A 203605-nucleotide genomic window follows, 5' to 3' on the forward strand; every position below is an offset into this window, starting at 1 on the left:
CGTTATCGTGGCTGAGATTATGGATGATTGCATCTTGGGTTTGGATTTCATGAAGAAGCACAACTGCAGAATTAATGTCGCTGACGGAGTTTTCAAGTGTGGTGAAGAAGAAATTTTCATCCTTGGAGGCGCCTGCGGGAAAGTTGAATGTGTAAAGAAAGTCATAATACCTGGACGTGCGGAAGCTCGGGTGCTGGTGAAACTACCGCCAGCTGGAAAGAAGAAGTCAAACAGATGCGTGTTAATCGAAGACACACCTACCAAGACATCAGCGCAAAAATTGATGACGGCAAGAACCCTTGTTAGTGGAAGCAGTAACGCTGTGGTCAGAGTTTTGAATCTTGGTGATCGCGAGATCTGCTTGAACAAAGGTGACGTCATTGGAAAGTGCGAGGAAGTTGTCTGGATGAGAAAGTGTAATTCGATCACAGGCTCAGACTCAGCAAACACCAGCAACTATGGAATAGTGACTGAGCTACTCGATGACTGCAAGAGTAATCTGACTTATTCGCAGAGCATGAAAGCTAAGAAGTTTTTACAACGCCACGCGAATATCTTCTCCAGTCAGGAAGGCGACCTTGGAAGAACGTCGATGGTTCAGCACAGGATAGATACCGGAAGCGAGAACCCAATTCGTCAACGAGCAAGACGGATACCCATTGCAAAGGAAAAAGAAGTTGAAGGCCTTTTGGAGGAGATGAGAAGGCATAAGATTATTGAACCGTCTGCAAGTCCGTGGTGCTCACCAGTTGTATTAGTGAAGAAGAAAGATGGCAGCACAAGATTTTGTGTGGACTACAGACGTCTCAATGATGTCACTAAGAAGGACAGCTATCCATTACCTCGAATCGACGACACTCTGGATACCTTGAGTGGCATGAAATGGTTCTCGACCCTGGACCTGAAATCTGGATACTGGCAGGTGGAAATTCATCCAAAAGACAAGGAGAAGACAGCGTTCTCCACCGGTAAAGGTCTATGGCAGTTTAACGTCATGCCCTTTGGATTGTGCAACGCACCTGCCACATTTGAGCGACTCATGGAGTGTGTACTGGCAGGCCTAGTTGGAGAGGCTTGCTTAGTCTACTTAGATGACGTCATCATTGTTGGCCGTGACTTCGAGGACCATTTGCGAAACTTAGAACGAGTTTTCGCCAAAATAGAGGGGGCCAAGTTAAAGTTGAATCCGAAAAAGTGTCGTTTATTCAGGAGTAAGGTCAACTATCTCGGCCACGTTATCTCCAGTGATGGAATTCAGACGGACCCGGAGAAACTAGAAGCAGTCCAAAATTGGCCAACCCCTAAGAACAAAACCGAAGTGCGGGCATTTCTCGGCCTATGCTCCTACTACAGGCGTTTTGTTAAGGGATTCTCAGAGATAGCCAAGCCATTACATCGGCTGACAGAAGATAAACGACAGTTTATTTGGGACGAGACTTCCGAAGATTCTTTTCAGAAACTAAAGAAACATCTGTGTGAAACACCAATCCTGGGGTATCCACAACCTGAAGGTCAGTTTATAGTCGACACGGACGCAAGCAACACGGCCATTGGAGGGGTGTTATCTCAAAAACAGGGTGAAAGAGAAGTTGTAATTGCATATTTCAGCAAATCTTTATCTAAGCCAGAGAGAAACTACTGTGTGACAAGAAGAGAACTCTTGGCTGTCGTAAAGACGCTACAACATTTCAGCAAGTACCTCATCGGCAGACACTTTTTACTGCGAACTGATCACGCAGCCTTGAAGTGGCTACTACAATTCAAGAACCCAGAAGGCCAAGTAGCTCGATGGATTGAACAACTCCAGGAGTATGACTTCAAGACGGAACACCGCAGCGGAAAGGCACATGGAAATGCCGACGCACTTTCGCGAAGGCCGTGTTCGGAAGACTGCAAACATTGTGTTAAGCAGGAATCTAATGAAGTAACATTAAAGTTAACGAAAACAAGTCCTTTGGGCCCATGGGAGAATGATGCTATGAGGGAGGCTCAAGAAACAGATGACGACCTTCGGCACATCATCACATGGAAGAAACGGGGTGATAAAAAACCAATCTGGAGTGAGGTTGCACCCACTGGCGCTGTCACTAAGGCGTACTGGGCGCAATGGGACAGTCTGATTCTTCAAAACGGAATACTTTACCGGAAATGGGAGAAGACTAACGGTAGAGAGTTCCATCTTCAGATAGTGGTCCCAAGAACGAGAGTACCGGATGTTCTCCGTGAAATGCATGATGGCGTATCAGGAGGTCATCTAGGAGTAAAGAGGACGTTAACAAAAGTGCGAGAACGATTCTACTGGTTGCATTGTCGAGACGATGTACAGGATTGGTGCCGCAAATGCACTACTTGCGCTGCAGTGAAGGGACCACAGACAAGGAGCCGTGGGAGCCTGCGCTTGTATAATGTTGGCGCACCGTGGGAACGAATCGCAGTTGACGTAGCTGGGCCATTTCCTGTAACGGAATCAGGAAACAAGTATTTTATGGTTGTCATGGATTACTTCACCAAATGGCCCGAAGTGTTCGCCATACCAAACCAGGAAGCTACAACAGTTGCTTCTAAGCTAGTCGAAGAAGTAATATCTCGCTTTGGTGTGCCTCTAGAAATCCATTCCGATCAGGGCAGGAATTTCGAATCGCAGGTCTTCCAGGAAGTGTGCAGAATTTTGGGAATGCATAAAACGAGGACCACCGCGTACCATCCACAGTCTGATGGAATGGTTGAGAGATTTAACCAGACCCTTGAGAGGCATTTGGCGAAATTGGTAGATGACAAACAAAAGGACTGGGACAAGTATATACCACTCTTCCTTCTGTCGTACCGTACCGCCGAGCATGAGAGCATAAAAGCTACCCCGGCGTATGTCAATTACGGTAGAGAACTACGAGTACCAGTAGACCTTTTGACAGGAGGATCACCGGAAGAACCAAAGACCGTACCAGATTATGTTTGCGATTTAAGGGAAAAGATGCGCTATATACACGCCATGGTTCGGGAAAATGGGTTACAGTCAAGTGAGAACATGAAGACCAGATACGACCGGAAATCGAATACAAGCGGCTTCGAAGAAGGGTCACTGGTGTGGCTGCATAACCCAACTCGCCGAAAAGGCAAATCTCCAAAGTTGCAGACCAAGTGGGACGGCCCATACAAAGTGGTTACCCGATTGAATGATGTGACTTACAGGATTCAAAAGCAACCAAGAGGGACATTCAAAGTGGTACACATAGACCGTCTGGCGCGTTACCATGGCAGTAACAATGATGCTCGGGACGAGCATCTCTAAGAGGGGAGTAGTGTTACGGTACGGCATCAGGTGCGCAAGTACATACTCGAACCTTCTAGAAAGGTCCAATGTTTGTTTACGTGTTTACCGTTTATTTGTTAGGGTGTTTACGTGTTTTAATTTAGACCTTATGACTGAGTCCATAAGGTCTAAATTAAATTCAACTTACTGCACTTATCGCAAGGACGGCAGTTTTATTGTGGTACATGCCCGAGCCTCCTAGAAATTTCCCACGGTTGTTTACTTGTTTACGTGAATCGGGAAATTTCTGGAATTCGTCTCGCCATATAGAAAGAGCCGCAGGCAGGTCCGGCAAGTCAGTTCGGTTCGAGCGATCATCAAGGCGATTTCCGAGTGACAACAAGTGATCAATAGTAAGTGAACCAGTGAAACCTTCGACTTGGCTACGACCTAGGACAGTGATAGTGCTTAGTGATTGGACCTAGTGATTAGTGTTTGGACTTAGTGCTAAGTGTTGTGACCTAGTGTTTAGTGCAGTGTTAATAAAGTCTTCAAGAGAGTCACCAGGTCTTTCTCTCCAAATCCTCGAACCCTAGCACGTAACAATATAAATAAAATTGAAGTGTCTGTTTGTAATATTGAAAGAACCGTTTTTACTACATGCATACGAATGTATGTACGCTACATACAACAAAATAACATTTTTTTACAATTTTTGTCTGTATGTCTGTCTGTCTGTCCGTTTGTTCCGGCTAATCTCTGAAGTGGCTGCGGAGCGACGGGACTTTTTTTGGCAGATAGCTGATGTAGTAAGGAATAACTAAGGCTACTTTTTAACCGTCTTCCGAAAAGGAGCAGGGATATTAATTAAGTTTGTTTGAATTTTTTCTCGGAGAACTACGCCATTTGTGGACCAATTTTGTTGACGCGGACGAAGTCGCGGGCAACAGCTAGTTGATAATAAATATGATACAGTATTATATTATAGCGTTGTTCCTTAAAAGGATTTTTATGAAATAAGGGGTTGCCCCCTTATTTCATAAAAATCCTTTTACGAGCAGACGGGTCACCTGCAAAGCAAATTCCGTCGCCCATGGATACTCTCAGCATCAGAAGAGCTGCAGGTGCGTTGAAATCCTTTTAAGAGGGAATAGGGTAATAGGGGAGGGTAGGGAATTGAAGGGAAGAAAATAGGGGAGGGAAGGGAATAGGAGAGGGTAGAGAAGGGAATAGGGTAGGGGATTGGGCCTCCGGTAAACTCACTCGCTCGGCGAAACACAGCGCAAGCGCTGTTTCACGCTGGTTTTCTGTGAGCCCGTGGTATTTCTCCGGTCGAGCCAGCCCATTCGTGCTGAAGCATGGCTCTCCCACGTTAGACGTGAATGCTCGTCAGTCAGGGAGATAGCGGTAATGTAATGCCCAAAAACGAATCTATACCTATCTAATGTTACATTACAAGTGAATGCTCGCGGTGAGAGAGCACCTTTAGATGATATTAGTTATAAATAACGTGTTTATAATGAAGTCTGTGATGACTGCAGAGAGATGGTATGGTGTACTTCTCCAAAGATCTTTCAATTACGTGTCTTGCTATCAGGCCGAAGCCTACTGCAGTTGTCATTTTAGTTGTATAATGTCACGTGGATCTCAGAAACTGATATAGCGCCATACAGGCGTGTACGCTGTTTTGTCTTTTTTTTATTCGAATTTTCGTATAAATATTATTTTTGTGACAATAAGAGTATTAGCCGACTAATAGAACGGCATAATATGTTAAAGTATTTAATTATTCGATCAAAATAGTAGTATCTGGTAGTGCGATGTAAAAGACATCAACGCGTACGGTGTTACACTGATATTTTGTTTTTTCCGTTTTTTTTGGTGTGATTGATTTTGGCGACTGTTTTTGAAACTTGTTTCTGCTAAGTTATTAATTTTTAAGTTCGTGTATTGTACGTAATAAAAAATATTTAAATACCAAACTTAGAGTTTCCTGTACGTTCGAGAAAAACTTGCTCCTTCCGTGGCAAAAACAATCATATTGTTCTTCAAAGTTTGTTTCACCATAGCGTGAAGAGATTACAAACAAACAGACATACTTTCTCATTAGTACGTATCACAAATATATGCTAAAAATGTTAATTTGAATTTAAACTTTGTACATATCGTAGTTACAGTAAGTATTTAATTAAAACCAAACATTATTAAAATGTCTGTATTCTCGCGGGTGAAAGTATTACGTCCAGCTTACGCCGAGCCGCGGCGCAGTAGTCGGCGCAGGAGCAGGCGGCTCCGTGTATACTGGTCGTCACATGTCGTAAGTCGTGACATAATATTTTGTTGTGGTTATGTAATACACATCTGTGATAACGCATATTGTTATAGATAGGCTTATTTATAAGCAAAACCACGGGGTGCGCTCTGGGAGTGACGTTAGAAATGACAACGGAAAATTAGAAGGATCTTCGCCGTGCGGTAGAAATAGAGGGGGATATTATCAGTTATCACATCCTACTCTTCCTACGTCTTATGATCAGATTACATGTCCTGGGTCGAGTTTGAAATTTTTGATCATCCAATAAAAGAAAATATACCCTTATATTAATTATATATATATAATTTACTCTCTACTTCCTTAATCTCTTTTTTTTCCTATACTAAATTATTCATCTGTGGTCACTGCTGTTGGTTCTACATTTAGTAAATATTATAATTGCATACTTTACTAATATTCATGTAAGACTGTTTGGAGACCCCAATATACGAAAATAAAATAAAATAAAATAAAAATTGTATACATGGCTATAGAAGTTTTTACTTCAAGAAAATGGGCCTATCATGGTCCACGAGCATATGCACCAAAATTATCTCGAAAGTCTAAGGATTCCTTTAATACCGACTCTTCTCCACTTACAGTCCTCGCTTAGCGGAAATTTTTTGAAATGATTCCTCAGCTGTTTCATTGTAGTTTGTTTTTAAATAGTAACAACTAATAAAAATAAAAATAAATGAACGTCAAACTATTATATTAATTTGCGTTAGGCTATTAGTATAAGAATTATGGACAGCATTATGTAGAGTATAAAAACAGTTTCCGTGAGTTACATAAAACTAATGTTGGTTTAGAGAGCGCAGGGAGGGATTGCTTTGGCCGAAAACATATAAAATATTTTAACGTTATTGATGGTAGAGTCAAAGTTCAAGAATCATGTATTGTTGTCGCCGATTGGGTAACGTGACACATGAGAGAAAAAACCACTTTGTAGTCACTTGGCACGTTAAAATGTCTGTCTTTTGTCAATAACGTGTTTTGATTATCTTATATCTTGAAACGAGCAATTCTTGTATATATATATATATATATATATATATATATATATATATATATATATATATATATATATATATATATATATATATATATATATATATATATATATATATATATATATATATATATATATATATATATATATATATATATATATATAATCTCGGAATCGGCTCCAACGATTTTCATGAAATTTAGTATATAGGGGGTTTCGGGGGCGATAAATCGATCTAGCTACGAATCAGTTTTAGAAAATGTCATTTTATTCGTGTTTTATCGAATACCGAGCTAAGCTCGGTCAAATAGCTAGTATTATCCTTATTGTTACTGACTTGAGGAGTTAGAATATAAGTACTCAACTAACTTGTTTTAGCTGTGTCAATACACTAATTAGCATATTTGGTCATGTTAACAACGAATTATGCAATCGAAGGGACAAATGTATTTTATCATTAATATGATTTTATAAATTACACTATGGGCTTTGATTCTCGAGTGTGAGTAACCCGCAGTTTGCACTGAGCAGGCTCTGAAATTACTAGACTGATTTTACAAAAACATTGTAAGATATAGAGTAGACCATGGGAAAAGTCACGCCACTTTCTATCGGGAAAATTATGAGGCACCCGTAACATACTTTACTTATGCGGGTTGAGCCTAGCTAGGCTAGTTTGATTTTAAATTAAATTATTTATTCGTAATTGGTTAAAATACCGAAGTGACTTTAATTATTCATCGTGTTCCCCTCCCCCTTTCCAACATGGCGGACTATCAAAACAATGCAAACGTCAAAATGAACTTTTCAACGTACATTTATAATTTCAACAAACGTAAGTTGTTCTAGAAACTTATCTAAATTCTAAATTAACGATCGATGGTTGTCGCAGTTAGAATATTAAAAGTTTCTCAGTCCAGTCTACTACCATGTTATATACGGACTGGTTGCGAGTTTGCGCCGCCAGTGCATTGGAAACTGCGCCACGCTCCACAGAGTGTTCTCACTGCAAACATTCCTTTTCCAAATACTTACATTACGCCTCGCTAACAGTTTCGGTCCTACGATAGTATAAGGATGATATAATCGACCCGACGGAGAAAATTTCACTTCGATACCGCGGATTGAAGCCTTAGCTTAAATAAAACGAACAAATTATGGATAGTCGATGTGAACAAATGACCCGGTTGTCCCGGCAGGTTGTTACGCCAGCGGTTGCGCAAGCGGGCAGCAGTCTGTACGCGGTATAGCGGCACGGGCGGACGTTAGCGCGGTGTCGCCGGCGAGCGCGGACTGACGCCAGCGACCGACCGTAGGGCCTCGTCCATAACGCTCACAGCTGATATTCTAAATTAAGGTGACGCCGCGTTAAAGTAAAACCGTGTTGGATATGTTTTAGATTTATTGTTTTCTATGAGAGGCCGGCCCGGCCTCTCATAGAAAACAAGCAATGGAACAGCAAAAAAATGGAAAGGGCGTATAGCGTATCGACAAAATGTTTTTTGTCGCGTAATTTAAAAACCATAAATACATATCACATAAGCTATGGACAAATTAAAGTGTATGCTTGAACCAATTTAAATCACTCTCCTCTGTTGGCAAAATAGGAATCCCTTTTTTTACAGAGGTCTTTTTGATTGATTATTCTGTGTTATAAAAGTCGACCAATCGTGTTATGCTATGGGTAATTCAAACGCAAAGACATGATGAATACTGACAATGAACTTTAATTTCTTAGCTTTAGTCATTGCTGAAAAAAATCGACATCGCTACGGCCAAATTGTCAAGGCATCGCCTTAAATGTTAATTACGATGAGTTATTGTAAATGAGTTTCAGTCGCTCCTAAAATGTTAATGATGGGAATATCAATTTGAAATTAATCGATTCGTTGTTTCATCACCTTTGTTATAACTACGAATGTGACAAACTCAGTTGAATCCGGTAAAGACAGTGAGTGAAAACTGCCAAAATAACTGAGCGTAGCTGGAACGGATGTCGATCGGATGACAACAGTTGATGTTAGCTTGGAGTTGTTTCTTGCTACTGAGTTTCTAGTATTTCTGATGTAAAGGAGGTCTGATGATAAACGTATGCGGAGTACAGAGTGTAGAGTATGGACTAATGAGGTTCACTGTTCAACTGGCTTCAAATGACAACTCTTGTATCTTTTCCACCAACCGTTCTTTAAAGCTTAATTAAATAGAGATACACGGCGCTTACGGCATTTGCCTTTTTCACCAATGCCTATGGAGCAGCCAATATATACTAGCTGTTTGACCGAGCTTTGCCCGGTATTCGATAAAACACGAATAAAATGACATTTTCTAAAAATGATTCCTAGCTAGATCGATTTATCACCCCCGAAACCCCCTATATACTAAATTTCATGAAAATCGTTGGAGCGGATTCCGAAATTCCAATTATATATTATAAACAAGAATTGCTCGTTTAAAGATATAAGATATTAGTAAAAACTTAGAAAATAGGTAAATTCAGACATGGTTTGTGAAAACAGCCACTAGGGTTTACAAATGCGACTTAAAAACTTTTTATCAAAACAAAATAGCAGACAAAATAAAGCTTCTATTTGTAACTTTTTTTGCGCATGTTGTATTCTTTATTTTTCTCAAAAGGTCAGTACTATCGTTTCTCAGACTTGCCAGCTATACAAGATATATAAATCATATTAATATTCAGATTTCCCTGTATATGTTGTAACATTATATTATGTTGCCAAGGTCATCTGCTTAGTTTCCATATTCGGGTGGTTTACGATCGCAGGTGTAAAACATTGTATAATATACATAAAAAGTAGGCTTTTATTAATTTGTATTATAATTTTGAGCGTATTATATCACACCTCAGATTATTTACATCGGAGCGAGATATTTAATTACAAAATTGTATGGAATGGAATTTTTGTTTTTAAGATAAGATAAATATTATTTATTGTGCACACATATTAACAATTAAAAAATTAAAAACATTTATAAAACACAAGAATAACACAATGGTGGCCTTATCACTAATTAATAATTTCTTCCTTCACGGGTAGAGGAAACATATAAATTATAAGAAATCTGAAATAAGGTAAATGTGCCATAAACAGGGAAGCTTTTTAAACTGAGTTATCTATTTATCTACTCCTGATTAAGATATAAATCTTTAGTGCTGTTTTTTTTTTTATCTAGCCATGGTTGCATAAAATTTACAAGGGAAAATCGTAAACGTTTCGCTGTCTACAAACGTACCAACGTATTATTGACACAATTAATCCTAGATGATTCTAGAAAAGAAATCTGTTTTGGTCCAGATTTAGGTAAAATAATGCTTCTTCATTTATATTCAATGTCAGTAGGTGGAACTATGAATATCGGATACGATTCAAAACACTTTTCCTTATACAGATTGTATTTTTTGCCTTTTTTGGTATGTTTTTTACCAATTAATGATTTATATCTATTACCTTTAACCATATATGTGAAACTGAACATATAATAGTCAATATAAAGGCCTTGACATATATATCGATGTGTGATATTTGCTCTGAATTAACCGAATCGAATTATATTACGATAAATTAACATTCGGCGGCTCTTGGAAGTCCGTCGTAAATATCACTTGCATAATAATATTGGGTCTAGAATTTTGTGTTTATTGATATTTTCTCAAAAAGTTCAGATGACTAATATAGAGCGAGGATGAAACCTTATGCCTGATATTTGTCGATATATTTTGTCTATGACTCATTTTTTTAATGTTACATTTCAAAAGTAAACATAAATTTTAGTTAAGAGGGCGACTAACCCAAAAAATCAAATATCGTCCTTCTCTCTTCACACTCACGCCCGTCTTTCATATGCCAGGTGAAAAAGGACGACGCGCATTCATCGCCAAATTAGTTTTTTCTCAATAACTCGATAAATATACAACATTTTAAAAATCCGCTTGGTCGATCTCTATATGATAGAATTTTATACAATGTGTTAAAATATTATCTTAGTTCAATGCACGGTTATGGCAATAAATGAAAAATTCGTGAAAATTAGATGCATCTTTGTGATTTTTTTCTATCGAGAAAATTTTAAGATATCGTGTTTTTGCTCAGATCGAATTCTCGGAAATATAATGTAGTATCTAATTTTAGAAAATAAAACAATTCGGGGCTTATTTTCAAGTATAAAAATGAATTATAAAATCGACACTTTAGTGTTAGTCGCCCCCTTAAATAAATAATATTTGACATCATTGAGGTTTAATTTTTGTTAGGTTTTTACCATTCTCATTTTGGGGATGATATTTTATATTAGGTTATTAGTAAAATATAAAAATAGATTTTATTGTCTTTTCCTAATTCAATGAAATGTAGTAATTCATTGAATCAAAAAAGATTATCCTAACTGCAAACTAAAATGATGGTTATATTACCTATTTGAATATACAGAACCCTTTTCTTTCAAGTGCTCGACGCTCTTGTCATTTTACTATTAAAATGCAGTTAAAATTATTCGATATCGATCGAGTTATGAATTTATGATATTGGTCAAACTAACATCCTGGTTGATATCAGTCTAAAAGTAGACCAATACAGTGATACAATGTACAAGGTCGAGTAACTTCGGAAAACGTAAGACAATCTAGAAAATAATACTTTAATAATGTTAAGCTTCTACACCAATTAAAATGTTTTTAATTTTAAAGGTTGAAGCTATTAATATAAATCATAAATCCGCTTAATAGTGTAAAAGCTGATTTATTTGTTTAATATAACGATTTGTGTAAACAGAAAACAATTAAAATAATGTCACACAACGTTCCTCTCGTCCAGTAATTTCCAATTCTGCTGGTATTTTTCCAAACTGCTGAAGGAAAATTACTGGATAGCTATATTAATATGGCGCACTTGACGGGTAGGCGCACTTTGCCACACTCTTTTTGACGTGGGAGTGCCATGCTTCGGCACGAATGGGCCGTCTCGACCGGAGAAATACCACGGGCTCACATAAAACCGGCGTGAAACAGCGCTTGCGCTGTGTTTCGCCGCGTGAGTGAGTTTACCGGAGGCCCAATCCCCTAACCTTTTCCTTTCCCCACCCTCCGCTATTCCATTACCTACCCTCCCCTATTACCCTATTCCCTCTTAAAAGGCCGGCAACGCACCTGCAGCTCCTCTGATCCTGCGAGTGTCCGTGGGCGACAGAAGTTGCTTTCCATCAGGTGACCCGTTTGCTCATTTGCCCCCTTATTTCATAAAAAAAACACTCAGTGTATATGATTTCAGTTGAAAATGTGAGATTGGCTGTAAGGGTATTTCAAGGTATTTCAAGGTATAAGCTATTAAAGTCACAATAGATCCTCATGGGTCGCAGTGACGTCAGGGCGACAGCGACCTGCCTTCTTTAAAAAAAAAAGGGTATTTCAACTAATATATAACTCATATTTATGTAGTGGGTGTTTTAATTTATAATTTTTAGGGTTTCGTACCCAAAGGGCAAAAATGGGACCCTTTTACTAAGACTTCGTCCGTCTGTCCGTCTGTATCCAGGCCGTATCTCAAGAACCGCTATAGCTATACTTCTGAAATTTTCACAGATTATGTATATATTCTGTTGCCGCTATAACAACAAATACTAAAAACAAAATAAAATAAATATTTCAGGGGGCTCCCATAAAACAAACGTGATTTTTTTGGCCTTTTTTGCTCGTAATCAATAATGGTAGTAGGTAGGCACTTGAAATACTCACAATATTCTTAATTATGTTTGTATTTAAATAATTAATAACACATTTTAAATAAAATAAATAATTAAGGGGGTGCCCAAGCCCATACAAAAAAAAAACATTTTCACGTATTTTTGCTCTATAATGGTACGGAACCCTTCGTGCGCGAGTCCCACTCGCACTTGGCCGATTATTATTTTTATTCCGTAGCTCTGAGTGCACATTATAGATGCAGCTTTACCTCCAGTTGAGTACAGTGTGGTAACGCAATGCAATACGGCGCGGTCGCACGCGCAGAAAAATTTTGCGTATTTATTATCCTGTATAAATCACGAGACCGGTGTTGCCACATCGACATATTCTTTGCATCCAAAGTGTTGCCATGAGTAGGAGAATGTAAAATTGCAAACTATTAGGACATCATTAAAAATTACAACCTTCAGCGAATCATTGAAAGAGAGATACATAAGTAATCAATAAAACCTATTATGAAGGTTAATTGACTAAGTTTTGTCCATAAAATCGACACTTCGCTTGCCCAACCGCTGTTGTGGTTTTACTCTCAAAACGTCCTTAAATGATGTTATAAAACGGGCGTATTGAAACAAACATGTAGTATTCCCCTGTCATTGCGGTCCCGCGCTTTTTAACAAGGAATTAGGTGTTATCATAATACTCGTATGCATTTTTCTACGTTGTCAATGCAGTAACCCCTAAGTAACCTACAGAAATTCTTTTTTCTAAACAAATTGTAGTATTTTTTTAATAAGGTAATGAGGCAATAAGGCAATAATAGCCATCCGAATTAAAGGAAAAGGAAGCATTAATACTTTTGAGGATAAAGAAGTCTGAGTAGCGTGTAGGAATAACTGTGGATGTCATGTTGTTTTTTTTTAAACTAACGGTGTGGTTTACTTTCAGGTATTATGAGACCTTATGAGGTTGTAAATATTTTTTGAGACGTAGAGTGACAAAATATGAATTGCCCTTTTAAGTGGACCAAGAGAGAAGTTTATTTAATCCTCAGTCTTGAATTTGTCCACAATATTATCTACAACTAAACTTCATAAACCTTGTCAAAAACGAGTTGTCGCCAAACATAATTTTTAAATCACATAAAAAGTACAAAAACCTTATTAAGTATTGCAAATAAAAAATGTGTTAGAGCGTTAATATTTTAAGTGTACAAACGTTCTCAGTGGAAATAAAAAGTGCAAAAACTACCATTAATTGATAGTGATTATGTTTGGAAAATTTATTTCATATGTAGTTAGTTTGGAACATTCTCTTGAGAGACAAGGAGAAAAGACTTAGTATACATTTTTTTTAAACATATAAAGCCTTTTTTCTTGAACTACTAGATCGAGTTTAATAGATAAACTAGTTTTAGTTTCTAAATTTTGTAACAAGCAGCTAAAAAAGTTGTAGAAAATATAATATATTTAAAACTTTTGATTATGAGGCCACGTCGCGTGCAGAGCACCGTTGAAAAAAAAATACATATCACACTCATAGTTTTGTTTTATTTAATGTAAAAAATATAAAAATAAATTAGGAATAAAATATTTAGGTATATACAATGCGTAATCAGCGTAAATGACACGAAAATGTGGTTCTGACAAATTATTTACATCGTAGTAGCCAAGCACTTATTTTTTGTGTAGTGATAGAATTGAGTCAACATTTTTAACTTACTTTAAAAAGTATAAATGTGTATCAAAACAATGCGAAACTCATATACCTAATCGGCTCTAAAAATTTTTCGTAACACAAAACAAAATATAAGTAGGTACATACTTCAGTACTTATAAAGTACTCGTAGCACTCACTGTAGAAGTACACTAAACAAAAGATGAACACAAAATATATAGCCTCAGACTATCACAGAAGTTTGAACTCTTTGTTGAGTTCCATGGCATTATGTAACTTTTTAAGTTTTTGTAAAATTGTAAAAAGGTGGTGAAGGCTATGTTAAAAATATTAGTATAAGGCTCTCTTGCGCCAGTCCGGGTAGTTGCTATTTTATTTTTGAAATTGTATTATAAAACTTTATCTTTAATAAATAGTATGAAGAATAAAAGAAGTGTATCATCTATACTGGCGCAAGTAGGCCCTAATTTATGCATAGCCTCTAGTTTAGTCTACTCTGTCGACTATGTCTGATGTTGCCTCTGTTTTGTCTACTCTGTCTAGTCTGGTTAGGGATACTCTGTGTGTTGTTGTTGTGTCGCTTGCGTCTCGCCTCCTGTCTCCTTTCGTTAAACTTTGAGTTTGCAATTGTGTCATCCCTGAAATATATAAATATGACATGATTATGATACAAATACATACAATATAACGATAGAGAAAGATTGGTAGGTATAAGAAGATATAGAAATATGAATACGATAAAAAAGATATAATATTAACATGAAATATAGTGCTTTGAATATTTAAAATTTGATATGTAATATATGCACGATAAATGATTAATAATGACAGAAAATATTGATATAATTTTGCTAAAATATAACAACAAATAAAAACTAATTTTAGAATTACTTTTATTTATTTGTTACAAAGTAAAAAACTTATTGTAGGTGCGATATTTAATTGGTAACTTTATAAATCACAAGTATGGCTATTCCATAGACATAATTAGACTTACATCCATGGCGTAAAGTTACTTCTAAGTACTAATATTATCTTTATCTATATCTAAGCTATAATAAATTTCCAATTCAAATGTTTAGGCACAATTCATTTTATTTCGTAATCCTGGAAATTATCTTACAAATTTATTTTCGTTTAAAGGCTGTATGTATTTTATGTAAACTGAGTAAAAAGATATGTCATTGTGACAGATTTTTTAAGACTATAAAAGAAATATCGTAAGTCCAAATAACAATTAAACTAAATGCCTGTCTAAATATAATAAACTAATTGTGATCTTGCTTTTTATACAAAAACATATTAAATTAATTATAAACTTACATTTCAACCAAAAATTATTTTCATGCAAGTAATATTTATCACACATTTACTAATGGCAACCATACATCCTACCAGCTGCGTTATAAAGGTATGTATCAAGAAATGGCAATAATGATTAAGACGCCTGGATGATAAAAATATATGAAGCAATTGCAGAAAAACTTTGTTGCTATTCAATATCAACAGGCGATCAAATTTTTCAACTAAACTGCAGTGCTATTTTATTAAGCCAGGCACTAAGAATATTGCCATTTTCTGCATACTTTACTGGCGTTCTACGTTTTGCTGAACCAATATAGACAATAACTACTTCTTTTTCCCGGCGATGTAGTTGCCGGCCTCGTCCTTGTACAGGTCCTCGTTGATGCCGTAGAAAGCTTCCGAGCTGGGGCAGTCCACCTGCAAATATTAGTAGAACAATTAAATTACTATTATACCTAATTGACTGCAATATTTCTCGCCACTGCTGCCCGTCATGCTTTTCGGTGGGTTACAGGATAAAAAAATAGTGCTCCTGTAAAGAGCAAATACTGATTTATTTAGCCAACACTGCTCACTCTCACTGCTCGGAAAAAGGGCTCCCTAAAAGTCTTCTATCGTGCTTGCACCTGCACCACCGCTGGTCAGCTTGGCTGGTAAGCCTCCAGCTCGTCACGCCGTATTTTCCTAGGCCTTTGTAAGACTAACCGTAACGGAAACCAGTATGGGAAACATACCTTGTAGAAGTAGTCGCAGACTCTAGTCCGCTGGTCGAAGACGGTACCAGGCGCGCAGATGAAGGAGTAGATGGTGTTGCCACCGAGCGTGGGCACGCACCAGTGCCAGACCTGGCACCGCGTGCTGGGGTCCGCGTAGTAGCCCGGTATCTTGTCGTCGCAGGTGAAGCCCAGGCCTTGAGGCACTTCCTCGTACGCGGGGTAGTCCTGGCCCGGGATGTAGCCGTCTAGGGACTGGAATAGTACGTTTAATAAGACGTTAATTTTTGAAGTGAAAACTTATTTAGTGGCGTTGATCACTTTTGTGGGAAGGGTAAAAACTATGAAACTCGCGTCAGATTCTCGTGCTGATCGAAAAACCGTAAGACGGTTGGAGAGTAGTGTTGTAACATCGAAATTGATTAATCGAACAATCGATTGTTTTTTTTTTTATTGTCGATATTTTTTCATCGATTGTTTTCGATTAATTAAAAAAATCGATTTTTTTAAAAATCGATTTTCATAAAAAGATGGGTTAAAAAAACAATGCACAACGTTAATAAACAAGTTTTCACTTCTGCCGGCACTCCCGGAGTGCAACCCGTCTTTTTTCTTCTGAATGTGTAACTTAGATCAAGTATCAGGACTAAAGAAGGATGGATTAGAAGCATACAGAAAATATTAATTTCTCGTTTTTAAATCTCTTATAGTATGTTCATAATAAGTAGCTAATATTACATTTAGGTTGCTACTGTTTTAACTTTATACAACATAACTAGCTTTTGCCCGTGGCTTCACTCGCATTAAGAAGTATTGTTATATACTAACTTTCATCCCCTATTTTAACCCCTTGGGGGTTAAAATAGGGATTGATCAACATCCTTTCTTAGCCTAAGCCTTAACCTAAGCCTACTGCAACACACATTAAGAGCATGTCATAAACTACAACGAACAGTTGTTCTTAACACAATCATTTATTAATAGAATTTATTCACTATACATTAATTGGCTTATTGAGTCAAGATTAATGTAATAAAATGAATAAATAACCAATTATACAATCCTACCATTACACTTGTCAGCTAAGTATGCCAATAAAACAATAGGTGAAGTTTTTTACTCGCTATCAATCCAAGAAAGACATTTTCCTAAACAATTATTACAACATTACGAGTTATTATTATAATTAACGTCCAGTTAAATACATTTTAATGACTTGTTACTTACTACTGTATAATAAAAGTTATTTCTTTACGTCTTTTATTTTCCCCGATTTTTGAAGTCTTCAATATTATTATCATGTTATAAAAGATTGCTAAAAATTTTAGATCACAAAAAAACAATCATCAAAAAGAAGTAATGTAAATTGTGGCCAGTCGTTTAAGCTCTGGAGTCTAGACCTGTGGTCTAGACAGTAGACCCTTATAGCGGTCTTACTACAAAATATTTAAACACCCGTTGAACAGTTGATTAGAGAAAAAATCAGTACAAAATGGTCTCAAAACAACTGTTCAATAGATGTTTAATATTTTGTGGTAAGACCGATAAAGTCTAAAATCTAGAGATACCAAATTTTCTGGTACAACTGGGTAAAAAAGTTAGGCAACATGAGTAACAAAGAGCAAGTCTCAAAAGGAAGATTGTAAGTTAATTTATGTAAGTTTAATTGCAATGAAATTGTGCTGAAGTTGCTCCATTCTGTTCACTTACATTTAGATAATCTTTCAAATTACCACAGACAAAAGTGTCACGACTGACGAAAATTGAAACATTACATTATGTGTTTGCCCGCAGTAACAGTTCAGCTATTTGTAACTAAGCAATGTTTCATTTAAGATATAAAAAATAAATAAAAAATATTTTCTAAGAAAGTTAGAATAAGAATGAATATAAATTATTAACCTACATGAAAAAATAACAGTGAGATTTATCATGCTTAGGTACAATTTAATCCGAACATAAGCCAAGTTAGCTAAGTAGCTATATTTTTTACCAGCATATTAGGTACCATACTTAGTAGTATGGTACCTAATATGTAAATCAAACAAAGTCGCTTTTTTTCCCTCATGTCCCTTTGTTCCCTTTAATCAGGGCCTGATTAACAGGTTAATTAGGCTGCAGCCTAGGGCGCGAGGATCGGGGGGGGCGCTGAATGATGCTAGATAAGTGCATGCGAAGACACGATGTCTTCGCATGCACTTATCTAGCATCATTACATCTACCCTACATATTTCAATTAGACAGAGACAAAACATTAAAATTAAATGCGCTTGAGAGTCCCCGACTCTATCAATAAAATAGCCTATGTCCCTTTACGTGGTCTATTCTTCATGTTATAGCTAAGTATATATTCTTAGGAGAAAGAGAATAAGTAATTTCCCCCGTTTTTTCCACATTTTCCTCTATTTCTTCGCTCTTATTAGTCTTAGCCTGATAAAATGTAGCCTATAGGCTTTCTCGATAAATGGGCTATCTAACACTAAAATAATTTTTCAAATCGGAACAGTAGTTCCTGAGATTAGCCCGTTCAAAAAAACAAACTCTTCCGCTTTATAATATTATTAATATTATACCATGTCAAAATTTTCACACTACTACTTGACTCCGTTACTAGTTAGTACTACTTTTTAGGCCATCTGTATTACACCTAGCGGTGGCGCGTCGTCATGATTAGCCTAGGGCGGTCAGAACTCTTGATCAGTCGCTGCCTTTAATCTTTAAACTACGCAACGGATTTTGATGATTATTTCAGTGTTAGATAGCCCATTTATCGAGGAAAGCTATAGGCTATATTTTATCACGCTAAGACTATTAGGAACGAAAAAATAGAGGAAAATCTGAAAAAAAAAACCGGGAAAATTATTTGAAAGGGCTAACTTGAACGCGCTAATCTCAGGAACTACTGGTCCGATTTGAAAAATTCTTTCAGTGTTAGATAGCTCATTTATTGAGGAAGGCTATAGGCTATATTTTATCACGCTAAGACTAATAGAAGAATGTGAAGAAAAAAAAAACTGGGAAATTATTTTAAAGGGCATATCTCGCGAACTACTGGAGCAATTTTTATGTTATTTGGCACAAATTAGAAGTAGACCACGTGATCGTGAAGGATCATAGGCTATCGATTTTAATCATTTTTTCAGTGGCTATATAGGTATTTTATACCCGTGCGACGCCGGGGCGGGTCGCTAGTTATGTTATAAAAATCTAATCGTTTGGTCTTTTGTCAACCTGGTTAGAGTTTGTGGTTGCCTATGCCTTTATGGAAACTCTCGTTATAAAATATATTAAAATTGAAAAAAATCCCAAAATACAGCTTTATATAACGATAGTTTCTGAACTCACCGCCAGCGTCCGGTCTAGGAGCACCATCATAATCGCCACCACCCCCACCCCCACTCCCACTCCCACGTTCACACCACACAGCGTCGCCCTCGACATGCTATTGGAAACTGTTTATTCTGAAACAAAATAAGTTAAATAAGAAACTAACTATCCATATAAACAAAAATTTATTATTTATTTATTTAATAAACTATAGAGAAAATCTATATATATAAAAGAAAGTCGTGTTTGTTACAACACTTATAACTCGAGAACGGCTGGACCGATTGCCATGGTTTTTGATTTGTTGGATTTGTTTCCGTCCCGAATAGCAGAATACATCTTAAAAACAATGAAAACTCGATATGTGTAATGATTAATGAATACTTTATCATTTCAATAGATGCTGATTTGTTTATTACATGTCAAACATTTGTTGTCCAATCCTGTCAAATAGTGTAACAACTATTTTTTTTTTTGGAGCTTATGGCCTGGTTGCTGAGACCTTTAGCCCGGCCGCACATTGTCCGAAATTTCTGATACGAAACATTTGAACGTCGGCCGGACCGCCACACCGCACACTACGTCGGAAGCTGGCTGAACCGGCAAGACTAGACGATAAAGTACGAGACGTCATCTTGCAGGAGTCAAAGGGCGAAGAAGGTCATGACAAATTTACCGGCGAAAATTACCAGCAGAGTCACCGGGAATTTTCATAATTTTGTAATTTAGAAGACAAGACTTATTTTATTTCTTCTTGATTATGTTTATTTTTATGAAGCATTTTTAAAATAGGTTTTGATGATTATTGCGCACATGTTGCCTCCCCCGGGAGTGTATTTATTTTTTGTAAAATGTCTACAAAGTTCAGGTACTTATATTTGTTTGTTTTAGACATTAATTTTCGAAAAATTTTTATTAACCGAAAATAATACCTAAGATTGCCATTATTGGTTCCGCCACCAGAGCCATTGTGCTCCCTGCTTTATGGCGAAACACTAGAATCACGACATTTTCCTTCGGTTTTCCTTCCTGGCGCTATAACTCCAGAACGCACGAACCGATTTCCACGGTTTTGTATTCGTTGGAAAGGTCTCAGGCTCCGTGAGGTCTATAGAAAAAAAATCAGAAAACCCTTCAAGAGAAAAGCAGGAAAATAGGGAAAATAATTTTATGGCAAAACAACGTTTGCCGGGACAGCTAGTACAATCATAAACTGAACTGAATGAATCCATATTTCCCTTGGTTACGACATCACGCGTAAACGGATGGACCGATTTTGCTGAAATATAGTATGGAGATACTTTGAGTCCCGGGGAAGGACATAGGATATATTTGTCCCGGAAAATGTACGGTTACTGCATAATAGTTTTATGATTTGCGCGTAAACTATTTAATCGATTTTGATGAATTTTGGTATGGAGATACTTTGAGTCCCAGGAAAGAGCAAAAGATATATTTTGTCCCGGAAAAATGTACGGTTATAGAACAATATACTTTTATGATTTGCGCGTAAACTATTCAATCGATGTCAGGAACAACAGCTATAAACTAAAGTCCACGCGGACGAAGTCGCGTGCAACAGCTAGTATTACATAAAACATATCAATTAATATGCTGGCCCGTAGTAATTTGGCTTGGGGAAATGTAAATTAAAAGTCCCAAATCAAAGTTACGGCCGTCAGTGTAGTCTTGTGCAAAACGCCACCTTTTTCGAGATGCGTCTCCTACAAATGTTTTTAATAAAGATGATTTCATTTATTTTTCATGGGAAAAGTTTTTATTGACTTTTTGCAACTGTCTATAAAGACAGTCATCAAAAATTAATTTTATTAGTTTTCGACTCTATCAGCTAGCAATATCAAGATCAAAGGAAAATATCACATGTAATATCCTGGAACTATAAGAGAGGGAAATCAATACTACTTATTTTTTGTACTAATACAATTTGCATGTATAATGGCTAATTACAGTAGGCCCCACGCCCTTTAGCCGCACACGCTGTACACCACACAGTTGCGATATGGTACAGCAATTAGGCGGCTTTTGTTACAATCATAATTATTGTTTTTATCTCGACCTGTTCACATACACATATCGAAACTGTCCGGCGCGGGCGCAACACTCCACGTCAGATAAATTACGTTTGTACAGCTACAGAAAAATCGAATATTCAAGCATACATAACAAAAGGAGATTACAGGTTTACCCGTGTTTTAACAAAGGGAAAAGTTATTATTAGTACAATTAAACCCTAAGCAAACGACCTTGATCATACATTTGCCGCGTTGCCGAGATCGCACCAAAATCCTATTTTTTTTTTTTACTTATCGTAGTTCAAAATTGACCTAAAAAATTCAAACGGCGAATATGCACTATGTAGTTAATGAAATTGACGATATATTGGCGTGTGTTTCAAATAAACGTAATTTGTAAATACTAGGGAGATACTGAATGTATGCTTGAATTTAAATAAATTGGTATTATTTTGGAAGCTAATATCATGGGCATAATAAACAAAAATAAGAAATTAATAACGGAGAAAGGAATGTTCATATGCTGAAGATTATTGCTGTATTTTTATCATAATTTTGTAGCTTTCAAATGATGTGTTAATAAGACTCTAAAAACGGTAAATTATGGCATCTCCGTAGGGGGAGCGCCAAAAGCACTTAATATGTTATGGCTTCCTACTACGGAATGCGCTACGCGTTTTCGTAGCGCATCTACGAGATTTTGGGAGCTTTTTCCTATTGTCAGTTCAAGACTTTATTTTTATTATTAAAAAGTAACAATTTTATAAACCACTAGCTGTCCCAGTGAACTTCGTGTCACTTTAAAACCTTCTCTGGACTTCTACCAATATTTTAAGACTAAAATCAGCCCTAAGACTAGCTGTCCCGATGAACTTCGTGTCACTTTAACCTTCCCTGGACTTCTACAAATATTTTAAGACTAAAATCAGCCCAATCCGTTCAGCCGTTTTCGAGTTTTAGCGCGACTAACACATTTGAAAATCCATTTTTATATATAAGACTAGATGTCCCGATGAACTTCGTGTCACTTTAACCTTCCCTGGACTTCTACGAATATTTTAAGACTAAAGTCAGCCCAATCCGTTCAGCCGTTTTCGAGTTTTAGCGCGACTAACACATTTGAAAATCCATTTTTATATATAAGATTATACCTAAGTACAGATATAACATACATAGTGTAATTTATCGGCTATGGTTACTCAAAGTTTTTGAAGAAACGATCGTTACCACTCGCTTTTTTCACACCAGAAACGAAACCGATAAAATCTAAGCCCGAAAAATATTTCATCACCAAATTGGTGTTACAAACCATCGGTGTAACAAACCAATTTGCTGATTAACCGCCAAAATGTGGAGATGCGTATCACGCGATAGATCGAAACGATCCCAGCGGCAACAGTGTTCAACACCTTACAACACCCCGCGCGGCGCGGCGCATTGTGACGCGTTCCCACGCTTGCAACATAGCGGGCATCTCGCGTGCTCCGCTATGGCAATAAATCACGGTATAAGTGAGTGATAATGGCGGTGTGGAGACATATGATTTACCGTTAGTGCTTCTTCATAACTCCCACAATTATTATTAATAACTACTCGTATTTTGTTGAAAATATTTAATACAATATTTGAATTGCTTTATACTTGAATAAAGTAATTATCTATTGGATCCCATAACTTCTATCGTGTAGTTTTTAACAATGAAAGTTATTTTTCAATATATTATGTATGTATGTATGTATATTATAAATTATGAATACTATAGATAGTTTTTTTTACAATTTCCGATTTTATTGAACAAGGCGTGAAGTATCAAGTGCTCGTCACCCATGGAATTTTATTAAAAAAACTAGCTGTCCCGGTGAACTTCGTGTCACTTTAAAACCTTCCCTGGACTTCTACAAATATTTTAAGACTAAAATTAGCCCAATACCCAATTCAGTCGTTTTCGAGTTTTAGCGGCACTAACAAAATTGAAAATTCATTTATATATATATATACAGTGTGTAACAAAAATAAGTGATAATACTTTAGGGTGCGTACGTGTTCCTTGTAGAGAGTTCACTGTGAAAGTAGCAGCGCTAAAAGACGAATATTTTTTTTCACTTTTGTATGGGCAAGGGCCCGAGCGTCACGAGTTTCCCCATACAAAAGTGAAAAAAAATTTTGGTCTTTCAGCGCTGCTACTTTCACAGTGAACTCTCTACAAGGAACACGTACACACCCTAAAGTATTATCACTTATTTTTGTTACACCCTGTATATATATATATATATAGATTAATTCCGGGAGAAAACATAGGATTTTTATCCCGGTAAAATTTACGGATATCTTCTGATGAGCAAAATTCGTCACAACGAAGTGGCTGGCAACATTTACTGCCGAACTCAGAGTGGAACATTCATTACTATGTAATCTATATACTCGTATTAATACGTGAGCCAAAAACTTTGTATCCCTTTTGACGAAAAATGGGGAAACGTAGGTGAATGAAATTTTGCACAGTTATAGTTTATATGGTGAAGGAGTGCATCGACCTAATATTATTTTGAAATTATGATTTTATCACACATTTTTTTAACAAAATAAAACATTACACACACTACAGCACACACACTAGGAAAAATGACAGATTTTTGAGTGACACGCCTATACATACGAATTTTATTTATGGTTGAAGTCTGTTGACAACAAGGTGACAAATTGAAAATTGATTATAGTTTTTTTATTGACTCTTAGATACTATTAGACAATGCTTACACGGCCAGTCTGAGATCAGCTGAGTACCAGAGAAAATATGATAAAGTCAATATTTTTTTACAAAATATAGGTAGTAATGTCGTTTAAACTAAGGTCGAATTTCGACCATTGGGCGATCTCTAGTTAATTGAAATTTTTGACATAAGCCCCATACATTATCTGCCAAACTCTTCATTAAAAGGTTAATCATGTCTCTGAATACGGCGGTTAGTTGCCTAAGTGTGACTTTCCTGTCGAATCCGCGTTACGAGAACAGGGCTCAATTATCAATTATAGTTCTGTAACAATACGATAATTCCGTCGGTTTGTCCGCGTGTTTTTTGGCGCGAACAATCGATCAGCGATTGTGCGGCGCGGCGCGGGGTTCTCACGCGCGGAAACTGTACGTTTTTGTCGCACTTCCACCTCGCGATCTGTATCTACATAATCCAGTCTTGGCAATACATTGTAGGATTTTATTGAGCTTGTGTTATTAGTGAGATGTCATCAGTACTAGGTGATCCAGCTAACGTTGTTTTGTCATATTATATATGTTGTGGAAATATGCTCGAGATGATAGGATGATCTTCCGACCGAGCGAAGATGGGTTATATTTGACGCTTCGATTTGTTCGATTCAGGACTTGCTCCAGTACAACGTTATTTCGGTTATAGGTACATAACAGACGTTGGCCAAAGCTTAGACCTACAAGATGAAATATGTATACACTTTTTAACAAAATCGGTTTCTCTGCTTCGAAAGTTTTTTTTTTTAATGAAATAAGGGGGCAAACGAGCAAACGGGTCACCTGATGGAAAGCAACATCCGTCGCCCATGGACACTCGCAGCATCAGAAGAGCTGCATGTGCGTTGCCGGCCTTTTAAGAGGGAATAGGGTAATAGGGGAGGGCAGGGATTGGAAGGAAAGGGAATAGGGTAGGGGATTGGGCCTCCGGTAAACTCACTCACTCGGAGAAACACAGCGCAAGCGCTTTTTCACGCCGGTTTTCTGTGAGAACGTGGTATTTCTCCAGTCAAGCCGGCTCATTCGTGCCGAAAATGGCTCTCCCACGTATAAGCCCCACTTTCGCACTTTCGCATTTTCGCATTTATGAAATTAGAATGGATGTGTTTTTGGGTAAGCTGTTAAAATGGGAGCTAATAATCCTCATTGCACCATTCAAATGTGAAATTTAATATCAAAGTGGCCTATTGGCTATTGGTTAAGCTTTAATGTAATAAGCCGAGAACTCGGAAGCGATCCTCATCCTGTGACACTAATGACGAGTGTAGAGTGTTAGCGCAACTCTTGCCAACCTCCACCTGCGCCGTGTTATTAGATGTAGGTAACATTATGTGGGTTAACTGCCTTTTGTAATGTTATTGTTATTAATTTGAACAAACAATTATTATGTTAAGATGTAGCATCCCAAGGTTATGGGAACATCTCGTTGACCGCGGCGACCCTTCACCGAAACGGTCACGCAGATAAAGGTCAGAAAAATTAAAGTTTTTAGGAATTCGATTTCGCATAAGATCAAGTTGTTAATTAAATGTTAAAAAATCAGTTGTAGATAAAGAAAGAGAGGATACATCTTTATAGATTACCCTTTAGTAAGTAGCATTCCAAAAAACTTACGATAGACTGTTGTCTTTAAAACATGCTATAAAATTAAATTAAAAAAATTAAAAAAAAACCCTGCCAAAACAACTTTAAAAAGTAATGAAAAAATATTTACTGCCTCTAAGTTCAAATGATTCCTAACTTGTGTAAAGTAATAATTATTTTAGTCCATAATTGTTGTCACGGTGTGTCGGGGGACCGCCAAGTAAACTGCAACCTACAACCGCCAAGTCGCTGATTACCTATCTCGATTCAGATCGCTGTGAATAATTGATCCTTAAACTTGTTAAGTGAAATTAAACATCTACATTAGCGGTCCCCCGACACACCTTGACAACAATTATGGACTAAAATAATTATTACTTTACACAAGTTAGGAATTATTTGAACTTAAAGGCAGTAAATATTATTTCATTACTTTTTAAAGTTGTTTTGGCGGGGGTTTTTTTTAATTTCTTAATTTAATTTTATTTCATACTTTTTAAACTTGTGTTGGTTATAGTGCAGAATAATTCCTATCAACAGAATCATATTCTCATGATTACCATCTATCAATGTCCTTTTCCATGATGCCGTTAATATGAGCCCAAACATGAAACCTCCACTTTGGGTTCATACGAAGCTCGGTTCCTATAGAATCCAGGTGATGCTGCAGCAGCAGCATGTAAATATTTACTGTTTATACTTTATCTACATCTTACTGGTTGTCGAAATTAAAATGAGCCCAAACACGAAACCTCTGCTCTAAGTTGGCGAGGAATTGGATATCCTATTGATTACCAGGTGATGCTGCAGCACCAGGTCACCTTTCCAATATTATGTGTATACGTATATTGTATATTCACAAATATCACGAACTAGAAGGAAATATAAAACCTATCAAACGACTACAAGTTGCTAATGGCCTTTCATGAACCAGATAAACCCTGATTGTCCAGGACTGAGCAGGCTGATGATGATGAATTATAGCTATGAACACTCTCGATCATGTCAGCTTTCAAACAAAAAAAACTAGATCAAAATCGGTCCACCCGTTTGGATGCTACGATGCCACGGACAGATACACACACAGACAAACAGACAGACAGACAGACAGACAGACACGTCAAACTTATAACACCCCTCTTTTTTGTCGGGGGTTAAAAATAGCTTCAGTTGATAATAGTTCAAAACGACTGGCTTGTATAAAGTTTCGCTTAATTTCCAAGTATATATTTTTAAGTTATGTTGATTATAATTATTATAAAAATTGTAAAATGATACTTATGTAAATACTACTACTATTACTAGCCAATAGTCCAGCACGAGTCGGCGCATGAGTAACGGAAACTATTCCACCTCAATTTTTTTATACGATCCTCTTCAAATTGCCCTCCTGTAGCCTTAGCACGGCCACCAGTAGAAATGCGAAATAGACAAACTGTGGACATAAACTAAAGGTGCCGTTCCGATCTTTACCGCGGCCTATCGCGACCGACAAAAATTAAATCAAAATGCCACTTTATGAGAGACTATAGTATATGTTATAGAGTAGGATATTATTTAAATTTTTAGGACTATAGTCTGTCATAAAGTGGAATTTTAATTGCATTTTTGGGAACAAAAAAAGATCGGAACGCTACATTAGGTTTATCTCCACAGTTTGTCCATACTTTCGCATTTCTACTGGTGGCCGTGCTAAGGCTACTGATGATATAAATGCATGTTGCCATGGCGCAGCCCGGTGCCATATTGTTTAAACAAACCATAAAGTTAATATATCTAGCGGAATATAGAAACAAAGGCCTGAGCAAGAGAGATGTCACTATCAGTAACACTGCGTGGTAAAAAGAGACGTGTAATACATGACAGCAGCACTCTTTATTTTACGTCCAGTCGGCACGTGCCGCACGTTGACAATTTGATCTCATAGAAACCATGTTATACATACACATATTTTTCACACAGATGAAAACCAATTTCGGTTTCGTTTGACAGCTCGAGATTGTTGCTCTATTCCGCTAGGTATATTAACTTTATGAAACAAACATTGTTTTTTAGAGATAATTTTTTTTAGAGATATGAATTTTTAAAGGTTCGTTAATTCTCAAAGGGCAATTTGAAAAAGATCGTATAAAAAAATTGAGTTGGAATACTACGATACTCATGCGCCGATTCGTGCTGGACTACTAGTTTACAACTTATATCACAACAAATAAAATGTATGGTACGATCACACCCCTCTTTTTTGTCGGGGGTTAAAAGACTAAGGCTCGATCCACAATATAAGGACCATTATACTTAAGTATTAACTGTAACTTGTCAATTATTGACATCATTATGATATTGCTCAAATGTGTAACAGTACACTACACCTATGTGTATCAGCTGTAGAAATGCACCCGGAAGTCACCGCATCGACACATATGCGGTTTGCCGATCTTACCCCATACTCCTATATGTTGTTAATATTTCCTAATTATATTGGTATTATATTGGAACGAAGTTCCTTATCGCACGTTGCGTCTTGCGGGGGCCAGACGGAAAAAGTTGAAACGACACTTTTTTGCCTGCAGAGGGCGTTGATAGTTTAGTTTTTTTTAATATTGAATCTTAATTAATACTTAAACAAATAATACACGACCAGTCTGTCATCATTTGACGTTAATCTGAGACTGTCGCAGGAATTATGTCTAAAAAATAATGGAGTAAATATTTTGACAATAGAAAAGCGTTTAAATTTGAAACTTATAATATTTTTTTGAGGTCGAATTTTGACCATTTGGCGATCTCTAGTATTGAGAAATAGACTCCTATTTATAACTTCGTTCCATCCGGGTGTCCCTTTTCACCTCTCAAGTTTTTTTATTTTAATGTCTCGTATAAATGTCTAAGTTAATGTTTCTGGACTTTCTGTAAAGATCCAATTAGAACTTAAGATCTATACTTTTATGTTATAATGTTCATTAACGCTTTTTAAATACATTTTCTTAGATTTTTCGACAGAAGCTAAACTATTTAACAGCGTTGCTTAAAGGTGCTCCCTCACTGGGAGCATTCGCTTGTAATGTAACGTTACAGAGTCGAGCATTACATCAGCAAGCGAGCATTACAATGTGCACCTTGTAATGATACAATGTGTAATATCTTGATACAACTTGTAACATGAATGCTACGTGACAGTGAGTCAACTTGCTATGTAATACTCAATGTCGAATCTATAATGTTACATTACACGCGAATGCTCGTCAGTCAGGGAGGTAGTATTGTAATGTAATGCTCAATGTCGAATCTATAATGTTACATTACACGCGAATGCTCTCGGTGAGGGAGCACCTTTATGGATAATATTTTAACGTTGGCCAATCAGAAGTGCTATGATAATAGATAAATTTCTGTCAAAAATTCTCAGAAACCGGCCATAATGCAGCGTGCTCTAGATATTTGAAAAATGTATGGTTCCTACGCGCTAAGTTAAGCGATTTTGGGTGCAACGATGTTGCCGGGAATTAATTTTATCTATCCACCTGGTACACAAGATAAATAAGTATGCCCGCAATATACACCTCCCGATAACTTAAAACTTGCCATAAGTAAACGGGTTAAGAAATACTGAATATTTTGAGTAACAACCAAAAAAATCAACTTCGAACAATTATGATAGTATATAATAAATAATAATTATAATATAGCTGAGAATGGACAACCGTAATATATTTATTGTTAAATGTTTTTGTATAGCTTTATCCTTGTTCTTGGGAATCGATCTATATCTTAGTAATTAAGAAACAGGTGATGCCGCTAACCTGCACAAAATTATTAGAATTGAAACTAAGATAACATTATAATTGTTATTCTTAAGACATTCTCTTAGAATAATAAGTTGTATTTAATTAATAGCCAAGATTTCAAACAGTGATTTTACATTTAGAAAAGAGAAATAACTGAGCATACAATCTTATATTAATTGATTTACATTAATAGTCATAAATAAGATAATTAACGTGTCTGTAGTTAAGATATAATCGGAGCCATTATTATTATTATTATTAGATTACAGTGTCCCACTACTGGGCATAGGCCTCCCCTCTTTCTTTTAGGAATCGGAGCCTTTAATTAAGTTTAATTTGAGCGGAAACCAAAAATAAATAAGGATTTGCCACAACGATCAACGGTAAGAGACATAAAAATGCCATTATCTTGCCGAATACCCATTCAATTGTCATTTGTAAAACTTCGTTGTCAAATTGTAACTAAACGGAAGACCCTGGTAACTACAAAATTATGCTTCTCGTTAATTCATTACATTTTATTGATTTGAAGCAATAACTCATTGTATAATTTCATTGGTAAAAATTAATTGGCACTGTATTATGCACAGACCGCAATAAGGAAACCGGGAAGGAAGCGTAAGTACTACACGAACATAACATAACATGCCTGCAGTACATATTCACATGATGCCCCAAATCTACATCTCTAGTGAGGTCATATGCCCCAAAATAATACAATACTTATGGTGAATTAACAATTGTATAATTTTGCAATAAATTTTGTTTCCAATGACAAATGTCTAGACTAAATAGGGTTGGAGCTAGGGATGTCGCATGTGACCCTATTTTCATGCTACGATGGTTTGACTTTAAATATGAAACATTTGATTGTCAAGGTCCTTTGGGTTTCATTCTCAGAACAGTAGTTACTCAGAAAGTAATGACTTACACTCTTACACTCAGAAAGTCATTACTCAGAAAGTAATGACTTTCTGAGTGCTTCCATAAATGATAAAATAAGTTAAATATAACCTTAAAATGTATCTTAAGAACCTCTTAAGAAGTCTTCCTTTTCAAGTTAGAGATCTCGTAGATTGTTCTAAACCTTAAAAAGCTGAAAAAACGTAAGTCCTCTTCTGGAACAGTCAGGTAGAAGTAATGAGTATTTTCAAAATCAAAAATTTCGAAAAAAAATTTAGCGGTTTCAAAACAACTTGAATACCCTTTGCCAATAGTCACCGCTAAGCTCAAACTGAATCATATTATTGGTTTGTTAGTAATGACTAACGAGTAACAATAATTATTACTTCTTTTTTTTATGAAATAAGGGGGCAAACGAGCAAACGGGTCACCTGATGGAAAGCAACATCCGTCGTCCATGGACACTCGCAGCATCAGAAGAGCTGCAAGTGCGTTGCCGGCCTTTTAAGAGGGAAATGGGGTAATAGGGGAGGGAAGGGAATAGGTTAGGGGATTGGGCCTCCGGTAAACTCACTCACTCGGCGAAACACAGCGCAAGCGCTGTTTCACGCCGGTTTTCTGTGAGAACGTGGTATTTCTCCGGTCGAGCCGGCCCATTCGTGCCGTTCTTATATAAAAAGGCAAATTAGCAACTCGTGAAGCGTGAGTTTTTCAGATACATTTATTTGCATGTTACATGAAAGTAATTGCTAGGTCTCATGTGTGACTCAACAGACACTTGTAATTTTCAGTGATGCATGGTATTAAATATTTTCCATAACTGAGCAGAAACTATACATTTTCCGTGGTAAAACCCATCCTATTTTCCGGATTTAAAGGTTCCTCATACCAAATTCTATCTTCAGCAACTTCAGCGTGAATTAACAAACAGATTTACAGCAACACACGGAACATATAATTTAGCATATTATAAATAATACCTAGTACATAAAGTAATATAGTGCATTTCCGTTTGCCAAAATATAACGTATTTGTGTCTAGAACAAAGGCACAGGGCAGGCATCCGTTGCGCGTATACCAGTAGCACTGACACTGTACCTATACATTATAATTACCTACATATTGTCACAATACAATTAACCAATGACAAGTTTATTGTTTGAAAATAATCAAGTTTTAATACAGTTAAAAATTAGTAACATATGTTTTACATAAAGCTTTATTGAAGCTATTGATAACTTATGGAACTTAATAATTTTTGAATTTAATAACACTAAATAAAAAAATTTAAATATAAATTCCACATTTTTTACAATTTTTCACACAATTATAACAATTGCTTACTTCAATATTAATGAAATATAATGTAATCGATTAATTATTAAAATCAAATAAAATTAATTAAAACTTTCCAAAGTAAGTCACTGATCCTTGATTTTGAACTAGTTTTACTTAGTCTAATTTGCAAACTTAGGTAGTAAGTACATACCTGAACCACGCACTCACACGGCTCGCGAACGACGAACAGACTGAACCACACTCGCGTCACTCCCCCGTTTATATATACATCGCGATTTGTGTGGATACACCCCGAGCTTTACAAGGTAAATATTATACATTCATATTTTATTAGTACAAATATTCCACTGAACTTATTAATTGTAACATTTTGTACTTTGATGGCTTATTTCCCACGCTGCCGAGTTAGTGCGAAAACCTAAAAATTCTGCTCCTTTACTCCTTAATATCGTAATTTTCCTAATTCATCTGCAAATTTTTTCTGTACCTTATCTGTAATGTGGTAAGTGCGATTTATTTATAATATTATGATATTATTATTATTTAGAATTTCATTATATTATTATTGTGATTTATAAAGTTATAGTCATATAGAGGTACGTACTTCTTTCATCTTTTATTCCTAGCCTTTTTAATTCATATATTCTGAGATTCCTTATCTCGGAATACAAAAATCAAAACATAATGCATTTTGTATCTATCAAATTAGGGTATGTGTCCAAACGGTTTATTATCGGCTAGAATATAAGATATATTAGCTAGTGTTCCAATAATAATAACCAAAACATATCACACACAAAGTCAATGTCAAGTCATCGTGTGCAAAATCCAATGAGCGTATCCACATTATTCTCCGCAGGCTCTCAGTTCTCACGGCGGTGCGACACCGCCCTGCCGGCAGCACCGCCACCGCGTCAGTTAGCACATCATAACAACGTTTAATTACTAACAACATAATTAATAAGAACTCTACACAAATTGGGCGCTTACCGGAACAGCCGCTTGTGATAACTTGGACGTTTTCAAGCTCCAATAATTTTGGATGTTTTTGGCACGCGGGTTACTTCTTTGGAATTTATGTAACTTCGTTAGATCAGTGATATTGGACCTCTCCTCCCTTAGACCATTACAAACTCTCATTAAGACTATACACCCTTATTACTGACTTTAAAAAATTTGGGCCTTAGGACCCGTAGTAAATCAGAAGAAAATAGGAGGTGTATTCCAATTTCCTCCCCAAGGAAAGCCACAGATGAAGACACGTCCACAATGTTTTAATAAAAATATAAGGGTCTTACAAACAAAGATTTGTGATATAAAAAACTTTATTAAGTAAAGCTTCCCCAAAGTGAAATCCATTCAGTGAGGGTTGTTGAAATTCTATTTGTCACCAGTTACGTAGCCTTCGGGTCCATCGTGTGACGTGTCAAACTGCAGTCATATGTCACCAATCACGATATAGCTGTCATACGTGTCACGATATTATGTATATTTGATTGAGTAGCAATTTCTGTTCACATCTACAAAGATGTAAACAGAAATTGCTACTCTACCAAATTAATGTGCCATTCTTCAATGCGCGGCAAATAGGTGACATTTCAATTGGTCGCATTATAACCGCCCATATTGAGCTAGAGAGTATACGGAGTAAGTAAGGTACATGGGAGCTTGGCACTGCTTGGGCAAGAGCGGCGGAACGAATTCGCAGCAAATTAGGGTCGAGAAGAGTTCATAACTTCACAATAACATGTCATACTAAATTGTTTTAATCTAACCGACCACGTGACACAATAGTACGAACAAATTATAGAAAAATATTAGAGTGTCAAGAGTTGTAATACATACTTCCATACTGATATTACAAATGCGAAAGTCTATCTGTCTTTCTGTCTATCTGTTACCTCTTCATTCTTTCGTCCTTTGTGTTTTAATACCAACATAATACGACATTTTATTTAGTGCTAACCAAAAATCGGTGATATATGGGTCCCACGGCTAATATATTTAGCAATTTAACCTAATTAATTACGGGTATAGTTCAAGAGCGTCTTTGATACTTGTATTGTCTATGGCCAACGTTCGAACATTATTGATGACTGCGCGTCCACGACTACCCCGCGTCGCCGCCGCTCTCACGGCTGGACAAGGTCGACGCAGGCGCAACTTCTTCCCACAAACAATTTGTAATCGCCATTGTACAAGATCTTGATACACTTTTTACTCATAATATTTATATTAATATTGTTGAGTTCGAGGCCTGCCATTCATGTATTTTCTAAAAAACTTCAATGACTAGTCTAATTGTTAAATGTCAGATATTTAAACGTTAAATTATTTTATTTATCTCACAACAAACGGAAAATGTTTAAAAATATATTTCTGTTTTAATTTTCAACGACTTAAATTAATGAATTGAATCCCCCGTTTTTCGCTGTAATATGAAATTTGTTGTAAAATAATTAAAAAAGAAATTGAAAACATAGATAGTACAGTGAGTCTTCAGCCGCAAGTATCAAAACTATTATAGTTGCGCAGGCTCACCGGCAAGCATCAATATTACTGCATCGTGGTCATCTGCTTACGTCACTGCGCGGGCGCCGTCATTTGTTACTTTCCTCATAGCGCCGCTAACTGTGAGAAAATATTGTACCGCGATCAGCTGATGAGCTGCCACTAGTACCCAGATTCTATTTTCTTAACCCGACACCAATACGTCTTCGTTGCTTGGTCGATCTAGACCGTTTTACACAGCAAAATATAATAATGACCCGTGAACTTCGTATCACTTCCCTACTAATCTTATTATTAGGTGACGAAAATATTTTGTCACGATACAAACTTTCCCTGGACTTACGATACGACGACCACGTATATTTCAAGACTAAAATTGAAAGGTTGAGCCGTGGTTTGACATTTTATGAGAGTTTTTATTATGCTAAGTACTGACATACGGTTTTGCTCGATCGTTTCACTCCAAATCGAGCAATAACCACCGTGTGAACCGCCAAAACTGACGAAAGGCTCGCTTCGAGCCGGCTCGATGGAATTAAATGTGTCAAATAATATGTCATTTCTTTCGATTTGGAGTAAAACCGTATGTGAGTACTTAGCAATAGATTACATTTTGTGTCGATCGCAATACCAGAAAGGAAGCTACATAGATGTTGCATTGAAGAATCTGGGTAGTTGTTTAAGTAATTAATGAAGTTCAAACGATGATACTTTGTTGAACGATTATCTCGAAATGTGTAATATTAGGAGCGCAGTCACGAACAGTGTAGTAACATAGATTTCGTTCTACTGAAACATTAAGTCCCACTGCTGCCGCTGCTGGGCAAAGATAGTTTTAAATAGATTGTGAAAATTTACAGCATATACTTTTACTATTTTTTTACAACTGATGTTAGTTTTATTACCACATTGTTTTTATAATTAGTTATAACTTATAAGTAATTGGAAAACTCGGTGTGCCAAGTTAAAAGGACATTTTTTTATTTATTTAGGTAAAAAAATCTAAATTACAATATCAGCGTAAACCATAAAAATAGACCATAATATCGTATAAATGTTCATTACAACGTATAACATGAGTTCCTTACATTACTGCTGAGCCTGAGCAGGGCCCCCGTAAGGGCTACAGGCGCCTGTGTGCAAAAAAAGGATTTTAGCGCCCCTTTTTTGGGTCTTTGGTTTTGGCGCCCCTAAAAATGGCGATTTGGCGCCCCTACAGGATGGCGCCCGTGTGCACTGCACACATTGCACATATGGTAGCGGGGGCCCTGAGCCTGAGTGCTAAAGGCAACTAATATTATACTCTTAAGCTCCTCGTCAAACAAATGAGCGATTGCTATTCATCGTCCACAGGCGAAGGCTGCTAGTAGCACGTTTCACTTGCACGTAATGACGATTGCTATTCATATTTTGTTTATGTCCAGAGCTACAGTTTTCCAACATTTGTGAACGCCTTTGCCCGCATATTTAAATAACTGTTTTAATTTGAGCTTGTGTTTTGTGTAATTTTTTGTATTTGTGAGCAATAAAGTGTTTTATTATTATTATTATTATTTGTGAAAAATTTCTTACGGCCTAGCGTACATCCCTTTTAAGGCTGTATTTATATGCGTCCGCGCAAACGAGCGGACTGACCGCTACATGTCGATATCACAAGCATATTATTGTATATGTAACGATTAAATAATAAATATATTTGCTAAAAAACGGGCTTTGGCACACCACATTATCTCTTGTGCAGTGCCGTAAATAGGGCAGTGCCACCGGTGCCCAGGCCCAGGGCGTAGACTCTGGAGGGCGCTGCAAGAATGGCCAGACCAGACAGATCCTTATTTTTCGAATTGCTCCCGATAAGTTCCCGCTGCGCCCCAGAGATGTTTTCCAATGTAGTAAAAAATATCCACAGCCGAACATATAACCTCCTCCTTTTTGGAAGTCGGTTAAAAAAGAAAGGTGCAGTTATATAAAAGCTCGCACAGGGCGCAAAAAAGGCTATTTACGGCACTGCTCTTGTGTCGCCAGGATCGACAGCGGTATCCAACCACGAAAACCCTTTGATATGATCTCAGGGAGCCCGAGGGACATGCTAAAACTGTTTTGTGGGCCGCAAGGAAATCACTCAGAAGAAAATAGGAGGAGTAGGAAGAATTCCAATTTCCCTCCCCTTTACAAAGCGGAAGAAAGCACAAAATTGCAATGACTGAAAATCAGATAACTTAAGAGGGAGCACCACTGAAATAAGGTTAATAATTGTGACTCCTAAGCTGAAGCTAAGTTAATTCTTAATACCTCGCTAATAATAATTGTGACAAAAACGCTTGATGGTCAGGGAGCCCTAGAACATTTTTTTTTTAATAACAAGCTAATTTTTTGTGAGTAGCTTCATTTTGATAAGACAAACAACTTTTTATTTGCGAAAAATCTTGAAAGTGGTAGTTAACAGAGATAGAAAGGATTTCATATTTTGATTTCTCTTCCTTCTTCCTAGTCGTATCCTCATGGCTGAGGGACGTGACCACCAAAATTTGCTTTCTGGGATAGGGCTCTCCACTTGTCTCTATTTTTGGCCTGATGAAATGCCTCCTGGAACGTGCAGTCAGCAGCCTTGACAATCGCGTCTGTCCATCGTGTAGCCACTCTGCCTCTGCCTCTTTTCCCCTCTAATTGCCCAGCTAGTATGAGACTCGCAAGATTATTAGGCTCCCGGCGGGCTATCTGGCCAAAAAAGGCAAGTGATCGTTGTAGACAAAGCGTGGACAGGCGGGTGGTAATTTTGAGTTGCTGAAGTATAGACGTGTTGGTCCGGTGTGCTTATTAATATTTTGATTTGATGGTCCTAAAATATGGATTGTTCTATTTGTAGGACAATATTACTCTTAAATTAAATAACTATTAACCTGCAAATATACAAAAAATCAGGGTTCCGTTTTAGGGTTCTGTAATCAACAAAACTTGGTTGACTACTCACATAAAATTAGCTTGTTAATAATAAAATAAAATTGTTCTAGGGCTCCCTTACTATGAAGGCACGGAAGTTCTTAGCGCTGTCCGTAAAATATCTTTGATAATAACAATAATTGCTTGTAATCTCGCGGTGTAGCTGTCAAACTGCTCGTTCTCGCGGATCATAATATAAATCGAGCCTAAGGTTGGGTTGCACCAACTAACTTTAACTATAACTGTAACTTTAACTGCAATGCAAAATGTCAAATCTTTGGTTAAAGTGCAAAATGGACGCCTTCAAGACGCCATATTTAACCATAACCATAGAGCTCGACAAGGTTTTAAATGCACGTGGCGAAAAAAGAAACTAACGCTGTCATCATACAAAAACGCAATTTTGACAGTTCTCCTTTACCAGCAGCGCCCCCGCCCACGTTCATTTATAACCTTGTTGGACCAGCTATCATCTGTCAATTTCTCCGGTCAAAGTTTAGGTTAAAGTTAAAGTTACAGCTAAATTTAGCCTTAGCTATAACCATAACTTTAACCTTAACTTTAACTTTAACCACGCCTGTGGTGCAACCCAACCTTAGGGTCCCATACCCATAAGGTATTAATGAGACTGTATAGTAAAAACTGAGCTGACTACCACCTGTTTGTTTGTATGTCTGATGGTCACCAGATATCTAAATTCTAAAGAATCACAATAGCTGGACAGTAGGAAGTTTTGCTACGAAAGAGGTACTATAATGTCCTTCAGAATTTCGGGAGAAGTGTGATGACGTCATTTCTATAAATATATGTAACGGTCTTCCAAAACCGGTTATTTTTCCTTTTTGGCGACTACGGCGCAACCGAATTGAACACAATATAATATTTGGAGTATTGTACGTAATAAGTTTTTTCTTCGACACTAGCGCCTTAAGTACTAATGAAAGAGATGTGTATTTATCACTTTCAAATTATTGCCTTATTACACAATAATATAATAATATTTTAAGGCAAATTTTATTGAAGTGACTAAATAAGTATGTCACCATGGCAACGTCCATCGCTATCCCGTCGCACAAACAATGGTCGCCGTCAGTCTCGAGTTGTAATAATTTACTATTATTTATTCAACAAATGCACTTATCAATATAATAAGTACCTAGTAGCCGATTCTCAGACCCACTGAATATGAATATAAAATTTGGTTAAAATCAGTAAAGCCGTTTCGGAGGAGTACGCGGCCTAACATTGTGACACGAGAATCTTATATATTAGATTAGTACTTTGATATTATTCGTTTTCACGCTCTTGTTATATGATCATTGTTAATATACATATTATATTATGTAATACTAGCTGTTGCCCGCGACTTCATCCGCGTAGACTTTAGTTTATAGCGCGCGGTGTCAACAAAATTTGTGTCAAATTTAAAAACTTTTTAAAACCCTGGTAAGTGGTACCCCTCTTAGGGCCGCGCTACACCGGAATGGCAGCGCTGAAAGTGCTCGCCTCGCCGCTGCCATTCCGGTGTAGCGCGGCCCTTATTAATCAAAACAGCTGTGCAGTGTGCACATAATCTATACTAATATTATAAATGCGAAAGTATCTCTGTCTGTCAGTCTCGCTTTCACGCCAAACGCCAAAACTACCGAACCGATTGTAATGAAATTTTGTATACAGATAGTCTAAAGCCTGAGAAAGGACATAGGCTACTTTTTTACTGGAAAAAAGGGTTGTAAGGGGGTGAAAATGCGTAAATTTGTTCAAATTAAGTTAGTTCCAACAATTCATAATATATGGCGCCGTGCGTCTTCTACATCGCGCTGACGCTTGCTCAAAAGTCTTTCTATAAGACGTGGTATCATCTTACATTTAAGTTTCGATTTTTTTCGATTGTTATATTTATTCTACGGTATTAAATAACTCAGTACTTTATCTGTGCAGTGACGTAACCTTAAACCTATCAATGATAAATAGTTTATGGGTAAAGTTTTGTAATTGGGGGCTAAAAAAGCTTTAAAATTTGGCATAAAATATAAAGTTTAATATAAAAAATGAAATACTTATTGTGTGCACACTGGACAGCTGTATTGATTTAAGGGGTACCAGGGTTTTTTTATAAAAGCTTTTGACACCAATTTTGTTGACATCGCGCTTTATAAACTGAAGTCCACGCGGACGAAGTCGCGGGCAACAGCTAGTTAAACATAATATTCTAACATATTAAAAACTATAAACAAAAACATACTAACTAATAAGTATGATTAGTTCTATGTTACAATAAAGTAAAAAATAAAACGCCATCTGTTGAATCGTATTAGAACTAAAATGTTCATTCCATCGATATATTTCTAGATTTTTTATAAGTAATATTATACATAAAATATGTTTAAGATTTTTGAAATTTTATTTTAATACACATCCAAGACCCAGGAACATTGAAAACTTTTTGTTCCGCCTGCGGGACTCGAACCCAGGACCCCCGGGATGAGCGCTGGCCACGCGCAATGCGAATTCATTTTCATCGATATTTTCATGAAAATAAGATATTTTCCCACATCAAAATGTAGCCTATGTCCTTTCTCAGACTCTAGAATAACTGTATACAAAATTTCATTGCAATCGGTTCAGTAGTTTTGGCGTGAAAGCAAGACAGACAGACAGACAGACAGACAGACAGACAGAGATACTTTCGCATTTATAATATTAGTATGGATTGCTTACCTCTTGCTTTTTCTTTTTTATAGAAAAGAGGCATTTTGGTTTTTTTTTTGTCTTTTTAGATCGTAAATCGTCTAGTGAAATATGCAACCTTTATTTTTTTGCAGGTCAGTGATGCGCTGCAGGTCATGGGAACCCCACCAGCTGGTGTGTGGTGTGCGACCCGGGCGTCGAACCCGCACCGAACCGTGAACTACTAGCGCTGAGCAGCAGTGGTATATGAACCTAGGGAGACAAGTGCACGGTGAGGTAGATGCTCTACTTGAGTATTATGGCTTTTAGAAATTCCTGTTGTATAAAAGTTTAAAGAATTTTTATCCATACTTAATATTTATATTAAAAATCGAAAGTGTATGTCTGTCTGTTTGTCTATCAGATTAACTCTTTACGCCCAAACCGCAGGACCACATATTATGATGAATAAGGATATTTTGAGTCCCGGGAAAGGACTCAGAGAAACTCAATGAAGGTTACTTTTAATCCCGGAAAAGTAGTACATACATAAACTATTTTCTGGACCACTTATTATACTCCACCGTTGCGGGCGTTATCTAGCACTCTATAAACTTTAGGTTTCTGATTTCTAACAGTTTAAAAAATAAGCTCTTAATAGAGGTGCAAGACAGTATGAAGACTGTATCTACTCAGATGCGATTTAAACTAAATTCATATTTATCGGTTAAAATTTAAATTACAGTGTTACACTCGTTCAATGCGAAGCTGTTAAATTGTTAGCATTATTTTGTTACATTGTTCTTTATAAACGTTGTAATAAATTGGATCTAGCCAGATTATTATAGTAAGCTAGCTGACCCGGCAAATGTTGTTTTGCCATATAAAGTACATATTTCGCCCATATTATTTTAAAAAAATAACGGCACCATGGCAACGTCCATCGCTATCCTGTCGCACAAACAATGACCGCCGTCAGTCTAAAGCTGTAATGATTGACTACTTAGTACCTATGTATTCAAAAATGCACTTATCAATATAGAAAGTAACCAGTAGCCAATTCTCAGACCTACTGAATTGTAGAGAAGTACGGTAACTAACATTGTGACACAAGAATTTTATATATAAGATTAGTTTTACTTTTTGTTTTACTACTATATCTATAGTCATTATTATTAGTTATTTATGTAATATTTGTAATATTGATTGTATTGTTTGTGGCGCTAGGTAGAGCCACCTGCGGCGCGTGCGGCGGCGGTCGGACGCACACTTCAGCGGTTCCGACAGGTAGTTGACGTCCACACATACAAATTGTATACAGAGTGATCTTTATTCTAACTACTTTTTTCCTTACCTTGGAACTCAAAGTACGTGTAATTTTCTTCTTTTATTACGTAAAATTCGGAAATCCAAATAAATGTTGTTAAAGTTTTTGATCAACCGTCAATCTATACTTAATATTATAAAGCGGAAGAGTTTGTTTGTTTGTTTGAACGCGCTAATCTCAAGAACTACTAGTCCGATTTGAAAAATTCTTTCAGTGTTAGTAGTCCATTTATTGAAAAAGGCTATAGGCTATATATTTTTATCACGCTAAGTCTACTAGGAGCGATGAAATAGAGGAACATGTGGAAAAAAACGGGGAGAAATTATTTGAAATGGCTTATTTGAACGCGCTAATCTCAGGTAATACTGGTCCGATTTGAAAAATTATTCCAGTGTTAGATAGCACATTTATTGAGGAAGGCTATAAGCCATATTTTATTATGCTAAGACTAATAGCAGCGAATAAATAGAGGAAAATGTAGAAAAAATGGGGAAAATTATTTGAAAGGGCTTATCTCACGAACCACTGGAGCAATTTTTCTGTTATTTGGCACAGATAAGAAATAAACCACGTGAAGGATCATAGGCTATTTTTGTAGACTATTTTTTCTGTGAAATATAAAATTTACGCGGGCGAAGCCGCGCGGAACGTCTAGTTCTACATAGATTTGAAAAATCTTTTTTCCTATTTTCAACAATTCATACAAATATCTTAGTACTTATTTGAAACAATGAAGTAAATAATGTAGAGCACTTACATCATTATTTACACTAAGTATAATATTTCTATGTAGAACTCGTTCAGACGTTCCAGTCCTGTGTTTATAGGGCTAGAACGTCAGCAATGTAATAAAACATTCGTTTATAAATGTCGTAATAATTATTTTATTTTATTCATCTTAAAAAAGTATCATGCTGTATCTCTTATCATTTGGTAGCGTTTCGTGTAGTCGTGTATATGCAATCTGCAAACTCACCTGTGCGCTACTATACATAATCGCAGTCTTATCATCGAGACATAGAGTCTAATTTTGACTGTCGCACGTGTAAAGTTATCGTGGCACGTCACATGTAATAACCAGCCCGAGATGAGCCGCTCTCCCCCTCGTCACGGAAGACCTGCCGTCGCGGAGGGGGCTGCAGTATTCTGTTCCACGGTTCAGCGCAAACTGGCCACTAATACGTTCCGATTTTGAACAATGTTTTTCGTATTCCGAACGGCGAAGCGGCTGACGACGCACGTTCTGTTTTTGAATTTTTATTTTTTGTTCGTTCCGTTTCACATAAGTGCTGTGACTTAGTGAAGTGCATTCCTTGCGAGGATAGTTTACGTAAGTCGTTCATCGCTATCAAGTTGTGGGAAATCTAATTATTTCGAAAAAATTGCGCCCCGCGCGAACGATTTTATATAACTTTTATGAGCATGACGGTGGTAAATAAATATTTTAACGATGTATGTAGGTATGTACTTCACTATTATGTATCGGATATATTCTTTTAGCCGTGGACTTGTGTTTCGGTTACATGACGCTCAGATTTAATAAAAGAATAAAAGTAAAACTTTAGCGACTCTATTCTTTGCAATTTAAAAAGAATAAATATTATTTTACAAATACTAAGTTTAGTAACATTTTTATATAATTCAGAATTTGTTCATTTTAAGTGATGTTTTTGATAACGTAGTTACCGGTAGGCTTTACCAACCGCTCATGTAAGATTCGTCATCTACTGCATGGACTGTGGTATCACAATCAATCTTCCAAGTAGGTATAAAAAAATGGCATGCCGAGACAAAGACATGGTCCAATGATAATGGCCCCACTTCAGGTTTGATTGGGACCATTTTGACGTTTAAGATCATCTAGGTCTGTATTTAAACGACAACTTCTTTCAACAACGTCGAGCAATATTCTTTAGTAATCGTTAACACTTCACCACACAGTCGAATATAATAATAATATACAGTATCTAAGACTCCATAGTATATCCCTTGGCACAGGTCGTAAAGAAGGCATTATAGGGCTCGCTGGGGGGAGACAGCTAAGGGTGCGGCCTGGCGCATTACCCTTGACATACATTTTGACAGTGGATGTAGCATCTCTCATCAACATTTAGTGTAGACTAGCTGTTGCCCGTGACTTCGTCCGCGTCAACATAGTATAATAACAAAGATGAAAAAAGTAAAATATAACCTCCTCCTTTTTGGAAGTCGGTTAAAAAGTAGCCTAAGTTACACCTTACTACATCAACTATCTACCAAAAAAAGTCCCGGCAAAATAGCTCCAGCCGTTTCAGAGATTAGCCGGAACAAACAGACAGACAGACATACAAACAAAAATTGTAAAAAATGTTGTTTTGGTGTATGTATCGTATATAAATTCATATGCATGTAGTAAAATACGGTTCTTTCAATATTACAAACAGACACTCCAATTTTATTTATATGTATTAGACGTATAGATTTTAAATATCAGCATACTTATTAACATTCTACATCAAATATCGTAATTCGTAAATAAGAAAAGCCTCTCTCTCTCTCTCTCTCTCTTTATAGGCTTTTCACGCCTAAACCTATGAACTGATTTAAATTGTATTTGGTTTATAGATGCTTTGAGAACCGCGAAAGTACAAGTCTCGCGACATAAACGTTCTTTGGGCAACATTTACTTTGTAAATAATTGCAAGTAATTTAGATTATATATTACAATTTTCAAAAGCCAAGGTTTTTGATGTTAAATTCATTAAACATGTTTTTGTATCGTTTTTATATTTCTCTTAAAATCAATTAATTATATAAACCCAATATATTATAATTTATAAGCATAGCACAGTAAATAAAACCGTAGCGATGGTTTTGATAAGGTGTTGTGTGTTCACGTCGCGGTCGTGGTGTTGTCAGCTGATAACATTATCACTGATAACAGATATGCTATCTGTAATTAAACGTGCTAAACAATAGCGGATCGATTTTTCTTACTGTGTCTTTTGGGTTTATACTCGTAGTCTTAATAGTTTTTAGTGTTTTATCCAAAAGATTAAAACGGGATACTATACAATAGAATAAAAACATAATAATATGAGGAACCGTACACTTTTCCGGGTTATAAAGCCTGTCCTTTCCCGGGACTCAAAGTATCTATACCAATTTCAGCACAATAGGTTCAGCGGTTTGAGTGTGAAGAGGTTACGGACAAACAGAGATACTTTCGTGCTTATAATATTAGTATGGATAACGCCTCCGTGATCTAGTGGTTAAGAACGTGTCTCTGGACTCGGAGGTCGTAGGTTCGATTCCTGCGTTGGAAACATGTTATTTCCAAGTTTGGTTAGGACAATGCAGGCTGTTCACCTGATTGTCTGACAAGTAAGATGATTAATGCGTCGGATGGGCATGTAAAAAGTCGGTCCTGCGCCTGATCTCTCGCCAGTCGTGTCGGTCTTCCGTCCCACTGGGTTATGAGAGTAAAGTAATAGAGAGCGCTCTTGTGTACAGCGCACACACTTGAGCACTATAAAAATTACTCCTGCGTAACAGGCCTGGTTTCAATGAAACTGGCCACCGACACCGAAATCGGTGTGGGGAGTATTATTATTATTAGTATGAATGTGAATAATAATATTCTAGACTCTAGACAAAATGTGACCATAGTTATAACTTATAAGTCACATCAGTGAAAAAATGTAGACTTTGTATCTATTGTCTTGCGTCGTTTTCTTTCGTTTAAATGATCAGCAAAATGTATCTTGTTTACTTTGATGTAAGTATTTTAGAATTATAAATTTCACAAATGGTGTATTCTGTTACAACTAACCAAAAATACTAAAACTTAGAAAAAATAGGGGTCTGAATCTCATTCAAGTCGTGTTTCACTCGCTTTTACGGAACCCTGACTGTGCTAATCTGACTGGAACTTGGCCGATTTTATTTTTTCTATCGGCACGAATTATTTTGCAACTATTTATATGCAATGTTCTTATCTGTGTAACATTGACATAAAATTGTGATACCTATAACCAACCTATAACTATTAATAAGTGAGGTGAAATAGCCAACCTAACGAGCAATTACCTACTATATTTCTATTAGTCGCATTAACTTTTAACCTGTTTCTAACATATTTTTATGGATTCTCGTGTGACCCTCGTCCGTAATTTAGGTTCAATTACAAAAAAATATATGTTAGGTAAAACAATTTACCTGACAAATAAATTAATGTATTTACAAAAAATATCATATTCAAAACATTATATCCCACTTGGACTGACACCTTTTAGGGTTGATTCAGACCGCAACGCGACGCGTAGACACGATAGACATAACTACCAGTAGTTCGACTGCAAAGAAGCGGACAGGTTTCAATATTTGTCAAATTCGTCGGGTTTCACTAGGATTATGAACGGAATGTGCCTCGCGCTGGCTGATATAATTTATTTTTAAATATTGAAAATAAAGATTTCAAAATTGGATTCTGACAATTTTAATCGCATGTGCCAAAACACAAACAACAATACGACCAAAGAGGAACACGTCCATCGAATATGTCATATTTTTAAATTCGTAGGTAACAAGTTAACAACCCTAGCGACGATTTTCGTCATAATACGTCAAATTTAAAAATTTCAACATCAGTTCTAAGTCGGCATACTCTATCATTCTGTCTACTCTGGCGTAGAGATGCATTTCTAAATTAGTATGGATTTGACAGATTTCAATTGCGTCAGACGTCTTGCGAATCTGTCAAATCCATACTAATTTAGGGTTGATTCAGACCGCAACGCGACGCGTAGATGCATTTCTAAATTAGTATGGATTTGACAGATTCGCAAGACGTCTGACGCAATTGAAATCTGTCAAATCCATACTAATTTAGAAATGCATCTACGCGTCGCGTTGCGATCTGAATCAACTCTAAGGCTGTAGTGTGAAATAATACAAACAAAGACATTCAAGAAATTAATCACCGTATACCTTAAAACAATTCCATGAGTGTGACCGACAGCAAAAAATTTTTTTCCATCAAACGATTTACTTGTGACTTGTCCATTGTTTTTAAAATCTACCAGGGACTCAAAGTATCTCAATACCCAGCACAATCGGTTTAGCTGTTTGAGCTTAAAGAGGTAACTGGCAGACAGACACACTTTCGCATTTATAATATTGGTATGGATTTAGTAGAATAGTGAGCTATCCTCTTGGTATCATTTTTTTCCCACCCCAAAACACTCAGTCACCTGTCAGTATTTGGGCGCCACATGCCGCGGCGGTTGGCCCCCACTCCACCTGCTGCCCCCGATACGACAGGTTCCTGATTAATCAAGGGGTGAGGCCCCTGTAGGTGTTGTGCATATTCAAATCAGTAATTACTGTAAACTGGGTTCCTTTAGCAGTTTGAAGGACATGAAAGTAACGTTACTGTATAATTTAGATTTTAGAAGAAAGATGAGTTGAATATTCCATATACAATTATTATTTGTATTTTGTTTTTTAAATTAATATTAGCTGAAAGGCAAGTCACTAATATTAGCAAAATCGCAGTTGTGTGGGAGGCATTAATTCTAACACGGTTTTCTTGTATATTCCAGGTGTAACCCAGCCCCGGCATGCTGGTGAGCCATGGCGGACAGTCATGAGGGGCCCGTCACCGTCGACGACCTGCCGATCACGTTCCAGGTGAGTGGCGACAGACAAACATATATATTGTGAGTAGGATCGACCCAGGGTCAAACTATTCAAGTTACCGTGACAGACATAATATTATGGGTCATCCTAATATTACTTACTTTCATAACAAAAAAACTAAACCACTCACAATAAAGTGGAAGATTCTAAGTGTCTAAACACACTAGGCCGAAGTTACGCGGCGTAAATTCCGCATGATTACGTCCGCAATGTTAAACGCATACAAAATACGGACGGAACGCGACGGAATAGTGTGTCATACGTAATTTAAAATACATTGCAGGTGGAATCATGCAGAATTTACGCCGCGTAACTTCGGCCTAGTGAGTTAGGACACTAACACCCATATTATGCGTGTTGTGAGTCCGGGCTTAAGCTAATCCTTAGTTAACATTATGTTAACTCTATCGTTTTCTTAATACCCAGTTTAGTATTTTAACGTGTGACTAGCAATAGTACAGATTAGGACACGGTCCTAAGTTGATAAAACGAGAGCTTCAAATAAAGTTATTTCCAGATCTAATGATACATGTCAGCGCCTCTTCGCATAGTAACAGGTTAGGCCGTACATATTGATATGCAACCGAACGTGGTTACAAGCGAGACGTTCCGCTCTACATGACCATGGTCACCGCTGTGGGCCACTCAGTTCGGACACCACCTATTACCACCCATTACCAGCTTTCTCCCAAATGCCAGGATGAATTGGTCGGAAGCGATTAGTGACATTTGGATTCTAAATGCCGAATGTTTCATCACTTACACAATATTTTGTATCGTTGACTTTTTGACTAAACATAAAGTGTCTTCTCATCCAAATACAAACAAAGACAACATATTTATTTTAATAAAGAAATACATAGTATAATTATTATTATATACTTTTAACCCAGACGTGGACAAATCTTAAGATATCTAGAGCTGACAAATAAAATATTAATTCTCTTTCATTGAACCAAGACTTCTACCTCTCACTAGTGTAGGTGAACACGATGTAGTCGAATTTTATGATTTAGTTTTATTTTGAACAAAATACGTCCGAAACGTTCTTACGTTCCTACCAACTTCCGCCATTTCGTTAGCAAATCTCGGTTTTGAAAGAGCTAATTACAACATTTAGTTTGTTTACAGTATTAATAACAGATTAGAGATCGACAGCGAACGCAAGAGCTCACGCCTTCGCAGCTCTGTCGTGGGCGGCGACGTGGAAACCTGGAGTTTGCGTTATTAATGGTCTCTCAAACATTTGGACTAGCATTTACTTGAGTTCTGTTCACTTACTTATAAGGTTATGAAACTTCGTTTAACGGCGAGCCAGAGAGACACCTACACTCATAATATTACTAAGGAATTACGAATGTGTATACAAAATACATAAAGCTTAGGCCAAACCTACGCGACCAAGCGACTGCGAAGCGGGAGCGTCAAGTTGTCAAATGTGTGTTTTGTAACTAGACTTCTTTTTTTAAACCATTTGACAACTTGACGCTCCCGCTTCGCAGTCGCTTGTTCGCGTAGGCTTGAACAAAGCATTATATTATTATGTTACTTATGCAGCGAATTTCTGACGCCGACTAAATTATCGTTTGGGTCAAAACAATACCTAGTTCTTTATCCTCATGTTCTCAAAAACTAAAATCTAAAACGTATTTTACACATGTGGCATAAAATACACTTTGCATTCATACGTGGATGTTATCTCTAAGTATGTTAAATGACAATAAGTTGAGTGTGAGTCATGGTGCAGTTTTTGACCAATTAGTATCATGAGTGTTAAAAGATCTGACCTCATGCGGAAACAGGAGGACTGATCATTATCATCGCTACTAAAACATAATTAATAATTGTATTTTCGAAGACTTTTCTTCCAAATTATTATTATAGGCACCTATCGTTCGTGGAATTTTTAGCATCAAATTCAGAGCAAATCTGGGATTCTTTATAACACCCTAGGTGGCCTAAGTTCCATATGTGGGAGAGCCATGCTTCGGCACGAATGGGCCGGCTTGACCGGAGAAATACCACGTTCTCACAGAAAACCGGCGTGAAACAGCGCTTGCGCTGTGTTTCGCCGAGTGAGTGAGTTTACCGGAAGCCCAATCCCTCACCCTATTTCCTTCCCTACCCTCCCCTATTACCTTATTCCCTCCATTATATCCATGGGCGACGGAAATTTATTTTCATCAGGTGACCCGTTTGCTCGTTTGCCCCCTTATTTCATAAAAAAAACCGTTGGTACAAGGATTCGCCCGCACACATAAGCGTCCCTTTCGATAATTTTATATCTTTAAACGAGCAATTCTTGTTTATCTATATCTATACTTCTATACTAATATTATAAATGCGAAAGTATCTCTGTCTGTCTGTCTGTCTCGCTTTCACGCCAAAACTACTGAACCGATTGTAATGAAATTTTGTACACAGATAGTCTAAAGCCTGAGAAAGGACATAGGCTTTTTACTGATCAAAATCAAGTACGATTGCTTTCTTAAGTTAATCATATTTAAAAAAGTTCTTGAAACAAAACAAATTACAATCAAGTAGACTCAGAAATCTAACTAAAAAACAAAAAATAAATTATAAGCAAAAAACGTTTTGAAAAAAGCTTTTATTTTAAATATTTTGTTACATTTATATATATATATATATATATATATATATATATATATATATATATATATATATATATATAGCTAGGAATGATTTTTAGAAAATGTCATTTTAATCGTGTTTTATCGAATACCGAGCAAAGCTCGGTAGCTAGTATGATTTAAGAGAGCAGAACGTCGCGCGTAAATCTTGTCACAGTTTAGCGCGAATTTAATTTAAAATAAAGAACACGCCTGAGTTACGCTGCTGCATGCTATTAGTATTTGCGCGAAATTTATAACTATGTCATATATCACAGACAGTAACAGTAGCTGGACGGAATATAATTCATTATTGTAATGCTACTAACACGTACCAGTCATTAGTGCAGTATGTGATATACTGCACTAATCACTGGCGTTTGCGATTGAAAGTGATTGCGTAAAGATGAAAGTGACGCGTGCGCCGGTCATCTGCTGTGTAGAGCTAGCTGCTTCTTTGGGGGACTACTGTTACTTTCCACAGCAATTTGATGACCTTTACGATGTTTGAGGTTCACTTTTATGGTGTTTAATTAGATGTGGTTGCGGCTTTGTGTGTTATTCCCGTCTACTGTACATATAAGGGTTGATTCAGATTGCGACGCGTAAATGCATTTCTAAAATATGGATTTGACAGATTCGCAAGACGTCTCACGCATTTGAAATCTGTCAAATCCATACAAAATGCCGTGCCGCGCTACGCCTCGTCGCGTTGCGGTCTGAATTGACCCTTACACCAAATCCTATGTGCTATGGCTCTATCTGTGCTAGATTTTAGTTCGTTCTAGTGTTTTCGAAGACTGTTTAATGCCAAAAATATATTTCTGTTACGTGTTCAGTAAGCTACTCGACGAGTACTTAACTTTATACTTTTACATACTATTTATGTTTTGTGTTTTACATTCGCCATCCTTGTCAAAGATCTAAATTAGCTATCTTCGCAATGACCGAAAATTTTGTCAGTAGACAAGTGGGTGATGATCATTAATATACGCGAATATGTAATGATCGATGATCCATTACGGTGCATCTTCGTTAACTTTCGCAACTTAATGTAATACTCGGCAATGTAACCTGCACTCTGATGACAAATTGTCTTGTACTAGAAACACCAAAACTCGTAAAAATGTTTTGAATATAATATTTGATACACGTGTTTTCAGAATTATTGTCCTAGTTGTAACAGACTTACCACTTACCTTTTAAATAACTGAAAAAACATAAAACTATTTTTTTTTAGATTCCAATTAAAAAATTTCATTAAGCTAATAGCTTTATTTGAAGTTCTCTATACTTTCTGAAGCATTACTACAGTACAGTATTTGTCTTTCTGAAGCACACCTTAATTGAGTTACATTAACTCCACACAGAGGTTTTTCCACCATTTAATATTTCTTATACGATTATATGAAATGTCTCGTATTAACATTTAGTATGCATTTATGATTCATATTATGCTATGCGATGACGCAACGATATCGCATGTATAATATCCAGTCATTGACAGTTACTATTGATATTAACTACTTCCTTAATGACACGACAGAATCCTTCCGTTATGTAACACTTTCAATACTTCAATTTACTTTAGAGAAAGTCTTTTAATTTCAATAAACAAATTAGATTGATATGTTAATAACCGGATCTCTATACAACGTGATTTACGAAAAACGGTACTAGAAATTAATTACTAAGCTTAGCCTAAATAATAACTAGATGATTCCCGCAACTCCACTTGCGACAAAAACATAATTCTTTGGCACACAAGTAAGAATTCATTTTAAATATTTGAGTGAAGTACATAATATTATGCCCGAATAAAAGTCTAGAATTAAGACCTAACGATAAACATCTGTGTATCCAGGATAAGCATTTCCTGACATGGCTTCCTAATTTCCACCTTATGCCTCTGCATCCTGCGACAGCTTGTATGTCCTTGTTTAAATAAATGTCTTATAATATCAAATGTAATGACTCACTATCACATGATAGAGGTAACAAGATAAACTCCATAAAAATTTACAGATTACAAGCGTATCAAGTTTGTTTTAATTTTATATACAAATAAACTTCTTGAATATAGGTGAAGAGAGAAACTTAGCTCATCTTAAATATTATTAAAATAATGTATAGTACGGGAGCTCTTGAACAATTTTTTTTAATTACTAACAAGCAAATTTTTTGTAAGTAGCTTCATTTTGATAAGACGAACAACTTTTTTATTTTCGAAAAATCTCGAAAGTGGTAGCTAACAGAGATAGGAAGGATTTGATCCTTTGATTTGATGGTTCTAAAATATGGATTGTTCTATCTGTAGGACAATTTTACTCTTAAATTATATGACTATTAATTTATTAATGTACAAAAAAATCTGCTCAGTATGGTTCCGTTATAGGGTTCTGTAATCAACAAAACTTGGTTGACTACTGAACCCTAAAATGGAACCTTAACAAGCAGATTTTTTGTATATTGGTAGGTTAATAGTTATATAATTTAAGAGTGGCATTGTCCTACAAATACAACAATCCATATTTTAGGACCACCAAGTCAAAGCATGAAATCCTTTCTATCTCTGTTAGCTACCACTTTCGAGATTTTTCGAAAATAAAAAAGTTGTTCGTCTTATCAAAATGAAGCTACTCACAAAAAATTTGCTTGTTAGTAATAAAAAAAATTGTTCTAGGGCTCCCGTACCAGTAATATCACCATAGCCCAAGATTATGATAGGAAAAAGGTGGAACGTGTAATGGGACAAGAGTTTGTGGAAATTATTTCGAATATAATAACAGATTACACCAATATTAGAGAAATCCCTTATATTTATAGCCTGAAAACTCACATTTGACAAATTTTTCGAATCCATGATATTTTTTGCTTTAAAAATAACCTACTCGTAACAGACCTTGTACACCCGCATAATTTTTATCTTTTTAAGTGTCATCTCAAGTGCCTAGCCTTTACCATAATTCTTTATTCAAATGAATAGTATACGGCTAGGCAAGTTATAATCTTCCCAAATTCCAAACTAAAGTAGGCGTTACACACAATCATATGACGTCACATCCGGCCTGCATGGTCCAGCAGCGCCCAATGTATTGTTCCAGCACTATACACCATTCTAAATTATTTTACCTGGAAAATTACATGATAGTAATCCTAGTTTCGTTGGTATTAAGGTTCTATCAGAGGTAAAACAGTTGTGAACTGTACGGTGAGCTACGGACCACCGACCTATCTACATCTCGCTGATCTCACCAGTCTGACACATCTGAATATTCATACCGTACTTAACTGGAGTAACAAGCGAAAAAAAAACTTACAGAGAAACAGAGAATTAGTTCCACGAAAATAAGCAAAAGTAAATTGTTACCTTACAATAAGAGCATTTCATACGTGGGAGAGCCATGCTTCGGCACGAATGGGCCGGCTCGACCGGAGAAATACCACGTTCTCAGAGAAAACTGGTGTGAAACAGCGCTTGCACTGTGTTTCGCCGAGTGAGTGAGTTTACCGGAGGCCCAATCCCCTGACCCCTGCCCTATTCCCTTCCCTACCCTCCCCTATTCCCTTCCCTACCCTCCCCTATTACCCTATTCCCTCTTAAAAGGCCGGCAACGCACTTTCAGCTCTTCTGATGCTGCGAGTCCATGGGCAACGGAAGTTGCTTTCCATCAGGTGACCCGTTTGCTCGTTTGCCCCCTTATTTCATAAAAATAAAAAAAGAGCTACCACAGAATAGATTAAGTACAAGTAAGCTACGTGGATTTAATCATTATTTATCAAACAAAATCCCGACTGCTTGTATTCCTATTGACACTTAAGGTCAGGTCACATCTAAGGGTCAATTCAGACAGCAACGCGACGAGGCGAGCCGAGGCGCGGCGTGGCAGAAATTTGTATGGATTTGACAGATTTCAATTGCGTGATACGTCTTGCCAATCTGCAAGCCTCACCTCGTCGCGTTGCGGTCTGATTTGACCCTGCCCATACCCTGCCTCACGTAAAAATGCGCGACGTCTCGTTTCAGTGATACTACTAAACTGAGTTTGAAAAGCTTCATTAAACTTTTCAAACTTAACAGCGGCAAGCAGGCTCTACATAGCGCCAAAGGTTCATCAGAGAAGTTGATTCCTAGACCGATGGCGGACGTTTATTTTAAGTTATAATTTCAAGTTATTAATTGCATGTCAACACAAAATTTAATAGCAAGTAGCAAGTTCAAATTTTAATAATAAATATCTATGGACGCTTCACACCACGTCAGTCTGGCCCTGTGGTAAGTACCTGAAGGACTTGTGTTACAGGTACCAGACAACGGTAATATATTTAATATTTTTATACTATACATATATTTAAGATTTTTATTATATGATACACATATTTAATACACATCCATGACCCGGGAACTTAGAAAACTTTTTTGTTCCGTCGGCGGGACTCGAACCCGCGACCCCCGGCTTGAGCTACCAACGCGCTCATATTTATAAGTAAATATTGTCAATTTAATAAGTAAGTATATAGTTATAAGTTCAAATTTAGTTGACTACTTATCTACCTAATACGTGTAAACCAGCCATAAGTAATTTGGTCGCGTTAAATCAAATCCATTAGTCCGATCACATCTAACACTGAATTGACATAAGCCGATCAAATGACGTTGGTCCGTCAACTGCCCGGGAATCAATTTCCTCGATGGTACATACATAATTATGCTCAAACTGTTTATTTTAACTTCCTCCTGACTCAGTCGGATAAAATATAGATACCTAATCGTTTAGCATACGTTTAATTATAATTTAAAGATATACAACAGCTATCAACTTTAATAACCATACATAACAATTTTATGATGATTATCATATTTATTGATTTTTATTTAGATTTTGATAAGTTCTGGGTTTTTTATTCTACTTCTTGATAACTTAAATTAATCTTTAACACAAAGTACAATGAACCACTGTATGTTTCCAGGTAAAATACTTGGGCCAGAGCGACGCGCGCGGGCTGTGGGGCATCAAGCACACGCGGAAACCTGTGGACCTCATGGTCGCCGCCGCTAAGGCACTCCCACCAGGTATACTACAGGCAACGCCTATAGACAACAATTTGTACAGGGTGGTATAGTAAGCCGAAAGGGGCTCATTCTGAACAACATTTATTCTACGACTTTTGGAAATTCGCGAAAAAAAATAATTTTCCATAGTAAAAAACACGTGACCAACAAAGTATGGAGAACCAAATTTTTTTTTCGCGAATTTCCAAATATTGTAGAACAAAAGTTGTTCAAAAAGATCCTCCAAGTTACACCTTTCGGCTTACTAAACCTTATTTGAAAGATCCTGTCTATATACGAGTAGGTACACTATCAGCATAAATATGATATCTATATTTATAAAACTCGAGGGTGACTGACTGACTGATTGACATAGTGATCTATCAACGCACAGCCCAAACCACAGGACGGATTGGGCTGAAATTTGGCATGCAGGTAGATGTTATGACGTAGGCAATCGCTAAGAAAGGATTTTGATCAATTCCAACTCCAAGGGGTTAAAATAGGGGATGAAAGTTTGTATATAATAATCCTTCTTAACGCGAGCGTAGCCTAGGGCAAAAGCTCGTTATATAAATATAATAAAACTTTAAAACTACTTGCCTTCTAGTCTAGGAGATCTCAAAATTTGCATTAATATTCTTTGCACATATTATAGCAAACCAACAAAATATATTCGGTTATAACTTACTATAGTGTACATAATTTTGAAATTGGTCACCATATGAATTACACAACTTCTTAAATACATTCTCAAAAACTCTATTTTTTCCTGACTGTGCCCATATTATTCATGACTTATGAGTTATGACTTGTAGATAATAATTTAAGTAATTAACATCAGTACTGCTAGCACTCTACACTCACGTAATTCGCGTAACTAAATTTGATAAATTATGATGAACAGTACTTGTAAGTTGTAATGTTGTAAAACGGTATTTTGGCCGTAAATGTACATGTAAATACAAAAACAGTATAAATTACAATAAATTTGTTCATTTGTTAATCCAAGACATATATTTCTTTTTTGGACGTCTGTTAGACAAGCTTTTCAAAATTATTTTAAAATACTTACTAGTATGTATTGCCCGCAACTTGGTTGCACAGCAAAATTTTATTTTTCACGTCAAAATTTATCACTACAGAACCATACATTTTTTAAACAAAATCTAACTATGTATAGTGCATAAATTTAATAACCTAGCGGAATAGAGCAACAATCTCGAGCTGTCAAACGAATCCGAAATTGGTTTCATCTGTGTGTAAAAATATGTGGACGTATACACTTAGGTACACAAACATGATTGAACATGATTTCTATGAGATTAAATTGTCAACGTGCGGCACGTGCCAACTGGACGTCAAAAAAAGAGTGCTGCTGCCATGTATCACACGTCTCTTTTTACCACGCAGTGTTACTGATAGTGATATCTCTCTTGCTCAGGCCTTTGTTTCTCTATTCCGCTAGGTATATTAACTTTATGGTATAGTGTAAGGTAACATCTATTAAAACAACGTGCTATAGAGCTTTTGCCACCAAACAAACCATTTGTCGTTCCAGGTCAGATCCTCCCAATAGTGAAACTGACCATCACCGTGGATGGAGTCCACCTGGAGACGGTGCAGCAGGGTCCGAGGAGCGAGTTCGAGCAGATGGCCGTGTTCTTCAGCATCGAGTCCATCTCGTACGGCGTCCAGGACCTCGTCTACACCAGGGTCTTCTCCATGATCATAGTTAAGGACAACGCTGACGTCAAGGGACTGAACCCTTTTGAATGTCACGCGTTCGTTTGTGAATCCAGGTTAGTGTTGTCTGATATTAGACGATCACATGTTTATGATTTAAAAAAATATTATAAGCCTGCGATATCTATAAAATAGTCATATTAATTTTTGACGACCTCTGTGGCTCAGTGGTGAGCGCGTTGGTAGCTCAAGCGGGTTCGAATCCCGCCGACGGAACAAAAAGTTTTCAAAGTTCCTGGGTCACGGATGTGTATTAAATATGTGTATCATATAATAAAAATCTTAAATATATGTATAGTATAAAAGTATTAAATATATTACCGTTGTCTGGTACCTGCAACACAAGTCCTTCAGGTACTTACCACGGGGCCAGACTGACTTGGTGTGAAGCGTCCATAGATATTATTAATTTTATACTGTACTAGCAACCCGCCCTGGCGTCGCACGGGTATAAAATATATAGCCACTGAAAAAATGATTAAAATCGATAGCCTACGATCATTCTCGTGGGCTACTCCTTATCTGTGCCAAATAACATAAAAATTGCTCTAGTAGTTAGCGAATCGCGAGATAAGCCCTTTCAAATAATTTCCCCCGTTTTTTCCACATTCTCTTATTAGTCTTAGCATGATAAAATATAGCCTATAGCCTTCCTCGATAAATGGGCTATCTAACACTGAAAGAATCATCAAAATCCGTTGCGTAGTTTTAAAGATTAAAGGGAACAAAGGGACATGTCACATGAGGGATAAAAGCGACTTTGTTTTATAATATGAATAGAATATAGATACCTGAATTATTTACAGAAAGGCATCAGATATTGCCTGCGAAATAACCTTTTAGGCAAAATAGGAAATTTGTCGCGATATATGAAGCAGCCTGTGTCCGGCTCTGTACCACGGTTCAGTAGTTTTAGAGTTAATTCTTTAAATACATGATATACGTGGGAGAGCCATGCTTCGGCACGAATGGGCCGGCTCGACCGCAGAAATACCACGTCCTCACAGAAAACCAGCGTGAAACAGCGCTTCCGCTGTGTTTCGCCGAGTGAGTGAGTTTACCGGAGGCCCAATCCCCTACCCTTTTCCTTTCCCGACCCTCCCCTATTTCCTTCCGTACCCTACCCTATTCCATTCCGTACCCTCCCCTATTCCCTTCCCTACCCTCCCCTATTACCCCTTAAAAGGCCGGCAACGCACCTACAGCTCTTCTGATGCTGCGAGTGTCCATGGGCGACGGAAGTTGCTTTCCATCAGGTGACCCGTTTGCTCGTTTGCCCCCTTATTTCATAAAAAAAAAAAAAAACCACGTTCTCACAGAAAACCGGCGTAAAGCAGCGCTTGCGCTGTGTTTCGCCGAGTGAGTGAGTTTACCGGAGGCCCAATCCCCTACCCTATTCCCTTCCTTACCCTCCCCTATTCCCTTCCCTTCCCATCCCTACCCTCCCCTTACTTATTCAAATAGTAAATAATAAGTATTATGTTAATACTTAAAATCTTACAGTAAGTATTAATTATAGCGTAACGACGGAAGTCAAGTTGGTCAATAGATAAATAAATGATAAATTGTGTAACGTACACAAATTTATCGGAAACGAAATCTTAATTACTTTAAATTCGTTTTAAAATTGCACGCCTTTCACTGAGCGTCATAATGTTAGAATTGTAAAATCATTTTACTTTCTTCGACATGTATTTACCTCTACATCCGGGTCCCGGTTAATTGTCGTCTACCAAAATTTAAAACCTACTTTTATAAAATAAAAATTATGAATGAAAAATTTATTTACTGCCATATTATTATTCAAAACGGTGCTATAGTATGCGATCTGTAATTTTTTATGTACTTCGCTTTGAACATTTTGATCTAAACGTAAATAAAATATCGCTATAAAAGCAATTTTAAACATAAACCAACTCCCCGTACTGCCACCGTAATATTTAACCAACATTTAGGGGCTGGTTCACCACTTTCTGATATGTGCCTGATAGGCTACTCAAAACTTATCTGACAGATAGGGTATGAAATATCTGTCAGATAAGTTGTGGATAGCCTATCCGGCACTTATCAGGAAGTTGTGAAAAAGGCCGATAATTCAAAATCGTACTTATATTTCTGAGAAGATCCTTCCTTCTAAATCTATCGTACGCGTACCTAACTTGCGAAAAGTAGGAAGATAGTACTTACTGTCAATATAATTTTATCGATCTCCCGGAGATAAAGTTTGTCGCAATGTTGTCAGGTGTAACACCTCCGGCCTGTCAGCCGAGTGACACTATCATTGACCCCAATACGCCGTTCCCACGATACGTATCTCCAGATTACGATTGTGCAAGGGTTGATCAACTTCATGTTACCCATGTTTTTGGCAGTACGCTATAATTAAAGTATATTAACGGGCTCTACTAGATAATTTGTTGCTTAATTGCTTATGTTGATTCATAACTATGTTTTATTATTACTAGCTGTTTGACCGAGCTTCGCTCGGTATTCGATTAAACACGAATAAAATGACATTTTCTAAAAATGATTCCTAGCTAGATCGATTTATCGCCCCCGAAACCACCTACATACTAAATTTCATGAAAATCGTTGGAGACGATTCCGAGATTCCAGTTATATTTCTATACGTTGTTTAAATGGATTTGTATTTTGTATGCAACTATGAGCTGTAAAAATGTGTAAAGTATGAAAGTTTCAAATACTGGTATGTAGCCGTCAATAGTAAAAACTACTTTTTATTAAGCCCTGTCTTCAAAACCCTAACATTCTTGCCTCTTGTTGATTTCTTGTCCATAACCTTAGTCAAAAGCTACCATTAAACAGATTAATAACAGAAATAAAGCAATATGATGTACATTTCAGGAACTCAGCGAGACGGCTGACGTACTCGCTAGCGGCCGCCTTCCAGGACTACTCCAGGCGGGTCAAAGAGATGCAGGCAGCACCAGGTAAAATACAGAATTGGGAAAATCTGACATTAGGGCTCTCACACAAAACTGCGAATTCGCATCTTATCACACCGTAATGTATTTTTTATTATGAATTTTGTCGCAGATATTTGCGATGCGATGCGAATTCGCAGTTATGTGTATAAGCCCTATTTAAACACACTACAAATTATTATTAAAGCAGTAGTAATTATATTACCTATGTACCATCGAGGAAGTTGATTCCTATGCAATTGACAGATCAACGTTATTTGGTCGAATATGTCAATTCAATGTAAAGGTGGCTTTCGGATCTTTGCCGCAAGCGACCGCGACGGACGAACATTCAAACGAAATGCCACTTTATGACAAATGCTATAGGTTTCATTTTACTCTACCACTAGCTTTTACGCCGCCGCCGGCGGCAGCGTGGGTCGCCACACAAATGTCAGTAAAAATGATAACAATAGTGTATGGCATGGAGTAGCATATTATTTGAATTATTACCGGTCGCAGTCGCTCGCGGCAAAGACCCGAAAGCCACCTTTAATTGTGATCTATCAGCTGGGTTTGACGTAACGCGACCTAACTACTTAGGTTCCCGATTTGCACAGGAGTCAACTTCTCTGATAGTACCTACTAGATGACGCCCGCAACTCCGTTGCGCCAAAATTAGTTTATCGCGCGGGGACCGTACATTTTCCGGGATAAAAAGTATCCTATGTCCTTTCTCAGGACTCAAAGTATCTCCATGCCAAACAGCAAAATCGGTTCAGCGGTTTGGGCGTGAAGAGGTAACAGATAGACAGACAGACAAACAGACAGACGGACAGACAGACAGACAGACACACACACTATCGCATTTATAATATTAGTATAGAAGTATGGATTATGTTTCTCATACAAAAGAGCTCAACGCACGTTATTTTTTTTTTACTTCTTCTTCGTCTTATTTTCAGATTTCAAAAAGTAAAATAAATACTTTTAAATGTTATTTCAGCTGAAAAACTTTGTCTTTCGAATACTGCATGAATATACTTTGATACTAATACAAATTGCTATTGCGTTTACGCAGGAATAAATAATATTATGTCCTTTTCCGAGTCGAAAATTAAACACCCAATTTTATCTAAGTCGGTTCATCGTTTTGATCGTCAAGAGAAAAGAAACAAAGCATTTTTTAGTAAATTTTTGCATTTACTAAAATATTATCTTAACATCAAAGAAATTAATCCAGTCAATAAGAAGGCAGTTGGCGGACCTGCGTCATTTGATCAGGTTATGTAAAGTCATTGTTAGTCGTGATCTGTCTGCTATGCTTGACACAAATTGACCAAGAAACGTAGGTTTGTCATCTGATTATGAATCAATTACTCTGCTAGTCGCATATATATAAAATAAAAATCTTGAGAGGTGTACTAATAAAAAAGTGTCCGTCTAGCCTCCTTTTGCAACGCCGAACGCGCCTTAAGGAACTTCGTTCCAATATATTAAATTATCTGTTACAGAAATCGAGGAGAAACCCTCAGCGCTGAAGAAGCGGTTCGCCATCGACCTGCGCACCCCCGAGGAGATAGAGGCTGACCTCGAGACTGAGGCGTGACCCCCCGGCACCCCCACACATCCCCAGGGGGCGTTTGACCCCCCAGACCAATAACCAAAAACTTTACATTCCTATATTATAGGTATAATCAGAGTACCTAATGTAAAAACATAATAATTGAAACTAAGAATACGCCTGTAAGCTATGGAAATTAAAGCTACATATTTAAACATAAAACTAAGTGATTGGTTTCGTACAGTTGATATTAACCAAATTCAATTAGTTCTTTATAATTAAAAATTAAATTATGTTAAGTTTTAAGGCCAAGTACAATAGAAATACATTCCAACAATAATTATAATTAATTTGTATTTAAATCGTGCTCTTACTAGGCCCACACCAGAAGAAATGTTTTTAAGGTATTTTAAGGTTATAGTATCGTAAAGGTATACAAAAAAAACATAGGTCGAAAATGTCAAAATCATTAAATTGTGATCACTTTTCATAGTTAACAATGTACCTTTTTGTGGTGATGATACCAAAGTGGTGACTATACATTACGGTTATGTCTAGTGTGTAAGTGTAGATAGTGTATATAATTAATATATTTTTGTTTTCAATACTAGTTTTATTTCACCTCAACCAATTTAGCAAAAAGTATAACTCAACTGCACTATAATATATTATACTGATAGCTGAGCCATTATTTATCAAAATTAGATTTGGTATTTTATAACTCACATAACATCATAATATAAGCTACTAAAATCACTTTCCTTTTGGCTACGGGGAATACTGCAGGTGAAGAAAAGAGATGGCAAAGTAACTATGTTATAACAGGAAATCAAAACATTTTACTTCCAGTGCAACTCATCTAGAACATTCAATATGGTCATGGCTGTTTCTTGGTCCCTCTTCACTTTGTCTGGATGCTGCTGGACGTAGTTATAGAAACCCTCCCTGACTCTGTGGGCACTGCTGTCGATGTAGTCGAAGAGTTTCGCCAGGGAGATATGCAACAAAACCACCCTTAACTGTTGATCTTCGGCGTACTCTAGATCATCCTTCAACTTGTGATATAGTTGAGTCGGTTTTGAATCGTATTGCGCTAAATCCTGTATTTTTCTGTGAAACTAAAACAACAACGTCTTCTGTTAAAACTTTCTAATTCCATTAACTACTACAAGATTATCTGCGACTCGATAAGTTTTTCAAAATATATATTTAGTTTATAGATAGATAGATAGATAGATTCTTTATTGCTCACATTAACTATTTTATTTCAGATATAAAATAAAATATTACTTACACTTTCAAGTAACAGGAGCACTTCATTCATGAGGTCTTGTAGGTCGAACATTATAGTCAGTTGCTGATCTTCCTCATTTCCTGATCCACTCTTGCTTCCGTCTTTTTTTATATTTTTAAATAAGTTCTTCAGGATCGGCACTTGCCGATCGATCGGGTTCATACTCAGCTGTGGTCTGCTGTATGGGCTGCTCTCTGATATTTGCAGTTTCAAGCTTGACGATTTGTGGAGGTACAATAGGTATTTTAGTAACTCCAGATCCAAACGATGAATTTTGTGGTTATAAACATATGAATTGCTGTAAATTTGAAAAACATTTATTTTACTTACAAAAATATTGATGTTTTTAAACCCTTCTTACGTGAGACCGACTCACACTTAGCCGATTTTTTACAAATTTGTACTTACATAAGGTCGATAATTTTTAGAATGCCAGATCTCACTTCGAGCACAGATTTAAGCCACGGATATTCAACAAGAGCCTTGCTGTCCATCTTTATCATATCTCTAAGTACGCTCAGCATAACTTCGTTGCGGCTGCGACCAAAGGCATCAGCGTCCTTATCAAAGTTTACCGCAACGTAATCATTCTTAAGTATCGCCACTGATTCTTCTTCACCTGGATCTACTACTTCATCTGAATCGAACTCGTTTTCGTTTTCGTTTCTACCAAAGTAGTAATCAACTGAAATTGGCGTCACATCATCTTTCATCCTCTTAGATTTGTCTAATTGTCTATAATAATTATTTTTAGATTGCGAAACATAACCATCATAAATTGGATTTTCAGTTGCCACGTACGATCTTATATTATTTATTATGTTTTTACATTCTTGTGCATTAGTTGTTTCCTGCTTGGGTTTTTCGTTACCTGTTAAAATAATATTTACCTTTTTAATTAATATTTTGATAAAATAACTTCTGTTATATAGCTAGCCGATTATCTATAAGTATAACAGAAGTTAAAAGAAAAATCCATACTTATATAATATTTGGGTACATAAATAGATTTCTTTATTTTACGAAATTCTAATGCTACCTTACCTATATTATGAGCTCCAAGCTTTCCTAAGCCCTTGAAGCCATTTGTTTTGTCTAAACCAATATTTAAACTTTTTATAAATGTTAACATTATTGTATTGTTAGAAAAGTTCAGGATTATGGATTTCACACTTCGGTTTATTAACCCAGAAATTGTTCCATTATCACTTTCAAAGCTATAATCAGTTTTTTTCGAATTCAAATAAGAATGATTCCTGTTAGAAGCAAGAACTTTTGTAATATTCTTCTCCTCTATAATGTTAGATTCAGATTTAACTTTTTGTAAGTGGCTTAATTTAGCAATCAAGTAAGATAAGTTCTGTGTTTCCTTATTGTTTTTTGACCTTAATATTTGCTTTGTTATATTTTGTGTGTCCATGTTATTGACTTGCAAAGGAATCACGGTCACATTTACATCATTCTCCGTTATTGGTATACCTTCTCTGAGAGAATTTGTTGTTTGAATTTCATCAGACTCTATAAATTTATTTAGAATAGTTGCTACTTCTACAGGGTTTTTCTCTGTTCTCGTAATATCTTCGGTGTTATTAATATTATTCATACTATTTTCAGTTTTTGCTCTAATTGTGCTAGAAAAAACATTTTGATTAGCCATCAGACTTACTGGTATAACAGAAATAGCTGCTGGAATAATCGTAGTGGCTTGTTCTGTTGGTTTTTGGTCATTACGATTTCGGTTGACTCGTTCGGTTTCATATTTGTTTTCAAAAGTTTCTTTAACAGTTAGCGGATCATTCGTTGTAGATATATAGGAGAAAGTGTCACTTTCGTGTTTTTCTGTTGCACTAGTCACAAAATCTCGACTTTTACTTAAAATATCGGCTTTTTGTTTTGAAACGTTTCTGAATTTAATTTCTTCCAAAATTCTTCGAGCAATGCTGTTACCAGATTTGCTTTTATCTTTTGCAAGTACTGAACTTTTCTGGTCACCATATCCATTAGTTATGTTACAAAAGCAAATAAATAGGAGTATCCAAATCATTATGTATCCTTCCACTAAGCAAATTTATATCTGGACAATCGGCATTGAATAATTATATTTCTTTTTCAAGCGTGAAGTTAGCGTCAAATCGTCAGCGAACATGAAATTAAAATACAATTAAGATAAGACGTGATTGAATGTTATTGTATTTTCTTCATTCTTATAAGTACCTTATTATTTTACAGAACATTTTTTTACTCACAATTTCATATAAACCCGTCAAGTACCATGTTTCTGCTTTATTATAATATACAGTGTGTAACAAAAATAAGTGATAATACTTTAGGGTGTGTACGTGTTCCTTGTAGAGAGTTCACTGTGAAAGTAGCAGCGCTGAAAGACGAATTTTGTTTTCACTTTTCTATCGGGAAACTCGTGACGCTCGGGCCCTTGCCCATACAAAAGTGAAAAAAAAATTGGTCTTCCAGCGCTGCTACTTTCACAGTAAACTCTCTAAAGGAACACGTACACACCCTAAAGTATTATCACGTATTTTTGTTACACCCTGTATAGATTCTATTTGAAAATATTTTGAGTACTATATCAAACTACTACCCCTTATGAGTTTGATTATTGGTTGTTTCATTTCCCAATTATAATTATATTTCCCAAATATAATTAAAAATGAAATCAAAAAGTTAAACAATATAGAGGTTAGTATACTTTTTGTCATGAGGTTACAATAAAACTCAAATTTTCCATTTATTTTATTTTAGCTTTCTAAAATCACGACTATTTACAAATATTGCAGCATTAATTTTGTGTTTCCATTTATTCCTCCGGTCTATATCTCTTCGAACCTCGAAACAACGTTCTACCGGATCTCAAGTATCTCTCTGTTCCTAGTCTCGTGTTGCCGTCATCTACTTCTTTGAAACTTTCTGGTACTGGTACTGGTGGTGGCACCGCTATGGTTGCATATGGAATGTAAAAGTTGTTTGCTCCAACGATATTTTCCGAAGCGACAATATTTTCATTGTTCTCTTCCGGGATTTCTTCTATCTCCTCCATTTGCTCCAACGCATCCTTCATCAGCTCCTGAATAATGTTCTGCTTTCTTCTGATCGGTTGTCTCTTTTGATTTTTGACTGGTACGATTTCTGTGTCCTTTGGGACCTTCTGGTCCTCTTTGTTTACTTTTCCGATTTCCATGTTCAAGTCGTAGTAACTCGGTGATTCCTCACAGGGTATGGAGTCTCTGGTCCTGGTGCAGACTAGTACTTCCTGTGGAGACATGTTGTACGATTAGTAAATATTATTTCGAATACAACTACTTTTTTTTATTAAATAAGGGGGCAAACGAGCAAACGGGTCACCTGATGGAAAGCAAGTTCCGCCGCCCATGGACACTCGCAGCATCAGAAGAGCTGCAGGTGCGTTGCCGGCCTTTTAAGAGGGAGTAGGGTAACAGGGGAGGGTAGGGATGGGAAGGGAAGGGAATAGGGGAGGGTAAGGAAGGGAATATGGTAGGGGATTGGGCCTCCGGTAAACTCACTCACTCGGCAAAACACAGCGCAAGCGCTGTTTCACGCCGGTTTTTAGAACGTGGTATTTCTCCGGTCGAGCCGGCCCATTCGTGCCGAAGCATGGCTCTCCCATGTATAGTGGGAGTTTAAGTTAGTGTTTTAAACCGAGCAATCATCTAAAATACCCTCAATATAAATTCAAAGTTAAGTACTTCAATGCCCATTTACAAAATTACACCCCGTAGCTCAGATATTCAAAACTCTCGCTCGACTCAAATAAACAACTGTAGCCCCATAACTTTTCAAATTACAATGACAGGAGTAATACTGAAAGACCTGCGTAGTCCGTACCTGGTTGAAGACGGTCTCGGCGGGGCAGATGAAGCTGTAGCGGTAGGTGACGTTGCGGCCGGTGGGCGTCTGCGTGGGCAGGCACACGTGGAACACTTGACACTCGTTGTCCACGTCCGCGTAGTAGCCGTACGTGCGGTTCTCGCAGCTGGAACAAGGAGGGTTACAATAAACTGCCTATTTAATGAAGCAATCCACGTCAAAATAGTAGTTGTTTTTATAAAATCAGGAAGAAATATGAAACAATCCATACTAATATTATAAATGCTAAGGTGTAGACTGTCTGTATGTCCGTTTGTCTGTCTGTTACCTCTTCACGCCCAAACCGCTGAACCGATTTTGTTGAAATTTGGTATGAAGATACTTTGAGTCGCGGGAGAGGACATAGGATACTTTTTGTCCCGGAAAAATTTACGGTTCCAGCGCGGTATACTAAGATTGGCGCAGCGGAGTTAATATTATGTGTTATCGTCAGAATATACATACAAACATAAATAATAAATTAAGAAAGTATATTTAATCCCAACATCTAAGTATCCTCAGTCTCCTAAACATCATTGTCAAAAAATTTGCGCACCGCCCATATAATGTCCATGAGAACATTTTTTTTGTACATTTTTCAGCTATGTTAAATGAAAGTGAGGCCCAGTTTACTGGACGTTCGCCATCTTCCAATATGTGTCGTAGATCTTCTACAATCAAAAAACTCCTTGCAACTACTCACCTGAAGGTATCGGTGATGTTCTCTCGTATGGAGGTGGCGTTGGCGGGCAGGTTGAGCGAATCCGCCGCCGTCTGGTTCACCATCTCCTGAACACACAGAGAGGATATTTGATTACTTTTTACTCCACTGTAGGTGTTATACAAAGGGCAAATTACCTAATTTAGACTTGGTCTGGTCGAAAACAAAGATTCATGTCACCTATGTGGCTTAAAAACTTTCAGAATCTACTTTTTTAAATAGTGATTATCCCTCTTAAAGAGGAGAAACACTCCAAGAGCGTGAAATATATACTTAATAGGAAGTAAAATAAATCATATTCAAGAAACTTTTTGAAAAAAGCTTTTATTTTAAAAGCACTCTTAAAAGACGAAAATAAATTTCTCCTTGAAATGTATATTAAGGTATAACCTCAATATACTGTACAATTTGCATGATAAGAAAAGCTTGTCGCACGATTTGTAAATAAATTAGTAGGTACCAATTTAATTAGGATTAAATTGATATTATATTTTTTATTTCAATACATTTATTAAATACTGACAGATCTTATCATGCAAATTGTACAGTATATTGAGGTTATACCTTAATATACATTTCAAGGAGAATTTTTTTTTTCAAAATCAAAATCAAAATTGTTTTATTTCTGAATAAATTTAAAATATTTTTTTTCAGAATGTCCTACATGATGCCTACCACCGGTTCGGGAACTAACCCGGCGAGAAGAACCGGCGTAAGAAACTCGCACGGGGCCCACTTTTTTACCAAAAAAAGTGAGAAAATAATTAATCTTTTAAAATAAAGTTTACAATTTTGTAACTAAATATTATATACAATATCCACATACATAATTGTAAGTCCTATAATAATGAAGAAGTAGCCTTGCAAGAAGCCATCCTACTCCCAAGGTGTGCCATCGTTTATGAAATCATTGACCTTATAATAGGCTTTGGCACACAAACTACTTAAAAAAAGTAGTTAAACGTTCTTTAACTACTTTTTCAAATTTATTAATGGAAAGATTTTGAACGTTTTTGGGATTTTGTTGTAGGCGTATACATTGACCTTTAAAAGATTTACTGACTTTACTAAGTCTGATCACCGGCATATCTAGCTTGTGCTTATTTCTAGTATTCCTAGAGTGAATGTCACTTTTAACTTTAAATTTACTTATATTTTTTCTAACATATATTACATTATCCAAAATGTATTGAGAAGCAACAGTTAGAATACCAATTTCTTTAAATTTATCTCTCCGAGATTCTAAAGCAGACATTTTATAAATAGAACGTATGGCTCGCTTCTGCAGCACAAATATTGTATTAATGTCGGCAGCGTTTCCCCATAAAAGGATTCCATACGACATCCTACTATGAAAATAACTAAAATATATTAATTGTGCCGTGTCTTCGTCAGAAATTTCCCTAATTTTTCTGACTGCATATGCTGCAGAACTGAGCCTACCTGCAAGATTAACAATGTGAGGACCCCACTGTAATTTACTATCAAGTGTAATACCTAAGAATACAGTGTTTTCTACTAAATTCATCTTCTCATCATTTAATACTACATTGGTTTGGACTTGCCTAACATTGGGCAAAGTAAACTTTATTACTTTGCCCAATTAAACAATAAAACTAAATGTAACTTTATTACATTTAGTTTTACTAGAATTTAAAAGTACTCGTAAGTTATTAACATTAAACCAATGTACAATTTTTGAGAGAGCACTGTTTACCTCGTCGTAGTTCGACTGTTGTCGCTTCACTTTAAAAATAAGTGAAGTGTCATCAGCAAAAAGCACTATCTCATTATTATTACCCTTAACTAGATAAGGTAAGTCATTTATATAGATGAGAAAAATAAATGTGCCTAATATAGATCCCTGTGGGACATCTAATTCTATTTTGGTTCCTTTGGACCTTTTACTATTTACCTCAACCCTTTGAGTCCTATTTTTAAGGTAAGAAGTCAAAAGGCTGAGAGCAGAGTCTTTAATTCCGTAGTGGCGCAATTTCCTGATCAATGTAGCATGCTCAACACAATCGAAGGCTTTGGAGAGATCGCAAAACACACCTAAGGCATCCTGCGACTCCTACCATGCCTCAAAAATACTGCAAAGAAGTCCTATACCAGCATCCGTTGTGGATCGGCCCTTAGTAAATCCGTATTGATTATCATGTAGTAAATTATTTGAATTAAAATGTACTAGTAATTGTTTTAAGATATTTTTTTCAAATATTTTACTCAAGGTCGGTAGAATTGATATAGGCCTGAAATTCGTGGGATCCGATTTATCGGGCTTTGAATAAAGGAACAATCTTGCTATGCTTCATTAAGTCAGGAAAAACACCAATTTTTATACAGTCATTGAAAATCATTGCTAAATGAGGAGCTACGATGTCAATTATTGATCTAATAATTTTTGTGGACATGCCCCAGAGATCAGCAGTATTTTTAATACTCCACAATTTAAAGGTATCAATAATATCTCTGGAGTTAAGTTTTCGTCTTGTAAGAGTGTTTTTAAAATAAAAGCTTTTTTTCAAAAAGTGTTTTGAATATAATTTATTTTTTTGTTTTTTAGATATCTCTGGGTAGATTTCTTAGTCTGTTCTTAGTTTTGTTTTAAGAATTTGTTAAAATCTGATTAACTTAAGTCCTAAGGAAATCGTACTTGATTTTAATCAGTGAAAGAACCGTGTCTATATCTAGCGAGCTGTTTAAATATTCCGTTTATTTCTACATGACTAAAAATTTAAATTTCACTTAACAAAAATTGTCTAAAACCAGACTGGATTTGACTTGACATAACATGTCATGACACGATACGACATGACACGACACGACACGTCACGTCACATTACGACACGACACGTCACGTCACGTTACGTCACGATAAGTCACGTCACGTCACCCCACGTCAGGTCACGTCACGACACGTCATGACACGACACGACACGACACGTCACGTCACGACATGACATGACAAGACACAACGACGCTCAATGAGCCTTTTTATTTGATACCCATATTATTGCAGAAATGCTTTAAAAATAAGTATCGCCCTATCTTGGATGACATTACATTTGTTTCCGAGTTACTCTCAATGAGTCCTTTCATTTGATACTCATATTGCAGAGGTGCATTAAAAATAACTATGTATTCCCGTGTCTTGGATGAGCCGCCATAATCATTTAAAATCATTTAATATCCATATTGTAGGACTGCATAGAAAATAACTATTTCGCCATCATGGATGGTCGGCCATATTGGATTTAGAATGATGTCACATACCACATCGTGCATGGTCATCCAAACTTAAGGTGTTTGTGTCGTAGGTTTATTTGATAGATCGAATTTTCGCGAAAATTCTAGGGATTTTTCGAAAACACGGATAATTAGATAATGGTGATAACATTTTTCAATTATCCTAAAAAAATTAGGTTTTTTGGGAAAACGCGAGTTGCCTTAGTAACATTTCACATTCTTAACGCTGATTGGCTTGATTTTTGCTTACTGGCCAACTCTTATTTTGATTGGTCACTATCTTTTCCTATGTATCTTTGAGGTAATACACCATATAATTATAAAGGGCATAACCTCAGAATTCATTTCTGGTTCTGTTAAACTTTCAGCACTAATTTCACATGTCATTTTGTATTTACAGAAACACTTTTAGATAACTTTTCGCACTTTTTTTCAAGTCCAACTGCAATTTTAAACACATTAAATATTAAAAACTACTAGCTCGCTTACAAAAACATGAATTGACATTTAAAACGTCAAGTCTTCAACCAATCAGAGAAGATGTTGTTGTGAGGCGCTTAAACCGACCAATCAGTGATTTTTTTTCGATAATAACTAACGATTCGTTTCGCAATCGTAATAAGGCGACTCGCATTTTCGCGAAAACACTAACTTTTGTCAGTAAGATTAAAAATGTAATCATCATTATCTAATTATCCGTGTTTTCGCGAAAAGCCTAGAATTTTCGCGAAAATTCGATTTATCAAATCATCCTACGACATATGCAAAATTTCAGCTCAATCGGTTAAATATATCTACTTCAAAATTGAGTTCCAAAATTCCACCGTAACATACATACTTACATACATACAGAGCAAGTTAAATAAAAGCTTTTAAAAATGTTCCTTGATGAGACATGATCAGAAAGAATCTATAATATGTGTTGAAATTTGTATTTGGCGATAGCACGGGTTATTCCAAACTAACGTGAGGAATCACACGCGTACTCAAATATAAGTAATGAATTATTCAACCGGTATTGCATTATAGATATAAATATAAAAAATTGTACGGCGCTTGAATAATAGATAGCTTCGACTTAAACTGTAGCAAACCTCCTGCCAATACCTACTGCGACTTTGGAATCAGTTCAAAAAGCTATCAAACCTTATGTTAAGTAGATACAAATGTTACATAATGATACATATTTATTACATCACAAAACATTTACCAGGTGCATTTGTTTTAATGTGATGTGGCAATCTGTAAGTTAAAACAACATTGTATCGTACGCAGTTTACACGTATGTTGTGTTTTAAACTAGCTCAAAGCCGAGCTTTTTGAGGGCTCGCGTCGTCACACCTTGACTGACTGATGATAACACATCTATACAATGTGTAACAAAAATAAGTGATAATACTTTAGGGTGTGTACGTGTTCCTTGTACAGAGTTCACTGTGAAAGTAGCAGTGCTGAAAGACGAAATTTTTTTTTCACATTTGTATGGGCAAGGGCCTGAGCGTCACGAGTTTGCCCATACAAAAGTGAAAAAAAAATTTGGTATTTCAGCGCTGCTACTTTCACAGTGAACTCTCTACAAGGAACACGTACACACCCTAAAGTATTATCACTTATTTTTCTTACAACCTGTATAACATTATAAAAAACCTTGACTGACTAATGATGACATATCTACATATACATAAAATTACTGTGTTAAAACGCAAATCAATAGGCGTGATAGTTTTTCCGTAAAGTGTGCCACAAAATGTCCAGGTTGTGAGATATAGTAGGGCTCGCTTCAGTCGCCCTGATGATGAAAGATATATTTTCTAATATCTTTCATCACCTCAGTTTTTGTTTCTCAAATAATGTCCTTTCATTTTTAAGATCAAATAACAAAGACATTAAAGATTGATTATTTCTTATTAAGTAGTTAGTCGGGTTAAAAGAAAAAATCATATTTAAACTGATAACTATAAAAAAATATTACATAGAATAGAAAAATAATAGTGCGCAAATGTTGAAGAGGTTTACATACCCTGAGCATCTTCAGCACCCTGCCACTCCTCACCTCCATCTCGATCTCATCCCCCAGGGCGCCGCCCACCACCACCACCACCACCACTATACACAGAAGGAGTTCCCGAGCCATCGCCACTGTCTGCAACAATGTTATTTTCATGACAAAAAATATGTTTAGATTAATTACTTACATTTAGCATAATAATTTGGTCAACGCCTTTATTTAATATTAATATTTTTATTTTTTTATATTATAATGAAGGTCTTAAATGTCGGACTTACAAGTAAACTGTATCAATAAGGGAACAAGAAAGGAAACAAAGGGCGCGCGGCGTAGAGTGACGTAGCGGGTGCTACGCCGAATCGCTTGGCTCCTGAAACTTGTGCATTTCTCAAAAACTTTAATGTTTTTGACTCATTTTTTTAGTAATTTGTTTTATTTAATAATTTTTAATGGTAATTTGTAAACAAATGTTATGATATTGTGTTTAATTTTTGTACACGTCAAAAAAATTGTTTCTGAGTTTTGGTACAAAAGCTTCTTCCGTTAAACATTTTAATTAGGAGCAATTCTCATAGAAATAAAATGTTATGGCTACTTTTAATAGTAATAATAATAATTAACTGTAAAGTTAAAAGAAAATTATAAAAAATATTATAATTATAAAATATCTTACTTTATTAATATTTATATTTAATTTCTATTACTATTATCCCTTAATGCTTATATTAAAGTTAACACTATGACACTATCCACGGGCACTGTGCGGTGCGGCGAGATGAACGGGAATGCGAGCATTTTGTTTGAATTTAACTCTTTATAAACCTTAGACGGGTTCTAAAGCTCGATTCAAAGAAACAACACCGAGGATTCGGTACCGACAGCACACTAATATTATCCTGCAATCAATTTTGCTCAGTAGCGCAATTTTTAATCATGCACAAAATAAGATTATAAAACTCGTGGCAGATTCAATTTCCAACCTAGATTTGAGGTACAAAAATTATACCATGCAGTTTATAGTTACAGAAAATTTATTTGTTACAAGTATTACAGCCTAAACGCTTAGGCATCTATTGTAAATTAAATTAGACAAGATCTTCAGCATCATGGAAGAGCCAAAGTGTGGGTGTATATATTATCATCATGTAGACTTCATTCATTACATAATATTAATTCACCTTCTGAATAAAAAGAAAAAAAAAATTATTTTTACGTAATAAAGCTGTACTCTACGAGTGAAGTCAACGACGTTAAAATCGTAAATTTTATAATATCAATATTTTATAAAAATCTACATAAGTCTAGTCACCAAACAACCTGACAAATCTTGAAAAAACGTCGTGTCTAAACACACGGCATGATTCCGCCAGCTAAATGGTACGTTTAGACACTAGGGTCAATTCAGACCGCAACGGACGCCTAGATGCATTTCCAAATTTGTACTGAATTGACAGATTTGCAAGATGTCTAAAATCTGTATAATCCATACAAATTAAGAAATGCATCTACGCGTCGCGTTGCGGGCTGATTTAACCCTAAAGCTATTAATCTTATAGACTTCCCAATATTTAAAACATTAAAAATAAACCTGAAAAACTGAATCTGCTGTCGGTACCGTGCCAGGCGGGCGCGGGCTAGTATGTGAGCCGAAATCGTAATGTGATCAAATTCGCAACAACAACCTTGACTTACCGGCCCTGCGCGGTGCGGGCGGTGCGGGCGGCGCGAAGGCGGCGCAGGCGCAGCGGTAATCTGATCCCACAACCGCGGGACTGCTTCCAGGGAACCTGACTTGAGGGCTTTCAGAAGCTTTGACCTCCTTTTCACTGTCGGCAAGGAGTAAAGACGACGTGTAACATGACATTACCGTATGCTAAGTGTTGGTTTAATTGTATTGCCAGTTGTCCTAATATTGGTTAAGTTAATAATTTTAATTAATAGTTATTAATAATCTAGAACTGAGAACTTAACAGAGTTTTTTTTATCTTAGCAAATGTTTGAAACTTATAACGTTTTTATTAGATTACAAATTCACGTAGGTACTAGGTATTAAACTTAAAATTGTAATGAATATAGGGTGGTGATGATGATGGATTAATCCTCTCGATGAATCACTAACGAGTGTATCCGCTGTCGTGACAGAAGATGTAGAGTACACCCATTTTTGCTGTAAAAATAAACTGCACGTTATTTATTTATAGTTTATGTGGCGATTTTAATTTAGGGTTCTCTGAAACAGATTCTGCATAAAAAACGATATTAAAAAATCATTTACATTATAATGCTGTAACTTCTATATGTAAAGGAGGATTCCAATATTCCTCTTCTATCGGTTTTCCTCTTACGTTTTAAGAACATCATCCAAATTCCAACATGTCTAATACCAGACAAAAAGAACAACCAGCCTTGACCACTGAAATCTATGTTTCACATGGAGCCTAACATAATATGGAACCCTTTAACCATGCCACATCTCATCCTTGTCGTTGTGATCTATATTTGCCGCTCGCAGGGCATTGGGCTGGGGCAGCGCCCTGCGCCGGTAATTAAAACCTGAACTGAATCAATTGACTTTTTCCTGTGGCATTTTCAATACTAATGACGTGAAATATTTCTTACTTCGACACGGACTTATAAGGGCTTAGTCACCAACAACAAAAATAAAAATTGATCTTTTTATTAAGCTTTTTATCTCTTCTATCTATAGGTGATCTGTATCAAAAATTATATTAAAACCGACAAGGTAAAAACAAAAGTAACATTCTTAAACATAATCTAAAAAGAATCAAATAATTCTTATTCCTTATTATAGTGCCGTCTTCAGACTTCGCCTAAACTTCAACTATTTCTGTACTCAATCTTCGTACTTTTGAAGTCGCTACCAGCCCGGAAAAGTTCTGAGATCCTTGACATAGAACTTACGCTAAGGTAAGCTGGTACCGAGTAATTATTATAGTAGCTCGGCAATGAGCACAAGAAAAACAAATATAAAACTTCATATTTGGAGTAGTTCATACTCACACAAACGGCAAGCGTAAAGTGTTTTTAGTATGAAACGACGCATGTGGACGATGGTACCCAATAAATCCAATCAGTCGCTGATTATTTCTCTAGTGCTCATTGCCAAGCCACTATAATCTTATCTTATATCTTTAAACAAGCAATTCTTGTATATATATAAATATATAATTGGAATCTCGGAATCGGCTTTCATGAAATTTAGTATATAGGGGGTCTCGGGGCGATAAATCGATCTACCTAGGAATCATTTTCAGAAAATGTCTTTTTATTCGTGTTTTATCGATAATCGATAAACTGAAAAATATGACTCTTCCCGACATCTATTGGCGAATAATAATTATATTTTGTTAGCAACTAATTGTTTCAACGACCAGCAGAATAATATATAATTATAAAATGAAGAAAACTATTGATTAATTAACTGAATGTTGATTTAAATTACAAAATAAGTTGAAGGCTTGGCTTGAATGTGATCTGAAAACTTTTTACGATAGATATATTGCATGGCTTATTTTTACATTTAATGTTTTGGTGGGGATTTCATTTCTTTTTTTAAGGTTTCTTTTCTTTTCAGGTCACGTTAAAACTTTTCTGTACTTAGCTTAGTACCCATTCTCTATCTCTAGGTATATATTCTAGGTCGTAAAATTAATTGATAATAACAGGTAGGTACTTCTACAAAGTACAAATTCTATGACGATAGCCCAACAACTTTTGAACTTTCAGGAGGTGATTCGTGCACCGATGTTACTTTCGATTGAGTATTACGACCTATCCCGGATTTTTTTAAAGCATAATAATCATACTCCGCAAACAAGCGATACCGCGATATAAAGGGAGTGCTACACCATCTATTGAGCGAGTATGGAGTGTACATCGTAATTCGCAGTTCTGATTTCATTTATATTTTAATCGAATTTAATTATCATAGTTACATTGTTAGGCGTAGGCGTAGGGATGTGACGACCCCACCGCCCGCCTGATGGTAGTTCTGTCTCACAATTAGTGTGGGATAGATCTAACATCAAGCGCAGTTAGTCAACCGAAGGATGGCGGTAAAACCATCAACGATAGGGTCAGTGAAGAAATCCATGGTCATCAATGGGCTGCAGCATTGATGGTTTGATTTATTAGCCCCCTGTCAGATTGCCAATCCGCGTGCTCCGCGTGGCAATTATGAGCAATTGCCTCTTATGAAACGCACCAAAAAAAGATGGCCCCTAGTTCCCGGTAGCGGTACTATTCCTGGCCACGGTAGCGGCTATGGTAACGGCACTGCGAGGGGTGCTAAGAATCTCCGGGCTACGGATCGCTACCACCAACTGGACCTGGCGACGTACAACGGACGACGATCTCCGCTTAGTTGCAGGCCCATGTTGGATGCGAGTAGCAGGAGATCGGTCATCTTGGCGTTCATTGAGAGAGGCCTATGTCCAGCAGTGGACGACTATAGGCTGATATGATGATGATGAGTTACATTGTTAACTTTGTTAACATTATGTTTCCTTTTGTACGTAAAATAATTATTATGAAGTCGAAACTTGCTCCTAGTCACCGTAATTCTAAATCCCTAGCTTTGTTAACATCGAAGATAAAGGGGGTGTGAAAAAGCCGCGAACCGCTTCGAGAAAAGTATGGTACGGCCGTGCCTTTGCTTAAAAGCTTGGCTGGAGCACTGCCGTGCTCCCAGATGTAGAGGAATGGTTGAAGGACTTTTGATTTTTCTAGCACTGAATAGACCTGCTGAGTGCTGGTAAAAGGACAGAAACTCATTTTTATTTTATTTATTTTAGAAATGAAGTGTTCCCACGAAATTCTTATGCGCGTTTGAAATTACAGGCAAATATTAGCGTAGTAGTTAGTTACAACTTACGCTACTACTTACTAAAACGTTACACATACTACGACACTACTACTAGGAAAAATGACAGATTTTTGAGTGGCAAGCCTATACATACGAATTACTAGCCTATATATACAAAATACTCTTTTATTTATGGTTGTCTGCAGTTGACAACAAGTTGACAAATTGAAAATGGATTATTGTTTTTTTTTATTTAATTTTAGATACTAAGCTGAGTCCCAGAGACAAGAATTGAAAAAAACTATGATGATGTCAATATTTTTTACAAAATACAGGTAGTAGTCCTAATGTCGTTGCTATTAAGGTCCAATTTCGACCATTGGGCGATCTCTAGTATATATTATACTTAATGAAACTATCTCTATTCAGTCCTAAATTTCATTAAGTGGTTTTAGAAAGTAGAATTTGCTGGAGCAACAAAATATCCAACATGTTTTATTTCTATTTTTTTTTCAGGGTTCCGTACCCAAAGGGTAAAAACGGGACCCGATTACTGAGACTTCGATGTCTGTCTGTCTGTCTCCAGGCTGTATCACAAGAATCGCTATAGCTAGACTTCTGAAATTTTCACAGATTGTATTTCTTGTGCCGCTATAACAAGAAATACTAAAAACAAAATAAAGTTCATATTTAAGGGGGGCTCTCATACATTAAACGTGTTTTTTTGGCCTTTTTTGCTCTATATCAACAATGGCAACAGGTAGGCACTTGAATTTTTCACGTACTTTAGGCCTTTAAGTACTAAGTTGTAAGTACTTTTATATTTAATAATAATATTAAAACATAATAAAATTTAAGGGGGGCTCTCATACAAAAAATATAATTTTTGGCAATGATATTCTATGTTACTAACGTAACTAGATTGGAACTTTACGGTAGCAACGCGTTGCCACTTCGAAGATGCCTGCAGGCATATCTCACATACATAATGACATAACGAATATATGACTTGACATTGTCTTTTGAACAAAAAAGTGGTTACGCATTTCTGAGAATCTTTTGTAAGACATTGCTACTCTAGTATTTTAGAAACTCATTGATTTTTGGCCTATTTTTGCTCTATAACGGTACGAAATCATTCGTGCGCGAGTCCGACTCGCACTTGGCCGATTATATACAAAACTATTTGATAATACTTTAGGCTGTGTATGAATCCCCTGTATATAGTTCACTGTGAGAGTAGCAGCGCTGAAAGAGTACATTTTTTTAAACTTTTGTACGGGCAAACCAGCGTTGCCAGACGTCCCGATTTTGGCGGGACGTCCCGATTTTTTCATCAAAATTAAATGTCCCGCACGGGACAGGCTCAGTCCCGCTTTTCCGGGAAAGCCCAAACGTACGTGCTGCGTGCTGACTGCTGAGAAAGAATGGTGCGCAATCAATGAAGATAAGAGCGTGGGACGTAGAGGGGTGGATTTTCTTTGGCTACTTTAGCTATCTATTGTCACGTAAACGTTATTTTAACGCAAATAAAAAGATAATTATTCCAAAAACTTTTGATTTTATACCTTCTTTTACTTTGTCCCGCTTTTGACTGAAGAATCCCGCTTTTTCACTCAAAAAGTTCCAAAGTCCCGACTTGTCACAAAAAAAATCTGGCAACGCTGGGGCAAACTCATATTATGTTGTTAGGGCGCTTGCCCATACAAACCACCAAAAAAATGCTCTTTCAGATCCCCTACTTTCACAGGGAACTCTCTACGAGGAACACATACACACCCTCAAGTATTATCACTTAGTTTTGTTACATCCTGTATATAAAATTAGTATGGACTGGTGGATATCCATCAGTACAGATATTTGTGTATAATAAATCGGGTGGTGTCGTTATAGCGGTGTGTACCGGCATGGACGTGCCGGCTGCGGGCGAGGAATGCCAATAAAGTATTTTGGCAAGATGACCCATTGGCGAGGTGTGAGCTGCGTGCCGATCACCACATCATTCATACAACATCATTCACCAAAAAACGGCTCGTGGGAAAATCCAGGGACTGACAGTCTGGGCGTAGATCATAGCTGACCCAACAGTGAAGTCATTACCAAAAGTTCTACTAAAGAATTTAAAGTTCATTCTATTCTAGACAGACATACAAAATCACGTAGAGATTGTAAAGCAAAATTTTAAATAATATTACCTAATATTGTTTCTAAAGTGCCAAAACGTAAGATAAAACAGAATAGGTACAACTATGTAAAAATTAATAATACATTATGTCGTATGCAGCATGTCTGTTTACAAAGTGGATGATCTAAAACCACAAATTAGATAAGTAGGTATTCTAATTTCTAGCCCCCGCGAAAGCGATTGACTACAAACATAGCTAGGCGGGCGGCGCGGCGCAGCGCAGCGCGTAGGGCGGGCCAATACGTTAATTATTATATTATTACTAGCTGTCCCGGTGAACTTCGTGTCACTTTAAAACCTTCCCTGGACTTCTACGAATATTTTAAGACTAAAATCAGCCCAATCCGTCCAGGCGTTTTCGAGTTTTAGCGCGACTAACACATTTGAAAATCCATTTTTATATATATATATACTAGCTGTCCCAGTGAACTTCGTGTCACTTTAAAACCTTCCCTGGATTTCTACGAATATTTTAAGACTAAAATCAGTCCAATCCGTTCAGCCGTTTTCGAGTTTTAGCGCGACTAACACATTTGAAAATCCATTTTTATACATATATAAGAAGAAGACTAGCTGTCCCGGTGAACTTCGTGTCACTTTAAAACCTTCCCTGGACTTCTAAGAATATTTTAAGACTAAAATCAGTCCAATCCGTTCAGCCGTTTTCGAGGCTTAGCGCGACTAACACATTTGAAAATCCATTTTTATATATAAGATAAGATATATATATATAAATTTTTTAAAGTACTTACTTACGTCTTATATTGTAATTAATTGTTTACAATGTTATAAATAAAATTATTATGAATGTCTAAAAGTTTCATTTCGACAAAATTATGCCTTTGTTCATGTCTCATTTTGTGCGAAAATTCGTACGCTTCGCGACAATGAAGCTCTAGATCAGCTGATAACGCCGCGGATTATCTGCCGGTCAGCGGGCAGCAGGTAGCAGTACATCAGATTACAGCGGACAGTTAGTAACTGTACAGTGACCCACAATTCGGCAGCACGCGCGAAATGCTGACGTGATCTCGGATTTGGGAGTGCAGTCACATGATGATGCACAGTCGCGAGGGGCGGGGCTTACTCCCGTGATGCGCACGCGCCGCCCGCAATGATAAACATCATCATCATCGTCTGTCTTCATTGTATCTATGTGCGCAATATAAATATTGGTTTTTATGCTTTAACTAAATAAATTTTATAATTATTAGGTAGATACTGAATATGTGGAACAGTTTTAAACTTTAGTTTTTATAGATGGCTAGGCGGATGGACACCATATTATGGTAGCCACCAGACTAGCTACCCTAATAATATACTAATACTATCTTTAAGACTTCCTCGACGAGACGAAATCACAAAGATGAATGCGTGATATAATCCTACTAATATTATAAAGGCGAAAGTTTGTTTGGATGTATAGATGTATGGATGTGTGGATGTGTGGATGTGTGAATGTGTGGATGTGTGGATGTATGGATGTTTGTTTCTCTTTCACGCAAAAACTACTGAACGGATTTTAAACTTTACAATAATATAGCTTATACATCAGAATAACACATAGGCTACAATTTTAACCGACTTTCAAAATGGGGGAGGTTTTATGTTTGTTTTCTTATGTTCAACGATTACTCCGCCGTTTGTTAACCGATTTTCAAAATTTTTCTTTTTGTATATAGGGTATCATCCCAATTTGGTATTATATTTACAAAAGTGGTGATCTGATGAAGGATCCATAAGTAATCGAGGGAACTCCTCAAAATTTATAGGGAAACGTGAAAAGTATTCTAAGCATATGCTACCAACAAGTAAGATTTTGCACCGAGGTATACCTGGTATACCGTGGTTCAGAAGGTGCTGAGAGAACTCCTGATTCTTTATAGATACAAGTTTGGGAGTTTCGGCGTTGTTTTAAGAACGGAAAGCATATGCTACTATGCAAATTACATTCATCATCATCATCATCACTACCATATTATACCATGCATCGTCCCATGATTGTGAGCCTGTTATTGGTACTTTTCATAGTCTTTTAGATCGAGACTCGAGTTTGTCAAGCGATAATTTAAAAAAATATATACTTAAAAAGTTATAAACCTGAAGAGTATGTTTGCTTGAACGCGCTTATCTCAGGAACTACAGATCAAATTTAAAAACTTATTTCTAACTTCAGTGTTACATAGCTCATTTATCGAGTAAGGCTATAGGCTATATTATTATCACCCTACGACTAATACGACCGAAGAAACTCAGGAAAATGTGGGAAAAACGGGGGAAAAGGCCTATCACACGAACTACTGGAGCAATTTTTATGGCAATATTTGGCACATAATATTATGTGCATATATAGAGTAGACCACGTGAAGAAAGTATAGCTATTTTTCATGGGAAAATGTACGGTTTCTGTAAAATTCCTAATTTACGCGGGCGAAGCCGCGCGGGACATCTAGTTATGTAATATAAGTAACTTAAAATAGTCTATCGAAGCCGCTCTATAGATTTATTATTCTCATAGCAGGTGATCGACCCCGTGCGAAGTCGAAGATTGCAGTGACAGCACACGACCGCCGACCACGCGACACGACAGATCGCACAACATCGCCGACGACGTGCCTAGACTCCAGCACCATGTTGTGGGCTGTAAACACCACAAGCAATGCTTTCCAAACCTTTGAGTTTAATAGTTTTAGTAGGTAAACCTACTAATAATTATGTGTAGAATTTTTAGTAACTGCAGTCGAAGTGTAGAATAGATATTTTTTTCTTAAGGTAGTAAAACGACTTCTTAATTGATCGACATTTTTAGATCGATTTTAAATAAAAAAAGACACGAGGGAATCGAGAACCATACTAATTACTCTTTTTTACTTATTACTAGCTGTCCCGGCAAACGTTTCTTTGCCATATAAAATATTTCGCCCGTGTTGTTTTATTGAGGTGACTAAATAAGTATGTCATCATGGCAACGTCCATCGCTATCCCGTCGCACAAACAATGGTCGCCGTCAGTCTCGAGTTATAATAATTTACTATTATTTATTCAACAATTCCGAATCGAGACAATCATTGACATGGCGATACAAAATGCAAAAGACACTGTTGGCGGTCCCCCGACACACCTTGACAACAATTATGGACTAAAATATCACTTTACACTTAGAAATTATTTAAACTTAAAGTCAGTAAAATATAATATTATTTCATTACTTTTTAAAGTTGTTTGGCGGGTTTTTTTTTATTTCTTAATTTATTTCTCTAATATTTATTTGCAATATTCGAGCAAAGCTTAACTAACCGGTATTTAAGTTTTATACTAGCTATTTCACCGAGCTTTGCTCGGTATTCGATGAAAATTACATTTTCTAAAAATGATTCCTAGCTAGATCGATTTATCGCCCCGAGCAAACGAGCAATTCTTGTATATATTTATACAAGAATTGCTCGTTTAAAGATATAAGATAAAGTAATCGAATGACCGTGTGATAGAGTTTGAGAGTCGCTAGTCAAATACATTCCATAACTTTCAGCCGTAAATCACGCGGAGTCCGGCACTGCCCTTTCATATTTAGGACTAAAAGTAATGGAGTCGTTACATTTTTTTTATTTTGCTAGGATCAGAATATCTTTAGACCATAGATAAGTATCAGAAACATTTTAGACTAAAGAGCGTTAACATTTAACTGTCTCCCAATCAGATTGTAGAATCACAATAATAAGTTCAATGGTAGATTATATTTATATACAGTGTGTAACAAAAACTAGTGATAATACTTTAGGGTGTGTACGTGTTCCTTGTAGAGAGTTTACTGTGAAAGTAGCAGCTCTGAAAGACGAACATTTTTTTTATTTTTTGTATGGGCAAGGGCCTGAGCGTCACGAGTTTCCCCATACATCTTCAGCCACATCTTTAGTCACCCACCGGCAACTTTAGGTGAGTCAAGCGCGTTTCTTCCCCATCGCTTACCGCGACAATTCTCGGAAAGTGCAGCAATAAACAACATGCAAATGCATCTCGGTTTGTCTTCGCGATAAAAATGATATATCTCAGTATCTAACATCAGCGATAGCGTGCGCGTGCGCAGCATTAGAAGTGCGCTGTTAGCGGAGTCAACAACCGGCGCAGCCTTAAAGAAGGTCACACATCTTTTGGCTGCAGCTCAGGTCGATCAACTTTGGCATGGGCAATAGGCATCTAGCAGAAAATATATTGTCTAGTCCGTAAAAGTGGTAGCCGTTGGGCAGACCGCAGAACAGTAATTGTTATAGACGCACAGAATTTCTTTAATTGTGGTCGCAGAGGTTGAATCTGGTTGAAAGCACAAGACGGTATACATGATGGGATGGCAATTTACGAAATGTATGATTTTTTTATGAATTCAGTTGGATTTCAGTTTCAGAATTTAGTATTACAAAATTGTTTAGGTACCTACACTCGGTGCCTCTAGGAGTGGGACTGGCACTAGACATAGCGAATCGAAATAGATTCCAGGTGGATCTTCGACCTTTATATTAAGATGGATACTATAATTGGATTTCGGTACTATCTGGGTATCGATAAGGCAGTTTCGTCTATATGTACGTGTCTGCTACTACATAAATTGATGATCTTTACGAACAAGTAACCTCTGGGTGCCCCCGTATTACGCGGTCTGGGATCGGCATGCGGCTGTCAAATACCTACCAGCACTCGGCATTCATCCCACGTGCCCATTGCTTAGCTTAAATTATAATACGGAGTATACTTCACATAATCCTTACTGTATGTAAGTGTAGGTACTTTGTAGTAGATAGTAGAGATGTCGATAGTTCGTGGCAACTTTTGTTTTCTACAGAAATGAAAGACGTTGAGAATGGCGATACCAAGTCTAGACCAGCATATTCTACTGTTTTAAAAGTTTTTAATATTTCTTATTAATTACCTAGTTTAGTAGTTATGTCTATTTAATTGTGGTATATAGTTACGTCAGATGTTTTAGCGGTTGGCTAAAAATAGCCTGGGCGTCGAGTTGGCTAGCTACAAGGTGGGGCGAGGAGGGCATTTGGCCTGGCGAGCGGCAAAAATCAGGGGCGGCAAAATTTACTTATTCTTATCTTCCAACATAGCCATTTGCCATCCACTACCGAAGTTAATTAGCCTTCCAACATAGCCATTGACCCGAGTTACCTTCCACCCACTTCAGGTTGAATGGTGGAAATATTTATAACCTACGTATTTTCAAAAGTGGCCCATGACTTCTATTAAGTATGGTTTTCTGTATGTAAAGGGCGGCGAAAATGATCTTTGCCCAGAGTGGATAAATAGCTAGATCCATTGGAACATTAGGCACAGACACTATATTACCTTTGTCGTGTACGCACTGAAGCTAGAATTTTTTTTAGGGATTAGTCACAATGACATGCCAAAGCAGCTTTTTCTGTTAAAAAAATAAAATGTCAAATGTCAAATCGCGTCCTCTGCTCATTGATGTCATCAGTCATGTGTCAAATCTGAAATCTCAAACATTTTTATTTACTTGTGTAAAGTTGTATTTTCTTATTAAACTTATCAAAATAGTGCAATTAGGATAAATATCGTGTTATAAAGAATGGCAGAAGAAGAAACATATTGCCGTTTGTGCGCGGAACCAACTCCTATCAACCAACTTATAAGTCCTGACGAAGACGTCGCTATAAACTCTAAAATATCTACTAAATTGTCCTGGATAAACATCGATATATCCTCAAAAAACAGTCTCCCTAAAACTATATGCTTCTCATGCTTCGATTTATTAGAGAGAACGTGGTCCTTTCTACAAAACGCTCGAGATGCACAAGAAAAACTGTCGAGTATATTTATCAAAAAACCAAGCAAAGATAACTCAAATCGAACGAGAAGAAGTCACACGAGTAATTCCAACACGAACATTCCTGGCAAACCTGTCGACAGTGATTGGGAAGAGTTCCAAGAGCTAAAGGTTGAAGTTAAAGTGGAGAAAGTCGACACCGACGGTAACGCACCTGTTTGCTCACGGAAATTAAAAAAAAGTTCACCATTATCTGTTAAATCTGAGGACGACTCCGACGAGTTCAATCCCAACAACTTCGTCAGCGACTCCGATTCTCACGACTCCTCCGACAGCGATGTACCCCTAGAAGTAACCGCAAAGAAGAAGAAATCTCGTAAGAAAACTGTTAACGAAGAATTAGTAATGCTAGAAGATATAAAGTCTGAGATTCCATTAGAAATACTAGCATCAAATATCACATGGGAAAACCAACCATGCCAGTGTGCAAAGTGTGACGCCCAATGTGAGAACATCACAATTCTGCAGCTACACTCCCAGCAAATACATGACCAATGCTGCAGCTTCAAATGTTTGGAGTGCAGCTATGTAATAAAGACCTTCAAGGCCTTCATCCGTCACATGAGAACTCACAACAATGCCCTGAGACACTGCTGCGAATATTGCAACAAATTGTTCATACTGACATCAGAACTTCGACAGCATCGGAGCAAACTTCATTCTGGAGCATTAAAAATGAAATGTAAAAAGTGTGGATTGAAATTTGATAGCGTAGAGGATCTAAAGGCTCATAAGCTCATATACGGCAGCAGCGGGAGAAGAAATAATAAGGCCAAACCCCTGAGCGAATTGGATTTAAAGTGCCGGGACTGCGACAAGGTATTCAAGTCCAAGAGCAACCTCCAGCAGCACAAGCAGGTGCACACCGCACGCACCAGGAACTTCTCATGCCACGTCTGCGGGAAGATGTTCTTCACCAAGGGCACGCTGGGGAGCCACATACTGACCCACAATGATGCTAAGCCCTTCAAATGTGACTACTGTCCCCTGGCTTTCCGAGCCCGAGGTAATCTCATGTCCCACATCAGCTTACATTCAGGTACTAAACCATTTGTTTGCGAACAGTGCGGCAAGAGCTTCCGAGTTAAACGTCACCTGAAATCTCACTCCATAGTTCATACGGACCTGATGCCTTACACATGCGAGTATTGCAACAAGTCATTCCGCTTCAAAACTAGACTGAATCTCCATCTAAGACAGCACACAGGAGCCAAGCCCTACAAGTGTGTGTACTGCCATAGAGACTTTACAAATGGCTCCAACTACAAAAAGCATATGAAGAGAAGACACAACATTGACACCTCAAAACAAAAGTTTGATAATATTGTGCCAGATAAGGAGGAGCCCGACATCAAAGTCAGCATTCAGTCCACCTATCCAGAGTAGTATCTAACTTATATTTGTACTGTTTATTTTGGGAAATTAACCAATAAAACTATTAATGATTATTAAATTATGAGAGTATATCAGCCGCTGACTATCATGACTGCAATGAAAATTATATCATAAATATTTAAGATAATTTTAGCATTAAAAAATATTATGTGTTCTAAAATAATAAGTTACTGATTTTCCACATTCTTATGGAGTATTACGTAAGAGTTGTGAAATACTTTTAAGTTAAGACTGATTGCTATTAGATAAGTTTCACCTGGAATTCTATGTAATAGGTACATATATTTTATCAGTATCAACTTGAGATTATTATTTTATAAAATTATGAATGTGTGGATTTGTAAATAGATGTAAAAATGCTTAGGTCAAAGTCAAGTTTAAAAGTAAAATAAAATTTGTTCCAGGTAGAACTTTAACATTGTAAATATTGAATATTATTTTGTAACATGAAATGTTAATAAAAATGATATTGTGTAGTCCATGCCTGGCTAATTCATTTTGCTGCCCATCCATTAAGTATTATAAGAACTAAGAAGATCATGTGGCACGGCCGTAGCTAGAGTGGGGCAATGCCCTACCTTAAAAACACAATGCCATACCATAAAAATATCAAAACCCTAGAAAATCAATCAATTATGTCAATTTTTTAACTTCTGCCCTACCGGTAACCAATGCTACCCTACCTTAAATCTGACTCTAGCTACAGCCCTGTCATGTGGTCACATATAGTAACACATTGTAACACTAATTTCATAAAATATATCCTTTTCCGAGTACAACAAATTTCTTTTTACAATGAAATAGAAACTAAATAAGACTGGTAAAATGCAGAATACTTAGTGTGTGATTATTTTATTACTTAGTGACAATGGGCAATGGAATACAGCAGGAATAGATTAATTAAAATATTCTAAAGATGATTATCATTACCAACCAACTTCCAAAAAACGAGGAGGTTATATGTTCGGCTGTGGATATGTTTTTTTTTAACTTTAGAAACATCAGCAGGCTTAGCATAACAACAGTAAAGTAGAAATGGGAAAGAATCGACATACAGACAGATTGTGCTTGTGAGGTCACGGAATGGGTCAAGCGGAAGACCGGCGTTGGTTACCTGCTGGGTATGCCAACACTGCCGAGCTTGGTCCAATTTGCGGCTAATGTGATCATTTAATATTTATAAGTATTATGATAATTCAACAATTTTGTAATTTTTTATTTTTATTTGTTTCTTTTTTATTATGTATTTTATAGTTTTAGCTGCAAATAAACGTTTATTCTATTCTATTTTATTGACAAAATGGCGGATTCCATTGTCTAAATGACACTTTCAACTTTGTCTATTCTTCCGTAGAAAGAAACCGTTTCTATAGTGACTATGCTAAGCCTGCTGATATTATGGTAAGTATAAAATTGTTAATGAAAAGTTTATATAAATGTTATTCATGAAGCCTCAAGCGGCCACATCCGGCCGCAATAACAATAGATAATCTATTGTGTCTCGTTTTTCCACGATCGATGGGTTTGTCAGTTTAGAAATGATCCTAATTCCTACCAACTTGGTAGTACCAAGTACCAACCTCTATTTCCTAACCACTAATATTGCTGTGCCTTGTTAAAATAAATAGCAAATGTGTTGTAGAGTATTAAAATATTTGTTTTGATTAAAAAAACCGCTACAGAAATGCAGTCCGATAGAATAATCAAATGCTTCGGTAATAATAATTCCGCTTGACTGATCTCAGCGTGCGGGGAGTGGAAGTTAATAAAGTCTATTATAGTATAAGTACATAGTTGTTTAGTGGAATAAAAATAATTCTGGATTTTTGGGTACTTAATTGGATAATTAATTCAACTCTCAATTTGTTATGGACCCATAAGGTCCATTTCTTAATAGCCAGACAAATAAGCCATAGTTTCGTAAGTAAACAGTAAGTGTAGATACCATCGTTGAACATAATATCTGGGGGCACGGCCGTGCCCCCGCCAAGCTTTTTAGCAAAGGCACGGCCGTACCATACTTTTCTCGAAGCGATTCGCGGCCATTTCACATCCCCTTTATCTTCGATGTTAACAAAGCTAGGGATTTAGAATTTCGGTCCCTAGGAGCGATATTCTAAATCCCTCAAGTGCGAGTCGGACTGGCGTACATAGGGTTCTGTACCGTAAATTTGTATGGGAGCCCCCCTTAAATAATAAGTTTATTTAATTTTTATTACTTAATAATTATTAACGTTAAAATATAATTGATTATTTTTCCGACCCAAATATCGACCAATAGAATTGCACCATTCGACGTCACGTGGTACAACCTACATGGTATTATACTGATAATTTTTGAAAATTTTCTCTGGTAGTTGCTATACTTATATAAAAAACAAATTCTAATTCTATTGGCCGACATTTGGGACGGAAAAATAATCCCCCGAATACCACACGAGCTTCAAAATTATCTGGCATTTCCCGATAGGTTCGTTGCAAACAAATGAAGGAGTCAAGTTTTTCAGGTTAAAAAATCACGAGCGCGAAGCGCGAGTGATTTTTCCTGAAAAACTTGACGACTTGTATAATTAACAAAGCCTCAAATAAAAAATATTTAAAGGAGATAGAGAATGGGTGCTAAACTAAGTATTTAGCAGTTTTATATTTGTTTTTCTTGTGCTCATTGCCAAGCCACTATAATAATTATAAAATAAAGAAATATATTGATACATTTACGGAATGTTGATTTAAATTACAAAATAAGTTGAAGGCTTGGCTTGAATGTGATCTGAAAACTTTTGACGACAGAAGTATTGAATAGCTATGCAATATTTTGCTTGGCTTCTTTTACAGTTCATGTTTTTGGTGGGATTTCATTTCTTTTTTGAAAGTTTTTTTTTCTTTTCTTTTCAGGTCACGTTTAAATAACTTGCCTGTACTTAGCTTAGCACCCATTCTCTATCTCCTTTAAATATTTTTTATTTGAGGCTTTGTTAATTATACAGGTGGACAACGTAACGTAAATACTTCTGAGTTCTTAGTCGATTATTATAGGTATATTCATTATTCATATATAATTGACTCTTAAGTTTTAATACTTGAAGGTGGTTTTTAGCATTACCATTGAACTTAATATAGCAGCACTGATGTAAGTGTGGGGACACAATATATTGTATATCGATGTGATCATGTGTCGTTATATTATATCGATGTTCGATGCATGTGGTGAACTAACATGTAAAATATTAGTGTGTTCTTGGTGCAGCAACCCGAGTGGTCACTTGCGTAATAAACGTAATCCAGTTAGTAAAAGGATTTTATTTATAAACACTCATTCTAGTTACCCTAACGTAATAATTTAGGGTGTAACATAAGCATCTCGACGTTCCTCGCAGGAAAGGAGCACAAAGTCCTTATTTCATCATCGAGCGTATATCGCAGTACAGAGGGGTTAGTGCGAGTTTTATTCGATCATACGCATCGAGCGCGTAAACGCGAATTTATATGGGATCAAAGCAGTATCCACGTTAGCCAGTAGATGGTGCTGCTTTGATCCCATATAAATTTGCGTTTACGTGCTCGATGCGTATGATCGAATAAAACTCGCACTAACCCCTCTGATTACATTTACTTTTAAACGAAGTAAATTATTGTTTCATTGTTAATGTTGTTAATACTATTTTTTTTTATTAATACCATTTCATTACGTACATTACTAACTCAAAGCCTTTTGTACGTAAAACAAATAAGCAGTCGAAACTCATACGTCTTATAATGTTTTTGGAAAGTTACAAACATTAATTTTTTTTCTTTTGGTTTTTTAATTTAGTATTATATTAAATTATTTTCCAGTTTTTAGGTTTCACTACCCAAAGGATGAAAACAGGACGCTATTATTAATAAGTTTTCGCTATCTGTCCTTCGTCCATCCGTATGTTACCAGGCTGGATCTCGAGAACCGCAATAGCTAGATAGTTGCAATTTTCACAAATTATGTATTTCTGGTGTCGATATGAAAGCTAATAGTCTAATTAAAATTAAATAAATTATTAATGGGGGGGCTCATACAACAAACACGACTATTTTCCCTTTTTTGCTCTATATCCATAATGGTAACAGCAATGTTTATGAAAATTTCAGAAAATTCTCAATTATATTTTAACGTTAATAATTATTAATAAAAATTAAATAAACTTATTATTTAAGGGGGGCTCCCATACAAATTTACGGTACAGAACCCTATGTACGCCAGTCCGACTCGCACTTGGCTGGTTTCATAATTTTTCCTTTCATTGTGAATAAAGACCTATCCCGGTACCAAATTTCAAGGTTCTAATGTCTGCTAGAAGTACCTTAGAATTTTGATGATCTGTCAGTCAGTGAGTGACAAAATGTAGTAAGTAACTTTGACCATCCGTAACTATTAAACTATTTATCGAAATTGCATGTAATTTGGAGGTTAAGCTAGTTTTCATACTTGCTCCTAGGGACCGAAATTCTAAATCCCTAGCTTTGTTAACATCGAAGATAAAGGGGATGTGAAATGGCCGCGAATCGCTTCGAGAAAAGTATGGTACGGCCGTGCCTTTGCTAAAAAGCTTGGCGGGGGCACGGCCGTGCCCCCAGATATTATGTTCAACGATGGTATCTACACTTACTGTTTACTTACGAAACTATGGCTTATTTGTCTGGCTATTAAGACCTTATGGGTCCATAACAAATTGAGAGTTGAATTAATTATCCAATTAAGTACCCAAAAATCCAGAATTATTTTTATTCCACTAAACAACTATGTACTTATACTATAATAGACTTTATTAACTTCCACTCCCTGCACGCTGAGATTGCCAAGCCACTATAATAATTATAAAATAAAGAAATATATTGATACATTTACGGAATGTTGATTTAAACTACAAAATAAGTTGAAGGCTTGGCTTGAATGTGATCTGAAAACTTTTGACGACAGAAGTATTGAATAGCTATGCAATATTTTGCTTGGCTCCTTTTACAGTTCATGTTTTTGGTGGGATTAATATCTTTCTCTAATCACAATATCAAAGTAGACTGAATTGCATAAACGGTGTGAAAATGTTGCAAATATCTCGCTTTATAATTTGCGTCTTATGTCTCATCAATAGGTTTCAATTTTATTTGCACCTACCCACCTCTGGTGTCGTGCTGAAACAATGAACGTTATTCGGAGCAGAAACGACAGCGCGTATCACGTGTCCTATTATGTTCTTTATTCAAAAGTATTGTCATGGCTACCATGAAGGCGCGAAAACGTATAGCGATTATATTCGATTCGCGTGAAAGCCTGGCCTTAAATTGCTTAGTATGATAACATAGAGTCATAGAAGATATTATGGCGTATGCGGTATGCATCAATATAAGTAACTCTACTCATTTACGGCCGTTCCCAATATTTGATCTATCTCTGGTTTTGCCCTACTAGAGATAGAAATAGCTCACAATTGACATAAAATATATGTCTCTAATGTCTAATGTGAGCTATTCCTATCTCTAGTAGGGCAAAACCAGAGATAGATCAAATATTGGGAATGGCCGTAAGAGTTAAAAACACTCATTTCTGTTTTGATGAGAAATGCCCCTGTATCTGAGTTATCACGTACGAACATAGCCTATTTGTACAAAAGATCTATTAATGATCTCTTTCGTCTCCAGATCTTTTAATATTGTGAGTTGCATTACACATTATGTAATATTATATATGCAGTAAGTAAGACACACCGCACACCACCGTAGACTTTGCGAGTCTTTGGTGATGTGCCATGTTTGTGTTTCATATTTTGATCTTAAAGAACAGTTATATTAGGTAATGTCACTAACAAACTGGAATAATAAAGTGTTTATCGCGTCTTTACGGTGTAAAAATAAGATCAAAATATGAAACACAAACATGGCACATCACCAACGACTCAAAGTCTACGGCGCGGCGGCAGTGTCATACATAATGTGTAATGCAAGTTGCAACTCACAATAAGATGTAGGTAGATACCTCATCATTACGAGTTACCGAAAACGTAAGTGACTCTAAAAACGTGATTATTTTGCGGAGCAAATCTTAATTAACTCGTGCGCAAAAAATAGACTCAAGTCTTCACTTTTGTATAATGATTGCAATGACTCGTGTGTTTTTAACGATGACAGGTATTTAATTGTCACTTTCACTACACAGTAAGTAGAAATTCTGCTGATTTTACCTTATGAGATCTAAGGACTAAGGACTATAGGGGGATAGTGAGGAGTTCGTCTTAGTTCGTAGATATATACAGGCTCAGTAGCCTAAATCGCCATCATTTCAACTTGTATGCGGACAAAGTCGCGGGTATAAGCTGGTATAGGTCTCTAATATTTGTGTTCCACGATGTACGTCCATATGTCGCAGCGTGCGAGCGATGGTGCGGCAAAGAACGGCTACACATGAGGTAACTGGGCTGAGATAGATCCTCCTACACCCGAGAAGGATCGAAAATTAAATTTCAGTCGAAAATCAATCCCGCGTTTAAAATTGACAACTTCTACTGCCCAAATCAAGTATAAAACACCGGCCAACCGAACTCGCCCATGAAGGGATCCGCACCAGCAATAAGGTTTATTTGTATGAAATTAAAAGGTTTTTGATTTATTTAAATTATATTTCAGTTGATTTAATGAAAGTTAAATTGAGGTTTACCATTTATGACGTATAAAAAAAACTACTTGCTAGATTTCGTTCAAACCAATTTTCGTTGGTAGTTTTTATAGTAATGTACATCATAAATATTTTTTTGAATTTTCATGCCCCAACTTTAGAAGTTAGAGGGGGGGACACATTTTACCACTTTAGAAGAGTCTCTCTCGCAAACTATTCAGGTTAGAAAAAAATGATATTAGAAACCTCAATCACAGTATAGCAATATTAGTATGTCATATTGTTATACTGTGCCTCAATATGATTTTTTAAGACCTATCCATAGATACCCCACACGCATAGGTTAGACGATTTTTTTGTTTTAGTTGTACATACCTATGGGGACTATTGGGGAATGGGGCCCAAATATTTTTTCCATTTTTGTATCAAAATCTTAATGTGGTTCACAGACTACATCTTCTTACCAAGTTTCAATAGTATAGCTCTTATAGTTTCGGAAAAAGTGGCAGTGACATATGGCGAATAATACATAATATGGTAATACAGACATGACGAATCTATAAGGGCTCCGTTTTTTGTCATTTGGCTACGGAACCCTAAAAAGATCCTTATAAAGTTTATAATTAAAATTAAAAGAATATGTACATATTTCGGCCTCTCATATATTGGTAGTAAAATTCGATTCCTTAAAATTGCAAATACCACTGATTAGAAGGCGGATAAAGTAGAAGCGATAAGTCCGAAGACAACATTTTCTTGGCTCGTGCCGGGGCCATGTGTACCGGCGTGCTCACGGACCATGTACAAAACAAAAGCGGTGGAAACGTTGCTCAGTCGAAGACAAGAAACGGCGCGTAGCACTTTTCCGACGAAACAGTCGACTTATTTTCAAAATAAACCGTCAGCGGAAGTCGTTTACGTTCTCTACTTGTAATAATATCTGTGCACAAGATATAATTTTACTGTAAAAATGTTGTTAATAAATAAAATATATTTTAATTAATGTTATATTTTTAAATGTGATTTGGTTAGGTCGCAAAAATAATAAGCCAAATGAAAAAGTGTGATGTATGTGGCAGCCATGTTTTTTAAATTGAGCAGTTGGGGCGCGGCGCTGGTATTATTTGCTTTCTGCACACGGTATGCGCGAGGCGAAGATTATTTCAGGATGGTAAGTGAAAATGTATTACAGTCATTAGCATGGTAAATACAACACGCGCGCGTGGACCAAATGCGTTAGATACTATCAGTGGCGCTTTTACCAATGGGCTAAGAAGGCTGGAGCCTAGGGCGGCAGATTTAGCCCCTTTTTTATCTTACAGAAATAAAAAATCCCACCAAAAACATTTCATGTAAAATATTGCCGAGACGACCATATAAGGTTTACGGTTTAACCTGTAAAAAAGATATGAGATCTCATGTAGAGCCAAGCTTCTGAGTCAGACACGGCCTAACTCTACAGTCTACTGACCCTAACTTAAACAAATTCTACGTACCAGTAGATAATCCATACTAATATTATAAATGCGAAAGTATCTCTGTCTGTCTGTCTGTCTGTCTGTCTGTCTGTCTGTCTGTCTGTCTTGCTTTCACGCCAAAACTACTGAACCGATTGCAATGAAATTTTGTATACAGTTATTCTAGAGTCTGAGAAAGGACATAGGCTACATTTTGATGTGGGAAAATATCTTATTTCCATGAAAATATCGATGAAAACGAATTCGCATTGCGCGTGGCCAGCGCTCATGCCGGGGGTCCTGGGTTCGAGTCCCGCAGGCGGAACAAAAAGTTTTCAATGTTCCTGGGTCTTGGATGTGTATTAAAATAAAATTTCAAAAATCTTAAACATATTTTGACGACCTCTGTGGCTCAGTGGTGAGCGCGTTGGTAGCTCAAGCCGGGGGTCGCGGGTTCGAGTCCCGCCGACGGAACAAAAAGTTTTCAAAGTTCCTGGGTCATAGATGTGTATTAAATATGTGTATCATATAATAAAAATCTTAAATATATGTATAGTATAAAAGTATTAAATATATTTCCGTTGTCTGGTACCTGTAACACAAGTCCTTCAGGTACTTACCACAGGGCCAGACTGACGTGGTGTGAAGCGTCCATAGATATTATTATTATTATTATTATATTATTTTATGTACTAGCTGTTGCCCGCGACATCGTCTGCGTGGACTTTAGTTAATAGTTTATAGCGCGCGGTGTCAAAAAAATTTGTGTCAAATTTAAAAACTTTTTAAAACCCTGGTAAGTGGTACCCCTCTTAGGGCCGCGCTACACCGGAATGGCAGCGCTGAAAGTGCTCGCCTCGCATGGCAGCGCCATTCCGGTGTAGCGCGGTCCTTAATTAATCAAAATACCCAAAAACAGCTGTGCAGTGTGCACATAATCTATACTAATATTATAAATGCGAAAGTATCTCTGTCTGTCTGTCAATCTCGCTTTCACGCCAAACGCCAAAAGTATCTCTGTCTGTCTGTCTGTCTGTCAGTCTCGCTTTCACGCCAAACGCCAAAACTTCCGAACCGATTGTAATGAAATTTTGTATACAGATAGTCTAAAGCCTGAGAAAGGACATAGGCTACTTTTTTACTGGAAAAAAGGGTTTTAAGGGGGTGAAAATGTGTAAATTTGTTCAAATTAAGTTAGTTCCAACAATTCATAATAGATGGCGCCGTGCGTCTTCTACATCGCGCTGACGCTTGCTCAAAAGTCTTTCTATAAGACGTGGTATCATCTTTCATTTAAGTTTCGATTTTTTTCGATTGTTATATCTATTCTACGGTATTAAATAACTCAGTACTTTATCTGTGCAGTGACGTAACCTTAAATCTATCAATGATAAATAGTTTATGGGTAAAGTTGTGTAATTGGAGGGCTAAATAAGCTTTAAAATTTGGCATAAAATATAAAGTTTAATATAAAAAAATGAAATACTTATTGTGTGCACACTGCACAGCTGTATTGATTTAAGGGGTACCAGGGTTTGTTTATAAAAGCTTTTGACACCAATTTTGTTGACATCGCGCGCTATAAACTGAAGTCCACGCGGACGAAGTCGCGGGCAACAGCTAGTATGTTATATACGTTTCGCTACCGCCTTGTGTGGTCGTCTCATCAAAAATTTTCAAAAAATGTTTTTGTGGGATATTTTGATTGTGAACTAAACTAACGTTGAATTTCAAAGGTCAGTTTTAGGGGCGGCAAAAATTGAATAAGTAGCCTACAGGCGGCAAAAGTTCCAAAAGTTTCAAATATTCTGTCAGAGAACTGAAGATTCATCTATATCTGGTACCGACTTCAAAATGATGAAGATTGAGTACAGAAATAGTTGAGGTTTAGCCGATTTCGGAAAAAGGCACTATTAGATAGGAAAAATTATTTAATACTTTTTAGTTCATATTATAAGGATGTTATTATTGTTTTTACCTTGGAAGTCGGTTTTAATTTTTTGTTAAAAATAATTGATGTTGATGTTTTGTGTACAAGTAGTTCACGGTATGTGACATCAGTAGATGCTCGGACGAAGCGTGACGAGTGACAAAATTAAAGAAACTCCGATTGGATCCAGTTTTACTTTTTATTAATTTCTATTTCGTTACCTACTCTGTGCGATGATGCAAATGCTTCTTCGCCGAATAAGTCTTATAACCCAACGTCTTAAATATCCGGCTCGAAGGACCAACATTTTTTTAATATTTAAAAGATTATTAGGTAAATTTATTTCACGTGGACGGTATTTCACTTAAAAAAATATTAGATCAATACCTACTTAACATCAGAGATCGAAAGCTTTCGAAACAATTACAACCAACATAACTATTATTATGTGCAGAATATAATATAATAATTAATAATATACTTATAGCACAGTATACTATTCTAAAGGTATAGCTGTTGTCTTCTTTCTTTTACTAACATGTCCAGGATCCAGGTTCAGGTCCTAGAAGCCTGCCCGTTGTCTGGGCAACCCGACCGGCCCGCGGTCCACCAGGTATATAGGTCAGCACTCCGCACCACCCATTGTTGGCCAACGTCGCACCGCCGCCCGGATCACGTAACAATCATAATTTCCCGACATTTATAATGCCATTTACTAAATACTCGAAAGTTTGCTATTTTGAGCCTGTAACGGTCACGGTGGGCGGTTTCGGTGAAACAAGAGGCATTTTGTTCGTAAATTACTTCGTGAAGTGTGTCCTACTTCTATCTATACAAAGCGGAAGAGTTTGTTTGTTTGTTTGAACGCGCTAATCTCAGGAACTACTGGTCCGATTTAAAAAAAATATTTCAGTGTTAGATAGCCCAGCCCATATCGAGGAAGGTTATAGGTTATATTTTATCACGCTAAGATTAATAGGAGCGAAGAAATAGAATGTGGAAAAAAAAACGGGGTAAATTATTTGAAAGAGCTTATCTCACGAACTACTGGTGCATTTATTTTTATGTTATTTGGCACAGATAAGAAGTAGACCACGTGAAGGATCATAGACTATTTTGTGGAGTAATTTGTCTGTTAAATATCTAATTTACGCAGGCAAAGCCGCGCGGAACGTCTAGTACATTATAGATTCTCAAGATGTATTTTTCTGATATGCGACATGCGGCGCAAGCGTAGAAAGCATGAATTATTTTTACTGCAGGCGTTAAAAGTACTACTTGCCATCTAATAGATGTTGCTTAGGACCTAGAAAGCGCAAAAGATTTCGCGTTTTGAAGCAATAAAAAGAGGCATTTTAGTGGGCAGTTGTACAGAATCCTAAGGTTTTGTCGTAAAGAAAAGCCTTGTCAGTGATCTACCAATAACCATCCACATTGGTCCAGTAGTTTAGTAGCAAACAAACAAACCTTAGTAACCTCCTCTATAATGAAGTGTAGCCAAATTGAGTTAACAAGATTGGTCTACAAGTCTACATCTTCAGCGTGGCCCATTAAACTTAAGGACAAACTTAATGGACGGAAGCCATGAATCAGGTTGTGCTGCGCGGGCGCATCTCCGGAACGGAAGGTCGCCAAACAATACCATTATTAACTAAATTGTTGTTATTAACTTCGTGACAAACGTCTGATTGTTTTGAGGGTTTTTGCAAGTGTATACGGGTTACGTATCCGACTCGAATAATTGAAAGTATATTCGTAAACACAAAGAATCGATGCCAGACGATATGTATACCCAGTATACCTATCATCTGGCATTGCAGATTCTTTAGAACAACTTACCTACCTATCAGAAATTTCTTAAAACTCTTAAGATTTAAAAAGAATGGGATAGATTATGGTGGGATGAATATGAATAAATTATATAGAAGAATCTTCTTTCATTGCAGGGCATGAACACAAATGCGGCGGAGGCAGCTCAGTTTCTGAGAGAATACGATCGGGAGGCGTCTGGAATGTGCTATAGGTAAATGCAATTTTCCCTTGCTTGGTATCTCTGTTTAAAAAAAACTTGGTTGTTTATAATATTTATATAAAACTTTATACTTACCATATACACTACTACTGAAAAATATTATGTTTTTTGCCCTGATATAGTGGCAACCCTGATGGCGCGAGTCGCACAACAACCAAGCTCCATTTTTCAGAATTGGGCTCAGCATTTAGAGAAATTCTGGGACAAAATGTTATCCTCATTGAACAAAATACACAGTATCTCACCAAACAAAGAGCTTTTTAAACCGTATTTTCAGGGTAACAATGTCCCAGTGGAAGTTCGTGACCAACATAACGGAGTACAACCAGCGGCGGATGCTGGAGGAGCTGGGTCTGAGCGCCAAGTTCGAGCGGCTGTCGTGGCGGAAAGCGGCCGCGTACGACGTGTCCCGCCTGCCGGACCCGCAGGACCGACGCCAGCTCGCCAGGATCATACAATCCAGCCGCGCCGGGCTGCCTGATGACAAGTTCGCGGAGGTATGAAGACTAATGAAGACAAATTAATCAATTCCTTTTGACAACACAACACTTTTGAGGCCGTTACGCCTGCATATGTTATGCAGGTGCAACGTCTGTTTAAGCCTCAGAACAGGAAAATAAGGTTTAAGCTCTTACTAAAGATGTATAATGTTGCAATATAATTGCGTCACTAACTCACTCCGTTGTAGATTGACATTGAAGCTCATATATCTACAAATACAATACAAATAATTTATTTCCAGAAAAATACAATATTATACAACTTTAGATTGACAAATCCCCACACTAGGCATAGCCTGTCCTGTGGAGCCAGCTTATTAAAAATTGTTTTTCAGATCCAACAGTTGATAAATGAAATGAAAGAGTTGTACAACTCGGCGAAAATATGTCCGTTCGGCCAAAAGCCCTACGATCCACACGTACCGAAGCTGCCGCACCCCGACCTTTCCGAAGGGAATAGGACCTACCACCTCGCCAGCCAGCCCTACCAGCATTACCAGCCGGCACAAGATGACCAGGACTACCCCAACTACTGCGACATGCAGCTCGACCCGGAGATCACCAGAATTCTGGCACATTCTAGAATAGAGAATGAACTTCTGTACGTGTGGAAGAGCTTCAGGGAGAAGACGGGGCCGAAGCTGAGGAATCGGTTCATGCGATACGTACAGCTGGCTAATCAGGCAGCTATCACTACTGGTATGTTGACAAAAACTCTAACACTATTTTGCATGGATGAAAGCGGGTGCAATATTATCAGCCCTCTGATTGGCCATAATAGCATAGGCCAATCAAAAGACAGTTAGCACTTAGCGGTGCAGCATTTTCTTGGATTTTATTATTCACTACTGTTAAATGCTCGTTGTTTCCAGGCTACCGCGACGCGGGTGACCAGATGCGCGCGGCGTACGACGACCCGTCATTCCGCGCCAGCGTGGAGGAGGTGTACAACCAGGTCGCACCGCTCTACAAGCAACTGTTTACGTACGTGCGGACGCGCCTGCGCATGCGCTATCAGACCATACGACCAGATGGACCCATACCTGCTCATCTGTTAGGTGAGACAACCAGAGAATTGATGGGGAACAAAAATATAGATTTTTTACTGATTTACCAGTTTAGATCTCAAAATTAATGAAAGGAAAGGCTGGACAAATCCAAACTTGTTAGGTCCAGATTGGCATTTATTAAAATAGTAGATAATTACTCAACAACCTAACATGCTGAACTTCAAACTATTCTGTTAATAATTTACAGGCAACATGTGGGCGCAGAACTGGAAGTCCATCATGGATCTGGTGATGCCGTTCCCGCAGGCGCCCACCCTCGACGTCACTGCAGAGATGCTCAGGCAGGGATTCACACCGCTGAGGTTAGTACTTAGTTGCTACATCGCAACAGATAATATCTACTACTCTTCTACTGATAATATGAAATATCCCATCACGGTGGATCATTAACGCATGCTAGAGGCGTCCATATCAGGATGAGCTCCTGATATGGACGCCTCTAGCATGCGTTAATGATCTAAAAGCTATAACCAAATTTCGTCGTATGTCTATTCAGAGCCTTTTTGCACGTGCGATGCCCATGTGCGTTAAAAACGCACTCGCGTTAGCGTAGAATCAATTTGACATTTGAAATACCGTTATTTTTACCTCTTTGTCACTTCCATTAATTTCCAGAATGTTCCAAATGGCGGAGGAGTTCTACACGTCGATGGGTCTGAAGCCGGTGCCACCGGAGTTCTGGCGCGGCTCGCTGCTGGCGCGCCCGCCGCAGCGCAGCGTGCAGTGCACCGCCAGCGCCTGGGACTTCTGCAACAGGATCGACTACAGGTACAATGTGGCCTCTACACTCCACATCCGGGATATTCGCAATGCAATTGTTAAAAATCTTCTTTACTCACGCCCTCAAAGTATTACTTCTATCACGTACCTATCGAAACGCGCTATTAATAACTATTCATGGGCTAGTGAAGAAACAAGTAGTGATGGTAATAATAATATACTGAAGAAATACTCTGCTCTAGTGGGAGAGCTGCTAGTTTGGCTTAACTTTATTTACCATCTTAATTTAAAATACTTATGGGCTAGCATTAGGTTTTCTGGAATAAATCAAGAACATCAGCGCGAGCGTAACAAAATTGTATCGTTTTTCCTTTACCCCTTACTCAATCATCTAGACTTCGGTTTTTTTTAAATTAAATATAATTGATCAAGGTAAAATTTCCATTTATAACATTACCAGGATAAAGCAGTGCACGGAGGTGACGATGCAGGACCTGGTGTCGACGCACCACGAGATGGCGCACATCCAGTACTACCTGCAGTACGCTGACCAGCCCCAGCTCTTCCGCGACGGCGCCAACCCCGGTATACCCGCCTCTTTCCCTCACACTTTAGCACCCTTCAGCTATAACTATAGTAAAAACTCTAGTAAATAAAGCTTAGTAGAGCGAGATACATAGCTAGAAGTACGATCTAGTTACTGATGGATAATGGATCCTTGTATCCTACTAAGTTGATAAGCCTGTAGTAAAGACATTAATTCCTTATTGTTAAATAATTTATTATTTTAAGGCCTTTCCCTCTCTCTCTTACGTGTAGACGCTTCTTCTCTCTAATTATTATTGTGCTCTACAACTTACTTTATTTCTGTTTCAGCGTTCCACGAGGCGGTCGCGAATGCCGCGACGTTGTCCGTGTACAACCTCAACCATCTGCAACGAGTCGGACTTTATAACAATAAGTATGACGACTTACTTATTGCTTATTATCCAATTCGCGCCTTTTAATTTTTAACATTTACAAAAGTATTTAATCTGGCTTACTGGTTTTAATTTTAGATACTAAATAGTTATTCTACTAGATCCATTTCTGTGGTATTCTACAATGAAAACCCTGAGATGAGGGTTGAGACCCATCATATCGAATAACAAAGTAAAAGTAAAGTAACGCCCGGCTTATGTTCAGGACTCACGACCAGTACCAGGTGAGCATGAACTTCCTGATGTCGATGGCGCTGGAGAAGGTCGCCTACCTGCCCTTCGCATTCATGGTCGACCAGGTGAGCTCTTCTAGTGAATAAAAGAGCTTTCTTTTAAATCTAGGTTACTTCTTTTAAACCGCATCGCAAGATGCGGTCCGTCTATACCGCCGGTCTTAGGTGCACTTGAAGACACTTCTAGAGCAGTCGAGTAATATAAGTACACGAGTTTCATACCAAAACGTGGAGCGGAGAGAGTAGAGGGGTGAGAGGGGAAGCATTCAATCCCAGTTCGCTCGCTCATGTTTTGTTTTTAACTCACCTTCAATACTATTGTGTGGTACTCATGTTAAAAATGACGAATTCGAAGTCTAGGATTTTCTTAATCTGCCCCCCCCCCCTCCTCAAAGACCTATGCGCCCCCTCCCCCCCATGTAGAATCCTGGCTACGCCCATGAATTCAGCGCCACCCTGGATATTGTATTTACTAGCTGATGATCACACAATGTTGTATAATGTTATCCAGTGGCGATGGTCGGTGTTCGAGGACGGCGTGAAGAACATGAACGCCAAGTGGTGGCAGATGAAGCTACGGTATCAGGTTAGATTGTACTTTCTTTGATACCTTAAAAGCTACCAGATACTTATTAAAATATCTAATGCTTAATATTAAGCTATTCAATGTTTTGTCCTTGTCTCTTACATTTGAAAAGACCCTTAATAGACAAAGTACTAAAAGACAACTACTTAAAGACAAAACATTGTGTAGCGTGTTCAACGTGTTTATATTTGTATGGGGTTGAGACTTGAGTAGGTAATGAGTATAATATGTCGTCTCTCAATCGTCTACGTAGCTCCTTACTATATAGTTTTATGCCTATTTTCATTCAGGGAGTGACGCCGCCCGTCTCGCGCACTGAGGCCGACTTCGACCCCGGATCCAAGTACCACATCATTTCCGATCAAGTAAGTAATCATAATATTAATACGCGAACGAAAAACATTGTAACCCTTTTTACGAAAAATGGGGAAGCGTAGGTGCATGAAATTTTGCACAGTTATAGTTTATATGGTGAAGGAGTGCATCGAACTAATATTATTTTGAAATTATGCTTTTATCATACATTTTTTTAACAAATAAAACATTACACACACTACAACACACACACACATGAGAAATGACAGATTTTTGAGTGACAAGCCTATACATACGAATCATACTCTTTTATTTATGGTTGAAGTCTGTTGACAACAAGTTGACAAATTTAAAATGGATTATAGTTTTATTTATTGAATCTAAGATACTATTAGACAATGCTTACATGGCCAGTCTGAGTTCAGCTAAGTCCCAGAGGCAAGAGTTGAAAAAAAAGGATAAAGTCAATATTTTTTACAAAATATAGGTAGTACTCATAGACTTAATATATACTGGTAGTACTCCTAATGTCGCTGAAACTAAGGTCGAATTTCGACCATTGGGCGATCTCTAGTAGGGTAGACTGGGTACGAATGTGACAATTTTGGTTTGGAGGGCAATAATTTTGTTAATTATACACCTAGCAAAAAAATTTTTATCACTATAGTTTATTTATTTGTCTACATAAAAATACTAATATATCATGCTAAAATACGATGTATTAGTCATGGAATCAAATTTGAAAGAAGGAGGGAAATTGTCACAACCGACCACAACCCAAGGACGGTTGGGTCAGTAGTGACATCTACAAAAAAATGTTTATAATGATTTTTATTTCAATAAAAATGTACCATAAAACATCATAAACTTATTCTTAACAAATTCATCTAGCGTATCAAAACATAGTCTACTTCTAAACATATTTATCAACCAAAACAACGACATCCGATTCATTTGATGAATTTCTCCGTTCTCTGTATAAATAAGTCCTACGTTTGACTTCTTCGTAAGTATTGTCGTATTGACTGACAACTCGTTTGGTCTCCTGCAAGCGTTTTAAGACATCTAAGAAAAATTATAGGATAAAGGTATGTCACAACGGTACCCAACACAGAATTTTAATTATCAAACAAGCGCCACGAAACGGCTAAACGATTTATGTAAAAATAATCACTTGTAGTTAACTACTAATGATCAACTTATAACAAGAAAATAAACGACATAGGCTATTTGCATACAAAAAATAGTAAACATTGAAATAAATCAAGCAAGAAAACCTACTTTTGACCCTTAAAAAGCAATGAAGGCCCCTGATAACATTATTGTCAAGTGCTGGCGGACGCAATGCTGGGAGAAGCATTCAGACTTGCAAACGCGTCTTTCTCTCTTAGCGCCAATCCCCATATTCCGTATAGTTTCGCTGTTATGACGACTGTCACAACCGTCCCCTGGCACAACCGTACCCAGTCTACCCTAATAATAAATGAATTATATCATAAAGATATAGTAAAATAATGCTTTTTATTAGAATAGTAAAATAATGCTTTTTATTAGAATATAGATGACGCCCGCAACTCCGTTACGCCTAAAACTCGGTTATCGCGCGGGAACAGTACATTTTTCCGGCATAAAAAGTATCCTGTGTTCCTTCCCGGGACTCGAAAGTATCTCCATACACAAATATCAGCAAAATCGGTTCAGCGGTCGGACAGACAGACAGACACAGATCGTCTTTACAAGTTCAAGTTCCAGCAACGCACCTGCAGCTCTTCTAATGTGTCCATGGGCGGATGTAGTCGTTTTCCATCAGGTGAACCTTTGCTCGTTTGCCCCCTTGCTCAAAAAAAGTTACAATAAACGTGTGTCGCCAGGAGTACATAAAGTACTTTCTGGCGACGATCCTGGAGTTCCAGGTGTTCGAGCAGCTGTGCGCGGCAGCGGGGCACGCCGGACACCTGCACGAGTGCGACGTCTACCGCAGCCGCGATGCCGGCAGGCTTCTGAGGTAACACAAAAGCAGTAAAAGCTTGTAAATATTATACTTTCTCAGATACAGCATAGTAGCGCAGTGGAAGCGTGCTGGGCCCATAACCTTAAAAGAAGTTGGATATTCTTAACGGACTAACTTTATTTAAAAAATGTATACCAACGTCTGTTAGTGTTAACAGCTTGTTAAAATGTCATGTTTTCTCTTTCATTCATATGTAAATCGGCAGAGGTAATGTGATACTAATTCGAGCATTAAGGCCGTATACAACGAGGATTAGTGAAATTTCGTGTTTTTATTTTCACTAGAACTTTGACCAGAAGTAATTATAAGCATTTAAACATTTTTTTTAGGTTTGTTACGTTCCTTACCAAGGTCAGGGTCAGCTTAAAGTCAGCCTGTAAACAAGATATAAGTTTTTGGGATATCAATAAACGTATTAATAAATTACAGCACAGCGTAATATTATTATTATGATGTTTTATAGTGAGATAATGCAGCCCGGTGCTTCGAAGTCGGCGGCGGACATCATCCGCAGCATGACGCGCGGCAAGACCAACAGGATCTCGCCCGAGGCGCTCGTCAAGTGAGTTCCAACTTCCAAGGGTCACGTGGTCGAGCGTTCAAGCGGTCAGATTTGTGTTCTCTGTGTTGTATTACGTTACATAGATATACTCTCATAGGGGGCGTTCTGACTTCTGACCGCGTCAAAATTGCTCCTGTGTGACTGACCGCTCGAACGTAAAATGCGAGCGTAGAACGCTTGAACGCGTGACCGCTATCTGTTAGGTCCTTAACACATTTTTTTACTCCACCATGCAGGCTAATTGGTAGCATATTATACTAAACGATTGGCTGTGTCAACTGTCAACCTAAAACACTGCCGATCCTTATAATTTTACGACGTAAGCTTAATAGTGATGAGTCGGATTTTGATAGTTGCGATTTTCATACACACGAATGAAGATCGATAAAACGGCACAACAAAGTTCGGGCCAAAATCTAATCAGTAATACTCTGTGGTTTTTGTTTTTGCCCAGAAGTCAGGTCATTGTAGCCTTGACGTCACTGCGACCCTTGAGGGTCTATTATGACTCCTTCGCATTGTCTGTGGTACCTTCCAGATACTTCCGTCCTCTGGAGCTGTGGCTGCGCGTCCAGAACCGCGACGAGGCGGTGATCGGCTGGAGCTCCAGCCAGCTCGACGTGGCGCTGTTCGCCCCCCAGCGAGCCGCCGCCCCCGCACACGCGCTAGCTACGCCCCTATGTCTACTTGTTGTGTTTATTGTGTTTATTAAATGGTTTTAAGTGGAAATGTTTTGTTATTCACGCCCTTGCTGTTGCAAACAGCACTTGCGAGCAATGGTCTTAAACGTCTCGTACGAAATCAGTTGCCAGTTATATTTTACTATCCGTAAAAGCTATCTAGTCGCTGAGAGATAGTGTTACAAATTACAGTATATGCAGGAATTCTCAAGCAAAACACTTTCATATGCGGACGCTTCGCTGTAATAATATATAATAGCAATCAATGTTCATGTTCAATGTGTACCGAGGGGGGGGGAGGCAGCCCCCCCCCCCCTGTATAATACGTCCCTAAGTTAGTATCTTATCTAGTACTTTTATCGAAAATCTAGTACTTTCATAGAAAACTTAAAAAAATACGAGCAAACTGCCCCCCCCCCCCCCCCACCCCCCCTCTGGCCCAGAACTTGGGTACGCCCATAGCAATGTTGCTTTATGAGCGTTAATTTTGCTCCAAGTCATCGGTGTTGTTTGCATCGGTGCAAATATCAAAATGGCTGTCTTTAATTTGGTAAAGTGAACTTAACTCACTATGTTCAGTTTGAAAGGACTTTCCAGCGGCATTGTATTGACAGCAAAAGTACAAAGCAGCAGCTAATGAGCGGTTTGGCGCCATTGTCAGAAGCTATTCAAGCATTGAGTATTTAACTTGGTTCAAACAAAAATTAAAAGTGGAATTTATTTCCCAAATGACGCGTCGCTAATCGCTACCTCTACTACTCGCTTACTTTTAAAACATCTTTTTAACTTGAAAAGTAAAAGTTTTTATCTATACTAATATTATAAATGCGAAAGTATCTCTGTCTGTCTGTCTGTCTGTCTGTCTCGCTTTCACGCCAAAACTACTGAACCGATTGCAATGAAATTTTGTACACAGTTATTCTAGAGTCTGAGAAAGGACATAGGCTACATTTTGATGTGGGAAAATATCTTATTTCCATGAAAATATCGATGAAAATTAATTCGCATTGCGCGTGGGCAGCGCTCATCCCGGGGGTCCTGGGTTCGAGTCCCGCAGGCGGAACAAAAAGTTTTCAATGTTCCTGGGTCTTGAATGTGTATTAAAATAATATTTCAAAAATCTTAAATATATTTTATGTATAATATTATAAAAAATCCAGAAATTATCGATGCAATGAACATTTTAGTTCTAATACGATTCAACAGATGGCGTTTTATTTTTTACTTCATTGTAACATAGAACTAATCATACTTATTAGTTATGTTTTTGTTTATAGTTTTTAATACGTGAGAATATTATGTTTAATAATATTATCACTTTGTATAATAATAATCAATCTATCTTATCTTATAGAACTCCTACTGCATTTCTAAGGAGTTCGAGTGTACCGTGTTGGCCTATATTCCATCCAGAAAATATATCAATGCAATCAACATTTTAATTCTAATATATGAAAACAGATGGCGTTTTACAAGCTGTTAACACTAACAGACGTTGGTGAAATTGGGGCTAAACCTATCAATGATAAATAGTTTATGGGTAAAATTGTGTAATTGGGGGGCTAAATAAGCTTTAAAATTTGGCATAAAATATAAAGTTTAATATAAAAAAATGAAGTACTTATTGTGTGCACACTGCACAGCTGTATTGAGTTAAGGGGTACCAGGGTTTTTTTATAAAAGCTTTTGACACAAATTTTGTTGACATCGCGCGCTATAAACTGAAGTCCACGCGGACGAAGTCGCGGGCAACAGCTAGTAATATATATGTATGTGTCTCTTATATATTATAGAGTTCACAGTAGAAGTAGCAGCGCTGAAAGTTCTATTTTTTTATTTGTATGGGCAAGCGCACGAGAGTAATGAATTTTCCCACACAAAAGTAAAAAAGAAAGTTGCTCTTTCAGCGCTGCTACTTTCACAGTTAACTCTCTACAAGGAACATGTACACACCCCAAAGTATTATCACTTATTTTTGTTACATCCTGTATAGGGGACACAGGCAGAACCACTTAGTTTTGTTACACCCGTAGTTACGCCCTGTTTATTAAATCTATACTTAATATTATAATTCTGCAGAGTTTGTTTATTTGTTTGTTTGAACGCGCTAATCTCAGGAACTACTGGTCCGATTTGAAAAATTCTTTCAGTGTTAGATAGCCCATTGATTGAGGAAGGCTATAGGCTATATTTTATAACGCTAAGACTAATAGTAGCGAATATTTTGAGGAAAATGTGGAAAAAACGGGGGAAATTATATGAAAGGGCTTATTTGAACGCGCTAATCTCAAGAACTACTGGTCCGATTTGAAAAATTCTTTCAGTGTTAGATAGCCCATTGATTGAGGAAGGCTATAGGCTATACTCGTATTTTATAACGCTAAGACTAATAGTAGCGGATATTTTGAGGATAATGTGGAAAAAACGGGGGAAATTATATGAAAGGGCTTATTTGAACGCGCTAATCTCAGGAACTACTGGTCCGATTTGAAAAATTCTTTCAGTGTTAGATAGCCCATTGATCGAGGAAGGCTGTAGGCTAAATTTTATCACGCTAAGACTAATAAGAGCAAAGTAATAGAGGGAAAATGTGGAAAAAACGGAGTCAAATTATTTGAAATTGCTTATTATCTTAAGAACTATTGGAGCAATTTTTATGTTATTTGGCAAATATGAAGAATAGACCACGTGAAGGGACAAAGGCTATTTTTTGCGGAAAAATGTACGGTTGCGTGAAATTCCTAAACTACGCAAGCAAAGCCGCGCGGAACATCTACTTATATATAATAAAATCGTAGGAAAGTCAATTCTGTACATTGAATATTTTTGTACCATAAATAATAATACTTGGGATGTGACCTACTATGCTAACGCGGACGAAGTCGCGGGCAACAGCTAGTGAATTATAATATTACACTTACACATAAAACATTGTTAAACACATAATAATAATTAATTATTAAAAAACTACAAAATTTAATGCTTTGTCAGTATAATGTTATGTATAACTAGTAGTTCCTGAGATTAGCGCGTTCAAATAAGCCCTTTAAAATAATTTCCCCCCGTTTTTTCCACACTTTCCTCTATTTCTTCGCTTCTATTAGTAGTAGCGTGATAAAATATAGCCTATAGCCTTCCTCGATAAATGGGCTATCTAACACTGAAAGAATTTTTCAAATCGGACCAATAGTTCCTGAGATTAGCGCGTTCTAACAAACAGACAAACAAGCAAACAAACAAACTAACAAACTCTTCCGCTTTATAATATTAGTATAGATGTATAACCAAATGTTCAATACCCCTCACTGGTTCCAGTGTATAAATACGGAAAGCTCAAAGTCTTTTAGAATAACTTTGTGCTTTGACAAGAAACGCGCTCGTCAAAAAATCATTACTTAGACACCTTTTCACAAAATTGTAAAGCACTCATTTTTGCTCGAGTCTCGACCGCAGTTCGAATTTCGAATACATTATCGAGAAAAATGGCGGTATTTTTGCTTTTCCTTTTTATAATTTTTACTTGCGCTAACGGCACAAACAGTAATTCTTTAGCTGTGTTAATAGAACAAAACTTAGAACTTTTGTTTGCCGACTACGCGATGGACGTTACAAAGTGGTTAGAAAACTTCAACGATGTTAACTTTAAGGACAGTGAAATTGGACGCCTGCTGCGCTATGAACAAATTAAGCCACAATTTTCTAAGGAGATCGAAAACAGTAAGTAACTTTGAATTGTTTTGTTACAAGATGATGTCCAAACAAAAAGCAATTTTGTTGCGCTAAATTCAATACAAGAAAACCGTAGGTACCTAATTGCTTTTTTTATTACAGTCCTGAGTCCTTTCTCCGGGACTCATAATTGTCATATATCCCTTCAAAATTTTACCAAAATCGGTTTAGCGCAAAGAGATTACAGACGTTCAGACAAAAGTTTTTTTTTATTTATTTATATTTTTATATTTATTTACTTAATTCAGGCATCTTGGCCCATATTATAAATACCTTATAGACTAACATACATACGTATTGTCTGCGACGTGGGGCGTGGCGTGGGTTTTGCAATATCGCATAAATACTTAGTTCTACTTTAGTACTTTATGACTTACTTATCGTATAATCTATGTTCAGGTAAGGGTCGCGGCATGAAGAAGTTGGAGCTAATGATGATGCCGCTGATCTTCCACCTGGGGGTGACATCCACGTGGATCATGATCACAACCATCATGACCGCCAAATCTGTCGCTATCGGCATCATTTTGCTGATCTTCAAAATCGCCGGCAGCTCGGCTAAGGTAAGAAAACGTCTTAATTATTATTAATACAACAAACTACATTTCATACCTCCCAAACTCTTTTATCACACGAATTGAACCTCTTATTTTTCCTGGAAAAGACTATCTTTCTTCCTTTCCCGTGACGTAAAGTTCCTCCAGACCAAATTTCAACGGTCTAGCATTTTAAGCGTGAGGAGTTAGCTGACAGACGGTCAAACTTTCCCATTTATAATTTATTAGTATGGTTCAGTTATAATATTGTGTTGGAATTTTTGGCTTACCTAGTTAATATACTGTTCTGTTAACTCCACCGATGTATTGTTCTAGCTGGCGTCGTACTTCACCGCGTGGAAGGGTCACCACCACCACCAGTGGGGCTGGACCCCGCACCACGACCACCACGACCACCACGACCACCACGACAATCATGGTAACTTTACGTTTGACATTAGTTATTTTATATTTACTTATGGCCCATAATTTAATGGAAAAAATTATAGTTATTCCCTTCTCCCTCGCTTGTAATATTTAAAATTCCGAATTAAAGCATACAAAATACGTACAAAATACGTATTATTATAAAAAATGTTTTCAATGATCTGTTTTTGTTCGCAGGTCATTTCAGAAGCCTGTGAGAGGGGAATACGCTAAAGCATTAATAGGTAACACAAATAAGTATAATAGGTAACATAATAATAAATAATGTTGCAAGCGTTCAAAGGAAATATAATCTATCCAAATTTTACTAAACATAGTGCCAGTGCTGCAGTGTTACCAGCTCATTTTAAATTATATTTTTTGCAGAATCCAGCCCGGCCGTGGTCCACCCTCTCAGCGGTCCGTGGGTACCCTCCGACTACAAGAGTCCACGTGACGACAGCAAACTTATATCCATAGACGATTAAGCTGATCGCACGTTTGTTAGCGTCGAACGCACCACATAGCACGAAATGGGGCGCGTACGGACTACGGTGCGGACGAATGTGCGAGGTTTCACAACATTTCATACAACGAATTTTAAAATGCGACGCGTTCGGCGCGTGCGTGCTGATAAATGTGCGATCATCTGTACACTAAATTAACTTAGGACGCCTTCATATTAAGCGCGACTCGTTTTAGTATAGAAGTCGCGCTGCGGCTGCTGCCGCACTGCTCGCGATTTACCTAATGTGAAGGCGCTGTTAGGCTTAGCTTTAAAGAATGACATCGCATAATTATAACTTACAGCATAGTTACGTAACTTAAGGTGACGCCGCGTTAAAGTAAAAAACCGTGTTAGATATATTTTAGATTGCTTGTTTTCTATGAGAGGCCGGCCCGGTCTCTCATAGAAAACAAGCAATGGAACAGCAAAAAATGGAAAGGGCGTAGCGACAAAATGATTTTTGTCGCGTAATTTAAAAACCATAAATACATTTCATATAAGCTATGGGCAAATTAAAGTGTATGCTTGAACCAATTTATGTACAAATTTTGGAAGCTTAAATCACTCTCCTCTGTTGGCAATACATATAGGAATCCCTTTTTTTACAGAGGTATTTTTGATTGATTATTCTGTGTTATAAAAGCTGACCAATCGTGTTATGCTATGGGTAATTCAAAGACAAAGACATGATGAATACTAACAATGAACTTTAATTTCTTAGCTTTAGTCATTGCTGAGAAAAATCGATATCGCTACAGCCAAATTATCAAGGCGTCGCCTTAATGATATTGTAAAAGTGTTGGAGGTTGTAACTACTATTTGTTAAGCAACTCACCAGTGATGTCCCTGTATTTATATTATGTTGTTCGTATAACAATAAAACCAAATAATTTAACAAAATAAAAAGTTTATTCAATAAAAGTATGGACGGATCACGGAACATATTTTGTCATAATACATTGCAGTTTCCCAGTGCAAATAGTAGCATGGTAGGTGTGTAGGTTGCATGGTAACATTTCGTGTTTGTGTATTATTTTGCTCTAAACACTTTCAATTACAAATATTTTACAAAAACATAAAATATTCAGATATAAAAGATAATCAAACTAATCACAAAAAATTAAGTACTTACCTACATGAGAATTATTAATTAAAGCTTAATTTGTGATGATTCTATAAATTGAATCTTTTTTTAGTTACGAACGAACAATATTATCACAATGAAAAGTTTTTTTTATACTTGAATATGCATATGTTTTACATATTTTAACATAGTAAAAGAAAAAAACATCTTAGTATGTGTATGACGGTATGCGTTAGGTACGTTAAATGTGGAATGATAATGTTGGTCCTTCCAGCCGGATAAATTAATTATTTAATGAAAAAAATCTATATATACAAAGTATAACTAAACAGAACTATAATAATATAAAGAATTTTAACAAATAAATTTATCACAAAATGGCAGTTATTATAACTTATGAAATACTTCGTTTGGTCAACATTTTAAAAATCATTTTATTTATATAAATAAAATATTAATACATTAAATGTAAGATATAGTATCACAAATATTATTGTCATGTAAAAGTGTAAATATTATCAAAATAATGTATTGTAAGTTTATAAAAAAAATTGGACGGAATTCGTTTCAATTCTAAAGTAGTTTTAAACTACACTCTTTTAAGCATTTTCTGCGTTTTTCAACTTTTTATAGTATTCAAATACACCCATCATACGCCATTAACCCTTAAATATAAGGCAGTATCGAAAAGTATAAGCCTAACATTGTAGGACATAGTATCAAACGTCGATATCTGATAATCTCCTGAAGCATACCCCCAGGAATATACACAACGTGATCAAAATTGAGTCGCTAACAAGCGCTAGCGTATTACTCGAGAACCAGGTATATCTTACCTTCTTTTTCGACAATCGCTTGTCTACGTTCAGTTTTTTCGGCCACGATTCGAAATTGGACTCGACGTTTTGACACTGACTGTCGTACCATTTGCGCGCGAAACCGGCGGAGCTCTTGCCCTGGATACAAATTTGGAACGCGCCGCCATTTTTGAGCGCCATCTTGAAATTGTCGTCGAGGTCTATTGTCAGCGAGCGCAGGTGGTAGGACACGTCCTTGCTGTAGTATATCGTGTTGTTCTTGTCCCGCGCGTATATGAAGAAGTCGGCGAGGTCCTGCGTCGTAGAGACGTACCATAGAGTGTAGATAGCTTCTTGCGAACTGAAAAAACCATGTTAACTTTATTTTATGTTATGATGTTTTGCCACACCGATTTCGGTGACGGTAGCTGATTTTATTTAAACCAGGTTATGACTATACAGGAGTTATTTTATAGAGCTTTAATTTATAAAAGTTACGAATAATACAAACTTTAAAAGGTAGTAAAGAGTTGTCGTCAGTGGTCGAAACCGCAACGTGCGCTAACTCAGTGTCAAAATAGTGACAGAGATGGGTTTTTATTCTCTCATTAATTATGAATGCAGCTATTTTACAAAATGGGGTGAGTGTAATCTTTTTCGTGAAATATTACGGGCGCCCATAAACAAAAATAATCGTTCACGTACTGAGGCTATCCCTATAATTCCATAAAAATATACTCACTACTGTATATCCCTGAACAGCACATCTGGTAGCGCGGTGTAGTCCAGCGGGGACTCGGCCAGCCTGTCCTGCAGCTCGACGGAGCCGGCACAGCGCAGTCTGTCCTCATCCACCTCCACCAGCAACTCTCCATCCAGCTGCGGCGGCTCGGAACAAGCTAGAGTGTTGTACTTGGTGTCTGCTGCGAGAGCTGATGGTGGTAGGCGCGCGAGGTAGTGCTTGAGAGGTCGGGTAAGGCAGTCGCATTTGAGCTTGTTACCTAAAAACGTTAATACAAGTTGCGATGGGTTAGAGGACAATTTCTAAAATAGTATGTACTCTCAACTTTACTTGAGACGATATTGTCACAACGTAACTTTCTTTACGGCTATATAACAACAAAAAAATTGGTCGCGCTTAGTCTTTAATCTATATAGGGTAAAAAGAAACCAAAGAATTGAAGGAAATACTGACATACTCACTCAGCTCAATTAATTTACCAAACCAACTTCTGTCACTAATAATTCAAACACCACAAAACATACTTTAAAAACTAAACAGAAACACCTACCTTCAAAGTACACCTTCAACCCGGTCTTCTCTATCAGTCTAACCAGCTCTGGATAGTAGCTGGTGAGCACGTTATGCCGCACATCCAGCGTCTTGAGCGCAGCCGCCTTCTGTATGCTGCCGATGGGAAGGGTTTCTAGGGAGTTGTTGTGGAGGTATAGCTCGGTGATGTTCTCAGGGAAAATTATTTTGGAGTCCGCTGTAATGAATATAGTTTTATAAGAAATGGTACTCCAGCCCAGCTGTCCCCTACAGGTATAATTAAATAATAAAAATAACCGTGTAATAATTTACAATCAATGCATGCATATTGCATGAATGTCGAAACCTGTAACGTTATCAAAATAATCATTGATTATTTTGATAAAATTACAGGTTTCGATCTACCTGTTACGGTCTAGACTCTATACTCTAGTATAAGTGTTAAGTTTGACGGCAAATTTATGTTCCCTGTAAGTAATTAATTTCAAACTTACATGTCCTCGATTCTAGATCTTGAAGTTGATTGTTGGATAGATCTAGTAGTTCCAGTGACGTCAGGTTACCTATAACATCTAAAAAGAAAAAAAATGTGATTAAACACAGTAGTAGTAAAAATATATTTTTTGTAGAATAACAATAAAGTTTTTGCTTAGTTTTGTTATATCGCGGATTTACTTACGTAAAATTTCTTAAATAGACTTGAAGCAACTGGTCTCATTGACTCTTTCACACATACATATTTTAATACAACACAATCGTATATCTATAGATTAATACGTGAGAGAAAAACTTTGTAACCCTTTTTACGAAAAATGGGGAAACGTAGGTGCATGAAATTTCGCACAGTTATAGTTTACTAGAGATCGCCCAATGGTCGAAATTCGACCTTAGTTTCAACGACATTAGGACTCTACCTATATTTTGTAAAAAATATTGACTTTATCATTTTTTTTTCAACTATTGTCTCTGGGACTTAGCTGATCTCAGACTGGCCGTGTAAGCATTGTCTAATAGTATCTTAGATTCAATAAAAAAAAACTATAATCCATTTTCAATTTGTCAACTTGTTGTCAACAGACTTCAACCATAAATAAAAGAGTATAATTGGTATGTATAGGCTTGTCACTCAAAAATCGATCATTTCTCATGTGTGTGTTGTAGTGTGTGTAATGTTTTATTTGTTAAAAAAATGTATGATAAAAGCATAATTTCAAAATAATATTAGTTCGATGCACTCCTTCACCATATAAACTATAACTGTGTAAAATTTCATGCACGTACGTTTCCCCATTTTTCGTAAAAAGGGTTACAAAGTTTTTCGCTTGCGTATTAATATATAGACATGGTGAAGGAGTGCATCGAACTAATATAATTTTAAAATTATGCTTTTATCATATTATATATTTCTAACAAATAAAACGTAACACACACTACGACACTACTACTAGGAAAAAAGACAGATTTTTGAGTGACAAGCCTATACATACGAATTATACTCTTTTATTTATGGTTGAAGTCTGTTGACAACAAGTTGACAAATTGAAAATTGATTATTGTTTTTTTTCATTTAATTTTAGATACTAATAATTAGACAATGCTTAAAGAATTGAAAAAAACTATGGTGAAGTCAATATTTTTTACAAAATATAGGTAGTAGTCCTAATTTCGTCGCAAGTAAGGTCGAATTTCGACCATTGGGCGATCTCTAGTAAACTAAAATCTGTAAAAAAATTAACACCATATTTAAACGTTATAAGACAAAACAATGCAGAAATTGTCCTGTATTATGTATAGGGGAAACAAGAGGTCCCGTTTTAAAAAAAATCGTATTTATAGGAAATCCGCGACTTTAGAAAATTCCCTTGAAAATAGCCAACTTTTTTTACAATCACTTACTATTTCTAATATCGTTGATATAGTTCCCGCTGAGATTCAGTTTCTTGACCTTCTTGGTGCCGTGCGTGAGGTCGAAGGTCAGTACCGGCAGCTCGTTGTGGCTGAGGTCCACCTCCATCAGCCTGTACGGTATCCACGGGCTGGACGGGAACATCTTCTTCGTCAGAAAACCGAACCGGTTGTGACTTAAGTCCACCTGTGGATGAGCGAAAGTATTTTCCACTGTTCCTTTAATACCTCAATCGTGGGAATCGCAGACATAATAGATTTTCAATTGTCATGCGGCAGCCGGGTGCCGCTTGGGGATTGATGGGTTAAAATTTCTACCTTACCAAGTGGTTTAAATTATTAATTCGTTTATTTACCGATTCCAACGAAAGCAAGTCGTCCAGTAGGCCGTTGGTTTTGTTGTCGATTTTCTCGAGGCTGTTGTGAGATAAATCTAATTTCCTAAAACACAAGAAAAATATATAGTCATAAGAAAGCTTAAATAACTGAATATCGTTATTTATGTAACGAGTAGCAACACCAAGTTTAAACATATTTTTAGGGTTTCGTACCCAAAGGGTAAAAACGGGACCCTATTACTGAGACTTCGATGTCTGTCCGTCTGTCTCCAGGCTGTAACTCAAAAACTGCTATAGCTAGAATTCTGAAATTTTCACAGATTGTATATATCTAGTGACGCTATAACAACAAATACTAAAAACAAAATAAAATTAATATTTAAGCGGGGCTCTCATACAACAAACATGATTTTTTGGCCTTTTGTGCTCTATATTAATAATGGCAACAGGTTGATTTTTTCTCAAAGTCCTTAATTATATGCGTACTTTAATCATTAACAAGAATATTAATATAAAATAAAAAATTAAGGGGGGCTCCTATACAAAAAATACAAATTTTTGGCCTAATTTTGCTCTTAGATAATGGTACGAAACCCTACGTGCGCGAGTCCGACTCGCACTTGGCCGATTATTTATGACTCACGATAACTACAGAATACACAGAATAATGAATCCAATTGAGGAATATTCAACTTCTGTATGAACAGTACAGAAAAGAACGATAGTAAATATTTTAATTGTGCCACGTCCCAGAGAATACACTCTCAGAATACACCATGGATGTAAATTTCACGTCCCACTAAACTTAGCTGGTTGTCGAATAGAGCTGAAGTCACAGATAAGTTTCAATAGACTCACCTCAAAGCGACCAGTCCCTTGAAGGCCTCGTTGGGTATGCTCTGCAGCAGGTTGGCGCTCAGCGATAGATGCAGCAGCTGCGGCAGGCCGTCGAAGGCGCGTCTCTCCACGCTGGCCAGCTGGTTGTGCGACAGGTCCAGGTGGAAGGTCGTGGGCAGGCTGCCGAATGCCGCCCGGGAGAGGGTGGTCAGGTTGTTCTCCTGGAGAGAGTTAGTTTTATGTAACGTTTTGCCATCGAAGAAATTTATTCATAGAAGTCGAATCGTTTGTTGGCGGACCTACGTCATTTGGTCGGGTTGTGTCAATTTAATATTAGTCGTGGTCTTATGAATAAATTTCACGGATAGCATAACGTTTTTTTAGATTATTAGCACACCGACAATGCTACGATTCGCGATAATGTAATAGCTAACAAAATACAAAATATGGAATTATCGTTTAACGCAGTAGACAATAAATCTGCCATTTATCGAGATAGCGATGTCGATGTTGAAATATATTATGTAAAATTATTGTAAGCCTACATTCTATTGAGTAGATTTTAGACGAGACTACATTATTATAACTCATGTTATCATATCATACGCAAGAAAATAGCGAGCAGCTGCGCAATAAATATTTTTCTTCTCCAAATTGTCTGCACAATCATCTTACCTGCATGTAGAGATACTGCAAGCTAGTCAAGACGTTGAGCGCCTGCCAGGGCGGGCGGGTCAGGCCGTTGGCGGACAAGTCGAGCGACTGCAGCGTCAGCAGGCCGGAGAACGCGCCGCCGTCCAGCGCGTCGCCCAACGAGTTGTGCGACAAGTTGAGTCGCAGCAGCGCGTTCATAGTCGGCCACGTGTTCGCGCGGATCTCGGACACGTTGTTGTACGCGAAATTCAACTCACTGTGTAAGGTAATAAAAGTGTGTTATTAAATTTTGTACTATCTTATAGATTAATAGAGATTGCGGATCTAGTTTGACGTTATTTTGTTTGGTAATATCATGCCGATGTCCGTAATCTGCCGCGGCTAGGGACTGCAATTCGGAAAGCCGGATCCGGTAATCCGGCGGATTCCGCATCATTTTATGGTTACCGGATCCGGTCCCAATATCCGGAGACTGGATCATTGGGCAACCATAAGGACATTTAAAATCTTGTTCCAGGTTGTACAGTATTTGAAGAGTGGTTACTTCGCTATGAAAATCTACACTTATATTATAAATGCGAAAGTATCTCTGTCTGTCTGTCTCGCTTTCACGCCAAAACTACCGAACCGAGTGTAATGAAATTTTGTATACAGATAGTCTAAAGCCTGAGAAAGGACATAGGCTACTTTTTTACTGGAAAAAGGGGTTGTAAGGGGGTGAAAATACGAAAATTTGTTCAAATTAAGTTAGTTCCAAAAAATCATACTAGGTGGCGCCGTGCATCTCTTACGTCGCGCTAACGCTTGCCCAACATCTTTCTATAAGAGGTGGTATCATCCTACATTCGACTTTCGATTTTTTTCGATTGTTATTTCTATTTTACGTTATTTAATAAGTCAGTACTTTATATTAGTATATACAGTGACGTAACCTTAAACCTATCAATGATAAATATTTTATGGGTAAAGTTGTGTAATTGGGGGGCTAAATAAGCTTTAAAATTTGGCATAAAATATAAAGTTTAATTTAAAAAAAATAAAATATTATGTGCACACTGCACAGCTGTATTGATTTAAGGGGTTGGTACCCCTTAAATCAATAAAATAAAATAAACCCTGGTGGGTTTTTTTATAAAAGCTTATGACACCAATTTTGTTGACATCGCGCGCTATAAACTGAAGTCCACGCGGACGAAGTCGCGGGCAACAGCTAGTACTGTATAAATCATCAACAATGGATGCAAAGGCCTTGTTAGGGTTCCGTACCCAAAGGGTGAAAACGGTACCCTAATCATGAGACTTCGATGTCTGTCTATCCGTCTGTCTGTCCGTCTGTCTGTCCGTATGTCTGTCTCCAGGCTGTATCTCAAGAACCACTATAGCTAGAGTTCTGAAATTTTGACAGATTGTGTACCTATATCTGTTGCCGCTATAACAAGAAACACTAAAAACAAAATAAAATTAATATTTAAAGGGGGCAAACGTGATTTTTTTGACTTTTTTTGCTCGATATCAATAATGGCAACAGGTAGGCACTTGATATTTTCACAAAGGCCTTAATTATATGTCTACTTTAATATTTAAGAATAGTAAAATAAAATAAAAAAATTAAGGGGCGCTCCCATACAAAAACATAAATTTTCGCCTATTTTTCCTCTATAACGGTACGGAACCCTACGTGCGCAAGTCCGACTCGCACTTGGCCGATTATTTTTGAACTAATAAGCAAAAAATAGGATGATTTTTGCTTTTTGGTTCAGACCCGATCTGATCCGGCCAGATTTATGGGGAACCGGTTAAATCCGGTCCGGATTGAAAATGACGCCGAATTGCAATCCCTAGCCACGGCCAGATTTGACATAACCCGACCAGATATCAGAGTAGACAGAATGATAGAGTATGCCGACTTAGAACTGATGTTGAAAATTTTAAATTTGACGTATTATGACGAAAATCGTCGCTAGGGTTGTTAACTTGTCACCTACGAATTTAAAACTAAGACATATTCGCTCGACGTGTTCCTCTTTGGTTTGGTATTGTTGTTTGTGTTTTGGCACATGCGATTAAAATTGTCGGAATCCAATTTTGAAAACTTTATTTTTAATATTTAAAAATTTATTATATCAGCCAGCGCGAGGCACATTCCGTTCATAATCCTAGTGAAACCCGACGAATTTGACAGATATTGAAACCTGTCCGTCTCTTTGCAGTCGAACTACTGGTCGTTATGTCTATTGTGCAGATATCTAGGTCCGCCATCGGCCTATTTAAAATCATTTTTTTGACAGTACATAAGTAGTGGCAGCCTCATAATATAAGGGATATTTTAAACTCTTGATAATTTCTAATTTTAACTTGTTCCGCGACCACATATTAGACAGTACTTATATTTATTGTTATTATTTATTTATTACGACTAAACTTACCCTAAACTGATGGGTATCTGCGGTATCCGTTCAAGGAAGTTGTGGCTGAGATCGAGCGTGCGACAGCTGGCGAGCTTGGCGAGACTGCCGCGCGACAAATCGCTCAACTTGTTGTGCGACAGATCGAGCTCTAGTATCGTGTAGATCGTGCCGAACGTCGCCGGCTTGATGTGCTCCAGTGCGTTGTGGGAAAGGTTAAGATATCTGTGAAACAGGTTCATCATGTTAGAAAGAAGAAATTAACAAGATGATTACATACTAATACACTATGATACACTATGGGTACATGTACACTCGTAAGATAATACGCACGTAGCATTCGTGTACGCACGACGTAAAAACCGCTCCTAGCAAGCACGCATATATGCAAACAAGTACGCAAGCTTGCACGTATGTACGCACACACACATACCTCAGCGAGAACAGCGTCTGAAACACGGAATTGAAGATGTCAGTGAGCTCGTTGTGCGACACGTCCACCGTGTGCAGCTCGTACAGCTTGGGGAACGCGTTCTTGGGGATGGTGGTGATGCGGTTGTGCGACGCGTTCAGCACCTTCAGACCCGTCATGTTGTGGATCGGGATCTGTAATTAAAGTGCAAATGATTTTCTACTCACTGAAAAAATTTGTTGAGCACATGAGTTCAGTCTTAGAAGCTGAGCGGATTAAAAAAATACGTTCCTCAAAATAATTGGATTATAAGTGCCAAAGAATTTTACGACATTCACGAAGACTTTGCACTATTTTGCCGGTTAGCGCGGTTCAAAATGGTTTTACTTCACGCGGGCCACTGATAAAGTCTCGGCGGGCCGAGGGTTGAATATAGTGGTTTAGAGTCTAGACACTCACCTGGCCCAGGTCGGTGAACTCGTTGTAGCTGAGCCGGAACTCGGTGGCGTAGGTGTTCTCGTCGAAGGCGGCGCGCGGGATGGTGGCCAGGCGGTTGTGGCTGAGGTCGAGCAGGGACATGTTGTTGCAGTTCACAAAGGCCCCGCCCTCGATGGTGGTCAGCTGGTTGTGGGAGACGTTCACCACGGCCAGGTACAGGTCGGTGAACGCCTGCTTGTCGATCAGCGTAATGTTGTTCTCCGCTAGGTTTATTAGCTGGAAATGGTAAAAGCATATTTTTAAGCGATTGAACGTGAACGTTGATTGAGAGATATAATATACTATCTGTTGCCCGCGACTTCGTCCGCGTTAGTATAGTAGATCACGTCCCAAGTATTATTTATTGTACAAAAATATTCAATGTACAACATTGACTTTCCTACGATTTTATTATATATAGATGTTCCGCGCGGCTTCGCTTGCGTAATTTAGGAATTTCACGCGACCGTACATTTTTCCGCAAAAAAATAGCCTATGTCCCTTAACGTGGTCTATTCTTCATGATTGCCAAATAACATAAAATTACTCCAGTAATTCTTAAGAATCTTAAGATAATTATTTATTTATTTATAGCCATTCTTACAGAGCATTTACACTACTTAACTACTACATTACTATACTATTACATATATTTTATATATATCTAATCCTACTTCTAATATTGTTTATTTGGCATGCTGCTCCGTATGCCATTTGGCAAAGGCCTCCTCCAACCTCCTCCATTCAACTCTGTCCCTGGCTACTCTACTCCAGGTAACTCCCGCTATGAGTTTAAAGTCATCAGCCCATCTTTTGTTTTGTCTTCCTCTTTGTCTTTTGCCGTTTCTAGGGTACCATTCTGTGACATTTTTACTCCATTTGTCTTTGCCCCTTATCAAATGTCCTGACCATTTCCATTTCAGCCGTTTAATTTTCACCGTAATGTCTTGTATTTTAGTTATATTTCTGATTTCATCGTTTCTTACTCGATCCATTTTCTTTATGCCAAGCATGCTACGCTCCATTGCACGTTGACAGGAGATTAATTTGGCTAAGTTTTGGTTGGTAAGGGACCATGTTTGGCTTCCATACATTAAAACAGGGAGAACGCAAGTATCAAATAATTTACTTTTAAGTTTAATGTGTATATTTGGATTTTTCATCACCTCTTTTAAAGTCCAGTAACTCTTCCAAGCATTTCCGACTCTTCTTTCCATTTCCTTATTCATCGTGTTATGGGGTGATATTACTTGACCTAAATATATGTACTCTTCCACGTATTCAATCTGCTTATCCTCAATTGTAACATCGTGTTTAGGACCATTCGTCATTACTTTTGTTTTGTCTAAGTTTAATTCCAGACCGACCGCTTTGCTTTCAGTAGCTAATTGATTTATCATTATATTAATCTCTTCAGAAGTTGTAGCAAACAGAGCAATATCATCAGCGAATCTGAGATGTGTTAGTTTGGTGCCATTAATATTTAATCCGAAGCTATCCCATTTCATGCCCTAAATACCTTTTCCAATACAGCTGCAAAAAGCTTTGGTGATAGGGGGTCACCTTGACGTACTCCTTTCTGTATGTTAAAAGGTTCCCCTTTTCTTTCAAGCTGTATTCTAGTTGTACTGTTTTTATAGATAGTTTTTAAAACTGTAATGCATTTGTCATCTATTCCTTGTTCTTCAAGTGCCTCCCATATTTTTACATGCAGTAGGGTATCAAAGGCTTTGCTGTAGTCAATAAACGCTATATAGTAAGTTAAGCCGTATTCCGTATATTTCTCAATCACTTGTCTCAATGCATGTATATGGTCCAGTACCGAGTATCCGTAACGGAAACCAGCTTGTTCCTCCGGTTGATTTTCATCAAGCACTTTTTCTATCCTAGCTAATATGACTTTGGCAAAAACTTTATAGATGTTTGGTGATATTGGTCGATAGTTATTGATTTGGTCTTTATCTCTTTTCTTATGCAGTAGTTTAATTGTAGAAGAGGTCCATTGTGTAGGGATATATTCGTTTATAAGAATTTCATTAAATAGCCTTGTTAGTGGAGTTACGATATATTGTAATGTCCCTTTTAAAAGTTCATTGGATATCTTATCATCTCCGGATGCTTTTTTATTTTTCTGGCTTAGTATTGCCTTCTCTACTTCACAATTTAGGATTTAATTTTGGGAATCCATGATGTATGGTCTCTTAGATCTCTTAGAGCCCTTTTAATACCTCCTGACTTTTCTATGTAGTGCTTTATTTTACTTGTTCTTTCTTCGTTTCTATGTTTTTTAATATTTTTATTAATTTCTTTGCTAATTTTAGTTATTTCAGTTTTGTTTTCTGTCCTGTTTCTTAACAATTCTTTCCTCCTCACAAGTAATTCTCTGGCTCTTTGTCCTATTTTGTCTTTACATGTAGGTTGATTGATTATTTCGCTGTTAATATACCGAAGACCTTTTTCTATGTTGTTATATTCATCTTGTATATCATAAAGTTTGTTGTTTTTATTTAGACATGCCAAATGTTTAGATATGTTATCAGGTATAGATGGTGGTATTTCTTTTCTGTGCGATTTAAAATGTTTCCTCGGTAATTTAACGTTTAGAAGACTCAGTTTTGCTCGTACAAGGCGAAGATTTGTGTTAAAATTTAGATTATTGATTGTTTCACCATTCTTACATCTTTGTAACTTATTGATGAGGATAAAATCTATTTCATTTTTGTATTTTGTATCTGGCGAGATCCACGTCCACTTTTTGTTTTTCCTTTTTTTTGAAGTATGTATTTGCGATGTATGGGTTATTTTGAAGAGCAAAGTCTATAAGTCTTTGTCCATTATCGTTACGTTTTCCTGTGCCAAATTTCCTTTTTACCGGCAACTCCGTTGTATTCGCCAATTTGAGCATTAAAGTCACCCATAACTATGATGTTTTTGTGTGTATTTTCGAGAGCTTATTATATATGCCTAATTGGTTATAAAAAATCTCTTTTTGGTTATTATCGGAGGCCTCAGTTGGTGCATATATTTGTATTATTGACCATGGTTCATTCAACATTATGTTAGCAACAGCTATTCTTTCCGATATACCAGTAAACCCTTCTATTTTGTGCTGTAGATATTGTTTTACAAGAAATCCTACTCCATATTGACTTTGTGTTTCGCCTTTGTAGTACATAATATAATCATGGTAGGCAAGAATGTATTCCCCCAACCTTCGTACTTCCGAGAGTCCAATAATATCCCATTTGATAGTTGCAAGGGCATGTTCTAGTTCTTTGAGGTGTTCGTCCGTTCTTAATGTTCTGGTGTTTAAGGTTCCAATGAATATTTCCGGTTCTGCTGAGGCTGGAGGGATTTGGTCGTACTCCCCACGGTGACCAGCCGGATTGGGGAAAAGGGTATGTTTTTGTCATTATTTAGTTTTGTTTGAAGTGTGTTGAGAGGGGGCTCTGCCTTTTGCTATTCTGTTTTGTCCGTGATTGTTTTTTGGTTTAATATAGGAACCTATTGTATATGTTTTGTTTTTCTTCGGTACTTGACGTGCATTAGAATTAAGATTTCTATTGGGATTTTTATTTTCAGTTTCGGGAGATTCTGAATAAAATCTTTTATTTGATTGAGATGTTGTAGGGGCTGTAGGGGTATTATTTGTTGCCTTTTTTTGTTGATGTTTGTTTTCCAGGATGACTATTTTATCATACTTAATGATTGCACGTGCTCCTTCACTTCTGAGTTTTTTGAGTTCACTTTGCAACTCTTTCCTTTTCTCCAAAATAGCTGGTGGAAAATCTTCATTTATATACAATCCGTTATTTTGCAGCAGTTTTTTAGAACGAATTAATTGCATTTTCATATTTACAGATATCAGTGTGACCAACACAGGTCGTATGGTGTCATTCTTCTTTCCTAAACGTCTCACGTGATCAATGTCTCTCTGCTCGCAGGTTATTTTCATAGTATTATTTATAATTTGTAGGATGTCTTTCAGTAGATCATCATAATATTTTATTTCATCTTCTCTGATACCAAAAAATAGGATATTTTTTCTTCTTTGTTGTCGCTCCAAGTATTCAATTTTTGTACTCTGTTCTTTCACTTGCTGCTCTAATTCTTCATTTTTATATACACATACATTCAAGCATCTTAAGATAATAAGCTACTTCATATAATTTCCACATTCCACATTTTCCTCTATTTCTTAGCTCCTATTAGTCGTAGAATAATAAAATATAGCCTATGGCCTTCCTTGATAAATAGGCTATCTAACACTGAAATAATTTTTCAAATCAGACCAGTAGTTCCTGAGATTAGCGCGTTCAAATAAGCCCTTTCAAATAATTTCCCCCCGCTTTTTCCACACTTTCCTCTATTTCTTCGCTCTTATTAGTCTTAGCGTGATAAAATATAGCCTATAACTTTCCTCAACAAATGGGCTACCTAACACTGAAAGATTTTTTAAAATCAGACCAGTAGTTCCTGAGATTAGCGCGTTCAAACAAACAAACAAACTAACAAACTCTGCAGAATTATAATATTGTTATTGTACAGACATAAAGTGTTAGACACTATACCCTACTTTTCTGAATTGATCTATGCCAATTTAAGTCTAGCTAGTAATTTCGGAGCTTAACTTAGCACACCGATATATTTACATTGAAGCGCATCAGGCATCATATTATATCTAGCATTAAGATTACTAGTTACCACGTTTCTTATTCGCTTGTAGCGCAGTAATCGTTCTTTTTTTAACCCCCGACAAAAAAGAGGGGTGTTATAAGTTTGACGTGTCTGTCTGTCTGTCTGTCTGTCTGTCTGTTTGTCTGTGTGTGTATCTGTCCGTGGCATCGTAGCATCCACACAGGTGGACCGATTTTGATCTAGTTTTTTTTGTTTGAAAGCTGACATGATCGAGAGTGTTCTTAGCTATAATTCATCATCATCAGCCTGCTCAGTGCTGGACAATCAGGGTTTATCTGGTTCATGAAAGGCCGTTAGCAACTTGTAGTCGTTTGATGGGTTTTATATTTCATTCTAGTTCGTGACATTCGTGAATATACAATGTACGTATACACATAATAATGGAAAGGTGACCTGGTGCTGCAGCATCACCTGGTAATCAATAGGATATCCAATTCCTCGCCAACTTAGAGCAGAGGTTTCGTGTTTGGGCTCATTTTAATTTCGACAACCAGAAAGAAGTAGATAAAGTATAAACAGTAAATATTTACATGCTGCTGCTGCAGCGTCACCTGGATTCTATAGGAACCGAGCTTCGTATGAACCCAAAGTGGAGGTTTCATGTTTGGGCTCATATTAACGGCATCATGGAAAAGGACATTGATAGATGGTAATCATGAGAATATGATTCTGTTGATAGGAATTATTCTGCACTATAACCAACACAAGTTTAAAAAGTATGAAATAAAATTAAATTAAGAAATTAAAAAAAAAACCCCGCCAAAACAATTTTAAAAAGTAATGAAATAATATTTACTGCTTTTAAGTTCAAATAATTCCTAACTTGTGTAAAGTAATATTTTAGTCCATAATTGTTGTCAAGGTGTGTCGGGGGACCGTTAATTTAGATGTTTGATTTCACATAACAAGTTTAAGGATATTCACAGCGATCTGAATCGAGATAGGTAACCAGCGACTAGGCGGTTGTAGGTTGTAGTTTACTTGGCGGTCCACCGACACACCGTGACAACAATTATGGACTAAAATATTGCTTTACACAAGTTAGGAATTATTTGAACTTAAAGGCAGTAAATATTATTTCATTAATTTTTAAAGTTGTTTTGGCGGGGTTTTTTTTTTTAATTTCTTAATTTTTCGCATTAAAAACTATAAATCTATTGAAAGATAAACAAAGTGTCACACTCAGAGACTGTATTTTAATAAAGATTTTGACATGAGCCACATTATACATTATCTGTTAAACTGTTCATTAAATTGAAGTTTAAGTTTTTTTTTATTTAATTTTAATCATCATAGAATGTCTGAGTGCGGCCGTAAGTACTAGATGTCGCTGGTCAAAAAAAGAGTAGACGCCGAACACAAACTTTAAATTACATAAAATATTGGGAAACTTTATATTATACTAGCGACCCGCCCCGGCTTCGCACGGGTACAAAATATACTTAAATAGCCACTGAAAAAAATATGATTAAAACATAGAATTAGAACTTTAGAAAAGGCATTCCATACAATCGTCAGCGCTAAAATGTGTCACCCTCGAAATGAGTGAGCTCACTCATCTGTGACCAGTGCGCCTTAGGACGTGGTAACAGCCGGACGTGTTTATTTCATTAATTCGGCGTTGTTTTTCGCTACATTTTGCTCCAGAATGCCGTCATGTGCCTTTCGATAGTGCAGTAACAAAACGAGGAATACAAATAAAGCCAAAGGTGTAATATTTCACACGTAATTACTAAGATTTTATTAATATTTAAATTATTGTCTTCCATTTTAAGAGAAAAATCATAGCGAAGCGTAAAATGAGCGAAAGAGAAAGTAGTATATGATTTTACTGTAAGACAAAAAAAGACGACAATATTTTCTCGATTCGATTAAAGCGTAAAATGAGAGAAAGAGAAAGTAGTATATGCTATTACTGTAAGACAAAAAAGGACGAGAATATTTTCTCGATACACATTTTGCATGCAAAAACATTGCTACAGTTTTAACGGCATACGTCGTATCTAAGTATTTTGATATCGTTGGATTAAAATCGATTCAGCAGTTTTGATTTAAGTATATTCATTATAGCGGTCGTCCGCGGCTCCGCCCGCTGCAAAAAGCATACCCAGGAAAGACTCGGTCAGCAAAATGATTGCCAGGTCAATTCACAGACTCCGACCACTGCTCCGACACTAAAATCGACGACGCAGTCATTATACGCAGGCTGCACACTTGACACTGCACAGATTGTCGACCTCCCGCACGCGCACCCTGGCCTCGCCTTGGTGACACCCACTATCGTAATATTTTAATTTCGCCATAACTTGTAAACTAAACGTCCAATTTTAATCATTCAAAGACCAAATATTAACTACATAAAATGTACTTAGTGGTGAAATAATTTATTTTGTTAAGGATTATAAGCATGAGTAAAATAAATGCGCTTAAATATAGTCCAAAAAAAAATCAAGAGTTTTAAATAAAACAATGGTTGCTGTGCCTCACTTGACATAGATAGGTATAGTGTGTCGCGGACATTTTTATAGTTATTTATAAGATCTACATTTACTTAGAACATTGTATGGTTCTATATTTTATAGTTTAGGAAGCGTACGCAAAATAAGTGAATTTTCTGGTTGTTTCCGTAAAACTGAAATATCTTACGGAACCCTAAATTTTCCATAACAAAAAGTAGCCTATGTTACTCGTAAATAATGTAGCTTTCAAATGGTAAAAGAATTTTTAAAATCGGTCCAGTAGTTTTATATATATATATATATATATATATATATATATATATATATATATATATATATATATATATATATATATATATATATATATATATATATATACTACACTTACTGGATATATATATATATATATATATATATATATATATATATATATATATATATATATATATATAATTGGAATCTCGGAATCGGTTCCAACGATTTTCATGAAATTTAGTATATAGGAGGTTTCGGGGGCGATAAATCGATCTAGCTAGGAATCATTTTAAGAAAATGTCATTTTATTTGTGTTTTATCGAATACCGAGCAAAGCTCGGTCAACTAGCTAGTATATATTATATTATATAATATATATAATATAATAATATATAATATAATAATATATAATATAATAATATATAATATTAGTATAGATGGGCTCACAAAACACCTACTGTAATCGTACCTCAGCATATTTGACTGCCTGGAACATCTGGTAGTCGACCTTGGGTATGAAGTTGCGGGCGAGGTCGACGGTGCCGATGCGCGTCACCGCCGAGAAAGTGCCGCGACCCACCTCCGAGATCTGGTTGTCCTGGAGGTATAGACGCCTGGAGAGAAATAGTCAATGAGTGACACAATTTTATGACCCGTTATGAATCAACTGAAGTCTTCGTTGGTGAATAAATAACGCCTGGACTTAAACTTCTTTGTATAAAACCTTTATCTGATAAAGTCCTGTAGCATTATTTCATAACGTGTTATCGTTGCATAATAATTCTTTATTGTTTTTTCCGAGATAAAGGAAGAGATCCTGTGTGCTCCGCAACCAGGCTTTAATAAAAAAATGAGAGGTGTCAAGGGACACCCGGATGGAACGAAGTTTTAAATTTCCCGCCAGTCGACATCATCGCCACATTAACGCCCTCTGCCACTACTTCGCAGGTACTAAAATAAGTGTCGGTCAAAACGTGTCGCTCCGTCTAGCCTCCTTTCGCGACGAGCGATAAAGAACTTCGTTCCGAAACTTAACAAATTATGTACGCATTGTAGATATTATTAAATTATCTACTCTCGTAGCGTCCTACCGTCTACACTCTACCATATTAACAGATTTTACAAACAATAACATCATATCGCTTGACTTGGAAAAATTAAATACTCGATTGTATCTCACCTCAAAAACCTCATTCCCTTGAAGCTGTTGATGTCGAGTTTCTTGATCCTGTTGTTGTCCAGGTGCACCACCTTGATGAGAGTGTTGCGCGCGAACATACCCCTGTAAGCACACAAATTACGATGCAGACATCTGGTGCCTTACTCCCGAAACTGATATCGATTTCGATTTTCGATTTCAACGGTTTTTTGACACTTTAGACATCTAAAATATGTCAAAAAAATGTCAAAAAACCGTTGAAATCGAAAATCGAAATCGATATCAGTTTCGGGAGTAAGGCACCTGCTTATTGTCTTTCAATGATACTACTATGATTGATGAACATTTTGACATTATATTTTCATAATAATTATATTTTCCGAGTAGTTCTTCGTCTATTCAAAGTTATTTAATCGTTAAATGCAGCCGTTAGCCTTTTTGCGATACAAAGAATATCATCATAGGCTGTGTTCACATTGACCAATTGATGATTTTGGAGCTGGAGCCTGGAAGCGTGGAGTGTACCTGGGTATCTCCGGTATGAGGTTGTGGCTGGCGTTACACCAGCCCAGCTTGCTGAGGTCGCCCAGGTGGCTGCCGTCCAGCTATGTTGTTGCAGCTGGAAGCGTGCTGGAGTGTACCTGGGTATCTCCGGTATGAGGTTGTGGCTAGCGTTACACCAGCCCAGCTTGCTGAGGTCGCCCAGGTGGCTGCCGTCCAGCTATGTTGTTGCAGCTGGAAGCGTGCTGGAGTGTACCTGGGTATCTCCGGTATGAGGTTGTGGCTGGCGTTACCCCAGCCCAGCTTGCTGAGGTCGCCCAGGTGGCTGCCGTCCAGCTATGTTGTTGCAGCTGGAAGCGTGCTGGAGTGTACCTGGGTATCTCCGGTATGAGGTTGTGGCTGGCGTTACACCAGCCCAGCTTGCTGAGGTCGCCCAGGTGGCTGCCGTCCAGCTATGTTGTTGCAGCTGGAAGCGTGCTGGAGTGTACCTGGGTATCTCCGGTATGAGGTTGTGGCTGGCGTTACACCAGCCCAGCTTGCTGAGGTCGCCCAGGTGGCTGCCGTCCAGCTTCGTTATGTTGTTGTAGCTGGAAGCCATACTACAGTTAAGTATAGATAAATGGTTTTTGGTCGCGGCCTGCCCCGCACGTAATTGTAAGGTAAAGTTAAAGTGAATGTCCAAGGCACATATGTGAAATTTTATTTAGAACTAGCTATGCCCCGCGGTGTTACCCGCGGTTTAAGCGATATATCATAAAAAACTATGAAAAGTACTAATAATAGGGTCAAAACGGGACGACACATGGTTCTATAACGGTTTATGGTAGTGATGATGATTAAGATGAAGGTAACTTGCATAGTAGCATATGCTTTCCGCTCTTAAAACAACGTCGAAACTCCCAAACTTGTATCTCTAAAGAATCAGGAGTTCTCTCAGCACCTTCCGAACCATGGTATACCTTGGTGAAAAATCTTACTTGTTGGTAGCATATGCTTTGAATACGGTTTACGGTTTAAGACTTTATTTCTCACAAAATAATTTTACAAATTATTATACACGGCGAGAAACACGTGTTACAAAAATAAATTGAGTGATACATTTGGCAAACACTTCCTAAGTATAGACATTTACATTTTTTGTCTTTTACATGTTCTCACAAAACATTACATTTATCATCACTATTTCAAAATTATACATCATACATTCTCTGGAAAACAAACATTACATATTTTATCATTCATCACTATTTCAAAATTATTCATCATACATTTTCTGAAAAACAAACATTACATTTATCATTCATCACTATTTTAGAATTATACATCATACATTCTCTGGAAAAACATTTTATTATAATTATTATTTTTTTTATATAGGATCATAGAATACTGTAGTTTATTACTATTTTACATTCATTTAATTAATATCAGTTAGTACATAAAATTTAAGTTTCTTTTTGAATAATGGCAGTGATTTTATTTCTTTTATATCTTTAGGCAAGCTATTATACATTTTGGCACCTTCAAACACAATATTTTTAATCCCATAGTTGGAGCGTGGTGTATATAGATTTATATTATTTGCATTTCTCAAGTGTCGAGTGTGGATTTGCGACTTTTTAGTAAAGATGATTTGTGAGTGGATGTCTTTGGTTAATATTTTTCTTATTAGTAGGCAGGTGTGGAATTTATGTATTTGTTTTACAGTCATTAGTTTAAGTCTTTTGTAAATAGTTTTAGTAGGTGTCATGTAATCATAATTAAAAAGAGTTTTTATAATTTTATTTTGCTTTATTTGTAGTTTTTTAATATTTTCAAGTGTAGTGGATCCCCATACTTCAATCAAGTAGGTAAGGTATGATTTGATGAGTGAATTGTATATTAGATATTTTATGTTAATTGGGAAACAGTGTGTATTATTCTTAAGAACACCCATCAGCGACGACAGTTTGTTACATATTTTATTTATGTGCGGTTTCCAAGTGAGATGATTATCGAGAGTTAAGCCAAGATATTTCTCTGATTCTACTTTTGTTATCATTTCCTTGTCAATTGTTAACGGTGTAAAACTACCTAGTTTTTTATTTTTTGACGAAAAAATAATTTAATTAGTTTTTTTGACATTAATAGTTAGCAAATTATACTTGAACCATTCATTAAGCTTATTTAAATCTTTCTGGGCTTGTGAAACTAGAGAGTCCAGTTTTCGTCCAAAGTAAAAGAGACAGGTGTCATCTGCGTATAGAGTTGTATCAGCCATTAGCTTTAGGTCTTTTATGTTATTAATATATATTAAGAAAAGTAGGGGTCCGAGAATTGATCCTTGTGGGACTCCGCAAGATACTGGATTAGTACTACTCAATGTTTCGTCTATTTTGACTGCCTGCTTTCTATTTATTAAATATGATTCTATTATTTTGTAAGCCGTGCCTTTTATACCAATCTTTTTTAATTTATGTTGAAGAAGTTTATGGCTGATTGTGTCGAAGGCCTTTTGTAGATCTATGAATATTCCAAGAGCCAGTTGTTTTTTATCAATAGAACATTTAAGTTTTGTTATTAGGTCGATACAGGCTGACAAAGTATTAGATTTATTCCTGAAACCATACTGTTTTGAGTAAAGGATATTGTGAAAATTTAAGTATCTCATTAGCGTAACGTATATCACTTTCTCTAATACCTTTGATAATACTGGAAGGACTGAGATGGGGTGATAGTTTCCAGGTTCAGACTTTTCGCCTGCCTTGAAGATTGGGGATACTTTTGCCACCTTTAGTGAATCTGGAAATTGGCCCCTTTCGAGACAGTCATTTATGCAATTTGTAAGTTCAGTTATGATCACCTCTTTCACACACTTAAGAGCCTTACATGAGATCCCATCAAGTCCTGTAGCAGTATTTGTTTGTAAGCTGTCTATTATTTTACTAATTTCTTGAGTTGACGCAGCCTCGAAAATAGTCATACCCGTTTTCTTTAAGCATTGTCTTGTAATTTTTAGTGCGTTGGTCCCTTTTTAATAAATTATAATTAAGATCTCCAAATGTTATACATCGCTTTCTTTTTTGCAGCTGGGTGGAGTATGTTTCCAGAAAGTCATTATTGTTAGTCCTTTCAGGTTTATAGATTTATAGAATACTGCTCACGAAACCGAAGATACTACATATTTCCATATAAATTTTGAGGAGTTCCCTCGATTAATTATGGATCTCTTCATCAGGTCACCACTTTTATAAATATGGTACCAAATTGGGATAATAACCTATACACCAAAAGAAAAATTTTGAAAATTGGTTCAGAAATGGCGGAGTAATCGTTGAAGATAAAAAAACGAACATAACACCTCCTCCATTCGAAATGGAGGAGGTGTTATGTTCGTTTTGTTATTAAGTCGGTTAAAATTGTAGCCTTTGTGTTATTCTGATGTTTAAGCTATATTATTGTAAAGTTTCATTAAAATCCGTTCAGTAGTTTTTGCGTAACAGACATCCATACATCCAAACAAACTTTCGCCTTTATAATATGTATTAGTAGGATCTCGGGTTTAATAAGAATATTCTTTCTTAGGTATTACCTTATATCCAGCATCTCCACATCTCGCAGCCCTTTGAACTGGCTCCGTTTGAGCGTGGCCAGTCTGTTGCCGTGGAGGTCTAGCCCCTTTAGCTTCTTGAGATTCTAAGCCGAGATTTCAAGATTAGTAACATTGTAATTCTCTCTCGAAGGCGACATGGTCTCGAAATCAGCGGGCGGTGAGGCGGGAGCAGCGCGTTATGTATATTATGGATAAGCCGTCTAGTACGCCGCGCACCGTTCGCCGCTAGACGGCTTATCCATATAAATCTATGCATCGTCGCACGTCGCTATCGTCACGCGTCGCTGCTGCTTCCGCCCCGCTGCCCGCTGATTTCGAGACTGAAGCCTTAGATAATTAATTATAGCTCATGTCACCTTTAAAAAACGATTTTTGTTCAATCAACAAAACTTGGTTGACTACGGTACCCTAAAACGAAACCTTAACCAGCTGATTTTTTGTATATTTGTAGGTTAATAGTTATATAATTTAAAAGTAACATTGTCCTACAAATAGAACAATCCATATTTTAGGACCATCAAATCAAAGTATGAAATCCTTTCTATATCTGTTAGCTACCACTTTCAACTTTCAAGATTTTTCGCAGATAAAAAGTTGTTTGTCTTATGAAAATGAAGCTACTCACAAAAGAATTAGCTTGTTAGTAATAAAAAAAAATTGTTCTAGGGCTCCCTCACTATGTATTTTTCCCTATAAAGATTAGCCTAATAGTTACACCTGCATCTAAAGTCTAAACTATTACCGTGACTTACAGATAACAGGATCACAAACTTAGACCTTTATAATAAACTAGCTGTATGACCGAGCTTTGCTCGGTATTCAATAAAACACGAATAAAATGACATTTTATAAAAATGATTCCTAGCTAGATCGATTTATCGCCCCCGAAACCCCCTATATACTAAATTTCATGAAAATCCCCGAGATTCCAATTCGCACGGGTGGACATTAAGATATAAGATAAAAATAGTGTGAAGTGTGATAATGTATTATACAGTTATACCTGGAACGCCTCCACAGGTATGTCACTCAGCATGCCATTGACGAGATGCAGGCGCACTATGGTGCCGGCGGCCTGGCTGCCCGCGAATATGTCCTTGCTCAGCGACGTCATGCGGTGACCGTCTATTGACAGCACGCTCAGGTTGCCTAAGATCTAGACAAACAGGCAAGTTAAAAAATCAATACATGGCAAAGCTGCTTCTTTTTTAGGGTTCTGTACCCAAAGGGTAAAAAAGGTCCATATTACTAAGACTTCGTTGTCTGTCCGTCTGTCTGTCTGTCTGTGTGCCTCCAGGTTGTTAGTCAAGAACGGTAATAACTAGAGAGTTGAAATTTTCACAGATTATGTACACTAGCTGTTTGACCGAGCTTTACTCGGTATCCGATGAAAATGACATTTTCTAAAAATGATTCCTAGCTAGATCAATTTATCGCCCCCGAAACCCCCTATATACTAAATTTCATGAAAATCGTTGGAGCCGATTTCGAGATTCCAATTATATATATATATATATATATATATATATATATATATATATATATATATATATATATATATATATATATATATATATATATATATATATATATATATATATATATATATATATATATATATATATATATATATATATATATATATATATATATATATATATATACAAGAATTGCTCGTTTAAAGATATAAGATACTAGCGGCCCGCCCCGGCTTCGCACGGGTGGACATTGGTTTTTAAATATATTTTTTTCAATCTTTATTTTATAGTCAATCTTTATGTTAAGCAGAACATAAAAATGGTTTACACTATTTAGCCTGTAACTACTATATTATAATTGTTATACAAATTTTTATTGTATTTTTTTTATATTTTAAGTGTTATGTTTGATTATTTTATCCTTACCTACAGAAGATACTATTATTTATACTATTTTGCAATCTACACTACTATTATAAAGAGGAAAGATTTGATTGTTTGTTTATTTGTCATGAATAGGCTCCGAAACTACTGGACCGATTTGAAATCGCAGACACAATAGATCTTCAATAATTGTTATGCTGGCAGCCGGCTGCCGCTATTGGAGATTTATAGTTATAGAAATTAATTATAATAGCAATCAAAAATAATAGTCATTCAAAACGTAATGAATTAATAAAGCACTATAATATTATACCATCAATGAAGCGGCACCCGGCTGTCGCATAACTATTATATTATAAATCTATTGTGTCTGCGATTCCCATGATCGAGGTAATAATCTATACTAATATTATAAATGCGAAAGTATCTCTGTCTGTCTGTCTCGCTTTCACGCCAAAACTACCGAACCGATTGTAATGAAATTTTGTATACAGATAGTCTAAAGCCTGAGAAAGGACATAGGCTACTTTTTTACTGGAAAAAAGGGTTGTAAGGGGGTGAAAATACGAAAATTTGTTCAAATTAAGTTAGTTCCAAAAATTCATACTAGATGGCGCCGTGCGTCTCTTACATCGCGCTAACGCTTGACCAACATCTTTCTATAAGAGGTGGTATCATCTTTACATTCAAGTTTCAATTTTTTCGATTGTTATTTCTTTTTTACGTTATTTATTTCTTTTTTACGTTATTTAATAAGTCAGTACTTTATATTAAATACAGTGACGTAACCTTAAACCTATCAATGATAAATAGTTTATGGGTAAAGTTGTGTAATTGGGGGGCTAAATAAGCTTTAAAATTTGGCATAAAATATAAAGTTTAATTTTAAGAAATGAAATATTATGTGCACACTGCACAGCTGTTTTGATTTAAGGGGTACCAGGGTTTTTTTATAAAAGCTTTTGACACCAATTTTGTTGACATCGCGCGCTATAAACTGAAGTCCACGCGGACGAAGTCGCGGGCAACAGCTAGTAATTAATATTTACGTGGACTCTCCGGGCGAGCACACCCGCGCGGCGCGCCTTGACGACGCCCAATTCGCAACGTGCAGCAGAAATCGTAATATTTTAATTTCGCCATAACATTAAAACCAAACGTCCAATTTTAATCATTCATAGATCAAATATTATCTACATTAACTGTACTTAGTAATGAAATAATTTATTTTGATAAGAATTAATGCCATGAGTAAAATAAAGGCATTTAAATGTAGTCCAAAAACATTTCAAGATTTTTTATTTAAAAAATGGTTATTGTGCCTCACTCAACATAGATAGGTATAGTGTGTCGCGGACTTTTTTGTAGATATTTAAAAGATCTACAATTACTTAGAACATTTTATGGTTCTATCTTTTATAGTTTAGGCAGCGTACGCGAAAAAAGTAACATTTCTGGTTGATTTTTTACACCTTGCGTCCGAAAATCCCAAATATCTTACGGAACCCTATTTTTTTCCAAAATAAAATATGTTCAGCAGAATTAATGTAGGATTCCAATGGTAAAAGAATCTTTCAAATCGGTCCAGTAGTTTCGATGCCTATTCAAGACAAACAAACAAACAATCAAATCTTTCCTCTTAATAATAGTAGTGTAGATGTTGCTGCTATAACAACAAATACTAAAAACAAAATAAAATTAATATTTAAGGGGGGCTCCCTTACAACAAACGGTACTTGAATTTTTATATGTGTACTTTAATATTTAAAAATCATATTAAAATAAAATTAAAAATTCCCATTAAAAAAAAACACAATTTTTGGTCTAATTTTGCTCTATTATGGTACGAAACCCTACGTGCGCGAGTCCGACTCGCACTTGGCCGATTACTATTATTTAAGTTTATTTACCACACAAGATGACATGTTTCGTTGCAATAACGGCCATTGGTGGAAAGCCAGCTCTTTTTTTTAAAAGCTTCTTGTGTAGTGGATAAAGTTCAATTTTGAAACATTGTTTTTGTAAGTGCCTGCCTTTGAAAACTAAAACTAAGATGATAACTGCAGCACTTAAGAGATGGCTATTAATTACTTCAATGTAATTAAATGAAGATTTTTACATAAACACCATTTATTATCTGTGAAACTCTTCACTGAGTTTGGCAATAAGAGTTACATATTCTCTTAAACAAAATTCTATTTGACATTCTAAAGGTGGCCATACACGGGACAATTATCGTAACGATTTATCTCCTCGATGTTAAAATCGAATGACAAATTGTACGTGATTAGTCATTCGATTTTAACTAAAGACAGATAGTCTAAAGCCTGAGAAAGGACATAGGCTACTTTTTTACTGGAAAAAAGGGTTGTAAGGGGGTGAAAATACGAAAATTTGTTCAAATTAAGTTAGTTCCAAAAATTCATACTAGATGGCGCCGTGCGTCTCTTACATCGCGCTAACGCTTGACCAACATCTTTCTATAAGAGGTGGTATCATCTTTACATTCAAGTTTCAATTTTTTCGATTGTTATTTCTTTTTTACGTTATTTATTTCTTTTTTACGTTATTTAATAAGTCAGTACTTTATATTAAATACAGTGACGTAACCTTAAACCTATCAATGATAAATAGTTTATGGGTAAAGTTGTGTAATTGGGGGGCTAAATAAGCTTTAAAATTTGGCATAAAATATAAAGTTTAATTTTAAGAAATGAAATATTATGTGCACACTGCACAGCTGTTTTGATTTAAGGGGTACCAGGGTTTTTTTATAAAAGCTTTTGACACCAATTTTGTTGACATCGCGCGCTATAAACTGAAGTCCACGCGGACGAAGTCGCGGGCAACAGCTAGTAATTAATATTTACGTGGACTCTCCGGGCGAGCACACCCGCGCGGCGCGCCTTGACGACGCCCAATTCGCAACGTGCAGCAGAAATCGTAATATTTTAATTTCGCCATAACATTAAAACCAAACGTCCAATTTTAATCATTCATAGATCAAATATTATCTACATTAACTGTACTTAGTAATGAAATAATTTATTTTGATAAGAATTAATGCCATGAGTAAAATAAAGGCATTTAAATGTAGTCCAAAAACATTTCAAGATTTTTTATTTAAAAAATGGTTATTGTGCCTCACTCAACATAGATAGGTATAGTGTGTCGCGGACTTTTTTGTAGATATTTAAAAGATCTACAATTACTTAGAACATTTTATGGTTCTATCTTTTATAGTTTAGGCAGCGTACGCGAAAAAAGTAACATTTCTGGTTGATTTTTTACACCTTGCGTCCGAAAATCCCAAATATCTTACGGAACCCTATTTTTTTCCAAAATAAAATATGTTCAGCAGAATTAATGTAGGATTCCAATGGTAAAAGAATCTTTCAAATCGGTCCAGTAGTTTCGATGCCTATTCAAGACAAACAAACAAACAATCAAATCTTTCCTCTTAATAATAGTAGTGTAGATGTTGCTGCTATAACAACAAATACTAAAAACAAAATAAAATTAATATTTAAGGGGGGCTCCCTTACAACAAACGGTACTTGAATTTTTATATGTGTACTTTAATATTTAAAAATCATATTAAAATAAAATTAAAAATTCCCATTAAAAAAAAACACAATTTTTGGTCTAATTTTGCTCTATTATGGTACGAAACCCTACGTGCGCGAGTCCGACTCGCACTTGGCCGATTACTATTATTTAAGTTTATTTACCACACAAGATGACATGTTTCGTTGCAATAACGGCCATTGGTGGAAAGCCAGCTCTTTTTTTTAAAAGCTTCTTGTGTAGTGGATAAAGTTCAATTTTGAAACATTGTTTTTGTAAGTGCCTGCCTTTGAAAACTAAAACTAAGATGATAACTGCAGCACTTAAGAGATGGCTATTAATTACTTCAATGTAATTAAATGAAGATTTTTACATAAACACCATTTATTATCTGTGAAACTCTTCACTGAGTTTGGCAATAAGAGTTACATATTCTCTTAAACAAAATTCTATTTGACATTCTAAAGGTGGCCATACACGGGACAATTATCGTAACGATTTATCTCCTCGATGTTAAAATCGAATGACAAATTGTACGTGTGTAGCAATATCGCAAACGATTTTACGTTCAAAAGATCGATTGGACAATTTTCTTGGACGATCGAAACGACAAATTGTCCCATGCACCTTAAAAGAATGTTAGATTAAGGCGCAGCGCAGACGGCAGACTAACCGTGACGCAATTTTTAGTCCGTGAAAATAGAACCTATGCAATTATATGCAGTAACGTACACGACGTTTCATAGGTTCAATTTCCACGGACTAAAAAGTGTGTCACAGATAGTATATCGTCTGCGCTGCGCCTAAACTACCAGATTAAAATACCAGCCTTATTTTACTTCCATTTCTAACTTTAACCATTCAAATTTATTTATGAGAAATAGTCTATTGTTACCTTAAAAGCTTCACTGGGAAACTCTGTAATTCTTGTATCTGACAAATATAATTCCTGCAAGGTCCTGTTGACTCCTGCAAATGCATATGCATCTATAGACTTAATAGGAGTGTTGGTGATGTGCAGGACCCTCACACTTGATCTGTGCAGCAGCGGTCCAAAGAAATGAGCTGAAAGTTTAAAAATGTTTAATAATATTATGTATTATTGTTTTTTTGCCAAGTACTAACAATACAACTGTTTAGCAACAATGCAGTAATTTTTTTATTTTATTTTAATTAAACAAGCACCAAACAAAAGAACAAAATTCAAAATAAATCATAATTAATTAAATAACAATCATTACGACAAATTAAACCGACATTTACATGACAGTAATTTAAATTAAATTTTTTGTATGGTCACAGCATTTTGTCGGCATCATTAACATTCATGACAAATTACAACTTTGTAGGTCCTATAGTCTCTGAGCAAAACCGCGTACAGACAGAACGACAGACGGACAGACCAAAACTGTAAGGGTTCCCTGTTGACTATGGAACCTTAAAAACATAACAGTGAAAAGGTTCTACTTACAGATTTTACACTCATTCAACTCTAACCGTTCAATAGGGAGGCCCATTCCGGCTATATTCCCCAAGCCCACACTCAGCACTGCCAGCCCTGTGTTCTCACATCTTATGTACAACCCTGCATCTGTGCCTTTTACACATATGCACGGATATAATAGTTGGTTCTCTGTTTCTTTCGGGCACGGGTAGGCTGGACCGGGGGGAATATACTCCGAATTCAAAGTTGGTAGCAATGCAGCCGCTATTATTAATACAACTTCCATATTCTCTTCTGTGAAATAAAAGTTGATTAATGTACACAAGCAAGCTAAGGATATTAAATTTTTTGCACTACTTGACATCATAGAAATACAGCTTTTCAAATCTTATATTTTTAGGGGCTTAGACAAAGCATACTTTGATACAAACACATTTATTATCATAATGAAATACATAAAAATATCTTTGTCCCAATCCAACTACAAAATATATGTTTAGAAGTTTTTGTCATTTTTATAAGGAAAAGATATGTATGGAGCACATTTTAATATAATATTCATATCATTTAAAAACATTATAATTTTCAAACTTGTTGAGACACTATTGCGTTGGAAGCATTTTGTACTTGTAAACTTGTTTTGTAGTCCAGTGATTTTTTTGCAAATAAAAATAAAGTCACTGCAGGATATCGATGGCTAGGCTATGAGTAATGTTCGTAAAGTATATCGGCTAATAAAACTACTCGTTACAAGGACGGGGAAACCAGTTTTCCACTTCTTCAAACGTGGTGTAAAACTGCGTTCGGAAAAGAATGTTCTGAAAGTGATTTGGTAATTAAATTCATTACAAAAATACATATAGATACCTACTTAATTAAGCTCTGTGAGTAACAAAAAGTCACTAAAACCTTAAAAAGTTTACACTACTTAAACTTTCACTTTTAAATAAAAATAAAATAACCTCGTACCTGATAATCTATTGGCTGTAAACTGATTATATAAAGGTTAATTTATGATATATAAGAACTATTTATGGATATTGTACCATTTTTTGTGCTAAATTAATTTTTATTTACTAGAAAGTAAATACACCGACTCCATAAGTTGAGAACACAAAAGTCGAAACTGACGTATCATGACGTAAGGTCCACTGTCCAGTTATCTATGCTGTCTAGTGTCAATTCGACACTGTCAAACACGGAAAAGTCAAACTGACAAAGACAAATCATTTTTTTTTTGTCTGCTCCTGCCATAGATAAAGTATTATAGTATAATATACTATATAGATGTAATCTTAGCCCGTCATCGCGTGTTTGTGCTTATTTTCATAAAAGTAGTGTTCGTTTATTTTCTTGAATATTTCTATTTTTTGATCATTTCGAAGCACATTATAATCCAGAAAAGAAAGTCATTTAGTCCATGATATCGTTAAACTATAGTTCAAGTAATGAGAATCCGTAAACACGTAAAAAGCTATGCAATTTTTGTAGCCAAATTATTAATTGATGAGACATTTTTAGCACTAATCCTACTAATATTAGGAAGGCGAAAGTTTGTTTGGAATTTTGGATGTATGGATGTATGGATGTGTGGATGTATGGATGTTTGTTACTCTTTCACGCAAAAACTACTGAACGGATTTTAATGAAACTTTACAATAATATAGCTTATATATCAAAATAACACATAGGCTACAATTTTAACCGACTTTAGAAATGGGGGCGGTGTTATGTTCGTTTTCTTATGTTCAACGATTACTCTCCGTTTGTTAACCGATTTTCAAATTTTTTCTTTTGGTATATAGGATATCATCCCAATTTAGTATTATATGCACAAAAGTGGTGATCTGATGGAGGATGCATAAGTAATCGAGGGAACTCCTCAAAATTTATATGGAAATATGTGGTGACTTTGGTTTCGTGAGAAGTATTCTAAGCATATGCTACCAACAAGTAAGATTTTGCACCGAGGTATACCTGGTGTACCGTGGTTCGGAAGGTTCTGAGAGAACTCCTGATTCTTTATAGATACAAGTTTGGGAGTCTCGGCGTTGTTTTAAGAACGGAAAGCATATGCTACTATGAAAATTACATTCATCATCATCATCATCATCATCATCACTACCATATTATTATACCATACATCGTCCCATGGTTATGACTTATGAGCCTATAATGACCCTGTCACTGGTACTTTTCATAGTCTTTTAGATCGAGACTCGAGTTTAAAAATCTATATTTAATATTATAAACCTGAAGAGTATGTTTGCTTGAACGCACTTATCTCAGGAACTACTGGTCCGATTTAGAAACTTATTTCAGTGTTAGATAGCTATTTTATCAAGTAAGACTATAGGCTATATTATATTATCACGCTAAGACTAATGCGACCGAAGTAACTCAGGAAAATGTGGGAAAAACGTGGGAAATATTAGAAATTATCAACTACTGGAGCAATTTTTTTGGCAATATTTGGCACAGATATAGAGTAGACCAAGTGAAGGGAGTAGGGACATAAGAGCTATTTTTTATGGGAAAATGTACGGTTTCCGTAAAATTCCTAATTTACGCGGGCGAAACCGCGCGGGACATCTAGTGCCTTATATAGCACGAATAAGGGATTAATAAACTTATAAATTATCTTTTTAAATTACAAAAATACCGATTCAAAAGCCCAAAAAACGTTGTTCAAAACTTACGTATTTAATTTTAAATCCACGTGTTTGAGGCATTCTTTGGCCATTCTTATGGTTTATTATTTAGCGGAACCACAAAACTCAACAATACTAGCATTAAATGTTCACCAAAAACCTTTATTAACACTTTTATTACATGAAATATGCAGACCGACTTATGTTATGAGTTATGACTGACCTTTGTTATGTCCTAGTAGGTAGGACATAACATTACACGCTTTTGACGCTTAATACACCGATAGAAGACTCTCTCCTAGTAATAGTACTATCTCAATGGCTCCTGCCCTGCGGGCTGCGAATTGCGATACAGTCTACGCAAAATCACGCAAAATCAATGGTTTTTTTCTGTATTCTTGCTTTTGACATGTTTCCGATTGACGTGACATGTCACATGATGAAATTATAGCATTCAAAATAATATCTCAAAATTTTATTTTTCATCAATACATAGACGGAGTTTTAAAATCTTCGGTTCTATAGTTTTGTACCAATAAAATATTAAATTGTAAGTAAAAGATGCCACCAAAGAAAAAGAAACCTCCGCCAAAAGTACGGTGTGACGAAATACATACCGAAAGGTTTAGTGCCCCTACAGAAGATGTTACCTCTCACAACTGGTGGGAAGTGTTCTGCTTCCCGTACATATTATGTGGAAGAATATGGGACTGTCTTGTTACCATGTGTGCCGGAACGAACCAATGCTTAATTTACTGGATGGTAATACAGTGGATCGTGTGTAAAATTACAAGACTTACAACGCCTGGCCCTATTATTTTTCCTTATTACTTTTACGTGTTTTGCCAAGTTTTAATGGCCACTGTTTTCTTCGTAGTTCTTTGGATTTTCTTCGGCAAAAGCATTGTAATACCGTATTTTGAGGCATTTTATTACGCTTTGGCTGAATTAGACAAACCGAAACCTGTTAATTCTACAAGATTATCATTCAGAAGATATTGTTTTCGTAAAAGTGATTTGTTGGATATCCCTGTATCAAGCACAATGTCTATTATTTACAGTTCTAAGTATTATTATTTTTTGCCAGTAATTATTATTCACATATCAATAAATCTTTATTTTTGAATTATTTCTATTCATTAATGGTTATTAAATTGCATTTAAATCAAGGGCTCCCAAAATGTGTGCCGCGGCACCGTGAGCGTGTTTACACCATAAAGTTAATATACCTAGCGGAATAGAGCAACAATCTCGAGCTGTCAAATGAAACCGAAATTGGTTTCATCTGTGTCTACGAATCTTCTCTTCTCTATATATTAATACGAGTACGTGAGAGAAAAACTTTGTAACCCTTTTTACGAAAAATGGGGAAACGTAGGTGCATGAAATTTCGCACAGTTATAGTTTATATGATGAGGGAGTGCATCGAGCTAATATTATTTTTAAATTATGCTTTTATCATATATATTTTTAACAAATAAAACGTTATACACACTACGACACTACTACCAAGAAAAAAGACAGATTTTTGAGTGACAAGCCTATACATACGAATTATACTCTTTTATTTATGGTTGAAGTCTGTTGACAACAAGTTGACAAATTGAAATTAAAAAAAACTATATGATGAAGTCAATATTTTTTACAAAATATAGGTAGCAGTCCTAGGGCCCCATCCCCACTCACGCGCGAACCGCGGAATTTCCGCGAAACGTGAGTGGATCCGATTTGCATATTTTTCGCACTTCGCGGCTGGTTCCCCGACCGCATCCACACTCGCGCGCGAATCGTGCGCGACGCCGCGGCGCCGCCAAAACTACCGAACTGATTGTAATGAAATTTTGTATACAGATAGTCTAAAGCCTGAGAAAGGACATAGACTACTTTTTTACTGGAAAAAAGGGTTGTAAGGGGGTGAAAATACGAAAATTTGTTCAAATTAAGTTAGTTCCAAAAATTCATACTAGATGGCGCCGTGCGTCTCTTACATCGCGCTAACGCTTGCCCAACATCTTTCTATAAGAGGTGGTATCATTATACATACGAGTTTCGATTTTTTTCGATTGTTATTTCTTTTTTACGTTATTTAATAAGTCAGTACTTTATATTATATACAGTGACGTAACCTTAAACCTATCAATGATAAATAGTTTATGGGTAAAGTTGTGTAATTGGGGGGCTAAATAAGCTTTAAAATTTGGCATAATATATAAAGTTTAATTTTAAAAAATGAAATATTATGTGCACACTGCACAGCTGTTTTGATTTGAGGGGTACCAGGGTTTTTTTTATAAAAGCTTTTGACACTAATTTTGTTGACATCGAGCGCTATAAACTGAAGTCCACGCGGACGAAGTCGCGGGCAACAGCTAGTAATATTATAAAGGCGAAAGTTTGTTTGGATGTATGGATGTATGGATGTTTGTTACTCTTTCACGCAAAAACTACTGAATATATCTTAATGAAACTTTACAATAATATAGCTTATACATCAGAATAACACATAGGCTACAATTTTAACTGACTTTCAAAATGGGGGAGGTGTTATGTTCGTTTTTTTATATTCAACGATTACTCCGCCGTTTGTGAACCTATTTTCAAAATTTTTCTTTTGGCGTACAGAGTATCGTCCCAATTTGGTACTATACTCACAAAAGTGGTGATCTGATGCTGGGAGCCATGACTAATCGAGGGAACTCCTTAAAATTTATATGGAAACATGTGGTGACTTCAGTTTCGCGGCAAGTAGTCTAAGCATATGCAATCAACAAATAAGATTTTGCACCAAGGTATACCATGATTAGATTGGGAAGGTGCTGAGAGAACTCCTTTGCATTGCTTTAAGAACGGAAAGCATATGCTACTATGCAAATTTGAAATTACATTCATCATCAGTCATCACTACCTTATAAGTTACATGCATCCCATGATTATGAGCCTATTATGACCCATTGGTACTTTTCATAGTCATTTAGATCAAGATTCGATTTTGTCAAGCGATTTCAAAAATATTTGTTTGTTTGATTGATCACGCTAATCTCAGGAACTATTGGTCCGATTAAAAAAAATATTTTAGTGTTAGATAGCTCATTTATCAAAGAAGGCTATAGGCTATTTTATCACGCTAAAACTAATAGGACCAAAGAAACAGAGGAAATGTGGTTAAAACGGAAAATTATTAGGAAGGGTTTATCTCACGAACTACTAAAGCAATTTTGTATGTTTTTTGGCACAGATATAGAGTAGACTATGTGAAGAGAGATAAGCTATTTTGTTGCGAAAAAATGTACATTTTCCGTAAAATTCCTAATAATTTACGCGAGCGAAGCCGCGCGGGACATCTAGTTTATAATATAAAGTAAGATAAATACGGCTCAAAAGCGCAAACTATAGTGCGTCAAGAAAGTGAAGAAATTAAAAAGTGGCAACATTGCGGACATGTCGCGAACTTTGCGAGTGTGGATCAGTAAATTTGGCAGTATGCGCGATCCGCGGCGCGCTGTCGCGTGCGAGTGTGGATCGGCAGTAATGTCGTTGCAAGTAAGGTCGAATTTCGACCATTGGGCGAACTCTAGTTATATTTCATTAATAATTATTCGTAGATCTGTGTACAGTGTATAAAAATATGTGTACGTATACCTACACTTACACAAGCATGATTGAACATGATTTCTATGAGCTTAAATTGTCAACGTGCGGCACGCACGTGCCGACTAGACGTCAAAAAAAGAGTGCTGCTGTCATGTATTTACATCTCTTATAGTGACGTCTCTCTTGCTCAGGCCTTTATTTCTGTATTCCGCTAGTTATATTAACTTTATGCTTCAAATTAAGTTAAAATTTAGTTACTACAGTTTATTCTACTTAATTTAATACGTGTAAGCCAGCCATTAAAGTAAGTGCAATGCCTTAAAAACAAAAATTCTGCCAAATCTGTCAACAAAGAATTGACATTTGACATGTGATTTTGACAGTGACATTTTCCATGCGAGCGATTGCTGCAAACACAGATTTCACTTGTGAAATATTTTTTGATTTACCACAAGTCTTTACCAAACAGTGTTCATATGTCTATGGACGCTAGTACACCTTGGGAAATGTCGCTAAATGCGTGTCAAAGTAATTTAAATTACACAATTTAGGAATTCAGAGGTAGTATTTTGTTCGCGAACGCCTATCGGGCCAACATTTCGTCCAGGTGTATTTCGGTACGGAGACAGTCTGACAAAGGGAGGATCGTCTCTGCATTCCGGTAAGTGAAGATTTTCTTTTCGCACAAGTGAAATTATTATGGTGTAACGCGCTGCATCGTTTCCACTCGTTTTCTCGTGAATACGTAAACATTTCGGAAATGCCGAATTACATCTGGCAATTAGCGATTATCTCGACTCGCACGGAGGGTGTTTCACTGCAGCTTTTACAGAATTAATTTCAGGAAAACTGAACGAAAATATTGCATCAGCTTACAAACTTTGTCGATATAACCACCGCAGTAAAACTATTAGTTTTCGTGCGCGACAGTAAAAGTGAAATTTTATATAAAATCGTGTCGTTCAACTCTCTCTTTGATCGCGACCTTGATTTTTTTGACACACTAAGAAGCTTTGATAAGCTACGGATACTATAGATAACAGTAACATAGGGAATAGGTGCTATAGAAGGAAATCTAAAATATTTATAATTTTTTAATAACACGAAATTTATATAACACGAGCTTTTGCCCGAAGCTTCGCTCGCGTTAGCAAGTATTATTAAATACAAACATTCATCCCCTATTTTGACCCCTTGGGGGTAGAATTGATCAAAATCCTTTTTTAGCAGATGCCTTCGTCATAACATCTACCTACATGCCAAATTTCAGCCCGATCTGTCCAGTTGTTTTGGCTGTGCGTTGATAGATCACCATGTCAGTCAGTCACCTTTGAGTTTTATATATATAGATTTTGTAAGAGATACTGAGGCTGGTGGTTGTGAGAATAATAAATTGATTTATGTCAAGATAATGCTTTTTATATACTCTTTATAATTAACTTATGGCATGCAGATGTATAATGTAAATTAATAAATTGAATGTGGTTAATTGTTGTTATGGTTGTGTACAATTAACTTACAATATTCTAATTTATGCTCAGTGTGTTTTATTCTTAATGCTTCAATTCCCTAGAGGTAGAATTTGACCACGAAAACAATATATTTCTAGGAATCCATGATCGAGGAATTAATAATTTAATAATATATATTTTTAAGGTGGCATTCAGATTATCTATATATTAATACATGAGAGAAAAACTTTGTGACCCTTTTTACGAAAAATGGGGAAATGTAGGTGTATGAAATTTCGCACAGTTATAGTTTATATGGTGAAGGAGTGCATCGATCTAATATTATTTTAAAATTATGCTTTTATCATATATATTTTTAACAAATAAAACATTACACACACTACGACACTACTACTAGGAAAAATGACAGATTTTTGAGTGACAAGCCTATACATACGAATTATAATCTTTTATTTATGGTTGAAGTCTGTTGACAACAAGTTGACAAAATGAAAATGGATTATTGTTTTTTTTATTTAATTTTAGATACTATTAGACAATGCTTAAACGGCCAGTCTGAGATCAGCTGATTCCCAGAGACAAGAATTGAAAAAAACTATGATGAAGCCAATATTTTTTACAAAATATAGGTAGCAGTCCTAATGTCGTTGCAAGTAAGGTCGAATGGTCGAACCATTGGGCGATCTCTAGTTAATCTTAATATTACATCATATATAAATCTAAGTTTTGCTTTGGTATTTGTTAAGTAATTTAAGAAAACAATTATGTATTCATTGACATTTAAGAAAGTTTTAGATATACACAATAACTATGTGAACTTTTTTTAGTTTTAACTGATTATTATTTAATTAATTTGAAAACTATTTATATATTATACTGTCAAAATATTATTATTAAACACAAGTAACAAAATCATCCTTTATTAATTGAGAAGTGAGAACAAGCACCCAAATAATTGATTTTATAATAGAATTATGTCAGGCTTTTAATTATACTAGAGATCGCCCAATGGTCGAAATTCGACCTTAGTTTCAATGACATTAGGACTACTACGTTTAATTAATAAAAAAATATTGACTTAATCATATTTTTTTTCAACTCTCGTCTCTGCTCAGCTGATCTCAGACAGGCCGTGTAAAGCATTGTCTAATAGTATCTAAGATTCAATAAAAAAAACTAAGTATAATCCATTTTCAATTTGTCACCTTGTTGTCAACAGACTTCAACCATAAATAAAAGAGTATAATTCGTATGTATAGGTTTGTCACTCAAAAATCTGTCATCTTCTTGAGTGCGCGTATTGTAGTGTGTGTTATGTTTTATTTGTTAAAAAAATGTGTGATAAAAGCATAATTTCGAAATAATATTAGCTCGATGCTCTCCTTCACCATATAAACTATAACTGTGCAAAATTTCATTCACCTATGTTTCCGCATTTTTCGTCAAAAGGGATACAAAGTTTTTCGCTTGAGTATTAATATATAGATTATTAATCATTGTAAGTTATACAAGGATTTATTTTAATAATATATTTAAATTTAATTTTTTTAGTATTCTATGAATAGTTATTGCAATGGAGGATAACGGCTAGCTAACTAGCTAGTCATCTTAAAAATACAAAAATTCATTAGATTTATAGTTTAACTCACTTTAGGAAAGTTAAATCTGTCACGTTAATGACTCATTAAAATTTTTATTTTCTAAAATTATTGTAAGTAGAGATCGCCCAATGGTCGAAATTCGACAACTATTGTCTCTGGGACTCAGCTGATCTCAGACTGGCCGTGTAAGCATTGTCTAATAGTATCTCAGATTCAATAAAAAAAACTATAATACATTTTCAATTTGTCAACTTATTAACAACAGACATTTTTCGTCAAAAGGGATACAAAGTTTTTGGCTCGCGTATTAATTTAGAGATTATTATGTACTAAATACTAAATTTATATTTATTAACATTATTAGTGTCTGTCTCTTTGCTACCTCATCGCCTTTTTACTTATATTAGCTGAACCAATTCATAGATAACATGTTGTAGGTATGGAAATTCTGATGTCCGGGGAAATAAACGTTTTCCGCGCGATAATTTTTTGCGCTAACTACATTACACTAGCCAAAGTAATCCAATGTCGATGGCTTCGGGGTATCAATCCGATCAAAAGGTGTGTCGATAATTTAAATTTTAGGCCCACACAGGAATGCGGGCCCTGCTGCCGCCTTATACAGCAGCCACACCGACGCGATCGGCCATTGTCGGCTGTGTCCCCAGTATTATTATGTTAGCTGGTGTTGCCGAACGAACTCATCGTCTAAATAATATGTTCTGTTATTCGAGCTGGCCTCGCCGAGTGTTAGACGCCAGTTGCAAAAGAATCAAGATGAATATGGACGACGGCCTCGCCGCCCGCCGGCTCCGTTCACTGTTATTAACAGCTGTCCCCCAAACTCATTAACCTCCAAAACACTCAAATTTCAATGATACGCTAACGTCTTCGAAAACTTGGGATCTTTCGAAACGTATTTCCTAACGACGGCCGACGGCTAGAAACATGGATGGGAATTGAATTTGGGCATCATATCTACAGAACTGCTGGAAGATAATATAATTTCTTATTTCTCTTGGATACAAGTAGGGAGTTATTGGGCATTCTGTCCCACCTCCGTTCGCTCGCGCCCTCGCTCACTTAGGTGGAGGTGGGACAGAATGCCCAATAACTCCTTTTCGTTTATGCATCAACTGATGGTAAATGAAATGACATGCTCATGACATGCACCTCTGTCGTCAGAATGCGGCCCGCACGGCACTCATATTGTGCGGCACTTGTACTGCATACTTGCATAGCGTGCGTATTGCGTAAGTCAGCGAGCCTTGGCGTGCGAAATGAAAGATGCACTGTTCAAGTAAGCAGCGAAACTACTTAATTCCTACGATTTCGCGACGAGCAGAATTTTGAGAAGTACTTAATTAAGTATACCAAAACGTTCGCGATTTTTCAAGAGCTCCCTTATCTTGGCAGATTTATGACTGCAAAAGCTAACATTTTCCTTGGCAGATTTATGACTGTAACAGCTAACATTTTAAATCGTCAATTCAGTAGGATACATTGAATCGGCAATCACTCATCAGCGAAAGCCAACCAGAGACCACGGCATTTCAAGCACAGCCGTCAGCTCCTCCGAGCAGGAACCCTCGTTTTGCCTCCATCCGGTCTTCGTTAACAGTGCTAAGGTCGCATTGAGCAATCGAAATGCTTCGAATTATGAAATTAATGACAATTATTTTTATGGCGTCGCGTCGCGTGACGAGTCGGTAAACCAGCTTTATTGTAAAAACGTAAATCCATAATGTTCATTCTATAACTTAATCCCACCAAAAATATTTTCATGTAAAAATGTTGCCAAGATGAGAACATAATATTATAGTTCGTCGTGTCAAAAAGTAGTGAGATCTCATGTAGAGCCAAGTTTCTAACCTTACATACTCAACCCTAAATCTAAAAACCTTAATTTTACCCTAAAGCACGGCAAAATATTTGATAATAATATTATAATGTGTCAGCCGCACAAGGAGAATCTATAAACTCTACACATTAGTCAAAATCGGTGGCCTGGCCATTTATCATTACTGTGTATTTTAGTTTAGTTTAGTATTAAGTTCAAAGCCCTGGCGAATAACAAAATAGCCAAGCCACCGATTTTGACTAATGTGTAGAGTTTTTAGATTCTTCTCGTGCGGCTGACACATTATAATATTATTATCAAATATTTTGCCGTGCTTTAGGGTAAAATTAAGGTTTTTAGATTTAGGGTTGAGTATGTAAGGTTAGAAACTTGGCTCTACATGAGATCTCACTACTTTTTGACACGACAAACTATATATTATGTTCTCATCTTGGCAACATTTTTACATGAAAATGTTTTTGGTGGGATTTCATTTCTTTTTGTAAGCTGGTTTACGTTGTTTTTTCTTTTGGTTAATTTTTTAGGGTTCCGTACCCATAGGGTAGAAACGGGACCCTATTACTGAGACTTCGATGTCTGTCCGTCTGTCTGTCTCCAGGCTGTAACTTAAGAACGGTAATAGCTAGAGAGTTGAAATTTTCACAGATTATGTATATCTGTTGCCGCTGTAACAACAAATACTAAAAACAAAATGAAATTTATATTTAAGGGGGGCTCCCATACAACAAACGTGATTTTTTTGGCCTTTTTTGCTCTATATAAATAATGGCAACAGGTAGGTACTTGTTTTTTTCTCAAAGTCCTTAGTTATATGTCTACTTTAATATTTAATAATAATATTAAAATACAATAAAAAATTAAGGGTGGCTCCCATACAAAAAACACAAATTTTTGCCTAATTTTGCTCTATAATGGTACGGATATAGGTTAAGTTGGGTTTGATAATTTTTATGTTGTTTCAGTAATAATATTACATACCAAATTTCAGCTTTCTAAGACTTCAGCAAGTACCCTAACAGTTTTGATGATCGGTGAGTCAGTGACCAAATTGTGGATTTTTGGACACCTATAAAATCTAAAGTATAATAGCTACGATATTCAAAATTTGCGCATTTAATAACTATACCCATGTCATTATATCTTAAAAATTTCAACTATCTGGCATTATTCAAACCAAAGTTACGAGGGTTCAAAAATACGACGAAACGTTTCGAGAAAAGGTAGGTAGTGCCCTTGCGCGCTTCGCTTGGCTCATCTTGGCGGGGGCACTCCCGTGCCCCCAGATATGCAAATAGACTAGCGTGCTGCGTGACCCACTTCTTTAGGCTTAAGAGTTATTTTCTTCGTAAAAAAGATTAGACTGTAGTCAAGTGTCCATTTTATGTATTGGCCTTTATCTAGGACACACTATGCGCGTCTGGAGGAAAGAACTCCGCTGCTGCCGCACTAAAGTCTACACCTAGACAAACGTGATCTAAATTATGATTGATGAAGTCCAAATGTTGCTTAGTAGCCGTTCATTTAAACGCAATTGATTTAAATTTAGTTTGTTATTATTTTTAGCAATATTCCGCGAAAACAACTTCCACCTTTAAGTAAATGAGTGAGTGTACGCATAGGCATGCGTACAGCACCTCCCTCCTCCCACACTGCCTATGCGTACACTCGCATGCAAGAACTTGCAAACACCACCACCACACAAGCAATAATGTTGGCAAATCCGTGCAAGGCCCCTCACCACCATGCAGGTTGAAAACCTCGACGCGCGTTTCGCCCCAACACCGGAGCATCCTCAGGATGTGGACTCTACGAACAACGTCCGTTAAGTGCCGCCACCGGCCAAAACACCGCATTTTATACACTATCGAGCCCCGCTACTATCCCCACTACCCCCACTACTCTCACTAGTATCCCCGAACATATTAATAAGCGGTGACGTAGTCAAGCAAGTTTGGTCATTCAACAATGCAAATCTGTTATTTTTCTTTTCTTTTACAATTAGAGATCCTAATTGTTCCAACACGCTCAGCCGAAAGCCTTTATCGCATTTATGTAAAACTTTATAGGAATGGCCATCGGGCACAGTATGATTACTATCTAAAAGATGTTTAGCAAAATGTGACTTATCAGGATGACCATTTCTATAAGCCGCGATATGTTCTTTATACCGAGTCTCGAAGCTGCGTCCAGTTTGACCCACGTATACACTATCGCATTCAGGACAATCGATGTTATAGACACCGGATTGCTATTTTTTATCAATCCGGTCTTTATTATGACACAAATGATGTTTTAAAGTATTATTTGTCCTGAATGCGACATGCATATCGTTGCTTTTCATTATTTTGGATAAGCGTGCAGATACCTCTCCCATGATTTGAGGCAATTGATGTGAATTGTATTCTAACACTAATTCTTACGTATATATTTCGGAATTTGTAGTATAAAGAAGCCCTGTAAGGCGTATGCTTTGGCTAAAACTTAATATTACAATAAGTCCTGAGTCCTGACTCCTGGGCAACAAATAACAATACCCCGCATGGGAATGTTTTCCACCGAACGAGCAGCAAGTCTATAATCGGCTCCAGATTCTCTTTTGCGTCGATTTCTTAAAATGATAACGCATTCGATACAATAATCTGGGGGCACGGCAGTGCCCCCTCCAAGTCGAGCAAAAAAGCGGCACGGCCGTACTATCCTTTTTAGAACCAATTCAGGCTCTTTTTGACCCCCTATAACTTCATTGTGGATAAACCAACAAGCCTGAATTTTCAGTTGCTAAGCAAGCATTGTATAAACAAGGTATATTTAAAATTTTATTCAATTTGCACCAGTAGTTTAAGAACTGTAACTTGTTCAATTTCTTAATTTTGTCACTGACTGACTGACTTGACCGATCACCAAAAGTCTAAGGCACTTCTAGCAGACATAGAACCTTAAAATTTAGAATATAATTAGTGTTTAGTGTCTAAACCAAGGAAAAATTCAAATATTTTAAAATTTCTGTCCAGTTTTCTAGATACACTAACTTCGTAAATAACTTTGTAATCCCATATAAATGTATAGGATTACAAAGTTACATTTGCGGTTTATGAATCATTGTACCCGTACCATCAATATCTCCGGTTTATCGTCGGTAGAGAGATATCTAGCTAGTGTTTAGGGTCTTAATTAAGGGAAAACCTAAATAAACATTTCATAATTACTGTGCAGTTTTCTTCTTCTTTCTCTAACTTCGTGAATAACTTTGTAATATATACTAATATTATAAATGCGAAAGTATCTCTGTCTGTCTGTCTGTCTGTCTGTCTGTCTCGCTTTCACGCCAAAACTACCGAACCGATTGTAATGAAATTTTGTATACAGATAGTCTAAAGCCTGAGAAAGGACATAGGCTACTTTTTTACTGGAAAAAGGGTTGTAAGGGGGTGAAAATACGAAAATTTGTTCAAATTAAGTTAGTTCCAAAAATTCATACTAGATGGCGCCGTGCGTCTCTTACATCGCGCTAACGCTTGCCCAACATCTTTCTATAAGAGGTGGTATCATTATAAGCTTGAGTTTCGATTTTTTTCGATTGTTATTTATTTTTTACGTTATTTAATAAGTCAGTACTTTATATTATATACAGTGACGTAACCTTAAACCTATCAATGATAAATAGTTTATGGGCAAAGTTGTGTAATTGGGGGGCTAAATAAGCTTTAAAATTTGGCATAATATATAAAGTTTAATTTAAAAAAATGAAATATTATGTGCACACTGCACAGCTGTTTTGATTTAAGGGGTACCAGGGTTTTTTTTATAAAAGCTTTTGACACCAATTTTGTTGACATCGCGCGCTATAAACTGAAGTCCACGCGGACGAAGTCGCGGGCAACAGCTAGTCCCATATACATGTATAAGATTACAAAGTTACATTAATTGCAATTTACGAAGCATTGTACCGGTACCATCGATATTTCCGTACGTATATTCGAAGGAGTAATAGTTGTAGATAGATATCTATATATTATTATATGAAGCACTAGCTTTTGCCCGCGGCTTTGCTCGCGTGAAATTAAAAAATCGCGTAAAATACGAATATTCTTGTAAACCTCCTTTGGAAACCTGACGTTTTTCCAAGACCAACAAAGTCTTCGTCAAAAATCAAGTCGATTGGTTGCTTCGCTAGGCCGTGAAGGAAGGACAGTCAATCAAACAAACAAACACACTTTCGCATTTATAATAATACTAGCTATTTGACCGAGCTTTGCTCGGTATTCGATAAAACACGAATAAAATGACATTTTCTAAAAATGATTCCTAGCTAGATCGATTTATCGCCCCCGAAGCCCCCTATATACTAAATTTCATGAAAATCGTTGGAGCCGATTCCGAGATTCCAATTGTATATTTATATATATACAAGAATTGCTCGTTTAAAGATATAAGATTAGTATGGATATTGGATAGTCATGAAAGGCAAGTAGTATTGTAATACTGTATACATAATGTTTTAATATTATTCTTAATTGTTAGTTTTATTTGTTTTTTATAAACATCGTTATCGATATATTTTATAGTAGTAAAAGGTACCAAAAAGGAGAAAAGTAGGACTCTACAAAAAGAAGTGAAATCCCAACAAAAACATCCTGTAAAAAAACCAAGTCTTGCAACTCAGTTTTTATACCGTAAAAATTTATGAGATCCATGCTCGTTGTGCACTTAATTTTGTTATAATTTAATCCATACTAATATTATAAATGCGAAAGTATCTCTGTCTGTCTGTCTGTCTGTCTGTCTTGCTTTCACGCCAAAACTACTGAACCGATTGCAATGAAATTTTGTATACAGTTATTCTAGAGTCTGAGAAAGGACATAGGCTACATTTTGATGTGGGAAAATATCTTATTTCCATGAAAATATCGATGAAAATGAATTCGCATTGCGCGTGGCCAGCGCTCATCCCGGGGGTCCTGGGTTCGAGTCCCGCAGGCGGAACAAAAAGTTTTCAATGTTCCTGGGTCTTGGATGTGTATTAAAATAAAATTTCAAAAATCTTAAACATATTTTATGTATAATATTATAAAAAATCCAGAAATATATCGATGGAATGAACATTTTAGTTCTAATACGATTCAACAGATGGCGTTTTATTTTTTACTTTATTGTAACATAGAACTAATCATACTTATTAGTTAGTATGTTTTTGTTTATAGTTTTTAATACGTTAGAATATTATGTTTAATAATATAATCACTTGGTATAATAATAATCAATCTATCTTATCTTATAGAACTCCTACTGCATTTCTAATATATGTGACAAGTTGACAACAGAAGGCGCTCTAAAATAAAGGAGTTCGAGTGTACCGTGTTGGCCTATATTCCCTCCAGAAAATATATCAATGCAATCAACATTTTAATTCTAATATATGAAAACAGATGGCGTTTTAATTTTTACTTTATTATTGTAACAGAACTAATCATACCTACTTTACTATATAATATTGTTTTTATTCATAACTAGCTGTTGCCCGCGACATCGTCTGCGTGGACTTTAGTTTATAGCGCGCGGTGTCAACAAAATTTGTGTCAAATTTAAAAACTTTTTAAAACCCTGGTAAGTGCTTCCGGTGTAGCGCGGCCCTTAATCAAAATACCCAAAAACAGCTATGCAGTGTGCACATAATCTATTCTAATATTATAAATGCGAAAGTATCTCTGTCTGTCTGTCTGTCTGTCAGTCTCGCTTTCACGCCAAACGCCAAAAGTATCTCTGTCTGTCTGTCTGTCTGTCTGTCAGTCTCGCTTTCACGCCAAACGCCAAAACTTCCGAACCGATTGTAATGAAATTTTGTATACAGATAGTCTAAAGCCTGAGAAAGGACATAGGCTACTTTTTTACTGGAAAAAAAGGGTTGTGAGGGGGTGAAAATGCGTAAATTTGTTCAAATTAAGTTAGTTCCAACAATTCATAATAGATGGCGCCGTGCGTCTTCTACATCGCGCTGACGCTTGCTCAAAAGTCTTTCTATAAGACGTGGTATCATCTAACATTTAAGTTTCGATTTTTTTCGATTGTTATATCTATTCTACGGTATTAAATAACTCAGTACTTTATCTGTGCAGTGACGTAACCTTAAATCTATCAATGATAAATAGTTTATGGGTAAAGTTTTGTAATTGGAGGGCTAAATAAGCTTTAAAATTTGGCATAAAATATAAAGTTTAATATAAAAAAATGAAATACTTATTGTGTGCACACTGCACAGCTGTATTGATTTAAGGGGTACCAGGGTTTTTTTATAAAAGCTTTTGACACCAATTTTGTTGACATCGCGCGCTATAAACTGAAGTCCACGCGGACGAAGTCGCGGGCAACAGCTAGTATATTATATTTCCTTAATTTCCTTAATAATTAAATAATAAGTTCTCAAATTACACTCTGGATTTGTGTTGTGTTTGATTTCCACTGTTGGATGTAGCTCAGTTTGGGAGTTTCTGTTCATCAACCGTTGGATGAACCTTTAACATAATATGGCAATTCACCACTGTCGGAAGAAGACGAAGAATACATATCTTTGACACTTGTCAGATGACAAGTATTTGCTGGCCCCTTTTTTGCCGCGGACCGGGCTTGATGGCATACGAAAAAATTTTGTTCTGATAATTTTTCCTTGAAAAGGCTTAATCCAGCTGGAATTTCAAGTTTCTTTCCCTTTTGGTTTTTTTCAATATAATCGCTGTGAACTTTTTGTGTGATCGGCCGACCAAAGTGCATCAAAATTCAAGAGTACTTCAGCTACGCTCCGGAGCGGACCACGTGCTTGAAAAGACAAGCATCCTGCCCCTACAATATCCAACGGGCTTGCTGCTACTGCAATTGCCTGAGGATTTAAATACATAATTATTATATTACTAGCTGTTGCCCGCGACTTCGTCCGCGTGGACTTCAGTTTATAGCGCGCGATGTCAACAAAATTGGTGTCAAATGCTTTTATAAAAAAACCCTGGTACCCCTTAAATCAATACAGCTGTCCAGTGTGCACACAATAAGTATTTCATTTTTTTATATTAAACTTTATATTTTATGCCAAATTTTAAAGCTTATTTAGCCCCCCAATTACACAACTTTACCCATAAACTATTTATCATTGATAGGTTTACGGTTACGTCACTGCACAGATAAAGTACTGAGTTATTTAATACCTACCGTAGAATAGATCAACAATCGAAAAAAATCGAAACTTAGATGGAAGATGATACCACCTCTTATAGAAAGACTTTTGAGCAAGCGTCAGCGCGATGTAGAAGACGCATGGCGCCATCTATTATGAATTTTTGGAACTAACTTAATTTGAACAAATTTACGCATTTTCACCCCCTTACAACCCTTTTTTTCAGTAAAAAAGTAGTCTATGTCCTTTCTCAGGCTTTAGACTATCTGTATACAAAATTTCATTACAATCGGTTCGGTAGCTGTCCCGGCAAAGCTAGTTATTTATATATATATACAAGAATTGCTCGTTTAAAGATATAAGATAAGATTTCATAGTGCCTATACTTACAAATTATAATTCATGTATTCGAGCTATTTTAATATACTGTTCCCAACAGATAATAAAGTCAGAAATAGTATTCAGGATCCTTCAACTGAAACATCGTAGTTTGTCTGGATGTCCGTCCTCTGTGATAACTGATAACTAACTCATTTGTTTATTTACTAGTTTAATGCCTGTTTTCACCAACTGTCTCCTAACGCTAAGTGTTCCCTAGCGATCTTTGCGGGTCAAATATCTCTTAAAACAAACACATTAAAAAAAGTAATGTTTTGCAAAAGTTCTTACGCCCTAAGGACGAACGTGAGTGACGTGACACACACAAATTCGTGAAATCTTGAAGGATATGTACCCTTAATGTCCGCTAGGGGACCACTTAGCGTTAGGAGGCGGTTGGTGAAAACAGGCATTAGTTTCCCAAATCACAAGCAACACTTTCACGTTAGCAGCTAGCAGGTGTAGCCCGTGTAGGCGCGATATCGTACCAGTTAAGTTGCGTGCAGAGATACCGTATTACATACGGTCTTGTGTTGCGAAAAAACATGGTGGTGGTGCAGTTTCTCGCTAATCCATTTATTTATGTAGGTGATTTATTTTATACAGTTTAGTAACAATATTTATTGCCCTCATTGCATAGACTTCAAACCCATGAACGAATTTTGATTTTTGTCTGAAAGAAGCAAAGTGCAAATACAGACACTTAGGTTGGGTTGCACCAACTGATACAAAACATAAACTATAACTGTAACTTTAACTACTATGCAAAATGTCAAATTTTTGGTTAAAGTTAAAAATGACCGCCATAAAGACGCCATAACCATAGAGCTCGACAAGGTTTTAAATGCACATACAAAAACGCCATTTTTGACAGGTTCTCCTTTACCAGCAGCGCCCCCGCCCACGTTCATTTATAACCTTGTTGGACCAGCTGTCATCTGTCAATTTCTCCGGTCAAAGTTAAGAAGCTAAAAAGTTAAAGATAAATTTGCCTTAACTATAACCATAACTTTAACCTAACTTTAACCTTAACTTTAACCATGCCTCTGGTGCAACCCACCCTTAGCAGCATACTTTGTCAGTAAGTACTCACAGTGCACAAACTACAAAGTACTTGATCAAGACAATCTAAGATATGTGATGCATACAATTTTCATAATAGCCATATAGTGATAGATCTGGATTTCAAATCGATGAGCAGAACAATACACATCGCGCACACACGTGATACAGTACACGACGACGTCTGCATGTGTATGAACCGAACAAAGGCTCTAAAATCTAAATGTGCGTCGATATAACATTACGATAAATTACCCTCCTTTCCTTTGCCACTTGATGCCTGCCGCCTGGTGTCTGCTAGACCGCCTAGAGCTCTATATATTTCGTTCGACAAGCGTGAGAGAATGGAGATAAAGATCACGATAAAGATAGAGAAAAACATTAATCCCGAAAAGATATTTTTGATTTGTGTGTTGCAACTAGACGGTTGAAAAGGCGTACTTTGGTCTATGGCTTGCTCGTTTCCATCCTTCTTCTATCTTCTATCTTCCTGTCATACTTATATATTGAAGTAGGAGCCTTCTTACGTCTTTGTGTCTAAGAATTACTGATAATAATTCATAATGAATATGATAATAATATTTTTAATAACTTAAGCGTGGTTTAATAATGAAATCAAATTATTCTTTGATTAACGATAATAATCATTACAATAATAAGATCACTAATTATGTAAAGGTTTCTTCTATGCGTACATAGATGCAACTACTTCCGTCGAAGTTTCTGGTAAAAGATTTAGAATATTATGCAATGTTTTGTTTTAGCTCTTACTAAGCCATTGCTTCTGCATGCGGTTATCATATAAAACGACCGGTAAACCGCAACGTTATTTGTGGATCGCGAATCAAAATAACTCGTGCCTAACTCGACCTGTGAGCACAAATTTCAAAGAAATGTCGTCATTTGGTGTACAATGTTGAATGTACATAATAATACATATTATAATAACTAGCTGTTGCGCGCGACTTCGTCCGCGTGGATTTCAGTTTATAAAGCGCGATGTCAACAAAATTGGTGTCAAAAGCTTTTATAAAAAAACCCTGGTACCCCTTAAATCAATACAGCTGTGCAGTGTGCACACAATAGGTATTTCATTTTTTTATATTAAACTTTATATTTTATGCCAAATTTTAAAGCTTATTTAGCCCCCTAATTACACAACTTTACCCATAAACTATTTATCATTGATAGGTTTAAGGTTACGTCACTGCACAGATAAAGTACTGAGTTATTTAATACCGTAGAATAGATATAACAATCGAAAAAAATCGAAACATAAATGTAAGATGATACCACCTCTTATAGAAAGACTTTTGAGCAAGCGTCAGCGCGATATACGAAGACGCACGGCGCCATCTATTATGAATTTTTGGAACTAACTTAATTTGAACAAATTTACGCATTTTCACCCCCTGACAACCCTTTTTTCCAGTAAAAAAGTAGCCTATGTCCTTTCTCAGGCTTTAGACTATCTGTATACAAAATTTCATTACAATCGGTTCGGTAGTTTTGGCGTTTGGCGTGAAAGCGAGACTGACAGACAGACAGACAGACAGAGATACTTTCGCATTTATAATATTAGTATAGATTATGTGCACACTGCACAGCTGTTTTTGGGTATTTTGATTAATTAAGGGCCGCGCTACACCGGAATGGCAGCGGCGAGGCGAGCACTTTCAGCGCTGCCATTCCGGTGTAGCGCGGCCCTAAGAGGGGTACCACTTACCAGGGTTTTAAAAAGTTTTTAAATTTGACATAAATTTTGTTGACACCGCGCGCTATAAACTAAAGTCCACGCGGACGAAGTCGCGGGCAACAGCTAGTATATAATAAAGTAGGTATGATTAGTTCTGTTACAATAATGAAGTAAAAAATAAAACGCCATCTGTTTTCATATATTAGAATTAAAATGTTGATTGCATTGATATATTTTCTGGATGGAATATAGGCCAACACGGTACACTCGAACTCCTTAGAAATGCAGTAGGAGTTCTATAAGATAGATTGATTATTATTATACCAAGTGATAATATTATTAAACATAATATTCTAACGTATTAAAAACTATAAACAAAAACATAATAACTAATAAGTATGATTAGTTATATGTTACAATGAAGTAAAAATAAAACGCCATCTGTTGAATCGTATTAGAACTAAAATGTTCATTGCATCGATATATTTCTGGATTTTTTATAATATTATACATAAAATATATTTAAGATTTTTGAAATATTATTTTAATACACATCCAAGACCCAGGAACATTGAAAACTTTTTGTTCCGCCTGCGGGACTCGAACCCAGGACCCCCGGGATGAGCGCTGGCCACGCGCAATGCGAATAAATTTTCATCGATATTTTCATGGAAATAAGATATTTTCCCACATCAAAATGTAGCCTATGTCCTTTCTCAGACTCTAGAATAACTGTGTACAAAATTTCATTGCAATCGGTTCAGTAGTTTTGGCGTGAAAGCGAGACAGACAGACAGACAGACAGACAGACAGAGATACTTTCACATTTATAATATTAGTATAGATTATGATACAATAATTGCTTGTAATAAGCCAGTAGGCACTAGAGGCGAGACTACCGATGACCCTCACCGAATCACTCATCTGTTATAAGGTGATGCCACTTGCCACGAATTTTATGTTTGGCCTCAATCAGCCGCTGGTGTCGCCGTCGGCCTAGTGATAGATCTGGATTTGGTACCGCCATCAATTCGGTACCAGCCAAGTACCAGCCATAACAGTCAATTCAATCGTAGCGCGAACAACCCTTTCGGGTTTCCATTTTCACAGAATTCGCCCCACAAATGGGGTAGCATAGTTCTATATTTAGAAACGACTGTGATGGCCCTTAATCGTGAAGTCGCTGTGTCTCGTGTTTTCACATCAACGCCAAGGAATGCGATACGAATCTCGTTCGTATGCCGCGCGACATCGCGCGTCACACAGGAAGCCGGGCCAGATGCGATCACTCATTTACATATGGGAAAACCCACCCGTGCCTGTGCCTGGAGTCCCGAAGGATTCAGTTTCAGGCCTACTAGTTCCTGAAACGGCTGAAGGGTGAATGACTGCAGCTCCTTGAATTCCAAACTCTGACGAACTGGAGCTCTTGTAAAATTCCAGAGTGCCTTACGCCAATTCCTGTAGCTTTAAAGATTTTACATGAATTTCAAGGGCTCGTCTGCTGAAATTAGATCAGTCGTACTCCATACTACATTATGTAATCGTTGTCAATTGTCATGCTAATATCCAGAACGTTACTTGGAATCCCCATAGCTACATTCTAACGAATTCATTTGTAGAATCCCAAACAAGGATTCGCCACGATTGTTTGATTACTTTATTGTTTCATTGCGTCACCACTTATCGCGATTTTCATTGCAATAGTATGTGGGAAAACCTGCCATCCTGTCATTCCATGCTTTCTTAGAATCCTTTATAGAAATTAGGGATTCGCTGATTCATATTCTTAATGAGGTTGATAAGTTGGCGGTTACTTTGTAAAATCTAAGCTAATCTGAGGAATTTTTACAAAACATTGCTGGGGAGTGCAGGTTTTCACGATGTCGGACGTGCTGGAGAAATAGGGGGCTATGGAATCGAAGGATGCGAGTTCCCGCTCGTTAGCCCCGATGCCTCGGAGCTCATGCACGAACGAACGTAATATATAATTGAATTAATCTATATATATATAAAAATGGATTTTCAATTGTGTTAGTAACGCTAAAATTCGACAACGGCTGAACGGATTGGGCTAATTTTAGTCTTAAAATATTCGTTGATGTCCAGGGAAGGTTTTAAAGTGACACGAAGTTCACCGGGACAGCTAGTAATAATAAATAATCAGTTACCAAAGATTGTGGCTAGGGAAACTAGTAGAAATGCTATGACATCTTATGTATTCCTGCGCGAGTTAGAGAGACAAAAGCAAGAAAAGTTAAGATAATATCTTTTCACAACCCCACACCCCAGTCATTACAATTTTGGCAGACGATGATGATGAAGCATGCTACATGACTACTCGTATTGACTGTTGTAGTTGTAAGTAGCGTAAATTGGAAAGCTTAGACTCCTCTCAACTGGTTTGCTTTCCAAGCGTGACGCGTGACGTAGCGCCCGGTACTCGGTAGTCCTCACGACAAATATTAATTATTCACTACAACTATGAAGTAAATTCCATGCCAAGTTTCGTTTTTCTTTAAAAATAACAGGCCAATTGCGATGAATGATTAAAACAAACTACTATTTTGGCCGAAACCAGGAGTTAAATCGTAAAACTTACGTAGTAACTATTTACATTTAGTACTCTGCTGTGGTTAAACTGCAATTGAACGTGAACATATTTTGTACGAAATTGTGTGACTAGCCATGTTACTTAAAGCTAAAGATTTACAGGAAATCATAATGCAATTACGTTAATATCAAATCTATTTCCTTTTATACAGATTGCAGACGTAGCTAGATGTAAAAACATTCCATCAAAATCTATCGAATATGCATGTGAACTGTTGCTAGTTAGTACTTACCTCGTTTGCCAACATACGTACCAAAAAGTATTTAAATGTATGTAAGTACAGTAATTTCGTAGCAATTTTTGTTTAATTAAATTATAATAATTATGATTGTTAAACAACTGCGTCATAATAATTAAGTAAATAATTTTGAGTGTAACAAAGGAAATGATGGAGAGATGGACGCTTGTGAAATAATGACGTCTGACGAAATGGGATCATCGTAAAACAGTGTTTTATTTGTACAGTCTACAGCCTGATTTAATCTATGGTAGTTGTAAATATAGGTAGGACTAAGTAGAGTTTGCTATGTTAGTAGCTTGATTTGTAGAGTCATAACTAATACCCCAACGGGTATAAAGATTTAGGATGGCTAAAGAGCTATATTATAAGATGTGGTAACTTTAGATGATCTCATTGCTAAAAACTCAAACATTTTTACCAATTCAAAGTAAGAAAAAATTCACAGTCGGTTTTTCACATGCCTTCAGCAGTTCGATTCGCTCATTATCTAAGGCCATTATTACGAAAGCCACCGACCTGATTAACGGAATCCAGTGCCACTTGACCGGCATCTCGCTACTGGTGTACGATGCGTACATGCGCACGCGCACGCAGCTGACGTCACGCCGACAGGGGGCGACCGGGCGCGGCGCCAAGTGCGTGACGTGCCACTCACCAGGGAAACTGATTCTGAATAGAGACGGCGGATCTATGTTTTTTGGTCGAGTTATGGCCATCCGTCGTGAATTTTCGTAATAATATTATGTGGGCTGGCTTGATAATATTATAATGCGACCAAAACGTAGGTCCATCTGCCTATGAATCAATTTTTTTTCCGTTAGTGCACTCACTTCACACAACTGTTACTTTACCTTGCAGTTCCTATCTATACTCTATAGTCTATATTAAGGGTTCTGTCAATTAATGTCATAGAACTGTGATCTAATCTAAGGGGATCCTTGCCCGCTCTACTAATGAGTTTAACGTAAGCACTTAGCTGTGTACACTTGACTCATTCCGGTGAAATATGTCCGGGAAATCCGTGTCGGACGATTACCTATTCGGAAATTAGGCAAAAGTATCCCATACCTAAAGATAATGGTACTTTTACGTGCCTACTCTATATTTTAAGTTTTTAAACGTGGTCATATAAATAGCTCGACGATTTCTAGTAACCGACCTAGCCTATTTGCTCCGTGTATTGAATTAGTTGGTCAAATACTTGGATGTCCTTGGAGCCGGCGAGTTTTGGTCCGAATCAACATGCTTAGCATAGGTTGAAGGTTCAGCTAACAGAGCAAAACGCTAAGTATTAGGTTGGCGAAAAAGTTTCTTCGCATTTTATATAAAAATTCAAAAGGTTTTTTATAAAGTTTGTTTACAATTGACTAAAGTATATAGGTGCCATTTTGTTCGATAACTTTTTGCCATCTTGTTGGTAGGGATATGATCCCATTGCTATGAAAATTTTGGGCTTCTGATGAAAAAACTGCGACAAGTGGTTTTGGCAGTCCTTTTGTGATGTCAACCTGACACTGCCTAAGGAATTCTGCAGCGACCGAAACAGGTGGAAATCTGAAGGTACAAGGTTAGGACTATACGGCGGATGCATTAACACCTCCCAGCCAAACTCCCGTAATTCTTGCTGGGTGGCTAAAGATGTGTGAGGTCTAGCGTTATACCACACCCCTTCTGTTGAGATTAAAGCAAGAAGTTCCTCTCAACTTCTTGCTTTAATCTCATCAGTTGTTCGCAGTACAGTTCAGAATCGATGGTCCTACCTGGCTGTAACAGCTCTTAATAAATAATACCCTGCCAATCCCACTACACGCACAGCATCACCTTATTGCGAGTTAACCCGGGTTTCGCCAGTCTGTGAAGCCTGACCTGCCTTTGACCACGATCTTTTTCGCACGTTCTTGTCGTACGTGATTCACTTTTCATCACCAGTTATCAGCTTCTTCAAAAATGGTTCGGTTTCATTACGTCGTAATACAGAATCACAAATGAGTACACGGTTCATTAGGTTTCTTTCAGTGAGCTCATGAGGCACCCAAATAACGAGCTTTTTTGTGTACTCAGCTTTTTTCAAATGCGCCAAAATCATTTTGTGGTCAATCCCCAGTTCTTCAGTTACATGGTAACTACTAATATGCCGATCTTGCTCCACTTTTTCAAAAATGCCATCAGTTTTGTCCGTAACAGGGCGACCAGAGCGACGTGCATCTTTGATATCATAATTTCCGGATTGAAAACGCTTAAAACGCGCTACTCTCACAGACACTGCATTAGGTCTATAAAGTACTAGCTGTTGCCCGCGACTTCGTCCGCGTGGACTTCAGTTTATAGCGCGCGATGTCAACAAAATTGGTGTCAAAAGCTTTTATAAAAAAAACCCTGGTACCCCTTAAATCAAAACAGCTGTGCAGTGTGCACATAATATTTCATGCCAAATTTTATATATTATGCCAAATTTTAAAGCTTATTTAGCCCCCCAATTACACAACTTTACCCATAAACTATTTATCATTGATAGGTTTAAGGTTACGTCACTGTATATAATATAAAGTACTGACTTATTAAATAACGTAAAAAAGAAATAACAATCGAAAAAAATCGAAACTCGCATATATGATGATACCACCTCTTATAGAAAGATGTTGGGCAAGCGTTAGCGCGATGTAAGAGACGCACGGCGCCATCTAGTATGAATATTTGGAACTAACTTAATTTGAACAAATTTTCGTATTTTCACCCCCTTACAACCCTTTTTTCCAGTAAAAAAGTAGCCTATGTCCTTTCTCAGGCTTTAGACTATCTGTATACAAAATTTCATTACAATCGGTTCGGTAGTTTTGGCGTGAAAGCGAGACAGACAGACAGACAGAGATACTTTCGCTTTTATAATATTATATAGTAATATAGTAATATAGTATATATAGTATAGTATAGATAAACATCACAAATTTTTTTCGCGGCTTGTGTTGCATTTTAACCTTTAATAAAATTTTTAAATTTATCGAATTTCTTCATTAGAATCACTCATCTTTAACCCCTGACCAAAAAGAGGGGTGTTATAAGTTTGACGTGTCTGTCTGTCTGACTGTTTGTCTGTCTGTGTGTATCTGTCCGTGGCATAGTAGTATCCAAACGGGTGGACCGATTTTCATCTAGTGGTTTTTGTTTGAAAGCTGACATGATCGAGAGTGTTCTTAGCTATAGTTCATCATCATCAGCCTGCTTATTGCTGAAATATCACGGTTTATCTGGTTCGTGATAGGCCGATTAGCAACTTGCAGTCGTTTGATGTGTTTTATATTTTGCGTTCTGATTCGTGACACAATATATACAAATTAACGGAAAGTTGACCTGGTGCTGCAGCATCACCTGGTAATCAATATGATACCCAACTCCTCACCAACTTAGAGCAGAGGTTTCGTGTTTGGGCTCATTATAATTGCGACAACCAGTAAGAGTAGATAAACTGTAAACATTTGCATGCTGCTGTTGCAGCATCACCTGGAGTAGGTATATAGGCGCCGAGCTCCGTATGAACCCAGAGTGGAGGTTGAGCAGCTCATATTGACGGCCTCATTCAAGAGGATATTTATAGATCGTATTCATTGGGATATGATCCTGTTGATAGGAATTATTTTGCACTATAAACACAAGTTTAAAAAGCATAAAATAAAATTTAATTAAGAAATTTAAAAAAAACCCGCCAAACAACTTTAAAAAGTAATGAAATAAAATGTTTATGGCAATATTTGGCACAGATATAGGGTAGACCAAGTGAAGGGAGTAGGGACATAAGCTATTTTTTATGGGAAAATGTACGGTTTCCGTAAAATTCCTAATTTACGCGGGCGAAGCCGCGCGGGACATCTAGTTGTTATAATCCTCAACTTAATAGTTACAATTTTTAAGGAGAAATTTATTTTCTTCTTTTTAGACTACATATTTAAATAAAAGCTTTTTTTCAAAAAGTTTTTTGTTTGTATATATTAACAGGGATTGTAGAGTTTCTTGAAAAACTAACAACCAAGCGTTGAGCGCTGCATCCGCGTAGTTTATAGCTAGTAAATAACAAATTAATTTAATACTATGATGGCAGCGTACCACTGTGTTTACCGTTATTATTTGTAAATAAATTATTTTATTATGATCGTTATTGATTACGCAAAATACTAGTTTCCACCCACGTAAAGAGAATAATTAGATCAGTAATTACGGCATGCGAACACATACCGAGTACCGACATTGATTAGTATTAGGTATTAGTATGATAATATAATTAAGTCGGGTTGTATGTATATGGCGGTGGAATGATGGAATTCCAATCTGCATACGGTTTCTTCCCAGAGAAATCATCACAATGAAGATACGTCTGCAACGATGCCGAAGAAGGAAATGAATTCAAATGGTATTTACGAGGGCTGCTATTTATGTATCCGGAATTAAAAAAAGAAACAAACATATATCATTTAATATGGTTTTATTGCTTTTCAAAATATTCGCCGCGATGATCGACACACTTTTGCATACGCTGGAACCAATTTTCATAGCACTTTTTCCATTCTGATTGAGGTATCTCCAAAACGTGCATTTTGAACGCATCAACAGCCTCTTCGCGGCTCGAAAAACGTTGACCACGTAATTTGTTCTTCGCGTATGGAAATAAAAAGAAATCGTTAGGTGCCAAATCAGGGCTGTACGGCGGATGACCAGTCAATTCGATCTTTTGACCCTCCAAAAACTGAGTTGTTTCAGCTGAGGTGTGACAGCTAGCATTGTCGTGATGTAATATGATTCTGCGTTGTCGGTTGTCCTTTCTTATTTCTTCAAAGACTTCTGGTAAACAAATGGTCGTATACCATTCAGAATTAACCGTTTTACGATTCTCTAATGGCACTGTAGCCACATGTCCATTAATTTAAAAAAAACAGGCGACCATTTGCTTCAAAGTACTTTTTGCACGAGTAACTTTTGTTGGTTTCGGCTCATCTTGGAACACCCACACCGTTGACTGTTGTTTAGTTTCGGGGTCATATGCATAGATCCAAGATTCATCACCTGTGTAGATATTATAAACGGCTTTTGACGTACCACGGTTGTATTTTTTTATCATTTTTTTGCACCAATCGACACGAGCCCGTTTTTGATCGATTGTCAAGTTGTGCGGAATCCAACGCGAACATATTTTTTTTACAGCCAAATGTTCGTGTAATATCTTATGTATGCTCGTCATACTTATGCCTAAGGACGCCTCTATCTCGCGATATGTAACATGACGATCACGCATTATTAGTTCCCGCAGAGCATCTATATTTTGTGGGACAACAGCTGTTTTTGGGCGACCTTCTTTATTTTCATCCGTGAGCATAGACCGCCCACGATTAAACTCACTGTACCAGTGATAAACAGTGGTTTTTGATGGTGCTTCATCTCCAAAAGTTGCGGTGAGTTGAATAAAGCACTGTTGTTGATTTAGCCCACGCCGAAAATCGTAGTAAATCATTGCACGAAAATGTTCACGCGTTAAATCCATGGCAAATGAAGACACGCAATTTTCAAAATGACGCCACAATGGAAAAATAATTGACAGTCACATGAAACAAAATGTATTCTTCAACCAAAGAGTTCTATTTTCAAATGTTGTAATTACTTTTTAAATATTGTTCTTGTAAGTGGCCAGTTCCGGATACATAAATAGCAGCCCTCGTAATATTTACGCAGTTTACGCTCTAATATTACATAACTCATATACCTAAGTTACCTACGTAAAGAAGTTAGAAATATTAATTGTCTAAGGACTTCTAAGATTTCTATCCTGTGTACAGATATTAGAAATAAAAAGTACTTACTTATCTATTTATATATATAAAAATGGATTTTCAATTGTGTTAGTAACGCTAAAACTCGAAAACGGCTGAACGGATTGGGCTAATTTTAGTCTTAAAATATTCGTAGAAGTCCAGGGAAGGTTTTAAAGTGACACGAAGTTCACCGGGACAGCTAGTAAAACTATAAAAAGAAAAACGTCCCCAGGTCGTCCCCATCTAGCAGAGTGTCTAGCAAGCTGACAGCATTGCCATTTGCCACGTTGAATTGCAATTGCTATCCGCTGTGCCAGGCTCTGGGGTCTCGGGTGGCTTCTATCTCCAATCTCCATCTAAAGATCTTTATTTCTGCTATGTTGCCCGCAAATTTTACCTGGTAGAGTCATGCTTCGGCACGAATGGGCCGGCTCGACCGGAGAAATACCACGGGCTCACAGAAAACCGGTGTGAAACAGGGCTTGCGCTGTGTTTCGCCGAGTGAGTTTACCGGAGGCCCAATCCCCTACCCTATTCCCTTCCCTACCCTTCCCTATTTCCTTCCTTACCCTCCCCTATTCCCTCTCAAAAGGCCGGCAACGCACCTGCAGCTCTTCTGATGTTGCGAGTTTCCATGGGCGTCGGAAGTTGCTTTCCATCAGGTGACCCGTTTGCTCGTTTGCCCGCTTATTTCATAAAAAAAACTAAATTTCATCAAAATCAGTTTAGCGGCTAATGAAGTCGGAACTACATACGGATAGACAGACACACACACTTCCGCAGTTAAATTCAATATTTTATGAATATATTATTTTATGTTGAATGTGAAAGTATAATATTTTCTAAATATTTTTAAACTTTCTGGTGTCAGATTCAATTCACAATGCATGTTAGCATATTTTGTTAGCTGTTTTGAAAACGATATTCTCTTTCTGAACTTCAGTCAGGTATTGTATATTTGAGATTCAGATCAAGATGTGATTATTTTATTTATGATTTTATGGTATATAGAAACATTTGATAAGAATAACGATAACGTTTGAAGAGAATTCAGAAGTTTGGTTCACATAATCTGATCGATATGTGAGAAAACGTTGACTTTTACAGCACTTAGGGTGGGTTGCACCAACTTACTTTTAACTATAACTTTAACCATAACAAAATTTCAAATGAACTGTCAAATCCCTAGTAAAAGTCCATAATGGACGCCATATTTGACGATAACCTTAACCTTAACTATAACTATATTATTCTTATACAGTAGACCCCCGAATCTGTCGGATTATAGACTCCTGCCTGCATTTTTACACGTTACAAATCAAAACGATAAAGTTTCATCTGAATTACAAGTATTTTCCTAAAGCTAGGTACAGGCGCGGTCCGAAGGGGGGGGGGGGGGGGTCACAGGGGACATGGCTCCCCCCCAAAATCTAAGGTAAAATTGAAAAATCTCAAAATCTTGCCAAAGAATAAAAGGAAATTTCTAGCTATCCCCTAACCACCACTTCGCCCGACCTTAGACAGCTGCTGTGAACCCAGAATCGTCCGAGGGGGCAGATAAAAAAAATAGTGTAGTGACTACTGAGTGACCCCCCCCAAAATTTCAGGCTGCGACCGCGCCTGGCTAGGTACCTACTCAGTACTCATACACCTACTCATAGTTCGCAGCTTAAAGTAGCCTCGAGTAGTCGAGGACAAAGCTTTTATTTCTGGACGTTAGAATTCACTTTTCAATTTTGCATTTCGTAATAAAGATTGGGCAAAATTATGTTTATGTACCTCAATTAACCAGTGATCTATGATTTTTGTAATCCACAAGGGGCGATTAAACAGCCGGATTAGCGAGGGTCTACTGTAATTACCTGTAGATACAAATCGTTATAACATCAAGTAAGTATTTTTTGGAGTTAATAAATTATATGTAAGTTTTGTAACTGTCGATGCATACTGTAGTACAACGAATATTAATAACAACAAACAGATATGACCATTGTCTGAATGATGGCCACAAGGCCAGGGATTATTATGTGTGAAGGTTCGGCGGCTGAGGTAACAGATGAGTTGCATGATCACAGTGATGCGGCACAATATTATCACTGCTGATAAAAACGGTGGCAGATCTGAGAGTCATTGACAGAATTCTCAAAATTTCCTGAGATAAATATTTTCGCCATATTTTCCACGTTGTTGTTTGATACGTTAGCAAAAGCACGTGTCAAATAAAAGTGGAGAAAATATATGAGTACCTAAGGCCCAGGGTATTGGTACCATGGTGCGTAATCAAAGCGACAAAAAAATCTTAATTTTCCTTCAAATTACATTATTACAATGTGGTTACAGACAGACGGACAGGCAACGAAGTCTTAGTAATAGAGTCCCGTTTTTACCCTTTGGGTACGGAACCCTAAAAAACAGGGGAAATTATTTGAAAGGTATTTTCGTATATTGTACTTTAAGAACCAAAGCTTTTTAACCTCACAGCTTTTGAGAACTAAATAATCTTGAATGCCATGTTTCGTTTTGAAGCTATGAATTTGTCTTTACTTGTAAACATTTGCTTTATTTGTGAGAAACGCATTTATATTCAGACAGCACGAATAGATAAAAATTCCACAAATGATTGATAGGCTAATATCTTCTTTGGTCTCTAATTAATTATTATTATTCACTACTAGACGTTCCGCGCGGCTTCGCCCGCGTAAATTAGATATTTCACAGACAAATAATTAGGCATCCATTACACGCTTATGCAAGCGACACTCAATTCCGTCAATCATGAATTATATTAGACTGATGGTGACTGATGGACTGACGAATGGTATTAGACGGTCACTCAATTCTCTTCAGTTTTATGTCAGTCAAAGTCAAAATTTTCAAAGGTATAGGTACGTTTCTAATTTTTTTCCTATTTTGTCAGATGTGACAACACTCACTCAAAATTCGTGACTGATGGTTGCATGAAGCAAAAATCAAAATATCCAGTTTTTCGTCAACTTCATGCAACCGTCTGTCTCGCTCTTACACGGTAGGTTATCCATCAATTACAGCCGCCCATGACGGTGGTAAAACTGACAGCAAATATAGGTAGTACTCCTAATGTCGTTGAAACTAATGTCGAATTTCGACCATTGGGCGATCTCTAGTATAGCGAAAAAGGCCGAAAAAATCGCGTTTGTTGTATGAGAGCCCCCCTTAAATATTTATTTTATTTTGTTTTCAGTATTTGTTGTTATAGCGGCAACAAGATATACACAATCTGTGAAAATTTCACAAGTCTAGCTACAGCGGTTCTTGAGATACAGCCTGGAGACAGTCAGACGGACAGACAACGAAGTCTTAGTAATAGGGTCCCGTTTTTACCCTTTGGGTACGGAACCCTAAAAAAACGGGGGAAATTATTTGAAAGGGATTTTCAAATAATGTCCCCCGTTTTTTCACATTTTCCTCTATTTCTTCGCTCCTATTAGCCTTAGCGTGATAAAATATAGCCTATTACCTCCCTCGATAAATGGGCTATCTAACACTGAAAGAATTTTTCAAATCGGACCAGTAGTTCCTGAGATTAACGCGTTCAAACAAACTCTTCCGCTTTGATATTATAGTATAGATTTTAATTATTATATTATGTAATCATGGAATATCGTCTTGCGATTTCAACTTGAACCTAATCAGACAAATTTTTAATCGCGAACTCAAGTATTTTATTGTACATAACAAAGAAATATGCTTATCAAGAAAGGGAGGGCCACGAAAGCACTATTATTAGAAAACATACTAGATAGGTTTAATAACGTGGAGTTAGTACCACTTACACTCGCACTATCACCCGAGAGAGCGGCACGCAATTAAAAGGTTAGAAAAACATGAGCGATCTTGAGCGAAAACTACTCCATAATGGGCATTGTCCAAAAAAAAATCACATGTACTTTTTATATTTTTTTTCGTTAAAATAGGGTATTTTAAAAATATAAATTAAATCATTTTGAAATTCATTAAGTAACTAATGGGTATTTTTTTCTTTTATATACAAAAACTTTTCGAGGAATAAGGTCAGTGATCGTCACTGACCTTATTCCTCGAAAAGTTTTTGTAAGGAGCAAAATTAAAAAAAAATATGGACAATCCCAATTCCATAAATGAGCAACTCTAACGATTATTATTATTATTTAAGAGTGAAAAAAGTATGTGAGTGATGATGATGTTAGTACGGGAGCAATTAGCACGAATGCATGTCAACGGACAGAGAGTGGTTGCGCAACCCGCTACCTGTGCGGAAGGTCAGGCCTTGACCGATTAGACGCAAGTCGCAACCGCTCGCCGGCACCAGCCACGAGGCGCTTGCGGGCTGGACGCGGTGGTTCTATAGAGTGACAACCACAGAAATTATGACTCAACCGAGAAATTGGGCTGCTTTCTATCCGGATCAGTTCGACGAACGACTAATTTGATCTCTCTTTCACCTTTACCTCTGTTTCTGTGTTCTCATACGATCATCACAAATTGCTGATTTAATAAGCACTAGCTGTTGCCCGCGACTTCGTCCGCGTGGACTTTAGTTTATAGCGCGCGGTGTCAACAAAATTTGTGTCAAAAGCTTTTATAAAAAAACCCTGGTACCCCTTAAATCAATACAGCTGTGCAGTGTGCACACAATAAGTACTTCATTTTTTTATATTAAACTTTATATTCTTATACTGCACAGATAAAGTACTGAGTTATTTAATACCGTAGAATAGATATAACAATCGAAAAAAATCGAGACTTAAATGTAAGATGATACCACCTCTTATAGAAAGACTTTTGAGCAAGCGTCAGCGCGATGTAGAAGACGCACGGCGCCATCTATTATGAATTTTTTGAACAAATTTACGACCCTTAAAACCCTTTTTTCCAGTAAAAAAGTAGCCTATGTCCTTTCTCAGGCTTTAGACTATCTGTATACAAAATTTCATTACAATCGGTTCGGTAGTTTTGGCGTTTGGCGTGAAAGCGAGACTGACAGGCAGACAGACAGACAGAGATACTTTCGCATTTATAATATTAGTACATGTGCACACTGCACAGCTGTTTTTGGGTATTTTGATAAAATACTTTCAGTGCTGCCATTCCGGTGTAGCGCGGCCCTAAGAGGGGTACCACTTACCAGGGTTTTAAAAAGTTTTTAAATTTGACACAAATTTTGTTGACACCGCGCGCTATAAACTAAAGTCCACGCGGACGAAGTCGCGGGCTACAGCTAGTTATGAATAAAAACAATAATCTATACTAATATTATAAATGCGAAAGTATCTCTGTCTGTCTGTCTGTCTCGCTTTCACGCCAAAACTACTGAACCGATAGTGATGAAATTTTGTACACAGATAGTCTAAAGCCTGAGAAAGGACATAGGCTACTTTTTAACTGGAAAAAAGGGTTGTAAGGGGAAGAAAATGCGTAAATTTGGTCAAATTAACTTAGTTCCAAAAACTCAAAACAGATGGCGCCAAGAGTCCCCTAGATCGCGCTATTGCTTGCTCATGCGTATTTCTATAAGAGGTGGTACCATGTTGAACTAAGTTTCTCGATTCTTTCGATTGTTATACACGTTATTAACTAATAACTCACCTACCAACTTAGATATCAAATTCAAAAACAACAGCGCCAAAACTACTGAACCGATTGTAATGAAATTTTGTACACAGATAGTCTAAAGCCTGAGAAAGGACATAGGCTACTTCTTACTGGAAAATGGGGTTGTAAGGGGGTGTTTATGCGTAAATTTGTTCAAATTAACTTAGTTCCAAAAACTCAAAACAGATGGCGCCAAGAGTCCCCTAGATCGCGCTATTGCTTGCTCATGCGTATTTCTATAAGAGGTGGTACCATGTTGAGTCAATATTTCGATTGTTATACATGTTATTAATTAACTCACGTACCAACATAGATTTCAGAAACAACAGTCTACCAATTATAAATACTAAATAGTTTATGGGTATTGGGCAAAGCTAAAGTTGTGTAATGCATTATGCAGCTAAGTTGTGTAACGCTAAATAAGCTTTAAAAGGTATAAAAAAGTTTAATTAAAAAAAAAAAACATTATGTGCACACTACACGGCTGTTTTGGGTATTTTGATTTAAGGGGTACCAGGGTTTTAAAAAGCTTTGGACACCAATTTTATTGACACCGCGCGCTATAAACTGAAGTCCACGCGGACGAAGTCGCGGGCAACAGCTAGTATATAATAAAGTAAGTATGATTAGTTCTGTTACAATAATGAATTAAAAAATAAACGCCATCTGTTTTCATATATTAGAATTAAAATGTTGATTGCATTGATATATTTTCTGGATGGAATATATGCCAACACGGTACACTCGAACTCCTTAGAAATGCAGTAGGAGTTCTATAAGATAAGATAGATTGATTATTATTATTATACCAAGTGATAATATTATTAAACGTAATATTCTAACGTATTAAAAACTATAAACAAAAACATAATCCATACTAATATTATAAATGCGAAAGTATCTCTGTCTGTCTGTCTGTCTGTCTGTCTTGCTTTCACGCCAAAACTACTGAACCGATTGCAATGAAATTTTGTATACAGTTATTCTAGAGTCTGAGAAAGGACATAGGCTACATTTTGATGTGGGAAAATATCTTATTTCCATGAAAATTCCGATGAAAATGAATTCACATTGCGCGTGGCCAGCGCTCATCCCGGGGGTCCTGGGTTCGAGTCCCGCAGGCGGAACAAAAAGTTTTCAATTTTCCTGGGTCTTGGATGTGTATTAAAATAAAATTTCAAAAATCTTAAACATATTTTATGTATAATATTATAAAAAATCCAGAAATATATCAATGGAATGTACATTTTAGTTCTAATACGATTCAACAGATGGCGTTTTATTTTTTACTTTATTGTAACATAGAACTAATCATACTTATTAGTTAGTATGTTTTTGTTTATAGTTTTTAATACGTTAGAATATGATGTTTAATAATATTATAATCCATACTAATATTATAAATGCGAAAGTATCTCTGTCTGTCTGTCTGTCTGTCTGTCTGTCTTGCTTTCACGCCAAAACTACTGAACCGATTGCAACGAAATTTTGTACACAGTTATTCTAGAGTCTGAGAAAGGACATAGGCTACATTTTGATGTGAGAAAATATCTTATTTCCATGAAAATTTCGATGAAAATGAATTCGCATTGCGCGTGGCCAGCGCTCATCCCGGGGGTCCTGGGTTCGAGTCCCGCAGGCGGAACAAAAAGTTTTCAATTTTCCAGGGTCTTGGATGTGTATTAAAATAAAATTTCAAAAATCTTAAACATATTTTATGTATAATATTATAAAAAATCCAGAAATATATAGATGGAATGAACATTTTAGTTCTAATACGATTCAACAGATGGCGTTTTATTTTTTACTTTATTGTAACATAGAACTAATCATACTTATTAGTTAGTATGTTTTTGTTTATAGTTTTTAATACGTTAGAATATGATGTTTAATAATATTATAATAATATTATATATATACTAGCTGTTGCCCGCGACTTCGTCCGCGTGGTAAGTGGTACCCCTCTTAGGGCCGCCCTACACCGGAATGGCAGCGCTGAAAGTGCTCGCCTCGCCGCTGCCATTCCGGTGTAGCGCGGCCCTTAATTAATCAAAATACCCAAAAACAGCTGTGCAGTGTGCACATAATCTATACTAATATTATAAATGCGAAAGTATCTCTGTCTGTCTGTCAGTCTCGCTTTCACGCCAAACGCCAAAACTACCGAACCGATTGTAATGAAATTTTGTATACAGATAGTCTAAAGCCTGAGAAAGGACATAGACTACTTTTTTACTGGAAAAAAGGGTTGTAAGGGTCGTAAATTTGTTCAAAAAATTCATAATAGATGGCGCCGTGCGTCTTCTACATCGCGCTGACGCTTGCTCAAAAGTCTTTCTATAAGAGGTGGTATCATCTTACATTTAAGTCTCGATTTTTTTCGATTGTTATATCTATTCTACGGTATTAAATAACTCAATACTTTATCTGTGCAAGCAGTGACGTAACCTTAAGACTAAATTTCACCAACGACTGTTAAAGTTAATGATCGAATTAGTATCACGTTAGCTGTTTCGTTTTTCATATGAATGAAAGAGAAGACAGGACATTTTAACAAGCTGTTAACACTAACAGACGTTGGTGAAATTGGGGCTAAACCTATCAATGATAAATAGTTTATGGGTAAAGTTGTGTAATTGGGGGGCTAAAATATATTCTTTGAAATTTGGCATAAAATATAAAGTTTAATATAAAAAATAAAGTACTTATTGTGTGCACACTACACAGCTGTATTGATTTAAGGGGTACCAGGGTTTTTTTATAAAAGCTTTTGACACCAATTTTGTTGACATCGCGCGCTATAAACTGAAGTCCACGCGGACGAAGTCGCGGGCAACAGCTAGTAACTAATAAGTATGATTAGTTCTATGTTACAATGAAGTAAAAAATAAAACGCCATCTGTTGAATCGTATTAGAACTAAAATGTTCATTGCATCGATATATTTCTGGATTTTTTATAATATTATACATAAAATATATTTAAGATTTTTGAAATATTATTTTAATACACATCCAAGACCCAGGAACATTGAAAACTTTTTGTTCCGCCTGCGGGACTCGAACCCAGGACCCCCGGGATGAGCGCTGGCCACGCGCAATGCGAATTTATTTTCATCGATATTTTCATGGAAATAAGATATTTTCCCACATAAAAATGTAGCCTATGTCCTTTCACAGACTCTAGAATAACTGTGTACAAAATTTCATTGCAATCGGTTCAGTAGTTTTGGCGTGAAAGCGAGACAGACAGACAGACAGACAGACAGAGATACTTTCGCATTTATAATATTAAGTATAGATAAGTTCCCATAATTTACTCACACGTGAGCCTCGAGAATTATCATTGTGAAGCACGTTTGTTCGATGCGAGATTGTGACTAGCTGCGTGTAGGCTGTCTGCATCATCCTGGCCGATCCTAAAATTTAGGTGTCCTATTCGGCTCTTTCCGCCTCGTCTCCTAAAAAAAAATATTTAAGCTCCTTCAATTAGTTTTTGAACTTCTTTGTCTCCGACGAATCCCTTCGGTTCCTGTCTCATACCTTCCTTATTGTTAGGACTAACTGTGCCGAAGATGAGTTACGGTGCCAGAAACTTGAGGTGCGAATGATGATATAAGTTGACCCTTGCGGCGCGCGTGTTTATATAAACCGTGATATAATTGTACAAGTGGAACGGAACGCACCGGTGTGGTGGCGCTGCGTGTACGCATGTGGGTCACCTCACTCACCTGGCTGGTCGAGCGGGTCTCAACCCCAGAAGCGGGACTCGACGCTCCATCACATCCAACTACACTAAATACTGATAGACTATGAATGGGAGGCTATGTACTGTAGACTTATACGGATCCCAATTCCCAAGCTTTTTCTGTCTCTAATCTATCTCTATCTCTATCCATACATAGAGATTAGAGATAATATGTTTTGACTTTTGATAGTCAAAGTCATGACAGCTGGATTAGCTCTGTTTTAAATTTTAATATTCATGTATTTACTAGGCCGGATAAGTTTTTATGAAAGTTAAGTGCTGAACTTAAAATTGATTTTATAAAAACAAAGGAGACTAAAGTCTAAAGAACCCCTTCAGCTTATACCACGAGTGTCTTCTGATATATTTTGTGATTAGCCATACTATAAAAACACTTGAAATTGTGTGTCCTGGCTGACGGGCTGACTGACTGAGCTTTATGTGAGCGATACTAAAGTTTTGTAAATCGCTCGCAGATGTTTCACGTTGTAATATTCGTAGAAAAGCTTTGCTACCAAATAGTGTTAATGGTGAAGCCAAACGATCGTAATTTGTGAGTTGTGAGTCGCAGAATTTCGGTCGCGTAAATATCTTTTCATACAAATCATGATTCATGAGTAATGACTCATGACTCATAAAATTACGCTCGTGTGAATCAATAGGACTTTTGTATGAAACTGAATGCAGCAGAATTTCTGCCAGCCGACATTCTGCGATTCACAACTTACAAATGACGCTCGTTTGGCTTCACCCTTATGGTAACATACAATCGAAATTGGAAACTCTATATTTAGGGTTTCCGAGCCTGTAAGGTGTAAACAATGCTACCCATAATAGCCCTACCTTTTGTCTCCAAAATAATGCAGCACCGAGGCTGAAAAGAAAAATATTGATCGCGGACAAAGGAAGAAAAACATCAGTATTTATTTGGAAACGACGGCTCGTACGTATCCGTATGTAAAGCAGATCGCGATTACATCTGAGCGGCGGCTGGCGTCAGCGGAACATACAGTATGATATAACGTCCGCGGCGTGATCGACGGAGAGCAGTCTGCACTCCTCCGCCGGTTCGCGCGGAACCGCCTGAAACCACGGCAGGTCGCATGAGCACCATCAGGGTGTCAGTACAGTGTGGAGGCTCGCGAGTATCGGTCGTGTGATGTTGGTCCACAGGAAGAGCATCTCCTCACACTATTCGTATCTATGTGACAACACCGGTTCGGTGATCAGAATGCTGCTCCAGTTCGCCAAAAAAGTGGTAAATATTTTTTTCCGAGAGTTTCGTTGCGGGTGCAGATTAGTTCCTTTAGTGAACAATTGATTTCATGAATTTTAGCGAAATCACATTCATAGATACTTACAGAAACATTCTTATAAGATCTTCATCGAGATTATTCACGTTATATGCATAAATCACCAATTATAACATATTATATTCATTTCTCATTTCAAACAAACCGAAGTTTAGCCATCTACAAGTGATTAGAGGGCAACATGCAGAAAACTCGACCACGAGGGCTAGAGATCGGGGCGGAGGTCTATCCCACGATCTCATTGGTATTGCTTTTCCAATAGAATATTATTATGTCTGTAAAATGAACATGTATCAAAGATTTTGAGAAAATGACTATCATAGCTAAGTATCAATTATTATTTAAAACAAAATATTTAAAACTAGCTGTTGCCCGCGACTTTGTCCGCGTGGACGTTTATAGCGTGCGGTGTCAACAAAATTGGTGTCAAAAAAAGCTTTTTAAAACCCTGTTACCCCTTAAGAGGGCGACTAACCCCAAAAATCAAACATCGTCCTTCTCTCTTCACACTTACGCCCGTCTTTCATATGCCAGGTGAAAAAGAACGACGCGGATTCATCGCCAAATTAGTTTTTTCTCAATAACTCGATAAATATACAATATTTTAAAAATCCGCTAGGTCGATCTCTCAATGATAGAATTTTATACAATGTGTATAAAATTCTATCATTGATCAATTTTATACAAAAATTCGTGAAAATCAGATGCATCTTTGTGTTTTTTTTCTGTCGAGAAAATTTTAAGATATCGTGTTTTTGCTCAGATCGAATTCTCGGAAATATAATGTAGCATCTAATTTTAGAAAATGAAACAATTCGGGGCTTATTTTCAAGTATAAAAATAAATTATAAAATCGACACTTTAGGGTTAGTCGCCCCCTTAAATCAAAAGTGCAGTGTGCACATAATATTTATTTTAAACTAGCTGTCCCGGTGAAATTCGTGTCACTTTTAAAACCTTCCCTGGACTTCTACGAATATTTTAAGACTAAAATTAGCCCAATCCGTTCAGCCGTTTTCGAGTTTTAGCGTTACTAACACAATTGAAAATCCATTTTTATTTATATACTAGCTGTCCCGGTGAACTTCGTGTCACTTTAAAACCTTCCCTGGACTTCTACGAAAATTTTAAGACTAACAAAAAATTAAAACCGACTTCCAAGGTACTAAACAAAAGTAATATTCTTAAAAATAATCTAAAAAGAATCAAATAATTCTTATTCGTTATTATAGTGCCGTCTTCAGACTTCGCGGTTCGCCTAAACCTCAACTATTTCTGTACTCAATCTTCGTACTTTTGAAGTCGCAAGAAGTTCAAGAGTTGGTACAAATAGGTAGGCGGTTTTACTGATAACAGCAGTTTCTACTGGACAACCTTTAATTAAGGCATTTTTTTACTGCTCTAACATTCATTACTTTAAAACCTAATGTTCATAATCTTTGTCACTAATAATAACAAATACGGAACTTTTAGAAAAAAGCCGGTTTTTTTAAATATGGGTAATTCTTATTAACCGGTTATAATTTTCAATCCGGGAAATGATTAGCGGCCCATGTTCATAAACGTGCGTAATGGTTGACCATACTATTCACACTGAACAGACTGAGCATTTGCGAGCGCGAGCGACGCACACAGCAAATATAATATGTACTTCGATCAAGTCGCGACACCATGGACGTATATAAGGGGGGGGGGGGGGGGGGGGGTCCTGGGGGTCCGGACCGCCCCCAGTACTATCCATGGTACTTGTGAAAATAATTAATACTGTGGAGCGTATTACTTTTTTTATAAATATATTCAACATTCCGATATTCAAATTTTCATGGGTGAGTCCAACTCGCACTTGGCCGTTTTTTACGTTACGTTAGGGTATTACTTATTTTTGTTACACCGTTACCAAAGCTATACAAGATGTAACAAAAATAAGTGATAATACTTTAGGGTGTGTACGTGTTCCCTGTAGAGAGTTCACTGTGAAAGTAGCAGCACTGAAAGACCAAAATTTTTTTTCATTTTTATATGGGGAAACTCGTGACGCTCGGGCCCTTGCCCATACAAAAGTGAAAAACTATTTTCACTTATTTTTGTTACACACTGTATATACGCCCGTGCGCGACACGCGGTCGATCTCACTATCAACCGGTTTATTTAGGTTCCAAGTTTCGTTCCTATTTGGTTCCGCTCCGGAACGAAACCGTATGACAAAATTGGTTTAACCCTTAAAATACCGGATAATGTTGAACCGGTTTCAAGCCCTGCTCGACTACCTGCAGAAACTAGTGAGTCGCGGTGTTTATCGCTGTAGGTAGCAGCTGTAGGTGAAACTAGCAAACCGCGGCCGGCGCGGCTTGCTAGTTTCATTCGTAGACATGTAAACTTTACTAATTACTATGAACCTGTGGCGATTAATCTGGGCAACGGAAACTTTGTTAGCATAGAAAGTGAGATCGGGACTTGAACCATTTTTGTTAGTCGCAAAAATTAAACCCAGAGACAATACTTAATATCTGGGATCTTCGATTGTTTAGAACATTTTATGGTTCTATCTTTTATAGTTTAGGCAGCGTACGCAAAATAAGTAACTTTTCTGGTTGATTTTTTACACCTTGTCTCCGAAAAACCCAAATATCTTACGGAAACCTATTTTTTCCTAAATAAAATTTTGCCTATGTTACTCGTGGATAATGCAGCTATCGAATGGTGAAAGAATTTTAAAAATCGGTTCAGTAGTTTTTGAGCCTATTCATTACAATTATACAAACAAAGTTTACCTCTTTATAATATTAGTATAGAAAAGAAATGATTTTTATGTTTGTGGCTTTGCAAGAACATTAAAAATGAGTTTCGACTTCATAATAATTATTTTACGAATAAAAGGAAAAATAGTGTTAACAAAGTTAACAATGAAACTATGATAATTACATTCGATTAAAATATAAATGAAATCAGAACTGCGAATTACGATGTACACTCCATACTCGCTCGATAGATGGTGTAGCACTCCCTTTATACTGCGGTATCGCTTGTTTGCCGAGTATAATTATTATGTTTTAAAAAATCGTAATACTCAATCGAAAGTAACATCGGTGCACGAATAACCTCCTGAAACTTCAAAAGTTGTTGGGCTATCGTCATAGAATTTGTCTTTTGCAGAAGTACCTACCTGTTATTATCAATTAATTTTACGACCTAGAATATATACCTAGAGATAGGGAATGGGTGCTAAGCTAAGTACACAAAAGTTTTAACGTGACCTGAAAAGAAATGAAACCTTAAAAAAAGAAATGAAATCCCATTAAAACATTAATTGAAAAAGGAGCCTAACAAAATATTGCATAGCCATGCAATATATCTATCGTAAAAAGTTTTCAGATCACATTCAAGCCAAGCCTTCAACTTATTTTGTAAATCAACATTAAGAGTTTTCTTTATTTTATAATTATTATAGTGGCTTGGCAATGAGCATTAGAGAAACAATCAGCGACTGATTGGATTTATTGGGTACCATCGTCCACATGCGTCGTTACCCCAAATATGAAGTTTTATATTTGTTTTTCTTGTGCTCATTGCCGAGCCACTATCTATACTTCTATACTAATATTATAAAGCGGAAGAGTTTGTTAGTTTGTTTGTTTGTTTGAACGCGCTAATCTCAGGAACTACTGGTCCGATTTGAAAAATTCTTTCACTGTTAGATAGTCCATTTATTGATGAAGGCTATATTTTATCACGCTAAGACTAATAGGAGCGAAGAAATAGAGGAAAATGTGGAAAAAACGGGAGGAAATTATTTGAAAGGGCTTATTTGAACGCGCTAATCTCAGGAACTACTGGTCCGATTTGAAAAATTATTTCAGTGTTAGATAGCCGAGTTATCCAGAAAAGCTAAAGGCTATATTTTATCACGCTAAGACTAATAGAAGCTAAGAAATAGAGGAAAATGTGGGAAAACGGTTGAAATTAATAAGACCTTTCAAAAAAGGTCTTATTTGCACGCGCTAATCTGAGGAAGTACTGATCCAATTTGAAAAATTATTTCAATGTTAGATAGCCCAGTTATCAAGGAAGGCTATAGGCTATATTTTATCACGCTAAGACTTATAGGAGCGAAGAAAGAGAGGAAAAGTGGAAAAAACAGGAGAAATTATTTGAAAGGGCTTATCTCACGAACTACTAGAGCAATTTTTGTGTTATTTGGCACAGGCAAGAAGTAGACCACGTGAAGAATCATAGGCTATTTTTTGTGGACTAATATGTCTCTGAAATATCTAATTTACGCGGGCGAAGCTGCGCGGAGCGTTATATTTCGCGTGGTCACGACATCACCCGTAAACGGCTGGACCCATTTTGCTGAAATTTGGTATAAAGATACTTTGAGTCCCGAAAAAGAACATAGGATACTTTTTGTCCCGGAAAATTGTACGGTTCCCACACAATATACTTTTCTGATTTGCGCGTAAACGACACCATCGATGTACGGGAACAACTATAAAGTCCACGCGGACGAAGTCGCGGGCAACAGCTAGTAATAATTATAAAAAAAGAAAACTATTGATAAATTCACATAATGTTGATTTAAATTACAAAATAAGTTGAAGGTTTGGCTTGAATGTGATCTGAAAACTTTTTACGATAGATATATTGCATGGCTATGCAATATTTTGCTTGGCTCCTTTTTACATTTAATGTTTTGGTGGGATATTATATACCTAATATTTAATTAAATAATGTAATTAGAATGCCCTTGAGATAATAGCTTAATTATAGTTACTATAATTTACGTTTATAACATAGTTTACATAATTTTAATGAACCATAATTGTATGTGAATTCCATTCTTCGGGTGGTTTATTATTTTAACGTCGCTTTGTGCAAATCCACCGACGTCAATTCTACCGCTCTTAAACTTTAATGTCCCAAAACAAAATTTTTGCAGCCCATAAAACGCAACGAGCTAAAAACTAGAAGCGTACATATTTGATAGTAATAGAAAATAACAATACGAGTGATTAACACGGGGATGTCGTTGTCCACAGGTACCGATGTTCAAGTCGCCGACCAACATGAAGGTGTGGGGCGCGCACGGCGAGTTCTGCGCGCGCCACCAGTGGGAGGTGATCGTGGCGACGCTGGCGCTCCTGGCGTGCGCCGCCAGCGTGGAGCGGCACGGGCCGGGCACGCGCGCCGAGCGCTGCGCCGGCTGGGCGCGCGCCTGCCCCGGCCTCGAGGCCGAGTACCAGGCCGCCGACGCCGTCATCATGACCTTCGTGCGCTGCGCCGCGCTCCTCTACGCCTACTACCAGATCTCCAACCTGCAGAAGATCGCCTCCAAGTACCTGCTCATCATCGCCGGCGTGTTCTCCACCTTCGCCAGCTTCATATTCACGTCGGCGCTGGCGAGCCTGTTCTGGAACGAGCTGGCGAGCATCAAGGACGCGCCGTTCCTGTTCCTCCTGGTGGCGGATGTCGCACGCGGCGCGCGCATGGCGAAGGCCGGCTGGAGCGCCGGGAAGGACCAGGACAAGAGAGTCGGGAAAGCTCTCTCTCTGCTGGGCCCGACAGCGACGTTAGATACGCTTCTAGCGGTTCTCCTCGTCGGGGTCGGCAGCCTCTCGGGCGTCGAGCGGATGGAGCACATGTGCACCTTCGCCTGCCTCGCCCTCCTGGTCGACTACCTCGTCTTCGTGACGTTCTATCCCGCGTGCCTGTCGCTGGTCGCGGACTTCGCTTCGGGAAGGAAGGAGATCGCGCCCGATAGCCCGTTTTCGGAGGCGGACTTGAAGCCGAACCCGGTGGTGCAGCGAGTGAAGATGATCATGGCCGCGGGCCTGCTCTGCGTCCACCTCACCAGCAGGTGGCCCTGGACCAGGGAGAGCGGCATCATCGAGGGTTCGTTCAGCGACAACTTTAAATCCGCCGCGGAGGACAACATGCTCTTCCACAGCTACGTGAAGTGGTTCTCCGTGAGCTCGGACTACATCGTCATAGCTACGCTCCTCTGTGCCTTAATAATTAAATTTGTGTTCTTCGAGGAGCAGAAGAATTGGATCATCGACATGAACGATCTGACGGTGAAGGAGGTGGTCCCGGTCGAGAAGCAGCCGCTGTTCTCCATCGGCGAGGAGGAGAAGGCCGACACGGGCACCCAGACCGAGGAAATGAGCGAGGCCAACGAGTCCCTGTTTCCCTCGCTGTCGCCCAGCTCCTCGGCCTCCATGCTCACGGCGAAGAAGCGCCCGATGGCCGAGTGTCTGGAGATCTACCGCTCCGAGGGCGTCTGCACTTCCCTGAGTGACGACGAGGTCGCCATGCTCGTCGAGCAGTCGCACATTCCGCTCCACAGATTGGAGACCATCCTCTGCGATCCGTTGAGAGGCGTTAGGCTTAGGAGGAGAATAATTTCGAGCAAGTTCCAAACCGAAGAGGCCGTCCGCCACCTGCCCTACCTCAACTACGACTACAGCAAAGTGTTGAACGCGTGCTGCGAGAACGTGATCGGGTACGTTGGTATTCCGGTCGGCTACGCGGGCCCGCTCTACGTCGACGGCCAACCCTACATGATCCCCATGGCGACCACCGAGGGCGCCCTGGTGGCGTCTACGAACAGGGGAGCCAAGGCCATCGGAACGAGGGGAGTCACCAGCGTCGTGGAGGACATCGGAATGACCCGAGCGCCGGCCGTCAAGCTCCCGAATGTCGTCCGTGCCCACGAGTGCCGGCAGTGGCTGGACAACAAGGACAACTATAACCTAGTCAAGGAGGCCTTCGACGCGACGTCGAGGTTCGCCCGCCTCCAGGAGGTCCACGTTGGCGTCGACGGCGCCACCCTGTACCTGAGATTCCGGGCGACGACGGGCGACGCCATGGGCATGAACATGGTCTCGAAGGGCGCGGAGAACGCCCTGAAACTGCTGAAGGACTACTTCCCCGACATGGAGGTCATAAGTCTGTCGGGCAACTACTGCTCCGACAAGAAGGCGGCGTCCATCAACTGGGTGAAGGGACGGGGCAAGAGGGTCGTGTGCGAGACGACGATCTCGGCCGAGAGCCTGAGGAACATCTTCAAGACCGACGCGAGGACCATGGCGAGGTGCAACAAGATTAAGAACCTGTCGGGCTCGGCGCTGGCCGGCTCCATTGGCGGCAACAATGCGCACGCCGCCAACATGGTGACGGCGCTGTTCATCGCGACCGGCCAGGACCCCGCGCAGAACGTCACCAGCAGCAACTGCTCCACCAGCATGGAGGCGTGCGGCGAGAGCGGTGACGACCTGTACGTGACGTGCACCATGCCCTCGCTGGAGGTGGGCACGGTGGGCGGCGGCACGGTGCTGACGGGGCAGGCGGCCTGCCTCGATATCCTGGGCGTGCGCGGCGCGGCCGAGCGGCCGGCGGAGAACTCGGCGCGGCTGGCGTCGCTGATCTGCGCGACGGTGCTGGCCGGCGAGCTCAGCCTCATGGCGGCGCTCGTCAACTCGGACCTGGTCAAGTCGCACATGCGCCACAACCGCTCCAACGTCAATGTCCAGAGCGTCTCCAGCCACAAGCTGTCCGACGTCACGCTCAAGGTGCCCCACTTATAACGGCCGCGCCCCGCCGTACCGATAAGTCTGATCGTATGATTGTTAAAGAGTCTATTCGCTGTAAATTGTTATTTAATGATATATTAAGTTATTGTAGTCCGTAGTCGCGCGGGGCGGGAGGGGCGGGGCGTTTGTTGGTGTCGATCGATTACTTAAATTTTAGCTCTTAGATTATATTTTGACTGCAACGAATGGCCGCCCGGAGGTCCCGATGATATTGATTCTATATCGAGTATTTAGGATTACTATTTAAAATAATAAAACTGTTTTACATATACTGCTTTTGTTTTATTTACGTCGAGATTGAGTTGCTAATTGCTATCGGCGCGGCGCGGCGCCGCAATTGATGGATTTGAACTTTGAAGGCAACAGCCGCTGCACATATTTTAGGACGTTTACATAGCATCTTGCGTTAAATAAATAAGTACTAAATATAACGTGTAGTAGTCAAAATATATTATAATTAAATAAAATAAATTAATTCAAAAATCAAAAAACCCGACTGCAAAACAATTTTAACTAAAAAGACCGAAACAAGACCTAATTCTGCCAGAGGCTTGTCGGTACATCGGGCGAACTCATATTATGCTATATTTAACTTTTATTTTTAAGCTGAATTGCATTGCATTTATCGCTTTGAGCGCGGCTACGAAATCAAGAAATAATATTAAGTTGATAAAATACTAAATTACTATGCAATAGCTTTACAGCGGCGGTCCCCGAGTGCCACACATATTTCTCAAGTTTAAGGTAAGTATATAGCTGTGTTACTTGTAAGTAGTGAGCACACTGAGACGGGCCGTGCCGGGGCTCATCGCAAAAATCCGCCTCCATACAATTTGTATGGAAGCGGATGCGCGTATCGCACACTGTGTCGGGGCGCAGCGGATTTCCGCTTCCATACAAATTGTATGGAGGCGGATTTTTGCGATGAGCCCCGGCACGCTGAGCCCCGGCACGGCCCGTCTCAGTGTGCTCGATCCTTTAGTTGTACTTATCTGACACAGTAAGTCGCAGTAACAGGAACTAACCCTGGTATTGGCTGGATACAACAAAGGCGTTTTGTATATGTACATAATATATTAAACGTACGTCATCGTTTTCTTGAAATATTTCGATCAGGTTTTAATATGCGAGTCGCGTGCAGGGCCGCGCCATCTGACTGCGAAATACCATCGCGTTGGGCAACCGGCTAATTCTTCATTTATTATTCGTAACGACGTGTTTCTAAATACGACATAAATCTGTAGCCACAATATTCCAAATTAGATTACAAGATACAAGGCCACGACGGATTGTTGTACGAGGTTGTACCCGAAACAGGCCGAAACTAATAGTAGGAAAGGCGTTTTGTTGTTATTTATAGACTAGAGAGTGAAAGTATTCGTTCCCTCTGACTTCTGAGCGTCCTCTTTTCTCGCCTCTAAGTAACTGGTTTTATTCCGCTCTCCTGTGGGGTCTACGCTCTGCCGAACCCTGTTTCCGATCACCGTGATACTGACCTTTCAAAACTATTTTATGTGCACTAAAATACTAACAGTTACTTTACCTACTTATTCTAGTTTTGGCTTCTGAGTTTTTTTGGCAGAGTTTATCTTTTCACTATAATATTATACTAGGAGGAGTTTTGATTGGGTAAGGTAATTACGTTAAAACCTTGAGGCCACACACTTTAAAGTTTAATGACTACTTTAACTATAATTGAATAGAGATATTGACATTAACTCCATAGCTACATTTAAAATTCAGTTAAATAGTTAAATATTGTGTGTCTCTGAGTGCGGCCGTTAACCAATCAATAACGCTGTTGAAAAGATAAACTCATGTCAAAAAATCAGGGCCCGATCTAGATACGAGTCCAAAAATGTCGGATCTACTGGCTGATATAACAAGATTTTTTTCAAATTCAAATTCAAATTTATTTATTTGCCAAGAATATGGTACAGTAGATGTTTACATTTTTATGAGTTCAGACATATTCTACTATTAACATAGTGTGCAAATATTATCATAGTAATTATAATTTTTCCATGTCATTGAATTTTATTAATTAAAATAGATAGATAGATAATTAACAGTATTTCTTAAAAAATATTTTGTCCAATTAATGAATATTATACAAATAATGTCAAATATATTATGCTAATGTTTTATTACAATTAAAAATAATTTTAGAAATAATGTCAGAAATTAGGTTTTAACGTCATCCATTTCGTCATTAAAATATTCATTTATTGCATAATACATTTTGTGAAGTAGCCATGCATGTACCTCTTTTTGTAGTTTTCTCTCAGGGAGTTTTTTAAAGTGATCAGGGAGCTTATTGTATATTGACACTGCCATACAGTAAGCATTTCTACTGCAAATGCTTAGTCTTTGGTGGGGTACAACCAATTTAAATGTATGTCTAGAGCTCTTGGTGGCTACTTCAGTTTTCTTTACAAAAAAGCGATCTACGTTTCTGTTCACAAATAAACACATTTCATAGATGTACAGACAAGGTAGCGCTAATATATTGTACTGTTTAAATAAAGGTTTACAGGGGTCGATGTAGCTGACATTGGAGATACATCTAATAAATTTCTTTTGGAGTCTAAACACTCTTATTTGGTCAACAGAGTTTCCCCATATAAATAAACCGTATCGCAGTACGGAGGCGATGTAGCCGTGGTAACAAAGAAGTGCTGCAGATGTACTTACAGTTCTTTTAATATTTTTAACAACATACATATATTTTTCGAGTTTAGTGCATATGTTATTAATGTGTTCTTTCCAATTACATAGACTATCCACAGTAATGCCTAGAAAAGCGACTGAATCTACTACTTCTATCTCGGAATTCTCATAGCATATTTTTTGTTTAATATGTGATTGTTTTCGAGTTTTGAAGTTTACAAGTTTCGTTTTAGATATATTGGCTTTAAGGTTCTTTTTTCAGCCAAGTCATTGCTTTAGCGATGGCATTATTTATTTCAGCCTCGATGGCCGGTGGATTCTTTCCCTCGACTAGTATTGTGGTGTCATCGACATACAGTATAGATTCCTGGTCTAATGCATCTGGCAGGTCGTAATATAATTCAAAAAGAATAACGGGCCCAGTATGGAGCCTTGAGGTACACCAACGTCATTAAACATGTATGGAGATCTGTAAATTGTTTTACAGTTTGCATTTATTTCAATTATTTCTACACATTGTTGGCGATTGGACAAAAAACTTTTAACCCATTTGTAGGCTACGCCTCTGATGCCTTGCCGATAAAGTTTATTTAGTAAAATAGCATGGTTTACAAAATCGAAAGCCTTTGTCATGTCTAGGAATATTGCTGCTAGTAAAGATTTGGAATTTAAACATTCTGTGATTTTCTTTACTAACGTGAAGCAAGCATGTACGGTTGAGGTTTTTTTTCTAAATCCAAATTGTTCTTTTTTTAATATTTTACATTCTGTAAAGAAATTATAGAGTTTATCATACATACATTTTTCAAATATTTTTGAGAATATCGGTATGAGTGTAATTGGTCTGTAGTTGTTCAGATTTGTACGATCGCCTTTTTTAAAAATGGGTTTCACAATCGAGTATTTTAAAGCCGTCGGAAATATGCCTTGCGATATGGATAGGTTGATTATATGGGTTAGTGGAGTAGCTATAGAATTTTTACATAGTTTTATAATGTTAGTTTTAATGTCATCGTATCCTGTAGAGTTAGAATTGTTTAAATCGTCTATAAACTTGCATGTTTGTGCGTTTGTTACTGGGGTCAAATAGATTGTTTTAGTATTATTAGGAATGTGGTTTATATTATCGGTATTTGTGTCAGTAGTTATTGTGTTAAAATTTTGTGCCATGGCGATAAAGAATGAATTGAAAGTCTTCGCGATATTGAGCGGACAAGTAATTTCTTTATCGTCTTTAATTATTTTAGGAATTGTGCTTTGAGTATTACTGTCCCCACCTCTGCAATTTTTGATTATGTTCCATGTAGCTTTCGCGATATTTTTCGACTTTGAAATATATTTAATGTTGTTTAATTTCTTAGATTGCGTTATGCATTTATTTAGAATCATGGAATACTTTTGGTACTGAGTTTTTTTCTGTAGCTTGCTATGTTTTTCATGACGGTATCTCAAATATAAAATTCGTTTTTTCGCACAACATTTTTTTAAACCCTTTGTTATCCATTTATTTTTAATTAGCTTGTTCGCTTTTTTTATAATAATAATTTGGAAGCACAAATTATAGAAGAGACAGAAATCTTCATGACACATTGAAAAAGCCTTATCGGCATCTTGCTCTTGTAAAACATTGGAGAAAGATAAGGAGTTCATGCATTCTAGAAATTTTTTTATGTTGTCTCTACTGTAATCTCTTCTTTTTTCGAGCCAATACTTAGTTTGCTGTTTATTTGCAGTATCATTTTTTTTAGTTGAAAATGTCATAGATTGACCCGTTTCGTGATCCGATAAGCCTAGGTAATGATTTTTTGATTTAATGTTTGTGTTATTTATATTGCTACAAATAAGATCTATTTCAAATCGGACCTTCCCGATTAACGTTCAAACAAACTTATTATAATTATTATTTTAATACTGCTCCGTAGCTGTGACAATAATTATTTATGTCGTTGCTAACTTATACGGTCGTGTAACACCTTGGTCCTTGCGGCACCCATCTTTTCTTTTCGGGCGTGTTATGTAAGGTAAGGAGTAAGGACTAAGGCCCATATTGTATCCTTCATCAGCATTCTGCGGTTACACTTCCTGATTGCGCAGGCGCAGGCGATATGTGAACTGTTAATTATGGCCTGTAATTAGGTCAGACCTTTCATTTTGGTCTGTCAGAGCAAAGGCACGAGCCAATACATGGCTACTAGCTAGGAGTTACTCATTAAAGTACTTACATCATACATATTGTGTAAACTATAAAGATAACTTTAATACTTAAAAAGGTTTTTTTAGCTATTGCATAGCTTACGCTGCGCGGCGACCGAATGCCGACATTCCGTAACGAAAAACACCTAACATTCGTCTAACATAGTTTCAGTTCTGCAGACTTCGGCTCGGTGTTTGTGTGCGTGCGACTAGACGTATGCGTGTAGACTAGCTAGTCTTTTAACTATATTATCTCACAATACATGAGCATTATAGGCTATAGCAATAATTTTATAACAATTATGTATTGTGACTTGTGAGATAATAATTATTGTTTATGCGTAAGTTAAGTTAGTTGCATTAATTCATAATATATCATAGATGGCGCTTTTTGTTAAGTACATCATGCTAGTGATTAAGGGTGGGTTGCACCAACTTACTTTAACTATAACTGTTACTTTAACTACAATGCAAAATATCAAATCTTTGGTTAAAGTCAAAAATGGACGCCATATTAAACCATAACCATAGAGCTCGACAAGGCTTTAATTCATGAAGCCCTAAGCGGCCGCATCCGGCCGCGATAACAATAGACAAGCTATTGTGTCTCGTTATTCCACGATCGATGGATCGCACGTGGCGAAAAAATAAACTAACGCTGTCCTCGTACAAAAACGTCATTTTTGACAGTTCTCCTTTACCAGCAGCGCCCCGCCCACGATCATTAATTAAAGCCTTGTCGGACCAGCAACGTCTTCTGTCAAATTTTGTGGTCAAAAGTTAAATTAGCCCTAACTATAGTCTATAACCATAACTTTGACCATAACTTTAACTTTAACCACTCTGGTGCAACGCACCCTTAGCTGTTTAGGTACTGAACAATATTAAACATATTTTCTCATATTTATAAAAGAGAAACAAGTGTTTTCTTATCAGTCACCACGCTAAAAAAATGAATTAATATTGTAGTGTCGACGTATGTCACAGCCACTTTTCTAAATATATGATGTACCTACATTTACTACAAAAACTACCAACGAAAATTGGTTCGAACGAGATCCAGCCAGTAGTTTTTTTTATACGTAATAAATGTAAACCTTAATTTAACTTTCATTAAATCAACTGAAATATGAAAATAAATCAAAAACCTCTTAATTTCATAAAAATAAACCTTATTGCTGCTGCGGAACCTTTCATGGGCGAGTCCAACTCGCACTTGGCCGGTTTTTTCTATTCTCTTTTACGGCCGTTCCCAATATTTAATCTATCTCTGGTTTTGCCCTACTAGAGATAGAAATAGCTCACAATTGACATAAAATATATGTCTCTAATGTCTAATGTGAGCTATTCCTATCTCTAGTAGGGCAAAACCAGAGATAGATTGAATATTGGGAACGGCCGTTAGTCTTCGATAAAAACTACTAAAACAATAGCCCCTGAGCGACGGGGCACGGACATCTGCACGTGATGTGGAGCCAAGAGGTAAATTATAAAAATACCGCCAGCACGTTGAAAAACTATGTGCTTACATTTACATTATAAATATATAATTGGTCGTGCGCGCACTAACTTATTTACCTAGGGATCAGCTCACAACGAGACGAAACAAAACGTGGTTAAAATTTGAACTTTATTCTTTATACAGTATATTACACGATGACGCATTTTATTGACAGAAATCAATGAATCCCCCACTCGGGCCACCACTTCGCCCCGAAGCACCCCATGGCGTAAAGACTAGAGTGGTGCGACTACAGACTGCAGGATGTACACGGCCTGCAGTACAACTCCGTACTGCTATATTTAGTCACCATAATAATATTTATATTTAATACTAGCTGTTGCCCGCAACTTCGTCCGCGTGAATGTATGTTATTAAAATCGAGATTTAGAAAATTGAACACCCATCTACGACTATTTTATTTGGATCTATATTACACACGATATGTTTAATTTACATCAAAGACCCAGGAAACTTGAACCTCAGATACTTATCGTTTTGAAAAATCCTTTCTTCGAAGACCGCTTGGCGTGGATGTGGGGATGGGGGCCACAGGACAGGGGAAAGGAACATGTGACGGAGATAGAGGATAGACTTCAGAAGACGGGATTTAATGTAGGCATCTATCCCTCTTTAAGCTACCTCTTATTCTCAGATTCATAATCTACAATTAAACCACAATTTTCGAGGAGTTTCTTCAATTCCATAACTTATCAAGTCACCGTTTTTAGGGTTCCATACACAAAGAGTAAAAACGGCCGGGACTTTATTACTAAGACTTCGTTGTCTGTCCGTCTGTCTGTCTCCAGGCTGAATCTCAAGAACCGTTATAGCAAGAGTTCTGAAATTTTTACAGATGGTGTATATCTGTTGCCCTTATAACAAAAAATACTGAAAACAAAATAAAATCAATATTTAAGGGTGGCTCCCATACAACAAACATGATTTTTTTGCTCGATATCAATAATGACAACAGGCAGGCAGTTGAAATTTTCACAGAATCCTTAATTATATGTGTAGGGTAGACTGGGTACGATTGTGACATTTTTGGTTTGGAGGGCAATAATTTTGTTAATTTTACACCTAGCTAGGAAAATTTTATCACAAACCATAGTTTATTTATTTGTCTACATAAAAATACTAATATATCATGCCAAAATACGATGTATTAGTCATGGAATCAAATTTAAAAGAAGGAGGGAAATTGTCACAACCGACCACAACCCAAGGACGGTTGTGACGGTGGTTGGGGTCGGTAGTGACATCTACAAAAAATGTTTTATATGATTTTTATTTTAATAAAAATGTACCATAAAACATCATAATCTTATTCTAAACAAATTCATCTAGCGTATCAAAACATAGTCTATTTCTAAACATATTTATCAACCAAAACAACGACATCCGATTAATTTTATAAATTTCTCCGTTCTCTGTAAATAAGTCCTACGTTTGACTTCTTCGTATTGACTGATAATATCCTGCACTCGTTTGGTCTCCTGCAAGCGTTTTTAGACATCTAAGAAAAATTATAGGATAAAGGTATGTCACAACCGTACCCATAAGATTTGTCACAACCGTACCCAACACAGAATTTTAATTATCAAACAAGCGCCACGAATCGGCTAAACGATTTATGTAAAAAATAATCACTTGTAGTTAACTACTAATGATCAACTTATAACAAAAAAATAGTAAACATTGAAATAAATCAAGCAAGAAAACCTACTTTTGACTCTAAAAAAGCAATGAAGGCCCCTGATAACATTATCGTGAAATGCTGGCGGAAGCAATGCTGGGAGAAGCATTCAGACTTGCAAGACGTGTCTTTCTCTCTTAGCACCCATCCCCATATTCCGTATAGTTTCGCTGTTATGACGACTGTCACAACCGTTCCCTGGCACAACCGTACCCAGTCTACCCTACTTTAATAATTAATAATAAAATTAGAATATAATTAAAATTTAATCCCATACAAAAACACAACTTTTGGCCTATTTTTTCTCTATAAGGGTACAGAACCCTTCGTGCGCGAGTCCGACTCGCACTTGGCCGATTTTATTGTAAACATGGTATCAAATTCGGGCAATCTATACAACAAAAAAATAATTTTGAAAATCTGACCACAAACAGCAAAGTAAACATTAACTCCTCCTTTTTTGAAAGTCGGTTAAAAAAAAGTATCTAAGATGTTGACCAGGGATGTAATGTATCATCATGCCAAATTTCATTGAAATCGGTCCAGCGGATTCAGAGATTAGCCTGTACAAACAGACAAACAGACAAACCGACAAACAGACAGAGAAACAAAAATTTTAAAAACAGTTAAATGTGTTCTATTACTCTTCTACTATGCCCCTGACTCGTTTTTTCAAGTTTATTTTCAATGGACAAAAATTTTACCCCTACGATTTTATTATAAGTATAGACTAGCTATTTGACCGAGCTTTGCTCGGTATTCGATAAAACACTAATAAAATGACATTTTCTAAAAATGATTCCTAGCTAAATCGATTTATCTAAATCGATTTATTATTTAAAGATATAAGATATAGATATAACAAACTTCATAATATTATTTTGTGTCATCACTCATCACGCTGCGTCTCGTATCAATGTGAACTAACCCTGACAGTTATATTTTGTATCAAATCCATACTAATATTATAAATGCGAAAGTATCTCTGTCTGTCTGTCTGTCTGTCTGTCTGTCTGTCTGTCTCGCTTTCACGCCAAAACTACTGAACCGATTGCAATGAAATTTTGTACACAGTTATTCTAGAGTCTGAGAAAGGACATAGGCTACATTTCGATGTGGGAAAATATCTTATTTCCATGAAAATATCGATGAAAATGAATTCGCATTGCGCGTGGCCAGCGCTCATCCCGGGGGTCCTGGGTTCGAGTCCCGCAGGCGGAACAAAAAGTTTTCAATGTTCCTGGGTCTTGGATGTGTATTAAAATAAAATTTCAAAAATCTTAAATACCTATATTTTATGTAAGTATAATATTATAAAAATCCAGAAATATATCGATGCAATGAACATTTGAGTTCTAATACGATTCAACAGATGGCGTTTTATTTTTGCTATAACAGCAAATACTAAAAACAAAATAAAGGAAATATAAGGGGGACTCCTAAACATTAAGACACATGAAATTTTCACAAAATCCTCAATTATATACTTACGTACTTTAATATTTGATAATAAAATTGAAATAAAATAAATAATTAAGGGGGGCTCCCATACAAAAACACATTTTTTCCCCTCCTTTAGCTCTATTACAGTTTACAGTACGGAACCCTTCGTGCGCGAGTCCGACTCGCACTTGGCCGATTTTTTTTTGGTGTATTTCTTTTAGGTTTCCGTACCCAGAGGGTAAAAACGGGACCCTATTACTGATGATTCGATGTCTGTCCGCTGTCCGTCTGTCTGTATGTCTATCTGTCTCTAGGATGCATCCCAAGAACGGAAGAACTAGAGAGTTGAAATTTTCATCGATTATGTATTTGTGTTGCCGCTATAGCAATAAATACTAAAAACAAAATTAATTTAATATTTCGGGGGGCTCTCATACAACAAACGTGATTTTTTGCTATTTTTTCCTTTTGATAATAATAGATGTCTCTGCTGGTCGGCTACATCGTGATATAGCTTGCACGAACAGTTTCATATAGTTGATAATGCGCTCTAATCGACAAGAGATGTCACTGTTGGGCACCTACATCGCACTATCGATGACGCGAAGATGTTTAGTATAGCCGTTTAACTTTCTAGGCAATGTTTTTGTTTTTAACTAACCGTATACCGATGTTCTTTGCATTAAAAATATATTTTAAGACCTACTATTATAGTATAGTATACTAACTATCCTAAAATTCCTAATCAATCTGTTTCAAGTTTAAGTAAACTTGAAGTAGATTGATAGTTAAGTAACTAATTATTATTATTATAATTAAATAATAATAATAAATTAATGAACTATTCTTATTAATTAAATATTTGCAAAGAAATGCTTAGACTACGACTATTCTTTGAACTTACGTACTTACGTACCCAAAGGGTAAAAACGGGACCCTATTACTAAGACTTCGTTGTCTTTCCGTCTATCCGTCTGTCTGTCTGTCTGTCTGTCTGTCTGTCTGTCTGTCTGTCTGTCTGTCTGTCTGTCTGTCTGTCTGTCTCTAGGCTGTAACTCAAGAACCGCTATAGCTAGACTTCTGAAATTTTCACAGACTGTGTATTTCTGGTGCCGCTATAACAACAAATACTAAAAATAAAATAAAATTAATATTAACGGGGGGTTCCCATACAACAAACGTGATTTTTTGGCCTTTTTTGCTCTATATCAATAATGGCAACAGGTACGTACTTGAATTTTTTCAAAGTCCTTAGTTATATGTCTACTTTAATATTTAACAAATTTTTGCCTAATTTTGTTCTATAATGGTACGGATATAGGTTAAGTTGGGTTTGATAATTTTTTTGTTGTTTTAGTACCCTAACAGTTTTGAGTATCGGTGAGTCAGTGACCAAATTGTGGGTTTTTGGACACCTTTAAAATCTAAAGTATAATAGCTACGATATTCAAACTTTGCGCATTTAATAACTATACCCATGTCACTATATCTTAAAAATTTCAACTATCTGGCATTATTCAACCAAAGTTACGAGGGTTCAAAAATACGACGAAACGTTCCGAGAAAAGGTAGGTAGTGCCCTTGCGCGCATAGCTTGGCTCATCTTGGCGGGGGCACTCCCGTGCCCCCAGATATATTGTGTGCACACTGCACAGCTGTTTTTGGGTATTTTGATTAATAAAGGGCCGCGCTACACCGGAATGGCAGCGGCGAGGCGAGCACTTTCAGCGCTGCCATTCTGGTGTAGCCCGGCCCTAAGAGGGGTACCACTTACCAGGGTTTTAAAAAGTTTTTAAATTTGACACAAAATTTGTTGACACCGCGTGCTATAAACTAAAGTCCACGCGGACGAAGTCGCGGGCAACAGCTAGTTATATTATATTTACATGTGACTAGTGAGCGATTAAACTAATAATTATTATTTGTAATGCGGCTATTATTTTACGATCATAACAAAGCGGCAATACGACAGAATTGCAGAATTACAGCTTTGTAGGTCCTATAGTCTACGAGCAAAACCGCGGACAGATAGACAGATGGACAGACGGACGAACAGACCAACAGTATAAGGATACCTTGTAGACTACGGAACCCTAAAAAAGATAACGTACAGTCAGATGTACAGGTATGTCTGTACTCTGTAACTTTAGAGATTAGACATTGCATTTGCTACACCAAAGGAGTTACAAACTTACAGTGCTCCCGAAGTGATAAGGCGCATAGAAATTTTCGAAATTGTACGACAGTGGTCGTATTTCCCGAGCGACGGTAGACGATATTGCATTTTCTAATTGCATTGCGTTTAAGATAAGTACATATTTTATTAGTCAAAGTTCGTCGTAATATACCTGTAGCTTTTGTAATACGGTCATTATTCACGGTCATTATCATTAACGTACGTACATAACTAGCGAGAAAATATTAAGAAGAAAATTTCTAAAGTGCCTAAGCTTTAGCCTAAGCCTAGGGCTAAGGGCCGGACTGTAATTGGTCCAAAAGGGGCTATTTCATCACTATTAAAATATCATCACTCATCTCATCTATTATTTAAAACTAGATAAGCGAAAAAATCTAGATGTCTTAGATATTAAATTAATAAGGAATTAAAAATTAATCATTAAATTTTAACTCCTTATTTTAATGGATATTTTAATTGAAGTAGGTATCTACCTATTCCGTAATTTTGTTCTTGAATTGACGTCTTCTTAGTGTTTTGCACGAGGTTAATAATTATGGTGTTTATTAAAACAAATATTACACCACAACATCTTTGAAGTAAACAAGTTTTCAAATTGCGTAAAAAAGTAAATTAAGTAAGTACCTACTTATTATCAAATGTTAAAGGTGAAAGGGCAAATATCCCTGAGGCAATAAAAAGACGATCAGTAGGTAATTACTCCATCAACCCTGATCGTATTGATTCTGACGCACAGACATGGGCGTACCGAGGGGGGGGGGGGCAGCTGCCCCCCCCCCCCCCTGGATCATGTTGACGTCCCTAATAAGTATATTATCTACTACTTTATCTATAAAAATTAAAAATTAAGAAAACGAATTTTTGCCATTTGTTTGCAATACAATATTTTTACAACAAAAAATTATTAATTTTTTATTCTTTATTAACACCTAGCTTATACAAAATCTGATTTGCCCCCCCCCCTGGCCCAGAACCTAGGTAATTTGCCCCCCCCTGGCCAAGAACCTGGGTAATTTGCGTGCTGTTTGAGCTTCCAAAGAAAAACAAACATAAATATAGGCTTATAATTAACTGATCACCAGAAATAATAACATTTCACAGACAAAAATAGTAAATGATCACCAAAATACAGACCACCATTTTAATAGTACATGGAAATCGTACAATAAAATGTGTCTTCACTTGCATCAAATAGGGTAGTTCTGATTTTTTTATTTATAGCCCAGGCTTGGGCTCAGGGTGGGGCAGCAGTCAACCTGCCAAAGCGGCGGGAGCGCTGCTGGCACTGACCTCTATAATACACTGGACAGGCGATCGCTATCAATAAAATATTCCTATTTGAAAGTCGCCATATTGGCGCTGATTGCTATGTGAAAGCAGTAGTGAGTGTACTTGGAACTACTATTTTGCAAATGGCGGTTGTCATTTTCTATGTAAATTAGTTCACAGTACGCTCACCGCGGCGCTTCAAATCAGCATAAGAAATAGCTGTCATTTTGTACGGCATAGCCTGTCCAGTGTAATAAAGAGGTCAGTGGCTGCTGGTAAAGGAGAACTGTCAAAAATGACGTTTTTGTATGATGGCAGCGTTAGTTCCTTTTTTCGCCACGTTCATTTAAAGCCTTGTCGAGCTGTGCGGATATTATGATTATAGTCGCCTAACGCCTCCGTGGTCTAGTGGTATAGAGCGTGGCTCTTGACTCGGAGGTCGTGGGTTCGATTCCCGCGTTGGAAACATGTTATTTCCAAGTTTGGTTAGGACCATGCAGGCTGATCACCTGATTGTCTGACAAGTAAGATGATCCATGCGTCGGATGCGCATGTAAAAAGTCGGTCCTGCGCCTGATCTCTCGCCAGTCGTGTCGGTCGTCCGTCCCACTGGGTTATGAGAGTAAAGGAATAGAGAGTGCTCTTGTGTACTGCGCACACACTTGGGCACCATAAAAATTACTCCTGCGTAGCTGGCCTGGTTTCAATGAAACCGGCCACCGTCACCGAAACCGGTGTGGGAGTTATTATTATATTATGATTGTAGTTGGAAAAAAAATCTGTTTAGTTAGGCACCTTATAGGTCAGAGCCAGGGTGGAGCAAGCGCCCCAGCTTGCCCCAGTGTGGCTACGCCCATGATGACAAATATAATTTTTCCACCTCGAAATCCTTCTAGAACATTGTAAAATTCATGAGAAACCATTAAAATTTTGATCAGTTTTCAGTTTTTGCCATTTTTTACCACGTTTAAAGGACCTGTTTAATGGTAGAACTTAGAAGTCACTAGAAATTATTTTAAAGTAGACTTTATAAAGAAACTAGCTGTTGCCCGCGACTTCGTCCGCGTGGACTTCAGTTTATAGCGCGCGATGTCAACAAAATTGGTGTCAAAAGCTTTTATAAAAAACCCTGGTACCCATTAAATCAATACAGCTGTGCAGTGTGCAAACAATAAGTACTTCATTTTTGTATGTTAAACTTTATATATTATGCCAAATTTTAAAGCTTATTTAGCCCCCCAATTACACAACTTTACCCATAAACTATTTATCATTGATAGGTTTAGCCCCAATTTCACCAACGTCTGTTAGTGTTAACAGCTTGTTAAAATATCCTGTCTTCTCTTTCATTCATATGAAAAACGAAACAGCTAACGTGATACTAATTCGAGCATTAACTTTAACAGTCGTTGGTGAAATTTGGTATTAAGGTTACGTCACTGCCTGCACAGATAAAGTACTGAGTTATTTAATACCGTAGAATAGATATAACAATCGAAAAAAATCGAGACTTA

The 203605-nt window shown here is 37.1% G+C and overlaps 9 protein-coding genes across 10 annotated transcripts; 5 read left to right on the plus strand and 4 right to left on the minus strand.

The window, feature by feature from the left end:
- Positions 1 to 14845: 14845 nt before the first annotated feature.
- Positions 14846 to 31904, minus strand: LOC121736275. Its single transcript, XM_042127371.1, has 4 exons — positions 31849 to 31904; positions 19312 to 19427; positions 15988 to 16221; positions 14846 to 15670 (listed from the first exon to the last, which is right to left on the minus strand). The coding sequence occupies exons 2-4, from the start codon at positions 19405 to 19407 to the stop codon at positions 15578 to 15580; spliced, it is 423 nt and encodes a 140-aa protein (XP_041983305.1). The 5' UTR covers positions 19408 to 19427; positions 31849 to 31904; the 3' UTR covers positions 14846 to 15577.
- A 10376-nt stretch (positions 31905 to 42280) lies between these two features.
- Positions 42281 to 61301, plus strand: LOC121736269 (low density lipoprotein receptor adapter protein 1). The gene is made up of 6 exons (XM_042127359.1): positions 42281 to 42433; positions 46686 to 46773; positions 54384 to 54486; positions 56027 to 56267; positions 59077 to 59162; positions 60650 to 61301. The coding sequence occupies exons 2-6, from the start codon at positions 46717 to 46719 to the stop codon at positions 60742 to 60744; spliced, it is 582 nt and encodes a 193-aa protein (XP_041983293.1). The 5' UTR covers positions 42281 to 42433; positions 46686 to 46716; the 3' UTR covers positions 60745 to 61301.
- Positions 61302 to 61515: 214 nt separating this feature from the next.
- On the minus strand, positions 61516 to 64101 carry LOC121736252. Its single transcript, XM_042127339.1, has 4 exons — positions 63038 to 64101; positions 62402 to 62864; positions 61994 to 62291; positions 61516 to 61817 (listed from the first exon to the last, which is right to left on the minus strand). Exons 1-4 carry the CDS (start codon positions 64035 to 64037, stop codon positions 61539 to 61541), a joined length of 2040 nt encoding a protein of 679 aa, XP_041983273.1. The 5' UTR covers positions 64038 to 64101; the 3' UTR covers positions 61516 to 61538.
- A 706-nt stretch (positions 64102 to 64807) lies between these two features.
- LOC121737669 lies at positions 64808 to 73717 on the minus strand. Its single transcript, XM_042129337.1, has 5 exons — positions 73550 to 73717; positions 71866 to 71988; positions 66579 to 66664; positions 65855 to 66002; positions 64808 to 65261 (listed from the first exon to the last, which is right to left on the minus strand). Exons 1-5 carry the CDS (start codon positions 73715 to 73717, stop codon positions 64809 to 64811), a joined length of 978 nt encoding a protein of 325 aa, XP_041985271.1. The 3' UTR covers position 64808.
- A 10643-nt stretch (positions 73718 to 84360) lies between these two features.
- On the plus strand, positions 84361 to 86249 carry LOC121736261 (zinc finger protein 23-like). Its single transcript, XM_042127348.1, has one exon. It carries the CDS (start codon positions 84451 to 84453, stop codon positions 86092 to 86094), a length of 1644 nt encoding a protein of 547 aa, XP_041983282.1. The 5' UTR covers positions 84361 to 84450; the 3' UTR covers positions 86095 to 86249.
- A 7468-nt stretch (positions 86250 to 93717) lies between these two features.
- LOC121736241 (angiotensin-converting enzyme-like) lies at positions 93718 to 105862 on the plus strand. The gene is made up of 15 exons (XM_042127328.1): positions 93718 to 93914; positions 98077 to 98153; positions 98440 to 98659; positions 98998 to 99361; positions 99535 to 99720; positions 99920 to 100034; positions 100348 to 100500; positions 100913 to 101037; positions 101329 to 101413; positions 101638 to 101731; positions 102177 to 102251; positions 102542 to 102616; positions 104438 to 104571; positions 105041 to 105139; positions 105678 to 105862. Exons 1-15 carry the CDS (start codon positions 93810 to 93812, stop codon positions 105859 to 105861), a joined length of 2091 nt encoding a protein of 696 aa, XP_041983262.1. The 5' UTR covers positions 93718 to 93809; the 3' UTR covers position 105862.
- Positions 105863 to 109418: 3556 nt separating this feature from the next.
- LOC121737679 lies at positions 109419 to 110998 on the plus strand. The gene is made up of 4 exons (XM_042129350.1): positions 109419 to 109536; positions 109948 to 110111; positions 110421 to 110523; positions 110898 to 110998. The coding sequence occupies exons 1-4, from the start codon at positions 109419 to 109421 to the stop codon at positions 110996 to 110998; spliced, it is 486 nt and encodes a 161-aa protein (XP_041985284.1).
- A 1525-nt stretch (positions 110999 to 112523) lies between these two features.
- LOC121734932 (chaoptin) lies at positions 112524 to 141865 on the minus strand. The gene is made up of 19 exons (XM_042125580.1): positions 141707 to 141865; positions 140765 to 141031; positions 140189 to 140358; positions 134868 to 135020; positions 133844 to 133947; positions 130761 to 130859; positions 129793 to 129894; positions 129082 to 129226; positions 121183 to 121437; positions 120745 to 120917; positions 120333 to 120536; positions 117928 to 118162; positions 117274 to 117473; positions 116434 to 116518; positions 116069 to 116264; positions 114667 to 114744; positions 114192 to 114389; positions 113642 to 113900; positions 112524 to 113260 (listed from the first exon to the last, which is right to left on the minus strand). Exons 2-19 carry the CDS (start codon positions 141021 to 141023, stop codon positions 112822 to 112824), a joined length of 3354 nt encoding a protein of 1117 aa, XP_041981514.1. The 5' UTR covers positions 141024 to 141031; positions 141707 to 141865; the 3' UTR covers positions 112524 to 112821.
- Positions 141866 to 147364: 5499 nt separating this feature from the next.
- Positions 147365 to 189390, plus strand: LOC121734942 (3-hydroxy-3-methylglutaryl-coenzyme A reductase). 2 transcript variants are annotated; one of them, XM_042125598.1, is made up of 2 exons: positions 147365 to 147640; positions 186567 to 189390. In XM_042125598.1, the coding sequence occupies exon 2, from the start codon at positions 186573 to 186575 to the stop codon at positions 189111 to 189113; it is 2541 nt and encodes an 846-aa protein (XP_041981532.1). In that variant the 5' UTR covers positions 147365 to 147640; positions 186567 to 186572; the 3' UTR covers positions 189114 to 189390. The 2 variants fall into 2 exon arrangements, with proteins under 2 accessions (XP_041981532.1, XP_041981526.1); XM_042125592.1 differs by lacking the exon at positions 147365 to 147640 and adding an exon at positions 181254 to 181475.
- The last annotated feature ends 14215 nt before the right edge of the window (positions 189391 to 203605 follow it).

The sequence above is a fragment of the Aricia agestis genome, chromosome 2 (genome assembly GCF_905147365.1).
Source record: "Aricia agestis chromosome 2, ilAriAges1.1, whole genome shotgun sequence".
Lineage (NCBI taxonomy): Eukaryota > Metazoa > Arthropoda > Insecta > Lepidoptera > Lycaenidae > Aricia > Aricia agestis.

What these genes read in the sequence shown, in the direction of transcription:
- LOC121736269 (XM_042127359.1), top strand. Translation starts at nt 46,717, where the DNA reads ATGGCGGACAGTCATGAGGGGCCCGTCACCGTCGACGACCTGCCGATC. An exon ending in GCGTTCGTTTGTGAATCCAG is followed by an intron (nt 56,268 to 59,076) that starts GTTAGTGTTGTC and finishes TGTACATTTCAG; the next exon opens with GAACTCAGCGAGACGGCTGA. An exon ending in AGAGATGCAGGCAGCACCAG is followed by an intron (nt 59,163 to 60,649) that starts GTAAAATACAGA and finishes TATCTGTTACAG; the next exon opens with AAATCGAGGAGAAACCCTCA.
- LOC121737679 (XM_042129350.1), top strand. Translation starts at nt 109,419, where the DNA reads ATGGACGTTACAAAGTGGTTAGAAAACTTCAACGATGTTAACTTTAAG. An exon ending in TTCTAAGGAGATCGAAAACA is followed by an intron (nt 109,537 to 109,947) that starts GTAAGTAACTTT and finishes ATCTATGTTCAG; the next exon opens with GTAAGGGTCGCGGCATGAAG. An exon ending in TCGCCGGCAGCTCGGCTAAG is followed by an intron (nt 110,112 to 110,420) that starts GTAAGAAAACGT and finishes GTATTGTTCTAG; the next exon opens with CTGGCGTCGTACTTCACCGC.
- LOC121736275 (XM_042127371.1), bottom strand. Translation starts at nt 19,407, where the DNA reads ATGTCGAGGGCGACGCTGTGTGGTGTGAACGTGGGAGTGGGAGTGGGG. An exon ending in TCCTAGACCGGACGCTGGCG is followed by an intron (nt 16,222 to 19,311) that starts GTGAGTTCAGAA and finishes GTACTATTCCAG; the next exon opens with TCCCTAGACGGCTACATCCC. An exon ending in TCTGCGACTACTTCTACAAG is followed by an intron (nt 15,671 to 15,987) that starts GTATGTTTCCCA and finishes TAATATTTGCAG; the next exon opens with GTGGACTGCCCCAGCTCGGA.
- LOC121736241 (XM_042127328.1), top strand. Translation starts at nt 93,810, where the DNA reads ATGTATGTGGCAGCCATGTTTTTTAAATTGAGCAGTTGGGGCGCGGCG. An exon ending in CATACCTGCTCATCTGTTAG is followed by an intron (nt 99,721 to 99,919) that starts GTGAGACAACCA and finishes AATAATTTACAG; the next exon opens with GCAACATGTGGGCGCAGAAC. An exon ending in CAGGGATTCACACCGCTGAG is followed by an intron (nt 100,035 to 100,347) that starts GTTAGTACTTAG and finishes ATTAATTTCCAG; the next exon opens with AATGTTCCAAATGGCGGAGG.
- LOC121736252 (XM_042127339.1), bottom strand. Translation starts at nt 64,037, where the DNA reads ATGATTTGGATACTCCTATTTATTTGCTTTTGTAACATAACTAATGGA. An exon ending in GCTTGGAGCTCATAATATAG is followed by an intron (nt 62,865 to 63,037) that starts GTAAGGTAGCAT and finishes TTATTTTAACAG; the next exon opens with GTAACGAAAAACCCAAGCAG. An exon ending in CTAAAAATTATCGACCTTAT is followed by an intron (nt 62,292 to 62,401) that starts GTAAGTACAAAT and finishes TCAAATTTACAG; the next exon opens with CAATTCATATGTTTATAACC.
- LOC121737669 (XM_042129337.1), bottom strand. Translation starts at nt 73,717, where the DNA reads ATGTCATGTTACACGTCGTCTTTACTCCTTGCCGACAGTGAAAAGGAG. An exon ending in CACCGCCCGCACCGCGCAGG is followed by an intron (nt 71,989 to 73,549) that starts GCCGGTAAGTCA and finishes ACATTGTTGCAG; the next exon opens with ACAGTGGCGATGGCTCGGGA. An exon ending in AACATCACCGATACCTTCAG is followed by an intron (nt 66,003 to 66,578) that starts GTGAGTAGTTGC and finishes TCCTTGTTCCAG; the next exon opens with CTGCGAGAACCGCACGTACG.
- LOC121734932 (XM_042125580.1), bottom strand. Translation starts at nt 141,023, where the DNA reads ATGGAAGTTGTATTAATAATAGCGGCTGCATTGCTACCAACTTTGAAT. An exon ending in AAGGGAATGAGGTTTTTGAG is followed by an intron (nt 129,227 to 129,792) that starts GTGAGATACAAT and finishes ATTTCTCTCCAG; the next exon opens with GCGTCTATACCTCCAGGACA. An exon ending in AAGGGACTGGTCGCTTTGAG is followed by an intron (nt 116,519 to 117,273) that starts GTGAGTCTATTG and finishes CTTGTGTTTTAG; the next exon opens with GAAATTAGATTTATCTCACA.
- LOC121736261 (XM_042127348.1), top strand. Translation starts at nt 84,451, where the DNA reads ATGGCAGAAGAAGAAACATATTGCCGTTTGTGCGCGGAACCAACTCCT.
- LOC121734942 (XM_042125592.1), top strand. Translation starts at nt 181,377, where the DNA reads ATGTTGGTCCACAGGAAGAGCATCTCCTCACACTATTCGTATCTATGT. An exon ending in TCCAGTTCGCCAAAAAAGTG is followed by an intron (nt 181,476 to 186,566) that starts GTAAATATTTTT and finishes CGTTGTCCACAG; the next exon opens with GTACCGATGTTCAAGTCGCC.